At 32.7% G+C, this 254,858-nt stretch overlaps 1 protein-coding gene across 5 annotated transcripts; it reads left to right on the top strand.

Moving 5' to 3' along the window:
* The first annotated feature begins 82,338 nt into the window (after window positions 1-82,338).
* LanB1 (laminin subunit beta-1) lies at window positions 82,339-239,973 on the top strand. Of its 5 annotated transcripts, XM_085807484.1 has the most exons (35): window positions 82,449-82,484; window positions 84,561-84,644; window positions 103,509-103,683; window positions 106,753-107,002; window positions 111,797-111,980; window positions 116,784-116,912; window positions 118,706-118,969; window positions 126,198-126,318; window positions 129,608-129,796; window positions 131,818-131,997; window positions 137,440-137,546; window positions 146,515-146,730; window positions 149,248-149,406; window positions 152,719-152,751; window positions 153,115-153,238; window positions 160,756-160,883; window positions 161,603-161,792; window positions 161,991-162,134; window positions 168,706-168,937; window positions 170,097-170,260; window positions 176,652-176,876; window positions 185,227-185,426; window positions 194,899-194,995; window positions 195,529-195,720; window positions 195,845-195,865; window positions 200,664-200,844; window positions 209,161-209,345; window positions 211,631-211,866; window positions 216,611-216,808; window positions 220,929-221,117; window positions 221,258-221,421; window positions 223,811-223,952; window positions 227,325-227,501; window positions 237,634-237,790; window positions 237,931-239,973. In XM_085807484.1, exons 3-35 carry the CDS (start codon window positions 103,638-103,640, stop codon window positions 238,068-238,070), a joined length of 5,364 nt encoding a protein of 1,787 aa, XP_085663610.1. In that variant the 5' UTR covers window positions 82,449-82,484; window positions 84,561-84,644; window positions 103,509-103,637; the 3' UTR covers window positions 238,071-239,973. The 5 variants fall into 5 exon arrangements, with proteins under 5 accessions (XP_085663607.1, XP_085663609.1, XP_085663608.1 ...); XM_085807481.1 differs by lacking the exon at window positions 103,509-103,683 and having other exon boundaries at window positions 82,339-82,484; XM_085807483.1 differs by lacking the exons at window positions 103,509-103,683; window positions 152,719-152,751 and having other exon boundaries at window positions 82,339-82,484.
* The last annotated feature ends 14,885 nt before the right edge of the window (window positions 239,974-254,858 follow it).

Genomic DNA, 254,858 nt, shown 5'->3' with positions numbered 1-254,858 from the left:
AACGCGCAGTCTGCCACATGTGAGATCTAATTCGCCTATATTAGATTCCTATATGTCTGCTCCTCGAGAAAGAGATAACGCTTGTTGGCGCCAATCTACAGCTATAACTGAAAAAGAAATTTCGCTTTTAACACTGTGTCTGTGCTTGCTATTTCCGTCGATTTATGTTTTGTAGAACAAAAATAGAAAGTAAAAAGATCATCAGTCCTTTGGAAAAAGGGAAGAAAAAATAATATTTAAACAAAGTAGGACAGAAGATGGATATATAAATATATGTTTCTTTTACTTTGCCTCGGACCGGCAAATTAAAATTCTATCCGCGGGCCGGATAGAACCTTCCGGCGGGCCGTAGTTTGCCCATCCCTGACTTAAGCGCTCTACAATAGCTTTAGATTAATTTTTTTATTAATGCGGTGTCTTTACAATAATCTCAGTCGAAAAGATTTCGAATATCATTAAATAACTTAAGCAGAATCTCTTCCGTGAGCTTTTCGGGTGTAGTAGTCACAAAGGCGGTTTATGTGCCCGCAACATCTGCTGTTGCAAAGGGTTCCCGCATTATTTTTCGCACATTTGCTTCAAATCTGCCAGTTCCAGATTGTTAGTTGCATGGCAGTTTTGTGAAAGAAATTAAAGGTAAATGGATCGTCAGAAGATTACTAACTAATATGTATACGTAACTATTAGTAAAAATAGATTGAATTTCTCAATGAAACAGTTCTTTAAATCAATAATGTCAACTACTAATTCCGTGACAACTTGGCTGTTGGTAATTCAGTTGTTATTAGGCAGGTCCATTCTTCTGATATAGAACACGTTAATGCTTAATTACTTTGCTCAGGAAGAGCATAAGAAAGTCTGGAGTTACTTCAATTTTTAGGTTCTTCAAATATACTATACACGGAATCCCTGTCAAGAGATTCCAAATGATTCACGTGCACACGGTTACATTTTTTAACAGCAATTTAAAAGTAAAATTCTGTTCTTATGTTTTCGTCAGTCGTTTTGTTTCCCTGGATAAAATTTATACTACATTGAGTAATTTCAAAATACGAATACGAGAAACGATGGAATGTAGGTAGAACGAAGTGTGGTAGACAATACGCTTTCTAGTACATCCAGTACTCTCAGGTTAGAATGACCTCGAATTTAGAAATCTTTCACACGTGCAGGTTTTAATGGCGTATTCATGTGAATAAATGTATCTAAGAACAGATGTTTTTGAACTTAGAATTTTGTGCGATGCACGAACTGAATTTTGGACGAGAACAACCCCTTTTCAATTATATGTGAACTTGTAAATATATATATTTATTGATCACGAATTTCTGATTCACGTACTTCCTCTCCGCATAATGACAATGTTCAATATGTATTTTATCCGTGTGCCAAAGTATAATGACAAAGTTCAAGATGTTTGTTGAAGACTCTATTACAATAATAAGGCAAAGTACATGTGGTCAGATGAAAAATATTAGAATAAAGCAAACAATAATAGTGATAAAATTCTGGAAACAATTTTCAATTTTAAAGAATAGAGATGAAATAGAAGACTGTATCGTAAAACTTATAACTCAAGTTACTGTGGGAAATCATTTGTTAAGTGAAAATATAACCGTGGAGAAAACACATAAGTAGCTGAAGCAGTTTCTGATTCAGTCATGTGTGACAAAAATAATAGTTCTAGTTTCAAACTCGATGTACAGATGAAATATTGAAAAGAATAATTTTCTGTTACTGTAATGGAGGCAAAAGATGCGGGAACTTGGTCACAGACACACAATAATTTAAGAATTAGTTCAGCCTAGAAGCATCTCATAGGTATATCTCATACGATGAAAAATTAATATTTCTCATGTACAAGAAACGAGTTGTATTAGAGTCTATCACTGCATTTGTTAGTTTCCAGATGGTCAGAATGTGAAGTATTATTGGCTTACATATTCAGAATAAAAGGACGTTGCGCATTGTTATTGTAAAAAATCGTTCATTTCTAATGGTGGCACTCTTGGAAGACATGAGTACAAAGATTGTAAAGAACCTTCTAAGTTTCTGTCTAATTATGAGTTGTCTCTATATCACGCAAATCAAATCTACGAAAGAAAGAACTATTTCCTAAGATTCCCAAACTGAAAATTCAAGTTAAGTACGATCAAGTCGAGAAGGAAGAAAAAAGATGAAAACTAGATTTAGGGATATTATATTTCTATCATTATGTTTCGAACGGAAAAAAATCTTTTAGGGATTGATCAAGATAATAAAAAAATCCTGTCAAAGGGAATCTCGTAGAACAATTTGAATTAATGGCCAAGTAGATGCTTCCTGAGAGAATATTTTCAGCGAATAGTAAAATCTTAAACACTGATTAGTAACTCAGCAAGAACATCCACCCCAAAATAATAATTGCATTGGTTTCCTATAAAAGTATCTCTGTTATGAAAATCAGATGTTATGAAAAGCAAATGTTATGAAAATACTGTCAGAAATATACAGTGGGTACAAAAAATATTTGCACACATACATTTTTGTTCACAATTTATAAGAAAATGCATTAAGAAATACAAAAATTGGCATTTAAAAAACAGAATAAGCTTATTCATTTAAATTTATTACAAAAAATACAATAATATTAATAAAAAACATTTTTTGCAACAATATTAAAATATCTTATGCCAAAAAAGTATTTGCACACTCAGCTCAATTTTAGCAAATTTGCATTTTTATGCTATTATTTGACAGTCATCCCGCAGTAAATAACATACGTAAGACGACTATAAAAGGAGGTGTTTTCGAAACGTTATCAGTTGATTGTCGATTTCAAATTGTAATGGCACCTAAGAAATCTGAATTGCCGATTTAGTTGCGAGAAAAAAATTGTTTCTCTACGTGAAAATGGCCTAAGTTATCGAGAAATAGATAAAAAAAGTAAATGTTTGCTTCTCTACTGTTCGGTATGTTATAAAACGTCATAAAGAAAGAGGATCTACATCAAATAACTTGCGCTCTGGACGCCCAAAGAAACTTTCACTGTAAATTAAGCGTAAAATCATAAGAAAAGCATCGAAAAATCCATTTATTAGTGCAATTACTTTAGCCAATGATGTCGCTTCAACATCTGGAGTTCAAATCTGTGCCCAAAGTGTTCGAAATGTCCTGCACGATGCACACATTTATGGGAGATCTCCAAGGTAAAAAATTCTCATAATTCAACGAAATAGACTGAAGAGACTTGAATTCGCTAAGAAATATATCAATAAGCCAATTGATTTCTGGAAAAATGTCATATTCTCCGACGAGAGTAAGTTCAATATCTTTAAATCAGATGGCAGGAAATTAGTGTGGAGAAAACCTTGTAATGCTTTTCATACCAAAAATATGTTACCAACAGTTAAACATGGAGGAGGTTCTGTTATGATTTGGGGGTGCATGGCTAGCAAAGGAGTTGGTAATTTGTGTTTCATTGATGGGAATATGACAGCTCGAACCTATATTGATGTGTTGCGAGATAACTTGCCACAAAGTGCAATAAAATTGGGTATCAGTAATTCGTACTATTTTCAGCAAGACAATGATCCCAAGCACACTGCCGGTATAACACGTATGTGGTTGCTTTATAATGTACCCAGAAAACTTGCCACTCCACCCCAATCACCAGACTTAAATCCTTTGGAAAATTTGTGGAATTCATTGTATTTAAAAATAAGAAAAAGGAAGATTTCAAGCAAATCTGCCCTTAAACAAGCCCTTATTGAAGAGTGATCGAATACTGACCCTACTATTACAGAAAATTTAATTAAATCAATACCAGCAAGATTACAAGCAGTAATAGATGCTAAAGGAATGCATACTAAATATTAGTTATTTGAAATTTGCTTATATATTTTATTTCTTTTGTAGTCATGCAGGTGTGCAAATACTTTTTTAACACGAGGTATTTTATTTTTATTACAAAAAAGCATTGTTATTTATATTATTGTAATTTTTCTGTTTGTTTTGGATGATTAAACTTATTCTGATTTGGCAATACCAATTCTTTTATTTGTTAATGCTTCTTTTTATGAAATGCAAACAAAATGTAGGTGTGCAAATACTTTTTTACCCACAGTATACTATTGATGTATAATTGAATATATATTATTGTTACCAGATACAAGTGTGATTTAAGGCGTCACAAATGTGTTCGAGATCTGTTACGGTTTCATTTTTTTAAATTTATTTAGTTTAAGAAATTAGAGATACTACATATGTTGGAAAACGTCTTACTGAATTATTTGTCCAAAAATGTTTTGACGTTGGGTTACCTTTTGCAGATTCATTGGATAGTCATATGCAGTGGCATAAATAGGTATATGCAAGGTATGTGGCTGCCCCATAGGGGCACTGAAACCTTAGAGCCCCTTGCATATCTTATTGAACAAAGTGTGTATGTACAAATTTTAAATCTAGAAGGCAAAATCAAACTGACTCGATTTTCTTCTATAAAAACATATATTGATGCATAGGGAACTAGGCAAAAAGTCAACAGAAACTGAATTTAACTGAAAAACGAAACAGGCTGCATATCCCCTTAGAGACGAGCGTTTTCAAGCCGTTAGTGATAAGGATCATTAGTGATATTATGTACTGGCGATAAAACTGGCTCTCAGACCTTTGTGATAACCGAGACCTAAATATTTTTAGACAAGTGTGTGCAGAGTTGCAAAAACGAAGCAACGGAACTCTTTTAAATCACCAGTTCTTCAAATAAAGGGTCTAAGTTGCTTTTGCATTATTCCTGCATGTCAAATATTTTCGTAAGCTGGAAGTAAGTTAGATTAGAGTAAGGATATCTATTGCCCATGAGAAGTTTCGGTTACTTTCAGTAGTGGGAAGAGCGAAACGATTTTGTTTCGATAGCAATAGATGGAGCAAAGAGAAAACTAATGTAGTGTGAAATAAGGTAATGAAATGAGAAAATAAAAAATATTTGAAAGCGTTGAGAAGAGCTAGATTGGAAAATTAATGTCATTAACTGAAGAAGAAAATTTTTTGTTCATGTAAAATAGTTCAATGAAATTCAATTTATTAACTAAAGAATCTTTATGGATAATATTTTGCAGATCCAAAACCAAAATTATTCCAAACCCTGCCCTCAAAAAGTAAAAAAAAAAGTGTCCAATTGTGATTAGCTATCAAAATTTGCTTACTTCCCCTTTTTTGAACATAAGATTGGTATTCTCTGACGAGAAATTTCAACGATCTTTCAGTAGTATCAATATATATCAAACCACACTGCCATGATATAAAATTCAACGAGAAATAAAATCAGAGATGAGATCCTTGGGAATCATGCAATGGATTTTTCTAATAGGTGAGAAAATTACTTGAACATTAAACTTATGGAGAATCCGAGCAGTTTTGTAGCTGATATAAAGATTAATAGTATTATGGGAATACTGTTACGATCATTTTTAATTGCGAAATGTGTTTCATGATATATATATCATAAATAAATAATTAAAATAAATTATTATTATTATTAATCATTTATGAAACTACAGTTCTTCATTTTATGATGTACACACATACACACACAAATAATTAAGTAACTTAAATTAAAATGGAAGCAAAATGCAATCTCAAAACAAATTGTGAGAGAACTTTCTGTTTAAATAAAGATCAAGATCAAGTAATAGCAGGATAATGAAGTTATTAGCTATTATATTTGTTAAAACGTTTATCAAAAGTGAATTAAACTTCGAAAAAGAAACAAGAACGCCAGGTCAAAGAAAGCCAGCAGTATATTTCCAATTTAAGAGAAAAAGAAATAAACTGTTAAAATAAGCGAGCATTTTGTTAGAGATGGTAGAAAATAGTCAAATAATTCACTACAAATCAATAATTTTCTCTTCCTGATGAAATAAATTAGAAAAAAATCTCCACATTTTGGGTAATTTCTCTGGTAGGATGTTTAATTTGTTTGATCAATAACGTTAGCACAAATATAATTCCAATGATTTTATTGCCAATGTGTGTGAAAGAACACGTGATAGAAGATTAAATTAAAATTTTTTTAAAAATTACAAATGGTGGCCCGAAAGCTGTTGTTTAATTTAGGGATAATAAATAAAGTCTGATAGAATACATCCATTTTTAGGTGTTTCTTGTTTTCTTGTATGCTGTTGACCAATTATTTCAATGTTTGTTTCTTACTGATCAATTACGTTATCGTAAATAGCTTTAATCGTTCCTTGTCATTCCAGATACATAGTATATAATATGCATGGCAAATTATCTTAAAGTATGTATAATTGGTGTTAAATTAAAAGTTTAAAAGTGTTTTGGAATTTAAATAGGGAATAAGAGGAGCGGGATTTATAATCATATGAATAGATTAAAAGATGATCTAAATTGAAGTATAAGTTGTTTTTGTTGTTGGTTTGTTGATTTGAACTTCGAATTTTCCTTTTTTTAATTTTATTTTATTCTTTCATCAGTCTCAAATTTTTTTGGCATTGTTATTATTTACTTATTAACTGATTTATTTGTACACACCTTTCAGCAATTCAGGATCAATTAATTACAACAAACTGCACTAAGGTTACCAGCCTAAGAGGAAGAAACACCCTCGTGGAGAGATTTTTAGGTGAAGGAGGCAGTGCCGTGAGTAGGGTAAGCAGCGCCTGTGGCAAGGTCAAACTTCCGCCCCTCCCCTATTTTTCCCCGTTTAAAGATAATAATGCTAAAATTGAATTATCTACATCAACATAAGTTGATTTTAAATCTGTTGTAAGATTTATTCGTAGGCATAAATAAAAAATCATTCAAACAATTTTCATTCGTTTTTACTGAGCAAAACTCGTAAAATACAGGTACTACAGTTCAAAATAAAAATAATAGTTATCATAAAAACATAAGTTGACATATTTTACAAAAAATCGTTTAAACTAGTTTCAATCACATTTTAAAGACAAAAATGGGAAAGTTCACAATATGAATGCATTACAATATCAAAATAATACTTGCCATAATAAATATAAGTTTCCCACATTTTGCAAAATACACTTGTTCTTAAAAACTAAGCAACAAACGCTAAAAGACAAGGTACGAATATAAAAAGGAAAGTTAAACATACAACTTACATATGAGGCAGAGATTGCATCGTAGAATGCAAATAGGCAACCAGAATTAGCACAAAAAGCAATCGCGCAGTCCCACCACAAAGCTTTAAAAAGGGGCATGCTGGACTTAATGTCAGTTCGCAAGAAGCGATAGTCCGTGCCATCTGAGATAGCCAAAAATGAAAGCAAGAGCCGATGACACTATCTCCTCGATGAAATGGTGTTGGAGAGTTGTCGGCATGTCGCAACCTGGGGCAACACAATTCGCTGTTACGACAGAGCTGAATGTGCATCACAATGTCATCAATAGGCTGTGGAATCGTTACCAAAGGGATTAAAATCCCTGCACTCAGGAAGATTACCACAACGGCAGACGATCGCTTCCTGTTGCTATGTTCAAAACGCCGTAGATCACTAACAGCACGACACTTGGTGTCGCATATCTCTGCTGCTGCAGGACGACACATATCCCGTCAAAATGTGGCGCGTTGACTGCATCAAAATGGACTGCCCGCGACGACCTGTGGTTCGTGTCCCCCATCGTATGTCAGAGCGCGGTTGAATTTGGCGTATGACCATCGCAGCTGGACACCACAGCTCTTTACGGATGAATCTCGATATAGCATCCAGAACGATTCCCGAAAGGCAACACTGTGACGAGAGAAATGGACTTTCTTATCGGGCTCCAAGCATTATCGAAAAAAACAGTAGAGAGGAGAAGGCTTACTTGTATGGGCTGGGATTGCAAGGAACGACCGCACCGACCTCTACGTGATCCCTGATGGTTCTGTCACAGCCGTCCGATATCATGACGAAAATCTACATCTTCTTGTGCGTCCTTTTGTTGCTGCAATGGGTACCGACGCGATATTTATGGACGATAACGCCCGCCAGCATAGAGTTCGACCCCCCCCCCTGGTGGGGAGTTATCTGGAGAGTGAAACTATTTCACATCTGGTGTGGCTTGTTAGATCATCAGACTTGAATCCCACACAATATGTGTGAGATATGTTGAGACGACGGATATCAGGTCATAGTGTGCCACAAGGCACCCTCCACGAGCTCTGATATGCGTTACTGCAGGAATGAAAGCTACTGCACAACAAGCGATCAACGACACTGTTGTCAGCTTGCCTCGCGGTTTTTAAGCATGTATTTGAGCTAGAGGGTATCCTACACGTTATTAGCGTGATGTTTCTATTAAGCATTATTCCGACCCGTTTGGTCTTTCGCGATTTGATGATCGTAATACATGTGTTTTTGTATGTCTTTGCTTTATTGTTTGCTGTGTGATCTACTAATGCCACACCAACCTCTTGGATCAATTTCACGCATATCTATTAAATAATTTTTGTTTCATTGCTTGTTTTGCCTTTGTTGCTTATTTTTTGAACAGGTCTGTAATTTTTCTAGCTTCTCCATTTGCAAACACATCGATTATATCATCATAATTTAATGTGTTTCTAATATCTTTTTCAGTTGCTATTACATATTTGTCAATCACTCTTGTCCAGTGGAAGAAAGTAGGTACGATTTTAAGATCTTCAGTTTCCTAAATGAACGTTCGCAAAAAGCTGTAAGTGTTTTAGTAATACGGGCATTGTTAAGAAAATCCTCAACGCAATGTCAAGGTTGGAATATGTTTAGTGCAATGAAATTCGTAACATTTTCGAAATATTTGAAGAGCATTGTTCTAGTTAACGATCCTAAATTTTCGAATATTTCCATTGCTTGATATTTGAAGCTCTATATTTCATATGAAAATTCAAAAGCATCTAAAATCACTGTCATATTTGAAAGTCAAATTAGGTGCGTATTGTTTCGGGTGAACCAGCGGCAAAACTTTTAATGCACGTTCATTTTAAAAAATGAAACCATTGCGTCCTTTTGTAAAGCTGTAAATCTGTTACTAAATTGCGTGAGTATTAGATATAATACTTCACTAATATCTTCTTTTTTTTTTTAGTAATACAGTTTCATTCCTTGAAAACGAGTCATCAAAATCCTTCTCACTAGGCATATTTTTTTTTTTTTTTTTTTTTTTTTTTTTTTTAAATTTTACGTTGTCTCTTTTCTGGTATACAAATTTCAGTATCTACATTTTCAGCTAAACGTTTTGCCGAATTGGGAAGCTCATCGAAGAAATCATTTTCATCGTGCTGAATTTCATCATTTAGTGCTTTTATCACTTTTGCACCATTTTCAACGGTAGTAGTAAAAGCAAACATACTTTCAGAAGTCAAACAACAAAAATCAGCGTTATATTTACAAAATTTTCACAGGACTAGTTTCGATGGTTTTACCGAACCACCATCTTCAGCTGCAAAACCGCAAATGAACAAGATAGGAAATAATGATTAGATAAGATAAGAAAGCCTGGACAAGAATAAGCAAGTGGCGCCATCGTGGCGCCATCTGTTGGTGAAACCAGAACTAAAACATAATTTCTTTAAAGGCCGAAGGCAAATTTGGATTGAAATTAGGATCGTTAACTAGAACAGAAAGATTTTTATGAATGTGAAATGCCTCTAGAAAATCCAGTTCTCCAATGGAAGATGTTTTTTGAATAATTTTGGCAGCAGAAAAACTGAAAGTGTGGTTTTCAGACCAACAATGTTGAGCAACAGAAGACTTCTGTGTTTCCTTTTTTCTAACATATGCCTCATGTTCCTTGACGCGAAATTTTAAAGCTCTCTTAGTTTGGCCAATGTAAATTAAACCACACTGGCAAGGAATCCTATAAATACCCCAGGAATTCATATCCGGAATGGGGTCCTTGAGTATGGAACTCGGAATTTTATTGATGGGAGAATAAACAACCCGAAAGTTAAATTTCTGCAAAATATGTGCAACTTTATAGCTAATTGATGGAAAGAAGGAATGACAACAGAATTTTTATAATCTCCTAAAACAAGAGTGTACCTTTTAGTGTGTTGAGATGAGAATTTTTTAACTGCTTGATTAATAATGTTGGGTGGAAAGCCCCTGTCAATAGCTATTGCTTTTAAATAATTTAGTTCTTCATCAAGGGCTAGTTTGGAGGAGCAAACTTGAAGAGCACGGAAAACATAGGAATGAAATGAAGCTAACTTTTGTTTAGTCGGATGACATGATTTAAAGTGTGGAGCCTTAAAATTTCGCGTCAAGGAACATGAGGCATATGTTAGAAAAAAGGAAACACAGAAGTCTTCTGTTGCTCAACATTGTTGGTCCGAAAACCACACTTTCAGTTTTTCTGCTGCCAAAATTATTCAAAAAACATCTTCCATTGGAGAACTGGATTTTCTAGAGGCATTTCACATTCATAAAAATCTTTCTGTTCTAGTTAACGATCCTAATTCCAATCCAAATTTGCCTTCGGCCTTTAAAGAAGTTATGTTTTAGTTCTGGTTTCATCAACAGATGGCGTCAGTAGCTGGAATCTTGTCACTTCTTTCTTATCTTTTATCATCTAATCACTATATCTTATCTCGTTCATTTGCGCTTTCGCAGCTGAGGATGATGGTTCGGTAAAACCATCGAAACTAGTCCTGTGAAAATTTTGTAACTATAACGCTGATTTTTGTTGTTCGACTTCTGAATTAGTATTTATTCGGCGTGTTATTGTGTCTCAAACATACTTTATTTATTTTTCTTTATATTGTATCCCAGAATATTAATAACATAACGAAATTGATCTTTGTTAATGAATTTAAAAACATTCGAGCATTTACTGCAGTGCCTACTGCAACTTGCATTTGTCCGTCACGCATTTTTTGAAAGCTGTATTAATAATGTAATTTGATTTTGTAACTCTTTTACTGCTTCAGCTTTCGCAGACCAACTTGTTTAACTAAAACTTTACAGACAAACAGATAATTTTGCTAATTTTTTTCTATAGAAGATCCTATCTACTACGGGAATCAATAAAAAAATTTAATAATTACTGAATCGTTCCCAAACATGATTTCATCTGTACAGATATTTGCTCAGCATGGACGCCTACTAAAGAAAGGCTGTAAGCTGTGTATGGAACAAACCTCGCCATTTCATTTAAATGTAAAATCCTGTCCTGTACCCCTTGTATTTACTTGTCATATTTGCTCTATTATTGTATGACTGTCAGCTTGCGTAGTGAGTAATTAATTCCATAGTTAAAAATTTTCCACGTTTGGGATGACCAATTTTCTGAAAAAGTCCTCTCAAAGCGTCTTTATATTTTACACAGTGTACAGCTATATCTAAAATAACTTAAACATATGCCTCTACTTTTCCTTTGTTTAAAAATCTCTTCTTTTCATCTATAAAAACCATATTTTTTAATTTTTGAATGATATATTTTTGATTAGATACAATTGGTTTTATGATGCAAGGAAGTTTCATCTTGAGGTAAGGCTGGTTTCAAATGCCGCCGGTCTCGAAATCCTACATTAGTCTACACATTTTGATTTTTACCAGACAGAATGCGTGGGAAATAGAACAGAGCATCATTTCGTTTAGATTATATGAACCAATTTCTAAGTACCTGCTCTCCACAGAACAGAATTTTCATAAACCACTTTTTATCAAAATGCCTATTTTCTGTATCAGAATAAACAATTACATCATCACCTAGTTCATGTGTATGTTGAAAAATATTTGAATGTCATAATTTGTTATGCACCATATTGTGGAACTATTAAGATCTATTAGTTCTGATGCATTATGCATAGATTCTATTTTAATATCCACCATATTATTATCATTCCATTGCATTTCGCTTTCGTGGCTTTAGGTTTTATTTTTGTCTTCATTATCATCTTTTATTTCATATGAAATATTACTATTTGTAGAAGGTAGATGTTGATGTTAATGTTGAAAAGTTTTTTTGAAAATCGTGGCAATAGATGTTACATTTTTTTTTCATACTTTTTTAAAGTGTGCACCGGAAGGTTTACTAGTGGCATATTTTCCTGCAGAAAATTATTTAAATATACTTTTGCAATTGCGTATTATTCACAAGGTTGTTTTGATTATAAATTGCACTTTTTATTTCTGCTAAAATCAGAAATAGACGAATAGTATAGAATAAGTTGAATATTCTTGTATTAAATAATAAATTCGAATATACCGAATACTGCGTGTAGCAATAGATTATAAGGTATTTTCCCTCTCCTTTTAGCATGCCTTCGTAGTGTAGTGGTTAGCATATTCGGCGCGTATTCGAGAGATCCAGGTTCGAGTCCCGGCGAGGGCATTGCTCGTTTTTCATGTCTCTTGCTTTAAAACAACCTAATGACTTTACAGTGGCGCCCGAACAACGATGGTGGTGGATGATGATTCTTCACCATCAGGATTTGGCAACTGGGTCCCCTAATTTCCAATCGCCCTTTAAAAGGGGTATTTTCTCCCTCCTTTCAGCATGCCTTCGTGGTGTAATGATTAGCACACTCGGCGCGTATTCGAGAAGTCCATGTTCGAGTCCCGGCGAAAGCATTGCTCCTTTTTCATGCCTCCTGCTTTAAAACAACCTAATGGCTCTACAAGGTAAATTAACAGTAATTTTATAACGCACTTATTATTATTATTATTATCGGTTTTATGTTATAAATTTGAGGCATTCGAGTATTCAAAGTATTCGTGTATTCGATATACAGAAACTTTTAGAATTCGAGAACAGATATTCGCCCATTTCTAGTTTCTATTAATTCAATAATTTAAAAAAATATGTGCTTATTTACAGTTACTTGTCAACAAAGTAGTATATTTACTGGCATTAGTATGGGAAATACAATTCTTTTGCCAATAAATATTAAAATTGTTTTACTCAACACTCCCGTGCGAAAAGGGCGATGAAAATGACATTTAAAGTATTGAAAATAATCATAAAATTAGTATCAGTTCTAAATGATGGGCAAACGACATTATAAATTCATTGCATAAATTGCCTAAAGCGTAAACTGTATTCAAAGACCTTCAGTTCGTCTCTGAAGTATCGCCGCAATTCGTATGCTGTTTTCTGACTGGTTAAACGAATATCTATTTTTAAATGAAATATAGAAATTTATTTACTTACAGAGTTTAATGAATGTATTCCAGGAAGTAACTTTTCAAAGCTGAATCCTAAACAATTTTTTTAATTTTTGACACAATGTAAAGTGTAAAATATATTTCTGATATGCGTTAAAAGATCACAAGAAAATTTTAAACTTTTGTGGCAGACCGCTTTGTTGTTGGTCTGACCAAAGAAGTTGTTTTAGCTTCAGAATCGGTTTATAAAAGAGTGTACACTCGAGAGTTAATGCAAGCTTCTTTATTAGGAACTGTAAATACCATCATTTGAAACCTTCAAACCTCTTTGTTCGTTAATATAAGGGAGGCAGGAAATTGGGCGTTTCAGTATTTTAAGTATACAGGTTAACCAGGGTCTTTTAAGGCTGGTATCACACATACATTTATTTCAGGCGGTCAACTGCTTCAAACAATTTTTCTATCTGCTTTACCATAAAAAGAAAGAGTCACGAATTTGTACTTCCTTTTTCAAAATATTATAAGCTGTTCGTTTTCAACAACCAATCAGCTATTAACATCGAATTCCCTATCGTCAAATGCCATTTGTTGTGGAGAATTGGTTTCTCCTTTGTGTGGTGATTATTGGCTGTTTTATATCATGTGGCAAAGTTGAAAAAATTGTTCTAAAGAGTTGTTCTTTCGAAATGTTTTAACTGTGTAATACGACCTCAGGATTTTACCCTCGTTGTCTGTAACAACAACCACATTATAAGCACAAACAATTTAAATAAAAGTGCCTTATATATTCTCAAAATGGATTAAAATTTGGTTTATAAATCTCTAAAACGCAGTAACACTGAATGACAGTAAAATTCTTATGAATAAGCTAGTAAATTTGTACAAATCCCCTTTTGTTACTTTGCTTTGGGCCTTTAATAAAAATAGTGCCTTTTCTTACCCTGGTGCCTGTTTGTAGTATAAGTTGACCGCTCTTACCCATGAATTACCTCTATTTAAGAAATAAAATGAAAGGAAAATATAACTCTACGTCTGCGTAAGTTTATCGAATAAAAGTCATTTATCCGCAAATAATTAAAATTAATTACAAAATTAGCACCTCGAATCATGATGTGTGGTGAATACCGCTTTCTCCAGGCCCTAGTTGCGGGTTGTGAAACAGGCTTGTAGTGTTTGCGTTATGCATTTGAAAACCACGAAAATGCCGATGCTGTTAGCTTCTTCGGCGAGATTCGAACTTGGGTTAAAGTGCAGTGTTCATCGGTTTTGTCCACTCGGCCCAGTGTGAGCTTAGTTTGATTCGGTAATTTTCATTATACAAAGATGCAAAGTAAGAGTAAATTATTTCAGAAAAGCGTATTTCTAACAACATAATTGATAATTTGCCTTTATAATGACTTTTAGCATTTTCGACACCCATACAAGAGCAGCGCATCAACATTTTATACGCAATTGTTTAAGAGCTATATCTTATATATTGCTGTATTAAAGCAGAAAATTAGCTTTCAGAAATTAACCTACATTTAATTTTGTTTCCAACTGAACTTATTTTTAGATAAAACATTTTAAATGCTGCTATAATTCTAAAAGATTTTCAGTGAAACATTATAAAGTTTCTCAGCTTGTAGTTCACAATGACCACAATGCCATGAATTTATGCACCTTTTCACTCCGCGTATTTTTTTTTAATTATTATTTAACATAAACCTCTATACAATAAGAATAGTAGATTTTAGCATAAAACTCTACTAAACAATAAGAATTTTCCTTGTTAAATTTTATTAACTTAAAAAAAATTAATAAGCAATGTCGTTTAGTTAGAATAATCCTTTATTACAGTTACATCTCTTTCAATAGTCGTTTTTATGCACTTTTTATCGCCTGATAATGTATGAAATTTATTTGCTATCCTAGAAAAAGGAGGAAAGCACGAAAATTTTAGTCAACTCCCAGCTTACTGAAGTAGTATTGAAGACGATGCCCACGATTAACTCAAAAATCATAGTTAATTCAAGGATAATTCAAAAACGCAGCAAAGAGGAATAACTCATACTGTTAATTAAAATAAAACCACTATTACTTGTATTTATTTGTATTTTCAAATAATTCAATCTGAAATATGATCTCAGTGTTTAAAACAAAAATAACGCGTAGTAAGTAACGGAAGAGTACGCAACATTACAAATGAAAAATTTAAGTTATAAGTGGTATTAAACAACAATAATTATAACAGAATAATGTCACTGAATTGAAACTCTCATTAAAAAAAATCAGTTAGAATTTTTTGTTCTTTGATTTTGGAATATTTTTACACGTTCCAGATTTCGGATAAGTAAATTATCAACATCATCTGCTACAACTGCTGTTATTTCATATTTTTTAGTTTCCATTTTTATATTTTCCCCAAGACTGATTTTTACTTTTATGGTGATACTCATTTCTCCAGCATAATAACCAAACTTAAGTCTTTTTCACACAGGCTTAGTTCTTTTGTCCCCCAGTACATCGGACGTTGACTGTAATGCAATTATTAAACTTGCATTCATAATAAACCGGTGTTTCGTTGTCATACCAAATAAAATTTAAAGCTAATTATCTTTTTTTTAAATTAAATTAATATATGTTTTTAGTCAAATAAGGATAACATATTTTCCTAATAGCATGCTAGCGTTTTTCATAAAAAAAAAAAAAAAAAAAAAAAAAAAAAAAAAAAAGTTCTCTATAAAATAAGAATATCCTTTTTTATTGTCAAATGCTTGGATACTTTTTAATTAAAATTTTTTGCAAATTTCACTATATAAATTAAATGAAGTAATAAAACTGCAAAATTACGTTTACATGTAACGTAAATGTGCGTATTAAAAGCCCATGCTGCAGGCACATTTGGCCCCAATAGGAGACCGGATATGAGTGTATCGAGAACGTTTTACGTAACATTTTGCGAAGTCGAGGTCATTTGCAATCTCCTCCTACGAAGGATTCAGAGTGACTTGCTGCCGCCTACCGCGTTGTTATCTGTGTTTCCTTTTAAGGTTTTTTTTGGTAGTTTGTCTGAGCGGATAGGCGATGAAAGATTTTGAACATGATAACTTCAAAAGTATAAATCTTAGTTCCGACGTGCTTGGGTTCCAAACGCATTCCACTATCTTCCCGTTCTCATTCTTGTTTCCAGGCGTAAATATTTATCCATTGTACCTAGCAATGATGAGAAAGTTTGCTTTGGAAATCGTACATTTCGTTACTAGACAGGGATTCTTATCTTAGTTAATGGAATTTTGAAATCGCAGAACCAGAACTCTTATTTAAAAATGACCTAATTGGGGATTTCTTTCTTTCTTTCTTTTTTTTTTTTTTTTTTTTTCCTCCTCCTTTCCTATTGCCTTGAGTGAGTATCTTAAGTAAGAGCATAGCTACGCTGGAACATCTGAAATGAAGCAGTACTTTGCTTATGTGAGTAATAAAATAAATCAAACGTGATGAGCCAAATTGTCTCATATTTATGCTATAGAGTCATTATGTTACATTGATGCAGGAACATGAAAAATATACAATTTGAAATCCATACCTCCTAAATACACGGCGAGTGCCTAGTCCTACCACGAAGGATGTGCAAAGGCGAGAGAAAAATACCTTTTAAAGCAAAGTTGCGGAAATCGTTGAGGAAGATACCTTTTATTTTAAAACACTTCCTCAAATGTTTTTTATTCTATAATAAGATTTAACACATTTAAAAATGTAAATTATTTACTCAGATTTATAATTATTAAAATATTTGCTTTTAACTTGTACTATGGAGGCCATAAATATAATCACACATTTTTGTTAACGCTTTCCAAATACGTTATTTGTTATTAATAAAAGTGAATGAATATTTCATTATAACATAAAATATGCTGAGGGCTTTTACTGAAAAGGATGAAGGCATTATGGCATTTATGATATTCCCTAGGTTAAGAATTATAATATGATAAATAAATCGTTAAAAGTCATTAGGCTAAATATCATACTTGCTCGCCTGGTACTCGCACTCTAACAGCTGAAAGTTAACAAAGAATATTCCTTTTACTATAAATCCATACCATTAGAAAGTCCTCCACAAAGGCATCCCTCCCTTTAGGCAGATAGCCCTCGTGTGCTTTGCCGTAATTAAATAATCCAATGCAATCTAAATCCGTACCGTATTTAGATTTAGAAAAATTAAAGACTGCTCTTAAACGAATCGAGCTAATATTGTGTGTAAATTTAATTTCTTCGTTTACATCCTTTGAATATACAATATTAGTTCTGTGAGACATAGATACAGTAGCAGGTTTAACCTACAGTCCTTTCTGCACTCTTTGAGAAACTGTTGGTAGAGGGAAGGCGATAAGATCATTGGAATCCATCTCACGAGGGTGCTTTCAATCACGGCCCACCAGCGGCCGAGCGGTAAAGTCGCTGAACACTGGTAGTTCGGTCCGAGGTTCGAATCCCGCGAACGGGCTGGCTGCATGGGTGTTTTCGTGGTTTTTCCCCATGTGTAACGTGTATACGAGCAAGTTTCCCTTAGAAAGTCCTCCACGAAGGCATCCCTCCCCTTAGGCAGATAGCCCTAGTGTGCTTTGCCATTATTAAATACACACGCTTTCAATCACAACTGAAATGGGCATCGGCAGATGGGCTCCATATGCTTTGCCTTAATTAAATAATGCAGTACAATGTACAATCTTTATTTCTTTCTATCTTAACATTCGACAGGAAACTTGTAAAAATATTTTTAAATTATATTCACTTTTCATGAACTTTCTTTTGCAAGGAGTAAATATCTGGCAAGTAAAGTATCTTAAGAATCACAAAGATTATTTAATAAGCGAAGGGCGCACAAAACTCTTAAATTCTCTATTTTCACTACCAGTTAAGAATTAATTAACAATTTAAATATTTGAATTCTAATAATTGTACTGAAAATGCTTAAAAATCTTATATTAAATGCAAAAGAATTTAGTTATAACATTGAAATTAGAGTCAGAATTAGATAAATATGTTCTATACTGTGTTTCAATAAAAATCTTAAGTAAAATAATTCAAATGTAAAAGGAGAACGAGAAAAAAATATACACCATTGTTGACGAAAACAAAATATACCACTCTTCTGTGATCAGGAGACAGCTCAATTACTTTACAGCGAAATGTTTCTTAGTTGTTACATAACGCTTCATTTAATGCCCAAAGTTATCTTGCACAGGAAATTCAGCATCAATTCAATATCCGGCGCTCTTTAAACGACGCCAATTTGTTCTTGTTAACTGCTTCCTGAAACAGCAAACCGCATTTCATTGTCGCTATTTAGAAAGCAAGCTCACGAGTTACTTTACTTTTATAAGCTAAAGGTAATGATTAACAAATGAATGCTATAAATTAAGTCCATAGAAATAAATCAGTATTTAAATGCACATGCAGTGAATGAGACTATTATTGATACATGTACATATATATTGTATTTTTTTCTATTGTAATACATTTCATTGCAACTTATTTTGCTCATGTTAAAGTTTTCACGGAACCACAGTATTTCAGCGGCCTTTTTAGCGTACGAACTAGGATTTTTCTTTTAACCTTCTTCTAAATTTTGCAGCACAATGCGCAAAGTTTTTGACCACATAGGTCTTTTATCGTTTATTCTTTTTACTTTACTTTAAATTATATATATATATACATATCGAGAGAGAGAGCAAAATAAAATGAAAGTAAGATAAAACTTTCAAATTCATCCCATATACAACCCGGAACAAACTATTAGAATCGAAGTCGAGAAGAAAATGACAGATTGCATGATTGAAAGTGCAAAAAGAGTGTAAACCAAAAATGAAAACCTTAAAAGAAAATTTATTTGCTTCGCCGCATCGCCGTCAGGGGGTTGGTGGAGCGACAAAAGTAAATCCATCAGCTTGTTTCTGAACGGACAAAGACACAATTATAATTTTGAATTTATTACGTCAATAAACCAGAGGAAAAATAATCATAGAAATTTGTGTATTTATCTGTTCAACCCCGTGTAGGCTGCAGTGGGTATACTAAATTTACAAAAAGAACTGATATTGCAAATAATAAACACCATAAAAACCATAAATTTGTTAAAATTTTTATAAACATTTTTCGAGCAGATAGAGTCTAAATAAGAAAGAAATCGATTTACACACATGTAAAATATAAGCCACACTAACACAGAAAAAGCGAAAGAGTTAGTTCTTGAAGCCGTAAAAGCAAAGCAATAATTGTTTTGCAAATGAAAATTCTATATAACTCCTTTCTTTTTTTCTTTTACTGTTTTCATTTTTGGTTTACATTGTTTTGCCATCTTATCATGCAATACGTCATTGTGTTTCTCGACTTTGATTCTAAAGATTTGTTCTGGGCTGAATATGGAATGTAGCTAAAAGTTTTATACTTAATTTTATTTTTTTTTTAAATTTTGCTATATATTGTCACCAGTTGTTTCAACAATCAACGCATAACTGGATTAGGTTTTGAGCGCTTTTTAATTTGTATTTATTCATTTATACATATATGTACGTGTGTGTGTCTTTTTACAAAATGGCTAAGCTGAATCAAATTCTGTAGCTCGATTAAAGTGTCATTAACTTCTCTGAAAGAAATTTATCTCTGATTTAAATTTACTAGTCTAGATTAGAATAGGTTATTTAATAGGCAAAAATCCTAGAGAGTTTTTCACCTTCAAAGAAATGCTTCCGCAAAGCACATAGTAAGGAAAACCGTCTGGTATTCAAGTTACATATGGCGAAGATCACGAAAACATGAAAGCCACATTCAACTAATTCTGGGATAAGAACCCACAATGGTCGCCGTTTTTCTGTCATCTTATCTTCTCATAGTATTGGAACATATCCTTTATTTTATTAATTTTTTATTAGTCGTCTCCATTGCGTCACTTGAATTATTGAAATAAGGCGAAATACATGCAATAGCTCTATCTAGCTATGAGAAAGGATGACTTCGGGGAGGACTTTCTGACGGAAAGTTGAATTTATTCCCCTTGAACATGAAGAAAACCACGAAAATATCACTCAATCAATCCGCTAAAATTCCAAGAATAGGAGCTTAGAATAGACGCCAATTTTTTCCACGACTTTAGCCACTAAACCATTGGTTTAATACTCTATTCCTTGAGCAATAACAGTGACATACGTTTAATTTATTTTAATGGCAATGGAAAGTCCTTTGCGTAGCAAATGTGTTGAAGTTATGAATATTTGAAGTTATATATATAATATTCTCCTAAGAAAATAGTTTTTACATACAACTTATTTTGTCAAATTAACTGTCTCCCCCAGCTTCACAAATCTTTAGAAAAAAATATGCTCTTAATACAAGCATGAGGAAATGACGCACTTGCTTAAGGTAAAAAACTAGAAGGGGAGCGAAATTAGCTATGAAAAATCAAAAATTTATCTCAAAATTTTCTTCTGATTTTTAACTTGCTTTGAGCTTTGAAACACGTCAGAATTATTGAACATATTTAATATAACATAATTTTATTAACAGTATTTATGGTAATTTAAAATATTACATTTATAGTACTGTTTCTGTTATCTGTGTTATATGACTGACCGTTTGATCTTTCGTTAATCTTCTTTGATATTTCTCTTCTTAACCAGGATGGCGCCTCTCAATTTACGCTTGACGCTTGCTTTGAAAACAGCACCCTGTCGATATCAATAATCCACTACTATTTTCTTTTAATTTGAGTTATGGCTCTTATTTCCTTATAACAAGTTTTACAAACTCTACGAATTGAGAACGGACAGAGACGCAATTGCTTATAGTTTGTTGCAGCAGATCTAATGCCTAAAAGTACCATTGTAATAGCATCAAAAGACTAAAAAAAAGGTGTTCAAAAGTAAAATGTACCGTATTATTAGTGTTTTGTAACAGTTTTTTGTGTAAAATTTGCCGGATTCGACATACTGTCCTTAACCGTTTCCATATTTAATTTGTGCCTGAACTGCACAGTTAATTTTACTGCATTTATTTCCAGTAAAGAATTTAACAAAGAGCCCACACTATATCTTATTAAAGAAATTATCTTATTAAAGCTTTATCTTACTAAAGCTTGTTTTTTACCAATAATGGTAAAAAAACAAGTAAATTCTACTTAAATGTTTTACATTTTACAAAAGCGGAAAGTGCAAATAATTGTTCATAAAGAGCAAAACAATTTAAACATCTAGTACAATATGTCGCATAGTTTATGCTGAAGCTGCCAACTATCATCTTGTTTTACGTCAGCTCATTTTCTAGAAGGTTCTAAGAACAAATGCTGAGTTTTGCAAACGTTTTGTGGAGATCTGAGACAAAGTGTTCCGGCTAATTATAATATAACTGAGATACATGTAACTGAAAAAAAATTGTAAGAAAGACGTTCTAGAATCCTGCGCAATTGCTGGTAAGATTGACATAAAATAATTAATAAATTTAATTTAATTATAACAAAACAAGCAATTCATTTAATTTAAAAGGTGAAAAACTTAAGCAAAAATATTTAAAATTATTAATCGAAAAAAAGATGTAAATTTAGAGTTTGTTAAAAAAACGCTAATAGCCCTTGACTGAGTTTGACAAGTCGAATTTGTAAATTAAAAAAAAACTAAAATTACAATACATACAATATGGATAAGGCAGTTTTATCGCTGCTAAACTCAAACTTTATCAAAAAGTGGTAGAATCTGACACCGATACTCCCACTTTATGAGGTATCTTAGATATATTTCTGTTCTTCTCAAATTAGCAGAGAAATTATCTATTTTAAAATTATTTGTACCTGTGAAGCTTAAAGACGTCACCCCCCTCCTTATCGAGCCTGCCACAACAAACGTGAAAGCAAATGAAATCAAAATTCATATAGAAAATCAATGTATCAAAAATTTTGGTAAGTACGCAAAAAAATATGGCTAAATGGCCAAAATGAAACTTTTACATGAAAACTATCAACAATGGCAAAAATTGTGAATTTGTACAGTCTGGAATAAATTAAACTATCATCAGTGTTTAATCATTATTTGCGTCTACCTACATTTTATAGATTACAAGCATACAGTAAGTAACATTTTCCCCGGCTTATTTATATACATCTTTCTGTAAGTAGACACAAATAATAATTAAGCACTGATGACAGTTATACATGAGATCCTACTAGTTACAGTCTCGTATTCAAGTTACAGATGAGATCAACGCATTCGCCATACGCAGCCAACTCATTCGCCATGAACAGGACAAATTCCAGTGGCTACTTGTAAACGCAAATATTAATAGAGAAACAAGGTAAATAGAAATTATTATTCAAGAGTTGCTAAGAAGAAATTTCACAGTCAGGTTTAATTTAGTTTATTTTGTTTGATTATGGCAAAGCAAGTTAAAGTTACCTGCCTAAGTGTCTAAGGACTTTCTGAAGGAAACTGGCTAGTATCCGCCCCATACATGCAGAAAAACACGAAAACGCCCACGCAGCCAATCCTTTCACCTGGAACAGAACACAAATCAAACTACAAATCTTCAGCGATTTTTACCGCTCGGCCGCTGTTTAGCTTCACAGTCAGGAATATCTGTTAGAATGAAAGTTGTCAGTTTTGTTTAACGCATTAAAAAGGATGATTTGTTGATATGTGTTAGATTAGGTTATTTGAATATGGAAAAGCCATGGGGGTATCTGCTTAAGAAAAGGGATGCCTTCGTGGATGACTTTTTGAGAAAAACCAGCTCGTATTCGTTTTACACATGAGAGAAGCCGCGAAAATCAACCATTCAGCCAGCCCGTTCGTCTTAGTTCGAATTCAAACAATATCGAACTACCAGTATTCATTGATCTGAACCACTCTGCCGCTAGTGGGACACTGATCCGTGTTAAAGCTGAAGAAAAGAAAAATGAAGGAGATATAAAATTTATTTAACTTAACAAGAATTCGAATTAGAGATGGAAACATGTTCAGATAATTTTAAGAAAGTCAAGCAATTTCAACATGAAAATTATGTTCTGGTTACGTCAGTTTTATATTCTACATAGAATTATTAGCGTAAATCAGGGGTTTCCAAACTTTTTAACCCAAGGACCGTACTGGCTCTTTCATAAAGCTTCGAGAGCCAACGCCTAGTTAGTTCATCATACCATACACGTTTTTGAACAAGGTGATGTGCTTTTTGCAGTTGGATCTGTACTCTATAATAACGTGAACAGACTTGTTTTTTAGACTTGCGGTTTTACCTAACATAAATTTCTTATTTATGTTAGGTCTTAACATAAATTTCTTATGCTTATATATTTGCAAAAATATTCTTGTCCCAGAATATCGGCAATTTCTCTCTATTTGCAAGTAACTTTTAAGTGAATGTACCTCCCCATTTTAACAATCTGCCAACGCATTTTATTTACATTTTTGAATGGGTGCTAATTTTCACTCATAAGTATATTATTACAAAGTTTGGGCTTTTTAGTATGGAAAATAAAAATCCCTCCAAAATTAAAATACATACACAGAACAAAAATTGTTATTTAAACAAAATCGCTGCTGAAAATTTCTATGAACAAACACAGAATACAACTGTAAAAGTAAGTAAAAGTAACACACGAAATCTTTATTCTCGTAAAAAGGTTACAATGACAAACATTTTTAGTACAGTGTTACTTTATTTTCCTTATTGTAAATTTAGGAATGGTTGTAGAATATTTATAATATGCTTTCTAAAGAATGCGGCATAACAGACAATGTATTTATAGATTGATTATTATGGGTAAACTTTTTTAGTATGTTAACTTCCTTATTTTAAATTTTATAAAATTATTTTAAAACATTTAAAGGCCGTACTTTGGAGAACTCTAGAGTAAATTAAAAGTTGTTATACATTTTAAGGCTTAAATAAATTAATTGGGGCGAAAAATTACTGCAAATCTGATGTAACGAAATCCTAGCTCGTATTAAAGTATGGAATATTTTCCGTTGTAGGACAACAATTGTCTACAGCTTTTTATATAAGTCAGCGTCGCCTGTTACCACCGTTAAACAAAATGAGTTATTTTTATCTTTTATAACAACGTCTTTATTTTAAAAATAAGTAACACAGCTACGCGATGGGCATCAAGATCAAATGCTGTTAAATTATTGTGCCTACAAATAACCGAAGTATATCAATTATTAAAAGATATAGCATCAAATAATAAACCATTGCAGTGGGGTTAAAATAGTAGTATTTTAAAGCAAATCAATTTAAAATTTAATGTACTATATAGGTGTTTTGTATTAGCTTAGAAACACTTGGCGACAGAGCAGAATCTTGTCTAATAGCGCATGCGCCACCAGAATCGACGCTGAAAAACCAGAATCGTCTGTGAGAAACTTGATTTTGTTGTACATTCGAAGTTGCCATTCATATGTTAAGCTGTAAAAAGGCAATCTAGCGCCAGAGTGTGGCTATGGAAAATAAATGTATTGAAAGTTTGAGTGTGTTATTTCTGTAATGTGTGTGGTGTTATTTTATTGTGATATGTAGCTATCGACGGGAAATAGAATAATTCAATTCAAGGTTTTTTGGCCGGTCAGAGCCGGAACAGCTAATGAAGTTTATGAGAATGTGATATTACTTTCGGTTTTGTGAAACGAAGAATTACTTTGGATACTTCCATATTGAAGTTCTGTAGAAACAAAAGGATAAGTACCCTCCCCCTTTTTTGAAGCTCGTTGTACCTTTTTGAAGTTCTTTATTTCTTTATTGAATTTTGCTAATTAAAATGTCACTAAAGGAGATATTAGCGAAAAAAACGTACATTGAAAACACAGTTAACAAAGTTAAAACAAGAAGTTGCGGATGAAAATGTCCAAAGAAGTGATTTGGAAGTACTGAAGAATAAGTTTAAAGTGCTTGAGATAGAAATAAATACCAATTTCGATTCTTTGTTCGGGTTATGTACTGAAGAAAGTATTGATGCTTATGTAAAAGAAAAAGAAGAGATTGACGATATTCTCTTGGATATAGAAGTAGAATTAAATCGTAAATTAGTTAAACTTTCCAAAGAAAATAAATCGGAGCCTTCGGTTTGCACGAATACCGAGAACAATGTTAAATTATCCAAAATTACTTTGCCAACGTTTTCGGGTAACTTACATGAGTGGCTTTCATTTAAAGATATTTTTTAGCCAGCGTTGATTCACATCCTAATTTAACAGATGCAGTCAAATTACAGTACTTAAAATCTGCGCTAAGAGAAGATGCTTATCGTATTGTGCAGTCAATATCCACAGTTGACTCTAATTATAAATTAGCCTTTTCATTACTAGAAGAAAGGTTCTCTAATCCCCGCGAACAAGTGTATGCTCATCTGAAACGATTTATGAATATGCATCCTATGAAAAATGAGTCTGCGTCAGCAATACTAAAGTTAATTGACATTACAAATGAATGCGTAAGACCATTAGAAGTTTTAAATCAGAGTGTTCAAGGGTTTCCTTCCAATATATTTGCATACATTTTAGGGCAAAAATTAGATCCTAACACTAAAATATAGTGGGAAAGAAAATTAGAGAAAGAGAATTTGCCTAATTTAATAGATCTTATAAAATTTCTTAAAGATCCCGCTAGAACTCTCAACGCTTCAAATAGTGTGACTAATACAAAAAAAGTTACACATAGAGCTACTGCTGTCGTTTCTAATGCAAATGAAAAACATATACAGAATTCGTGTAGATTATGTAATTTTAGCAATCACAAGCTTTTTAATTGTCCTAAGTTTCAGAAATTAAAGTGTAAAAGAAAGGATAGAATTTGTGAAAAAACAGAATTTATGTTTTTGTTGTTTTAATTTGCACAGTGTGAGAAATTGCCGTTCTAATTACTTGTGCAAGAAGTGTAAGAAAAAAACATAGCTTTCTCTTGTGTTATCAAAACGAAAATAATTCCGTTGGCACCACAGTAGAAAAAGCAGACACTTCAGATCAGGAGTTGGGTGACCAAAACAGCAATGCGTTAAATGTACATGGACCTGCATTTCAAGCTAAAATTCAAAATGAAACCTTTACAGCAACTATGGGTACTAATAGTGGGGAAAACGTGATTTTATCTACTGCCTTTGTATTCATTGAGACTAATGATGGAACTTTAATTAAGGTGAAAGCGTTATGTGATAGTGGAAGTGTTTCTTGTTTTTGCACCACTGAATTAGCGGATATACTTAATTTAAAAAGGGAAAAGACAAATATTTCGGTTTGCAGTATATCAGGTACTTCAACTACGATAAAAAGAAAAGCAGTTGCCCTTATTGTAATCAGGAACAAACGTATAAAAGGAAACTAGAGGTTTTAGTAATTCCAAAAATAGAGGTTTAACTTCCGCAAAGTTTATCGATGTTGGTAACCTTCGATTCCTGAGAAAGTGAATTTAGCGGATCCGGAATTTTATAAACCAGAGACAGTAAACCTGTTGCTCGGCGTGGAAGTTTTTTATGATATGTTACGAGCTGGTATTATTTGTTACGATATGTTACGAGCTACATTTCTCACATAGGCTTGATATTACAAAATAGTGCGTTTGGATATATAGTTAGTGGAAATATAAATGATTCACGGCGAAATAATTTATCGTATTGTGGGTTAATAAATGATAATTCAGAGAGTGAATTGAAAATGTTTTTCTAACTAGAATCATTAGGAATTAAAGATGATCCTTATTGTCATGAGGAAGACAAAGCATTGGAAATATTTAATAAGACAGTTTGTTTTAAAGCTGGTCCCTACGAGGCTACTTTACCTTGGAAAAGGGACTGGAGGGAATTAACTGATAATTACCGAGTAGCGGAAAATAGATTAAAGACTCTTGCAAAGCGAATGAATTATGACAAAACACTGTTTTCTACATATAGTGAAATATTAGACGAAAGCAAGCAAGGTATTATTGAGAAAGTGTCAGATGAAAATATACCTATCTGTAAACCAGTCTTTTACCTACCACATCAGCCGGTATTTAGAGAAACCAGTGCTTCAACGAAGACTAGACTAATGTTTGATGGTAGCTCATATGTGTTCGGGCAGTTATCACTGAACGATTGTCTATGGACAGGGACAAATTTGAATCCTAACATGTTCCATCTGCTAATTAATTTCCGATTAAATAAAGTTGCAGTTTCAGCGGATGTGGAAAAAGCATTTTTGCAGATTGCTTTGGCAGAAAAGGATCGAGACTCAGTGCGATTCCTGTTTGTGGAAAACACACAATCAAATGATCTAAAACTAGCAACATATAGATTAAAGCTCGTAAATTTTGGGATTAAGTCAAGTCCGTTTTTGTTGGATGCAACAATTAAAGAACACATTAGAAAATATCGAGATGAGCAGCCAAATGTATTTGAAATATTTAATTCTTGTGTTTATGTTGACGATTTTATTACTAAACAGGACAGTGTAGAGAAGGCTCTAAGCTTATCGCGTAAAGCTAAACAAATTATGAGTGAAGCAAATATGAACTTGCGTAAATGGGTATCCAATGATCCTGCGCTGACGAGAAAATGGGAAGAAGAAGAGTTCGAGATCCCTCCACATAAAATCAACGACTCAAACGAGACACTTAAGATCTTAGGAATGTTTTGGGATACTAATGAAGACAGTTTGAGTATAGACACAGACAGTTTGATGGAATTTCTTAAGAATAAGCGTAATACGAAACGATTCATCTTGAAAACTGCAAGGAAGATTTTTTATCCCTTTGGGTTAATAAATCCATTTACTGTTAGACTTAAATTCTTGATACAAGAACTTTGGGTTCGAAAATTGACATGGGATGATGAACTACCTATAGATATCTGTCAAGAGTGGGAAAGTGATGCTGTGAGTGTCATCATCTAAGTAAAATTGCAGTTCCAAGATTCATTTTGAATCCCGAAGCCGATTCCATAGAGATCCATTGCTATTGCTTTTCAGATACTAGTCAGAGGGCTTACGGTACTGTTGTCTACGTAAAACTGTGTAAGCAAGAAGAAATTTCTGCGAGTTTCGTTGCATCAAAATGTCGCGTTGCACCTGTGAAAAGAATTACGTTACCTCGTTTTGAATTACTTGGTGCATTACTAGCAGCGCGTTTAGGTTCTGGAGTGAAACAATTGCTCGATCAAAAGAAATCCTCGAGAATATTTCATTGGACTGATGCCAAAATAATGCTATGCTGGATTAAAGGTACCAGTACCAAATGGAAATCTTTCATCGCCAACAGAGTTAACGAGATTTGGAAGTTAGCACAGCCGACAGAGTGGTTCTATTGTTCAACAAAAGAGAACCCAGCAGATGTTATGACGCGTGGTGTTCAAACTGACTTTCTTGTGAACTGTTCCAAATGGTGGTCATGTTGTGACTTTCTAATATGCTCAGAGATTCCTCATCAGGACTTACCAATTGAGGTTGCTGAAGAAGTGTGTCCAAATGAACTTAAGAAGGACAATGAACTGCATAACGATTCTAACTTAGTTTTAATTGCATGTAATGAACCAAACCTCTTTAATGATATTCTTAATTCGTTTTCTAATTATACTAAACTTATTCGTATTGTAAGTTTCATTTTCAGGTTTATCCATAATCTTAAGAGCCCCCAGGTAAGGAAGTACGGAGTACTTGATTTAGAAGAGATAAAGGATGCTGAGGTGTATATTTTATTAGAGGCCCGAAAGAGTGAGTTTCGAGAAGAAATAAATCAATTGAAAAGAGGTAAGTGTGTAAACTTCAAAAGTACTAGTGTAGAACTAAAAAAATTGTAAAAATTGGTTGTGTGTCCAGATGAGAATTAAGTGAGTTTTTATACCACTGAAGGTATAGAGTGGAAATTTATTCCTCCAAAGTCGCCAAATTTCGGCGGAATTTGGGAGGCCGGGGTTCAGTCATTTAAGAGTCATTTGAAGAGAGTCATTGGTAATCAGTGCTTAACTTTGGAAGAATTCTTAACTGTTTTCACAGAAATTGAATGAGTATTGAACTCAAGACCTCTTACTCCAATTTCAGCTGATTACGACAATTTTGAAACTTTGACCCCAGGTCACATTTTAATTTGTAGACCTATCACAACGCTTGCTGAGCCAGATTTATCCCACATAAATGAAAACAGACTTTCTAAATGGCAATGAATCACTAAGTATACACAACAAACTTGGAAATTATGGAAACGTGATTATCTTAATAATTTACATGAACGTCACAAGTGGAAATTTTTAAAGGAAGACGTTCAGTTGGAAACTCGTGTATTAATAAAAGATGAAAATTTGCCTTCCACTAAATGGTTAGTGGGGACAATAGCTGAGGTTTAACCGATGCAAATGTGGAGCATGTAAGGTAGTTATTGAAAGAAGACCGTAGTGTAACTGTGCGTATGATATCAATAGAACTGAATTTGAATCGTGATGTGTGTCATAAGATTTTGCGCGAAGATTTAGGGAAACGAAAACTTAATGCAAGAATCGTCCCTCGCTCACTAACAGATGAACAGAAAGAGGAAAGACGGGGAATTTCTGATAAACTATTGGATAGAGTTAGACATAATCCCACATTTTTGTCAAATATTATTGTGAATTTTTCCTGTTTCCGTGAGTGAAAAGGTGACTAAAAAGAAAACTTCATAGAGATTATTGCAGACATCCAACGGGCTGTGACAAATGAGCTTGCAAGCATCGGATTTGAAGATTTCTCTGCGTGCTTCCAAGACCTCCAGAAACGTTGGCAGTTGTGTATAGGTAGCCAAGTGGACTACTTTGATAGCAGCTAGGATCATTACTTGGTAAATGCAATTTTCTGTTTTTTACGACCTTTGTCCTGGAACTTTTCTGACAAAAGATGAAGAAACTAAAGATGATGAAGAAACTAATCTCAGAAATGAAATACATATATGAAAAATTCAATTAGGTACACTCCGATTTTCTGTTTCTATCTGCTAAAAAATTAACGTTGTTAGATTTCGGTAATTTAAAGCAACAGCTTTTAACTTAGTATTTAAATATCCGAATTACATAAATGCTGCAGGAATTCAGTCAGAGATACCTAGTTTTAAAAATCTTGTTATCTCTGTAATTCTGGATATTAAAGAAGCTGTAGATTTAGATAATCTAAAAATAATTATCGAATGTAATCTAGTTTAATCGCATGTTAATTTTGAAATAGTATTAAGGACTTTTTGGGGTTGCCTGTTAGTATTGCTAGCGGCGAAAGAAGCTTCAAAAGACTTAATATAATAAAAAATTATATGCGATCTTCATTTGATAAAGAAAAGCTTTCGAACTGTAGTATTATAAAATTGTGGTATTATTATTTGAAGTGTAATAATAAATTAAATATGCATATAAAAGTGTAAAAATACAGTTAACTTGCACCGTACATATATATAACACCTGGCACCTTGCATTGCATATGAGAGGGACACATTTATACTTACTTGCATCAGAGGCGAGAAATAGTACGTCAGCGGTCATAATGGGCCAGAAACTCTTTCAATTTCTAGCTTTAGCATTTGTTCATTATCTGGCTTCAATTAAAGTTATCTTAGTAATAGCCGATAAAAATACTTTTTTTTTTTTTTTTTAAGGATTTACTAAATTCTTTCTTTTAATTCAGGATGGAATGCTATTCTGCATTTATGCATCGAATATGAAATTTAAACCTTTGAGGTATTCATTAAGCGTTCCTCACTTGAAAGATCTCTGCTTCATTAAATACTTTAATATGTCGTAATTTTCCATAAAATTCTTCATTTCTTACTTGCAGAATTAATAAGGTTCTGTATAATACTTGCAAAAATGTAAGGTCTTGCGGAATGTAAAGGCTTCGAATTGGATAGAAATTTATCAAAATACGGACTAGCGTGAATACAAGAAATCAAAAATATATTTCGCTTCGCTAATTATCGTTAATTTTAATTACCATCTAATAATATCAAATCTTTACTTTGACACAAAAGTGAAAATCAACTCGAAAATCATAACGAGTTTAAAGGCTTGATTATTTGTTCGTGTTTTCGAGTGTAGAAGCTATAAACATAACAGAATCAAAATATTATTAAAAATTACATCACTCTGTTTGAATGTTTTTTTAAATTTTTTTATAAGACTCTTGATATCATCAGTATATTACTACAGAAATTTATCATCACCATTAGATTCTATATTTTGATGCAGATAATAGTATGCACTGAAAGTGGAGTTTAGAAATAAAAATATTGACGATATATTAATGATATAAACGTTGATATATTAATGTTATTAATGAATTAAACGTTCATAACAATTGTTACAAAATGTTAAGTTCAGATTATTTTAAAATGAACATGCAAGGTCCCTTTGCTTAAAGGAAGGGATACTTTCTTGGAGGTCTTTTTAAGGGAAATCGACTCTTATTTACTTACATACTTATGCAGATGGAAATCCACAAAAACTCTCCCTGATAGGATTTGAACCCAACCCGAACTACCAGAGTTAACGATTTTATCTCTCGATCGCTGATCGGCGGAGATGACTGGAAAAAATAACCCTTTACACTCGGGGCCTTTTTCGCGTAACGCACCAGCAACTCGAGACGTTTTGCAGCTTTTTTGACGCATTTCTTACCAGTAACTTTGAAATCATTACACACACAAATTAATGCATAAAAGTTTTATATTTTAACATTTTATATATATTTACACCTTTATAAACATAATTTATTAAATATTACTCTCTGTAATTTTCCTGTGTATGATATTTCATGTAGCAATTCCCAAGATGCATATCTGGTTTGTCGGGGCAAGTATTACAATAATATGCCGTTTGACGCCTTTTTCCGGCTTCATTTCTCTGAGAACAGACTTTGTGATAGGTAAGAAAAGATAAGATTTCAGATAAGGAAAATCTTATCTCCGTTTAAAGTGGTATCATTTTACACTTCATAAGATTATACAGAAATAGGGTAGAAACCCGCTTCGAAGAAACTAAATGTAAACAGTTAGTGCCGCGCATCGAGTTTCTGCATCAAACCAAGTGGTGAGCGAGAGTCACCTCTCGAGTTACGGCATCAAATCACATGGTGAGTCAGAGCCACCTCTCGAGTACAAGGGATAATTCTTGGAAAGCAAATTGTTGGCCATATAGTACCGATAATCAAACGCAACGTCCAGAACGCAGTGCGCTTTTTATTGCTTAAATAATGACATTTCAGAGCTGAATTGAAAGTTAACAAATCTGAATTTTTTAATGTAACTTTTCTTATAATCTGGGATTCCACCTATCCGCTCAACTGAAGCGTTTCACTTGCCTTAGCCTTGTTCCGGTCATGTCATCAATAGCTGAAAAAATTTAACATTGACTGAAACTGAACTGCCGTAATGTATAACACAATTACGTAGATGTTAGAGTCGTAGCTAGGGTTTTCAGCGCTCAGGGACAACTGAAGATTTCGCGCCCCCTACTGCTTGCCAAGGATGGAAAACATTTAATTCTAAAATGTCCTAACATCAGTTTGGCGCCCCTTGGATTCTGCGCCCGGGGACAGATGCCCCCCTTGCCCCCCCCCATCTAGCTACGCCCCTGGTAGATGTTTATTTTTTATTTACGTACTCTGTTTTGTGTTTTCGTTTCATTCACAGAAATTTTTGATGACATTTTAGCGAAATTTATTCATAAAGTTTTACGGTACCCCACTCCAAATTATTTTAGAATTACTGCTATGAGGGTCGCAAACTAAATGAAGGGTGCAACAGATGTTTTAACCACAGCCGAATAATTTTTTCAAGATCTATGGATTACTTGTTCAAAAGAACTATGTTTTAAAGAGTCATCGATTCCTCATTTTGTAATCATAGAATGTTTCTCCATTTATGTTGGCTAAGTAAAGTTACACTTCTCTGCACAGTAAAAAAAGCGATCAGTAGTATGGTTATGAAAAAGATTAAAACTTCCTATTTCTGTGATAAATATTTATTTTTTTCATGCAGACACAACTGCTGGGAAATTTGACACAAAATTTAAACTAAAAGATTTAAGTTTTCTTTGTTCTCACGATTTATGAAGAACGTTTTAAAATTGCTAGTTTAACCACTATAATTAAAAAATTTTACTACTTCATGCAAATGTTAAATATGCATTGAAGTATACATACCTGTACTTAACTTATCCATGAGAAATTGTCAATGGAGTGAAAATTAAAGACTTGCAAATGAGATCAAACATCATCTTTCGAAAGCTTCGACAATGAATTCTGTCAGCAAGCAGCTGTAGCACGAATGGGATATTTCTATGTAAATCGTGAGGAGGCAGCACATGTTAGAGATCCAAAACATTCGTTTTTATTTGGTTCAAATTATAACAACGTGATTACGTAGTTGCCGAAACACTAGTAGTGTCGACCTGGTTCGGCTCCAGGCCAACATGCTGGCTACATGGGCGTTTTCGTGGTTTCCCCATGTGTAGCGTGTATACGAGCCAGTTGCCCTTAGAAAGTTTTGCCACGAAGGCAGCCCTTCCTTTAGGCAGATAGTCCTAGTGTGCTTTGCCATAATTACCAAAACTAAACCAACCAACCTATAGCAGACAATTTGTTTAGAATGAATTCAATTTTTATTCTCCTCTTTATTTCTTATTCTTTAATTTTATTAATTTGTATTTATTTTATGTTCCTCGAGTATATGTGGAAGTGCATAGATTGGTAATCGCGGGCGTAATTAAAAAATTCCTAGGTTCAGCAATAAATGAAATAACGAGTGCTATTTTCTCTGTTAGTGAACCACGAATAGTCAAGAATGAATTACTATTAATTATTGCAACCTCTTCTAATATGCTTTTAAAATTGTTAAATTTTGTCTAAAAACACGTGCAAGAAAAAAAAAGGATTTAGGCTAATAAATACGTTTTAAATTCACCATGATTTTTACATGTAAAATTATGGGAATTTTTTAATTATTAAAGAATACTACGGCGACCGTATGAAAAGTTATGTTTTGCCTTTACAAAAATCCTCCCTTCTAATCATAAAAATCTCTGTGAATGTAAAAAAATTAATGTTTAAGGGCACAGAATTTGCATTTACTTTCTTCGAACACCTCCTATAACCTGTTTATTCTAAGAAAAGGAAGACTATTTGAAATACACCTCGAATTATAATAACACTGTAATCGTGTTTACAATAAACATGCAAGCAGACGCGCTTTAGGTTCAGTATTGAACTTTATAGCTTAAAGACAAAACATCACATTAGAACCTGTGTCTGATAAAACAACAACTTAACATTTTTTTTATATGCACATGAAATAACGCATATCATTGCGAAGAAATTTTGAGTTCAAAGATGTGAGTATTTTAGTCCTAGCAAGTGGGTGCCCGCTCAGCTTGTTCCTATTTCCTGTTCTCTTTTGAAACCTGTCTAAGTCTAGTCTAATACCAAATACGCAAAAATAAAAAATAAATAAATAAATAAAACTCCGTGCAATTCGAAATTAAAGCGCTACTCAAGAGCTGGCATCGTCGCCGAATATACTAATTAGTGAGTAAAATCAAATTCCACTTATTCTTCCTGCAGAGAAAAAGCAAGAGCAATTTGACGCATTTAAATTACTGGAAATTTTGAGATGTTTTCATATGTAATCTACTTCACTCGCACTAGAGATTGTATGTATGTATACTAAGTTTAATTTAAGATTAAAAATGCAAAAGAAAGACAATTAAGAGAATAATCAATAAAACAATTTCAGTAAATTAATGGTACTGCAAATTATAAATGGAGTCAACAGAATGTTTGCAAAATGAAATTAAAAGTTGAGTCAAAAAATTTCTTCCAAAATAAAATAAAAACAAATCAATAAAATATACCGAGGGTAGCCCACCGCTCTTCACCTACCATCATCTTTTCGAAAGGATTTTGACTCACCGTGTATTTTGAGTGCCCCTTTGCCGCAGAGACACTTTACTCTTACAAATATCCATGCCTTCTCCGGGATTCGAGCTCAACCCCATTAGTACGACCTGAGCGCCTCTAATCACTACACCATCTGGATGGAGTATTAAAATAACAGGAAGTTAATATTATAAAATCGATTTCCAGTATTGAAATAACAGGAAATTGATTTACTATTTAAAATGGTTTTGTTGCCTGAGACTACACAATCTGCCCTAACTAAGCTGGCTGAAACTTCAGTGGCGCGATTTAATTTCAACTAGTACATGGCTGATAGAATAGTACCTGGCAGATTTGCACGGTAGAAAGTAAAGGTGCGAACTTTGCTTTCAAAAGCTCTATATCTGAAATATTCAAAATCTTCACCTTAAATACTTTTCAGTCTCATTTATATTCTTATGAGAGCTAGCGGAAAAGAGAAGTAATAATATACATCCAAATTTTAAACCTGTTAAATTGGCATAAAATATCGTATAATTTTAACTAAATGAAAAAATCTCTTGCAAGCAGGATTTTTTTCCCGCGTTGTGGACGAGTTCGACATTTCTCATTGAAAAGCATTAAGGTTTTAGAAAGTTATACCTAGACTCTTCATCTGTATTCCAAATCGGGTAGAAAATTAAATAATTCTCAGATTTATGCTATTTTAATAGGTTTGATTCATTTGCTTAGTATAATTTAGGTTCAGTTATAGAAAGCAATTAATGCGTTAACTTCAAAAAATGAATATTTTCAAATAGATATGTGGTTAAATATAGGGTTTATTACAGTGTCGAAATATTTCGCATCACAATCTGTTTAGGAGTAAAGCGCCGTCTCCATAACAAGAGACCTGCGTGAGCATGCTGACCACAGTTAGTTGTGCTTAGGTTTCTGTACAGTGTAGGCCAATTGAGCGCAGTGTTTAATAGTGATGCATCTCTAAATGAGTGAACTTATTTTTAGAACAACTACTATTTCCTTTGGGTAAGGTAACATAAGGTATCGAACGAAAATGTTCCGGCCAGCGGGTGCCATTGGAAATAAATTAATGATGGGCTGTTCGAAATATAAAAAGGAAAATAGAAGTATCGATGTACTGTAAAGTGGAATTTTAATCATTCTATGAGATTTTAAAGCTATTGAAGTATTTTTGTAACTGAGAAGTATGCTTAAAAAATTGTAAACGAGATTAGCAGATTGCTATCGAGATAAGTTAAAAAAACTATTGTTCAGCTAATTGAGCTCAGCAAAGGTAATAAATATTTTACATCAAACATTCAGTTCGTTACAGATTTTGTTAATTTAACTGTCGAAGATCGCAAAACTAACGGAAAAAAAATGAGCTAGAGTAGCTTAAGTTAGGAAGAGCTAAGGCAGGACTAGAACTTGCCAAAATTAGAGCTGAAACGTAATTAGAAAAAAAATCCGAGAATGAAAAAGATAATTTTAATTCTTTAGATTCTTTGATTAAGATTGTTCGAAATTTAATTATGAAAGTGCCGAGTTGCCCAGAAGGGTGGGCATATTTTTTGGTCTCTCTAGAAAGAGAATTTATGGCGAAAGTTGTTCCTGAGAAGTACAAATCAGAAATTTCATTCAATTTATTAGAAATAAAAGGCTTCAAATATTACCACTTATATTAAGGATGGTGATCTGAATAAGTATGAAACAGTTCATTCAGTATGAAACAGTATTGCTAGAAATTGAACCGACTCATCAATCGTGTCTGGATCATTTTAGAACAAATCGGTAACTTATGGAAACGTATACGCAATATGAGTCTCGTTTGATGAGAAATTGGGAGCATTATTTGAAACTGAGGGAAGTGTCGAACTTTATAGATGTAAATGAACTAACTGTATCAGATAAACTATTTCACATTTGAGAAAAAGATGTCACTTCACACATTTCTGTACGACAGGGTGACAAATGGCTTAGACCTGTTGATTTGGCTAAGAAAGTTGACCTATATTTATTTACGTATCCCACAGAAAACAATTGACAGAAAATTCAGGTGGCTATAAAGTAACTATAAAAGAATATCTTAATGAAAATATACATCATATGTATTCCTGTCAGATGTCAAGAACTCAAAGTGTATTTTTTCATGTATTGACAATCATCCCTTATATAAATGCCCTAGTTACAAAGGGTTGTCTGTTAATGATCGTAATGAGTGCATAAAAAAGTAATAATTGTTGTTTTAATTGCCTAGGAAAACACCTAGTGTCGACTTCTAAATCGTTACTTTTGTGTATCTTAGTAAGCGTCAGAACCATGTGGCCTTACATATCCCGAGTAAACAAAAACAATGCGCAGAGAGCGAATGTAAATTCTTCTGAAATTTTGCTCCCGAAATTCTTCCAAAATTTCTTAAATTCTTTCTCCCACTGTTTCGGACTTCGTTCCCGCATTTCTGTTTGCATTTTAAGTAATGGTAAGGCAAATAAATTGCTCGCCCGTGTAACTCCTTGAGGTTGGCACTAATGCTAATATTTTGAGTAACTTATGTCTAGATAAACTTAATTTCCGGAAATAAAAAGTAAATACTGCTGTGTCAGGTTTGAATGTGTTGTCGTTGACGGGTACGTCTAAGCTTCTAATTCATCTAAACAGCTTGATATTTTTTTTCCGTAATTAAATAACTTTAGTTAGCAAATGCAGGTTTTAATACTCCAAGTCCTATTGATTTACTATTAGGAGCTGAAAATTTCTACGAGATTTAAAAAAAACCAAACTGATCTATGTAATGCAGATTAACATTACACATCACTATATTTGAGTTTGGAGTCAGTGGTAATGTGCCAAGACAGGGTGTCCCATCAAGATCGCCCAAATTCTGCACAGCAGATTACTCGCTTGAAATACGTACAAACTGCCCAAAGAACTGCACTCGTTAGACCCATAGTTTTCGAAATAAATGCAAAATAAAAGTATGATGTCATATCCGGTACAAGAAAAAACTGCATAGGGAACATGAACATCGGTATTTACTTATGTTTACATGACAAGATGTTCAAAAGGTCCTAGCTTAAAATTCAAAGCAGATAGCTATGAAAAGATTAATTCCTTTTGGGCACAGTTAAGAAAAGAGTCTGGAATTATGGCTATGTAAAAGTCCTTTATAGATAAACATGTGAATATGAGACATACGGAGGAAGTTAAAGAAAGTCAAGAACCAAATATAGTTTACTACCTGCCCCATGATGGTCTTGTTCAGAGAGAATCGACTTCTACACCTTTTAGAGTAATTTTTAATGCTTTGGCATTAAGATCGAATGGCAGCTACTTAAACTTTCATCGGTATAATGGAGGAGTGATTCAAGAGCACCAATTTACAATAATGGCTACACTTTAAAAAGCATTTATTTACTTTTGTTACTGAGATCAAGAAGATGTAACAACTCCATCTAGAGCAAAGAGATCTTTTAAAGAATTGTCTGGAAGTCTTCTGACAGTGATTCAATCAAAGCTTACAAGCGATGTAATATAACGTACGGCACAGCCAGTATACTGTATCTGGCAACAAGAATGCTACAGCAGTTGGTGTACGATGAACGAGTGCACTTCTCGATGGTAGTATCTGTGTTTTATCAGACATGTATATGTATGATATACGCACTGGATCTGATCAGTTCGTCGAAACACAAGACCTTCAACAGGAACTAATTTCGCTTTTAGATCGAGGATCTTTACATAAATGGTCTGCAATTCATAAGCCGTTTGAAAGATACAGTGGATGCACCTGGAAAATATTCATTTATTACTCCTGATACTAACGCGCTAGGTATTTTGTGGAAAGCCCACACTGTAAAAAAAATCTGTAAGGTTACTAAGAAAACTCATGGAAACTGGGATGCCATGGGTTATTTGAGTAATAGAAAACAGGTGTTTTCTTTGTAACATTACAAGAGTTTTGCCTGTAATGGTTACAGATCTTTTTCTTGTAATATCACAGCATATAGTTATGTAAGTAGAACATATTTTTCTCATGTAAATTCCCAAACGATATATCTGTAATGGTTACAGATTATTTGCGTGTAATATTACAGCAAATAATTATGTAAAAAGAACATGTTTTTCTCATGTAAAATCCCAAACGATATATCTGTAATGGTTACAGATTATTTGCTAGTAATATTACAGCAAATAATTATGTAAAAAGAACATATTTTTCTCATGTAAAATCTCAACAGATATATCTGTAACCGTTACAAGTTATTTGCTTGTATTATTTCAGCAAGTTATTATGTGAGTAGAAGATACTTTTCTTACGTAAAATTCCAATGTTTGTATCTGTAAAGGTTTCAGATTATTTCCTTCTAATATCTCATTAATTAATTATATATGTGTGTAGAATATATTTTTCATAGATGAAATACTAAAGGATATGTCTATAAATGTAATAGTTTTTTGTCTAAAATGATGCTTATTATAATAAAATTCATTGAAATCAATATGTTTTGAGTAAAACAATGATATCTGCATGCATATATATCATTTTGATTAATAATCGATTTGAGCTTAATTTGATAATTAAGTTCAAATTGATATGCTACTCCTTACATTAAATTACATGTATATACTTTATATAAAATAATGAAATGACATCTGGAATTTATATTTGGCCAGTAAAATAGCTGAGAAAAAAAACAATATGCTTTATTTGCATGTTTAGTGTCAATTATTAAGATATGTTCTAGAACTTTCTCTTTAGTAATTTTAGCTAAAATAGACACATGTTGCTTTAGATTTAACTTACATGAGTAAACATGTTACATGTTGATATGATCATATTATTACTGTAAAAGACATTTTGTGAAATATTTCTATGAAGAACTCAGAACAGCTGTTCTTTATGTTTCAAAAATATATTTTCTCCTTCTAAAAAATGACATTTTCAGTAAATTAAAGAATTCAGCATAGCAATGAACTTCATTTTGTTACTACAAGGAATTCAAAATTTTGTTCATAAGCTTGCATTACAACGTCCAACTAATCTCTTTATTCTTATCTGCACTTAGTGTTTGTCAACAGTCTGCTATTGTTTGAAATAATAGATGGTAAATGCATAACGTTTTTAACTTACCTTCAAATAATTTCCTTTGAATTAACAGATAGAAGTCTTTCATTAAAAGCCTAATGTCATGTTTTTTGAATAAGTATAAAACTTCACCAACTGACCTTAATTTTCAAAGCCTTGCTTCCATTAAAATTCTTAATGCTTAATACAATTATGTATTAAGCATTAAGAATTTTTTTAGAACAAATTTGTTTCAAAAATTAATACTTCCCTTTATCTTAAAATTTAATGCATTTTAATTTTACCTATAATTTTTTACAAACATGATATGTAATAAATTTAAGCTTAATGTCTACCATTTAGAAAGTGATACTAAAAAAGTATTCCTATATATTATAAAGTTCGAGATTTGCATACAAAATTGTGAAATATACATGTGACACCAGAAAACAAATTTTATGCCCTATATATATATATATATTACAGCATGTTAAGAAGTTTATTGAATTTATAATTTTATTGTGAAATATTATGAAGCAAATAATATGCTAATTAAAATACAGAAGTAAAAATAATTTATTACTTAATTCATAAACTTTACATAAAATCTGAAAAAAGAATTAATTAAAAATAACACAATATAACATTTCATAAAAATTCGTTTCGACTGCTTGGAAAAATGAATGGTTTTTCCCTCTTTGTAAACCAGGCCTCCTAAATAAAGAAAAAAACATTTTTTTTTAAATCATAACCATGCTCTTAAAAATCTTATAAAAATTATTTTAATAGATGTTTTAAACGTGTGCTTATATAACACTTTTAATCATATTTCTTTATAATATTTAAGAAATTAATTAAGAACAGTTTAAATTCTTTAAAATATTGGATTACAGTGAACCGTCTCATTACGACAAACTACCCGTCAACCACTTTTTAAATTTACCCAGCATTCCTCATAAAATAACTAATTAGTAAACATAACTTCTCTAGGATGCCCACTATCATTGAAGATCAAAATCTTCAGGAATCACGTATAGCTTAGAGAAGGTTCATTGTACAAAAACGGCCAATATGCAAATCTTTTCATAAATGAAGCAACCATAGTTATTAAATATAATATACAGTATACTTATATTCAGAATTCATAACTTGAATAAATTTCCCGAACTATTCTAGCATTCGAAAAATATTGTATTTATTACCTTAAATTTCTAAAACAATATTACATATTCGTCCAAATGAATCACTGGGACTCGGACAACATTTACCCCTAGCTTTCTTTTAGCACAGGATTCTGAATATGTTTTAATGATTTTGGTAATGTTTGTCTTCCTTAAGGCGCTCACAAAACGAGTTACCCTAAATTTTTTGTCCGCCTAGTGGTCGTTTTCATCTTACTAACTGATTTGCTAAGGGATGGGGATATCTAATGCTCTTGATGCCATATTCCCACTTATTTTTATTAATTTTATCTTCCGAAAATTGAGAGGGAAAAATTAGGCGAATAATTTAATTTCCAAAGGACAGAGTCACAGTAATAATATAACAAATGAAGAGTAATCATGGATAAACTACTACTATCACAATATTATTTCTTTAAAAGAAACCTATAGTTCAATAAGAATACACACAATTGCAACATCTAATAAGTTATCTCATTTCTACTTCTTTATAATTTGAATTTCTTTCATTCTCATTGTTGTACTTGCAACTCTTTAGGCTTCAGATCATACATAAATAATTAGAGAAGGTGAATATGCAGCTGATATGGCAAAATTGCACAGTGAATGGCAGTTGGTATTTGCTTTAACTATCATAGATCATTTTTTTTATTAGCCTGACATAATATTCAACAGTTAGAAGAGAAAGATTCAACGGGGTCTTTAGTGTGCAAATGTTTGCCTTTTTTAGTATGACGAAAACAATCATTATGTCGATAAATCCATTTTAAAATCTTGGGATCTTCATTTTCTGAATGCGTTAAAAAGGGGAAAATTCTGCAAATATTTTTTAAATTTTGAGAATCTGGTTCTAAAGCTGGGTGGGGTGGGGTGGGGGGAAAATGCAACGAAATACGGTAATTCTGAAGATCATTGCTCGTGGTAGTACAAACTGAACGGTGATAACTTGCATGCTGTAGAAGACGACACAAATTGCAGTTCCAGGTGCATTAAATGCTTTGAGGTCTAGGGAGTAGCAGTGGACAATAATAAGAGTGAAATTCAAGATATAGGGAAGTAGGAATGAAAATTATTATTATCAGATACTGAAATGTTAATGTTACTAAGCATTCTTATTGGAATGTAGGTCTCTTTTAAATAATAATATGATAGTTACCAGTAGTTCATTCATGGATATTTTTGATTGGTTATCTTACTGTAATGATCTTACTGTAATCACATCCTTCAAAATTAAATGGATTGCTTAATTTCCCCATTGATTTTCATATTATAATATTAGTAAAAAGGAAGAAAAAAGTCTGCAAGTAAACATAACTCCTCTTTCTTTCTCTCTATATATAGGCATGTATCTTCGTGTGCAACTAAGCAAAACAAATGTGACTTTTACTTCTTTAAAAAAATTTGTGTTAATAAATATGATGAGAACTAAGTTCATTTTAAAGACATATGACACATGAAATATACATGATCAAAATAAATTAGAAAATTATAAATTACGTGTTTAAGTTGCAATAATTCAGTTGTAATAATTAATACTAACAAAACCAAACATCATATTCCCGTTCTGCAAAGTATAAAAATTCTTCTGCAAAACTGAAAAAATTACCAATACTTTGGTTTATTTGATAACTTTCAAATTCACTCCTTTGTTTGCATTTAGAATTTATAACTTTAATTTTCCACAGAAATTTGTTTTTGATTTTAAAAAATTTCACTGGCATAATTTTCTGTATATTCGCATCATTTAGATTGATAGAATATGGCAAAGGATGCAAAGGCTATCAGCCTAAAGTAAAGTATATATTCATGGACAACTTTGTAAGGAAAAATAGCTTGCATTTCCATTTATTCATGTGTGTGTGTATATATATATATATATATATATATTTACAATTGTTAATGCTAAAATCAATGCTTCATTAAAATTTTAATATTATTTTATTTTTAATACTAACATACAGATACAGAATTGTTTTAAATTCCAATAAACAATCATAATTTATTTTTAAGAAAACTTATTTTATGATTTATATATTATATTACATGAATAAGAGAAACATTTGTCAAGAAATGTATTAAACTTGTATTAGCAGATTCATGCTATCCTAGTAACAAGACTATCATACTTCAAAACTGTATTAAAACTGGGCAAAATAAAATCAACATAAATTCTACATTAAATGTTTAAAACTTATAAGTATGCAGTGGTAGATATTTATACAATATAATAAATTTTGCCATTTATAAAATATTAATGAAATGATATTTTTGAAAATAATGTACAAAATTTTAGTTTTCGTTTATAACTAGTTTAACGAATATTTAGAAAAATATTTTAGGTCATTTCCATCTTTCCCCTGTTGATATTGGTATATTAAAATATATGGAATAATTAAGTTGCATCTAGTTAGTAAAATAGAACATAACGAAAAGTATTTGATGCGACATATTTTTAATCAATATAATTACTTCATTTTGGAATTATAACATTTTCGTAAGAAATTAATACCAGTGAAAAAAATAATATTATTATACTAAAGAATAAATGAGATTCTCGACCGCGTTGTTCAAGTTTTTGTAATTTTACTTCATAACACACTCGTACATAAACATATTATTAGACTGAATTATAAACCAAGTATAATTAAACAGGTAATCCAAAAGAAAGAATAAACTAAACCTAGTAAGCAAAAAATATATACATTACATTCAGAATTCTAAATGTTTACATAATCTTTTCTCGCAAGGCCTGCTGGGAAAAAGATGTCAAACGTTCTTTGGTCAGACGATTGCAAACGAACGCATACAATTGCAAACGAGACGATTGCAAACGAACATAATTAATATTGTTTTCAACAACCACATTACCGGTTCAATTAAATACCACAACAGTGATTAAATTTTGGAATAATTAGTTATAAATAATAATACGGGCAATTTAAGGCGTAATTTATCGGATGCACAATGACAAAATACTACTATTAGATCTGCATTTGGAATAAATATTTTGCACTCTTTCAACTCATTAGACATTACGAACACTGATATTAATTAATCGCTAAGCTTAAACGTTTAAATACTTACTCACTACATGTAACAGTGCAAAGTGTATGAGAATAATCTGCATAAAATGAACAAAAAAATATTTCAAACAGTAATTGTAAACATTTTCTTACTTACCTGCGCTATACAACCAACATGCATTCAGCCATGTTTTTTTCTGCAACTAGCTTTCAAACACTTTTCTCCTGATTGGCTAATTTTCTGTCAGTCACGTGATTCTTCCGCGCGGCTTCTGAAACATTATTTGTAATGCTATAAGCAAATCTGCTGTACCCGTCACAGTTTGCTTTCAACCTGTTACCATTACAAGAAATTCTTGTGTAACTTTTTGATTTCTGTAACTTTACAAAACTTTTGCCTGTAAAGAGCGAACTTTTTTTTTTTACCGTGCAGAATTATTGTTTTTGTTTCATTTTTAAACCAGAATTAAAGGATGTTTACACGAAAAGAGCACTTTTATCACAAATAGAAAGGATATATAATCCGCTTGGGCCCTCTTGTTTCAGAAGCAAAAAAATTTATGCAGAAGTCGTGGCTACTAAAATTAAACTGGAATGAGCCACTACCGGAGAAAGAAAATCGAGAATGGCATGAATTTATTGGGTCCCTACTAAACGTGTTTAACATATCCGTTCCTCGATCCATCTTAGTTCAAAATACTTTCAATATAGCTTTAAATGGTTCATCTGATGGCTCAGAGACAGCGTATGCAACAATTATTTACTGTAAAGCCACATCGGCATCAGGCATTACATCAGTAATGGTATTATGCATTAAATCTTGAGTCTGGCATTACACCAGTAATGGTATTACGTATTAAATCCCGTGTCTTTCCGTGAAGAAAACTGCATTACCTAGACTTGCGTTCTGCGCGGTTGTTTTCTTAGCTAATTTAATGAATCGAGTGATATCATCGTTGAAAATGCAGCTTACCGCTATTCACCTTTGAAGTGATTCTATGGTTGTTTAATCATGGAGTAAGAAAGCGTCTCATGTACTAAAGATGTTTAGACATTTGTTGCTAACCGGTTGCTAAGATCTTACTAAAGCTGAGCACTGCACTGGCATTGCATTGCTTGTGAAGAAAACCCATCTGATCCCATATCCAGATGTATGGATGCTAAAAAATTGCAAATAAACTCAGCATAGTGGAATGAACCTGGCTTTCTAATGAAATATGAGTATCCTATTAGAATTCTACCTGAAGAAGTAGTTCAATGCGGCAACTTAAAAACTGTGTTGATCCCTAATCTACGCTATATTTGACTCTAAATGTGAATAATTTTATTAATCATTTACTGAATTGCAGCAATACGTATTAGAAATTAATTCGTAATTAAATAAAAAGTTATAGAGTAATTAGGTAACTTTTCAAGCAGGAGCCGCGAAAAACTGTGCAGTGCCCTTGCCGGGAATCGAGCTCTGTACCTCTCGAATACACGTCAAGCATGCTTCCAATTATACCACGAAGGCAGGCAGAAATTAATTTGTAATTAATTTTCAACTATAAGTTTTTGTCTTAGATTTTATAGAAATTGTAAGCAAGTACCGAAAAAGGATAGGCGCATTAGAAAGGGGAGAAATCATGTTACCTGAACAAAAACTATTAAGGCTAGTGTAAGGTGAGTAATTCATAATTGAGATACATGGTCTTAAAAACTCAGTTATGGTATTATGCATTAATCAGTAATGGTATTATGCATTATATTTCCAAAGGATAGTTCCATTAAGAATCTTAAGCATTTAATTGATAATTTTGAATTATTTAAAGGAAGAGACATTTTAAGAAATAGTAATCGAACTTATAAGAAAAAAATTCTATTATTTGGCTTTCTAAACATAAATTAATAGCTAATTACTGTCATTTTAAATACCTACATGCTGGTCCTCAATCTATATTACAGCTAAACGATACAAAATATTTGGATCTAAATGCTGGAAATCTTTATAAGAAAATAGCGCATAATCTTTTAGTATGTTTCAAGGTGAAACCAGGAATGTTTAATCAAATTATGAGTGATTTGCCACAGAGCAGCTTAATAAAAATTTTCTTTTTAAAGTAACTGGAATGGACTTTCGAGGTATTTTTTTCTGTCAAATGTACCGACCATCACCATTCTTTCTTACAACTGTATCTGTCATTTGGAAGGTTTTCCAAGATCGGGAAACAACAATTTTATCAGTTCCAAACTCTTGAGCACCGGACGTCAAACTACGCCTTTCCTCGAGCTTGTCAATCATTATGCCACGTGTAAAGGGGTTCATGATGTTTTCTTGTAGCCATAATGCACGTACAGTCTCATTTCCACCTGCAGAAGAATGTCTGGAAATGTGCCTTTATTTCTTCCTTTTAAGTTCCTTTGCATTACACGCTCTGACTCTGCGTTTTGCCCTCTGACGTCATGGTGCTGATATTTGCATATGCATCACTTTTCTACTGGCGTGATTTTTCACTGTACTGATCCCAAAAAATTTTTCAACAATTTTATGGTTGTATGCGTGCTTAAGTTTTGCGCACTAGTGTAATTAAGAAACACAATTTGCATTACATCAGTAATGGTATTATGCACTCAGATGGTCACTTGGTAAAACTGAAAGATTATATCTAAGCAGAGATTATGAAATTAGTGTAGCAGATATTAAAATATCTTTCTGTCATTATAAAAGACCGGAAAGTTATGTTTATTCCCTATAAATAATTAATTTATGGTGTTCGAGATAAATTTGACAGTTGGTTTTATTTTGCATGCATATATGAGTTGTCTGAAGATACAGCCAGCGTTCTCACATATTACTTCTCTATGGTTCGAGATACAGCTGTGAAGTCCAACAGAACTGCAATGGGCGAACGAAAGCCACCAGAAAATTGAAAAAGGGTTATCCGCATCATGACGATTCGCCCCGGCAAACTAAATTTTGCAAACAAGACAGTTGACAGTTTCTCAGTGCTTCTTGAACACAGTGAAAGCGTGCAGAAGTGCAACGGTGACTACAAAGCTGTGGCTTCTAGAAAAGCTCTCAGAAGATGATCCGATTGCTGCCACACAGAGGAATTCATGCACCAGTTGCAAGAGACTGTGTAGGAAGTTCCAGCGAAGGGAATACGAGTTCTAGCGCAGGAAATGGGTGTCGTCCCATCAACCATGAAGCTGGTTTCGAGCGAGGACCTTCGTTAATACTCCTACAAAAGGCGTAAAGGACAACTTTTGATTGGAAAGGCACAAGGGAATCGCCTTATCAAGGCAGAGAAGCTCCTCAACAAAGTGAAACATCCGGCTGAACCAGGTACACTTTGATTCTTTCCACAAGGACTCGTGCTAGTTGGAAATGGATATGTGGAGCTTATATCCACCGTTGTGAAACCGTGTGTGGGGAGAGTGACTGCTCTACGACCCTACGTGCGGCAGCATGACTCCGATTCCTGCCATACGGCTGGGAAGACCCTGAAGTGTTTGTGTGACAATTTATACGACTTCACTTTGTTCCGACATCTAGTCGCCTAACTGCCCTGATTGCAATCCTACGGATATGTGGGGCGTGGTTGTGTTGAGGAAATACACCAACCGTATTTTCTCAACACAACGACTCAGTTTATCGACAGGATTAAGGCGGCATTTACAGCTCTCCCTAGGGACATTGTGAAGGCTGCATACTCCAGATTCAGCAGCCACATTGAGGCAGTTATGGCCGTAATTTTTTTTTTTTTTTTTTTTTTTTTTTTTTGTTGTGAGCGATTTTGCTTTATCGTGTTCTCCTGGTACTCCTCTACGATTTCGATGAGTTCAATACAGTTTGTTTTAAAGTGTTATTCCCTCTATTTTACTATCCCCAAAAGTGTCAAATTTAACACGAATATCCTATAATATAATGATGAGTGTTTATTCCCTCATTATTGTAACCAATAATAGATTTGTAGTTTAAATACTTTATTTCTTATTTTACAGTTACTTGAATGTATGTTATACTTTACAAGGCCAACGCTATGTTAATGAGTAAAGCACCATTTAAAGCAAGAATGAAAAAAACGTATATGTGAAAGAAAATCCCTATGTAAAAAGACTTGTGTGCTTGCTGGCCACAGTTAGTTGTGGTTGAGTTTCTGGGGAGTATAGCCTCACTGAGTGTAGTGTTAAATAAATTTGCAATAGAGTCGCAAATGAGTAAATCGTTTATTATTAATATCCGATACTTCAAAGAGTTAGTAATACAGTTATGAAAATAATATACATAATAAAATAATATATTAGTAGAAAGTGAATCATCATACCTAAGAAATCATAAAATGCTTCATGTACACTGCGTCTTGAAACAAACGTACACCCATGATGAAATCTTTTTTCTTAGATACAGCAATGAGTAAGCTTTCATACATGAATAAAGTATCTCATGTTTTAATACTTCTGCGAGTCGCAAATGCAAAGTAATGAAAAATCAAAAATACACTGCTGGCTATTAAAATTGCAACACCATGAAGGAAAGCAAATGCAAAATAAGATATTTATTGTACGTAAACAGTATGGAATGAAGACCAAATGATTAAATTTGTAAGCATTTTGGAGGTTTACAGGGGTGCGAAATTAGTAGAAACAGCTGCCACCTCTGGCAGCTAAAACGGCCCTTACCCCATTAGGGATGGAGTTAAACTGGGCTTGGATGACAGAAATGGACAACTCATTCCAGAGATTTGCAGTTTTCCTAAACAAAGCACTTTAAGCACATCTTATGAATTTAAAGAAATTTACAGTCATGATGAGTAGAAAGTCATATGTGATTCTAAATATTACACCCATAATATCTAGGGCCCCATTCATTCTATATTTTATATGTCACGCTTTCTTTACCGTTCAGACCTACTATTATGTCACCACGGTTACCGGAAACCTTGTTAAAAAAATCTGATACGTTGAAGGTAAAGTTGATTATGACTGTCTCATATTCTAAACTAAGGCTAGGACCGAAACCTCAAATTTCACTCTTCACATGATTTGTTATCCTAAAAAAGAAACAGAAAAAGAAGAAAAGAGATGAAAAACATCATAATTTTTCCAGCAAAACAAATTTCGTTTTCTACATTGTGTGTTAAACATGTGTTTATATTGTTTAATAATAAATCAAATTCTGACCACAGCCATCATTATTCAAAAGTTCGGCACCTGGGACTCCTGTAGTTTTCCGTCTTTTAATTTTTTCCCTAGAGTCTAAAACCTACGAAAGGAGGGTCTTGTTTGGAAAGAAATTCTACGTCCACGGGAGGAACATGAGGAACCTCCGCTAAAGGTCCCCGAAAGCTCGATTTCCTTACTTTGGTTGCACATTTGGCGATAGCTTGCTAAACTTGGTGTATGAATGAACAGCACTTCTTTCTTCGATTAAGCAATCGAACAACGGTGAAATGCAATTCATATGAATTTGATCATGTTTAAAATTAAAGTAAAAGATGCAAGTTAGTTTCGTTATATTCTTTCAAGCACGAAATTACACAACAGTTGTAAAATAAAAATTCATTTGGATTTGAGATTGATTAACAATAAACTGTGATTTTAAACTCGTGAGCTTTCCGTGGTACTCCTAGCTTATTAGAAGCTGAGCTTCCAGCAGCTCTAAATCATCAATAATATTTTCCATTTTAGAAATCTAGCTAAACGATTTCCTTAGTTTGTTTTTCTTCTAACTGCTCCGTCCAAATCCTCATCATCTGTATTTTCTCTCTCTTTTATGTATCACTTATTTATAACACGTTAGTTAAAAAAATTCGAATATATGGTTTAATATACTAGACTGTCCCATTTTCAATTACAATAACTCTTAAGAAAACAAAAGTTCAATCGACAATCTGTTCAAATAAAATAGCAAGTTCTTATCCGTTCTCATTGATCTGCTGAACTTCTAATGTAAGTACTTGATCATAATTTACACATTCATCCCTTTTTGTTGAATTTAAATTATGATCAAAACTTTAACTAAATAAAAACAGTTCTGGAGTACTACAGCGCTATCTAGTGGCTCTAGAGTTCGGAACAGATATTTCTCATAGACAAAGAAATAAGCTGTTGTTTTAGTGGTTATCACTGTAGCACTGCTTTCGTCTGTTTCCAAACGGTGAGAACGTTAAATATTACTGGGTTGCCCAACCCACCCCCAAAAAAATTGTGTACTGTTGTTGTTATGAGCCCTTCATTTCTAATTGCGGCTTTCTTGTAAGACTTGGGTGCAGAAATCGGAAGCACGGTCTAAATTTCTCTTTAATGAATAATCTCGAAATTGTGTAATTGACATCTGCAGGTGGAAAGAATTATCTTTTAAAGTCTAAAACTCAAAATTAATAGATCACGTAACTAAAGATCAAATTAACAAGAAAGAAAATTGATGGAAAGTAGATGTGTATTGCTTTCTATCATCTTTCCCAGCGGAAAGAAGAAATCCAGAGAAGCTAGGAAATCACTGGAATCAATGAGAACTTTTTAGGGCAATTTGAATTAATGGCCAAATACGATGTTTGTTGAATGAACATGTTCAATGAGTAGCTAAACCTGGAAGACTAGCTGCCTTAGTAAGTATACTCAAAATGAAATAGTTACAGTGATTTCTAATGAACTGATCTTTGTTATAAAATTAGTGTAATGTTATGAAAATGATATAAGAAACAGGTGTTATTCAACATTACTAGACTGCACGCCAGATGTAAGCCACAAAGAGCAACGAGAAAAGTTTAAAAGTGGTACATATGTTTTCTAAATCAGCACCCATTTAAACTTTTTTTACTTCATGAAACTGGGAGTATTATACACTATGTTGAAAAAATATTCACTGAATCTTCATAATTAGATTCTTAAATCTTCATGACTCCTCCATCTGTTATCTGAACTTAGGATTACGCTATTGGAAACAACGGCAAAGACAAAAAAAGTGGCATATAAGCATGTATTTTTCAAGAAAACCTCATTTTATTGTTCTGCTCGCAGCATGAATTTAGTTATTAGTGATGCATTTAAATCTTCAATAACTGCACAGTACAAAAGACAGTTTACTTTTTATTTTCAGCATCTATGAACAGATGAGAAATTTAAACTAATGCTGTGCTCTTTAAACGGAAACGACTCTATAAAATCAGATGAAATACGAAAATTGAAGAAAATTGGCAGTACTAAAGCTGTTAAGTACGAGTTTAGATATGCAATATATATCTTAGAAAAACTCGAATTTTTTTAAAAGGACTCCCATTTATTTTAACTCGACATATAGTTTATTAAAAGAAATCGCAGCATTTAATTTTTTATACCTTATGATCTGGTGCAATATGCTTATTCGTGTCAATAAAACAGCAATTAATTATAACTAAACAGCAATTATGATGCAATTAAGGTACTACAGGGAAATTTATAAATGTAATGCTAGATAAGTTATAAGTAAATGGATTTAAAAAGCTAAAGAAAAATCAAATGAATTTGTTTTAAAATTTGTTACAGTGTTTTAAAATTTGTTTAATTTGTTACAGTGAAATTTATAAATGCAGTGCTATGTATTTTTGAAAATTTCTAAGTAAATGGATTTAAAAAGCTAAAGAAACAAATTAATTTGTGACAGCTTTAGTGGATGTTGGTAAATGTAATGGCACCAAATGCATAAATATAAAAACGCAGTTTTCTTCTGAAAGCAGGGATAAGATAGTTTAGAAGAAAAAAATCAATTACGAGTAAACTTGATTGTTATCCTTAAAAAAGATTTAAACAATTAGATCATTGCCTTGATGTGTTCAATGTTATTTGTGATATTAAGAATTTGTTAAAATGTAAGCAAGATCTGAAATTAATTGTAAAAGATGGCAGATGTTCTAAGGACTCCAAACAAAATTCAACAGGTATAAGTGTATCAGGCAAGTTCTGTTCTTCAGGTTACAACACATTAAAAACAACTGTGTAATAGTATTTCCGTGTATTTATAAAAAACCTAAATTTGGGAGATATTTTCCCTTATACACCAGTTGCACTAAGCAATTATTTGTGTATACTCATCTGAAAGTATCTGTAGGCTCATCTGAAAGCAGCCAAACCTAGTAAAACGTTATTTACGATCTCCAGCGTATGAAGAACTATTAAGGTGTTTTCCTAGTATAACAAAAGAAAGACATCTCAAGTAAATAAATAATTCTAAAAATAAATCTTACTACATACTACTAAGTAAATATTTACCCTGTAGTATTATAAAATCTCGAAAGGACTAAAAAAAAAATGTAGTGTAAAGTATAATAAATGTGGGTAAGTTCATTATTTTACCCGTTTTAAAATATTACTACATATTTAAAGAGCTAAATGCGTAACAGTTTTAATTTAGCGAAAATACACTAGATGTTTCAGATCTGTTCTCAGAAAATATTATGCACTTTTTATCAGTATTACATTAATGTTGCATTACACATTTTGAATTTGGAATTTCTAAATGTAAAGCGTATTGCCTAAGTTTTTTTCTAAATAAAACGATTAGTGACTATAAATTATGTAATAGTATGAAGTTACTATAGAAAATGTAATTTAAAAGGTGACTTCGTCAGTAGATCCACATGTTCCAGCATGGAAGGAGTGTCGGAAATTTCTTAAGCCGGCTCTGTCTATCTGAATTTCTAAATTATTATCATTTCAACTAAAATTATTTATACTCTATTTAATAGCTAACATTGAATTTAATTCATTGTTATATATATATATATACCCTCCTAGTCTCTGTACTTGCGGCTCCATTATCCTCAAAAAAGTGCATTTTCTTAATCTCATGGATGATGAGGAATTATTGTATTCGTTATTTCACATATCATTTACCATCATGTATATTATTGCAAGATACAGTTCTCAAAATCAGTACTGAAGATGTTTATGCATTATTAATGTATGGCAATATATGTCAATTCCAATATATGTCAGTTATTAATGGCAGCAAAACTTGTTTTTAGCTTTTAATGTATGAGAAGTGTTCGCTGTTCTAAGGCTGTTTAGTCAGAAGTTCAAATCTAGAAGTTCTTATAATGAAAAACATTTACAAATATTAAATATTTCAGCAATGAGGCTCTTTACTTCTGTCAGAGTTTTATTTAATATCCTTTATCTGAAATTATTGCATAATTTAGTGCTTGCACATGCGCACAGATGTCGGAATTCATGCACCTTGATTTTTTATATAAAATAAATAATGTCTCTTACTCTTACAGTCGTCTTACAGCAATAATTTCTGCTTCGCAATGGTTTGATTAGTAATTTTCCTAACTTTTGTAGAAATAAAATACCTCTTTGAAAAAGGAAAAATTTTCATTAAACGAGATGGTATTAAAAATTACTTTTTTTACTTTAAAAAACGATATGTGATATTATAGTATCAAAATATCGTCTTTATTTACATTGTGGTAACTAACTTATTCTTTTCAATTAAAGGAGCAACCTACACAGTTTTTGATTTAAACAGAGATTATATACTAGTAAGAAATCAGTTAATATACTGTTAACACTTTGTTCGATTTTACACTTTATTTGTAGTATCTACAGGTTTTTATGACAAATTTAATCGTTAATAATTCAAACTATACCTGAAATATGGAGCTAGGAGGAACTAATAACATTTTATATAAAAAAATGTGAAACAATAGCAATAAGTTCGCAGAAAATATTTACTGAAAGTGTTATATCATCAGGCAAAGTTATTCCTTAAAGTGTTCAACAATGTACAGCGTATCCACAAAGCTCCTTACCTGGCCTTTATTTTATGTCGTAGATGTATACAAATTGTTTTAAATGACTCAAATATTCATGTTTTTACATTTATGAATTAAAAAAACACTTTAAAAAAAATTATAAAATCTAAGCTTTTATATTGTTCCCTGGTCCCTATTCTTATGTTAAGGAAAATTTTACAATTATGGAAAAATAAAACACAAAACGTTTGATTCCCGTACGACAAAATTTGATCAAAATATTAATTTGAAAGTTTGGGATAGTTGACCTGATTTCCAACTTTCAGTCAGGGGTCGCTTAATAAAATAAAATAATTCGAGTTTGATTTTTTCCCTTTAAACACCATTGCTTTAAATCCCAGGAACGTTCATCTGTGAGAGACGATGCCACACGTACTAGGGGTTCCATTTCAGTTCATGTAAACACTCCTTAGACAAGAATACCACCTGCACCATCTTGAAGAGTCCCCTGCTAGCAGGAAGAATCTATCGCTTCATGTAGTTTACACGGGACACGTACCAAAGTGAATCTCGACTCATCACTCAAGGCAACATTTTTCCACATCTCCTCGACGGTCCGTTGTCGATGTTCCTATGCCCGTGCTGATCGTTGCACCATGTTTTGCGCTGGTTTTGTATGGTGTGGCAGTTTACACATTGCTGGGCATCAGCGTTAAACTGAAGGCTGATCTGTTGCACTGTAGCCCGTCTATGAGGTGTTACAAAGCGGGCTTGCCGTCGACGACCTCGGTCCTCCACACGTGATTGTTCTCGGCAGTTGACATTGGCAGGGATGGTTTTACCGAAATCGACGTTCTCACGATACACCCATGACACAATGGTGCATGAAAATCCGAGTGTCTGCTCTACTTTTGAAATGGAGTAGCACATTGGTCGGGCTCCTACGATTTCGCCACAATCAAGTACTCTTAGATCCGTATTCTTATCCATTTTGCTTTTGACTGTTACTAATACCGTGAGCAACACTCCTTATCTTGTCAAACTGCTGCTTACATCATTTGCAAGTCACTTCCAGGTTTGCGCACAGCTCAAAATTTGCTTATCGCCAGCTATCCTTAATTCAGTTGCTCTTCAGTGTATATAAAAAATTAGAAATTACAATTTTCGACCGTTTGATATGTTGCTAGCCGAAAATCCAAGTTTATGCCCCATAATGCATTTTATAATGTGTAATAAAACTTACATGCATTGCATGTAAGCTTTATTATGTTGCATGCATGTTGAAACAAGTTATGTAGATAATGCATTTTGAATTACCGTTAACTCCAATCACTTAACTTCAAGTGGTGAGCATTTACCTCTAGAAATAACAGAAATGTTAAACTAAAATAAGGCTTCTTAATTCAAATAAGCATAAGCTCGCAATATGAGACTGAAAACTTAATTTACTGTATGAGTAGTTCAAAACGTTTTCACTTAATTTCCCCCTTTCACCTTTTAGAATTCATTGCCCTCCTATCCTTTAAAAAAAATTTGTGTTTTATTTTACTGATGCACTTTAAAGCAGGTAAAACTAAAATGTGAAGATTTTTGCTTTGTGTCCAAAGATATGTAATATATATTAAAATTTTGTTATATTTAATAAATATGCATTATTTGTAAATTTATTAATACATAAATTATCACTATGTTTAATAAATATAATCAATGAAGTACTTCTGTTGCTTAAATTTGGTGCTATTTCAGCCTCTTTTTGGTCACATGTATTTAATCATGACATAGATGCTGTTTGCCATGATTTTACATAGTTACAACTTAAGACTACCAATCTAAGGTTGAGCATTCCCCGTCCCGGTTTGCGACCATGAAATTCAAGATGCTTGTACTAGACTAATCGACTGAGTTGATTAGCTTTTCGGCATAGAATTTTATTAAAATTTTCTAGGTAGTATTGGATTACGTGTGCGTGGATTATATTTTCTGAAACTAAAAAGTTTATGAGAGTACAAAATATGAAATTGAAATTCTGTGAATGAGCTGTTTAAATTATGCTTTAGATAGTTACATCATTGACACAAATTATGTGAAATTTTTAAGTAAAACTATTATTGTGCAAAATTTTCAAAACTTATGCATGAAATTTTGAATTGAAACTTTTTAGTAAAAATTACTGAAAGTAATTTTGCGTTTTTTTTTTCAGAAACCAGTACAAGAAATATATTTTTTATCAAATGTCAATATGAAATTAACATCTTTTGTGTCTGACATGTATTTATGGTTTCGCCTTTGTTGTTATTATTTTATCGTCTTTATCGTTATTATAGTTTCGTCTTATTTATTTACATCCTACATGCTTTTTTTTAATTATTTTTTATTATGACGACTGTTAAAATATCTGATGATGACTCAGAAGGCGTTAACGAGGCTTATATTTACACAGTTATTATTAATGGTATTAAATACAAATTTTAGGCGAAAAAATTTTCAGAGTCTTTCTTTACTTTTAAAACAAAACAGGTTTATTCGAGTATAAGGAATAAAAAATTTGATATTCAGTTGTGCAGTTGTGATATTTCTTTTTTGTGGATATTTGAGTCTCATTATGACAATTTCTGTTTTTTCCATAATTATTAAAACCAAATCGAGTCCTTAATAACACTTATTGTATGTACGCAACGATTAATCCATTTAGCAATGACTTTCTAAAATGCCAGAAATTATTGTCATACTTCAAAAAAAATAATAAATAAATAAATTATTATTTCAGGAAATGAAGTAATTATACAGCCTTTTTTTTCGGCATTAGAGAATACTCTACTCACTTAATGAAGTTCCTTTGACTCATTTGTTTTTTTAGATAAAATGAAAAAGGTGCCGCTGCGAAAGAATATCTGAGGTCAAAAAACGCAGCCAGAAACGAATTGAGCTCATCATGTGCATTAAAAAAAAAAAAAAGCTTTCCTTGATTCCGAAACAAGTAAATAATAAAAAGGAAATCAGAGGAAAAGCTTTTATCAAGAAAGCTTTTGACCTGCTTTCTTGCATAAAATATTTTTCATTTTGCTGCAACAATACGTGGGCAATTTTTTTCAATTCCTTGGCTCGGATCACTTTCATGATTTTTTCATAATCAATCAGTTTTGCCTGTACTTCGTTTAGTTACATAAGTCGCATTATAATTCGAAAAATCACTCAAAATTTAACAGTTTTGTGTTTCAGTAAAAGGTTATTCTGGCGTTTCAAGAGAATTTGATAGAGATCCCTCTTCTTTGAAGGGCAAAACTCGAATCTATGGTAGAAATTTGCATAATTTTGAAATTAAGGTTGGGCCATTTCTGTTATGCATATTGTAATACTTTTTTTCTTTTGGGGGCGAGTTTCCTGAACATTGTAATATCCGAAAGAGTCCGCTTGTCATCTTACGAAAGTCTTATTGTGAAATTAATGAGTTCAAGGCGTATTTAGCATTTGTGCTTCTCAAAGTAAAAATGTGACTTGCGGAATAAACCTCTTCGGATATAAAAAATTATGTTAACAGAAGTCCTCCAGGAGAGGAGTCTAATAGCACCACAGTCCAAGAAATACCCCCAACCACATAATCAGCAAAAAAGAGATTAAACTTTGAGGTTTCAACTTCTTAGCAAACTCAACAATATTCCGATTAATCAATGTAAAGTTGTGTGGTTTTAATCAAAAGTATAAGGAAAGTGGTTAAAATAAATGTAATAATTTTATAATAGCTTTGTGAAGAAAAAATTTTCGTTTTTAGCATGCAAGTTTCATTTTACAATATAAAAAAATTTAGAAGTTACTAAAAATTTTTAATTAATTTTGTGTTAATACTTCAATGTTTAAAAATATTTAGAAAACCATTCTGACTGTGCTAGAACTGTTAATATACGTATATTTTTATTAAAATTTAACAAAAGTTTTATGCAAAATACAAAAGTCACACAGTTCTGTTTTTCACAGTCCTAGAGAGCAAAATTTTCTTTTTTTTATATATATAAGTTTTATCAAAAAATATTAAAAATTAACAAAGCTAGAATTAAATTTATAATATTTTTGTCGTCATAATTAATATTTAAATCCATAGAAAATCATTATTGACTAAGCTCATGCTATAATATGGGATGGCATATGCAAAAATATTGTAAATATTTAATTCAAATAAATATTTTAAAGTATAATATAAAAATAAATCTAAATATTTTTCATAATGATAATTTATAAAACCTAATGGCAATGTATTTCTAAACTCATTTACATAGCTAAATACTTAGGTAATAAGCTTAAAGTAACATATTACTATTCTAACATTTATTTATCTTCGCAATAATGGTTTACCCTGATATTTAATACTTTAGAGGACAACAATCGAAAGAAAGTTCTCAAATCTTAAAACTTTGATGAAATTGCAACTACAGCAATACAAACAGACATGAGATTTCTAACTCCTTCCCTGCAGTTGTTTAAATAGAACTTTTATCTTTGTAGCCTAAATAAAATTCTGAATCCATAGAGTATTAACACACCATAATTATATTATCGATAATTAGGAAAGAAAATATTAGTTTATCAGCATTATTTGAAGCTAATTTCATACCTCTGTTTTCTTGCTATTCATAATGAATACCAATTTAAGAAATAGTTCGCTATAATTATACTTAAACGTACCATACAAATATGATGTCAAAATCACGCTCTTCAAGTATCTCTTCATTGAACATTTCTGAACTAAACTCTTACTCGACTCTGGAACCGAGAATTGAAATCTAGCGCCTTGACCCATCTCTAATCCCTCCTGCTCTGCCCGAAATTAGAGATAGTTCTAATGATATAGAACAGTGGTGGCGCACCTTTTTAGGACTGCGTGCCTAAAATTCAACCAATAACCACTTATTTATCGCAAAGTGCGAACAGTCCAATTAAACCTGAAAATGGGAGTTTGGCTTAGCAAATCAACACACACTTGTCTTAAGACTTAAAGAGAAAAAATAGGAAGAGAGTTTTCAACGATACAAAAATCTTTTTATTTAAGGAAATAGGTTGGTTTTGCGTAATTAATGGGATTTTTGCTGTTGTATACATAATGATAATTCGTCAAACCTTGGCTCATACTTCGTTAATTTGAGCGCAACACATGCAGCACTCAAATTGTCTGTCAGTCTGTTCTTGTGTCACATTTGATATAATTCAAAGCTGAAAACAGCTGTTCACACTCACAAGATGATCCAAACAAAGTAAAAATAGCACGCAGAGTGTTTTCATTGATTTAAACTTATTTGGCAGAAAATCCCAGGCTTTCAGGATTTCGTCTTCATAGCTATCAATTGTGTTGTCCTGTGTGATCTCTTAACACTCCATCTTCTCAAGTGTTGCGGGCAGATCAGATAATTTTCTTTTTCACGTAGAGCTTCTTTGAAATTCCATTAGCTCCATTTCCAGATTTTCAAGATCTAACCATTATAAGCAAGAAAGATCAAGTTCTACAAACTTAGATTTATCTGGAGAAATAAGAAAACGCATGGTTGTGTCCATGCGTCGGAAGTGTATGAAATCTGTCATTGCCTTTGCAGCTGCTACGATGCTTGAAAATTCTTTATAGATTTCTTCCTGACTTGAAGGATTGTGTGCAAATTGTGTAGAATTTTCTAGATGCATCTTTATATTTGGAAAATATTTCAGCTGCCCACTTGCAAGATCTCTTTCAAAAACATGCAGTTTTGTCTCAAATGTTTTTATATCGCAAAACATCCTTTCTGTCATTTTCCCTAATCCTTGCAGTTGCTTGTTCAGTACCTTGAAGTTCTGTGTAAGATCTGTAAAAACATAACGTTGTTAAACCAGACCATATCAGTGAGCTGCGGATAATCCTTCCCTTTTTCATTCAAAAATAGCCTAATTTCATTCAAGCATATAAATCTCTCTAAAACCCGTCCTCTAAGCTTATAAATCTCTCTAAAACCCGTCCTCTAAGCTTATAAATCTCTCTAAAACCCGTCCTCTGCTCAACCATCAGACATCATTGTACATAAGCAAAGTGCTATATTGTGCTTGAACCTCATCAAGAAATGCTTGAAACTGTCGACAATTAAAAACTGGAGTCCCAGCCATGATGTAATTCACCATTTTGGTGACATCTTTGAGAACATCAGCTAATATTTTGCAGCTGTCTCTGGCACAAAGATCTTCTTGGTGAATGAGACAATGAAACTGAATGACTGGATGCTTTGCTTCTTTAACAAAGAACTCTATGAAACCGGATGCTGTTCCCAACATGTAAGGCACACCATGACTAATAATTTAAACTACTTTTTCCGGTTTCATGCCTTGTTGTAAAAAAGCTTCCCTCACAGCATTGTAAATATCTATTCCTTGTGTTCCTTCTGGCAAATGTGCCAATTTAACCAGCTCTTCTCTCATCGTATCACCAACAGCATAACGCAAAACTATTGCTAGCCTCGAATAGTTATTTATATCTGTGCTTTCATCCAAGAACATTGGGTTACAGCTGCCTTTTGCAAGTCAGTGGCGAACTTCTGACCAATATCAGTCACCATCCGCAGAACTCGATCTTTAACAGTATTTCTGCTAAATGGCACCTCAGCGATTACTGTTGTTTAATTTTGTCCTTACTTGGAAAGTCATGAAAAAGGGAATTACTCGCAGACAACATGACCTCTTTGATTAAATCCCCATCGGAGAGCGCTTTGCCATAGTGAAATTTGAAAGTTGGCCGTTGTTAGATGGTTTGTTTTAGAAAGATAATTGCAAAAACCAACTTTCTGGTAATTATAATTCCTTAATTTCCTTTCAATAAACACCTCCCGTTCAGCTTTATCAAGTTCGGAACAACCTTGTGGATGGTGTTAAAGTGCCGTCTGACACTAGACGTGCGACACACAACGCTTTCTTCGCACAGAATGCTTAATGCTTATTGTGTTCAATAACTCCAATTGATTCTGTCCAGATCTCCTCTTCCACTATTAGTTTTAATTTTGCTTTTTTTGCTGGAGTCATTTGTGAGGATTCAAAACCTGGTGTATAGAAAAGCACAAAATTTAAAAATGAAGCATTAACTATAGATCGCTCACATACTGAAAAGAGGTAACATTATTAGCCAATAGTAAGGAATTTGATTTTCACGAATCCAGTCTATGGCTGCAGATTCAAATATGAGCAGCGGACAACCGTAGCCGTTAATCCGGACATCTCTGTTAAACTTAGATTTCATATGCTTTTTTTCGGCTTTGTTGGGCTTATTTTGGCTGAGCGCGTGTGAATAAGCTTGGCTTCCCTACTAAGTTTTTTTATTTTGCTGTATTATCAAATTTCATGTTTTTACATTACATTTGTACATTCCGACTAAGTTATTAAATTAGATTTATGCGTAAGTTACATCAAAATGCTTAGATCTGAAAACTGGAGTCTGTTTAATACTGAAAGTATTAAAACGCACCGGCAGTCTGCAATAAATTTGAATTCGCTTAGCAAACATCAGCTGCTTCAACTTTGGCGTATTCTTTGCCATATAACAAATAATATGATAGGTGCAAACAATTGGAACGTCAGAAATTGGGTCAACAAATGTGTATATCATTTCTATGGCGAAATGTGAAAATCTTATATCTAGGCTTAGGCCTTATGCCAGTGGCATTATGCGATAAGTAAGTAAGTGAAACGTTCAAGAACAGAGTAAAACACTTATTTAAATTACATAGTATCATTTTATTCTAAATATTGATAGGAAGTAATATTTTAGACGCGTGCTGGCAGATGAGGCTCTGCGTGCCGACTGAGGCACGCGTGCATAGGTTCTCCATCAGTGATATAGAATATCAATAACACAAGTGTTTATTATAACGCAATATTATAACTCAGTATAATAAACACAAGATTCAAGAAGTATACGGCAAATGTTTAGAACTCCTTCAGACCGGAAAAATTGGCAAAAGGTGTGTTTTAAAGTATTTATTTCAAGAAAGCAAGACTTTAATCAACTTTCTTAAGGATTCAGCAATGGAAGGAACTTCGAAAAGTAATGAATATTTACCTATATTAGGAAACTGTCTGCCTAATACATCGTGTCTAACTGCAAATGATAACTCAAGTTACTATTCAATCTCGTAACATTCATAACCAAAACAATACAAAAATTTATCTTCATCCCCTATATGCAGCCATATTAAGCAGGAAAATATACAAACTAACAGACCATTTTATAGCCAAGGTTTGTCTACAATCAACCAGTTTTCAAGACTCTCACTGTCACAACAATTTCTCAATACAATTTTCAATCACATAACTACAATAACATGACTTCATCACCAGTTTGTTGCAATAATGAACATACTCTAATAAACAAATCCTAAAATACAGTTGTAATCCAGGACATAAACATCTCCCTGCGTTGATCATCTTTGCAAAAGAAAATGTGACCAATGATCAACTTCAAGAGTACCTAGAAAAATATAACCCAGTTTCAAATCTAGGAGTGATGATCAATAAAATATCACATACGGAAAAGGCGGGTTAGCAGTCTCATGCTCTAACAAATAAGACATTCACAAGATCAATTCAGTTCTAGAAATTTATAATAAAATTAACCAACTTGTCACCTTAAAATTTCCAACTAAAAGAACTCCAAAATATAATATCAATAACTTAACAAGGAATACCACAGTAAATGAAGTAATAGACTTAATCTAAAAAAAACCTCCAAATCGATAGCTCTGATATCAAGCCTACATTTAAATTAAATTTCAAACGGAATAATGCAATTAAATGGAATACAAAATGCACTCCATATACATTAGACTCTAATGAACCAAGTCATTTTTATTACAACTGAGTCACAAAGTTAACAGAATTCTTTGGAGTAGACGACGCTTCATTTGTCAAGACTTCGAACATTCTTCAGAGAATTGCAGATTTAGAAACTACTATACCTTCTGTTGAGGAGCCCACAATATTAAAGATTGCAATGCTGATAGCCTTAAGTACATCAACTGCAAATTAATAAATGCTGAAAACAGTACCAGTCGCAATACAAATCACCCAGCATGTGCTCCAATTGCCTCACATAGCAAAGAGAGATACTGAAAGTCAAAGTCAGGGCTGAATATGATGAAACAGTTTAATTATATTCCTATTTTAAACCGTCGCACATCTAGATACCAAAGTTCCACACTTATCTAAAGTAGAACTTCTTACTCAAATTCGAAACAAACAATATGTATACAGTCGTTTACAAAACTTTTCTCTTATCCTGCCATGGATTTCAACAGATTAACCTACAACATGCACAGTCTGCAACTTCAAACCTAGTCCGTCAATCAACGGAACTTAATCAAGTATTTGTAAATAAAGGTATAATCTCAGTTTCAATTAATTATGAAATAAAACAGCTCATAATAACACATCCTCAGCGGAAAACCTTGAAAATAATCTACATATTCTCTCTTCAATAATAAGGCAATTCCAGAAATCACATCATGTCATAAGAAAAGATTTTAATGCTCAGCATACAGTATAGATCCCATTTAGGAACCTCTAATTTGAATGTCCTAACTGGGATTCCCCTTACATCATGATGCTCAAAGTGACTTCAATAAGCATAAATATTTTTTTAATTCAGGTTCTACTGGTAATTCTGGATTAAGTGTTTCTCGTGAATCTAAAATTTTTGAAGCCATCATAACACATTTAATATCTTTCCCTTCATCATCGAGCTTAATTCTTGACAGGATATCCGCTATTACATTTTCTTTCCCCGGGATAAGCTACTTAGAATCTGGATGCAGTCCAACCCACCTAATGAACATAAACTCCCTTTATAGCCAAAACTGGGCGAAGACTTGGAAAATATCTTTTCCCGGGGTAGACTTAGTTTTCAAATTATAACTTGTACTCGAAGAGCCTATTTTATGAGTCTGGGCGACAAATGTATCCCAGAATACAGATGTGTATTGGCCGCATTATCTGTATATACAGTAACTGTTCCCTTGCCAAAATAAACTCGAAATTTCTGAACGGCCAACAGGGACTGCTACTGTTTCTCTCTCGGTAATGGTATAATTTATTTTAGTTAGATAACGTGTTCTGCTGAAATATGCCACCGTTTGTTTCTCTTGTGTAAGCACGGCCCCTATTACGAAATAAGACGTAGCAGCAGCGATTGCTAATTTCCATACTGCATCAAGAAATTACGTACATGGCGGTGGCTTGAATTAATGCGGCTTAAGCTTTGCAAAAGCCGGGCTTGCTTCCGCCGAACAAGTGAATTTAGCATTTTTCCTTTTTGAATTTAATAAGGGTTCTGCTATGTGCGTTGGATTTACGCTTACGGAAGTTCGGTGGTTAGTTGCATTCATTGCCACGTTATGTCTCTGATTTAACTTACGGAATTCAGTTTCTTAAGCTACTTAAATTCGATTTTATTGGAAATTTTTATTTCTGCTTATGAACTGTGAAAGTAAAGCAATTTAGTAATTTTTAGATAAGTAAGGTTATAATGCATATTATGAACATCTCTAACTGCATAGAAGTTGAAGTAATTTTTAAAAATTTCTGTGCGTTTCTAGAAGCCTTAAATATTAACGAAATAATATATAATTAATACTAAAATGTACTATTACTGCAAAAACAAATAGAAAAGTTAAACACATTTAAAAATAGCTGGTACGTTAAAAATACAGAGCAACTGTGAAGAAAGGTTCACAATATTTACACAAAATTTGCTATGCTTGTAAATAACGCTGACTGTTATGTGAGATTGTATATTTTAAAATATACGCAAATTTGGGAAGAAAACAGATAGTATATAAAATTTTAATTTTAATTTCTTCAGTGTCATAGCTGGCTAATTTATTAGAAATATCGTTTGTTTTAAAATGCACTATGCGCAGTTATATTTTATGCATAATCCATAAAATATTATTTTTTATTTATAAATTTTAACTTCAGAGCTTTTTAATAGAAGAAGTTATAAATATAAGCTTTTTTCTCTTTATATGTATACATACTTAAGCTAAATAAAATAGAAATATTTAATTAATTAATTCTTGTTCTTCAGCTGGAGAGGGCTGAATTTTAAAACAATTAGTATAATGAGTTTTTTAAAAAAATGTTTTATTAAAAATGTTCAGGGCATTAATACTGTCTCATGTTGAATGGTATTGAAAGTTTAGAGCTGGAAACATCCCAAAGTCTCATCACACCTCTTTTTATTCACATAAAGGTGGAACGAAAAAAAATTATATATATATAGGGAGTATGCTTTAAATTCGTATTATATTACAAATTTCAAAATAAATTCTTGAGGGGAAAATTTAAATAAATAAGACATATTTAATGCACATAATAATAGAAATAAATTATAAAACACAAACACAAATCAAAAAGGAACATAGAGCTAAGAAAGTTGCAAACTGGGTGGAAAAAGAGCATGAGACTCGAACTCACGACCCCAAAAGTCAAATTTCGTTATACTCGGCTTTACCACTCCGCTATCTTTACACTAACTGAGTTGGCAATTTTGGTTTATATGCATCATCAAGTAAATGAATTCTTAAAATTTAAATTTTTTGGTCCTATTTCAATGTACTATCGTCTAAAAAATTCTCCAGAGTTTGTTCTTCAGTTTCTAGGGCATTTCTTACAAAAAACATTATTTTTCAAAGTGGCGTTCCGATTGAAGTTAAACGGACTGCTAAAAATATATTCCATGTACTTACAAATATATGTTAGACAAATAAAAGTATATTTTTAAATAGAGAAATACAAGTTTAGCATACTTTAAATGCAGTGGAATATTTAAAAGGCTATCAAATTTAATTTATAATTAACGTTATTAGTTTTTATCTGTTTCAAAAGAAAAAAATAACAAATCTTTTAATGTCTTATCTGATTTGCTACCAGCATTTTGATATAGTCAGATGTTCATTTTCATTAAATGTAAATGTGTATGCAGAACTAGGAAATAATTGTCAGGGCAAATTTTGCTATTTCATAGACTTAAAATTATACTTTCTGCGCCTGATTTTCTTGACAGTAATCACTGCTCTTTGCGAACTAGTACTGTAGTTGCAGTTATCTTATTTTTTTTAATCTTTTTTTTAACTAAATTCAGCTGATTGCTGTCTTTTTCAGTACGCAGATTTCTCGCTATAATGTTAATTCAGAAATAAGTATCTTTTTAGCAAAGCATTCTTTCCCTGAGCCAGCGTTCATCGCTATTTCCGCCGCCATTAGTTTCTGGTGACAACACCTCATTGCTCCTTTTTTACCACGTGACCGCAACGCATCCGCAGACATACGGATGGAAGAACTTCATCGGCCCGTCATCCATCACCGCACATCGACCGGATTGCAGATGCCAATCAAAGTGAATTCGCTCGCTGATTGGAGAAACACATACGCACCGCAAAGCATGCACAGTAGCGCAAACGGGTCTATAGTGTAGACGGTCGTCCATCTGCGTAATGCATTTCTCCCAATACGTCGGGCGTTGGCAACGCACTAATGGAAACGGAGCTTAACGGTTACTAACGGATGAAGACGCTTTTCCAGTTTACTCTTAGCACAGAGTGAACTGGAACAACACCTCATGAAAAGATTTCGAATAGAGTACCTGGGTCAATTGAATCTTACTCGAATCGCCTTTAGAATAGGTCAAGTTGCTGTGAAGTGACAACAGCAAACGAATTGTTTGGCCTATGGCAAAGTTCTTGAACTTTATCCCGGAAAAGGCAAAAATTATCGTGTTCTCGCTTAAAGATGATGAATAGCAAAATTATTAACTTCGAGGTTCCAAAAATTGTTTGACTCTTAGACTACTTGCCGATTTTTTTCTGTTTTTAGTAGACCAGGGATCATTGTAATAACAGTCAGACAGTGTAATATTTGTTCTCAAGTGTTCCTAAACAAAGGGAAACCAAAGATAAAGTTTCAAAGGCGTTCCAAAACACTCGAGGGAAAGCAAACTATATGGAAGTGTTATGTGACAAGTGAGAAATTTATCTGATAGTGTGAAATTTTACCTAACAGTGACAACTATCAAGCGAAATTTTACACTGACTGAGTGGTTTTGGAAAGCGATCCTAGGTCTGAATTTTTTTAATTCACTATTTTCAAGCGTATTTTTGTGCTGACACGGAGCTACTCACTGTGAGAGGGTTTACTGTAAAGTGGAATATTTAAAAATAAAAATTTTAAAGAAAGTTTTCATTCATACACCTTTATCGATCAAAACGGCACAGAATGCACATTCTTACATAATTATTTTTTTTTTCAAATGGCTGGCACTAGCTGTTATAGGCGTTGCTCACGACTAAGGCCGGAAGCGGTGGTCACTTTATTATGGAGGCACCTAATAGGGGCCGTTGCCTCCTATCAAGAGACAGAAAAATAACATTGATGCCTTCTCGAACTTGGGCCCTTCGGTACGATGTTCAGAGTCACTAACCACCTTCCCGCCTGCGAGGCTTCTTACATAAAATAAGGACACAAAAAAAATTAGTCCTTTTAATGTGAGGAATGAACCTGACGCTTTAATAATAAATTTTTAATATTTGGTTTTAGGGCTTAGCTCAGTCTCCCAGGCCTGTGATTTCCAATCTGTTTCTTTATTTTGGGGGGCGGGGGCAGAAGGGGAGTAAGAAGCTTAGCAAACGTGCTAAAAACAACTTTCTACGAGATATGAAGATAGAAAAGGTACCAAAAGGTTTTTGCGATAGTCATTATGCAGGATAAGTAACTGGTATGTCTCTATGGTATTCTTCTACTTTAAATTGCACCTTAAATTCTCCTTTAGGGCTTATTTATCAGTTCTTGTAACATGGCATCCGTTTCTTCAATGTCACCGTATGGACTGATAATCCCCAGTGGTATTTTCATAGTCATAGTAAAAGGAGGAACGTTACAATCACATCAGCATTAACTGATTTGATTGTATTAATTGTCACCTGCAGCAACTTTGACATTCACATAAGGCCAGCTTACAGCTTTCCACACTATTCCTGTAAAATCCCTCCCACTGCTTTAACCCTTACTCTTACAAACTGCTCCCGTTTCAAGTACCTTCTACACAAATCTCCTAACCATTTTGTTCTCAGGCTAATTACCTCCTCTGATTGACAGTATTCTCCCAAAATTGTGTATTTTTATCATAATCTCTAATATTTTTATCTTTATATTTTATTTTATTCTCTTATCTCCTTTCACCCACCTTCTCACTACTCGTATTTCTAACAAAATATCTGGTATTTGTTTTCTCTTACTTACATCGCCCTTTGGTCTATGTTCATTGCACTACCACTGCGTTTAATTAACCCATTCCTAAATTACTAGTCCTTTTCCCTCTTACTTACATTGCCTTTTCGTCTATGTTTGTTCACTATCGCTGCGTTAATTACACGCATTCCTAAATGACTAGTCCTTCTTATATAAAAATTGTTGTTACCAAATCACCATTTTTCATTTCAATTTATTTGAAACAACTGTCGTAGGTCCTTCAACGCTCTCTTATCACACCTCTTTCCTGTCATACTCTATATCCGATATTAGTTCTCACCTAGACAATAGTTTTTCCTAATTTTCATTCGCTTGCACCTATTAAACCCTTTGATGCCCAAATAAAAATTGAGTAAGTGATCCTTTTTTCAACCTCTCTCTTTATTTGTAGCAAATATAATTTTTCTCATCACTGTAGCATACATAAAATTCATTTCTGATTTTTTGCCCTTTGATTTTTTTCATTACTTGAATGTGCAGAAATAATTTAGTTCATTGTACGCTAGTTAACATGATTGAGTGCATTAATAGGCTAATTTTCACGCATTTGTATTCTATAATATCTAAGTGTTAATAATTTGTAATTTACTTGCATCGTGTTATTTCTGGTGTTTCATTAGGTGTGTTTCACCCTCTTGTTTAACATTTTTTACGTTTCCTTCATATGTATTGTGAGGTGTGGAAGAGTAATTGAAGTGCAGAATAACATGTTTAGCAACCTTTTAGCTTTCATGTTTCAGTAGGTCAGTATAAATTCCTTCTCTTTACTACTTAATACCTTCAGTTCATAAATTAACTTGCTATTAGTTATTCTTGTAGCCCATAGACGGCGCATTTATTTTTTATATCGATCTTTCAATTAGATGATGATTAGCTTATCCTAAAAAGGCGATGCGCACTGTGTACTTTATTTCTTGATTAATATCGTCGCATTTATGTCTACTTTCAAGATAGTAGGTAAAATTTGAAATTAATCATTGTCTGCAGTTCATTCTTCCATTGGGTTTTTAATTTTAATCCTTTCAAATTTACGAACTAAAATTTCCAGAGTTGTTGAAAATATTTTTGCACTATCTCTCTCTCTCTCTCTCTGTTTTTTTTTTTTTTTTTTTTTTTTTCCACCTCTGACCAGTGCGCACCGATTTAGAGCAGCCCCGGTACTTTGTTAAATAACTAATTTAAAATTCACCATTAATTCTATTAAATCACCCTGCTCCCGTGCATTGCACATTCTTTGCACATGGAAGCGGTGTAGCACCAGGGTGCCTGGGTCAAGGACCCTACCCCTTGTCGAACATATAGGTTGTTTCGAATATTGTCATGAGTAACTAACATAAAATATTTTTTAAAAATTATTATGTTATAATTTTTGAGTAAAAGGAGAGTGAGATAACTGGTAATTCTAGCAGAAATAAAGTGTGTGCTGTGTTCCGATAAAGACCTAAAACTGCCATCTGGGAAAGCTGAGAAAGGAGAAACCTGAGGCCTAGAGATGCATATAATGCATGAATTCAATACAGATAGTGTGAGTCAACTGGTGCACTTAAATTATAAGTCACAAATGTACAATACAGGTAAAGCATGTTAATTTAAATAGTATGTGTACTAAGTATGGCCATAGGCCGTTTACAATTATTTGGGTCATTCACAGCATAATCGTAAACCCTTATAACAGGGTTGTTGATACTTGGGAGGTTAGCATAAAAATTCCGAGCAAGCCAGCCATAAAAATATTTCAATTGTTCAATGCCTAATTCATCATGAAGTTTTTGATTTCGAACGTACGAGGGCGAGTTGGTAATCTGTCTTAGGGCACAATTTTGAGCTATTGTAACTTTTTCCTATATCATTTACATGAATATGCCCAAACAGGGCAGGCATAGCATAGTATGGGACGCAATACAGTTTTATATAAATAAGCATCTTGTTATCTATTGAAAGCACACTGTTTCGAGAAGTTAAGGGTGAAGTGTAGCTCTACTAACTCGAAACTTTTTAAGGATAGATGTTATGTGTGGGCACCATGAAAGAGCTCTACTGAGTATCACCCCAAGATAAAGGACTTGCTTGGCCCATGGAATGTCTTCTCCATAGAGCTGCAGGTTTTTATTGAATTTGTTCTTCTTGAGTCTTATCTACATTAATTTTGATCTTCCATTTTGTCAGCCAAGTCTCGAGTATGTTTATGTAGTCTTGTAATGGTTGTATTGCTGAGCTAATATATGTACTTTGTGAGAGGATGGCAGTGACGCCTGCATACATTGCGAGTGTTGTGTTCTGTGTGGTGGGAATGTCGTTAACATAAATATTGAACAAAGTGCGTCCAAGCAGACTCCACTGGAGGACCACAGCAGGGATTGCTCTACGTGTTGATAGTATATTTGAGACGCAAACGACAAAATGTCTACCGGGTTGTGTAGGATTTAAATATGTTTGTAATGTAACCAGGTTGTGTAGTTTGTATAAGAGTGCATCAAGCCACACACGGTCGAAGGCCTTTGCTGTATTCAAAAACAAACCTTCTGTAACTTTCTTATTCTGCAGCTCTACGCTTATAAGTTCCACAACCTGATATTAGTTGGTTGACCGTAGAATGTTTACTTCGGAATCCAAATTGGTGAGGAATGATTATACTATTTTGTTCCAGATGTTGGTTGATCCTGTTGAGTAGTACCGCCCCCATAATTTTGCTAAGTGAGGGCAATAGGCTTATCTGACGGTAAGCTTCTGGTGAACTTACCGGTTTCTTGGGTTTCAGAATCGGTGTGATTTGAACCAACTTTTAACTTTCCGGGAAGTGCTGCCATCTGAGTAAAAGGTTGATTATCTTCGTGAAGTAAAGCAGGATCTTGGCTGGAAATTTCTTAATTATCCTGTTGCTAATAGCATCGTACCCAGGGCTCTTGTTGTTTTTCAGCTTCGCATCCGAGCAGACCTCCGACGGAATGACTAAGATCGTGTTGTCTGTGTGTGGGCTTGTCGTATAGCTGTTGTAAAAGACAGTAATTAATTGTTCTGTTGTGGGATCATGAATGTTGTTTGTACGAAACTAAGATTCCAGATGCTGTGCTAAAAGTTCTGCTTTCTCAGTTTCTGTGTGATGGATCCTTTGAGGGCCTTTAAGAGGCGGAATGTTGTTGTAGCATATTTTATACCTTTTGACTGCTAACCATATAGAGTTATTATCAGCAGAAAGGGACTCCAGGTAGTTAGCCCACCGGAGTTGTGAATGATAATTAATGCGAGACTTGACTGCGTCACACAGCCTATTGAAGATGGTTTTGTCCTGCCTGGATCTGGTCTTCTCGTGGATTGAGAGATTTTCATTAGTAATTTTCCATTTTAAATAGAAACTATTTAATTACCCGAGTAAGCTACTTAATTAAATTTTAAGGTACAAAAGAGAATGAAATATATATCAATTTATATTTAATTTTTCTGAGCTTGCTATCGATTCTACCGGATCGTTTCGCAATCATAAGAAATTTAGTATTTGACTTACAAACATGTTAGGTAATTAATTATTATTTTGCATTGTTTGTTTGTGTACATTGTATTTAAACAATAGTTTTCCTTTATTTTTCAATTATTAGCATTTATTAATATGCATGCGTTTCGTACTCAGTAATATTCAAATTGTAGTACTTTGTAAAAACCATATTTTGACGCCTTCTGACCTTCATCTTCCCCTAGGTGGAATTTTACCTTTTTCTTCTCATTAACATCGATTGCTTTTCAAATGTATAGACTTTGTAATGTTCTAATGTTATTCTCAATTTGTGAAACCCTTTACTTTCATGCTTCACTAGACTTATTTGTTTTTAACCCTTTGGCCTCTTTAACCCATTAATTCTTAAAGACCAACATTACCTGGTAAATTATTATTCATGATGAGTTATCTGTCCATCTGTAAATTTCACTTAAAGAAGCAGCGTTCTCTGCAGGCTTAATTTCTTAATTTTCACCAACATCTTAGAATTACTTTCAAAAGAGTTGGTGGATATCATTTAAATTTGCTTCCGACAACATTCATCATTTGATTTCTGAATTCAGCGCGTAATTTTACTGTACAGCTAATTAATAGGCTAACTTACGAGAGCGTCAGATTCTTGCTTCTGCTCAAGTAATTCCTTTTGCTTTCTCTCTCTTTTTTAATTTAGCATTTATCCTTACAGAAAGACTTGTAACACACCTTATCACTCCCGCTACTTGCCCCCACTTATTATAACGATCTCATCTGTCGGAATATTTGGATTGCTTTAATACAAACTTTTTCTTTATATTTCCTTTTTACTTTCCTAAATTACCTTGAAGTAAGTTGGCAGTCTCCGCGGGTGCCCATAACCTGTTAATGCCTCATGAGGCATAATCGTCGTCTCATTTTAGTATCATAAATGCCATACTAAATCCAATAAAGGAGTGGCTTCTTATTGGGAGGCGGACATTTTTTACTCTGCATCTCTCGTAACCGGGGGCCCACCAGCGGCCGAGCGGTAAAGACGCTGAACACTGGTAGTTCGGTCTGAGGTTCGAATCCCGCGAACGGGCTGGCTGCATGGGCGTTTTCGTGGTTTTCCCCATGTGTAACGTGTATACGAGCCAGTTTCCCTTAGAAAGTCCTCCACGAAAGGCATCCCTCCCTTTAGGCAGATAGCCCTCGTGTGCTTTGCCATAATTAAATACACTGTAGTAAATACACCGTAACCGGAGGGAAGAAGAGGTAATTGAAGGTTGCCGTCGTTTTCGCCGCCACCTGTGTACGTCTCGGGTCTTCTATCTGCGCAATTCTTTTAACGGGCGCATGTGCTATTACGAATCTTCGACAATTGATATTCACGAAGAGTGCTTTACTGATTTGCCAAGTCTTGTCATTAGATAATTTCTGTGTAATTGCTTTATCATTATTTTAATAGTATTAAATTAATTTTATTTTGGTAATGTACTAACTGATTGCCTGCCTGCAAGTCGCCCTCCTAGCTTGCACCTCGAGCGCTTAACAGAGGTTTTGCAGGTTCCCTTCTGCTCATCCTCAGAAAACCTTCCGTGGGTTTTAGAGGGCAGTAGGTTCTTACTAACTTGCGGAGCGAGTCCTAGTAAGGACTGGATTTGATTTTCGACCACGGCCAGGACTTAGGTTACGATTATGGGTTTGAACGGAAACAAGGATTTATTTCTGCTATTAGCAGCGGACAGAGTGAGCTCGATTGACGAGTTAATAAGGGAAAAGCGCGCTACCACTTTTCAGTTACAGCTAAGAGAAAGGTTATTAACTTTCATAAGCAAAAATAACGGAAATGTAGACGATCTCATATCACAATGCACTACTGCAGGTGTCACTAACCCTACCAATGACAGTAGCAAGTCAAAATCTAAAAGAATGAAAACAGTTCATGACATTAGGGGTACACGTGATAGTAGACACACAACACCTATCAACCCACTTAAAAATAGGTTTGAGGTTCTAAATGTATGCCAAGGTCTGGAGTCTGAAACTCACACAGCTCAATATGACTCGGAAATAACTCCGAACACTCAAAATGACAATTCCACCAATGAGACGCAGGTTCTAATGGAAGAGGGGCCTATTGAAACGAACTATAATTTGATTAATTAAGACACAATAACACGCCGAATAAGTACTAATTCAGAAGTCAAACAACAAAAATCAGCGTTAATTTTCAAAATTTTCACAGATTCGATGGTTTTACCGAACCACCATCCTCAGCTGCAAAACCGCAAATGAACAAGAAATCTGTGAAAATTGTGAAAATTAACGATGATTTTTGTTGTTTGACTTCTGAATTAGTACCAATTTGATTAGTTCACAAGTACAAGGCCACGCCCCCCACAAAGCATAGCTAATGAGGCTATGGAATCTGATACTGCAACTGAACAGGACTCGGACAACGTTATCTATCCTAATAAAATCAACACTAAAGCTCCACCCATTAGTATCCAAGATGGAAAATATTCTTGGCTTAAGTATAGGGAAATGATAAGGGAAGCAGGTATGACCTTAAAATCAGGAAAGATGAAAGCGAAAGATCATTATGAAAAGTTGACGATATTCAAACGCGTAAAAATTTGACTGCGTTATTGAACACGAAGGGATTAAATATCACTCACTCACACTGCCGGAAAATAAGAACGTTAAGATTGCAGTACGCAGCCTACCAACAGATACTCTTACTACGGAGGTTGCAGAAGAACTTTTAGATAGAGGATTTCCAGTCGAGAAAGGTCACGCAGTTACGCGTAGAAACGGTGAAAAGTTCAACTTGACGCTATTTCTTGTTATCTTCAGCAGAAACGAAAAGGCCAGGGGAATTGATAATATTTTGAAATTATGTGAATAAAATGTTAAGATGAAAGCCTATAAAGGTAAGAAAAGACCAGTGCGGTGCTTTCAGTGTCAGGCATTTCATCATGCTCAAGCAGGATGTATGCGTGACCCAAAATGCATGAAACGTGCTGGAGACCACTTCTCAGGCGAATGCCCTAAACCCAGGGAGGAAAAGCCTAGGTGCATAAACTGTCAAATAGAACACAGGAGCAACTACTGAAGTTGCCCGAACTTTCAAAAGGCTAATACGCAAAACCCACCCACAAAGAAATTTAGTGACATAGTTATTACTAATAAAACGCATGATGCTGTATTAAGTGGGCAAAGTGAAAGTACTAATACTCTGAATGAAGCCAAGGGTATCTTTGAAGGCCTCAAAAATCTCATTGAAGCTATCAAAGCCTCGATAATACTTCAAGTAAATTTAACTCCTAGCACTGCTGCTAGTAGTTCCAACGCGCAAACAAATTAATTACGCCAACAGTAGCAGAACAATTAAAATGTTAGTTTGGAATGTTAATAGTCTCAAAGATAAGAAGGACGAATTGGAAGATTTTATGTACGATAATGATATTGAAATCTGCTTGATTTCGGAGACACATGCCATCCTCGGAGATAGACTTAATATTAAAAACTTCAGGTCCTACCGATGTGATCCACTGCATCATAGAGGTGAAGGCGTGATTATCTATTTGCATTGTAAATACTCATCACGTCTTATTTCTTCGGATAGAAGTAAAGGTTACGAGATTATGGTTATTTCTATTAGATGCCCAAATTTAGCGACACATCGTTTGCCGCAATTTACAACACGCCGACTAACAGGCTGTCTGAGGAACTGTTAAAATGCATTATTCCGGACTCTACGAATATTATTGTAGGAGGTGACTTGAATATTAAACAGACTGACTGGGGATGTCGGAGCAACAATCATAATGGAAAGATTCTGAAGCAATTCATCAGAAATCTTCCAATGGGTGTCTTTGTGCCTAACGCACCCACATTTAGGCCACATATTGCAGGATACACTCCAGACATTTTAGACATCATTCTGTCCAACACCAGCATTAATATGATTTTGGAAGTTCATGACGATCTTAGCTCGAACCACAACCCGGTTGTGGCTACTCTAGGGGTCACGAGCACAAATTATTCTACTACGAAGACTTACACCGACTGGTTGATGTATCATAATGTAGTAAAGAAGCGACTCCCCAGAGTGCCTCAATGAATCGTACTATGAGGCTACTAAAATCACTCAAAAGACTGAAAAGATTGCTAAATTTCCCAGATTCATTAAGGCTGTTAAGGCTGAGAGCAATAAACTACGCAAGAATTATAATATTACTTGGGATCTGACCACGAAAATGGAACTTAATAGGGTCAGAAAACATATCAAGAAGGAAATTCGAGAATTTAAGAAGGAAAGCTGCAATGATAAATTGCAGAGCTCAAGATGGATTGCGACTCATTTTGGCGTTTCACAAAAATGCTAAAGCGCACACACCAATTTGACCAGTAGCGGCGAATGGAATTACTGTTGACACCGACAAATGTCAGGTTTTTGCCAATTATTTAAAGGAGCAATTTACCCTAATGGCTTAGAATTCCTACTGCACTCAACGGAAGTGGACTCACGACTCCGAATGAAGTCATAAAATGTATTTCCAAATTAATCTCAAGACGACCCCAGGAATAGACGGGATTTCTAACCTCATGATCAGAAATTTGCCCCAAAGTTGTATTACAAGACTCAATGGAATTTTTAACCCCTGCATCACGTTATGTTACTTCCCAGAAAGCTGGAAATATGCCGAGATATTTTTGCTCCAAAAACCGGCAAAAGATATTACAAAAGCTGAAAATCACAGGCCGATTAGTCTGCTTTCTAACCTTGCTAAGATTTTCGAGAAGATCATTCTGAACAAGTTTCAGCCTTATTTATAATTGCTACCTGATGAGTATTATGGTTTCAGGAGTGAATTATCAACAGCAAAGCAACTCATCAGACTAGTAGAAATTATAGGCTCGTCCTTACATCACAAGAGCTGCACTGCATTACTCATGCTGGACGTGGCCAAAGCATTTGACCGCGTCTGGCATGAGGGTTTAATTTATAAGTTGATTAAAATGAATCTACGAAGAGAATTAATTCTGCTCACTCCCTCCTACATTACCAACAGATATTTCACACTGAGCTCAGGCAAAGTCGCTCAGGTTACAAGGCTATTTCAGCTGAAGTCCCCCAAGGGTCCTCTTTAGGTCCTGTCCTTTATCTGTTCTACGCGGCTGACTTCCCAAGAACCAAATTGAATAGAAACACACTACTGGCCTGCTACGCGGACGATACCGCGGTCGCAGTCAAGTCCATCAACCCAAACAGGGCCATTAGCGTTCTACAAGATGTTGAGAAATTGTATTTGATATTGAAAAATGGTGCTCCTGGAAAATTTCTATTAACGCTGCTAAGTCGCAGCTGTTCAAAGTACGCAGAAAGAAGCTAAAAATCATGGTCCAGCCACTCTATCTCTTCGGGCAAACAGTTCCGCAGGTAGATAAGGCTAAATATCTGGGCATGTACATCAATCAGAGACTTACTTAGAGTACCCACTAAGTTATATCGGAAACAGGACGAAAGGCGTAGCCCAGCAGCTAAATACCCTTCTTGGAAGGTGCTCAAATCTGGATCTACGCAGAAAGAGGCAGATTTACATATTTATTTTGAGACCATGATGTGCTATGTCCATGATGTCCCGTTTCGACGACAGCTAAAAGCAGTGACATTCAGAAGTTGCAGGTTATGAAAAATAAAATTTTGCGTACTATTACCGACGCACATTTTTACATCAAGAATAAGCTCTTGCATGACGACCTGCAAATTGAGTACATAGATAAATACCTGCACAGGCTTAATAACAAATTCTATGACAAAGGTGTAAATTGCACTGCAGAAGAATTCAACGCTTCTCTGAACTACATTTGCATTCCACAGGATGTCAACATAAGACCATTCACTGCTCACAGAACGAAAGACCATAATTTTGTCACATAGACACTTTTTAATTTGTATCTTTCATTGTAATTACCATTCATTTACATTTTTACATTCATTTTATTGTTCAAATCATTTGTTCTCACTGATATTACTCTTCTCGTAGTTGTACGTTTGTATTTTCAATTAATTATAGCTCACTTGTCTGTCAAGGAAGTGTCGTGTTTTCGATGATATGACTTGCGTACATGGCCGATGGGCCCTCTTTCCTACATTTCTTCGACTTCCCGGCTGGGATTTTTAATTCATAGTTTTCAATCTAATCGCCTTAGGGATTAGTTGAGCATAGCTTATAAAAGCCACCAGGCTACATAAGCATAAGTCGCATTTAAGCATCCTGAAGTTGCTCTCTTATTAATCCTAGTTCCCTTCCATCTTTTACTGTACAGCTAGCTGATATCATTATACTAAAAGTTGTTTTTAGACTAACATAAAGTTTTCTGTGTGCTGCAACACAAAGCTCTGAGTCAGCTTAAACAGTTGGGGAAACAGTCGTGTTACTTTAGCCTGGACTTCCTCAGATGATGAACGGTGAATCCAAAATGAAAATCAGTTTGTGACGCTCCTATTTACTAGCAAGGTTTTTTTAGATTATAGTTCCTTCTCTTTGCTTTCCAAAAATGCTCAGCATTTATGCTTAATTCCCCTATTATAATATTATTATCCATGGTAACGTTCTTTATTATGTGTATAAATATTGCCACTTTTATATCTTTAGGTTAGCTTTTATAATTGAACTGTATTTGTTACAAAACATAATCTCCTTAATGTGTTTATGTGTATAATTATGCAAGGTTATCTATATATTTCTATTTTAACTTAATTATATATGTATATACATACATACATACATATATATATATATATATATATATATATATATTCCGAAAATATTTAACATATAGTTTTTTAATCGGACTTGTAAAAACTACTGAATATGCATAAGTTAGATTTTTCTTGGGGCCACAGCTTTTGGTAACTTTTTGGCGAGCTAACTACGATTTCCCTTCTCATTTCCTTAATTTTGCATCACATTGCGCAAAAACATTTTGACCAAAATTGGTCTTTTTTGTATTGTTCTTACAACTTTGCTTATAATATATATATATATATATAGATAGATAGATAGATATCCCTCTGATAGTAACAATTGTTCCTACTTGTGAAAAGAAACTTCAGTTTTTCAAACTAATTCTTATTTTATCATCCCTATTAGTTAGAATGTTCAACACATTATAAAATACAACACACCCTTACTCGCACTCTTGGAAGACAGTGAGGGTACACTTTTAGGTTATTTTCTACTTTTCTGTTTCTCTCTCAATTTAAAGTAGACCCATAAATTATTTATTTAATTTCTCCCCGAGCTTGACTGTTGGCACAATGCATTCTGGCAGGAGACGTTCTCCGGGTAGACGCCAGACCCAGACCCTGCCATCCGAACGGTAAAGGGTGAACCTTGATTCGTCACTCTAAAGAACCCGTTTCCACTGATCTATCTACGGTCCAATTTCGATGTGCTTTGCACCACATTAACCGAGCAGCGCGGTTGGACTTTGTGATCAAAGGCTTATGGGCAGCAGCACGACCATGGAAACCAAGCAGATGTGCTTTCTTACGAATGGTATTCATTGAAACAATACTCCCGGATGCCTGTTGAAACTCCTCGCGGATGAGGGCCATCGGTTGGGTGCGGTTCTTCCGAATTTCTCTGGACAGCACTCGTCGGTCTCCAGTTTCGTTGGTCTGCCGACTCGGGGCACATTCCGACAATCACCGCTCACCTTCCACTTCTTAATCCCATAGGCCACTGTCGATTTTGGGTACTTCAGATCGCTAGATATGACCCTTAAGGATCGGCCACATTTGTGATACCCGATAATTATACCTTTCTCGAAATCAGAGAGCTCCGAACTGCGAGGCATCTTGCATGCGACTAAAGCCTATGCTGTTTCCTACACGATATATACCAGCGGAGTCCGTGACGTACCTTAGGACCGCAGATATCGTTATTTGCATAGGTGTCCAAATACTTATTGGTAGTCAGTGTATTTTCATAGAAATCCATCACGTAGAAGCCTGTGGAAAGCTGCCGTTTGCAGCGAAAACTGGATTGCGAATAATTAATCTATTCTCTGCAATACTCATTTTATTATGGGTAGTTAATATTTATAAACATTTTATATCATACTAATGGATATGTAAACATATATCATAAAGATCTTTGACAAAAATTAAGAATGCATCAGCGGTGTTTGGCGATGCTTTTTTTTTGCTTATTACGTGCTCCGCCCTTGGGCACTACACGAAAAGAGAGGGATGCCCCATGGAGGTCTTTTTAAGGGAAACGGGCTTGTATCCACGTTACACATGGGGAAAACCACGAAAACGCCCATGCAGTCAGCCCGTTCGTGGGATTCGAACCCCGGACCGAACTACCAGTGTTCAGTGGCTTTTACCTCTCGACCGCTGGCGACGATTTTCGCTTATTGAGATTATGTTATCATTGTGACACTAATGATTTATTATGTTTTAAGAAGTTATGTATTGTTTTATTATCTTTAGATAGATTTTTTTCAGTTTTTAAGCATCTAGGAATTTTTAAATCTATTAAAAATCTTAAATTTTTACATTCATGAGACCACGTTTTAGAGAAAATATTATTTGCCAATGCTTTTTTTTCGTGTTATATTGGTTTATTTTTGGAATTCAAATGATTTTCAATACACTAATTGAAATTTACTAAGAATTCTTTTAACATATTTTAACTGTAATTTTTATTCTTAGTTTACACAAAGTATTCTTTATGAAAATTACAATATTTCAAGAGAGTACATAGGAAAGTATTAGTATATGAAATATTAAAATAGAAGGTAACGCTATTTTTTATTCTCTTTGAAATGCTATATATAGTTTTTTCAGATAAACCATCTAATGATCTTAATCATCCACATTATAGGCCTTTAATTTTTAAGCACAAAGTTCAGGGCAGACAAACAGAAAAAGAAAAAGTTGCTTGTTTTCAGAGGTTAGCAAAACGTAAAAAAAAAATTAAATAAAGCTAAAAAGTCCCAAAATTGAGTGCTGAAAACGGTATGTTGTTAACTGCAAGAAAATTAAATAAACAAATAAATAAAACTAAAATTGTTCATCTATCTCTCAAAAATTAGAAGAATGACTCTCAAACAACAGTACAGGTGACAAAACCTTTAAAAATAACTTAACCTGACATAAAAATTAACTCATTCAGAGAATAAATGAATTCAATTAAACAGTAGGGAGTTGAAATACTGTATCTTCAAAACACAGCACATTAAGAAAGCATTTATGTACTCATATAAGAAGAATAAAACTAACACATTAACAGAATAAATGAAACTTATCTATAATAAATCTAACACATTCATAGAATAAATTAAACTTATCTGTAGTAAAACTAACACATTCACAGTATAAATGAAACGTATCTATAATAACACTAACACATTCATAGAATAAATGAAACTTATCAGTAGTAAAACCAACACATTCACTGTATAAATGAAACTTATCTGTAATAAAGATAACTCGTTTAATTAAACAGCATGGAATAGAAATATATATTCGAGGCATACTATTTTTAAAAGGCATTTATGTACCCATATAGGAAGAATTATAGGAGGGCATACGAGGAAGAATTATTTGAATCCCCAAAACTTGTTTAATGATACCAACATATACATCGGAATCTTGCGAAAACAAAAAGTCGCCAAGGTAGCGATAACAAAACAAATCTGGCAATTTTTGTATTAAAATTATTCTTTATTATTAAATATAGGAATATTCGTTGCTACTAAATACCAAGAGATTTAATTATAAATAAAACGTTAAGCAAAATATATGGAGAGTAAATGAAAACTTAAAATTAGAAAATATAGCTTGAAAAACTGCGAAACTCCGTAGAGAAACATTATACCGGAAGTAGACTTCACGGTTCCGGTTGAAGCATTGTTTGTTGTTGTTTGCATTGAAAACTTCTTCAATACATAATTAGCAGATAAAATTACAACCAGTAATTAATCATCATTCCTGTTTAGAATAGACATTGGTCTGTTACAGTTCAGAAGGTCGTTGACATTGTAGTGACAGATTTTTGATAACAGGGTTATCTGTCAATTTTTTATTTTCATAAAAGATTTTTGTCAAGCCGATAGTAACAGGTCTTTAGTAGTTCAACTTTCAGTTCCTTGTGAAATTTGTTGTTATGTACGTAATCATGGCAAATCTGTTGTCGGGCGCAGAACGCAGTTCTGTGCCGTTTGTGGTTTCTTTCTATTAGTACGACAAGAGTAAGCCCATATAGAGCATGCATAACATAATATTGGACGCAGGATGTATTTGTAAATGAGTAGCTTGTAGTCAATAGATAGCTTGTAGTCAATAGATAGAACGCTGTTCCGAGCAATTAAGGGAAAGTTGTGCTTTATGTGCTCGAAACTACTTATCTGAGGATTACCCCGAGATAAAGGACCTACTTGACCCAGGGAATACATGTACCATAAAATTTTAGATTTTCCTTGAATCGTTTCCTTTTTAGTGACCAGGCCGGAAACATTTTCCTCTGATATACGAATTTACCCTCTGTGTACCTTTCTTTCGCACCTAAACTTGATTTTTCGCTCTGCGGGTAGAAAGCCTTAGTGGTTGCAAAATAATACATCTGTCTACTTTGTCTGTCTTGTCTGTTTAAGCGGTCTTCCAGAGGCTTTCGATCTCGTCGTCGGGTTGGCTGAGGTGGTACTGTTCGTTATGGGGAAATGCGGAAATATCGTGGAGGTAGAGATGTTGGCGCTGTGTGTGTGTCTGTTAATAGCAGGTTTGTCATAATTTTTATTTGACAGGAAATATATATTTTATAGCAATAGTAAATGCGTGAGGAGTAACATAACTTTCATCAAATGATATTTTTTTTGTGTAGACGCGATAAATATATCACCATTTCCTCTTCAAAATGAGATTTTTGATGAAATTAATCACACATTATATTCTTCCGCATTTATAAATGTTTGTATGAAAAATGATAATCTGTCATTTCAGTAAATTTTTACATTCGCTGTATTATATTCATATGCATAAAGAAAGCTTTTATAAATTTCCTTAAGGTGTGGTCATCTCCAGCAGATCACAACCCGCCACGGAGGGGAGGGGGGGCGATCATTGGGACATTTAAACATCTGTCCACCACATTAAAGATAATTCTCTAATTTAGGGGTGAATTTTTTTTTTTTTTTAACTGAAATGCAGTGTTGAGAAAATCTTTTCTTGGGCTGAGGGAGGTTAAGTTATTGATAGATTTATTACATGCATACATATACTAATTAATAGGAATGAATATTGTTGTTATAGTACTTAACTAGATGTGTACTTACAAAGTTGTTGGAATTGAGAATCAAGATTTAAATTTGGTGAAGCCTGATATGATTTGTTGAATGTTTTTACTGCATGCTACTTATAATAAAAACATTCAAGCCATCAGGTTTTATGTTTACTGACACTTGTACAACCACTTATAAAATTTAAAAAAAAAAAAAAAAAAAGTTCTTGTCTGTCAAAAAAGCTGGTTTAAAAATGTTAGGCAAGAATCATATAATGTTAAAATTATTAATTAACATGTTTTTGGGCAGTATTTTATTTTCTCTCTTATTTAAAGATGCCTGTACATGTGTGTAAAATTTTTCTTTTGTCAGTTAAAAGTGCAAGTGGTAATGTATTTTGGCTTGTCCTCGTGGAAGCCTTTTTTGAGATAGAAATATCGGTAGTCATTTGAATCTGCTTTAAGCTCTAGGTGTTTTGATTCAGAAAAAGTTTGGGTGTAGAGGGAGAATTCAAAAGGAAGCAAGATGACTGTTAATACATGCTGTTATTAATTCAGTAATTTTGTAAATGGTTTTGATGACATTTTCGCCTTTAGTTCTTTTCGAAGCATAGTATAGTTTGAAACCAAAGTATTGTGTAAATAGTCTTGTTATATCTGAATTTTAAATTTTGCAAGTCTTCAGTAAACTACTAGATATTTATTTTAAAAAAAGGGGGTGTTGGGAAGAAAATAGAGGAGGTGATAAGGCCAATGAAATGTCAGAAACTTACTTGAACAAAATTTGCTCTGCATCCCTTTCAGAGTAGGCCCCTTCTACTTTTATATATATTGATTCCATCATGTGTAGAAAACCTCCTAGGATTTTTATTGTGGTTTGTGTAGCTTCCTGTGTGATTCAACCTAAATATCTTCTGCTATTATCAGAAAGAATAAGAGTTATGTAAATCAGTGTTCTGAATTGAAGTCTCGGACTTCGTTGGACAAAGTAAAGGGAGTGCGCAATGCAAGTTTGTGCAATTTTGGGATATTTTTTGAGTGAAAATAGGTTAACATGTACATAAGTTAAAAGAGTGCGCAATGCCATTTTTGTGCAATTCGAGGTTTTTTTTAAAGTGAAAATAGGTTGACATGTACATGGATAAAGTCAAAGGAGTGCGCAATGCCATTTTTGTGCAATTTGGGGGGGGGGGTTGAAGTGAAAATAAGTTGATGTGTACATGGATACCGAGTTTGTGCAATTGTTTGTCTTGTTATTTTGGCTTCGCAAGCCAAAAAAATGAGTCAAATAATTGCACAAAATCGGTATCCATGTGCCGCCAAAAATCGTCAAGTTTCGCCAAGGGGTACCCTAAACTATACTTTTACCTTTAATTCTAATGAGTATTCAAAATGTGGTTGATCTAATTCTTTTTTACACAATTTTAATATCACCTTTTTTTTAATATGAAATATGGAAGGGAAAGTAGATGTTAATGCCATTGGAAACAAGCAAAATGCTTATTTGCATGTAAATGTACCTATAAAATTTTGGCAAAATCTGGAAGTTATATTTTAATCTTTTCATAATTTATTCAGGTTCTGCTTTGGCAGAAAATGGAGTTTCTTCCAGAAGAAGTGAACGGCGACGAGCTGATCGAGGACGAAATGATCGGGATCAAGGTATTATTTTTATTCTTGCATCATATTCTGTGTCTGGAAATGATCCATTAATTGAGCTTCCAAAGAGTTTCATTATTTTATAAATGTATTATTTTTAAGTACTGTTGAAAATTAAGTATGTATTAATATGTTAATCTGAAAATATTTTTAGTTATTACTTTGGTCATTAATTTGATAATTTGTGTAATATTATCTAAGATTAATTCTCAATAGAGTGCATGCCAAAGGTTTTGCTTTATAACTTATATTTTTAATATGGTCATTTTATAAATTAAATATTTTATTATTCTGTATAATATAGTACGATGTTTAAGATCTAGAATCGTTGTCACTTCAGAGATTCTGGATTTCGGAAATTTCCAGATTTTATATTGTCAGTTTAAATCTAGTAAGATGATGTAGGTACAGCAACAGTGTAGCTTCTCTTATTGTTGTTCAGACAGAACGCTAACTCCCCCAATAGACTAGTATGGCAAAAGCGAGGCCAACTTATGCTCAAGGCCTGCCAGACTGAATGAAATTCTGGTTCCCATTTTTCGGTGGCTTTCCCAAAATTCATCACTGGGTGACGCTCGCATTCTGCTACACTTTTTCTATACATTCTCTATTTGTAATGTGGCTGGTTATTAACAAAAAGTGTAGGTTAATCTTTGGATTTTGGTAACTTGGCGAAAATTTGACAACCAACCCTGCTACAACAACCTGCTAGTTTTTTTTTTTTGGACGCCATTTAGTTTTCACAAAGTTAAGGCATATTTTTTTTAACATTTTTTTTTCCAACACTCGGCTAGCCGAATTACACTTATGCTAGAACTTTTATGAAACAAAAGTGCTTAATCATGACGAAGGTTAGGTGCGAAATTGGGAGAATGTGCAGAATGGCCCACTGCTTGCTGCGTTTTTAAGAATTCCACATACACGGTATTCATGTACACGTCGACCTATTTTCACTTTAAAAAAATCCCAGAATTGCACAAAAATAGTATTGCGCACACTCTTGACTTTATCAATATACTCTGCTAAAGTCCTAGCTAGTAACCTTTATCGCCTTAACAAAATGTCGCCAAACTACCTGTTACCATATTCCAAAGATTAGTCAAAGTGTATTTTATTAAAACGTGCTACTGTAACTAATAGTAACATAGGATGATATATTGTTGCGTACTAGTTTTCTTCCTTTTAAAAAAATTTTTACGATTGTATTTAAATAATTATTCACAACATATAACTGTTGGATGGATAGCATTTCCATCAGTTTCATGTAATATAGATTTAATACGAATACATAATACAAAATTTCTTAAACAAAAGCCATCATCACATAAAATTTTAAAGCTTTAAAATTCTTTTGGTATGTTTCTTTCGCTCAGCTTTTGTATATAAATAAGCTTCTTAATATGTGTGTTATTCAGCTTCATTTTTTCTTCTTTCTGAAATAAAAGTATCATATTTGTTTTAGGGAATAAGGCTTTATTTTTTAAAATATGCTGTCAATGATATTGAAATACTTAGTATTCAACACTAGTAGTCTCAAAATTTTATATTCCCTCCGTCCCAAACTAGTTGCTAACCTTAGGTCGAAAGTTTTGTCCCAAATTAGGTGCTACATTTCAAGTAGGTGGAGTCGTATAAATAACTTTCAGTGCAGTTTAGTTGATGGAAATCTGTAAAATTATAAGGTGTACTACAAGGAATGTAATGCTGCATACTAGGTTTTCATTCTCGGTTTTTACTTTCCACAAATGTAGCACTTATTTTGGGACTATTTTATCGATGCAAATTTAGAGGGCTTGCACGCTGTTAAGCCACACCCCATTTTGTAAGGACCGTACTGCCCGTATTTCAGAAAGATCGTGTTTATGTGATTAAGGCAAAACCTCGAAGGTTGTCTGCTTAAGATGAGGGATGCCTTCGTGGAAGAATTTCTAAGGCAAACTTGCTCATATAGGCAAGACAGATCATTGAATTTACATTTAATTACCCTGAAGATTTTAAGCAATTACTGATGAAAGAGTCCTTACAAAATGGGGCGTGGCTTAAGGGTGTGCGAAAGCTGGATTTTTAAAACTAATTATGTACTGATTTAAGGAGGGAATGCTTGGTCAGTAAAGTTGTTGTTAATTGATAATATATCGCCCTGAAATTTTTGGAAAATGTGCAAACAAAATCATAAAATCTTCAGTATCAATAATCAGTACTCAAATGTAACAACTAATTTGGGACAGTGGGAGTATATGATTCATTGTGTATCATACATGTTGTTATTATACGCTGTAGGTGATATTGAAATACTTGGTATTCATCAATAACAGGCTTAAAATTTTATATAAGATTCATTGTGATTAATGTCATGTATGTCATTATTATATGCTGACGGTAATATTGAAATACTTGGTATTATTTTGAATATCTGTAATGTTGCGTTTACTCTTCAGAGCTCTAAATATGCATTATTTAAAATTTTATTTTTTTCATATTTTTTAAAGTATTTTATATTAATTAAAAAAGAAAAAATCTTTAGTACCTAAAACCAAATAGCTTTTAGAAATGCTTTTTCTCTTATGTATAAAAAAAATTTTTATAATCATTTATTAATTTTTTAATTACATATTTAATAGTGGCTCCAAATTATTTTGTTGTACAGGACAACTGATATTAATACAATGAAAATTTTGCACTGAAATAGTTTATGTTCTGAAGCTACCTGCTAACTTCGTACTATTTAAATAATTTAAAAGTAAAACATGTGCTCTAAATTACCCTTAAATTAGAATAGGTAAATCTACAATTAAAAATAGCATATATCTAGATGCAGGCAGGAATTAAAATCAGAATCAAGTAGCTGAAAAAGAAATATATGAAAAAAGAAAAATGGGATAATTTGAAATTTCATGCTTTCTTTCTAAAATAAGAATATTTTTATTAAAAAGAAATGTATAATTTCTGACTACTACAGATTAATCGTTTTTAAATTTTGCATATAACAAGACAATTATTTGTCTCGGGTACCATTCTGTTCATTGTTAACGTCGCAAAGCATAGTGGAATAGTAGCGCCATTTTGCGGTCAGTAGAAATTTCACGGAGGCCACCGAAAACACAAAAGAATATTTTTACACTGGCGGGCCTTGAGTATAAGTTGTCCTTGGGCAAAAGTCGATGGTTGATGCGAAAACTTCAGCATTTTGAGGAGCACCAGGCATTAAAAATTAGGGATGGTAAAATTTTTAGGATGTAGGAGAGGCAGTGGGCAGCAGAATTATAAGGGAGCAAAATTTTTAGAATTTAGCGAGGTAATGGGTAACAGAATTTAGGACTTGCAGAGATTCCATTGAATGGCAGATACACAATGCTGAACCTACCTGCCCACAAACACTTAAGGGGTGAAAGTGTGACCCTGGCTATTATCTAGACATTGGCAAATCAGTGTATTATTATTGGCTATAGTGAGATTTCCTAGCCAGCAGTTTGAAAGTGACATGTAGAATCTCACTTGGGAGAAAAATCGTTTATTATATACCTGCCCTTTTTTCATTTGAGTAATCTTCATTTCTTGATTTTCTAAGGAAAGAGAAATTCTTTGTTTAGTATTATATTTATTTATTTATTTGCTGCTGGGTCAGAGGACCGGATATTAGATTGTTTTGGATACTGAACTTTCAGATTTCGTGCCATATAGGAACTGACTGCTAGCCAAATTGCGAACCTTTCATGTGTACTTACTCAAGAGCCCTCTCCCATCAAGAAGACTATGTTAATTTCATTCAAAAGTGTAAATGGAGTTTGAAAAATTATTCATTGTATGGTTTATAACCTATTTTTATGCTATCACTTTATAACTGATGATTCTTTTCTGTAAGAAGTATCCAAATTCTTTTTAGATTTTAGTGCATGATTTGCAATTGTGGCTATTATTTTTTATCATTGATATATAGGGAAATATACTTCCATTTGCTCTAAATTCCGTAATAAAAATAAGCCAATATTTAGAATCTCGAACAAAATGAATATCACCTTAAAAGTACATAAAGCAGATTTTGGTGAATATGGCATGTAAGATACAAGCATGCTTGTATTCTTATATACCCTGGGTGTCTAAACTTAGCCATGTTGCAAAGGAAAAAAAAATTGCGAGGCCACACATGCAATATTTTTTAACAAATTAAAATAAATTAACTCTGTGTTGTTTTATTAAAATAACTTCTTATTTTTTTAAAATTTGGATTAGATATGTATAGGTACATATTTATTATTAATTTGTAAAAGTTTCGTTTCATTTAGTCTGGATTTCATAAAGATGGAAAAAATTCAAATTAATGAGATGGAAAAATTTGCTTTTGTTGAACAAGCAAATCGATATTGGGTTCAATAGATGAGGTTGCAATTCTTAATGCATTTTCAAGATGTTTGTCAGTGATCTTTGTCCTATTTGTGTTTTTTGTATGCTTCATTTTTGAAAATAATTGTTCACAAATATAGGTACTGCCAAAAAGCTGAAGACATTAATAAAGCATGATTATGAAAATTAGGATATTTATCGCGGGATAGGTAATCTTTATGGAACTCCAGTAAAGTAACATTTTCAAATTTTTCTTTCAGTTGAATATCACTTTGCAGTTAATACATCAGGACATACTAAGATTTTTTTTAAAAATTTTTATTTTAAAATAAATGCCAATGAATCGATTATATATGAATTAAATTCAAACATTTATTTTTTAATAAAAATGTGTAAATTTAAATACTTTTATAATTTACGTTTGGGCCGCACTAGGCAAATCAACAACCTTGTATTCGGCATAGATTTTGAAGTTCCCAATCGATTTCAAGGGTAAAACGGGTCCCCCTTCATCAGGAGCAAAAAATTTTTCAATAGCGAAAAAGTGAATGTCGATCATATTTATGCTGTACAGGTGACCAGTGGTAAAGCTGATAGTGCCATCTGTCAGCAGAAATATTAATGAAAAGTGAAGGGTTAAATTGGTAGAATTTTAAAGGCATTAGGCAAGACTGGATTGGAATTAAAGTCATTGACTAAACTGGATAAATTTTTGTGAATGTGAAAAGCTTCAAGAAAATCCGATTCCCTAATGAAACCAACTTTCTGGGTAATTTTAGCAGAACCCATGTTATATACCATATTTATGTCTGTTTTAATAATATTAGATCTTAATGTTAAATTATGTGAATTGTCATGTTTCTAAAGAGAAAGAAAAGAATGTAGATAAAAATATTTGTCAGTTTTTTTATGGAATCACTTAAAAAAAAAATTCTGTGCCACAACAGCCCTAGTGATCCAAGGCCCTCAGTGGCCCAAAATCTGCTTTCTTGACTGTGAGCCCCGGGATGTGTGAACATGCGCCCTTTGAACAAGTGGTCAGCTTGTCACAGGAGCCCAGGTGTTTAGTACCCAAGCGAACTTGGTACTCATTTTATCAACCCCCTCAAGGGATGAAAAGCTGAGTCGACCTTGTCCTGCCCGGGGGCTAAACCCCGGACCTGTATTGCTGCTGTGCGATGCGCTAGCCACTATGCCACCTTTCCTATGGAATCACTAATTTGATTAAATGTATGTGTGTGAGAAATTCTATAAGTAGATTAGGTCATTTCATCTACAACCTAATGGATTTAAACAAAACATATGCTGTGCTATTTTAGTCAGAATTAATTGCTAAAGTGTGAAACAAATGAAAAAAAAACCTTCATATTTTCATGAGTATGTCTGACCAAAGAGCGTCTATGTAAAGAAGGAAAGGCTCCATAGACGTAATGTAAACCAGTTTGTCTTCTACGCTGCTAGAAAGAAGAGGGAAAATTCACCAAGGGATTTGGCGATGTAACCTGTTGGGGAGAATTTTCCCCTCTGTGATGTACCGGACCTGACTGAGGTTTACCTCCTCCACCACGTGTACAGGAGGTTGAGGAACAGGGGTTAAGATGAATAAGAAAATTAGGTGAAGTTTCACTTTGACTGGCCATTGAACTTGCATTATCCATATTGCAGTTTGATGTCTGATTTTATATCCTTCAATATGGAGGGAAAAAAACTGGAATCACACAGCTTTAAACTCTTGATAAACGTGACCGTTGAACCTGCTCGAACTTCTACATCAGCTTCGAGCTTTGGCACTTTTTGGTGACAAATATTTCATGCATGTGCAGCTGTTTCCCTTTTCGTTCGAAAGGAGCCACTCCTGCTGCTGCAAAGTTTTCCTTCTTAACAGTACATATTCTTTGGTCTGACTGCTGTCTGAGTCACTGGGATCTGTTTCTGGTTGTAAAATGGGTTGGTTACATGAGGTCCCTTTTTTTCTTTTTTTTCCCCCATGTGTAACATTAATATTCCATTAGAATCCATTAGAAAAATCATCATGGAGACCGATTGTTTGCTTTGTTATAATTAAACTTTAAATAATCCATTAAAAATATCTCCCCTATATAGGTCAAAAATATTTTTGATTGTGACCTTCTGTAGCTATAGTTTTGTTTTGCTAGGAGTATTTGCATTGTGGGAAGGAAACTGCACATTTTAGTACTGAATTTATTCTCTTGTCAGAAGTTTCAAAGAAGCAGCACAACGAAAGGGATTTCCATTTGTTTTATGATGGATAACACAAAAGTGTGGATTTCAGTAAGAACAACTTGGATTTTCAGTAAAAGCAAGAGCAAACTATCGTGTAAAATCAAGATCTAAGTTCTGTTTTCAAAAAATTAGTTTTTGTGAGTTGTCAAGGAATTTAAAGGTCACTTCCAAGATGTCTAGTTGTTGCATGTTTATTATGATGATTGACTTCTAATGTTTGCAAAACATATATTCAAACTAAAAATTTTTATTTTTCTGTGTCACCTTCCTAAAATCAGATATGTTATTAATTTGGAAACTTATATGATATCTGAAAATGGTAAAAATATATTTACGGATGCCCCTTGGCAATAATTGGCGGTACATGGACACCGAGTTTATGCATGCGCCAAAAATCATCCTGGAGACCGATTGTTTGCTTTGCTATAATTAAATAATCCAAAATAATAAGTCAAAGAATTGCACAAACTCTGTATCCAAATGCACAACGACTTTTTCACTTAAAAAAAAAAAAAAAAAAAAAAAAAAAAAAATTCTGAGAATTGCTCAAACTAGGCATTGCACACTCCCTTGACTTTGTCTATGTACACATTGATCTATATTCACTTAAAATGTCAAAGTAGCAGCGAACAAAAAATATGTAATCTCAATAAACTACATTTTAAATTAATCAATAAAATAACATAAAGGAAATTCATCTTAGCAACTACACAAAGCAAATATCCACTTATCTTATTTACAAATTTACGTGTCTTCAGGCAAATAAAATTCCTAAACAGCATCCAAAACTTCCTAAAATTAGAACTAGAATCTGTATACTTGTGTCGCCACATAAATTCACAAAAATATCTTCTGTAGTATCAGTATTGTCCGACGTTTAACCATACACATTTCCTTCTTAGAATTTTAATTATTTTTGCCAAAAACATTTTAATTGTTCAGAACTGGACTTAGGAAATTTAATTGGAAAAACACATCATCGTAATTTGTTTCTGTTTTTAAAAGATATTGGCTTTTATTATAGACTTAACCTGTTTTTTAAAAGATATCAGCTTTTATCATAGATTGTAATCTGTCTCTTTTTACCTAAGCTGGAAGTTTTTACAAATGACTAATTGCATTGTTACCATTTGTCTGGCGCAGATAACCTTGACAGGTTTTGTGCCAAATTACAATAATCCAATCCAATCCAATTCATTTCCTTCCTACAAACAGGACACTTAATAATGGCTACTAAGTAAACCCTCATTTGCACACCAGTCAATTCATGCTTTTTTTCCTTTCGTTCCAAATTGTACAGAAACTTCAAATTAATCTTACTGCATTCAGCCATTTTACCTTGATACCACAAAATAACAATGTGCTTCTTATCCAAAATCCGACACACACACTTTCCAAATCTTTTCCCATCATTCAAATTGACCGCAATCACACAACCAATTACATCATAATAGTGTTTCCATACCGTTTAACAACTCAGGTTACCATAACAACTTGGCTATAAATGAAACAACAAAACAACAACTTAGATATAATCCAAGGGGCATCCTTAAATCTACGTTAATTCTAAAAACTTATTATATGTATCGTATGAATTTATGGAAATTACTCTTATGTTTTGAAAGACCTAAACAGACAGTTTTGCTCTCTGAGTAAGAATGTTACCAATGAAGACTAATAAATTGTACATGTATTTGTGTGTGCTTGCCTAGTACAAAGTCTAAAATTCAGAGATTCTGGATGTTAGGTCCTCATTTTAAATCTAATAAGATGACTTGTAGAGATTACAAAATAAAAAAATATGAAATAGCTGTTTATGAAATAATGAATCGTTTATGACCTTAACGAAATTGAAATTTTTTACAAGAAAAGTTCAATAATAGTTTGTTTTATTAAACATTTCTTTCAGGATAAATTTAAGCTCTTTCATAGACAAACTTTATTTCTTGTTCAGTCATGTAGTTACCGTGTTGAGAATTCCTATTAAAATTTCAATCAAAATCGTTTAATTCTGAACCCTTTTATCACTTTCTTCCCTATCAGTATTGATTTTTTTTTTTTTTTTGGATTTAAAACCATACTACAGATTTTGCCATCCATTAGTTGATTGATGATTGGAGCACTGGATTGATGATAGTCATTGCACTAAAAACTTCTGTTATATAATCCTCATTTATTATCATTTCTCCACATTTTTTTTATGAATTACATTAATTGGGAAATTTTGTCATTTGTTTATGGTAACTGAAAACTGTCAAATTCATGGCTTTTATCATCATTTCCAGAAAATATGGTAGCTAGCTTTAAATTATGCAAAACATTTTTTTAAAAATATCTGTTCATACCTTGCAATTGCTCTACACGAGGGTTTCTTAAACTGTGGATACAGGGCTCATAAAAAGTTTTGGCAGTTTTGATATTTCTTTAACTTATAATGATAATTTTACAATTACCAAATATTTTTACACAATGTATCTGAAAATAGATAAAGATAAGACAATACAGACAAAGAAAAAAATTAAAACTTTTCGATGCAATCTTTTTATAATATAAACATTTATTTTACTTGCTTTGCACGTGGTGCTGTCATTTAGACTGTTACTTATTTAAAATTTTCACGTTGTTCTATGTTTCAAAATTAAAAATTAAAGTTAATGACCTAAAACTGCAATAGTATATTACAGTACAAGTGAAAAAATTGAGAGTTTCACTCACCCGTGTGTCGGGTTTGTGCAATATTTATGGGGTCGCGAAAAAATCTCAGTGATAAAAAGGTGTCGTGACTGAAAAAAGTTTAAGAAACTTTGCTCTATGCAGCAGATGTTTTTGAAATATTTCAAATATTCTTGAATGGTCAGAAAATATTGCGTAGATTTTAAAGTGGCTGCATTTCACTGTGTGCAGCATTCCAATATCCATTAATTGAATGATTGATGTACAGTTTAGGGGAAAGAATCAGATAAAGATGTTATTTTTTTCTAAAATGTACTGAAGTATGAGCCAAACAGTTGTCTATGATTAGGACAGATTTTGCATTATTTGGGATGAATCGACTGATTTCTAGTGTTCCCATGTCAGAGGTAGAAAATGATTTTCAAACCAAACCATTCATTAATGTTTGTATGATACATGCCATTTCATTTGAATGATGGATGACAGGGAAAATCTTTATTTTTTTAAATGCCTGAGGTCGTGTACTTTTTCCAAATACGAAAAGTTTACATTTCTGCCTTCCTGAAGCATTTGTGCTTGTTAAAATTGTTATTCTTACTTTGGAATCTTTGATACCAGTTGGGGCTTTTTTTCACACTTGCCAAAATACTTTCAAGGCACACATTATCAGAAAAGGTCAGTATTATTAGCATTATAAGTAACTTTTAGCTGTTAATGAATTCAATAGATTCATCTGAAAATTGTTCATTTGCTGTATTATCAGCTGAAGCTTTTCACCTGAAATTTTTAACTGCCTCATAGAGTATGGATTTTTAACTTGGTTAACCAACTTGTTTGAATATATTCACCTACTTTTGAAGTCTCATTTTTTTTCACAAAATATTTTGACTTGAACCATTAGCATTGATCTTTGCTGCAATGCTGTCTTATCCATTCTATCATCACTTTGTCATGATCTTCACTTTTAGCATAACAAATGGTTTTCTTTTATTAATTGCAAATCAAGTGTCAGAATACACAGAATTTATTATTATTATTTATTTTTTAAATGTACGTTGTATACAGTTGATGATTCCAGTCATGTTGCATCAGAATGTAGCCTTCGCATCTGGAACAGCTACAAGAATGATTTGCTTTCGTGAAGTTGCTTTTTTGTGCAGCTGGGCTTTTTGGCATTCACTGCATGCTCTATTCTTCATGAAATTTTTTTATCATTATTAATACAGACTGTGGTCATGTCATTAATGTTTACTGGTAAATAATGCTCAAAGAGACCTCTGCCACATGACCTTTTGTTCAAAATTGTGCAGAAACTGAACCAGATATGTAATGCCTTGCTGGACAGATGGAGTTCATTTTTTGCTTCATGGAGGCATTAACATCTACAACTGTTTTGCATCTAAGCAGCACCTTGTTACTGTAAGTGCACACATAAACTACTTCATTCCCCAAAGGGACAGCATGGCATGATTTCATGGATTTAGGATCCCGTTTTTTTCAAACATAACACCCAGTTAAATGGTTGGACTACTTGCAAAACAAATGCAAAGCTTTAAGGTTTTTATATGACCATGTGATGTCAACTTAACACCCAGTTAAATGGTTGGACTACTTGCAAAACAAATGCAAAGCTTTAAGGTTTTTATATGAGCATGTGATGTCAACTTTTTAAGAAAGAGATGCATTGTCCACAGCCTTGGTTCTCGATCACATAAGTTGGGAAATCTTAAACTTTAACAATTTTTTTTTTCAAAACACTTAGAATAGAAACAGGGCTGATGTCAAAGCCGGTACAACTGGTACAGCCACACTAGGTGCAAATAAGCTTTAAAGCATTGGTGCCTTAATTCGATGAAATCATGATTAAAAATTATTTTATAAAATTGAATTAATATTATTACTGGAAATCAACAAAACAAATTGCTTTGACTGCTGACTTTAAAACACTTTAAAACTGAAAACGTACTGCTGGAGAGGTTTGGTGGAAGTGCATGGCAGTGTTGGCATGAAGCTCAGAATCAATCCTTTGCCCTTCATGTACTCTTTCGTTTTGCAAATAATTTCATTACTGAGGTCGTTTTCCTTTGTTTTCACATTCCCCTGCATCCAAAACTTTTATTCTGATGATTTGTCTACAGCTTCTCTTCATGTATGCCAGTGAACGGACCTTTTTCTTGACAATCTTAGTGAGGTAACCTGCTTGGTTTTTCTGTGCTACTTAGTTTAGCATGTACCATAAATTTTCCTAACAATTAGATGTATATAAGTTTACAATGCTGCATATATAACTAATAAGTTTGTGAATTATGATTCCATGTAACAGTTTTTACTGTGTATTTGATTCTTTTCACGGAACACTTGAAGTGGCTTCGAGGAGCACCAGTGATCTGCGAACTATGGATTGAGAGATAAAGGTCTTAGTAGCATTTATAGACCTTTAGTTCTCAATAGTTAGATGGAGCACCTAGTCATATTGCACATCTGATGAGTGTGTTCCTGTTTCAGACCTTCAGAAATGACTGTATCATTAGTAGGCACTGTTAGCTTCCATGCTTTGTTGGTCTCCAAAGTTTACTCTATCATTTTCCTGTTTGCAAAGAACTGAAATATCTGATTTGTCAGGAGATGTCATCTCTACATCCAAATATAATGAATGCATTCTGTTATTGCTGGCTTTGTTACCTGCCTACAGTGGGTTATACTCTATAGCAAAAGTCACGTCAAACACTTGCTGGTGTTATAATCATTTTAAAGCTGTCTTTATTGTTCTTTGTCTAGCCATTGCATTTTTTTATGTTAGCATCACCTATAGTTTTTAAAAAAAATTCCTCACCAAAAACCCCTTCACAGGCATCCATGCTTATCTCATGTACCACTCTTAAATTTAATCATTTTTTTCTTTTTTTGTGATTTTTGCTGATAAACATAAGTTTTTATAAACTTTCCATTCTGTAGAAAAACATTATTCTATTTATTCTCTAACTTTGAAACATTTCCTCCCTCCCCCCAAAAATAAACAGTATGTTCCTGAGGAATGGGAATAGAGATTGTCCTTAAAATGGCTTGAAACTGTAAGAATGGCATTAAATAATGGTAAGTTTTTACATTGTACAGTATGTTAGATTTGGCAGCTGTAAATGTTTGGACTATCTACAGATTTATGCCAGGTTAATATATTTGAAGGAAAAAATTGCATTAAATAGCAAAAAAATTATTTAACTAATGAAAATAGGATGTGTCAAAATTAAATATCAGTATCATTCTGAGAAAATATCCTGAGACCCACAAACTGAAATTGAATTTTGTGCGAGGAAATAGTATGTGAGAAATGCACCAAAATATCGTCTGTTAGTTACTGCATAAATTACATATAAGGAGATGTATGTTACTATTTACATTTTTAAAATTAACTCTGTAAAATTAAATATTGTCGTGTATTTGATTTTGTTTTGTAAAATTTCAATGTAATTTTATCCTTCATATTAAACATAATCATTTAAAAATTTTTCCTATGATGTATATGATATTTTTATTAATACACATAATTAGATTAACATGAAGAAAAAGTATTCTAGAAATTATGACTATAATTCGAAATTAGGGGTTTAAAAAAGTGACCTGTGTTTTGAGCAAAACTTTAAATAATATTCTGTTTCTTAAATGTATGCATACCAATAGTTTCACTTTAAAGCATATGAGTCCAGTATAATTTTCCTAATGCAAATGTAATTTGAGTAAATCTTTTAAAAGGTTATCTTATGTTGTATCATGCAAGTGTTAACAAGTCTTACTTATAAGTGATATAAAGCATTTTCTCTTATACTTAAAGGCCTTATTAGTAGTACAATGAATTCGTTTGAAATTTTCTACTTTATAAATTTTAATGCTTATTGTTTATAAGAACATTAGTTAGTTTTATGTCAGTCATTATAATTGTGATAATTAGTATTTCTTGTTAGATTTTTGATTAGTACAATCAATACTTGTTATAACGACTGCTCATTGTAGTGAGCGATCTTTTACAAAGTCCTCAGTTGATGACAGTATATTAAATTTACTATTATTCTAGGTACTACTTCATGTAACATCTTTTTTACTTTAGGATATGACTTGTTATTATATTGAGTGTCAGTATATATATATATATTTGTAATTATGCTGCATTTCTCAAATATTTTCTGCATTTTGCTTAATCATATTTGGTATTTGTTATCATTTTGTACTAAAATACTAACAGAAAAATGTATATAACATAATCTAATCTTGATTAATAAAGTAAAATATTTAGTCAAAATTTGAATATTTGAGTTGCCATCTTTCGTTACTAATTTTATATGTCTAATATGTAAAAATGTTGTGATATATAAAAATTATGCACCGTTGTCTAAAGTTATATGTTGATAAATATTTTAATTTGTTGTTACACTTGTAAGATCTATTGATATGCATTATACTTGAGATGTTTTGTTTTTAGTTATTTGAATATTTATCTTCTATTATTATGAAAACTTACTTTTAGGTTAAAAATCTGTGTTTGATGAAATCAAATTGCTTCATCTTATGTTGAACAGTGTCGTTTAAGGAATAGTACTATTTTACAAAATGGCACGTGCTATTAAGGAAGCTTCTGTGCGTATGTGCATGTATGTAATCTAACCAGGTGTAAATTCAAAGATAATTTAACTTTTAGATAGCAATTTAATTTGTATTTTCCATGTAATATTTTGGCAGTTTATGTCATCAAAACAAGTTACATTTGAGCATATTCTATAACTTAAGGCCTACAGTTCTAGGAAAATTACATTTACATAGGAAAGTTTAGTGGTTTATATACGAAAATAAACGGTATTAGCATTTAGTATGTAACGAGCACCAATTTCATATGAACTTGTGAAATCCACACCAAATGAAAAGCTTTTATGTGTTCTGATACTAGGTGAATTCAAATCTGTAATAACAAAAATCATATGATTTATAACAAAAGTCAATTTATAGCAAAAGTCGTGTGACCTTTTTGCTATAAATCTCCAAAACTTCATAGATTTAAGGGATGCATGCTAACAAGGGTTTCTGTGAGGGTCAGCATATTCTCTTACATAAAATCTTTTATACTAGAGTCAGGGAAAAACTCATGTAAAGAGATGTGTCATATCAACTTCTTCAGCCATTATTGGATAAATTAAGTTTTCTGTACACTTTCTGGTTACGATTATTAAACGCAGTGTTTCATTATGATTGTAATTTTGCCAAATATATGCTCAATATATCGTGACTTCCTCCCTCCCAGGACTTTCGTTAGTTACCCGGTATTTTTATTTTGTCATCTTCGTAATCGGTCCATTTCTCAGTAGCAGTATGTGTAAGATTTAATCTTTTTACTGCCATAACCGCAATGTAATCAAAGTCCAGACCAGTGAATCCATCTTTAAAGGAACTACTGGATGTGATGAATGAAATTTTAGGTTCTATTGAATTTCTTGTAGGCATAAGATTTTGGTGACATTTCAAGTGAATATCTAACTATATGAAAATCAAATGAAACAAAATTTGATGTGTTTGATTGAAAATATGTATATGATTTTATAATTTTTTAGGATTTCTATTAGGATTAATCGAAAAATTTTTAGCACATTAAATCAGCCCTGTTTGTTTGTTCTGTTAGGGTAATAAATATTTTTGTTATACTGGTTCTTTCATTGTTGCCTCCATCTTTCTTTGTTCTCCAAATAAAGTTCACGTAAAGACAGAGCAACTTATAATTCTTGGAAGAACATCATAGTTGAAAGCAAGCAGAATTATCTTGACATTTGATCAGATAGATAGGTGATTTAAATGATCTTCATTTCCAACTTTTCCACGTGGATAAAACTTTATTTTTATCTCTCTTCAGTTTATATTGTTGCAAATTTATTGCATCAAAAATTCATCCATGTGGCAAACTATAACGTGTTCCCCATTAAACATAAACATTAGAACAAAATGGATGTATTCAAACTGGTATCTGCCAGGGATATAACTTTTCCAAATCTGAAGCTCATATCATATGGAGAAATTAAGACTATACTTCCTGCCTGTGATATCAATATGTGAGAAAAGAAGCTGACAAAGGTAAATTATAAGGGTGTTCCATAAACATGATTGAACTGGTTCATCATTCTGAGAACACCACTGTTTTTGTGTACTTGCATAAATTTGTAAAAACAGAGGCTGAATTTACCAAGTGATTCCAAGAGCCTGCCTTATTGTGTTAAAGTGGTTCACTGGATTGATTGAAGCAGCAAACTAACATTTCTTTTATAAAAAAATTAGCGGAGGAACAATGTTTGAATAACTGATGTTGAAATTGTGCTTTAATAACTGATGCTGGAATTGGAAAATTGTTTTTAGGATGATATCTCTCATCATTGCAGTGAAAGATATTTTCAATACCAATGAAACTGGGCTGTTTTATGAGACATTAAATTTTAAATCAGTTGTTAAAATTTAAAGGTAAAATGTGTGCTGACAAAAACTCTCTAGGCATGAGAATTAAAGTTCTTGCATGTGGAAGCAGGAATGGAACATCAGTAGGCATTAAATCAGATAAAAATTGTCATACAGAAAGTAAAGTGTTCTACTCAGGTTTCATTGATTTTAATTAGCAATTTTTTTAAAAAAATCATCATTGATTAAAGAGATATTCTCTTATTTTCCCAAGTGATGGAAATGTGTTAAAATCAAATCTTAAGATAATCTGTGGTGATTTAAAAAAAATCTGAAATGTGTCAGATTTTAAATTATGTCCAAAGGGGCGTTTTTTCTTTAACGTTTTGCATGTTACTTTTATTTATTAAATATCATATTCTTTGCACTTGAACCATAAAATTCAGTTCAGTAGCAATGTCGTAAAATAATTTTAAAATGAGCATATCTTTAGAATTTCCGATAGACAGTTTTGCGCCCGCTGGAGATAAAAAGGTTCCCCCCCTCATAGAGTGTTGCTATTGCTCGCTTTTAAATCGAGTTTGTTACTCAAAAATTCGTTAAAGTTTTACAAAATATGAAATCAATAATAAAACAAATTTCAAATTTGGGCTTCCACATGCCCATATTCACAGTAGGATTACATCATTCAAAATTCGATGGCTCTATGGACCGTTGTTTTATCACAATACAAGAAATATTCATACATTTATGCAGATTTTTTATTATTTAATTTCTTCAAATATAATGCAGAACTCTTAACATTTGGTGGCAACAGTTTGAAAAGTGAAACCGACATTTATAGTTATTCAACGCAAAACTGCAAAACGAAAACAATAGTCCTTCAAGGACAAAGCCCCTTTAGACTAATTATCAAATGCAAAAAGTAGAATTTTTGAAAGAAGTAAAGTTGTTTAAAATATTTTTAAAAAGCCATGTTACTACAATGCAAAAAGTGTCACTTACATGTCTGTCTGGACTTGAACATAAACCCGGTGATGAGTGCTACAATTCAAAACATATGATTAATTGGAAGAGAGGTCAATTGTAATTTATTTTATTATTTAAAAGAGACTGTCTTTTATTACTTAATCTAATCTGTTTTGAAAGATTGTGTATGGTATTTTAATGTGCGCTTATGACTTCATCCTCTGGATTTGGTACATTTGTCCACCTTTTTTACTAAAAATTTGTTTTTATTTCATCAGTTTAGATCATCCTACCTCATGTTTGGTGCATTATAATCATCTTTGGTTTTGCGCCAAAAATCTCACTCACTCACTCAAAACATATGGTTCCTGTTTTAAGTAAATATGTTGTAGAAATGTCTTTTCACAAACATCTAAAATATAACATCAAATAAGTAAAATTTTTTGTGCTGCAAATACATAATTTCATAATTTAGAAAATTTTCATTTAAAATTAATGGAGGTGTTGCATCCTGGGTAAAAGCCCTTATCTGAAAGTGACTTAAATGGTAAATTATTGTAGTATATAGATGAAGAATGAATAGAAAATTGTAGCTATGAAGAATGCATAGAGAAATGTAGTAATGCATAGTTAATCAAATGGTATGTATTATGGTAGTTGGTCTAATATTTTACACCATGTAGAAGTGAAAATTTAAGATATTTGAAAATGGTATTTATAATGCTAGTTGGTGTAATATTGTACACTATATAGAAGTGAAAATTTAAGGATTATGCTGTTGGTGTCATTAAAATAGCTGGAAACAAAATGTAAAAAGTTGTAATTTTTTGTATTCAATAATGTCACATAATGGAAAAAAAAAATGGGAAAAGAATTGGAAAGTAGTTTTCAGCTTGTATCTCTTTGTTGTTCAACACTCATAGGTAAATTATTGGCTAAAGATTTAAATGCATCCAATATTACTAAGTCATGATGTATTCTTGAAATCACTGTCTTGTCTGAACCAAATTTAATTAACTGTTTTAAATGTAACATTGGAAGTACATCAGAACGCAGTATATGACTCCATTGAAAGCCATACTGTAAAGAACCAGCCAGTTTTCATAGAAACTGTAGAAGAGAACTGAGATGCAACAGAACAAGAATATTCCGTCACAAGTTCTTAATATGGCAGTCAAATGAAATGTCAGAAATCCCTTACTTTTATAAAGCTAATTTCAAAAATCCAGAAATGTAATTGCAGCATTGCTGAAGCTGTTTAGAAAGGTCTTGAGTTCATCAGCACATTTTTAACATACGTTTTATGATCAAAATATAAAGCTGAAAATCTTACTAGCAACTGAAAATGAAGCTGCATTGGAATCAGTCAAAGAAAAATATACAGGAACTGCTCTGTTCAGCATTACATTTAATATAATTGTTGTTCCACCTTTTTATGGAATCTTTTTTGAAAATGAGGTGGCAGAGTTGCTTATCCAATGTTCTGCTGACCCGTTCATGATAAGTGAGACTCTGCTGTTTGTGTTTAAGTAGGCTGTTGTTGATATTTATAATGTGTCTTATTTTAGCATTTGGAAACATTTCTATATTGACAGTGTTCTGTAACAGATAAAATCATATTTAACTTGTTAAATTATTCAGCTAAAGTTTTAAAATTTTAAACACTTTGAGTTTGAATGTTTTTCTGGTATATTTTATAATATATATATTTGACAATTTATTTATTTATTTATTTTGTACATTTAGTACCAGTAATTTAGTTTTCAGAATGTTGTTGAAATTAGGTTTATAATCTACAATGACATCATAGTTAATTTATTGTATTTGTAGATCATCTGCACTATCCTGCACTCGCATGAAGATGCCATCATTGAGAGGAAGTAGTTGTTATGGTTGAGATTTATTTATTATGCTGTTAATTTTGCTAGCACATTACTGACATCATAACCTGCTTATCTTAATAGTATGAATTTTCTGGATCGAAATCTTTTCTTGAACTAATGCATATCTTTACTGGAACTTTTCTGTCTAATGTGTGATGGTGGGGTTGCTTAATTTTTACTAAAGCTATCCATGTGGAATTGTCATTAATGCTGCTGAAATTTTAACTAGAAACAAGAAAACTTATATATGTGAAGGGTTAACAAGGACTAACTGCTAATGATTTTGTATTACAAAAATGATAGCTCATTGAAATGAAATTTTTTGATATTCAAGCATGGAGCTGTGTTGAACCTATCGTGAAGATTATACCTCAGCGATGCTTTGTTGCATCATACATTTGCTGCAGTCATTCATGGACTTACTAGAATGTGTTTAGGATGAATTCCTGCCCATAATGAGCTCATGTTTACAAACAGCTCTTGCACTGTACTTGAAATAGTGAATGCATGTATGTACCTCTATATTTATCTTTTATCACATAATCAGTATATGTATTCAGAATTTTGTAAATTTTACTAATTTTTTTGGCATATATATTTCTGTTTTCACTCTGCATGATTACTTTTAAACAAAAATCTGTTTTAAATACTTTCATTTACATATTATTCCAGGGGAAAATAAACACAATGTATTATTTCATGAGAAATTTAGTAATATGAAATGGGCTTTTCAGTTTTTCTTAGCTTGGGTATTATGGGAAAAGTATTTTCTGGAAACAACTCTTTAATTTGCTATATATTGGAATAAGAAGTCCAGGAATTTTCGAAAAGGTTAAAAATTTTTTATAGGCTATGGCTATGACAGTGGTACCTTGTTTTGTAAGCATAATTTGTTCTGAAACATGTTTGCAATTGAAAACAATCAAATATCAAAGTGCACTTTCCCATAAGAAATAATGGAAACTTGAATGATTCGCTCCTTAACCCAGAAATGTTCATTATAAAAATTTAGTATAAATTTTGAGTAAAACATGTAAATAAAAGAGGTATATGTAAAGTAAAAGATATGAAATTAATAAATATGTATGTTATCTTTGAAAATAACGACTAACTATCAGAAACACTGTCATCTATTGCCTTACTGAAGTCTTTTTGTATGACAAATGTATTCAAGGGCAGTTATATTTCTCTCTTTTTGAGGATTTTGCAGAAATGTGATATTGCATTGTCATTAAACAAATTCATTGCTTACTCTGCAACAGCCTTATTTGGGTTCTGCTTTTTGATTAAATTTTACTGTTTTCCAAGCATTTTACATATTTCTCAAATCTTCTGAAGTGAGGAGTTTCTCCTGCTCAGACAAGATCTCTGTAATATTTTGCTATTGTTCATGATGCAGATCCATAAGTTTGTTGGTGGTTAGAAGATGTCACATTCCTGCACCAGTTCTTGAATGTCATTCTTATTCACCTCCATGGGATTCATTATTTTTCCCAAGAACAAAGTTTTATCAACAAGAAGCTCCTGTTTATGAGCAAATTCTTCAAAATTTTGTCCAAGAGGGGGTGGGGAATTCTGCTTAAAGAATTAAGCAGAATTGAGGCTTCTGTCGGCAATTCCATTCCAGGCTTTGTCAATGATTTTGAAGTTCATCATATGGAAATGACTTTTCCAAAACTTTCTGAGGGCAAGGTTTATTCCTTTGTTTACCTCAGAGCATTACTTAAATAGTGCTTTGGTGTAATGCTTCTTAAAGTTCAAAATGACATGTTGATCCATAGAATAGAATAGTGGAGTGGTACTGGGAGGAAGAAACTTAAAGAAACTTAATCTTTATGAATCCTGAATTCCTTCAGTAATTCATTCTCAATTTGTGAGGGGGAACAGGGACACCATAAAGCAGCAAGATTTTGAGTTGCAGATTTCTTTCTAAAAGGTATTTCTTCATTGCAAGACTGAAGATACTTTTTGATATTCTCAGCAAAAAGAATACAAGTAACCAAAGCTTGGCTACTGGACTTTCACGCATGATGTTTAACTAGCTGTTTGGCATTTTTCATTTCCTGAAGGCTCGTGGGTTCTCAAAGTGATGCACAAGTAAGAGGTTAGTTTTTGGAATCTGCTTGCATTAGCACACAGCAAGATGGGAAACTGGAATTGTGATTTGGCATTGTATTTACTTCTGCCATCCTGGCATTTCCCCCCCCCCCAAAAAAAACTCTGTATGATTGCAGTTAACTTGTTGCAGGAGGAATGGATACTGTAGGAAACCATGAACTTCTGGAACTTAACTGCATCAGCTGCCTGTGTATCCAAATTCATAGCTTGTCCATGCCTCTTAGCACTAGGAGTGCAATTTCTCTTTTTTAAGTTACCAAATTATCCCTTGCATGTCTTTTAAAGCCTGATAGTTTACTTTTGATATCAGTGAACAAGGTCTTTGCCTTCTCACACATAAAATTTCCTGGTCATAGTATCTCGTACTTTTCTTCCCATTTATTCAGATGTGAAGCAACTTTTCTACTTCTTCCAGAACATGTGGCCATAGCTTTGATACTCTTGTCACTCATTTGGTTATACTTTGTCTCCTTATTGTTTTTTATAAATGGTACACGTCATAGATGCAAACTTATCAAAATTTTACAATGCCTGGTATTTGCATGAATGCTAGTAGGTGTGTCTCAAGGTGTACCTTGTTTGATTCTCAGTGATTTCCATGGTAATAATTTCCTCTTCTTTACTTCTTTCATTTAAGCCTTTTTCTTCTTAGAGGTAAGCATTGCAGTATAGTTACTAAATAATCATTACATTTGGAAATATTAAAAAAGATTTATATGCACCAATGTGGTCATGAGGTTATAAGGTAAACTATGTGAGTAAGGTAAGCTGTCTGAGGCTGAGCATAGATGATGATTACCCATACTCCAGCAATAAGAGGAAGAAAAACTATCAGCTTGATTGTAGATGCTTGGTAGAATGTATATGAATTAATTGTATTTTGAGACATCGATCATTTATCAAGTTAGAATTCATAAAAAATTTTGCTCATCTTATATAAAACACTTGTGGACTAAGTTCCTCACAATCCAAGATTTTACCATATCAACTTTTTTTTAAGCAAAATGATATTGAAAACTTGTAATGTCTGCAGTATTGAAATTATTAGTTCTTTTCAATATTAGTGTAAATAGTTATTGTATGTTTTAACATTGGCAAACTTTATATACTTGCAGTATTTCAAATATTCCGTACTTATACTTACCTTCTTATAAATATCATTATGAAGTTTTACTAGTTAAAGAAGAGTCTCTTTTGGTAGGAATATAGCATACCATATACAAAGTTATAACTGTTCTGAAAATTTGAAAAGTAGTGTCAGGTTTCATGAGCGGTGCCATTTTTTCATGGCAGTGCTATGAATACAAGCTTGAAAATGTTCCAATTATTATATTCAGTGTGTAAATTTTAAGTACCTTGCCTATTCCAAAATCTTATATTGTTGAGTTTAACTGTCATTTAAATCATTGTTAAATTATTAAGGATGTTCATGAGTCTTCCTAATCTTTTTTACTTTATAGGTGTCTTTTCTCAGGGATCATTCCCCATCCATGCTTGTGAAGAATCAAGTTGTTATCCGGCTACTGGCAATCTCCTAATTGGCAGAGAAAATGATTTAAGAGCATCATCAACATGTGGAACAAAGGGTTCGGAACGTTATTGTATTGTCAGTTATTTAACAGACAAAAAAAAGTGTTTTCAGTGTGAAACTCTACCTAAAAATAAAAATGACCCAAAATTATATCATGGAATTGAAAATATTGTCTCCAGGTAAATGAGTTTTTTGATATGTAAAATATTTTACTTACATTAACAAAGTGTTAATCATAGAAAGGTTTCATTTTAAGAGATGTTTGTGGCAACAGCATGTTAATTTGATGTGCACAGGGATTATCTATATTTTGCAAACTTTACTCTTTATTTTTTTGCTTTCAAAATGGAAAATGTTGGTAATTTAAATTTAAAATACAAAAGCTAAATGTCATTAAAATTTCATTAAATTCAAGGAAGCTACATACATTTGATTTGTTTTTATGTGTAAACAACTTTAAAAAAGTGAAATTACATGTTAAACTTACAAACCTATGTTGATGTTTACCATATGCAGGGTTCCAAGAAAGGGTACTTTTCCATTTCACCGACGCAAATCTCATCAAGCAGACTTTTTTGGCGACAACATACAGTATACACATAAAAAATTTTAGCAAATGTTAGTTCTAAGATTTTTTTTTTATTTTGAAAGCATAAACATTTTAATATCTTTTAAAATTTTGTAAAAAGCCAATAAAATAAAGACAATAAATTTGTAAAAAGACATTAATTTGAGAATTTATTATGCTTTTATGGTTCAACATCTCGATTCGCATTTCATATCACGTGACACCAAGTGCTCTCATTTCATGTAAACTACGCTACAAAAATCTAATTCTCTCAGTAATTATCTACATTAATTTCAAGCTAATTCTTAGTTTGGAATACAAGTTTAAATGAAAGAATTATTTCAATTCATATGAATATCTTACTCAGAAATTATGTAAAACTGCAGTGCTTTACTTTGCTAGTGCATTCTCATTAGAATTGATGAGTTTAACCCTTGACTTTGCCTTTTCTATATCTTTCCTTTCGGGTGAGTGGTGTGATTGCATTCTAATTGACTTAATTACCACGAATGGCTTTAGGGCATAAAATTCATCTATCTGGGTTAAAATTCTATGTTATTGTATGCCAGTACTGAAAGAAACAATCAATCTGATAAGAAATGGCTGTTACTTGTTTTGAAAATGAGGCGTAAAAGGTTACCAGCGAGGATATTCCATTTGGCATCAGTTGTACCATTATTGGTGACTTTATTGCCTGCGCTGGCAAAACGGAAATAAAAAAAAATGGAAGTAATGAAAAGAGGAACATACTGCATTGTGGGTTTACATACCTGGAAAGAACTGAAGTTTTGATTACTAGAGAAGATTATTCGGAATGAATAAGGCCTTTTTTGGATTCACTTCAGAAACAATAAGTTTGACTGTCATTGCTTGTTTTTGTGAATTTTTACTACTCCTAAATTTCATCATCATCCCACTTTCATCTTTACTGTTAACCTGTGAGTTTGAAAACCATATTTCATCAGATTTAGTAATAATGATATTTATGCACAATATGAACTTATTTATTTTTTAATGTTTTATTACATAAGTTTCATAAACAATCCATAAAACTGTGGAAACAGTAAAAAATGCAAGCAGTCAGTTGATTTACATAAGTATACCAGCAAATTCTGAATGCATAGTATTGCTAAATAGCAACACATAATTTTATACCGAGAGAGTAATGGAAAAAATTTCCATTTTTTTACTTCTTCAACACATATATGTGACACTCAGATTTTTAAAATGGCAAAAATAATATTTTTTATTTCTTCTACACATATAACACTCAGATTTTTAAAATGGCAAAAATAATATTGGCTCTGAAATATATTACAAATATGCATATTTCAGTAACACCTGTTACTATGCCATCACCTATATTTCAATACAAATAAAGCATCGGTGACATGCATGAACTTAACCAAGAATTACATGCAGAGAACCCATATCAGTATTTATCATAATGTATGATGTTCCCAATTGGAAATGAGATGGATAACCATGATTTATGTTGACAAATAGCAGCATCATACAGTATAGGGTTAAATTGTTATACGTAATGTTTCCTGATTGTCAGGAAAAGTGTTTTCCAGTGAGTTGTTCTGTTCAAATTTTATTTCTGCAAGTAACTGAGGATTTATTTAATAGTTATCCAACTAAATATTTTTACACAGAAATTTATTTTTGATTTTATTCTGTAAGAAGTGAAAGTGAGTAAAACAATTTGCATAAGCAGAACTAAGTGTTTTGTCATAAAATCATTTGTGCATTGTCTTAGGTGGCACCATGACCATTGATTTATCCCTTTAGAAGGCAACTGGAGTAACTCTTATAATATTGCCTGTTCTTATAGAGCATTTAGAAGCTTTAATCCCTGTTGAAATTTAGAAAAAAAAAAAAAAAAAAAAGTTGGAGAAAATAAGGGAAAAGAAAAGAATAATAAAATACTATTTTTACACAGTTCCATACCTGGTTAAAAAAATTCACTACAGTGTTAAATGTGTGTGTGCATGCAGTAAAACCAAATGTTGGAGAAGGTATATTACTTAGCTGAAGATTAAAAGAAAATATTGATGATTGTTATTATATTTTCACATTTATCTATAAATTCCTAGAAGGTTGCAGTAAAATATAAAGCACGTGAATTTAATAAAGTTGAAACTAAAAGAAAGATTTTCTTGGTATGTGCTAAAAAGCATTTGAGCATAATTACATTTAAATTTCTCACAGTTGTATATCTTTAAACCTTCAGAAAAAGAGAATAATTTTTCCCCTCAGAAAGCTGCTCATAAATTTTACTTCACTTGTTCATTCAAGAAGATTATGGTTCTGGTAGTTACATTGACCAAAAAAAAAAAAAAAAAAAAAAAAAAAAAAAAAAAAAAAAAAAAAAAATTAGATTGGTTAGGACTTTTCTTTTGGGTTGTGTACTAATGCTAGCTTTCTGTATTCCCCACCTTTTTTTTTTTTTTTTTTTTGTATTTAAGAAAGTTAGTGTATTAGAATATACCATTAGAATATACTTTTATTATCATTTTATGAAAATTAATTCCTGAGAGTGTTTGATCCTTGTGTTCTTATATATTTTCTTTAAACTTTTGCAGCATAACCATGTATCTTTTAATATATTTTAGTAAATTTTTGCGGCTTTAATTCAACATTCATTATTAATACTTGTTCTGTAGAAGAATTGTGAATATTTCAGTATGGTCTAAGGAACCCTTGGTGCAGCTGTTGATTTAATTGTTTGCTTGGGTTGTATATTCTGAATCATGAACAACTGTAGCATTGAACTCTCACTGTATGAAAAGCGTATGAAATCAATAATGACATTGCTAAAAATAATGACAAGCTAACAATCAAATAGCAGTTACACTGTGTTAACGTATATACTTTCCAGAATAAATGCATTGAGTTTTCTTTACAGTACAGTTTCAAGCAAGATACAGTTCTTTCTAACAGCAAGTACCTGACACTGATCTCATTGAGAAATCCTGAGCATTCTGTGTACTTCCTTTACATTTTGTAATCTGAACTGGGTATTTAAAGTGAGATTCATTATAGTCCTTTGATTTGTTACAGTTGAAGACAATATCAGAACTGAAGAACCATTGGTTAATGAATTTCTGAAATTGAGTGGCTTTAATCATAGACACAGTGCATATTACTACAATCCTCTGATACTATCATTAAGTTACAACTTTTATAATGCAAAGCATAAACATTAATGAGAAAGTTTACAGGGGGTTGGACAAAAATATGGATCCACCAAAATAAAAACATATTGCTCTGACTAATATGGTGTAAGAATACCGTTGGCATTCAAAACAGTTTGCAGTCATCTCTGATTGGATAACTATAGAGGTCTTGTTTGCTTAGCAAGGGAATCTTGTACCATTCTTCCTGTAAAATGTTGGCAAGTTCAGTTAATAATGATAGCGCTCATGCAGATTTCTCTCCAAATTAGTCCACAAAGCCTCAATAATATTGATATCTGGTGACTGTGGTGGTCATGGTAAATGTAAAAGTTTACCCTCATGCTCTGAAAACCAGTCCTGAGCAATGTGATCTGAGTGGCTTTAATGACGGACACAGTGCATATGGCTAAAATCCTTTGATGCTGTCATAAAGTTACAACTTTTATAATGCAAGGTACAGACATTAATGAGAATGTTAGTATTACTATTGCACTGTCAGATCATTTCATCTCATGTTTCTAAATAACTCAGCTCTTTGTGGTCAGTAACTTATATGGCTGTTGTGCATGATTTATTTTACTTGCATGGTTACCTGCCACATGCTATTCCAAATTAAAGGATTTTGTCCTTTTCTTTTGTTTTGTTTTTTATGAATATATCTGATATCTTCATAGAATTTCCCTCTGGTAATTTTGAATATATTTGATATCTTTATAGAATTTCCTTCTGGTAATTTAAACCAAATTTCATGCAAACAAAGAAATTTAACTAAATTTTGAATCCACATATTTGAAATTTTCAAAATAAATATAACATGTAATAATAAATATAAATGTTGTCAAAATAAATATAGTTAACTCTCATGTATTTGGAATTGTATAATTCAAAATTTCTGTTAATTTAATTAAAACCAAAGTATCTAAAATATGAATGATTTCTGAAATACTTTCAATAGTTCAGTTTTGATAATCAATACAATACCTAATTAATGACAGTTCACCTTAGTCAACTTGTAAGGCATACATATGATTTAAGAAATCAAATGTTGTACAGTTTTTCATATTCTAAATGTTAAAGGACATAACCTGTGACTTCATCTTAAGGCCTTTTTATGTGTATGGATTTTATTGCTGACTTTCAAATATAAGTTGGAAGTATAGCACTATGAAACTGTGAAGGTTTAATTTTTTTTTTTTTTTTTTTTTATTTTGTTGTTGTTTTAGAATTGGAAAAAAATCCAAACAAGTTCGTAAATGGTGGCAGTCTGAAAATGGGGTTGAAAATGTTCAAATTCAACTAGATTTAACTGAGGAATTTCACTTTACACATTTAATAATTACATTCAAGACATTTAGACCTGCTGCAATGCTTATTGAAAGATCTCATGACTTTGGTCGAACATGGAAGGTAATTTACAGTTTTTCATAACATTAATTTTTGATATTTTTGTTTGTATTTTTTATATGTACTGCTGTGAAAAATTATGTTTGTAAAAGTAATGGTTTTTCTTTAGGTAGTCAGTCATTTTGATTTACTTTTCATGTAATCAGCAAAGGGCAAACTTTGACTGTTATCACTCAGTTTGGTCAGATTCTAAAGTGCTAAAAAGGGCATAACAGTGTCTATGCTAAAAAGGCTAAAAAGGGCATAACATGGAAAATCCTTCACACAAAGTTCATTTCCTTCGGAATTTCTACAATTCACAATTCAAGATTTGATTTCAATGTTTATCAAGTCAAAACATTTTTTTTTTTTTTTTTTTTTTGAATGGTGTAGAAGTATTGTTTGGAGGATTCTTTCAAGTAGAGAGCTGTTGATTATTTAGGAGCAAGGCAAGCAAGAAAAGACGAGATTACTAAATAGTTCCAGACAGATTGCTATTGTTATTTGGAAACAGTTTAAAAATTATTCTGAAGCTATTACTAGGAGCTAGGAAAAGGTTGTGGATAAATTTTTCTGTAGCTACTTGTTGCAGCCGGAACTTAACATCTAGGTATCTGAATTTAGTTTTGTTAATTTTTGTATCTTGGCAAGCTGTACGCTAAAGGTTTAATGAGAAAAGCTTTTATTCCAGAGAAGCAAATGCTTGTGTTCATTGAACTGTCAAAAAAATATGGTACACGTGAATATGTGATAAGAGCATTAGCTCAGTTTGCAAATAATGGGTTTAAGTTATGTTTGGCTACAAGTCAAGGTTCTGTTTAATATCTCATAATAAACACATTTACATTTGGTGGTAGCCAAGAATATGAAATATTCTAATCAGCATTAAGGCATTGAATTGTTACTGTAATGCAGATATGATTATGTGGGAAGCAGTAATGATGAAAGGATAAACGTTCTTGTATGTGTGCAGCAGATGACCTGTATTTTCTTCAAAATATCAAGATGAAGTCTTAAAATGGCTTTATTATATCTAAAAATGGATGTGGATCTTGAGTTTCTTTTTTATGTCTGATAACGAGCTTCAATATAGAGCAAACGTAATTATTCTGAATTTGAATTGAAGGTATTCTTTAAAGGAATTGGCCAGATATATTTCCCAGATTGAATCCTATAAAAAACTTATGGAACACTCTTGAAAAAAATGTTGCATAATGAAATTATGTTCCTTGATATATCAGTGACTTAGCCATATTCGTAGAGGAATGAAACTTTCTTCCACTCACTGTAACTTTATTAACAGTATGGAGTTGGATTCCTACATGCATATGAGTTCATAGGAGAGAGATCATATTCCCTGTTGATGCCAAAATACTTGTTTTCAAGAATAATCAGTTTTCTTTTAAAGTTTTATAACCTTTGACTTAGTTACCTTTGACAACATAACTTGTTTCTTGTTGTATGTAATCACATTTAAAGTAAGTGTTCTGGTGCTATCAGTAAAAATAAGTTAATTTAGAGGTTTTGTTAGATATTCTGCAAAATATGCTATTTAGATTGAAAGACTATTTTATGCCTTTGAAAGTAATTTTAGTGGCTGCTGTTATTTGACATGCTGTATTCTCACGTGTATAAGCCACACCCTTAAGTTTTATATGTATAATTTTAGAAAAAACAAAAACATGAAGATAAGCCATGAATATCCCACAACATATATCTATCTTTTAATTTTAACCCGTTCAGAACCAACGTCGCGTATACTCGATGCAATGATTCCACTCTTTCTAGCCAAGCGCTGCATATACACGAAGGTCTCCCATCAATCTCTACTGCCCAGCATCGCATATACATAACATGAAAACGGGACAATTTATTTGAATTTTTAAATGCCACTAGATGGTGCTAAATGTTAATGGTTTTCACATTGGTTAAGTCATGTGACTTTTGACCTTCATGTATGAGCATCAGTTTCTGTTCTGTGCTTCTGGTTTTGAAAGATTTATTGGTGAAACAAACTGGGAATCACAGCTCTTTAAGTTAAAGGGATACCGGCGTGTTTGTTTGTTTCATTGGGAAATTTTTTTTTTATCTTCGTTTTTATTCTTTGCGTTTTTAGCTATTAGAATGTGGGGGAAATGCATCCAGCTGAATTTTTTTTTGTTTTTGTTATGTAACAATTTTTAATCAGTTGCATGTATAAGCTGCACCCCTGATTTTCATTTCCTTTTTTGTGAAAAAATGTGTATCTTATATACGAGAGAATATGGTATTATGTATTGGAATTTATGTGAAGATTGGGAAAAAATTGTGTAGATTCAATGTGAGAAGTATTAAATAGAAGCCATAGCTTTCTTGTTGGTGCATTATATATAAGCATCAAAAATGATTCAAATAGATAAAAATTCCTTCTTATCTGTTTATTGTAAAATAAATGTATAGGAAAAATTTGGTATTTATTAACTTAGATACTTGTTAAGTGGTAACCATCAATATGATAGACACTGTCATAAAGGTCAGTGCTGTTTATGGACATTTCATGTAATAAATTTAGAATTCTAAGTCAGGCGTTCACCTCGTGAAATTTTTTGTTTTCTAGTTTTCTGGTTGATGATTACCACATTTGATATGAGCATTATTTTCAGTACATCGCTATTTGTATTCATTCTTGACATTTTTAAAATGAAATATGGGAATATTTTTGCCTTACTTAAGGTAACCTCAAAAACATCTTTAGATAGCTGATTTACTGGTGATAATGGCAATGATTCAATGACACCATTATTGAGTAAAGGACCTAATGTGCAGCCACATGTTTTTGCACCACTCGTATAGCTTGATTAGTAAGTTGTTCCTATGTAATAGTTTTCAAAGCTATCTATTTCTATATAATGACAATTTCATTGGGAGCAAAAATGTTTTATAGCTTGAGCATGAAAAAATAAATCATGTTCATTTTCTTCAGTTTTCAGACTTGCATATGTATCAGTTTTTACTTTTTGCATTCTTTGATAAGGTTTTTTTTTTTTTTTTTTTTTTTTTTTTTTTTTTTTTTTTCTCTTGTGTGTGTTTTGAGAGAGAGTAGCATAAGTCCCATTTCATTATCAAGAGGCATTGTACATTGTAGTATGAGTTTTTATTTTGTCACAGTTCTCAAAAAGATTTCTTCAGCCTGCTTCAGTTCTCTTAATGGTCTGGAAATGTATACATAGGAACTTTTATATTAATTTTAGAATGCTGTTTTTTCCCCTCCTGCATAAAATCAACTTTATTTTTTTCCTTCAGTCATTTTCTGTTTCTTAAATTTGAAACTTTTACCGCATATCTTTTAGCTTGATCTGCATCAATATGTACGAAGTATTTTTAATGCTATTCAGAGATTATAAAAATATTTTCTTTTTTATTATACCCTTTATGTTTAATTCTGAAATTATTTACTGAATGAGATACAAATTAGGAAATAAAAGTTTAAAGACATTAGTCAGTGAGATAGTTTTTATACAATTCATCCTCTTTTGTGACACTAAGACAGTTGAACAAGCAATTGCTGCTCATAAAAGCTTTCTTGCATAGTGGAAATCTGTTGCATTATTTTTAGTTTATATTCCAAGCTAATATCATAATTTAGCACTTTTTGAAGGCCTGTTTGATACATACTAAATCATTGTTTTGGCCTCCTTTTGATGCCAGCACCAGTTGGCTTTCTTAGGTGATAGGGCTGTTCTAATCATCAGTTTTGACAGTCTGTCCTTAACCATTCATTTTTTTTTTCAAGTTTTTTTGCATCTCTTTTACAGGTGCATAGGTGCTGTAGATGATTATTTAAGTCTGCAACATATTTATATACCATCTATAGATACTTGCAGAATTTGATCTATATCAGCTTCTTATATAAGCAAAGAATATATCAAATGGCTTTTATATGTTGAATTGCTTTGTTTGAATTAGTTTTTGATATACATTAATGTTTCTTGTTTACATTTTTTGATGTTGCACTTCCACAAAAGGTTTTTTTTTTTTTTTTCTTGAGCATCCGACCTCATTTGAAAAGAATTAGTACATTCTTGAATGTTTACCAGTATGTAATTATTTTGAAAAAAAAAATAAAATAAAATAAAATAAAATAAATAGCTTCAGTTTTGTTATAAATAAATATCAAAATCCCATAATCAAACAAGAAGTATCATAAAAATAAAGCAAAGAATACCATTAAAATATGCTTTATATGTAACAACGTGCTGCAAGTACTATAAAGAAATCAATTAGCAGTAAATACAAAGTTTAAGAAAAACACATGCAAATACTAGGTTATTATTTGCGTAGGTAAAGACATGGCTACTCTCAGTATGCATGATTTTTACAGGTTTCAAAAAAGAATTGGCAACAGAATTGTTGGCGAGTTATTTTGGGATATAAGGCCAAAACTTTGTTGAGCAGTCTTAAAATTTGCCAAATCTATCATTTCGTACACAAGTTATCATTTGTTATAAATGCCTCCCTCCTTTTTTGCGAGACAAGAATATACTGTTTTGTTACTAGAAAAGTTTATAATCTGTGCTGTTTAATTTGCAGTGATCTTTTTATTTTTAGAATATACTTGAAAACTATATGTAAGTTAATTAATGCATTTTCATAAGCGTGAATATTGATTTTGTTTTAAATTTTCTCATTTGAATTATTATTTGAAATCGTGTATCTCGTTTATTCATTAGGAAACAAGGGGAAAACTTTTTTTTGCAAGAAAAGGAATTATTAGCTTTAAAAGAAATTTAGTGAATAATTGGCTTATTTTAACTGTTCTAAGATGTGATTGCTTTTTATTCTTAATAGGTGTATCAGTATTTTGCTTATGATTGTGCTGAGTCATTTCCTGGAATACCTCGTGGACCACGGCGGAAAATTACTGATGTTGTTTGCGATTCTCAATACTCAGGTATTGAGCCAAGTACCGAAGGAGAAGTTAGTGTATTTTGTATTAACTTTTATAGAAAACTTAGAATATTTTGCCAACACATTAGAGTTCTGATAGTTTGTACTTTCAAGGGTTGGGTGGATCAGACAATTTTGCAAATTTAAGTCATGTCTAGGTGTTGTTTACATTGTTCCCTTTATAATTTGTACTCTAAATTCAGATTATTTGCAGGTAATTAACTGAGTCATACCTGTGTATTTTTTAATATTCTATATATATATGGTTTCACTCTCCAGAAAGTTCCCCAGAGCTCTATGTGGGCAGGCGTTATGATCTGTAAATATAGCATGGATACCCATTGCAGTGATATAGGAATGCACAAGAGGGTTTAGAATTTCATCACGATGTTGGACAGCTGTGACGGAACCAATGGGAATTACGTAGAGGTCATTGCAGCTGTTTGTTGCTATCCCAGCCCATACAAGTAAGCCTCCTCCTCTGTAATGTCTCTTTTGACAACGTTTGGTACCTGATAGAATGTCATTGCCTCTTCCTATGTTATCACCTTTCAAGAATCATTCTGAATGTTAAATTCAGACTCATCTGTAAAGTGCATGGCTCCTTTTGTTCTGGTGTCCGTATGCAATATTCAAGGACCCAATTCAGCTGTGCTATGACATGCGATGGAGACAAAGGAGCGCAAACCACAGGTCATTGGGTGTACAGTCCACATTCATGCAGTTAAAGTGACACAGTTTTTTAGGATATGAATCATGCTGCAGCAGCAGAGATGCAGCGCCAGCTGTCGTGCTATTAGTGATCTACAGCATATTGCACATAGTAGAAGGAAATAATTGCCTGCCATTGTGGTAGTCCTTTGGCTTCCAGATGCACATCTTCCACAGGGCTTTGATCTCTTTGGTAATGATTCAACAGTCTACTTGATGACACTATAATGCATTCATCTCTCTTGCAACAGTGGGTTGTCTTGTAACGGCTTGCAACATCCTGATAGACCTCCAATGTATTTCAATCATGCAGATTGTGGCATTGGCTCATGCTTTCATTTTTGGCTATCTCGGATGACACGAAACTATTGCTGCTTGCAAAATGACACATAGATCTAACATGCCCTTCTTTAAGATGGTGAGGTTTGACTGTAGGATTAGGATTGTATTTTATCCTAATTTTGGTTGCCCATTTCCATTTGACGATGCAACAACTGCCTCATATGTAAATTTTATGTTTTAATTCCTCTTTTTACAGTGGTACTTTTTCTTTTAGCATTTGTTGCTCTTTTTTTTTAGCATGAGTGTACATGAACATTGTATTGCGACTATTAATTTTGAAATGACACAACGTAAATAGGTTTATTATAAGCCGATTCTACTTTTAGAAGACAGAGAGGAAAAATACACAGTTTAAAACAAAGAAAACTATTACAAATTAAAAGATTTTTTTTATATGGTTTTATGTTGCAGATTATATGCTTAATGTGGAACCGTAGGGTAATGATTGTTGAGACAAATTTCCAATCATTAAGCTGCAAAAGCATTTATTTTAAACTAACATGAAATTTCTGATGTTTTTGGCTTTACATTGAAATGTGTGCTGGTTGCAAATGCATATAATTAAATAATATTAGAAATAAATTTGCAGGTAAAATAATTCAAAATAAAATTTTCATAGCTTATTTTTATTTATTTTAGATATGGAAATAATTACAATTTAATTCATATATTTTTATTGCTATATTTTCTTATTATTAAACATATATTAAGAGTTTCTGAATATATGTCTTCTTGTCTTTATTCACTTTATTTTAATATATTTTTATTAGGTTATTTTTAGAGTACTTCCACCAAATATTCCTATTGATGATCCATATAGCTCTGATGTTCAGAATTTACTGAAAATGACTAACCTGAGGATAAATTTCACTAAGCTTCATACGTTAGGAGACAACCTTCTAGATTCCAGTGCAGAAATAAGGGAAAAGTACTATTATGCTATTTATGAAATGGTAGTACGTGGAAGTTGTTCATGTTATGGGCATGCAAGTCGATGTGTTGCTCCACCTGGTACTCCTAGTCGCCCTGATATGGTAAGTCATTTTGTATTGTGTAAATAGTTTTAACTGCAATCTTCCCTCTCCCAAAATTTTACTCAATTTTCAGGGTTAACTTTTATTATGAATTCCTGTTTTTCTTTTATTGTGCCTAATATAAGTAAAAATTAGTATAGCATTAATCAAATTTTGAATGTAATTTGTTATACTTCCCTTAAAAGGAATTAATTGACTTAGCTGGAAGTTTGTACCTTTAAAATTAAGATAAGCATCTTGTATAATCTTCATTGAAGAAATCTGATATGCATAACTCTGAAAAATGATCCAAGTAATGAAAACTGTCATAAGTGATGAAAGGTATTGGTGCATGTTTTGACAAAGAAATACTCATTGCTTTTTCACCATAACAAGTAAATGAAAGAAATCTGTCTTCCTGTTAATGGTATAAATTCCTGCTATCTTTAGACATCTTAATTTGTTCTGTGTCTTGAATAGCTAAAGCAAAGCAGTAGTAGTTTTATTACAGGCAGTATTAAAATGGGCTTGGTAGGTCTTTAACAAGTGCAGTGTAAAGATAAGGGGAATTTTTTAGGAAGTCCTTAACAAAGGCATTTTCTAATTGATACCAAATATTGAAACTGCCCCCATGTGGAAAAAAAAATTCAAACTGTAACACTACACTCTAGCATTAATGTACATGATATATTTTATTAGTTTGTATTCTTATCAAGTATGCTAATTGCATTGTTTTTGTACCTGTATGTGTATAGATTTTATGAAACATTCCTCTGAAGTTTTTGTGGTCTTTTTAATTTGTCTAAAGTACATGATATGAATGAAGTAAATGTATGGAATACAACTTTTTGGAACCCTTTGTTGGAATATACAGTAAAACCCTTTGCTCCAGTATATGGTATTGGAGTTTATTTAGGATAACTATCAGGAGTGTTTGACTTGATTCTTTGCTCTGTCATCTAACAGTAACATAAATACAGAATATCAAGAGCTTCTGAAAAAGTTTTAATTAAAATCTAAATGCAAAATAAAATATTTAACTCATCTTGATGAAATGTTGTAAAATCTTATGTCTGTAACAAATGTAAAAAATAATAAAATAGATGATCAAATATTATAGCATAAATGATTCAGAAAGGAGATGGTGTGTGATAATCTAGTTCCTATAATTTCATTAGTTATAAAACGCATTTTCAGGTCAAACTTTTTAATTCCATACCAGCAGAATAGTTAATCCTAGGAATCCTCTCATCTTAGGCACATCTAGAGGAGTATGTTGATTTTGGATGAAGTTGGATTTTTGACTTATCTTTTGTTCTTAGAAATTATTAGTTTCTTCAACTATTATGTTCATTAGATTATCAAAAAAAATGGGGGGGATCAATTTAATTCACATAAATTTGAATTAAATTTACTTCTGCAATTTTCGTAAATTCATAAGGCTTCAATTACTTAACTGATCGAGATCATGCTGTAGTAGGCCCACCAGTGGCCGAGCGGTAAAGTCGCTGAACACTGGTAGTTCGGTACGAGGTTCGAATCCCGCGAACGGGCTGGCTGCAAGGGTGTTTTCGTGGTTTTCCCCATGTGTAACGTGTATACGAGCCAGTTTCCCTTAGAAAGTCCTCCACAAAGGCATCCCTCCGCTTAGGCAGATAGCCCTAGTGTGCTTTGCCGTAATTAAATACACACATACTGTAGTAGCCATTGATCTGCTGGATTGTGAGGTGAAAGCAAAACAGACTTCCAGTTCAGTCTGAGAAAATTTCGGTATCAAAATCGCTATTCTCACGTAAATCTAGAGTTTTGGGTGTCAAAATAATCACTCATGGGCTTTTACAATTCGAATATACTCTTCTTCCATTAAAAAAATTGTTTCTCTTAGTCATTGCACTATTAGTTTAAATCTCTTCCCGGTGCAAAAAAAACTTACGTCTGCCATCTAAAGAAGATGTAAATGGAATACAAACTGGGAGTTCCTGAAACCACAGCTCCCTTCCCAATCTTCCCATAAGGGGGGGGGGAAATTGAAGCATCAGAAACTGTTCAGTGTTTATATCACGTGAAGCCAACTACACATCAGCTGGCTTCTTATCATCTGCTTATACATCTAATTGAATCTCCAGAATCCAAAAGTATTTTACGGATACAAAGTTAACAAGGTATGTGTTCAAATAAACTTAACTGTAGTGGACACAGAGTGCCATCTAGTGATTTAGAAGAATTCTAAAAGAACATGTATGTTTGAGAGTACATATATGCTACATCCATCTGTAAGATCAATACAAGCACCGATGCATCTCCCGGCTGCTAGTGAGATAAGGGACTGATGCACATATGACAGACCCGTCTGCAGAGAGTTTTCAGTTTAGTGACATGCTGTCATGAAGGAGTTAAAAGAATATGTTCAAATCTAAAGAATTTTAAAAATTTCTCTTTTCAGAAAGTTGTTAAACTATTAAAGCTAAGTATTCTGATAGTCTCCAGTTATGTTTTTCCTTTTGTTATGGTTTTGAGGTAAGAAGTTATTTAAAATTTCCTATGATTTGAGGTGATACTATTTTTAAAAGGCAGAGTTTTATAATAAAAAGTATATTCTGGTAAATTAAAAACATTTTCTAAGCTCTGAAAGCTTGCCTGTGCCACAAGAGTGCATGAGAATATTTGCTAAGCAAAATTTAACTACTATTTAAATACAAACATGTCAGACATTTCATTTGCAAGGACAGCTGTTATTTTACTTAGTTGCCTCCAAATCTGTCCTTAAAATTAACGTATTACTTCTAAATTTCAAGACAAGATTTAATGCCTGAGATTACTGAAATAACAGATATAACAGCTCGTGACATCAGAACATCACGACTCAAGTCTCCCTTAACATTGTTTTTAAAAGTAATGTGACCCATGATCATTTAACTTTGGGTCCATAATCACTTAATTTGGATGCAAAAGACTTTTTGGATGCAAAGTTTCTTTAATGAAGGAGGAGTTGAGACAAAAAGTGTTCCCTGCTGGATGAAGCTTTAGGAACATTTCAGTAAAATCTGAAAAACATAAAAAAAGATCAGGGTTTTGATTGTCTTAAATGTGCTCAGAATATGGCAATGTGCATGAAGTATTCTTGTGAAAACTTTGAGAAGTTATAATAATTATTATGTGCTTCTCTCTAAAGCCATACCATGCATTTTCCATATTTACTAATTTTGGCTTATTTCTTTTCCATCATCTTTAGTATGATACTAGATGAAATGGTTAGATTGGGTACAGCAACAGGGAAACATTTTGTGATTTCATGACAAAAATCCTCCAAAACCTATTTTTGTGGAAGAACATACTCTGTCATTTTTTCTTTTTATCAGTGAGCTTTCATCAAGTCCCACAATTCTGTAGCATCCATCAATTTTAGCATTAGGACAAGATAAGAGATGGTGTTATGTACTTCTTTCATAATTATTCCAATCAGCCATTTTGTTGTGATCCATATGAAGCAAGCTTTAGTTTACAAAACTGAATAGATATTAAATTCTGACATTGTAAGTAAATGAATCGGATAGCAGCAGTAAAAGAAATGCCTGATCCAACAAATTACATTTTTCTTTGGACATACTTTTCTTCATTTCATGAATGAAGGCTATCTAGTCATTTTGTCTTTAAGTCAAGTTTAATTTTCATGAGATAGTTCTTTCGTGAGGAAACAGGATAACAGCTTTCTTATTGCTTGTCAAACTGTAAGTCTTGAAATTCGTTGCATTAAAAATAAAGTACAAAAATGTGGATGCATAAGTAATGGGTATAAAAATAATTATTGCTAGGAAAGAAGCCAAACCAAACCTAAGTGGCAACATCTTTTGATGTGGAAATATGCTAAAACAAAAGAAGTGTCAACTGGTATGGCTGTAACTGAAAAATACCATTAACAGGGTTCGTAGCAGTCCTTACAAGTGCTTATAAGTCCTTATATTTGAAAATAAAATATAAAGGCTTTTATAGGTGCTTACTTTTTCTTTAAAGCCCTTATTTTTTTGTTTTTAGCGCTTATTTTTTGCTTTTAGTGCTTTTTTTAATGAACGCGCATCCCCCCGTACCAAAGCCGAAACTAAATAAACAACTTTTCTTCCTTATATGGAACGTCAGATGGTGAATCATACTCTCGGAAATAGCTTTTTCCAATTTTTCTGCATTAACATAACCTATGGTGCACACGAGAGTACGGACAGGTGCATGTCGTTCTATTGGTCAAAGAATTGCGAAAACCGTAGAAAATTCCGGTACATTCGGTATTCTTTTTCCTCCCACCCAAATACTACACACGTTTGAATTTCTATCAAGATTTTAATAATTTGCATTCTCGTTTCGCGTGGTCCGTTCATATTCGTGTTTATTATGATCGTTATGCTTATATTATGAGTATACGTATGAATATTTATAATAATATAGTTGCAGTAGCTGCTGAAGTGTAGATAAACTTCCAAAAATGGGTTTATTTTTACACAGATTAGCATTCTAAGGAATAATATTCGGAATGGCTTAAATAAAAGGAAAGTAATCAAATAGTCAGAATAATTTCTTTTCTTTTTTCCCAATACATTATACAGTATGGAGGTTGGGAGGTTCTCCCCTTTCTCCGCAAAATCTGTTATATTGAAGCAGTGGACTTTTTTTTTTTTTTTTGTCACTGTCCAATCTGGATTGAATTGGACTAAAAGTTTTGCGGTCTACCCAACCCAAGCGAAGAATGATTCTGTTTCGGAAATTTAAGGGTCTGTTCAAAATTAGAATAAAAAACACCCCAGATTAGTAAGTTTCTTTCTTTTCCTTTATTTTTCTTTTCCTATTTTATTCTCCGAATACCGGCAGCTGTTGATTCCGATTCCAATTGCGTAATATTATGTATGGAAGAATTATGATGCACGTATTGCGCAATAACGTTTGCGGTATTTTGCAGAGATAATTAATTTTGATGTTCAGTCTGAGATTTATTTATGAACACTTAAAAGAGTTTTACTGTTCTTTCTAAGCAGAATATTTCTCAGTTCCGTTGGTCTATTTCTATATGATGCACATATCGAAATGTCAAAATCATTTATTTAGCCGAGAAATCTAAAGAACGGCTACAATCTCCCCCCCTCCTCTTTTTCCAGTTACGCTCGACTATACGGAATATTCGGCAATTTCCGAGTATGAGGGTTAGTTAAGCTTTTACTGTTAAAGGATGACTGCATGAAGCAATTTCCCGTCTCCTGATTTCAGAAATGTTCCTCTTTTTTACTTAAATTACTTTGCTTGGAATATATGTTAAGAGAAAACTGTTATGCAATGAAAATTTAGAAAATGTTCAGAATTTTGATTTAAGTTAAATTATTTAAATTTAAATTACTTTGCTTGGAATATATGTTAAGGGAAAACTGTTATGCAATGAAAATTTAGAAATTGTTCAGAATTTTGATTTAAGTTAAATTATTTAAATATTAATATGAGTGGAAAAATAAATTGTATTTGTTATTAGGTGCCAAGCGAATACATTAATATGGCTTATTATTATTTATTTCTATATTTTGAACTTAAATTTCATCATTAAGTCTTGTAATATAGTTTAGTTCTGCATAGTTTTTTTTTTCTCTCATTGTAAACTAATTCTGTAAATTGAACTGTCATTTAAAATTTAAAAAGAAAGTTTATTGTTTTCCATGGTTGAGGTAATGCTCATTCTCTTAATAAATATTGCCTTGCTCATATTTTAAATTGCAAGTCTAATTTTTCTTTTAAGGTTATGCAGTTGTGTATAATGTAGTTAGACAGGTGCTTATTTTTTTCCTTAAAATGTGCTTGAAAAGTGCTTATAAGTGCTTATTTTTTTAACTAAAATGTGGCTATGAACCCCGATTAATTTATTTTCACTTATTTTTGTTTGCGAGTGTCTAAAAATTTTGTGTCTGTTGTACGTATTATATTTTCATTATCAAATTCATTTTAATATTCTGCAAAATGATAATTTTTTTGTGTTCATCAGGTAAGGATTTTCTGAAAACTGAACCAGTACTGCCTTCTACACTCCATGCATCTTGGCTGTCATTTGTTCAGTGTGACTAAAGTATATGCAAACCATCTGCTTAAAATTAAAAAATAAATGATTGCCTAATCTAAAGAAAGGATTTAACGAAAGGCTAAAATATATTCTATGGATCACAATAAATGGTTTACTGTATTGCCACCAGCGGTATAGCTAGGGTGGGGCAGGGGGGGACATCTGTCTCCAAGTGCAGCTTCCAAGGGGCGCCAAATTGATGCTACAAAATTTTTTAATGAAATGTTTGTAGACATTAGGTATTTTTTGGAAGCATGAAAAATTAGCAACCCCTTTGCCGAGAATCGAACGACGGGCCTCTGGAATACAGGCACAGCGTGCAGAACCACTACACCACAAAGCCACGCTAGGAAAGTGGGTGAAATACCATATATACTTCTCTTTTTAAAGGACAACTGGGGTTTTTAGGGAACCCAATCATCAAATCCTGGGTGTGTAGAATCCTCATCCACAACCCTTTTAGTTCAGGTGCCATTGTAGAGACATTAGGTTAATTGGAAAAGCTGGAGAGATGAAAAATTAGCAATTGCCTTTGCTGGGAATCGAACCATGGACCTCCGAAATACTGGCTCGGTGTACTGACCACGAAGGCATGCTAGGAAAGCGGGAGAAATACCTTATATGTTTTCCATTCTTGGCACAAAGAAAGGGGTGCAAATTCTTCAGTTGTCCCCAGGCACTGGAAACTCTAGCTATGTCCCTGACTGCCACCTAAACCATTATTTTTAAAGTGTGTGATGATTCTTCACTTCTTGTACCAAACTTTGCCAAATCAGAAAGAAATGGAGCAGACATATGCATGAACACATTTGGAAGTCAAGGTAAGCTCTATGAAAAGGAACTGTGAATATTTTAAACTCAACTTTGACTGCCTGAACTTGCTTACTCACTTACCTTCAGTATATTCTTCATGTAAAAGTGGTGGTGGGAATTAAATGCAGACAATTTTAGACCATGGGTCTGTGCAGATGCAGAACTGTGTTTTGAAACCTGTAGTGATTAAAAAATCAGCAAGTTGACAATATTTCTCTGTCAAATTACAAAATTTTTATTCATGAGTGAAACTACACATGAATCTTTTGTTCTGCAACTGTGACAAAAAATTTATTCATACAAATTAAATATTTAAATTAGTTAATAATATAAATTTACAAATGATTTCAGGTTCATGGTCAGTGTGAATGCACTCATCATACGAAAGGGGCAAACTGTCAAGACTGCGAAGATTTTTACAATGATCTTGAATGGAAACCGGCTATTGGAAGACAGACTAATGCATGTAAAAGTGAGATAAAAATATGTGTAACATTTTTTTTCTAAGCCTTTTTCTTGACATATTCAGTTTATACAATGTTTAATTTCATTCGTAATTCACCAGAGTATGGTTTTGATACTTCGTGCGAGACTTCTGTTGTGATATCTGCTGGGGTATTCCTGAGTACTTTTTGAGCTCACCTTCCAAACTTCCCAGCAGCTACTCTCTTAACCCTTTGACACGTCGTTCTCGCGCCCTGAAAACACCAATTTTCGAATTTTTTTCTTCCTCTTCTTTCCAAAATTTTTGCTTGCTTTTTTTTTTTTTTTTTTTTTTTTTAAGGACTTTAAATTTCAATAGTTATTCTTCGCACATCTTTATTTCTATCATAAACAAAAAATATAGCAACGATTAAACTGTTTATATAAACAACCTGTGTATATAATTAAGACACAATAACACGCCGAATAAATACTAATTCAGAAGTCAAACAACAAAAATCAGCGTTATATTTACAAAATTTTCACAGGACTAGGCGGTTTTGCAGCTGAAGATGGTGGTTTGGTAAAACCATCGAAACTAGTCCTGTGAAAATTTTGTAAATATAACGCTGATTTTTGTTGTTTGACTTCTGAATTAACCTGTGTATATTTGCGGTAAATTTTGTAAATATAATGCTGATTTTTGTTGTTTGACTTCTGAATTAACCTGTGTATATTTGCGGTGCAAATTTGCGGTTGCAGCCGAAACCGCAAATTTGCGGTTTTGCAGCTGAAGATGGTGGTTCGGTAAAACCATCGAAACTAGTCCTGTGAAAATTTTGTAAATATAACGCTGATTTTTGTTGTTTGACTTCTGAATTAACCTGTGTATATATTTATGGCATTTGCATTGGGGTTTCAGGGCACGACCACTGAGCCACTAAAGCATTGTGTTACAGTGCTCACAATCCTCTAGAGGCTCAGTGGTTGTACCCTGAAACCACTGCTCTTCACATTGGTATTTCAAATAGAAATGTTCATTTTTACCTGGATAGAGATATGGGGCTTTGAAACCGCACAGTTATTTTATTACAAAACAATACATGCACTTACCCAGTGAAAATGTCTTTCATTTCCAGTGATTTTTCTCTGAGCTCAACAGGCTTTCTGTGTATGATAGTATTGTGATTCTTTAAATTATTTTGTGTGGTTTAAATATAATGTAAATATACTTTGCTATAATTAAAAACAGAAATTGCATAAAAGTTTTATTTAAAATTTGAAATATTTTATAAAATTTTGCAATGAAATACGTATGAAATAAATATGAATGGAAAATAAAAGATCCATACCAAAGCCAAAAGGACCAAGCTTCCCCCCCCCACCATTTACATAATAAACACCAACTTGTGCCAGATGAAAGGAGACTAAAGAACATTGGACATATGCCAGTAAAATGCAAATCACGGTGGTGTACATTTGTAGTACCTCTTAGAACAAGATATATGTGAAATGTGCAATGTGAGTCTATGCATGTACCAGAAAGGCAAAACATGCTTAGAATAATGTCCCAAAAAAAAAAATTGTTCTTTGACATTAAAAAAAAAAAAGTTTTTTAGCCTTTACTCAGATTTTTTTATCCATTTATCTGAATGTTCTTATAATGTATGTTCTTATGTTTTCACTGCTATAGAAAAATTACATAGATGTTTATTTTTTATTTTTTCTGACAATTTTTTTTGTAAAATAATGTAAAAAATTTACATATAATGCAATTCTTAAATACTTTTTTTTTTTTTTTTTAATTTGCAAACTTCATCATTTATTGGAAATGCGCACGAAAAAAGGTAACTTTTTTCCCTACTACCTCAGTAAGTTTCGCACACTAGTTTCACAGTGCGATCACCACACACAGATCAGTAGGCAAGAGAGTTTTTTTAAATTCATATATTATTTGTCTCTAGGATCATAATGTTCGATTTCTAGAGTTTTTAGTTAAAACATAAAATTGCATTCGATAGTGGTCAAAATGGATATTTTCTTTGAAATATACGATACCGGAAATGTACAATACTTCCTTTTTTACTTCGTACAAGGAAGTAAAATATGATTTTTTTCAATTTTCTGAGACTACTTGTTTTTGAAAAAATAATATTGCATGCATCAAAGGGTTAAAGTTCTAGTAAACCTATGCGAGTTAAAAAATGTGATAACTTTAGTGATTTCTAAACAATATCTTCAAATTAATTGTAACTAAACATTACAAAGAAATTAAAAAAATGAACCACATGTCTAGTTTTAAAAAAATGTTAGTTTGGAAAGGAAATCTGGTTATTGATCAACAGATTTACACATTACATTCTAACAACATTGTGACCTAAGTTTACACTCTTTTTAAAAATGGTTAAATGTGGTTTTTAGTAAATACAGGAAAAATGTAGTGTAGATAAAAGATGATAATGTGTATAAAAGTGGTGTGCTGAAAGACTGAAATATTGAATGTTTGTATTTTATCATATGTATCATCATGTCTATATTTTCTTTTTAACAAATAAAATGTTGTAGCCCAGATCTTGCTATTCATATTAATCTTTTTCTCTAAAAAATTTTAATTTATGATTCTTCAGTTTGCCTGAACAGAGGATGCACCTTCATAATATTAAAATTTCTGTTGCATTTTCTTCATTAAACACAGCTCTTGAGTTTTTATTGTAATGTTACCTATTTATGCTTCTTAACCACTTATATACATTTACATTTTTTCTGTGGTCTTCAAATGGAAGATAATTACTTCTTCAAAGTGAAGATATGGATTGATATCTGTATAAGGCTTGGCTGTTAGTATATTGTTCTTGCCCATTGTGTGTATATTATATTCTGTGTTGTAACTTGTGCAGTATTTTTGAAGAAGTGGCTTAGAAATAATTTAGGTCAAAGTTACAAGTGATTCCCTAATTATAAAGTGTCTGGTGCTTAGACAAAGCTATTACATATCCTTTTTTAATTTATGATTTGTAAAGTAAATTATAAAACAAGAACTTATAAGGACTTAACTATGGAGAGCTGGTTGTTAATGCAGCCGCCTGTATCAAACACTAATATATTTTACCTTTGCCTTCTTTCACATCATACAACAGACTCTGCATACACCATTTTACTCTTTATAGCTTACAGTTCTTATGCTTATCTTTACACAGTGAATGCTGATTGTGAACAAACGTGAGATTTTTGCTCCAATCACTGCAGATTTACTAATTGAAAATTTTATATTAAATATTATTTATCAAAATTGGACTGTGTGAGGTATATCAGTGTTCATTTCTTAATTTTATTTTCAGGATGTAACTGTAATGGCCATGCAACAAAATGTCATTATGATGCTGCTGTTTTTGAAGCTACTGCAAGACAGTCAGGTGGTGTATGTGATGCTTGTGAGCATAATACGATGGGTCGAAACTGCGAACATTGCAAACCTTTCTTTTATCAAGATCCTGGTAGAGATATTAGAGATCCAAATATTTGTCAAGGTGAGTAACATTTACTTTTAAGTGGAAAATTCTTTTTGGTTGTTAGTACATTAACATATATTTTAATTGGAACTTCCTGTTTAATTTTTCAGCCTATTGTCAACAACTTCAGAGTATCAGGAATCAAAATTCATACTATGGATAATTTTTAATGCCATGAAATTTGAATTCAAGTTAGTTGTGAAAAAAATCATTCTGTTATTAGGCTCCAGTTCCTTTTTACCATCCAATGTTATGAATGTAATTCCAGAATATTAAATGCTCTCCAAAATTTTGTTAGACTTCCATAGCTAAATTGCTTTAAATATGTTTATAAGTATACTTTGCTGTGGTTTGGTAATGTAGAACATAGCATTTGAGTATGTAACTCTGCATATTTTCTCCAGTTATGTTCTTAGTTTTTTAAGAGTGGAATGAAAAAAGGGAAGTAATTTCTTGCCAAATGTGGCAACCATATCTTCCCTTGCCATTTTATGGCAATCCTAAAACTGCTTTGTGAGGAAGCCATCTTACCGCGCCTGTACATTTCGTAACAATATTATCAGAGTGGACTGGCCAGCATGCTCCTCTGATTTAAATCCCATTGAACATGTGTGGTATAGTTTAGAGGCATGCCTGGTGGCACGATCTAACCTTCTGGAGAATACCAGACAACTGAAACAGATGTCCCTTAAAGAATGGGAACTCTGGTATTGAGTATTCATAGATGGTGCAATGCAACCATTGCTATTAAGGAAAGTCATATCCCTTACCAAGGCTCTTTGGTTTGTTGCTCTCCTTCTTGGCCAGTTTTTTTGTACCAACACCAAAATGTCGATAAAATCTTTATTTTTTTATTCATTCTGTGCTGCATGTTTCCTATTCATTTTTTTTTTTTTTTTTTTGCTATTATACTTTCCTCTTCTTTTAAATACTACATTATGTATTTTTAGTATGAATTTCATGTCTCCCAGTTAATATTTTTGGAAATTATAATCAAAATCAAAAAAGTTGCTTAAGTTTTGCATACTAGTGTACGTTGAAGTCCAAAGAGATTTGTGCTTCTGTATAAGCACAAATTATTGTTGCATACATGTTTGTAGTTGAGCATTCAAATCTCTTTGAATGCTTAAATGTAAATCTCTTTAAATGCTCAAATATAAGTGTATGACAGATTGGCTGCATAGAGTGAAGCAGGTTTTCAGACTTGCTGACCTTTTCAAAGACTATCCTTTAATCCAAAATGTAGTAGTGAAATGCTGCAATGGTATCATGCTAGAACCATAAAATTTGTCGAGTGGAAAAATATGTTCCATAATGAATCTTATTCTACTAATGGCATGGCCACTAGTTGAATCCCTTGTTTACCTATCTATTATATATCTTGTTAGTAGAGAGTCTTGGTTTGGCCGTTAGCTATTTGATGCATATCACCTTTCATTAGCATCAAGAACAAAGCACATGCAATAAATATTAGGAGTACTGACACATCAGTATATCATAAAGTACTGTCATGCTACTCTCGCCATTCTGTAAGCATGTTGCCATTTTTAGCACAGTCAATACACCCTCTGACAGAGGCAGAATGGTCATGCTTAGGGATTGATTAAGCCTGTCAAGGAATCCGTGGTGTAACATTTTATAACCCCTTAAGAATGTGTGTATGTACTTATATGTTATAAATGCAGTTAGTGTTCAAGTGTGCAAAAACTGTGTACATAATTACTTAACATTTTTAATACTTTAACAAAATAATGATTTAATATTTTTCTTTCCAAAACTTATATTATTTTCACTATAAATCGATCTTAAATTACTTAAATCTACTTTTTTAACTACTTAAAAGAACATCAGAGATTTGCACAAACTTGGCATACATATAATATCTGCACTGGGCAAAGCACACATCTACTATGTGCATATGTGGTTTGCCACATAAATACTTTTTGTACTGCATTGTCTCATGAACACTCTTTGGTGAGGGTGCAAAAATCAAATTATTAAAATTTATTTATTGATTATGTCATTTATTTTTTTAACAGCTTGTGACTGTGATCCTAATGGGTCCTTAGATGAAGGCATATGTGATGCCCGAACTGATACTTTCTCGGGGATGATTGCTGGTCGATGCCATTGCAAAAGAAATGTTGATGGGCGTAGGTGTGATCGCTGCAAAAATGGTTATTGGAATTTTCGTGGTGATAATCCTGAAGGCTGTGAAAGTAAGTTTTTCTATCTTTCTCTGTGTACTGTATATATCAGTTGCATAATTTAGCTCTGTCAATTAGAATAGGTTTAACTTTAATTGTGAATAAATTAGTGTTAAAAATTGTATCTTAAGTTAGTATATGTGTTTTAATATCTTTAAAAACTTTAAACATCTTGGGTATGGAGTAAAAGCTTGGAATTACTTTCTGAATGACATTTAAAAAAATTTCAAACTTGTATTTGTCAAATGTCTCACTTTTTTTACAATGTGCTATATAATTTTGAACCTGAACATGTCCAACTGCTATCCTTCTCTATTTATTTATTTATATATATATGTGTGTGTGTGTGTGTGTGTGTGTGTGTGTATAATGATATGATGAGCATCAGTATGTATATATATGCTATAAAAACTAGATAGATAGCTATATCAGAGCTGTTGTTAAAACCTAAAAGTTATAAGCTTGAAATAACATTATTGGTAATTTCAAATATGCAGATGAAATTTGTGCAAAATATAATCCAAGGTTTAAGAATATATATAATTGAACATTTATTACATGCACTTCAGATGCAATTAGTTTTAAGAAATGTGCTATAGATTAATTAGAAATCGCAAGTAAATTCATATATGTTTGTATGACAAATGCATTGGAATGCTTAGAAATTTTAAATTGGTGCAAGGTAATCTGATATTGTTAGAGAACTTAATATTCAATGCAGAGTCAGCTGACTGTGGCATCATTATTAAGTGATAAATTATCTATAAATAGTATAGAGCTGAATCCTGCAGAATTATTTCAGTGATAAACACTCTTATGTTCTGTGTTAAAGTAAAATATGTTGTGAAAGACCAGCAATGTTACAATTGGCTTCTTGTATCTGTACTAACAGAAGAAGGCTAATATTTCAACATACTATTTTGCATAGACATTTTGAGGGTCGATTATTTGCTGGATGATCTAGACCTGCTATGTATGTCCCTTTGTTAACATGTCAACTCATTTAACTTAGGCCCATGAATCTCCAGCAAAGGAGTTCTGCCAACATTTACTTCTGAAAGGTGTACATATTAGTCTGTTCATTTAAAATTACATTGTGATAAAAGTTTGATGTGTACACCACAATGTCCTTTTGTGGGATATTAAATTATATGCATTTTTTTGGCTACATTTCATTTAAAATTATTTCCTTGAATTTTATCAGATATGTATTTCTCATTCAATTAATTCAGTTCTCACTTCGCAACAAGGGAAAAAAAAAACAACAAAATATCTTTATTAAAAATTTAGAAATATAGAAAAATATAAAAAGAAAGAAATCTGAAAGTTTCCAAATTTTATATTTCATAAAAAGACACTCAGTAAAAAGGCACTGAAGGTGCAAAATTGAAAATAAACTGACGTAATTCACTGTTCTGCTAAGTTTCAAATGTAAACAAATATGTCTGCTATGGTAAAAAAAATTAAGCTTAGCTGCACTTAACTTTTAAATTGTTGATAATTCTACAACTATCGCATGCAGATTAACTAAAGGCAAGAAACCTTAACTGGAAGATAACAACACAATTCAATCATTTTTAAAGAGAAAATGCAGAATTTACCAACATATAAGGGGGAAAAAACTGAGCTCATGGTTGCAATCACTTTTGTTGCGGCCGATTGCAACCAAAAAGAGAGGTGTACAACTGCATGTTATAGCAGCTCTGTATATAAAATTTCAATGTTCTGAGGCTAGTTCTTTTTAAGGTATGTAAGATGCGTACGTACAGACACCACAAAAAAAAAAAAAAAAAAAAATCTCTTCTGATTCCATTTAAATCAATTCCTATGGGGGGAAAAAAAAGAGTCTTTTATTCTATCCTAAGTACAGAAGTCATGCAAAAACATTGCTAAATTGCATTCTATGGCAGTAAAAATGGATATTTTCATAGAAATATAATACCTGGAATATTTTGTGATTGCTATACTTCCTTTAATTTGTATGAGGAAGTAAAAAAGTTTAGCTGCTAAAATGCAAATAAAAATATGTGAATTATAATATTTGGTGATGCAATGCTATTTCCAAATTTCATAAATGATTGATTCTTGGAATGAAAATATAAAATAAGGAATGTAAAATGGTAACCTTCATTTACATACATTTCATTTGTGATTTTCAGTTCCCCCTCCCTTATGATTGGAAACAATACTGTGAATCTTTTCAGAGGCTACCGCCTCTAATTTCTAATGATTTCGTTCTTCCTTGAAGGTGGCCATTTCTGAAAGATGAACTTATGCAGACATTTAATTCTGTTCTCAGAAATACTGATTGCTTTAAAGAGTAGTCATTTTTGGAAGTAGGCTGTCATACAACTGCTCATGCAAGAAAAATTTTATTCTTTTTATCAATATGAACTAACTTAAACAAGGAAGCGATTTTTGTTAAAAATAGCAGGCAGAATTCAGTGAAGTTCTGAAAAATTTTTGTTGGAAAATTCTTTATGCTCCAGTTTTGCAATGGGCAAATGATACAGTTTTCATATTGTAATAGATATGCTGATTGTGAAATAAATATATAGCACAGATGATGTACAGTAAAAAAATGAAAACTGTATGTTTTACAAAAATTATATGTGCCAAATTAAATATGTTTAGATGGAGAATTGTAAAAAACTGCCGAAATCATCTACAACTGTCATATGCTTTTAATACAGCTAATAAGCAGTCGCTAACCAGAGTAAAACATAAACAGTTTGCTAACTTTATTTCTAAGCATAAATTTTATACTTGCTGAAACATTGAGGAAGCAATTTCTATAAAGCAGCCAAATTCTTAGTATCAATTAGAATTTATAAATTGGATCAATAGGTAAGCAATATCCAGAAAACTGCCAATGAATCTGCTCATTTGTTATGCACATACTGTTAAAAGAAAAACTGTTAGACATTTGAAAGCATGTATTATTGTTATATTTGGTGATGCAGTATTGTTTCAGGGATTTCCTGAAATTTTAAAATATTCAATTTTGACAATCATGAACTTCATATTTAATGCACTGCTAGCTATTAAAATTCCTACATTATGAGGGAACTACTGACCCTGGAGTTGAACATGCTTTGAATAGCAGTTATTTAAGTCCATGTGGCTTTAGATTTATATCAGAATTCGAGTGCCATACTGATTAGCAGATATTGTCACACCAATGTTGCTGCAAGCATTGACAAATTGCTGAGATATCTGGAGAATGTACTTGCCAAGGTAGAAAGTGAGTCTCTGTGTATTGTGCAAGCATAGGACAGTATATGCAATATGCAGTCTCTTATTGCCCTTTTAAAACATGGGTGATGTGGCATAAACATTGACATTAAAGCCTCAGTAATGTAACACTGCCTGGTCAAATTACTAGACAGAGTGAAAATGATGTGTACATGAAGGGACTCCATGCCATCAATACAGGTGCTGGGCTAGTTTAAAGATGAATGATTCAAACTTCCCAAAGTTTATTTTCCTTGGTGTGTGTGCATGCAGTTAAGGTGGTCACAATGGTATAAGCAGAAATATAATTTATCAGCAAACATGATGTTATGCCATAGATGTGGTCTTGGTATTGATGGGACACTTAGCTTTGTCACTAGCATTATATCATTTAGATGCTGATTGCTGTGCTGTAGCTTCATACTCTGTGGTTGAATCCAATTTAACTTTCAGAATGATTCCTGAAGGTTTTTATGTGAAGAGAATTCCTGACTTGATACTGAGTGAAAGTTATCTTAGGCTGCTATCACACGTTGATTTGTTTCGAAAGAACAACTGTTTGGAACAATTTTTCTGCTTTGTCATAACAGCCAATCACCATAGATCGCTTTGAGGTTAACACCGGTGAAACTGCTTCCCCATTGCAAACAAGCTGATAGCATTTGAAGCTGATAGCTGATTTGTTGAAAACGAACAACTTGCAATTTTTTTGGAAAGGAAGGAAAAAGTTACACGTCCTTCTTTCAAAGTAAAGCAGGCAGAAAAATTCTCCGAAACAGTTGTTCGTGTGAAACAAATGCCATGTGATATGGGCCTTAGAAAGATATTGTTGCTGAGGAGGCAGCTATTATGTGCTGGAGCAGTAATGAAGACCCATGTTGATGTTCATGGTTTTAATGGCGTTTGAATAACTAATTTTGATATCTCTGTGAAATTTTGCACCTTACTGTTTGTATACTTTATTTTTGTACCACATTGTTGCTATAGTGGATACTGACAGAATATGTATAGACAATAAAACATGGTCCAATGGAGCTTACCTGGTTCAGTGATATTTGTACTTACTTACCAGTGGTGAAGTAATTCACACTCCCAAGTACTGGTGGTTTGACCTGAGTTCAAATTCTTGAAAATCAGCTGGTCATATGGGCATTTTCATGTTTTTTCTAAATGTAGTGTGATATGCCAGTTTGCTTTACAAAGTTTTTTCTGAAAGAATACCTTCTATTTGGGGCCCACCATTAGCTTGAGTAGTTAAGACCCCTCGATACTAATAGCTCAATCTGCCTTGGGTTCGATATCCAGGGAACATACTGCCTGCGTAATTGGTTTTGGTGTTATTTTTCATGTGTAATGTGAATATGAGCCAGTTTTCCTCAGAAAGTCCTTCACAAAGGCATCCCTCCTCTTAGGCATATGGCCTTCATGACGTCTCTATATTTAAATAACTAAACCCTTCCTTTTGGCAGATGACACTCATTTGCTTTGCTGTATTTAGGTAAACTCTATAGCAAACAGACATTCTTAAAGAAAGAAATAATTCTAGGTACACAGTGGCCTCTGAAATTGGTAGACCTGAATTGGGTAAGAGCTTGTAGGGGACTTGTAAGGAGATCTATTGTGAGTTGCAGTAGTAGCTTCCAAGGACTCTTGGCAGGCACTTAGAATGTTCACTACTGTTGCAAATGATCAGCAGTGCTACTGAAAGGATGAATTGTATTCTCGAGTGCACATTTCAGCCAGAGAGTATCATACAAACTATTTGATAAATGTGCTCATTGATCTTTTTTAGTGTGGTTTAATCTAGCTGCAAAAATTTACATTGTTAACTTCCCTTAAATCTGTTTTTAATTGGGTTTGCTTTTATTCGCAGTGTGTTTAGTCCTCTCCTCCTAAGTGGAATATTTTTAGTAGTAGTGTATTCTCCTTCAGACAGAAATTTAGCTTAAGAATTTAGTGTTTATTTATTATTCGATGAAGTTGTCACCATGGAATTTTAAAGAGCATTGTGCAAAAAGGATTATCATTCATAGTAGAGCTAAATGTGTGAATGCAAAATACACAGATATTAGCATAAGTGTTTACTGCACAGATCTTTTTTTTTTTTTAATGTTTCTTTCAGAATAGTATTTTTTGTAAATAATTTCTATACAATATTGTTTCAATGTAAATTTGAAGTAATATAATCTTTTTCTATTTTTCTTTGTCTTAATTTTTCAGCATGTTCTTGTTATCCTGCTGGTACAGTTGGCAATGCATGTGATCAAGATACTGGAAATTGTAATTGTAAAAGGAATGTTATTAACAGATATTGTAATCAGTGTTTGGTATGTTAATTGTTTAGTTTTTGTTGTTTTTAATTATAAATGTACTTTCTACATTGAGATTCATGACTAATTAATAACAATGTTTTAAGTCATTTTTGTTCTGAAATGAGTTTCAGTTTTTTAACTATTAATACATTAAATGACAATTATATTTTATTGTAAACTGTGTAGATTTGTTTTAGTAAACTTTTCTTAGGATTTCATTTCCATGAATTTTTTATAACTTGCTTAACAATTACTGATTATTGTAGAAAAATTAAAAGTATTGTTATGGTTTTTACGTATAAGCAAATAAATATTAGGCCTAATAGCCCTTGTATGCAAAAATTTTATTTTATTAGCATTAACTGCAAATGAGAATGTTTCTGTATCAGTGACAGTTTAAAAAATTGTCTTGATTTTGATATATAAAAGTACTAGAATAAAAATGATGAAATAAATTTTCTTTCTCATAAATAAGTATAATCAAATATGCTTTTTAAAAATTTTTAATGGAAAATAGTCATAAGAATTGGTATACATATTCTCTGGTATTTTGACAGTTTTAAAAAAGTGGCGAATATGTCAGAATAATTAAGATATGCTACCCTTATTGGTTTAGAAGAAAATTATAGCCAGTTGCTATAGTTCTCTCCAGGCAGGTCCATCACTAGTGCTAGTGCAATTAGTGCAGTTGCACTAGATGGCAAAAGTTTTAGAATTTAGGAAGAAACCATGCGGTAGAATTAACACTGGGTAGCAGAAAGCTTAGCGCTGGCCCTGGTCCTGGATTTGATTCTTGTCTAAAATATCAGCTTATATGAACTGTTTTGCACTTTTCTACATATGTAATGTGAATCTGTCTTTAAAATTAAGAGATGACATAACAGTTAATGTCTCTGACTCTCATACTGATAGGCCCAGGTTCAAATATGGGGAAAGTATAGATGTTTGAGAGTATAGTGTATAGTGTCTGTGTGGCAAGGGGTCGCTTAAAATGTATAATGAGCCGAAATCAGGGGACCCTGGGACCACCCTCCCTGGGGTGCTGTCCCTTGGAATTCCCTGCAGGGCAAAACCTGAGCACTTAATAAGGCCAAGCAATACAAAATATGCCAAAATGGATGTATAGGTGCTTGCTTCAACCTGTTTTTGTCTGTAAACATTTGTTCACTGATTGCATGCCTTTACCAAATATTTTATTTGTGCATATTGTTATAAGTATTTGTTTGCCATAAAATGTCAAGAGATATTATGTAAAGTAAATACCAATGGGCAGGTAGTGAATTCTTTAAGTGAACTAAATGTAAACCAAATCAAAAGTAATTGTTTTCTATCTTGTCTTCATGATATTTCTTGAAATAAATTTATTAATTCCTTTTTATTTATTTTTAAAGGAGAAAAATGGTTTAATTTTCCTCAATTTATATAACTAACTATTAGATAAAGATTCTGGTCATGCAGTCACATGTGAAAGAGAATTTTGTATCTGAAGCAGTGTTTCAGCTAGGACATACAGCAGGCACAGTTTAATGCCATGACGTCTGTCCATGGGTACTTTGATGGCATCAAATGGTGTGAAAAAGTATCTTTCAAAATATTGCTGGAATTTTTTGGATTCATTTTTTTTAATATGAGGGATATTCAAATGAAATGGTACAAAACGACACTACAGACTTTATTTACAAGTAATCGGCCCACCAGCGGGCGAGCGGTAATGTCGCTGAACACTGGTAGTTCGGTCCGAGGTTCGAATCCCACGAACGGGCTGGCTGCATGGGCGTTTTCGTGGTTTTCCCCATGTGTAACGTGTATACAAGCCAGTTTCCCTTAAAAAGTCCTCCACGAAGGCATCCTTACCCTTAGGCAGATAGCCCTCGAGGCTTTGCCATAATCACACACACACATTTACAAGTAATCACAGAATGCCTGAGCACAACTATCCCACTGTTTTACGAGCCAAAGGATTCCCTCTTTACAAGATTCCTGTAGCTAAGACAGGAGCCAGTCTTCCACTGTGTCCTTCAATTCAGCATCCAAGCTAAAATGCTTCCCTTTGAGACGTCACTTCTCACCAGGCTGTTTGCCTTATTGATGAGATCGGCTATTTTTACCTGGCCTGGCCTCAGGTCATCACTCAAACACTGTTAGCCTTCACGAAAACTGGCACTCCACTTTTCTCACTGATTTGTTGGGCACACAGTCTCCTCGTATACGTCCACCATGTACTGATGAGTATCGGGTGGTGAAACCCCTTTCAGAGTCAGAAATTTGATAACACCTTGCTGCTCCTCACTTGTTAAATTTTGCAATGTAAATGCCATGATGTTCTCACACGCACTGCCACATCAATTAGATGGAACACACAACTGCCTACTTCTCTCCTGTATCATGTGTACAGCCAGCGCTTGTGAACAACCACGTTGGATGCTACATTCATGTCCTTAGATAACTCACTATGTTATGCCAAACCAGTATATTCATATTTGCTCCTGTTTATTTGTTACGGAGTTTCATACCTTTTCATTTGAACACATCTTATATATTTCTAATATGTATAATACTTTCTAATATAAATAACTAATTTAATATAAACATACTAGAAACATATAAAAGCTTATTTTTACAGTATTTTAATTAGAAAAAAGCAATTTGTAAATGATGGCAACAGTTGTTTTGCAAAGTTTATGTATGAGCTGTGTATATCAAATTTTTGAAGATTCTGAATGATCCTGTTTCCAATTTCGGGAGTATCCCTCATCTCAGCATTTGTAACAAATTAACCAGTTTCATCCTCTCTTCAGAAAGTGTTCGACAGGATTTGCTTGGATTTATATCTGATGGTTTCTTTTGTCATTAGTACTGCAAATTAGATTTTTCTCTACCAGAGATATTGCTGTTTTTTTTTTTTTTTCCGTACTTCGGTTTCCTTTATTTGATAATTCATTTTTTCCCCTTATCTTCAATTTCTTTTATTTGATCATTCATTAAAAGTATGGTGTGCTTAAAACAATTCTTCATTGTCTTTTCTCAAATGCTGCTGAAGGGCCCACCAGCGGCTGAGCAGTAAAGCCACTGAACACTGGTAGTTCGGTCCGAGGTTCGAATCCCACGAACGGGCTGGCTGCATGGGAGTTTTCGTGGTTTTCCCCATGTGTAACATGTATATGAGCCAGTTTCCCTTAGAAAGTCCTCCACGAAGGCATCCCTCTCCTTAGGCAGATAGTCCTAGTGTGCTTTGCCGTAATTAAATAAACCAAACCAAAACAAATGCGGCTGAAGACATATTCAGAAAATGCATTTACCTTACTCATTTGCACTTATATCCATATCATCTATGTTATAAAAAGTCAACTTGTGATAATATTCTTTCATTGCCGTAATAATCCCTTGATCCGAAAGTTGAATTATGGATGTACATTTGTTGCTAAATGGATAACTTCAGTATAATTAAAGCAGACATGTACACTGCGCAAAAAAAAGGGGGGGACAGTTCTGTATCTCCCATTCTACTGAGCCGATTGATGAAATTCAACTTGCGTTTTCCATGTCTCGAAAGCGGGACTTAAGATATGTATTAGATTTATATATAGCATCATTGTAATATAGTTATTTTGACTCTAAATCAGACTTTTTCTGAAGTAACATACCAAATTTTTTTCCCGTATTTCAATTCTGCGACTCAAATTACGCCAGACTACGAAGTTATGTAAAAATCGCGCAAGTAGTTTTTAAAAAATTAGCTCTCAATGTTAATTGAGTTTGGTATATATTTATTAATCTCTATTTTTATTATTAAACTTGTTTGATTCTTCCTTTCATGTTTTGAAATTTAGGTTCATTCCAAATAAAATTCATTCATTTGATTTATTTTTGAATGATTTTTATAAATTTTTCAAAAAAATTTCTGAATTATAATCTATAAAATTTTTACCATCATCTGAAAGTAGACATATTTCTAAGCGTACCTGCAAAAAATTGCAGTATTTTATTCAAAATTTCCGAAGATATACGGAAATTTATATATCGGCCCATTTAGAAATTTGGTATATTTGTTAAAAGTGATAAAGCATCAAATGTGGTTTAGACACTTTTGCTAAAATTATTTGGAAGTAGAAACGATGTGACGTTTTCTCCGCTCAGGCACAATATAAAAAGGTAGAACGAGTGCCTTTTTTTCTGCTCTGCCATAATGGATGGGAAAGGAAAATTGGTTGCCACATATTGATAAGTTCACCAAGTGAATTATTCTTAGCGCAAACTGAAAACATTTTCCCAAGATAAATATTTGAATTTCTCCTAAAATTTCGCACCAAATTTTACAAAATTTAATATCTTGGCATAATTTGAGTCATAGAATTGAAATATAGAAAAGAAATTGGTATGTTATTTAGGTAAAAGTCCGATTTTGTGTCAAAATACCTATGTTAGAACAATGCTATATATAAATCAAATATAATCAAATATATAAATATATAATCAAATATAAGTCGTGCTTTTGAGACATGAAAAACACAATTTGAATTTTGTCAGTTGGCCCAGTAGAACGGGCAATATAGAACTGTTCCATTATATTTTATGGTTGTCAGTTTGAAGGATATCATACTTCATTTCTTTGTCCACCTCAAAAGTTTGCATTGAAAATTATAGATAACCATACCTATGATTGTACTTATAGTCCATTGATAGATTCTGCTGCTTGAAGCATCAGGGATTTTCCTTCTGATAAGTTAGTTTTCTTTTTTAACTCACTTACTGATGCTGTAGAAGATGGTCACATATTTCAAATATGCATGATGATGTAGGCCAGTATTTTGTAGAAAATAAAGCATTGTTTCTAAAGCAAATAAGTAGTTGTATAATGTTCTTGAGTTATACGCTCCTCTACACATCCCCACCATTTGGTTCAGCTCTTTATTAGGTGAGAGGAACAGATTTACAAGAATGTTGCATAAAAGGACCATGAAAACTGTCTCAAAGCCTAGACAGTCTCGCCAATCCTGGGTACGTGGTCTTCATCAGCTCACTAACCGTAGGAGAAACTACATGAGCCAATTGTCTTATTGCCTGGAAGCACTACCTACTCAGATTGATGATGATTATGAGTAGTTCATGGCTGAGAATGTCCCCAGGGCTGAGAACATCAGAGTATAGATCTCCATGAGTAAATACAATAAACAATCTTGGGAGTCTACAAGTTAGATCAGCATGTATTTCTTTATCATTAATACAGTGATCTCAGACTCGAATTGTGCAGGGACCAAATGCACTATCTGAAAGTAGCTGACAAGCCACAATCAAGAAAGAGGAAGAAAAAAATTTGTTTACTAAATTTAAAAAAAAAAAAAAAAAAATGACTTATTTCTGAAAATGTATAAGAAAAAATTTCAATTTATTTTCTGTCTGAAATCTAAAGGTTGGGATCTGCTAAAAATTTCTGTTGGTTACTTTGCAATTTAAGTTTATTCACAGCTAAATATTAAGAATTTCAGACTGACATTTATTTAAGTAATTGAAGTATATCAGGGTTATTGCTTTACTTATAACTTAAATTGAAAAGAAATATGTGAAAACTTTCCAGGAGAGACAAAACTTAAGAGTAAATAATGACAACCTCTCATTTATTTATTAGGTTTTTCTATGATGCATACAAAAAATACATATTTGTAAGTAAATAATTATAAGCTTCTTTGTTTCTTAATATGCATTTCAGCTATAACAACCTCATGGCTTATCGATTTTCAGAAAGTGGGTAATCTTAGAAGAAAATTACTGGAAAGTATCTTCATCACAAATTGTAAATACTCATCAGTAGTCTGGTTCTTTTCATAGATGTATTAATTTTCAATTGTGGAAAAAATGTTCACATGTAAATGTGCTCCCAAACAAAGTGATTATTCTTAATGCAAAAATTCTTAACTGAGAATATTTATCTTTTGACAAATACTAATAAAAGTTAATCAAATTTGTATCTTCGAATAAAATTTACATCACGGTGTAAATTAATTAGCTACATTTCTAGATTTTCTAGAGTATTACTCGCATTTGCTTTTGGTAATGAAAATAATTTAAAATTGGATTCCAAACCATTAAACTGTTAAATTTTTCTTCAAATTCTTGTCATAATAATGCTAGTTAATTTTCAGGAAATGGATTTGCAGTACATGTAAAATTGCTTCAGAGGCTGTCAGTTTGAGAACACCGTGTTAATGTAGTTGTAAAGTTTATAAGTTTATTTTTCCTTTATTTTATAAACCAGTCATCTCTTGCTACTAGGCTCTTTTTTTTTTTTTTTTTTTTTTTTTGTTGTTGTTGTTGTTTCCATTTCTGTTTCTTTAGCTTTCTGCTATATGAATTAACCATTGACTGCCACATCTTTTTCATGAACATTTTTAAACCAAGCCCTAAGTTTTTTCAGCATTAGCATCTTTCCCACTATACATCTCTTTCAGGTTTTCATTTAGATTTTTCTTTGATTGTCAGCAGTATTGGAACAATTCTTTAAAATACAAGGTATTAAAAATGTGTTTTAACTAAAGTGTAGCATTCCATTGGGCTAATCACAGCTATCTAAGCAGCGTTATCCATTAAAGCATTGTGCATTCTACTATGCTGCATGATTTTAAAGTTTCCAGAAAAGAGTAAAAGGGATTACAAATAAAAATGATTAAACATTATTAAAAAAAGCTGCCCAACCAGTATAGTGGTTAGCGTCTCTGACCACTGTGCCGAAGATCCCGGAGAAGGCATGGATGTTTTTAAGTATATAGTGTTGATGCAGTATGGCGGCAAGCTGCAAGTCTTCTTGTGTGGTTTGGTGAAAGGGGAGAGTGGTCGGAGACCCTCAGACCCATTCCCTCAAGGTGTTCTCCATCAAAATTGGGGGCAGAACTGAGCCAAATCGCACTGCCACCTGTTAGGTGCTTGAGACTGTTGGCAATGACAGGTGTAATATAGCTCTCCTTGCCACAAGGAATTTTGTGGGCTTGGATAAACTACATCAGACAAGTGAGCATAAGCAGCAACATTACAACAAAAAAATTGCTGCTGGGAACAGAATATTCATCAAAATATAAAGCTCAAAACACAACCAAAAGATTTTTTGGCACATAAAAGCAAGGTTATGTAAAATTTTAGTTTCATCAATCTGGAAGCCTCTAAACTTGAAAAGAAAATGGTTGACCAAGCTGTTTGGCAACTTAATTCCTTACTTTGTAACCTTTTTACGTCGTATGGAAATGTCTGTGCTGTATTTTGACCTGATTTACCTTCTCTGTTTGATGGCCTCACCTTAAGTTTAAGAAATTCATTCCGTAATATTTTGATCATAATAATCAGCTTGTATCTGCCAATAAGTGATCTATTTTCCATGTTTTCATGTTTAAGAAGGCAACGTTTCAGCAGTTTGATAACAATATCTGAATATCTTGATCACTTTTAGTGGTAACCATTATTCGGCATCTGTTAACCTACAAGGTATTTTCTCTTTCCTTTCTGCATGCCTTTGGGTGTAATGGTAGCACACTCAGGATGTATTCAAGAGGGTGCAACTCCCGGCAAGGGCATTGCTAATTTTTCACATCTCTAGCATCAAAAAATCTTAATAACCCTACTCTGGCACCCGGCCGAAAAGGTGGTGAACAATTATTCGTTACCAGGATTTGGTGATTGAGTCCTCTAAACCCCGTTCGCTCTTTAAAAACAGGAGTTTATAAGGGATTTTCTTCCTCCTTTCTGTACGCCTTCATGGTGTAAGAGTTAGCATATTCAAGAGGTCACGGTGAGGGCATTGCTCATTTTTCACGTCTCCAGCATCAGAATAACCTCCTGACTGTACAACCATCACTTTAAGTGGTATTGGCTGTATAATGCTAGAAATTTCACGAGTAATTAATGTTAGATAAATACAGAGTGGTTGAAAAGTAAATTGGGATCAAAAACTGTTATCTGTAATAATAATTGATTTTATGGAACATGTTTTAAATGGAAGAGTAGAATAATACTTCACTGCACTGTTTAAAGGGTTTGCATAAGCTGCTAATATGAAAATTTAATATAGGCATTCACACTAGCCACTAGTTTTAGCAGTCATCTGAGAACAATGATGCCTGACTGATACTGGAACTCTTAATTGTGTTTTTTCTTGACAGTATTGAGCTAATCTAAGGTTTCTGACTTCATGCAGTAAACCAAGGTTTTTGCCTTAATATAAATATAAGATCATCATAGTCATACCAATGGGTGATACTAAGTTGTACATGTTCTTGAAGCATGGTTTGGTAACAGTCTGCATTTGTGGTATCCCAAATAAGGAATGTCTTTGAAACTTGGTTATGCTGAGTAACAGTATTACCTTGGACAAATCAATAATAATAGGGATCCTCCTGGTGCCCAGTAGTTAACAAGTCTGAAGGCTGTCAGTTCTTGCAACACGGAAGGTGGCTTTCTTACACAAAAGGATTATTGTAAAACAGTTGGATCTGGTCTACATGCCAAACAAACATGATCTCTCCAAACTCTGGCTGGCAGTCATGATATTCTATTGATAAGTGCTGGTAATAATGCAGCTTCCAAGGATAGCAGTCTTAACTCCTTTGAACTAAATAGCAGTGGGTTTTTATCACTTTCGAAAGCTGTTTGGCATGTCACTTTTATACACTTAGGCTGAATATTTCCTGAACAGCATGCAAAAATGTGATCTAGGCATTGGATTATTTTATACTGCTCATACCTTTCTGAAATAAAAAAGACATTAGCAATGTATTTCTTTTATATCAGAGATTATAATATTTTGCAATCTGTGCCGGTGCTGTGATTATTTAAAAAGTTATTGAATTTAAATGGGAAGTTATTTTTCACTTACTCTGTAGATTATAATGAATAGAAGTAAAAGTATTAATTATGATTTCTACTTTTTAATACTGTTCATTCTGATAACATGCAGTCAAAATTATGTGATTTCTTTACAATTTTTTTTTTTTTTTTTTAGCCTGAGTATTATGGTTTGGACACTGAAGGAGAAGGTTGTAAACCTTGTGATTGTGATCCAGGAGGATCAAAGGATAATAATTGTGATGTACGCAGCGGACAGTGCAGATGTCTAACTCATATAAATGGTACGCGTTGTGACACACCAGCAGATTACCATTTTGCTGCAAACTTGGACTATTTGGTTTATGAAGCTGAGCTTGCAAAAGGCACTCCTGTATGTCTTAGTTTTGTGAAGCATACTATCAGTGTATAATTTAATTCATTGCACTCTTGTTTTAAATTTAGTATTTTTAGTCAATTAATTTCTGTTTTTAAAGTGTATATTATTTTCTGTTTTAGCATTAATTTTTGTATCATGTATTATTTTTCCTATTGTTAAAAGTAATTTGACATTTTTACAATCACTATATAAGCATAAAATTTTGTTGGTGATTCTTGACAATCAGTATAGAACAATAATTTAAATTTGTTATGGAAATATGCATGCAGACATTGAATTTCATTCATCTGTTTTATTTAATGTGTGCGATTTAAATGCATTGAACTTGCCTAAATATTTTATATTTAAATTATTCTAAATATTATATTTATTGCCTTGATATATTTCTGCTCAATATCATATCATGAAACACAATCCAGAAGTCATTTGAACAATACATAATGGCTTGGATTTGTAATGAAGTCTGAATTTTTTCTGGTGCAACTATAGGCTATTTTAAACAATATTTATGAACTATATCTTCTGTTAGTGGCAGCCGTTTTGTAATCAACCATGAAAATATCATTTTGTATGGGTTTCAGTAAGCATCTTTGTGGTGCATTTCATCATTCTTTCTCTAGTGTCATACAGAGTCCATTCGTTATGCTGATATTAAATATCATCAAAAATGTGGCTTCAGTTATTCTGGGTGTAATTAGCAGTGACTAAGACCCTAAATGCTGGTAAATTGTCTTGGATTCAGTTTTCATTATACGAGCTGGCTGTATAAAATTCTTATGTTACTCGAGTAACAAATCTGTTATTTTATAGTAAGTCCTTTATATAGGCATCTCTTCTAAGGCTGATAACCCTTGCAGTTTTTTTGTCATAAGCCATTTGCTAACAAAATTGCGTGTCATCTCTTGTTGTGTGCAGTGCTTCTTGTTCTGCACAGTGTAGTAGTGGTATTATGAAATTGTTCTTTTCCCATAAGTAAGGCTTTTATAAATCATGGTCATTTTTGGTATAATTTTGAAAAGTTTGTTTTTTTAAATGAGTTCTGTGAGACATTGCTTACTAAAGTAGTTGTCCTTTCATGCCTGCAGTAAGTGTAAAATTCAAACATTTCAGAACTAAGCATTTATTTATTTTATTAACTCCTGCAGAAATTATCTGCATTTGCTTCTTCTAAAATTATGAATCTAATATCAAAACTGTATCATTTCAAAACTTGAATCTCATTTAATTTTTAAAATGTATTTGTTCTGAACCTGGTTCATTTATTAATAAAGGATTAACTCTGTGAGCATTATGACAGTCTTTATCCGGTGATGAGATTTTGTGTCATTTGTTATATATAAGCTTATAATTGATGATATTTTGCTTTCTTACTTTTTTTAATAATATAAGTATCATCTTAATAAATGTAAGTTTATGAAAATAGAGCCTAAAGTAAGTAAATATACAGATTTAGCTAATAAAGTGTCTTTGAATACAGGTCTTCATGACAGGTCCAAAAAACCGTGCCGCTCAGAGGGTTAATTAAGCTTTTTGTTAAGAAATATCACTGAAATGTGGAATTAGAAATGTGGGGAAAGGTGAAAAGCAGTCCTTTTAATTTAAGCTAAAAAGTATACAGTCAAAAGTTGTTAATCCGGACACCCATAATCCAGAATGATCTATAATCCGAACCTCAAGGCTACAAACTTTCTGCGCATGCGTCAACGCATCATGTGTTCACGCATGCGTCAACGCATCATGTTGCGCGCATGTGCATTTAATGTATAACGGACGGTATAAGCTAAGCTAAAATTATCCAATTATCTGTTTCAGTTAATGTTGCAGATTGCGTTGTTGCTTAATCTTCAAATTGGATCGGGCTTATTATTTTTTACAGACTGTTAGAGCAATTTTATAAAAGTAAGCTTGAACTTTCAATTATGTCAAATAGAATTTCCGATGCTGGAGCTGCCAAAGGATCTACAAAGCGAAAGTATGTTTCGATGTCCGTTAAACAAAAAGTGGAATTGCTGGAAAAAATGGAAAAAGGCATATCCTTTGTTTCTGTAACCATTCCGAAATTTGTTTATCAATTTCACGCTGCTCTGCAGTAGGGGGGGGGAACGTCGCGGGCACAATGAATTGGAAGTTGATCTGTCTGCACTATCCTTATCTTCAGGGCAGATGTTTTTATTTTATTTGACTTAGTAGTATAAGTAGACTAAGATTTACTTTGTGAATTAAGATGTATAATTGAGGAAGTGTGAGAAAGTGCTCACTCCTACTTTTAAACTTTTTCCAATAGTTAAAATGTAATCTGAGAAACATGAATGTTGCATATCTAGAAAACTTTGAAAATTCCCAATTATTGAAATATTGTGTTTAGTATTCTTTGATCTGTGTTGTAACTATTGTCAGCCACTGCATTTCTTTTGAGCAGCCACTATATCATTTCATTCTATGCACTGTGCATGTTTTACTTACTACCCTTAAATTTTCATTTTAATGAAGTTTATTAATTTTTTTTGATAGGATTGTCAAGTACTTGTACGTGAACCCTACTCGGAAAGAGAAGCTACGTGGACTGGTCTTGGTTTTATGAGAGCATTTGAAGGCTCTCATCTTGAGTTTGACATTACAGATATACCAAAGTCTTTGGAATATGACATAGTTATCAGATATGAACCTCAGGTAGCATTGTTATATTTTATGTATGAATATGTGAGAGTATATACCATTGGTATGAAATTAATGCCTAACTGTGTTGCCCTAGAACAATTTTCATTATGAGAAATGCAGCTGTTATTTTTGCACTGTGCAGCTGCACTGAAATATATTGAATGAATACAAAATTTCAAGAAAGTATGGTGTGCATTCATTCCTTTAGCTATTTATAATTTTCCTTGTAACTTTTAAGACCTGGACAAATGTTTTGCTGAAAAAATTGTTAGACAAAATAGTTACAATGGATGATGAAAATGTGTATTAATTGTTGTAAGGATTATGTTAATTGTATTAACAGGTAATTTTAAGTTAAAGTTCCTTTCCTGTCAGATTCTTAACTTCAACTTACTACTTCCGGCCGGAACGTACTTTTGGAATCTTGCTGAATATTTAATGAGAAGGAGCAGTATTTAAACCACGAAGTTACTTACTGAGTCAGAGAGAATCAGAGTTTCTGATTTACGTGCGTCTGCCTTTTTGGCCACTCTCTCTCTCAAAGCTGTTATTACGCACGGCCGTACTCAGGCCCTTGCTAAGCTTCGTGGTAAAATAAGTTAAGGGGCCAACTCAAATTGAACCTTGATAGCTTCGGCTATATTTCTTTAGTTAATCTTAGTTTTAGTTTAATTCTTAGTCTTTTTAGTTCAAGTCCAAGTGCGGGCTTTGCTTGTACACTCCCAGACGGAGTTTGTTAAATCTTATTAGAATAATAAAGGGTTAGTAACCCTTCTATCTTGTTGTTTCTTGTCACCGAATGCAAGCGATTATTCGCTTATCAGTTCTTAGATTCCTCACTTCCAACATTAACTTAGAAATCCAAAGTGAGGTACTATACATTGTGATTATGCATAAAATGTGTATTAATTGTAAAGGACGTAGTGAAAATTCTTTTGTAGAATATCAGTGTATTTCCTTTGTTGCAATAGAGGCTATGTTTACCGTGACTGGGAAAAACATATATGTACAATTATACAGTTATTAATATATAACTGAATGGGAAATCATGTAGTTATTAATATATATCTGCATGGGAAAATATGCAGTTATATATTATATATTTATGCACTGATTTTCTGCCACCTTTAATGCTATGCTTTGCATAAAAGAAACATATAATCTGAATGGTTGGATTATTTCAGCTCTAAATGTAGCATGTAATTTTTCTTTTAAGTCTTTTGATAGTCTCTATCAGTTAGCATTCAGAAATGCAGCTCCAGGTTATAACAAAAGCTGTAAAAATTGATGCATTATGGCTCTTTGTTAATAATTAATTTCTGTAGCGAAATTTAAATGGTGAATATATCTGCTTGTATATTTAAGGAAGCTATGGATTTTTCTAAAAAAGAAGGGAATTAGTTTGCACAAAGTTTGTTTTCTAAAAGTTTCAAAAAATTTCTAAAAGTTTGTTTTTCATACATTCATTTGATAAAGAATGACTATTGAGGTTTTAATATATAGCACTTAAATAAGACTTTTCAGAGCTAAAGATACTTTCATCAAATCTCAACCATATATTGTGAATATACTTTCAGTTTAGTCGGATTACAATAGTGTAATTGTTCTTTTTTAATACAGTACCTAAATTTAATTCATTTATGTATGAAAAAATAATACCAGAACAAAGGGAAAACATAATGGGGAAGAAAAGGGAGAAATGACAAGCAAATTTTTTCAGGTAGTAAAGAACTCATTTTGCCAAAATGTAATGTAAAAAATTGTATATCAACATGTGAAATTATTGTCAAATAATTTTTATACAGTTTAAATGCACACTCTGTTTGAAAGTCCCAGCAGTATGATTTCCTTAAATTGAATCCTTGGACTTTTTTTGTTTAGCTTTGTGCATGTGTGCTGAGATTGGTAGCACTAGCAACTTACAAAAAGTGCTAAAATTAAAAATTTTGAATTTATTAAAATAATTCTTAATTTCATTACTGTGTTTTTCATGTTTAATGCCAGAAAAAATAGCTGATTAATATATTTATAAGTGTATCCCAACTTACTGTAAACAAACTTCCTTGTAGTGCAGAATGCATACAAATCAACCACAAGGTGCCTTTGATGTAGAACTCGACATCTAAAAAGTTGCATTAAATAGGTTCTTTATACTTCTTAAACACATAAATTTAAAATTAACTTTGAAAGCAATTAAATATGCCCCTAAGAACTAGTATATCTAAAACAACAAATTTCATTTATGGTAAATTTCTATACTATGATGCATAAGGAGATATTTTGAATAATTTTTCTAGTAAAATAAATTCACTTCTTTAATCAAAATGTTAATGTTTTTTTTTTTTTTTTTTTTTTTTTTTTTTTTTTTTTGAAGTTTATTTGCATTTTACATTAAGAAAAAATGAGTATTAAAGTAACTGTGTGGAATTTTCTGAAAATTGAAACTATGCTTTAAAAAAATAAACACAGATCACAGACATTTGTGGATTAAGAAATTACAGATTATTGGAATTTCACTATATTAATAGGCAGTATGCAGTTACTTTTGGTTGCATGATGTATGCACTGAAGTGTAGAAATAGTGGAGTTTATGATCTGTGTTTTATACATTTAAAGGAGATAGTAATTATACTTGGCTTGACATTTATATTCTTGAAATATGCTAAATAACTGCGTATGCAAATCAAGTAAAATCAAATAACTTCATATGCGAACAAAAATCAAATAACTGCATATGCTAATAATATGCAAGTCAAGGCATCAACAGCTCTAAATTTATTTTTTGCAGTATTGTTTTGGGGAGGAGGGAGAAGCTTCATGTTTAGGAAATTACATGTAGCAAGTATGGTTGAGCTCTATTTGATCGATGTTCATGTTGACAGCTCTGAACTCCACTTGTTTGACTGTTGTTTATTTTTCTGTGCTAATTTCTAGTTAGCTGAAAATTTTCACAAAATTCTAAAGTTTGGAAATATTAAATAAATCTATTTTAGAAATTCGTTGTCCTTTAATCTTGCTTATATTATTGTGCTAAAAGTATGCATATTTATGATATAGTTGACAAAATTTGAAATTGAATGATAAACAAGTATTTTTTCATTTTGAATGCTATGAAATTTTCTTGAATTTAGATTAAAGTATTTACTTTTCACAGAATTTAAATATTTGTTCAAAATCTATAGCTGTTAGGAATTAGTTTTTTTTTTTTTTTTTTTTCTTTTTTTTTCTTTTTTTTGAATAGTTATCATTCTATTTGTATTTCTAAACGCTTATATAAAGTAGTGAGAGTTAATTTTTTTGTGGTTTTCTATTCATGCTTCTCAGATGTGGTTTGATATTAAAGATCAAATCTATCAGGTAATCTTTTGCACCATATCTTTAAAAGACACTCAATATGTTAATATCATTTCTTTATTGTAATATGTATGGCTAAACAGTGTACTTGCAGTATGGCTGGGAGGGGGTATGGAGGAAATGTTTGATAATTTAAGATTCACCATTTAACCCATGTAATTCTTCAGTAGTTACTAACTGTATATCAATATGATGTAAACTAATATAATATTTACTAAATCATTTTCTTCTTTCTTAAGGTATAACATTTAAATTTATATTTTAATTTCAGAACTTACTCATATTTTTCAGTTATTCATATATCATTATTGTAAATGTGATCTCAAAGCATTATTTTTTGATTAAATTAAATTTTGTTTATTTTAGCTTCCTGCAAAGTGGGAGAAAGCTCGCATTATTATTGAGAGACCCGGGCCAGTTGATCCAAATGGGCCTTGTGCAAATACCATTGTTGCTCAAGATGACATAAAAATGGTTTCATTAGCTTATGGTAAAATGCCGATTTCAAGTTTTATAATAATTGTTTTAATAATTTAAATAAGGATTTATCAACTCGTGTTTAACCTAGGAAGAAATTTTGCTTCTCTCATTACATAACTTCTGGTCTGATTTTAAGTTTTAATGATTGTATGATTAGCATTCATTCTAAGTTGATCCTCTGCCTTAAACTTCAGTTATTTGGAAGTTAACTTCTCAAAGTGAATGACATGAATATCTAAAGCTGAAAAATGTAAAGGGCATTTGAAGATAGAAGAAAGTTTTTCGTTATTATTTATGGAATTGTTGCATATAGCTAGTAAACTGAAGAATATGAGCAGTGAAACTTGAAATAAGTATGATTTCTGTTGCATGTAACTTCGAACTTTTCATAATTCAAGTTTTTCTTTTTTTTTTTTCCTCTCTCTCTTCTATGTCTATAGGTACAAGGTGTTTCAAAACTTGTGGGCAAAAATTTAAGGGATGATAAAGATGGGTATTAGAAATGCCTTTGTGTGTAAAGGTGTATTCATCCATGAATAACACATGTGCACTAAAATCAAGCTGCATTGTTTCAAAAATCAGCATGCAAACTTGACACATGGTGCATAATCTGCCTGTATCATGGCCTGCACCTTCTGTATATGGCAGGGGTGTAATCCTTCGTCCTGTAATGCTCACCAAACAATTGAGTGGGGCACATTTACAGCATGGGAAACCTCTCGTGTGCTAATATCTGTACAGTCTTCCACTCTTTATAGAATGTCATCTACACACTCCTGCCAGGCCATGTATTGTGCATGCCAATTATGAAGGATCACATTTCACACTGGAACGGATGCTGTTTGTTGATTTCATGTGTCTTCTCAGGAAATGCTGCTGTATAGTCTTTTGGCTTCAAGAGCACCCCCATTTGCAAGACCATACATAAAATGCATGTCTACCTTTTATTGATTTTTGTACGTCAGCATGCCTTCTGAAATCTACGTGAGCAATGATGATGTGTAAGAAAATCCACGCTTTATTTTTGCCATTGCAGCACCATCTAGTGGTTCACCACTTACTCTGCACCCATCCATTGTATGGTAAAAAATTGCTTGTTTAAATTATTTTCTATCACCCCTTAAATTTTTGCCTGCGAGTTTCGAAACACCTTGTGTATGCCAAAAGCCCCCTACATTTTCACTGTATTACAATATTTCCCTTTTGTCCTACAAATAGTAACTATTTATAATATATCGATTTAAATTACATCAAACAATCTTGCATAATGCTGAAGTGTTGGTGTTTTTAGTAAATTGCCAAGTAAAATTTCAGTCGAAACTAAACTCTTTGCACTCTACCAGGCTTCTTAAATGCAGCTCACTTCTCTGTATCATCCATTGTCTGAAGATGTGCTAAGTTCCCAAAACTGTGGGATGCATATTTTGCTAATAATGATTATGTGAATTGGAATATATCTGTCAATTATCATGGCCAAAAAAAATATATTGTATCTATGGCTACATTTGTCTTCAAGTTTCATTCTATTATTATGCAATTAAGCCAGCATCATCAGCAACCATTGACTGTGATTAAAACGTATTTATGTCTTCTCCCTATGTGCATTCTAAATTATTATATATGTGTAATGAAAACAAAAAAAGATGTAGCAATGTCAGTGGTGCAGAAACATTGATTGTATATCCGTCATGAACAGCAAGAATTTTGATGGCGTAGGTGGACAAATGTGGCATTTCTTTCAAATGTATTAAAAACAAATTTAGAAGTACTGATGTAGAAACACTGAGACATAGAAACACAGAAATACTGATGGCAAAACACATAAATGGCACAGAACCTTGATTCATACTGGAGAAGAAATATTCTGATTGCATAAAATGCTAGTTTGTTGAATTCATAATGACGTGGAAACTTGGAATCTGAGTAAGAATAAATATTCATTTTTTTTTTCAATTAAAGCCTGTGGCTGCAATTCATGTGACACTCTAATTATGCCTATTCAAGAACATTTACATTTTTTATACTGTTGCGATAGGACGAGAGCACAGCCAAACAGCGTCCAAAAGATGGAGAGGAAATATCCCAATTAAAAATTGAAGAATTATGACTTTACTGAATTATTATAAAGCTGATTACATATTTTTATCTTACATATCCCATCCCTTCAAAGGAAAAGTCTTGGCCTTTTTAAAAGAAGCATTAATGAAACAAGGAAAATACATTTTTTAGGGGAAAATTTTCTTTTATCTGAATATTTTTCTAAAATAAGATCTTGTAGGTATCATTTTTAACAGTAAATAAAAATTGAAAATTCTATTGTAATTTTGAAAGTCTGCATTTTTCTGTAAAAATATTGTGAGAAATGTCCTAATTTTTTTAAGAAATAACTGCAAAAATTCACGTTTTATAAAATCTTTGCCTGAATATCGTAATCATAATATTTTACAATTCTTGTCATGAAACATTTTTCGTAAAAATTGTTGTTAGCAATATAAAACCAAACTTTTCTTTTACGTATTCATGAAATTTGTATTAAAATTAATTATTTAACACTTTAAAAGAAATCCACATTTTCTTAATTGTAAAGCAATGTAAAATGTACTTTAGACTTAATAACAGAAAACTAACAAAATAAATGCAATAATATAATAGAATAGCTTTGGTGAAAGTGAGCAGGTCCTTGCAAAGCGAGTCAGCATTACAACTTGTTCTTGGCTATGGATTGCTTGAATACGTTAAAAAACCTAAAAACCTCTGTTCTTCAAAAAAGGTAACTGGGTTTTAGTATTGTATAGTTATCAAAGTCTGTATTTATTTCTTATGACCATAAAATTCTTCAAATTAGTTAATTTAAGTAAAAAAATTATACAAAGATTTAAATTTAAGATGAATAACTTGTATGAAAAGGAAACAGAAATTGATTTCTTTCACTGCATCATCAGGGGGTCAGTGCAGCAAAAGAGAGTACATCAATTTGTTTCTGAACCAACAAAGTCTGTTTAGGAAGGCAGTTAATTCCATAGCATCTGTCTTTCTTAGGATGGCTTAGGACCTTATAACCCTTTGTACTCGAGCGGCGCCAATGTGGCGCCCGACCAATTTGAAGTGTCAACTCGAACGATGCTGCTGCGGCACACGAGTGATTTGAAGTCCCGTGTGATCGAGCGCCGCTGCTATGATGCTGTGGTCTTTTGTAACCCAGTCTCCTTATTTACAATGTGCGATAAGATATTTTTCTCGGAAGTATTTTCGGGGACTAGGCTCCACTGACATTGTAGCCAAATCTTAGTTCAGTTTAGTTAGTCTCAGCATAGCATTCATTTGAAACAGTCTTGGCAGTAAATATAGTAACTAAAAAGTGTTTGAGTCCTAAAAATATGGATGAAGATCAGATCAGATCAGCTCGAGTTTGGACGAATTCGATTTTGCTACTTTGGATGATGAGCTGACATCGATTTCTGACGGATTATGCCACAAAACGAACGAATCCAGTAGAGAAGACAGTGATGCAGTAAGATGTGTGAGACGACGGAAAATAAGAATTATAGAGAGTGACAATAAAGTTGAGAGTGATGTTGAAAGAGAAGTTGAAAGTGAAACTGTGGAAGGTGCAAGCAGTTCAACATGGGTACTTTGCAGAGACTACGACGAAGTGCCGCGAAGCGTACAATTTATACCTGGTCAAAGTCCCCACAGCAACACGAATAGTTTCTAACATAAAGCAACCAATGGATTTTTTTAAACTTTTTCACTAATGAGCTCGTGAAAAAAGTTATTTGTGAAACCAATATATATGCAAAAAGAAAATTGGAAGCCTAATTGGAACTGCTTGCCTAACATGTACCATAATACTCAACAGTACCCACCATGCACTTTCTTTCCATGTTCTGGTCCTTCTTTCAGCATTCCTCGTTTAGTATGTTCCCCGAAGGACACAGCACTAAGATCTAAATGTAATCAATTCCCGGAGGACACAGTACTAAGCTGTCTTTTTTTTTAATTCCATTTACGGGATCCAGCTGTGCTGCTAATGGCGAAAAGGAAGAAAGTAGTTATGGTCTCCTGCATCGTGTTTTATTCCATCAATGACTAACTCACTATTAACCGGAATGTGATTACTGCAACATGTGCTTCATAAACGGAGAGCATTAACATGAAAAAAATGGGAAGCAATTTAAATCCTGCGTTAATTTTAAGAAACCCTACTATAACCTAGCCTTTTGTTGAGGAAAGGCTGTATAAGAGTCTGTTGAAAAAAGTTTGTAGTCAATTTTTCCTCTTAAAGTTCATACAAAGGAGTACAGTTTCTAGGAATGTTATTTAAAATGAATTGAGGTATCTGTCTGTGTTTACTTTAGATTAATTAATAAGTATGTAAATTATAATGAAATGCCTTTTAGCTGTTATTTCAATTTTCAAAAAGATTCTTAATAGGAGAACTTTTATTGCATTGCTTACATTGTAACTGTAAAATACTTTTTTAATTCTGTATTTTATGATCAAATTTCCAATGCTTAACAGTGCTACACAATAAAATTATGAAATGTGGATTTTAAAATATTTCGAAGACTTTCTGTAAAGATTAGTAGATTTTTTGTAGTTGCATTAATAGTCATTACCATCCATGAATGAAAAAGCATGCTAGCGAATATATATTTCAAAACGTTCTTTTGAATCATAATGTAAAAGCAGAATTATATGAAAAATTTTTATAATGGTTGTACTTCTATGTGTGAATAAAAAGGTTAGAAGGAATTTTTAAAATTATATTTCATTAAAATTAAGTGAATTAAAATATAAAAGAATTAAACAGTAAGAAATTCAAATACAAAGTGCATTACATTGTACTAACATCTCTTTATACTTGTGAGTAGTTTGCCTGCCTGCAAAGGTTAAATATTTTGCTTCATATTTTGTGATCTCGCCATTAGTCTCAATAAAGCTACATTGATTAAACAGTTTTAACTGTCATTTTTATGGTCAATATATAAAAATTAGTATATATATAATTTTAATTTCAGTTACTATTGGCTTTTGTTCAGAGTAATTTGTTACATTATTGATGTGAAGATATCTCTAGAGAAGAAAGGTGTGGGGAATAATGCAGAGTTTTGAAGCTTTAGCCTATGACATAGAAGATGAAATATTGCTAATTGAAGCTAACTGACATGACCAATGCTGCTTTGGAATTCATTAAGCGCCCATTATGTTCAAACCTAGATACTTTATTAAATCTCAATTTGCATAGTTACTTGAGTATTAAAAACAGATCTGATATATTTTATATTAATGAGCAGTCGACATGAGTCTGCATTCCTGCTCAGGTTCTTCTCCTCATCGGATGCATGCGTCTCATGTTGAATATGTAGAAAAATATGTGTAGCACAATACACAGTGTATAATATGGTATATCCCAAAATATTTACTTTTGAAATAATAACCTTTACAAATCAATCCTTGGAGCCAAGTTTCAAAGGCTGTGAATAAGACATTAAGTATTTATATAATATATGTACACACACACTGTGCATTGTTTAACCTTTGTAAATTAATTCTTGGGGCCATGAATAAGACATTCAGTATGTATATATATATAAATGTATGATAAGAAATTTAGAACTAATTTTTCACAAAGACCAAAAATTGAAATTCATAGGTGATAAATTTCAAATAATCCTATAAATGCAATAAACAATTTTAAAAAATGTTAAAACCAAAACTCTTTAAACAAGCAATACCCCAATTCAAAAACATCAATTAAATTTAAAGAAAAACAAACATAATAGAAGAATCCAGAATTATCTGATTAACCATTTCAATGTATTTTAATTATAATAGTTCGCCTGAAAATTCTGGCCTTTCCCCAAAGCAAGGAAAAAACAAGTTAAATTCTAATTAGCATTTTGTACATTAAATAAAAAGAATTGAAAATGTAAGTGAAATAATAAAATACTTCATTGATAAATTCAAACCAAAATTTCACCTTTAAACAAATAGCACATAATCCAAAGCATCTAAAGTAAGCAAGTGAAATTATAAAACTTTAGTCAAAAAACTTAATTAAAACTCACAAGAGGTAATTGAAAACTTTGAACACTTTCAGTTACTATTGGCTTTTGTTCAGAGTAATTTGTTACATTATTGATGTAAAGATATCTCTAGAGAAGAAAGGTGTGGGGAATAATGCAGAGTGGAACACAATTGAAACTATGAATAAGATCATTACAGTAGTGACGTGTCAATTTGCCATTTTGGCTTCATTGGCGAAACTAAACTACCTTGGCGAGAAAGCAGTCGCTCAAAAGGCTAAAAATTGGAACAAAAGAGGGAATTTTGAAGTCAAAAGGAAAACTTTTTAATATTTCTATGAAAATTTTTATTTTGACAAAGAAAACAATTACTAATTAAAATGAAATTTAAATGAATTCTGACTCTTTTAAAACAAAAATAGGAATAAAGAATGGCATTCTGTGTAAAACTTTATATAAATTTTAAAATCAATTGGTCTTTAAAAATAATAGACTCAAAAAGGTGCCCAAAAACGGTTAATTGTATTTGTAGATATGAGTAGAAAAATCTATAAAGTTGAATTTTAGATTTTTTAAATTTTTTTATTTAGAAGTACAGAAAAAGGTAAAAGAAAGCTTGGAAAATAAGTTAAAGGAACTATTAGAAAAGTAAAGAGTTTTCATGTTATGGGCTTATCATGATGACTTTCAATATAGAAGACTCTTATTTAATAGCACAATAGTAATCAAGAGAAAAAAATAAATAAAAAAATCCTATAAACCCTTTAAATGATCCTTCTTTATCCTTGTCTTTTGAAACTTTCAGATAAAAAAATTCATACTTTAAAAAATCAGATTATCAGGTGTAGACTATTCCAGATTTTTCGAAAGACTATTAATGAAGTTAGATTTTAAAATTCTGAGCTTCATATATCTGTATCTCTGTCTCTCTATATATGTATGTGTAAATAATATGTATATATAGGTCCTGAATTCCAAAACTGGACAATGTATTATATGTATATTGGTTTAAAATATCGGAAGGAGTATGTACATTTATGTTATTTTAGGCATGACAATATTGAAATATTTGATCTGCACTTTTCACTGTATTATTATTATTATTATTATTATTATTTATTACGTGCTCCGCCCTTAGGCACTACACGGAAAGGGAGGGATGCCCCGTGCAGGTCTTTTTAAGGGAAACTGGCTCGTATCCACGTTACACATGGGGAAAACCACGAAAACGCCCATGCAGCCAGCCCGTTCGCCGGGACTCGAACCCCGGAACGAACTACCAGTGTTCAGCGGCTTTTACCGCTCGGCCGCTGGTGGGCCCCACTTTTCACTGTAAAAGCTATGATATGAGTAATTATATCTATGAGGCAATAAGAAATTTTTAAAACCATTTTTATTTCTAAATAAATTAATATTTTGTTGTCTGTTAAAGATAAATGCTAAAAAGATTTCTTTTCTTGAGCAGTTTCAGAAACATTTATATCTCTTTTATTTTCAGGGGAAAGATATGCTATCGTATATCCTCCTGCTTGTTTGGAAGAAAATAAAAGCTATAATATTCGCCTGGAGTTTACAAATTATGTGGAAGGTGTATCAACACCTTCAGCATCTGTTCTTATAGATTCAGTATGTAACATTTAGATTTCTATAAAATTAGAACTTATTATGCTTTCAAGTGCAAAAGTGTGAATGATTGTAAAAAATCTTTTTTTTTTTTTATGTTTTTGTTTGTGTGTGTGTGTGTGTGTGTAATCTCCTGCCAGCCTGTATACATAGGAAAAGGAAGTGATGTTTTCTGTGACTAAGCATGAATTGAGTTAAATGAGAGGAAAATGTATGTTTTACCATGATTTGAAAGCAACATATGATTTTATAATTAAGGTATAATAACATGCCGAACAGATATTAACTTAGAAACCGAACTCAGCTGCAAAAGTGATCACTTTTGCAGCTGAGGATGATGATTCGGTAAAACTGTCAAAACTAGTCCTGTGAAAATTTGAAAATATGACGCTGATTTGTTGTTGTTTGGCTTCTAAGTTAATATGATTTTATATTGATTTTTTATAAAATGTTATTAACGTTAATTTAACAGTGGTTTGATATATTTTGTGCCAGACTGGTATTAAATTGAGCTTCACTAAACTGAGGTTGAACTATATTTTCTGTAATTTTCCTAGTATGTGTAATTATCTAATTATTCTAAGTGCCTGTGTGTATTGTTGAAATTGTACTCTGTTAATAATATATGAACCTAAAAAATTTTCTATTTTTTGCTTCAAAAATATTTTGAAGTATTTATTATTGCCTGATAGTATAAAACCAGCATAATTTTACTTTTATAGATTGTGTTCATACCTAGAATAGACAGCATTCCTTTCTTCGAAGGTTCAGCTGTTAATGAATATAGAAGACAAGAATTTGAGCGCTTTCGTTGTGGTCAAGCCTTTTATTCAGTGGTCAGGCCAGTCCCTAATGAAGTGTGTAAAAAATACCTTTACAGCATTGGCTTTTATGTTTATGATAAAGCTCACGGTAAGCCTAGAACTAACAGATTAAGGTGTGCTTGCATTCTTTTTTAAAATCTTTTTAATAACAAATTAATATAAAATTGTAACATTGTAACTAATTGCTCATATTAATATATTTTGTGAAATGCAGCAAGTGTTACGCAAATGGAATAAAAATTATCAGTATGATTCTTGATATTTTCATATGTAATATAAATTTTAGAATGCTCTTGTGATCCCACTGGCTCTGAAAGTCTGAAATGTGAACGCCTTGGCGGGCAGTGCAGATGTAAAGCCAACGTTGTTGGTCGACAGTGTGATAGATGTGCTCCTGGAACTTATGGTTTTGGTCCATCAGGTTGCAGACGTATGTTATTTTTTTTATTCTAATCCTTTTATAATCAATTTTATATTGTAATCAGAGTATTTACAAAAGTATTTTTTTTAAGTACTTTTACTCTTTGAGCCAGATATTGTGAAAAATAAACTGCCTTCCAAAAGTTAAGGAACAGCATGTTTTTTATGTCTAATTCGAGAATGAAGTAACATAGAAACCATAAGTTTAGAGGACATGTTCACTAAACAGTTCTTTAATGACTGTGACATAGAATGTTTCTAAAGTTCAACACAAATGTAAATTACAACAAAAAATTGCACTCTTGGCATAAAAATCCAGTCTTGGAGAAACTGTATATCACAGGGTTTTGAGGAAAAATGGGATGGTAACATTACAAAAATGGGTTCTAATAAGGAATGTGTCTACCCCTAGCTGTAATACATTGGCAGCAGCGATGTTCCATGCTGTAAATTAAGTTGTTGGTCAGTAAAATTTGAAGCAACAACCAGACAAGGAGTAATGTTTGTTCAAGCTCATCCAACAACCTTGGAGGAGGACTTAAAGCAGCAATTTGTATCCCAAGGTAATCCCAAAGATGCTCTATCAGATTCAAGCCTGGGGATTCAGCTGGCCATTCCATCCGCTTCATACTATGACCTTCAGCAACCCGAGCTCGGGTGCAGTCATCCATCGTCATCCATCAGAAGAAATCCCGGACCAATAGCAGTGGCATATGGGTGGACGTATTGATCAAGGATCTCGTCTCGATATTTCACACCTCAGAGAGATCCCAACCGAAACCAATTTTCCACCACTTCTGTAACTGTGTCTTTCCACAATTTTGGATTGGTTGTATCTGATGTGTTGTTCCTTCCAGATCTGCTGACAGCCTAAATCACTCTCCAGTGTGAACTTCGACTTGTCTGTGAAGAGAATAAATACCCATTGTTGACACGTCCAGGCGACGTGATCGACACCTCTGTGTCCTCGGGTCAAGGGGACAAAAACAACTGGTCGTCTTACATACAGACCTGTATTGTACCGGCATCTGCCTACTGTAATAGCTGAAATTCTTGTCTCTATTGCTACTAAATGATCTGCAATGAGCTGAGGCATAGTAATGTTACTCTTTCTTTGGGCCGAAAGAGAGAAATAAGTCTCCCACATGTGTTGTAACTCTAGGTCTTCTAGACACAGAATCTTTGGATTCAAACTGATTCCATATTCGGTGGACCATACTATGAGAGACATTGAAACGTCTAGCAGCATCAGCTTGCGAGATCCCCATTTCCGTCCATCTGATTGCTCGCCACCTCAACGAATCCAGCAAACGACTTCTGCTGGATATTGTCCATGAATCTGTAATAACAACTGAAGATCAACACTTGTGAACAAAATTTAAAATTTTTGCATTTTTTCTCCAACTTCTATATTAGTCTCTACTCAACTCCTATATTATTCTCCAACTCCTGTATACATTTCTATAAAATAAAGTTGTAGCTATTGTTTTTGCATATATTTTCTTAAACTTTGTTGCTATCATGCATATAAACTGTGTATTGAAATGTTACTGACATTTTTGTAATGTTGAGCTTTGAAAAACATTCTGTTCCTTAACTTTTGGAGGACAGTGTAGTTAACTAGCTCTTAAAAATTATGATATTCTTGTTGGAGTAATCACTACATGATAAATCAACAATATAGGAATTTTTGTATTGTTTGTGCATTTTTAATATGTGAAACTTTAGTTGAGAATTAAAATTCTGATTTAAAATTTTGTTGGATTTATTTAAGGAGAAAAGTCGCCCTATGGTAGAAGTGTAAAAAATTTCCTCGACTTCTCCTGAAATAGTATCTGTACATAAAAAGAATTATGTTCTATTACACCGCTAAAGTAGCAACTGTTGTGCAAAATATGTTTTGTCAAGAAAATCCATGCATGTAGAAAAACAGTGATCATGATTAAAAGTGTATGTCACTTTATGACTTCATATATTGAATCAATATTCAACAAAATTGTTACATATTAATATGGCATGTAGTCAGGTCTGATGGCAGTGTGTGAAGACATTCAATCTGATATATCGTTATATAAATGATCAAATGTTTCCTTATTGAATTTACCACTAGATTATTCTGTAATTGATCAGCAAATTCACACATTATAAAATGTTTGCAAATGTTATATTAACTTGTCCTATATATACAGTACAAAGTCCATAATCTGGACGTCCATTACCCGGAATGATCTATAATCTGGATCTCAAAGCCACAAACTTACGCATGCGCATTTGATGCTTGTGTCCGCTATGCATGCGCGTAAAGCCAGTAAAGCGCTTACACATGCGCATTTCCGATAGTGAAGAAAGTGACAGAGAGGTTATTGAATGAAAATGAAAGAATTTCGATTGACAAGTTAGTCGGTATTCTCGACATAGCAATTACAGGACTTGAACAGTGGAACTTTGTAACTGAACAAGAAATTATGTCTGTTTATAGAATTAAAGAGAAAGTATTAGCACAAAAAATGAAGCAACTTAAACAACTTACATTGAAAGAAATGTTTAATAAAGTAAACAAATAAATATTAAGCTTTTTTTTGGTAAATGTTGATATCCTTTAGATCATAATTGCTCTTTATTTCATGAATTATGGTTTCATATTTTTAATTGTATAATTTCTGCATGCCATCGTAGCAGATTTAAATTCATAATCTATAATCTGCAAAAAACCCTAATCTGGAATCGCCAAAGTCCCGACGAGTCCGGATTACAGACTTTGTACTGTATTATGTTTGGGAAAAATCTGGGGATTTGTCTGGCTATGAGAGGGTTGTGGTAATGTGGAATCATTTCCTGAAGATATTTTCCATATGCTACTGAATATTATCTTGCTGGCAGATGGCTCTTGACATATGGCAGATCATTAGAAACCTAATAGATTGTTGATTTATTATCAGACTGCAGCAAATCACTGAAGGTTATTAAATATCATTTGCCTTGGTTTCTTGAATGTAAATTTGTAAATGTATGCTACTGCATTATGTTGAGTTGCCATAAAGTTGGAAAGGCTTTTTCTGTATTCTGCAAATTCTCCTGCTGTAATTCATTGTTGTGCCATTACAAGCTCTGTTTTGAAATATCTTATGTTTTGCCACCTTGGTACCTCTGTCACACTTTTCACTGTTGCTTCATGGCATATACATCCATGAGATGTGGATAAGTGATTCTGAATGGCATACTTAGGATTCTTTAAGTTGTAGTTGTGGCGAAGTGCTCGAGTGCTTCTACCTAAAATAAATGCTCTTTGAAGGACTTCAGAATTTGGCTATGATTTGAACTGAGGTCAAATTACCAGTGTTAGCAGTTTTTCTCTTTAATTGCTAGTGGGCTTCTGAATGGCAGCTAGGTTCTTACTAATGCACCATTCTAAAGGTATACTGTCATCCTGCTGGTGCTTTCATAATAGTTATGGATGCCCTTTTGATAAACTGGTATGAGATCATATAAGTCTATGTTTTCCCATCAGAGGCAAAGCGAGTAGACTACTGAATATTAGTAGTTTATCCTGATTTTAAACTTAGGCAAACAGGTTGGCTGTGCATGATTGGTTTTTGCAGTTTTTCTCATGTGTAACTAAAAAATAAGCCATTTTCCCTTTTGTAATTCTAAATGGATACCTCTCCTTTAAGGAAATAACTCATGTGCTTTGTCATATTCAAATAACTGATTTTAATGTCAGGCAATTCATTTCCTGGAAAATAGTAGAATGTTATCTGTTCAACTGATTTTTTTTATTGCCATTGAGTGTGTCGTCAGTGCATTCTTGTTGCTAATACAAACAGTGCTATCACATAAGGTTGTAGAGTTGAAAGAGTGGCCAAATATGCTTTATGTGTTTTTTGAGTAGTGCATTGCATGCTTTTTAGATGTGTGTTCTTTTGGGGGGGATATCTGCCTCAATGGAATTTTTTTTGGCACAAAATGTATTTAAAAATAATAATAAAATCTTAGTAGATGATTTAAAAATGTAAATGTTAAGATAATGCTGGCGACCATTGTAATTGTTCAAACATTTTGCAAAGTTCAAAACAGCAACATTAAATCATTATACATGATGATATTTAAAATAATTCAGCATAAAATAGTAAATGAAAATTATATAAATTGCTTTTTTTACATCTTTGGCCTTCCCTTTTAGGAAATAATGCTTTTATGTATTTAAGAAAATAGTAAGATTTTTCTCTTTCATTAACATAATCAATGGAGTATTATCATTGTTCTAACATGTGTGTGACACCATTGGATGTTTGCCTTTAAGGGGACAAATTTATGTAAGATTATCTGAGGTAAACTGGTTGTATTTATTTTACTTGGGCAAAGGGATCATGAAAACCTCATGCAGCCAGCATTTCAGATTTAGTTGCATAATGCCTATCCCAGTCAAAAGTAACATATTTTGAATAGTTGACTAGAGATGACTGATTAAATCATTGGAGAAAAGAGCTGTTCGTGTATATTTGAAAGTCTTAAACATATATAATAAAATAAAAGCTCAATGCTTGACAAAAAAAAGGGGGGGTTTTAAAGCTGGTGAGTAAAATAAATAAGTAGATTTAGCTGTTTAGCTGTTCTATGTTACTGTTAACTTGACCAGCTAAACTTCTTTACTTTGCTGACCAGCTTCAAAATCTCTTTTTTTGTCATACAATGAAATTTTATTATGCACATTTAAGGCATTTAAGTATGTGATTTTGCAGTTCCTTTTAGTGGATTAGATGATGTTTTGTCAGTAGGTAAATGTAAAGATCCAGTGAGAATGTTAGCATTAAGGGGTTGTTTTAATCATAACTATATGATTAGATGCATATATCATAAGTTAAAGATTGCCTGGTATGAAATTTATTAGCCATGTGGAAGTTTAGAATTGAACAATGTTTAGTTAATCATAAATGTGACTATTTTATGTGTTCCATAGTGTGAAATAAATTTTCCATAGTAAATAGACAGCCAGCATAGTTTGTATTCATTAAACAAGTTTATGATAAAGTACCAGTAGTCTGTCCACAATCTTATGCATTGCTGTAATAATTGGCTGTCAGGCCATCAAACCAGTACTTGAGAAGTATGCCTCTTGCGCTTAGTATTCGAGTGACTCTAAATTAAAAAAGAAGGAAAATGTTTATGTGCATTAAATTTTAAAATGAAATAATAAACTTATTCTGTTTTAAATCGGATGAAAGTTTTGCATAAATGCAAAGTGACATGATCATGTTACGAATTATGTACACTTTTTTTTCAAATTTGAATTTTGCAACACTCTTGTTTCTTTCTTTTGGATACGGTGGGAGAACTGTTGTGCTCACCCCAACTCTTAAATATGTTTTTCTTTTTCATTTGCTGTGTCCAGCAAATTTTACAGCCTGTAAAATTAAAAGTGAAGTTTTGTTGGTACTAGGTATCATGCAGTATTAGAAAGTGATAAATCATTTGAATACAAAATTATTTCTGCTTAATATGTGAATCTCGTTGTAGATACGAGTTTATTTCAGACTATTTACTTCCAGCTGCATTTGCCGAAACATAATGATACCAATAAAACAAGACTCATTGGGACTTTTATAACTACAGATATGATGTACGCCATGAATCTGATTCTGTGAATATACATTGTTTAAATAGTTTAATACTCTAAGGGAGAGTGATCCCCAACTTATTTATTGACTAACTACTATATAAGACATCATATTTAATTGACCTCTAATTCAAAGCTAAGGGCTTTAATGATAATGCTAAAATGTATTCTAATTTTAATATATTAGTTTTGTCAATGAAATTATTTTCTGTTGAATCATATTTTCAGCAAGCATATTTGTTCTCTGACAAATAATGCCTTTTTGCCATAATAGACTGGAGTCAAAGGCTTTCTGAAATAAAAAGGGAAGTACCTGAAGTATATCTGAAGGCAACCCAAAATGTAACAAAGCCCCACATGTTAACCCCAAAAGACCCTACATAGTAGAGAGGAAAAAAGAATTAAAAAAAAGAATTGAATATAAATCAGAGGCTTAAATGTTTATATTAGCATGTGGCGATTTAAAGAACTCAGCTTTGTTTACATTATGCTTTCCTGCCATCGCCACAGTGGTTAATGAGTAAAATACCAAAGTCAGGCTATATAAGACTGAAGGTCAGGAACCTAAAGCTGTCTTCATTTCAAATGTAATGGACATAGCATGCCATCTAGTGTTCTTTAAAGAATCGGTTCACCTTAAAATGTGGATATGCATCACCTGTCCCCTGAATTCAGTCTCCAGGGATACATGGGTGGGACACCTGCCCGTGAGAGGCATTCGTAGGGAATATGTATATGGGATGTCTGTCTGGAAAGGGTTAAATTTTAAAGATCTAGTATATGTAATTGTTTTATAGATTGAATAATATTATTGTATACATTGTGTGTAGAATATTGACTACTGATTTACATATATTTATATAGAAATGAAATACATTTTAAAACTTAAAGGCTCTTTAAGTTGGAATGTTTTCTAAGCATATATTTTTTGACAATAGTGTATATTCTCTCTCTTTATTTAATTTAGCTTGTGACTGTAATAGTGTAGGCTCTGTGGACAACTTTTGTGATTCTCAAACTGGAAACTGCAAATGTCGTCCAAATACATATGGGCGCCAGTGTGATGAATGCCAGCCAGGTTTTTGGAATTATCCTAACTGCCAAAGATGTGACTGTAATGGTCATGCTGAGACATGTGATGCAAGGACAGGATATTGTATTGCTTGTAAAGCCTTTACAACGGGACCAAAATGTGATAGGTAAACAAAACATTTGTGCTTCATTTAATTTCATGAAATTTAAATGGGTTTATGATGTGCTGTATTTCCTGTATTAATAACCTTTTTATTTTTATGTCAGTAAGACTGTACATTTAAGTCATTTATAATTGCATTTAGTATTACAGTATTTGCTTGTGTTTAATGAGATGCTCAGAACTTTAAAAAATAATAATGTTTAGTTTGAGAGCAAAAAGTAATAATGTTTAGTTTGAGAGCAAAAAGTTCATAAAATGTGCAGTATATTTATTAGAATCAAAACATTTTATTTTTTGTGTCTATCATATAAGTGTGTATCTCATTCATCATTACAATAATGCTCAGTTATTGTAGTAATTCATTCCTAGGCCTTTGACAACAGTCATAGTGATGTAAGTTAAGACAAATTTGGAGGCATTTTCATTGAATATGATAGATGGTATTTCACTTCTGATCTCCATTAATCAAAGAAATCAGCCAGAGTATGTTTGATGTCTCAAGCTGTATCATGTAAAATGATAAGAGGATTGTGTTGAAAATGTCACTTCAGTTTTTCTAAAGCTGGTCTTAAAAATGTGTATTGCTGCTTATTGACTATCTTCTCTGGGAATATAGTGCATAAGATATTTATTGTTCTATGGAAAAAATCATATCTTCTTACTGCTGGAGTTCTGTTAAACATTGGATTATTTTGGTAATCCATAGTGACACCGTTTAGTTAATTGGTATTTCATTTTTGTCTTGTGTGATTTTGTATGATTCTTTCTATGTCTTGTTAAGCATACTGATATAGCATGATAAAACTTTTTGTGCTGATGTCGAGCAGTGGCTGAGTGTTAAAACTGCTGAACATTGGTAGTTAGACATGGATTTAAATTCCAGTAAACAGTGAAACTGAACGGTCTCTTTTAGCCATTATTTTAATACATTAACAGTATTTCATATGATTTATAGGCACTGGAACTCATTTGCTAAAACATTTTTTACATGTTTTTGGGTAAATATAAGTAATTTGTGTCATGCTTTTCCCTTTCAGGTAGCTATGCTGGAATGTGCTGCGTGTTGTGTAAAATGTGATTTACTTCAAATATTGATGTTTTAAATGTTTTGATCCCCTACTCGAATATGTAATGATACCAATAATTTATTTAACCTTTTTTAGATGTGACACAGGTTACTATGGAGATCCAAGAATTGGAGTAGGCATTCCATGCCGTCCCTGCCCTTGCCCTGGAACAGTAGATAGTGGCTTGAGCCATGCAAACAGTTGTGAATTAGACCCCAGAACACAAAATGTTATATGTTTGTGTGATGTTGGATATGCCGGTATGATTTTTTATTGTATTTGAGATATTTTAAATGAGTTTATAAATGTTTAAATACGAGGGCTATCCAGAAAGTAGATTACGTTTTGGAATAAAAAAATAAGCAAAGTATAGGAAACAAATTTTATTATATACAGATGAAAGCCACACTCAAATACTACTTTTCTACATAGTCACCATACAAATTAAGGCATTTATCGTAGCGATGTACGAGCTTGGAAATTCCTTCGTCGAAAAATTCGGCCGCCTGCGCCTTCAACCACTTCGTTACCTCTTCTTGCCTTCCATCTTGCACAAAACTTGTGGTAACCAAGCTTTTCGCTGATGATTTCGTGCAACAAACTTCGCGAAATTTGTGGAAAACTCAAAGAAAGTTCCGTTATTGTGAAATTTCGATTTTCACGGACTTTAGCATCGACTTTTTCGAGAAGTTCGGCGGTCACTATGCTGGGTCTCCCACTTCGATCTTCGTCGTGAACATTGGTTCGGCCATTTTGAAATCTTATGACCCACTGACGCACTCCACCTTCAGTGATAATGTTGTCCCCATACACTTCACGAAGCTGCCGATAGATTTCTATCGGTTTACAGTTTTTTGCAGTCAGAAACCTTATTACTGAGCGCACCTCGCAGCTCGCGGGATTTTCAATTAACGCAGACATTTCAAACCGTCACAGTATCTGAACGGAGCACAGCACGAACCTCTCACTAGCACGGCTAGCTGCAGACTGAGCTGCGCAACACTCTGACCCCAAGATGGCCGCGCTAGCCCCGCCCCTAGCGGACACAGACGGAAACGTAATCTACTTCCTGGATGGCCCTCGTACAAACATTATGCAAAGCAATGAAAATAAGTTTACTGATTCACAAATCTCAGACAGTTTAATCAAGCATGTGGTAAATGAATTTCAACAGCAAAAACACTGAGAAACTGAGTAAATAGAATAAACTTAGAGTAAACTCCTTGGAAACTGAGTAAATGTAATAAAGTTTCATTGCTTGCATTTTCTGTCATTTTTTAAACATATATTCTTTTCATTCTTGGATTGCATTTAGTTTGGGCCATCTGTATGTCATTGCCTGTTTTCTGTAAAATTTTCTTTTGTGTATACATCTTAGTCTGTTCTAAATACATTTCTTTATTATATTTGATCCTTAGCTTTCTTATAACTTAATGCAGGGTTTTTTTTTTTAATTTCATGCAAATGAAAATATTTTGTAGGTATTGCAGATGTTATAAGTGTAATGTTGTTAGAAGGCAAACAGTGTATGTAATTTTTAATCAGGTCCTAAACTTTATGGGGTAAGTACTTGAATTATTCTTGTTTAAATGGAAAACTGAAATAAGGAAGAATAAGTTCCAGTTATTCCCAAGTAATGCACATTCACGTACAAAAAACAAGATGCAAAGTAAGAAAAAAAAAGGATAAAATATATTCATTTGAATTCATTGAAACTTTCCAAGATCATGAAGTGTAAAAACACTAGCAGGAAAAAATGCAAAGAAAATGAGTTCCAAGAAAAATTAATCTTCTTGGAACCCTTTTAAATAGCCTTGTCTCATGTGCACATCTGTTCAGTTTTAAGCTGAACCGTCAGATTGTTTCTGGTCCTTTTGACTGCACACATTTCTGTTTGAAAATACTCATGCCATATGACAGTATTCTGAGATGTCTTCCTAATATAAATCACCCATACACAAGGATTTACCATATTGTTTTCATTGAAAAAAATTATAGTTTTAAAGTTGTTCCTGTTAATGTTAGCTGGCTGATGCAGATGTGTACCTGCAGCTAGTGGGCATCATGACCTACGTGCTAATTCACCCATGCTGCAGTTTATGGCCTTATATTTGCTGTGAATTGGAAATTGTGTATGAATTCAGAAATTACCCATACATTGTAACACTAATGCAGGGATTGCTGCCAAGAGATTATCAGAAATGATGACTTGTTTAAAGTCAATAAACATACTGATTGTTTAGATGGATTTCTTAGGTAATTTTGTTTGGTTAGATGTGACAAATAATTACAACAGAGGGCTGAACTGAAACAACTTGCATTATTAGGCACATGAGATGTCATTATGGCAACAAGAGATTAGGCATTGGATGCAGCTGTTTCTCAGTGTCTGGTATAGGTTTTGGAGCAGTTGCCTCATAGGACCTGTGTTTACAACAGAATATTTTCTGGTTGAGGATACTTTGAGCTATTGCAAACAGTACCTTATTTCCCAGATAACTTGCTATTACTCCATCTGTATTTTGTGTGGTTTCAGCATCTCCCAGCATCATTGGAATCAGTGTGAAGCTTCTTTTTTGCACAGTTTTAAGTCATCAGTTATGGAAGTGATATGTATATGACACTGAGGTTATCCTGTCTAACCCTACTGTACCTCTGTGGTTATATCGAAGACCAAATAAAGCTTCAGGCATCAAATCTTGCCATCCAGCTATGTTAACAATCTATGAATCCATATCGAAGCATTGTTATATAACATCTGAAGTACTACAGAACATCAGATATAAGTTGTAGCTTGATTATAGATATGTGTTGCTGCGGATTGTGGTCACATTAAGCATGCTTAACTATTAATACTGACGTTTTCTAATTTTAGGCTGTTTTTTTGTTTTTTTCTTCATACTTTCCTACTATTATATCAATTTATTACTTTAATAAATTGTACTTTGCTGACATGTGTTAGTTTTATTAATATAACTAACACATATCAGCATACTTTTTTTTTACTGCATCTGCCATAAAAATGCCACAGAATAGAGACATTTTTATGCCTGTGATTGGATACTGAGGGATCTGCATTTCAGAACATCTTTTCAAGTTGCTGCATATAGGGAGTCTTTCATGCTAAATTGGTACATATTTCACTCTCTAATAGTTCGGGGGATTAGATTACAACTTGCTATATTCACCTCTAAACAGCTATCGATCTTTAGCTTTCCATGTTCAAAAGTTATTTCACTATTTTTGTAAATCATAATTTGACAGTAAATTCAAAATAATGCGGCATATTTTTTAAAGTGAAATGTCATTTAGTTACTTGTTAAGTATGCTGCTGTATATATTATATTACTAACTATACTTATCTCGTTTTAAACCTAATCATGAAATCTGTTTCAATGACACAGGGTCATGGTTCTTAAAAAGTGGTTAGGTTAGTCTCTTCGGTAGCATGGACGCTATCTTCCATAAAAAAATGTTTTTATGTCTAATTTCTAAGGAAAACCTAGCACATCTTTTAGTCAAATATGAAAAAAATCACAAAAGCTTTATGCATGTGCCTAATTCAATCACAGAGGATGCAGGCATATTGGTATGGCCAGGTGTTTTTAATTGCTAATCTTCTGCCCATGCCAAATCATCAGAAATTCCACAGGGGGTGTCAGACTCTTCTATGTCTCTTTCCCTGCCACCAGTCTTTTGAAAGGATTTCAGATTACTGCGTATTTTGAGTGCCACTTTGCCACGCAGACACTGTATATTTGCAAATATCTATATGTCTTTTCGAGCCTGGGTTCTTTAGGTACAGCATCACTAATCACTATCTTGTTTGGGTGGTTAATTTCAGTTAACAGTAGGCTGTTTTAAAGTATATCTAATTTCATGAGGACTTGGTGCCTGATAACAATTATGTTAATGGTGACTGCTCCACCATGGCCAAATGGTTAACACAGCTAAATGCTGAGTGTCTGATCCTAGGTGAATAGGTAGGCTTCCTCATGTAGTTGGTTTTCCTCATGTATAACATGAATATGAACTAATATGCTGTAGAAAGGCCTCCAAAAAGGTGTCCCACTCTGTAGGCAGAGAGACCTCATGTGTTTTGGCATATTCCAGTAACCTAATCTTGATGGAGATCTTTCTTATAGAAACTGGTTCATATTTTTGTTATGTGTGGGGAAACTTATACATTCAGTTTTTTCTGCTAAGTGTTAATTTAAGAAATTATTCTAAGTATTATCCTGATAGGAAATTTAACTGTACTTTGTGAAAGTACCTAGTTTTAACAATTTGGCATCTAGTAGAGCTCAACTAATGCTACTATTTTAATTTATAATGTTTCAAATAATCTGTTTTAAAATGAATACTTAGAAAATGTTGCCCCTCTATAATATTTACAAAAATATTACCACTATATAAATTTCTTATAATGCTTAACTCATAGCAGTTGCACTTTTTACTCATCGATATCTGGGAAAAGGTATTTTATAAATTTTAGGGTATAGCTCTTCAAATGAATGCTGTCTTGCAGTGTGAGGTAAATTTAGTTTTTACAATAGTCTCGTGAAAATAATCAGCTGTACAATTTTTTTTGGATTTTGGCATAGCTGTTAATGCTAAGTTCTAATTTCATTGTTTACTTATATGATATTGGCTGCCACAATAATGTAAATGTTTATAAAATTTCTATGCACCATTTCCTTTTATAGTAACCTATAAAAGTGTTTTATTTCATAGGTAAACCACTTCCATGCAGGATACTGAAGTAAAACTTTAAATGGATTTGTATTTTTAAGAATGTCAAATATTATTAGATTATTGTAAAAGAAATGCCTGGTTTCAAGTGAAATTAAAAAAGAATTTGATAATAAGAATGCTTGCTTAATCACAAGTAATCTCCATTGTTACCAATGTATGCATGACAAGGTCATTTATACCACATTTGTGAAAAACCAGTGTCTCTAAAATTGATAAACATCACCCACTACCTGATAAATTGATACATCTTTGGTAAAGTATTTCTTGGACAAAAATATGGCTGAAGTGCTGGAACAATGGTAATTGTTGGAAAAATAGCAGGAGAGTATAAAGGAAGAAGCACAATTTCATATCCCAAATTGTTTATTTGCTATATAGTTGCTATTGCCATATGTGGCCAGGTCCTAATCCTGTTTTCACATATGCTAATTGGGCTATATTCACTAGCCACAGTTTATCATGCATGTAGGAAATCAGGCTACATTTATCATTTCATTTAAGGAAGTGTATATGATACCAGCAGACTTCTGAGCTGTAAACTGTGTATTCTTTGGGTGCAAAGGAACTTTGGAGTACTTGGAGCATCTGTCCCTCTCAACCACTGCAGCAAGCTTGTATGTCTATTGTAAAATATCCACTTTCTATCCACAGTGATCTTTCTTTACTTTTGCTCAGAAAGAAGAGCACACTTCCAAACACTTTTCCTCTGCCAAATACTTGACACCTGATTGTCAGTTTTCTTTATATTTTCTGTTATTGCCATTTGCATGAAACAGTTGATAAGTATACATCTAGTGTCTGTGCAATCTGTGATACATTTTGTCATTGATCTGATTCAATTGAGTAATTTAGCTCATTTGAATAAGTAAAGAAAGAAATATAACCACATGGTTCATTTCATAGCCTCATAGCGTCTGACCAAAATTTTTTTAACTAGTGGTATGTGGTTCTCTCATTAATTGTTCCTTCACCTTTATTGCTCAAGCGATATTGCTGATTTTTACTGCAGCCTCTGCATAATTTCCAAGCTTGAACCTGTAAAGATACAGTAGCTTAATTGACTGTTTCAGAAATTGATTTAATTTCAGTAGTATTCAATATTTAATATTCATTGAACAAAAGAAATATTGTTTTTCTTTCAAAACCATATTTACATCATTTCTGATAATGTAAAGAATACTGCACAAATCTGTGATGCCAGTGGTTTCTAACAAATTTTATGATTAATTTTATCACTGAACAACATATATGCACATTCCAATGACTTATTTGTTGTTCTCTGGCCTTCAGCTTTACTATCATCTTGTTCATCTACTGGCTTCTGTTGAGGACTGTACTGGCATGCAATATTTAAGGGAAAATAAGTTTTTATGTACAATCTTAAACTGCACTGGACTGGAAGCTATTTGCAAAAACATTTTCAGATGTTCAAAAAAAGGGATTGGGAAACACAGAGAATACTTTCTTACAGGCATGTTTTTTAAACCTCCAGCACTCCTTCTCCGAAATTCTGCATGCAAAATGTGTAAGACATTTAGAATTTGATTTTTCCCCTGTCGCTTTTCCGAGATAATCATACATAATGATTCTTAGATGATGGTGAAATGATGAAGAATGGTAAAACAACATTTACAGGTTCAAACAAAGAAACTACAGGCTTCATCTATGACATCAAAATATAAAAATTAAATATTTTCCATCTTTCTGTTAAAGTTGTATGGCCGTATGAATTGCCATTGGATTTTCTCATTAATTTTGAAGTTGTAACTTTTAAAAATTATTCCTCCCCCCCCTCCCCTTAGGGAATTTCTCGAAAATTTAAAACTTATGTAAAGTGTAGTTGTGTGAGCTATATGTTTTAAATTATTTTATGATGTGAATTATGTCTTCATTCAGGGGAAAGATGTGATCGTTGTGCTAATAATTACTATGGAGATCCTACAGTTCCTAATGGAAAATGCAAGAAGTGCGATTGCAATAGGAATATTGATGAAACTGTCCCTGGAAACTGTGATGCACAAACTGGAGAGTGCCTTAAATGTTTATACAACACTGCTGGACCCCACTGTGAATTTTGTGTAGAAGGATTTTATGGTGATGCAACAAGACAAGAGTGCTTAAGTGAGCATTTGTAATAATAAATGTTTTCTTAGAAGTTTCTTATGATATAGATATTTTTGTAATGAAATATATCATTATTAATTATTAAAATTTAAAATATTCATTTTTGTTACACATTTTTCAGGTTTCTATTTTATTATTGTTAATGCTATTGACAATTGAATTTTTTAGATTTAGGATGCATCAGTATAACATGGTTGCAGATTCACATATAGTACAATAAATTCTGATGTGACCACCTTGCTAAGAAAACCTTTTCTGAAAGTGATAATGTTTCTGAGAATGTAAACATCAGTACTGATTGACATTCTAATAATATGATCACTGCGTAACCGTTAAATACAGTAAAAAATCCAATAATCTGGCTTTCATTGGTTCAGCATATCCAATAACCCAGTATTCCTCTCTTTAACATTCCTATGGTATGATGGGCTCACCAGCAGCCGAGCGGTAAAATCGCTGAACACTGGTAGTTCGGTCCGAGGTTCAAATCCCGCAAACGGGCTGGCTGCATGGGCGTTTTCGTGGTTTTCCCCATGTGTAATGTGTATACGAGCCAGTTCCCTTAGCAAGTCCTCCACGAAGGCATCCCTCAGGCAAATGGCCCTTGTGTGCTTTGCCGTATTTCTCAATGCACCAATGGTATGATGCTACTAGCATTTCATTCATAAGCTTTTGTAGACTTGATAATTGCTTTTCTCATTTTTTGCCATTCTCCCTCAGGCTTTTGTTTAAAACTTCCTGTTTGTATGGTGTTGCTTTCTGTATTTATTCAGGCACTGAGCTGTCTCCGTTAGTGTCAATCAGCTGATAGTTAGTGTCATTAGTCATTAGCTGATAGTTAGTGTCATAGTCCGTTAGTGTCATAATAGTTCATGCCTGTGCTTTGGGGATAAGCTTTTGGAAATTCCTGCCTTTTGAAAAGCTGGCTGTGACTTCAGCCTATGTGTAAGGTCTGCCTAACCGTAATGCAGGTATCTGTTTTCCTCTCTTGGGCTCCATGGTGGGTGGGACAGTCAAGTTTAAATCTTTTCTCTTTATTATATGCAAACTTTAAATTCCTTTTCCAGTCACAGGCCCACTAGTGGCCGAGCAATGAAGTAGCTGAACACTAGCAGTTCAGTCCAAGGTTTGAATCTCATGAATGGGCTGGCTGCATAGGTGTTTTTGTTGTTTTCAGCACGCTAACATGTATATAAGCCAGTTTACTATAGAAAGTGTTCCACATAGGCATCCTTCCACTTAGGCAGATAGCCTTTAAGGCTTTGCCATAAACCAAACGAATCTCCCAGTCACATGGTAATAAAAATTTCTGGAACTGTTCAGACTATGCATTTCTGCCATTGTTAGCAAGTGCATCAAATGTCCTAAGTTCTTGGTCATCACTGGTCAAATAGAAAATTTATCACTATTCCTCATACAGAAGTATATTGTGGCCTTGGCTGACAAACCAAAACAGCATAAAGAAGGCTCCGTTCAGGATCTCTGCATGTAGAGACAATATCTGATGCACAGTCCTCTCTTAAAAATGACAAATATGGTGAAGCATTTTATTAATATACCTCCACTTAATTATTCGAATACGTCCACAGGTGTCATTTCAGAAATAGACCTGATATTAGTCTTTGAGATAGAACATTTTAAAGAATTGTGTGAGCAAAACATGTGGGGGCTCACCAAATTAAAATCCATAGGAATGGGCAACTTGTTAGCACAAAACATATTTTCTGGATGTTCTCATCTCCAAAGCTGCCGAAGTCCATAAAGTCGGGTTACCTGAATTGTCCCATGAGACCTTGCATGCTCAACCCACTGCACTGTTTTCAATGTCAGCAGTCAGACATGCAAAGGCCTCATGCCCTGGAAACCTGGCTTGTGCTCATTGTTATCTGACCAGTCATGAAAGTCAGGACTGCATTGCTGATCTATGTGGAAAATTTGTCATGCAGACCGTCATGAACCTGCTCTAAATGGAAAGAAGAGAAAAATGCAGCATGTAAAAGTTATAAAAAAAACCCTATCCTTGAAATTAAGAAACTGCTTAACATCGGTCAATCAAGATAAAAAATTTCGTATACTGAAGACAGCAAATCATATCACTCATTAAGTACCCAAACATCTTATACAAAAAAAAAAAAAAAAAAAAAAAAAACCTAAACTGAAAATAATTGGGAGTGAAAAGTTTTTAAATCATCTTTCCCTCAAACAGGCAACATAGAGCTTTTAAATAAAAGTGCAGGAATGGGCAGCTCAAAAAAGAAAGTTGAAAGCTCCAGAAACAGAAGCTCTGTGGAATTTAATTATTTATTTTTCTGATTTCATCAAATCCGAGTTGGAAACAGTGGCACAGATCTTCCAAAACATGTTTCACAAAACAAAGAAACAGCATCATCATAATAAGCACTCTTAATGGGCATCCTGATATCATGGAATTTTTCTGCCTTCCACCAGGGTCTTGATAGTATATTAAACAGCTTATTAATATGTATCAACCTGTTTGTATTACAGTGCAAGTGACATCCCTTAAACCTAATAATCCAGCAAAGCTGCATAGGTGATATTCAATGATAAGAAACGACAACACTCGACAGATGTGCAAGTAGTGTTGTAGTCTTTCTTACCCCTACTGACTGTTCAAATGCCGTTCCCTTGATTACAGCCTCTCAAGTAGTTGCTGTACAGTTAACATCTGGCACTGGTTTCTGTTTGTAGTATCTGTCTTCCAACAAATGAGGGTGTTGATTAGAGAGATTTAGACAATTTAATATGCTAGCTACCAGTACCGTTTATTATGGTGATTTCAATGGACACACTCAAAATCTAGCAGAAATACGAATCCACAAGGAAAGCAAACCAAACAACTATTCTATAATCATTTTCTCTGTATCCTCAGCAATGCAGAAAATACTTTTATCAGCCAATAAAGACCTTTGACTTGATTGACCTTGCCATTATCTCTCCTATCTTCTACCATTCTGCTCCAGTAATATTAGGAATTATTCATTCAGTATTGACCATTTCCCAATCATATATATTTTAATTTGATAAAATGGACTGGGATACCTTCTCTCAGCATGCTTATGTCATTGAAGAAATGATAAAAGATGTGCAAATTGATCTTGCTGTGAGGATTCTTGCCAATTAAATTGTTCAAGCAGCTGAAATATTTATTCCGAAATCATCGCTAAAATTCCCAAAGTACCTAAGTCCTTGATGGAATTCTGAATGCCATGATGTCATCAGAAAACAAAGAAAAGCCTGAAACATTTTTTTAGTGATATCCCACCAAATCAGACCTCATAGATAAATTCTTTTTCTTTGAGTAGAAGCTATTGGGAAGAGTTCAGAAAGTGTCTGATATATACAAAGATTACACTTTTCATTTTAAAGTGAAATGGTGATATAATAAGCAGCTGGAAAAGAATTATTAATACCATTGGAGAAGTATTTTCTGCCATCTCAAGTAGCTGTAACTATCATCCTGCATTCCTTTTTACAAAGCAACACTTTGAAAACAGTCTTTTGATTTCAAATGTCCACTCCTGAACTTCATAATCAAGATCTAACTATGCTGAAGTTGAAAAGAGCTTTGTCACAGACAAGGACATCATGTCCTGGTCTTGATGGCATTGGTTATCCTGTGTTAAAACACCTTCCTGTTAAGTTATTGACAGCCCTTTTTTTTTGCTTTTCAACAGAGTATGGAAAGAGTATGTATTTCCCAGTGAGTGGAGAAAAGCTTTTGTTATTTCAATAGCCAAACCATGAAAAGACCCTTAAAAATCCAGTTACCACCCCATCGCTTTAACTAGCTGCCTTTGCAAACTGGATGAGGTACAGCATCCTTTGCAACATGTACAGGAGTGACTGACGAGGAAATCTGCCTGTTTTCAGTGCATTTCTTACAAGATCAAAAGTTTCAGGGAAAGATTAGCTCTGTAATCTCTGTATAAAGAAAAGGGTGTTCTGCAACACAGTATACTAAGTGTCACTCTAATTAGCTTCAAAATAAATACTCATCTTTAACACATTGAGGACAGTGCAGATTTTGCTATATCGAGCCACCAGACGGCAGTGCCTTTAACTGAAGAACTTTTAGATAAATCAACGAATTTATGTGATGCTGTAAAAGTAAGTAGAAAATTTCTACGTGCAGAAGCAAAACTAAAACAGAAACAAAGTGACATTTTGAGTGTTGAAAATCCTAAAGGATTTGACTTTTTTTAAATGGACAGACAAATGGTCAGTTTGCATGTTAACTGCTTGTGACAATCATATTTGTTCTATGATTGAAGGAACAAGTGGTAAACTAGACCCTGATGCTCTTTTTGACTACAATAATGCAAAAAAGGGCGTTGATATATCTGATCAAATTGCATCATATTACAATTCCTTATGCATAACCATTAAGTGGCACAGAAAACTTATCATAGAATTGATTTGTGCAACATCAATTGTCAATGCGGGGTATATTCATAAGAGGTGGTGTGCCAAGCATTTTAATATTTTTAAATTTAGAGAAAGTATTATTGATTGTCTCCTGGATGAAATGCATACTAAACCACAAACTCCTAAAAGAAGAACTGCACATTTTCTTGAGAAGTATTCCAGAACTGCAAGAAAGTCACGGAAACGATGCCGTGAATGTTATAAATCCTTACCTGCTTGACGAGGTAGAAACATTGCTGCAAATAAATCGAAAAGGGTTACAATGTTTTTTTCTGATTATGTGAAGGTGAACTACCACTATGTTTAAAATCTTTTAAAAAAGGCCCACAAAAACAAATAAATAAATTCAGTCTGTTATAATCTACCTGTAAAAATAAGCTTTTCAAGTTTTTAATAAAAGAGTTATTTTTAACCGCATGAACTTTTTTTTCATCTAACAAAAGTGTATTATAAAACTATAACTGATGCGAGCCACCGGTGGTACACACCACCAGATGAACCATCTGCATGTGAGCCACTGGTGGTACACACTGCCAGATAAACCATTTTCATGTGAGCCAACGGTGGTACACGCTGTCCTCAATGTGTTATATAGCTTTCACCAACAGTCCATGGAATGCATTATGTTGCTGACTTGGAAGTTAGTTGTCAGGAACAGACTTGGAATATAGTGAGAGAGCATTACAAATACCATCTTTGAATAGGATAGTTAAATGGTAGTAGTTTGGTCTATGCTGTTACTTTTAGAACATCTTCAGTGGAAAAGCCTGTATGTGATATGCTGCGAGAATTTCCTGCATTTAAACGGGAACATCATTGTCTCTAGCACGCTTATAAAATCATATCACAAATCAAGAATCCCGTTCGCTTACATATTTACTCAATGATTCATATTGTCGTTCATATCAGGCATGACCATCTTGTATACCATCATTTGGTCTAAGAGTAGGCACCTCGCTAGAGCAATACAAAATGTCTAATATCAGTACATAACTAACGAATCTGAAATTCCACCATTGGAGATCTGAAAAATTTACTTCTTGACACGTTCAAAAATATAGATATAGGTTAATCTTTGTGGAGCAGACTTAAATACTGGAATTATCTCGCCCTCTATACAGATCGCTCTGAATCACAAGACCATGTTGGTGCTGCTTTTAAAGTGGAAAAAACACGTTCCTGTGTTTTCATCACACCCAGCCTTATCGGTTTTTACTTCTGAACTTATTGCAGTTTATCAGGCTTGACATTTCCTCTCAAAAGAACATTCTAGGAATTTCATGTCTACACAGATTCTCTGAGTGCCTTAACATCATTGAAAGATCCTATCTACAGTTTGCATCCCATTATTACTGGAATTCTGAAGCTTAATCAGTTTCTAAAAGGTTGGGGCTATCTGATTCTATACTCCTGGAGCCTTGACCACACTGGCCAGCAGTTTTATGATCGACTTAAAGCCATGCAGGGAAACTGAAAAGGTTGTTTCTTGGTTGAATTCTGAATCTTCATAAATATAATAAAATTTTGTGGTCTTATAGTATTACATTTATACTTAAAGGGACTTGAAAAACCTTGCGTTATAAAAACTAACAGTACTTATGAAGCTATTGAGCTGTTAGAGCTCAGATTTTGGTCAGACCTAGCAGATAGTATGAGAAAAAAAATTATCTTGAACCCATGTGTTTTGAAGGCTAAATTTTTTTTTAGGATGAGTGATTTATTTATTTGGTTGAAACGTAGTCTGTTTATTCCTTATGCACATCATATAAGCTTGTATTTGGTTTACTTGTGGCATTTAGTCTGTGGTCATGAAACGATTTTTTGTGCGTATCTTCATTTAGGGAATAAACTAAAAAATGTCTGTATTTTAGTGTTTCACTATTGGATGATTTTTTGGGAAATTTTGGAACATTGCTCGATTTTCTTTTAGACTATTTAATTCCATTATTTTAAAATTTCTACATTATAATATATTGTTTGTCTACCATGAAAAGAGACTTGTTCATCACGTGGTGTCAAACGATCCTAGCATCTTACTTTTGCTAGTAGTATATTCTATATAACAATGAAATTTGGATTCACTTGTTCACAACTTTGGATGTGTTCTGTGTGTCTTTCCTGTTTGTGAACTGTGCCCTTTCTTAACAGATGAGGTCAAGTCCGTTCTTGTGATAAACAGACTGTATCTGCTATAGAGTTTTGAAATTTGTACACATTATGAAACAAATTTCTCTGTTAAAATAAGAATAATAAAAAGATATTGGTCAATTTTCTACTTTATTAATGTGTGCTGCAGACAGAATTTGTAGTTCTTCAATGTCCTTTTTTCCCCCCTTACTTGCAAAGAAATTAACCTTATTTTGGAAGTCTAGCATTTATTAAAGGCTATTTCTTCCCCCTTTTTCCATAGACGTTTTATATTTATTATTAATTTCCTTTTATTGCTCTCAAAAACACTTGAGTATAACGATTGATTAGTATTTAAAATTATATGCGATGAAATCTATGGTGCCATTTTTAATTTTTCGCATTTTATAAGTTTGTATGCACTTTTTCCAGCATTTCATATTAAAAGCTGATCTTCTGTAGTTTTATTAATTTAATTTGTAATTCTATCATGAAATGTAACATTATGGCACTTTAAAAATTCTAACAACTAAAAATGTATCTGTTATAAAGATTTGAAATTTCCACAGCTTTTAGAACAAACTCTTCATCCTGTTTTAAACCAAATGAGCCCCCCCCCAAAAAAAAGAAAAAATATTAAACTAAGTGGTTTTATAAAATTCTTTTAGACTAGGCAACCAGGTATTGGGCTGGTGTGCCAGATGTCTTAATTTACTTCAGAAAAATAACTTTCTCAAAATGTCAAGCATATTGCTGTTAGTAGAGTAAAATCATTGTAAGGATTTAAAATTCAGGAGCTGGGTAGCACAAAGCTAACTGGAAAAAAGTAATACATTTATAATGCATTAAAGAATGTTGAGAGAATATCAGCCTCATGTCCAAGATCAATTACATTAATTTTTTAATAACTAATAGGGTACATAAATTTTGATGCAAGTTACAGCTAGTGTATTTAATTGTAATGTTGTGAAAAAAAGATAATCAATGAAAGTAAGAGTGATTATTCGTTGTTAAAATAAAATACTTTTTATTGAATGATTGATTGATACCATTATTAAGACTGAAAAGATGAAAATACAAATTTTAAAAAAAGCTTTTGTCAAATAACTTTTATTTAAAACTTGGAAAATAATTATTGAAATTGAAAAATAAGTTATCATATATTTTAATGGCAAGAAGAGATTAAATAATTATCTTTAAAAAATTCGTCAGCAATTTTTGTCAGGAATAAGGGCATAAGATGCCTGAATAAGAAAATCTAATATTCAAATTGCAATCTTGAAAATATAAGCCAATATCCTTATAAATTTATTGAGAGTGGTGTGCACTTCTATTATTATTCATAATGTAAAATTGTAAATGAATTTTTTAAAAGAATTTTAAAGTTTTTTATTGCTGCTACAAGCAGTACGTGTTACTGACATTGAGCTTCTAGCAGACTGTAGATAATATTTGACTATAAAAATATACAAGGTGTCTTACTGTGCAGCCTGAAGTACTCTGCAAAAATTAAATAATCTTTGTTTTATGTGAATGATTGGCTTTGTTGGACAATTTGTAAAAATCAGTAATTGAAGGAAAAAACTATGAACAGTATTTAAAGCATTCATGAGAAGTGCATGGATTTCTCATTTTCATTTATTATTATTTAAAGTAATTTTTTCTGATTATGTTAGTATTTAATTAAAGATGTTACTTTTTTGTTTCCCTTGTACCACAAATATTTAAGCTGTTTTTAACATGTATATATCATTCTGCTATAATGTATTTTTAGAATGTGTCTGCAACTCTCTTGGCACTTCTGATGTGGATGGTTATTGTGATGGTAAAACTGGACAGTGCCCATGTTTGCCTAATGTAGTTGGTATTTCATGTGATCGTTGTCTACCAAATCACTGGAATATAAGTAGCAAAGCAGGATGTGTACATTGTGATTGTGACAGCCTGGGATCTTATGCATTTGAATGCAATGAAGTAATTTTTATTTATTTTTATTCTGTTTTTCAAATGTTAAGAACATTTTTTAAAATAATGGTCTAATTGTGAATAAAAGTTTACAATAATTGTTATAAAATTAACTGTGTAATTTGGTAATTTCAATTTTTTTAACATTTCATGATTTTATTTAATTATATGTATATTTCTCAAAGGAATGTTAATTTGGACTTTTCCAACTGTTTCTATTATTCATCTGTCACTATATAAAAGTATTTTTATGAAATATAAACTTAATCCTCTGGCAATGAAAGGCACAAACACGCATGTACTGCTGAAACAGCTGTTTATTTTGCGAGTGTCTCTACATGGCCAGAAGGTTTTTGCTACTAAGTCTAAATCCATGAAATTATGGAAAGATAAATGCATTGTTTAATGATGTTCAATAGAGTATACAGGTTGGGTGGAAATTAACTCTCTGTTGGAAATTGTAACTTTTTTAATACTTAACAAATTTTCTTGAAACAAAAAGCATTTTGTTCCTTATAATGTAGGATTTGTAATGCATTGCTAAAATTTCACATAGGCACCCCCATTATTCACTAGCTTTTGTAAACAGTTGGGGATATATGTGACAGACTTCTTAGATACTCCTGCAGTACATTTGTAAGAACTTGGTGAATTCACTCTTCCAGTGCATCAGAGTTTTTGATTTTATATGATAAACTTCCAGTTATGCCCACAAAAAAAGGAAGTCACAGGGCATTAGGTCAGGACTCCTTGCAGACCATTCCAGGGACCTCAGAGATCTCAACCAGCATGCTGGAAAATTGGTGTCGAGTTGCACACGGATAGGATATACTTCGTTCGTGGGCTGCCATACTTCATAGTAAAATGCAAACGGAGCCCACTGACATAAGGTTAAACACTGCAGCATGATTTGTCATTTATGCTTGTAATGACATAAGTGAAATATATAATAAACTCATATATTGTAAGGAATAAAATACTTTGTTTCATGAAAATTTGTTAAGTATTAAAAAAATATAAACAATTTTCAATAGGGAGTTAATTTCTCCCAGTCTGTATACTATGCAGAACATTATTAAACAATGTATTGATCTTTCCATTATTTTGTGGATTTAGACGTAATAGTGAAAAACTGTCTGGCCCAGGGTAGATGCTTGTGAAAGAAGCAGGGAAGGTAGATGGACCAATTGATGGAAACCACATGATGCCCATGTAGCCAGCCCATTCACTTAGATTTCGAACCACGGTCAAACTATCAGTGTTCATGAATTACTGCTTGGCCACCAATGGATCAGAATTAAGATCTTTTGCATAACCTGCATTGTGATGTACCATTTGGTGATGCATTTTGTATGTTTTGCTGCAGTGGTGCATTGAATACTAAGCATGAACAAATGTGAATAGCATGACATTTGTCTTTTCAAGCAAATATCAGATATGCCTACAGCACTGATGGTCATATCTGAAATTAGTGTGGCACTGCAGTTGCAGATATCAAAACACTTGCCATACCAGTCCATCAACCACAATTATTATTTGAGATGTTATTAGCCTACTTTTGCATCACCATAATATGCATTGCAGGTATACTCAGCTGCCACTGCTCTATCTCTGAAGTCTTGGAGTCTCTTGTCAAGCGCTGCATTCATTTGTCTCGAAAACCGCGACACAGTTAGTTATTTTAGAATGCACTCATGTTACAAAGTACGCATGGGTCAGGCTACATACGTTCACACCCACAGGAGCAACAAAGATCCGGGTTTTCGAGACAAATGAACGCAGCACTTTTGCACCGCGTAGCAGTCAAACGGTTAATGAGGCATTTTGTGACCTAATGTGTGTGTAGCTGGACACTTCCTAAATTGCCCACCGGGTTTCAAGCTTAAGCCTTTTTATTTCATTGCCAAGGCATGTTGAACCAGTTATTGCCAGCTATGGGAACAATACAGAATGCTGATTTCTTAATGGTCTGTAAGAGAACAGGACTGTAAATATCCTTATATTCTATCACATTATTGGTGAATAAAGATGACTGATATCTCTACTTCATGATCTTACAGTTTGGATGGTGAGTGGTTTGCGCATGTGTTGTGTGTACAGGCTGAATAGTAATATTCATTTATCTAAGTAATTGGTGAACAAAGTAAGCTACAACTGTGAATGTAATGTGTGTCCATAGTAAAGTAACTATACCTTACAAGGTGAGACTACTTGCTTCTCTGGCAGTGAAAGTCAAAGTTTAGTGATCCTCTCTCAAGAAATATGAGAAGTGCAGCAAAAAGTTAGGTGTGAAGTTGTGGAACATCATCAGTGTAATATGAAGACATGTTGAGTACAGAGATATGATAATTTCCAGTGTAACATAAAATATCCAAACATTATGCATGACATTTTTTTTTCCTTTCAGAAACTGAATTTTCTGTGAAAGCAAAATGAGAATTTTTTAATGTCATCTTATCAAATATGCAAATGCTATCATCTAAAAAAAATGACTCTGGGCAAACATGACATCACACTTCTAGTAAAACATCATATGGGAAACAAAAATGCTGTTACCAGAGATGTAAGTCTGTGTTTGTAAAATGGTGAGCTTTCACTTCATGAACAAAATTGTGAAATGGTCTACTTATATGGCTAATGCAAGTGGAGATTATAGCTAAGCTGGCCGTATTTAGGTACACCTGTAGAGTTGCCAGTATACATTTAAGAGCAGGGGACAAATATATACATTCCTCAATCTACAAAGCTGTGTAAGAAATATCAGCAGAGTATGCAGCTTATCACAAGGGCATATATGGCAAACTTTGGAGGAGAATAATGTGTATCCTTTTCATGGCATTCATTACACACCAAGAACTATTACTGCAAGAGCCATGAACGAAGTCGAAAATGTGTCAGCCTTTTTACTAATATCCTTTGGATAGATGAGACAGTGTTCCATTGTGGCACATTGTAAAACCAATGCAGTAATCATTTTTGGATTTCATTTAAGCCTTCAGGGAAGAAAGTCATCAGACATCACTTACAATATCTGGAAGAACCATTTACTGGGGTGTATGTTATACAATAACTTAACAATGGAATTAATTTAAGCTTTTGCGAGAAATCTAAACTATTTTTTAAATGCCATTTTTCTGTGTTAGGTTTTTTGCAATTTCAACATTATGGCTCCCCATAACAGCATTTAAAGACTGATGGAATGCATTTTAGCAGATATGTTTAGAAAACAGATCATCAGCTCTGGTGGTGCTCTTGAATGCCACCGCGGTTACTAAACATCACTTGGATTTCTTTATTAATTTATTTTTTAATGTTAAGAATACTTCTGATTTCCTTATTTTTATTTTCTGGTGGAACTGTCTATATAGAATTATATCACAGTCTGCTTGTCTTATATGTATATGAGCCAGTTTCTCTTAGAAAGTCCTCCCTGAAGATATCCCTCCCCTTAGGCAGATAGCCCTCGAAGCTTTGCCATAATCACACACTGCTTGTCTTATTTGCATACAACAGTATTTTTACTTTGACTTATGCATTTGCATATTCTCAAGAAGAAATAACATTCCCATTTTGTTTTCAGAGAAAATTCACTTTCTTATAAATAGAATATTGTGTATCAGTTTTAAGCATTTTGGTCTGCATAGGCAACTTTTAATGTTATGAAAATCTTGGGGCAAAATGTCGATTTATACTAATGCAAAATTTTTCCAACCTTTTATATAATGCTGCTTGCTTTCTTCATATTATGTAGCTAACAATTGTTGAGTTGATTAAATGCAAACTTAATCTGCTTGATTATGTATATGTAAATTACTGTTAAAGAATTGTCATAATTGTAGCAGTAACTTAAATAAGAATGCTAAGAGACGAATCTGCACTGAAGCTACAAGATCAAAATAAATTGATTGTGAAGTAAAAGGTGGGAACGTTAAATTAAATATAAAATTAGTTCCAAAAAATATAAAGGCCGACTTATTTTTATTTCCAGGAAATGGTTACAAAAACCGAGTAAACGTAAATGAAGGGTGCAAAGTAAAAAATGGAAGTGGTTAAAGAAAACCTTAAAAACGCAGAGCATGAAGCTGTAAATTACAAAATGCAATAAAATTGCCTGCAAAATCAGTCTCCTTTATTTAACACTTCAAACAGAAGTTGTCGAAGGAAAAGTGTTTTGAAGCCTTAAACCAAGTTGATTAATCAGTTACAAATACGTTTCATTTCTCTGAACCATTTGGGACTTTATACCACCTTTTTCAATACATTAATCATAAATTTTAAAAATGATATTTTGAGTGAGTCTCAAATGCGCTCAGATTTTTTCCCTTGCTTGTGTTCGTACTCAAAGAACACAAAATTACAAAAAAATATGCAAGATACAAATGCTAAAAGTACCCTTCATTTGAGCTAACTAGATTGGTTTAATTAAATCTAAAAGTATAAAAATGATATTAAAGAAGCAAAAACTTCTAAAACTAGTTGCTTGAAAACAAATGACAGAATTATCCACAGTCACTGTACAATAGGCTGGCTCAAATTTACATAACGAGGAATTTTCTTTTTTTGGGATTAATTTATGCATAACTGCTAAAAAGTGAATCAAGTGAAATTTGATGTAAACTACCGTTGTAATCTTCTTCATAAGCTCCACAGCCTGTCATAGGCTAGGCTATTTCTCCAATATTCCTCCACCTGACCCCATTCGGCACAATAGCCCTACATAGATTAAATCCAATTCACCTTAAATCCTCCTCGACATCACCTATCCATCTAGTGGGTGGTCTTTCTCTTTGTCTTACTCCCTCAATTTTCAAAATGTTATCTTTTTGTTTGGAAATGCATCATCATATCTAAACACATGGCCCAGCCATCTGATACAAGATGCTGTTACGATTCTCACAATATCAATTTTGCCATATTTCCTTATTTTCCATATAGTTCATGATTATAGAGAATCCTCCACATGCCTTTTGTTGCACCTGTCCAAAGATCTTTCTTACGATTTTTCTTTCAGAAATTGTTATCCGGTCTTTCTCTGCTCTGTTAAGTATCCAACATTCACTTCCGTAGAGGGCAGCAGGTCATATTAAAGTTTTATATAAATTTAATTTAGTTTTTATGGTGATTAGTTTGGATTTAAATTGTTTTTAAGGCCGTAATAACATCTATTAGCCATAAATATTCTATTTTTTATTTCAACTTTTATATCATTGCAACTTGTGATTAGTGTGCCCAGATATTTAAATTGTTTTAACGGTTTCAAAGGTATAACTGTTAGTCTTCAAGGGGGTAGATGCAATTATAAATTTAGTTTTGTCTTCAATAATGATTAGGCCTGTTTTCTTTGCTGCATTTTCAAGCGAGATGCCTGGACAATGGCTCATTTTGGTTTCCCAATGATTTCAATGTCATCGTCAAAAACCAGCAGTTGAATTGTTCTATGCAAGATAGTTCCACTTGTGTTTATTCCAATGCGTCTTATGGCCTTTTCAAGAGCTATATTAAACAACAGGAAAGACAGGGAGTCTCCCTGTCTTGTCTTAATCCTTCCTCAGTATAAAAAGATTCTGAAAGATATGTGGAAATTTTTATTCTATATATCAATTTTCAGTCATCCTTGTGAGGCTTATCAGTTTCTTCAGGATATTAAATTCCAACAGTGCTTCAAGTAGTTTTTCTCTGTCATAGGCTAAAATCAACAAACAGGTGGCAGGTGTTGAAGTTATATTCTTTAGTTCTTTCCAAGATTTGTCTAATATAATGCAATTGATCAGTTGTTGTTTTTGCCTTCTGCAATCCATACTGGTAATTCCCAATAACATTAGAAGTATATGTAAGAAATCCTTTATATAAGAAAATGGAGAAGATTTTATATGCTGAATTCAGTAAAGTAATTTTTCTGTAGTTACAACCTTCTGGCTTGTCTCCTTTTTTATAAATAGGACAAATAGATCCTTCTTTCCCACTCTACAATTGTGTAAAAGTATAAAAAACTTATCGTTTCTGTAAACTTCTGTTTTAGAAAATCAAATGGCTGCCAAAAGCTGTTGAAAGAATGCATGCAAGAAAAGAGTTGCTTAAAAATTTTTCTGAACTCCGCTTATGGGTTTACCAGAAAGTGAGAAATGTGATTCCCAAACTGGGATAGCAGTAGTGGTTGATAGAAATGAACAAAAAAGAACTAACAAAGCCCACTCTTTCTAGACATGAGGCTATTGGTGGAAATTTGGAAATGAGTGTAAAATGTGCAAACTAAGTAGAAGGTAATGAGTTGAACCAGAAAGTGGCATCTTATTTTCTGGGTAACGTCTTGGAAACTAGCCAGTAAAGATGGCATTGTAATTCTACGTCATCTTAAACTTAAATTGTGACCAAAAGTTCAGGAAAACAAAAAAAGTGCTTAAAAAGTCAAAAGTCTTTACATAATTGAGCTACAATACATTTTGGAAATCTAAAAAGGCCCTTTTTACTTCCTTGTACGAAGTAAAAAGGAAGTATTGTAATCGCGAAAAGTTTCAGGCAGCATATTTCAACAAAGATATCCCATTTTGACCTCTTTCAAATGCAATTTAACGATGTATTTCCGTGATATCTGTATGTAAGGACAGAATAAAACACTCTTTTCCTCCACAAAAATTATAAAACTGCTTTAAAATGAATTCTGAAGAGAATTTTTCGTGGCGTCTGTACGAACGTATGTACGAACATATGTCCGTACGTGCCTCCCATAACTCAAAAACGAGTAGCCTCAGAACATTGAAATTTTGTATATAGGACTGCTATAACATGTAGATGTGCACCTTGTATTTTGGTTGCAATCGGCCGCACTAAACTATATAAATATATTTATATATATATTCACTCTGTTACCCGGCTCAGTGATCTCGGTTTCTTTACTCTTATATGTTTGTAAATTGTACATTTTTTGCTTTAAAAATTATTAATTTATGTTGTTCTTATCTTCCGGTTAAGGTTTTTATGCCTTTAGTAAATCTGTATGCAATATTTTTAGAATTATCAACAATTTTAAAATTGCTTAAGTGCTGCTAAGCCTAATAATGTTTTTGATGGCGGCCATTGCTCTTGTTTACCTTTGAAACAGCAAGATAGCGGATTTGTTGCCAATCTAGAGAACCTTAGCTTCGCAACAACAAAGATAACGCCTTCATTTATTATTTAAATCATGCGTAATCCTTTCTGGAATTTTTTCGTGGAAATAAGCGTTTAAGATTTACTTCGTAATTTTTAATACAGATATTTTTGAGTTTTTATGTATTTTTTCCTTGTCGCGAAGGGAAAACTGAATTAATTGAATGAGAAATACTGAATCGTCTGTGAAAAATTGTTTCTTTTTTGTTTTGTTTGCTTAATTTCTTTTATAAATCGTTCTAGCTTTATTATAGTATTTGAATAGAACATGTGGCAATGATTAGATAATTCTTTAAATGATATAAATTTTGTGCATTCTGAGTTATAATATGAATGAAATATAATACTGTTAAGTAAACCTAGCGCCAGAGTGTCACTATGGTAAACAAAGTGAATTTTAAAGAATGCATTTATTCTATTGTGGTTTATGCGCTGTTGGCGAAGTAGATTTAATTCAATCTAATAAGTTTAAATGAAATGCAAGAAAAAGTGTGTATAATTTAATATTCCGTCCGATAAGTCATGTGGTGTATACATTAGATTTTTTTTCTTTAGTGACAGGAAAGAAATGCCAGAATTTTAGTAAAAAGTACATAAAAGGAATAGTGCATTCATTGAAGTGTAGCATATTTACAAAGATAAGACTTTTAATTACATATTCACATTAATCACTTTTCAAAAGTCATCCAACTATTTCCTTCTTTTCAGGTTTAAATAATAATTATCATATCACTGTAAACAAGTAATTTAATATACAATGCCAGCTTTTTTAAAGTGAGTGAAATTGAGAATTAAGTTTGAGGCAAATAGGATAAATATTTGCTTCTTCTATTTTATTAAAGTTGTTGAATACAATGATCTCGTAGGTATACCTATAAATGTTGGATAAATAAGCATGTTGTTCATTGTGAACATTGGAACTGATATTCTTGCGACAAATTACAAATTGCCGAAAATGTGATCGTTCCCATTGGAATGTCCCAGACTTGTTTAAAAAAGTATTATTAAACTTGATGCAATTATGAAGCAAAACACTTTTTTAATAGATTTTCCATTCTTCTTTGGAGACAAGAATTTGTGTAAACGGATCTGATAGAATGAGCAGACTGTCATATATATCTTCTAATGGTAAAGTAATATAAAGATTTTTGAAGTCATAGCAATAAATATTCTTAATATCTGAACACTGGAGACCTTCGATGATTGGTTCATTGCGATTTCTAATCCAATTGAAATTGTGGTCTTGAATATTTTTCAAATTAGTACCCTTGATCAACAACATAGGTGGATTTGTTCTTTTAATCCCAAAACAGAATGTATCAGGTCCTGAGTGAACTACATTTTGGAATAACGAGGCTATTTATGTTAGATATCACTAATAGTAATTTACAAAATACAGAAAGCGTAATAACTCACATGCTGAAGAGCAGGTTGATAACCTTATCTGCTCATCAAGATATATAAATCGATTTTAATTATAATTTTATATTTTATTTTATTGATTTTTTTTGGTTATTTTAAATTTAATTTTTTTTATTTGAAATATTTTTTATTTTAATTGTTTTACTTATTTCAAATAATTTATTAATGTTATTTCATCAGTTTTATTAATTATCAGTTAAATCTTATTCTCAAAAAGTAATTGGGCTAAAAAGTATTCATACATTTTTGTCTTTCAAATATACTATGAATGTTCAAAACTAGAATTCCATGTATATAGCTGGAATGCAGCTATATGAACCTGTCATTTTGTTGTAATTGTATGTATGTAAACATAAAGATTAGTTACAGATGTCACTCATTAGGCTTGTACATAAACTTAACATAATTTCATAGAGTGTAGTAACATTTTCATTGAATAAAATGTGAACTTCTAATCTAAGAAAACAGTGAGCTTTATAATGCAGACCATTAACAGAGAGAATGGAGAGAAGAGAAATTTTATGTTAAGGTAAATTTCTGTTGTCTTTTTCTAAATCTTCCTTTGATTTTAAAATTTTCCTTGTCATGAGGAATCATGAAAAAACATGGCAATGTTGTAATTTAAATTATTTTGAAATATTTCTTAGAAGTTTTCTGTTATTTCTCTAAATAATTCTTCAGAGTGCATTATTTTAAAGGATTTTATTTCATTATCTTTGAACAAGATTTAGTCATGTCTTAAAATTTTCTTATTACTTTTCTGATTTTTATTTTTCATTCTTTAACATTTGCCTTGTAATGTTTCATTGTGCTTTACATTTTTTAAAAATATTTTATCTGTCTAAATTCAATTCTGGATAGTATTTCTAAGTTCTCTACATATATTTATATTATTTCCTATTTTGTATTGTAGTTTGATGGTCAATGTCCATGTAAACCTGGACATGGAGGAAAGAAATGTGATGAATGTCAAAGTAATTATTGGGGTAATCCACATGTGCAGTGTTACCGTAAGTGCTGTCATTATTTCGTTAGAAAGAAATAACTGTTACTGATAAATATTATGCATGCATTCTGCACTGGAAATGTAATTAGTTTTGGGCTTGAGTGTTTATTCACCTTTACCACATTTTCTAAAATATGATCAGAAAATGTTTTTTTTTTCTTTTTCTTTTTTTTTTTTTTTCCATAATTTATTTTTCAAAAACTAAATTATCTAGTTAGTTCTAGATCTCTTTTCAACTGATCATTAATATAAGTTTATTTTAGCTAACTTCTGTTCAGTTTTATACTCTGCATATAGTATTTTACTAGAGCTTTTTTTTCATAACAAATAAGTGTCAGTTTAAGAAAGGCTGATTTCCAACTAAATACAAAAAATGCTGTAAATCACACATTAAAATTTATTTCTGATTTGAAACATTAATTTTCGGCGATATCAGTTTTACATTTGTAACACTAAAAGATATATTTAATTTTGAGGAGTCTTGTTTAATATATTTTTACATTAAATCTTTAAATTTTGAAACTATTCTGTTTTTAGCATGTGAATGTAATCGTGAAGGATCCAAAACTCTGCAGTGCCGCAAAGAAGATGGTACTTGTATTTGTGCTGAAGGTATTTCTGGAAAGCATTGTGATATTTGTGCAAGAGGCTACACTGGGAATTCTCCATTTTGTGAGCCCTGTGGTGAATGCTTTGATAATTGGGATGCCATATTACAGGAACTTAAAGGTAATTTTTTGTAACTAATATGCTTTAAGTGCCTAAATTTTCATGCCTAAAGTATTTTCTGTATGTTTTATGAATGCCTTGTAAACACAGTAAATATCTTTCCTATCATTTCATGCTACTGTAGAACCTTTTGTTGGGGCTCTAGGTAGGTGGTGTTTCTTTATTTTTATTATTTGTTTTATTTTTTATACATTTTGTGCAAGTCCATCTTATTTTTCATATCTTTGTTATCAGCATTCAATTCAAATTTACATAGCTTTTGCGATACTAATTTTGTATAAATTTTTTTACTTAAAAGGCTGGATTTTTGTTTTTTTAATACTGTATGTTTAAAAAATTTAAACAGTATGTCTTTTCAGACTTTATCCTTTATCAGAACAATATTAAGCACTTAAAAAAATTAGGTTCATCATCAAGATAATGTGACTATACAGATATTGTTTAAAATTTGTTTAATGTTTTATCTTCTTAAGTTTGAACCTCATTTTTTTAAAATTTCAAGTTCATTTCTTACGTTACTGTCTTATAGAATTGGAAGTTATCATACCTGAATTCCCTTAATAGCGATGCTACACTCTGTCTATCATAAGAAAAGCTCTCGCCAGTTAGTCTGCAGCTGTCTGTTGCTGTAGAAATGAGCCTTGACCCATTTTCCATAGGGGTGTCGGGTGTCTTGAAGATGAATTTTGACTTCCCCTCAGCCAACAGTCGCCCAAAACAAAATAGCAAGCAACTCTTGGGTCTTCCCTACTTGAAATATACTAGCCTTGTTGCTATAGCGACCGCCACCTGCCAGACACTGTGGTGGGGCTATCTTCTCATACACAGACAATAGCAGTGTTCACTAGTTTAGCCGTTGTTAAGAATATTGTTGAAAAGATAAGAACAGATGTTCTTTCACTCTGGCTGTAAAACAAGTATATCAATTATGCTTATAAAATAGCTGTTATATAATTTTATACATGTAAAATCAAATCTACAAAATATTCTTCTATAGTCTACAAAATTATTCTTTTATATATAAAAAGAAATCTGTAGAGAATGAAAGAATCTGAAATTCCATTTTTGTACTAATAGGGGACTTGTTTAAATTAATTTAAAATAAATGTATGCATAGGCTTCCTGCTTTGTATAATCATACAGTAACGCTAAAATTTTAAATTATTTTATCTAAAGACAAAATATCCTGAGTCTTCAAATCCTATGAATTGTTAAAAGATTCAAAAACCTCGCTCTTTCTGTGTTTTTAATCATTTACATCTTTCGAATTCTGGCCTAAAAACAGTTCTAGAATTTTTATCTTAAAATATTAGAAAAATTAATTATGGATGTTGAATAAAACCGTTCACTATAATAGAACAGGAGTATTGCTATTTTAGTGAACCTGAAGGACTAATATCACCTCATGGCAACCTTGAATATTAAGTGATATATATTGTAATAATGTGTTTGTATCTGTAAATATATATTTAATGTATCTATATAAGTATCTGTAAATATATATTTATATATATATACATACCAGTATATAACTAGTTATAAGTATTAACAAATATCGGTTGATTTTTTAAACTTGTATTCTTTAATTTGTATGTCATTAACCTACTAAAACCTGGTCAAAATTCTCATAATATAAGACTTCAGACTGGCACGATCCAAAACACTTTTTCCCCCTCTTTGACTTTTTCCGAATGAGAAAAGTCATTAGAGTAGTCATTTGTCCCCTCCATGGATGCAGTAAAATTTACATGTTTGTCTGACGCTGTTCCATAATTAGAATGGATTGCTAGATTTGCGATTTTCTAATGAAGTTTTGCTTTCATCTAAATGAAGTTCTAAATAAATAGTGCACTGGAAATCATCCAGTGCACTATTTATTTAGAACAAAATGTATGCAATGTTTATATTTCATTTACTATTTCTGATTAATCTCAGCAATAATTTATGAATTTTATAACTTTATTTTCATACTTCATTTATATTCGCATATTTTCTTATTAAAAATTAGAAAACGAGAACAAAACTTCACAAAATATAATAAATACGAACTTCGTAGGTCTGCATGTTGGAATGTGGTTTTTAATAATATATTTTCATTAACAAAATAATCATAATGAATAAATTAGTGAAATAATAATAATAAATTCATTAATAATATTTGTTACCATTAGATGATTAGAATGAGATTCAATACAATTAGCTTTTGAGATGAACTTACAGCAATAATAAAGTTTTAAATAACAATAACAAAGCTTTAAATTTGCTTTTTTTGATAATTTTATTATTATAATATAAAAAAGAAAATCAAAGATACATTGGTTGTGTTTCATCATTTAACTTTAACAAATATTACATTAGATTATCAGGCAAAGGAGGCATATCTTTAAAGAAAATTTTTCTTTCTAAAATTGGCTTTTGTTTATGTTAGCAGGGGGAAAAAAAATCTGCGACCTATACATGCAGTCATCAAAATTATTTTTCAGAACAGTTTTAAATGTTTATTAAGAATTATACTTCAATTTCCTTTCATAGGCAGAAATTTCGTCTAAAACCATCGTTATATCCAAAGTTTGAAGTCTATTTGATTTTCAATGAATATTCTGTTTGCACATAATATATTTTCTAATTTATTTTAGAAAGAGTAATCTTTCACATTTTCAAAAGAATAAGTAAGGGCATACTGGGTGTTTCCACTTACAATGTAGTAAACCTGTTTTTCATATTTCTCCCAGTAATGAAAACGATTACCCTGGAATATTTTCAAAGCAAAATTAAGAAAACTGTTTATGCTAAATTTTCCATAAAGCATTTTCTCGTGTATTTTTTATTTAAAGTGTGAAATTTTCTCTTTGAAAAAATAGAAAATCATGAACGGAGTAAAATTAATTCATGAGAAATTTGTAATAATTCCATCATAATATGAAATAGTGGAGAAAAATGCAATACAATTTATTTATTCACAAATAATCCCCTCATATGCCTAATTTATGTACTGTCGATTGAGAAATATAGGTTAGTAAATTAAACCGGTTATATCAATACTTTTTCTTTATCAATTTTTTACAGGCCATTCAGTAGAGCAGTAAAGGTGGCTGAATACTTAAAGCTCGCTCGTGTTTGAATCCTGGCTAAAGGGTTGTATTCATGTTTTTCGCTATGTGTAACGCAAATACAAGTCAGCTTCCCTTAGAAAGTCTTCCGCGAAGGCATCCCTCCCCTTATACAGATAATTGTTGTGTGCTTTGATATAATCCAGTAAGCGAACAAAATTAATCCAATCAAACCCGGAGAATTGGTTGGTTACATGTGGAATTTTTCATCAGGAACGTAAATGCGAGCAATTTTCTCTTAAAAAGGTTTACACGAAAGCATCCATCACTTTAAGCAGAAAGCGTTTTTTTTTTCCTGTGATTCAATCCTAATTCTCATACATTTAATAGTAAGATGACATGCACCTTATTACAGAAAAAATAACATTAATTTTTTAAAGATAAATTTTTTTTATTAAACTTTTATGAATTTTCTTTATCTCTTGAGTATAAGAATTCAGCAAATAAAACTGGCCAAAGTTTTATGTAAAGTAACTGATGTTTTAATTCAATTTAGAAGTTACGTGAGCTTTAATGATATTTAAATACTTTTTAGGAGACGTTATCCTAAAAGAGGGTCTAAAGATAAATTGGTTTTAGTTAATTTACAATAAATGAAAAATCACAAAAACTATTATGCATGCAATTGTCTCTTATTTATCTCTTGATAAATCAGACAAAATTGACTGCATAATAGAAGCACTTCGAACGAGTTAATAGTTCTTAAGGGTTTTATACACTCCCCAAAAAAGAGGCAAAATAACATCTTATTATTCATAAGTATAAAAAGGAACTAAACGATAAAAGCGGTTTTACCTATTTTCTAGAAGGCCATGAAATCTAAAATATTAATCTAATTATATTTGCTAAGATTAAAAAGCATTAAATGTGGTTAGCTTAAACAGCGTGCAAAATCGCTGAAGTTTTAATCATAGCAAAAGTTAGTACTAAAAAAGTTAGCACTAAAATTATGAGACCGTGCTCTAACGTTTGAGAAAGAGATAGCTTCTATTTGATTTTCTAGTATATTGCCGCGAAACGAAAGCTGCGGTTTTTGCCAAAATTTAGCCAAACCGATAAGAAGAGGGAAACAGTGCGTAGCAGGCGGCTGTTCTGAGTAGCGACAATGGACCACGCAGAGATCTACAGATAGGCGATTTCTCTAAAATAGGGAGGGTAATGCTGGTATGATACTTGTACCACAGCCGGCGTTAAAGAAAGTCATTTTCCCGGTACAACTGCTGTACCACCGGGTTTAAAAAGTTAAATACAGACCTAAAATTCTGCATTAACTGAAAGTTATTCAATACTGTTTCCTCCCTTTTTCTTACATGAAGAATTCTTGAAAACTGACACTATTTAAATTTATGTTTATTCGTGTAATTATTAGCAGACTCTTATGATGACTTAGTGTTTTTTAAAAATTGCATTTTAAGTTATTTCAATATTTAGATGTAATTATTAATTTTGAGTGAAGTATCAATTTCAGGTTTTTATTCTTGCTGTTTCGTTTTTGAAAAATGTAGTCGTTGACACTTGGTTCCTATATTTATTTAAATGGTTTAATAGAAGGTTCCTGAAACATTTTTACAGCCAACCTCTTCAAGAATAAAATATTCATATGTTTAGACACCTTATCAAATTTGTAACAGAACCTGAATTCTCGCTGTATTCAGTGATGAATTGGTGCAATGAAAGATTTTCATTTATTGTGTAGGAAATGAAAATGGAATTCCATTATGTGTATGTGGCGCTAATAAATACTTTTACCTTTTAAATGTAACATGTTTAATACTTGATTAAATCGAGTAATAAAATACTCAATTTTTATGCATATCATTTCTGATTTTTCAGATCAAACTCAACAACTGCTTGATGCTGCCAGCCATATTAAGCAGACTGGCATTACCGGAGCCTATTCTAAAGAGTTTTCTGCCATGGAATCTAAATTGGAAGAAGTTAGGGAAATTCTGGCTGCTGCAAACATTACTGGATCTGATGTAGAAGACTTGCAAGATATTGTTGAACAACTAAGGTATTTATATATGCAGCATTATCATGTAAATGACAAGCTATCATGTCAGAGTTCACAACTAATGTTAACTTCTGCCCCTTCAGTACATGTGATTTCTCTTAACTTTACTCTGCATAGAAATTTCATCTTATTGGACCTTGAGCATATGTTTGCTGACTTTTTAGGTAGTTTAACTTGTTTAATGCTAGATTGAATCATTTTCTGACAAAGAGCACCTTACTAGCACTGTAACAGATTGAGAGCAGTTTTTTTTTAAGACGATGCTGTTGCCTGTTTGTAAAGCTAGTCTTGCATGTTGTTATTTATTTAATTAATTTGAAGACTTCCCATTTTACAAGCACATGTCAGTTTGACTTTTGTTTGGTAATGGCTGAACCTACTGGTCATTTTTTCCAGGTTTCAGCATTTAATATAGCTTTTTGTCACCCCGAAGAGATGGAATAGACTGTAAAAATAGCCAAGCCTTGAATGGAAATGTGTCCTCAGTACAGATATCATAGTTGTTCTCTGCTAGTAATTATTCGTTCAGATTGAAAGAAAGAACTTCAGAAAGTTCATAAGGTTCATGTAACTGTTAAAATGAACACATTTTTTTTTTTTTTTTTTTTTTTCATTTCATGTGAAATTTCTTGTGATAGCATTTCAATCTCGCAGAATAATTTTCTCCAAAACTTATTATAGACAGCTGCAATGAGCATTGTGTTGTTTTTTATATGTTGGGTATGTGCTCAGTGATGATTACCAAGAGGTATACAAACATCATTTATTCTGCATTGCTCATCTGCTATTCTATATTACAGTTATGATTAAAGATTATAATAGATACAGTTACATATATAACATCTCCCTTTTTTATCAAAAATAATAATAGTAAAATTAAACATATTCTTTTAAATAATAAGGTTTCTTAACAGTCCTACCAGATTTGAGTAACATAGTTGAAAAATTTGATGATACTATACGTTCACTATTTGGTAACCCAACACTTCTGTTAGGTTTTGAAGGACTTACAGGCACATCTAAATTTGTAGTGCTCCTGCTATTCTCAGGTATCTCAGGTTCATCTATAACTTCATTCTCATAGTTATTTTGTATTGCAAACTCTCTCTGATTATTTCCTTTAAGAAAGTCTGTTCTGTTCCTTTCTACAATTTTTCCGTCTCTTCTTATAATCCTACATGACCGTGGTCTTTCTGTTTCTTCTGTATCCCTCTTTCATTTAGTTTTTTCCCTTTCTCTTTTATGTAAACATGATCACCTTTTTTCAGTGGTTTTAACTGTCTTGCATTCCTATCATAATAACTTTATTGTAAGGTTTGTCTCTTCAGTAAATGTTGTTTATGGTCTTCATATTGTTTAGCTTGGACGAAATTCTCTTTTATAGGCATCAATCCATTTACTTTTCTTCGAAACATCAATTCTGAAGGTGACTTAATTTCATCTGAAATAGGAGAGTTACGATATTCCAGTAATACTAAATATGGATCCTTGTTGTCAACTACAGCTTTTTCTAACATTCTTTTGACAGTTTGAATATGTCTTTCAACCATTCCATTAGATTGTGGGTAATTTGGACTTGAAGTTCTGGTTTCAAAATTCCATCTTCTTGCAAAGTCTTTAAATTTCCTGCAATTATATTGTGGACCATTATCCGAATATACTATTTTCGGAATACCATGTCTTGCAAAAATGGATCAAATCTTCCAAATGCCCAATTTCAACCTATTTGCTAAAATAATCTATAACTGTTAGATAATCCCTTCCGTGAAAGTAAAAGAGATCTGTTCTCAATGCTTTCCATGGACCATTTGGTATTTCTTTAGATATCATTGGTTCTTTATTAGTAGCTTTTTGTAAACTTAAACATGTTTGACAATTCAATACCAAATCTTCAATTTCTTTCGACATTCCTGGCCAATATAATATTTTTCTTGCTTTGATCTTGCATTTTACTACTCCTAAATGACCATAATGAATTCTGCTTAACATATCTTTTCATAAACTTCTTGGTACAACAACACAGGAAGTTTTAAATATTAACCCATTTGCTTCTGATAGTTCTTCTCTTAATAGTTAAAATATGGTTTTGCCAGTTCTTGAACCATACTTTTTTCATCTGGCCATCCAGTTTTAATTAATTTTCTTAAAACTTGTATTCTTCATCTTTTTCTGTTTCCAGTTGAAAAACTTCCATTCTAACATTGGTATACATTCTACAACCAATCCAAAATGAGCTTCTATGTCTCCTTTAAAGAAATCAGATCCTTTATCAGTGAATGATCTTGATAATGCATCCGCTATAAAAAGTTCTTTTCCTGGTTTATATTTTATTTCAAACTGATATAGCTGTAATCTTATACGCATTCTTTATAATCTTACAGGGCATTTATTTAATGGCTTTTTGAAAATTGATTCCAGTGGTTTATGGTCACTTTCCACAGTAATATATTTTCCAAATATATACTGCTGAAATTTCTCATACGCAAATACAGTAGCTAAAGTTTCCTTTTCAATTTGAGCATAATTCTTCTGTGTATCTGTTAATGTCTTAGATACATATGCTACTGGTAAATTATTCTGCAGTAAGACTGCTCCTAGTCTTTCTTGAGATGCATCTACAGGTAAAACTACTGGCATCTTTATATCATAATACTGTAAAACTGGTTTATTTACTAAGACATCCTTTAGTCTTCTAAATGCTTTTTCATGTGTTGCATTCCAGTTCCAGATAACTTGTTTTTTCAACAAATCTCTAAAACATGATGTGATACATTAGGTATAAATCTAGAAACATATGTAATCATTCCTAGGAAAGTTTCTAATTCTTTCACATTTTTTTTTTTGGTGGTTTTATATCTAGATTAGCCTTAATTTTGTCTTCATCATTAAACCATCTTTAGAAAATATATGTCCCATATATTTCACTTCATTCAGCCCAAATTTACATTTATTTAAATTAAATTTAATATTCTTTTCTCTGGCTCTGTCCAACAACTTCTTTAATCTTGAATCATGTTCTTTTTTATCTTTACCTCAAACTAATAAGTCATCTATATATATTTGAACTCCTTCTAAATCACTAAAAATTTCAGAAAAACTTCTGGTGATGAACTCAGTCAATATGGCAACCTCAAAAAACAATATCTATCAAAACAGTGTTAAATGTAGTAAATTCACAACTTGAATCTGACAGTTTAATTTGCCAAAATGCTTTCTTTGCATCTAAAATACTAAAGACCTTTGCATTTGTCATTTGAGATGAAATTTCTTGAATGTTTGGTATGTGATAATGTTCTCACAGTATATTTGATTAAGGTGCTGAGGATCTAAACACATTCTTAAATTACTATCCTTTTTCCTTACTACCACTAATAAATTCACAAATTCTGTTGGTTGGTTAACTTTTTTTATAATACCATCTTTTTCCTTTCTTGCTAATTCCTTTTTTAATGGATTTAATAAACTAAGTGGACTGTTTTTACAGGGTTCTATTTTACTAATAGCTCCTGGTTTTAATTTAATATGATATGTATATCCAGTTAAATTCCCAGTTCCTTTAAACAAATCTTGATATCCTTTTAAAGATTCTGGTAACTTTTCATTGGAATCAGGATTTACTGTACCAATCCTTTGTATTAGGTTTAATTTTTGCAATTTAAGTAAACCTAAAATAGCTGGAACAGTTTTATCACATGCTACGACTTGAAATTCTACTTCATCCTTGTTCCCTTTTGATGTTTCACATAATAATTTACCTTTTCTGACTACATCAATTGTAATACCATTGTAATTATTTAAAAGTGACTTTTGATTTAGTCAAACATTTATCTCTTAAATTTAATTGTTTAAATTTAGGCAATGGTAACGCATTACACTGAGCTCCAGTATCCAACTTAACAAATAAATATTTAGATATATTTACTTTTAGTTTTTCAAACCTTCTGTTCTATTTATAGAAAATGGATTTGTATCTTCTACTGACGCTAAAATATAATCATTACCATTATTATGTAACTCATGCTCTAAATTATTCGGTACAACATTTTATAAGTGCGCATTTTAGAAAAGGGATTTTTCTTTTTACAGTACAAGCAAATCTTATTATAAGCAGGACAATTGTATAACTTATGAAAAGTTCCACATTTTCTACATGGTTTCGGATTATTGTACTTATTTCTTTGATAGTTTGAGGAAGATTTAGAACTTTGTTGCTTTTGTTTTACGTGATAGTTTTTCTTACAAGGCTGACTTTTTTCCTCTGAAGGTGGAAATTTATTACATTTGATCACTTCTATTTTATTTTCTTTAGTTAAAGTTTTCAGCTGAAGTTTTGCTAATTCAAAAGCTTTACACATTTTAATACATTTCTCCAATGTTAACTGATCTTCCCTTAATAAGCTATCTTTGAGATTTTATTTAGAATTCCACTTACTATTCTATCTCTTATTAAACTATCTTTTAATTCTGCAAATCCACAGTTGCTACTTAATTTCTTTAAATCGGTTAAAAAAAATCAAACGATTCACCTACATGTTGTGTTCGACAGAAAAATATATGTCTATCAACACTTTCGTTTGCTTTTGGTATGCAAAAATTTTCGAAAGCTTCAATTACTTTGTCAACATCCTTCTTATCTTCTTCACTTAAATAAAAAGTATTAAACTTTTAATGTGCTTCTTCACCTATAATATGCAATAAAATAACTACTTTAATTTCAGGTGATTTAGTAATACCACCAGACGCTAACATATAAATTTGGAATTTTTGTTTCCATTTCTTCCAATTTTCGCTTAAATTACCTTCAAAATTTAGATTACTTGGTGGCTTTAATTCATCCATATTTAATATAGGACTTTAAATAGTTTATATATATGCATTTTTAGCCACTTCAAATGAAAGTAAACAATGCACTCACTTACCAGCGATAGAAGTTTCAATTTCACTGTGAACAACTTCCCATCATGTTTTTGTTTAGAATATCTTTACTGACACTGCATGGTTCTTCAAAAAAGATTTTCTTTTTTAATCTATGACTGACTGTGCCATGTGTTGTTTTTATATGTTGGGTATGTGCTCAGTGATGATTACCAAGATGTACACAAACATTTATTCTGCATTGCTCATCTACTATTCTGTATTACAGTTATGATTAAAGATAATAATAGATACATTTACATATATAACAAGCATCTGCAGCAAAATATCTATATGTTTTGAATGCATAGGAATATAGTTTGCTCAGAATATGCTTCATTTATTCCTGTGGTGTAGGTGGAAATAATCCAAATGTCAAAGTTGTTTGATAATAACATTGTTGAAAAATAACTTGAATAAAAGCATACAAGTCGTGTTTTTATATGAAAACGTTCTGCATAGCATAATTTTTCATCTAAAATATATTATTTTTAATAATATTGATTATTAAGCGAATTCATATAATTACATGCATTAGTGAAGTTTTCCCCCCACTGAATAGGTAAGGTTTGTTTTCTATGTATCATTGTATGCTGATTCCATATATGCAGTCAGGATTTTGTTACCACCAACAATTTTTAAGTGATATCATTTGTGATATGTTTAAATCTTTTGAGAGTGTGTGGTTACTTTCAAGTTCAGATTAAATGAAGAAATATATTTAAGTTAGTTTATTATAATTTTCCTTTTCATATTCCAATTCTGATGATTAACTATCTACATAAATTAACTGTTGGTAATAAACAAATTCTTGTCTTAACAATTAGCCCAAGCTTTCAGTGGGAGAGTTATAAGAAAAAAATTGAAAAATAGATAATCTATTGGCTCACCTGGAAAGTTCTGTGGTTTTTTAAATCAAAGCGTGATTTCTAATTATTTTGTTATGGCTGATAAGGAGTTACCTAGATCTAAGTGAATGTTAAAATTGGGTCTGCTCACATTGTGTAATTCTAGAATGTGTTCTGACATCATTTTTGTCTCAATAAAGTGCTAAGAATGTAGACCCAAAAGTTCATTTTGATCATATTATGCTCTTTCATTTTAAAAAACAGAGTTTGCTTATCAGACTCCACCAAGTTAAAGCACAGAAATTCCATCCTCAAGGATAATGCTTGCTGTACAAGGTGCTTCTGTGAACCAAGGACCTACTAAAAGAAGCTGTCACAGAAAATCCACATAATACAATTCAAGAACTATCATATGGACTTAATAGTCCAAAAAGTACAGTGCATGATCATTTAAAGAAGACTGGTTGTGTAAGCTGCTATGATGTATGGATACCTCATACTTTTAACACAGCAGAATATGCTTGCTTGAGTTTGAACACGTGATTCTTAGCTAAACTGAAATAAAGAAGTTTCTTTAAAAAAAAATTTAAAAAAAAAAAATAAAATAAAAAAACTCATTATTTGTTATGAGAAATACACTGAAGTGACAAAAGTCATTGGATACCTCCTAATATTTTGTCGGTCCTCCTTTTGCCCGGCAAAGTTCAGCAACTCGACGTGGCATGGACTCAACAGGTCGTTGGAAGTCCCCTGCAGGAATATTGAGCCATGCTGCCTCTATAGACGTCCGTAATCGTGAAAGTGTTGGCGGTGCAGGGTTTGGGACACGAACTGACCTCTCGATGATGTCCCATAAATGTTTGATGGGATTCATGTCGGGTGATCTAGCTGGCCAGATCATTCGCTGGAATTGTCCAGAATGTTCTTCTAACCAATCGCGAACAATTGTGGCCCGTTGACATGGCGCATTGTCATCCATAAAAATCCCATCGTTGTGTGAGTACGTGAAGTCCATGAATGGCTGTAAGTGATCTCCAAGTAGCTGAAGGTATCCATTTCCAGTCAATTATATGTTCAGTTGCACCAGAGGACCGAGTCCATGCCATGTAAAAACAGCCCAGACCATTATGGAACCACTACCAGCTTGAACAGTGCCTTGTTGACAACTTGGGTCCATGGCTTTGTGTGATCTGCGCCACACTCGAACCTTACCATCAGCTCTTACCAACTGAAATCGTGACTCATCTGACCAAGCCACGGTTTTCCATTCATTTAGGGACCAACCGATATGCTCACAAGCCCACGAGAGTCACTGCAGGCGATGTCGTGCTGTCAGTAAAGGCACTCGAGTCGGTCTTCTGCTGGCATAGCCCAAAGAAGACAAATTTCGCCGCACTGTCTTATCGGACACGTCCCTCGTATGTCCCACATTGATTTCTGTGGTTATTTGACGCAGTGTTGCTTGTCTGTGAACATTGACAACTCTACACAGACGTCGCTGGTCTCGGTTGTTAAGTGCAGGTGGTCGGCCACTACACTGTCCATGGTGGGATGTTATGCCTGAAATTAGATACTCTTGTCACACTCTTGACACTGTAGATCTCGGAATGTGGAATTCCCTAACGATATCCGAAATGGAATGACCCATGCGTCTAGCTCCAACTACCATTCCGCGTTCAAAGTCTGTTAATTCTCGTCGTGCGGCCATAATCACGTCAAAGCCTCTTCACATGAATAACCTGAACGCAAATGAAAGCCCTGCCAAAGCACGTCGCATTTATACATTTTCTACGTGATACTACTGCCATTTGTATATTTGCATATTGCTATCCCATGACTTTTGTCACTTCAGTGTAGATTCTGTGCAATAATTAACTAGAAAAAAGATCATGGTAAGCCAAAAAAGATCTTTAGTAACATTGAGCGGGGGGGCTGCATCACAAAAAATCAGTGCTTTTTGCATTGTGAGGCTGCAAAGGTATTGTGTGCTGTGAATTGTTGCCACCAAACAGACAATAAATTTGGAAAAATATTCTCCCCAAATTGCAGTTGTAAGAGCAAAAATTGAAATAAAACATCCAAAGTTGATCAATCTTCAAGTTGTTTTCGGCCCTACATTTCAATTATTGTTGGACAAAAACTTAATTGAGTGAGGCTGTTTTATATCAAACCCCTCTGAACCATATTCTTCAAACCTTGCCTGTTTAATTTTCATATCTTCAGGTCACTTCAAAATTTTCTGAATGTCCTGGAGTTCTGTTCTTTGGAGACTTTCAAACAGCACTGCAGCCTCTTTATGAATAAATGTAAGATTTTTCTATTTTTAAAAAAGTGGAATTTTCAGCTGAAGGAGAGATGGTAGAAAATCATAGTACAAGATGGTTGCTAATGTGATTTAATGAAATTTTTTGTTTGTGTACTGCTTCATTTGTATTTATCATCAAAAAAACTACAAAACTTTCCAAGTGACCCAGTATTTGTTAAATTTCTTTTACTACGTCACTGCATTTTTATTAGTTTAATAGTTTTTTCAATGAAATGTATGATGTTTAAGGCAAAATCTCACAGTCACACAAGAGCATTTGGATGTGGTTGATCATGAACTAGAAAATACAACTCAAAAGATCTTAGATGCTAAATTAGCCCTAACGGATCTTCGTAACAGAGCAGATGATTTGACTCGTGATGCCCAGTCTTTGAAAAGCAATGCAACTGCATTACAGGAAGCAAATGTTGAAGGCAAGTTTACAAGTTTTTTTTTTTTTTTTTTTTTTTTTTTTTTTTTTTTTTTTTGTTATTGTTTTTTATAAATTTTTATAAATTTTTTTATAAATTTTCTTGCATGGAAAGATATATATATATATATATATATGTATATATTTTTTTGCAATTTTTATCTTTGCTTTTCGGAGCATTTCCTTTGTTGGAAACTTGTATTAAAAATTAGTTTGTAATATTGAAATTTTGATTTGCTTACATCAAGTACTGAATAGCAATAAAGTATTAAGACCTATTTCAAGTTCCTTAACATTCTAAAATAAATTTATCATTTTTTAATCAACAATATTTTTGCAGTTAATAAGTAAATGCTATTCAGTGTTACAATGATAGCTCCAAGTTGTGCCAAAAAAAATACGTGCTGTACCAAATTGCAACAAAAGAGTAGTACTGTCAGTTTCATACCAAATGCTGAGCTAAATTAAAAATTTAGTGTTGAGTTACTGTAAAAAAAGAATTATTCCCAATTTTGTACCTGACATTAAGCAAAAACAGATACTTAGTTCATAGTTTTACACAGAAGCAAGTTTAAACTGATTTTCAGTTTGTTTTGTGCCAGGAAAAAAAAAAAAAAAAAAGACAATATTCAAATTTTGTGGGGGTTGGTATTAAATTTGGAGCCAAAAAGAGTAACAGCAGCTCAATCTTCAAAAAATAACATAAAGCCAAAATATAAATGGACTAATAATAATACAATAATGAACAAAACACCAAGCTGTGCTTAATTTATGACATTCTAGTTTTCAGAAGTGTAAAATGTTAAGCTAAATTTAGTACGTCTGTGTTTCGGCATGTTAAAATTTATTCATGTCAATATATTACCTGCTTGATTGTGCACAAAAATTGAATGTAAAGTGAAATGTTGCTGATTTTACCTTGGGCCAAAATAGATATTTAGAATCAGTTTTTCTGCAGTAGCAGATTTTTGGTTCAATTTTGATCACATTTTCTGCCAAGCTAGGGATAAAAATTCTTTTCTGTTCACATTTTAGGCTCAATTAAAGAAAACAAGATGGAACTATAAAAAATGCAAAGCTAGTAGAATGGTAATATAAGCATAATAACCAACAATATTTAATGCACAATCAGATTCAAGTATTTAAAAGTATAAAAAGGGGAAATAAATCTTTAATTCAGTCAAGAGATAAAACCTTATCTTTAACTCATGTAATTAATATTATAAAATTTAATGGCTTCACATGAAAGAACCTTTTTATTTTTCCCTTTACTTTCAAAACAACATTGAATATGGAAATTGAAAATTAAACTTATATAAAATTAAAATTTTTGTACTTTAAAATAATCATTGAATATCTTTGATGTAGTTTCTAAATTCAAATACTGTCATTCTTGCTTATTGTCATTAATCCTTGGCTCAAAACTTTTTATTAAAGTGTTGAAAGTAAATAGTCCTTAATTATGAAACACATGTGAAGTAATAATGTCCCATAACTGGTGAAATACTAAATCTAGATGCACTCAGTGTTGCATTCTTACAGCACTGCAGACGATGAGTCAAACTAAGACAGAAGTGGCAGAGGCATCAGAACATCGCTGTTCAACTCCATCCGAATTTTGATACAGAATACTTGGGGATAGAAGGAGTGGACTTCTTTTCTGTTACCTCCAAACCTCAAGAGACTTTTAGCTTCTATTTTAAGTTTCTTAGTTCCACATAGACATTTTCCCTTACTTCTGTGCTTTCTTCGGGATTCAAACTTTTGTACAGCAATATGACAGTCCGTACTGATAACACAAACACATACGAATGTCTTGGAGATTTCACTGATTATTATGCTTTAGTGGAAAGAAAAGAATTTTCTATTTTTTTTAATCTTCTGTAAAAGTTGTGCACAATCCCAAAATTCTATGAATGCTAGGTATTTTCATTTCGTTTTAATAACAGAGGAAATTTTCAATATGTCTTGAGAAAAAAAAATAATTATGTAAATATAGAGTGCAATGGAAAATTCACTTTATTAGTCAGTTTAAATATTCATATACCTTTATAGATCCTAATTTACATTTTACTATATTTAAATGTGATATGTATGTTGTTATGTTAGAATAAATTTCTTGCGAATAAAGATGAAATAAAAAATAAACTTCTTTGGCTTATCAGAAACTGAGTGACTATTTACATCAAAGTGAATGTTGTTTTTATGTTTCTATAATCAAATTTGTAACTGTAGCAGTTTTATCTTGTTTTGTGTTCATGTACATTAACAATTTTCTAAACCCTGAAGGTGCTTTCAACATTACTAAAGATGCCAAAGTAAGATCAGATAAAGCTGAAAGTAAGGTAAGAGATTCCAGAGCTGTTCTTCATGAATCTGAAGGCCATCGTCGAAGAACAGAAAGATTGCTTGAGCGAGCAACCGACCTATATAATCAAACATTCCTTGAAAACGAGGCTGCTCTGATGAAAATTTCTGGTAAAATAAATATGATTGAAGAAGAAATTCCTGAACTAAATGGATTAGTAAGTTTGATTTTGAAAAATGCTAATTTGAGCTTTTGTGTGTTCTACCAAGACATGAGTAAAAAACTGATCGCAATAGCTTTATAAACACATGCATATGTGTATCTCAACACTTATTGCTCCATCCACCCCTTTCAACATTGCTAGATGATCATTCCCCCTCCCCTCCTTATTCCAAAACACAAAGAGTATGTATGTATACATTTATTTAAATTTAGATGAATTTCAATGTGTTTTGTAAATTAAACAACTAAATGTGGGGAAAATATTGATAAATATCAAAACTTGAATAAAAGTAGTTTTTAATACTCGTAAAAAATGTGTGTGTGAGAGAGAGAGATTATTTAGCAAGTAGTTAAATAAGAACTTAAAAATATAATAAATATCAAATGTTTAAGCAGCTTAAGATTGAAAATTTATTTTTACAAAGTAAAAAAATTTTAAAAATTATTTTATAATCATTTATTTTTCTGCAAATTAATTATTCATAGTTTAGTGCTTCAAACAGACTCATTAGGGAGTAATTATTTAAAACATTGAACATGAAAAATTAAGTTCTGAATACATATTTCATTTTTCTTGACTATTTGAGTAAACAAAAATATAATCACAATTTTTTTTATTAATCCCCATTCTTACTGAGTTAAGAATGTACCATAACACAAATTCAGTCCTTGAAATAAACATCAAAAGTATCAAAATAGTACAAAATGTACATTACTGAAAAGATTAATAAAAAATGAAAAAAAAACTGGGTTTAAAAATCACGTCTTTTATACAGTAAAAATAAATGTACAACAGCCAAAATATAAGAACCTTAATATCTTAATTTTCTATAGGAACAATGCTTGTCATTTTCGCTAAAATTATATTGTATAAGTGTAACAATGTCAGCAAAAAAAAAAGGGGGGCAGAATTTGTTTTACTCATTGCCAGTATATGGTGCATCAAAAATATTTAAAAGTAAAATGTGAAAACATTAGAAAAACATAGTAACTTATTTTAATTTTTTAAATGGAGCAAAGATATTGCTAAACACAACATGTGATGCAAATAAAAGAAATGGCATAAAAACTTTTAGCATTTTCCTATGAATGTTGGAATTGGGAGGAACGAGTTTACCATTTATTGTAGAAATCATTGTACAAAAGTGAAAAAACTACTGAAGGTTTAGATTGGTATAAAAATGGGGGAAAAAAAAAAGTAATCTGAAACAGAGTATTTTGTGACTGTGGTGAAAATTACGGGTGCCAAAATAGAAGTTAGAGGATGCCATTCAAAACAGCTACAAGTGATTAATTATGGCAAAAAGTTATAGAAATCTAAAATAATAAGATTAGTCTTGACACAACTCAGCTTCAGTGCATCTTGGAAATGAAAACAACCTGATTAATAACGGTCTAGGGGTACAATTATTATACAGGAAAAGAACTTTACATTAAAAAAAAGTTTTTAATACATATATATAAATCTCTAATTTTAGATACCATCCTGCTTTACTCTCCTGTTTAAGGTTTGGAGTAATGCAGTCATGTCATAACAAAATATTCATTAAATTTAATACTTAATACCTGCTTCTATGAAAAGTTAATGTAATATTTTTGTATTTAATTTTCTGTTAATGAATTGACTAAAAGTAAGATCTCTTGAAGATAATTAACTTCAGTCAAATATTCTTGATTCTAAGAAGTTGATTGTGAATTGTGTTATTTTTATATTTCTTTCAAAATGTTAGATTCTCATTGAATTAATTTTATTGTGTTAAAATTGAAATCTTTTTTGACATAAAATTTATTTTTATTTTTTATTTATTTATTATTATTTTAATCAAAAATATGTAAAACTCCTCGAATGGAATTTTTTTATTAAGAATCAAGCTAGAAGGGTAAATACTGTGGGTTCTTATTTTCTCAAAAGTATTTGTAGCAATATCATCATCAATGTACCTAAAAATATTTGTAATTTTTATTAACTAGATTGAGATATTTTTTGGAAGTAAAATTTCTTTGTGAAAAGGTAAAGCTTACAAATTTGTCTTTAATAGTTTTATCCCATAGGAATGCCATTTATTTGTTGAAAAGTAGGTTCTCTAAACTGAATGTAGCTTTGAAAAAGTGCACAATTAAGATAAATTTTTCTATTCTTTGGTAATAACTAATTACAGGAATTGTAATTTTATATTAAGGAAAGAAAGATGTACAAATTTTAAAAATCATAGCAGTTCATAGCTTTTATTTCAATAGTTTTAAGTGCAGAAAGAACAGGAATGTTATCAATAATCCAATTGTAATGGTACTCTTTAACCGATTCAAAAATAATAGTACAAACTTTTTTAAGTGTGAGAGCAAAATATAGTCTCTTGCCTTTTGGTGATTTCTAGTGCCATTAACAATAAAGCACAACTAGACTGGAGATTTTAACAAATTTTGGTATGTATAAAGTTTAGAAAATTTGTAGTCTGTAAGCACTGAAATTTTAAGTTTTTGATGAAATGCTTTGATTTTGTTGACAATTGATGAAGCACTGGAATTAGTCATTCTGCAAGTGATAGGTTCCTGAAGTTATTTTTCAGCAAGTGATTCAGTATTCAATAATTTTTTCAAATGATATTGGAATTGTTACTAGCATTGTCAATTTTAGTAACCGTAAAGTTCTCCCTAAGCTCAAGAACTTTAATTTCCTGTTGAGGGAAGAGGTAAGTTATGAAACTGAGAAGGTTTATTTTTAATATTATTGAAGGCAGAAGCTTTCCTTTCTAAAAATGTGGTTGTGGGAATGCTTTTATAGCTAGTTTTAACAATAACTTCTTTCAAGACTTTTTCAGTTCTTTGAACTTCACAGACTGGTCTAAATTTGGTTCCAGAATTCATAAGTTATCTCAAGTTTAGGTCTTTGGCTATATTCATATTCACTGTAAGTTTATATAACCATGGTGCTCATTACAGCAGCAGATATAATACTGAAACACTATATATCAAATTCTTCACATTGTTCTTTTCTTTTTACTCACGTGGCAATGGTAAAAGAATTCAGAATTATTAACTTAAGAATTATTATAAAGATTAGAATTTGTTTTCAAAAGAGAAACTAATTATCTCTTGTTTTACTCCTGTTCACTTGTTAATAATTAAAGAAGTTTGTTCTTTACAGTATACATTTGTCCTTAATTAAAATAAAAAAACTAGAAATTGGTGACAGCATTTGTATGGATTGATTGCGATTAAATGTGTGCACACGAGAATAGTGAAACAACATTAGAGAGACTAGCAGTTGCCTGGATAAATCTCTCTCTCTCTCTCTTTTTTTTTTTTTTTTTTTTTTTTTTTTTTTAAGATTGAAGCACAATTCCAGAATGCTGGAACTAGGGCTGTTCAGTAGTAATCCTCAGGTGCTGTTGTGTACAGTCCATGTTGCAATTAGTGAGACCCAAATTGATGAAAGAAACTTTTGTAAATAAATTTATTAATGAGGAAACAGGAGTAAAACAAATAATTTAAAAAACAAACTCTAATGTTTACTTTTTATTTAGAACTCTTTTACTATTGCCATCTGAGCAAAAAGAAAATCTCAGCATGAATAGTTTGATAGGTAGTGTTTCAGTATTACAAATGATGTCACCACAGTGCTTATTAAGGAAGATATTCCGGTAAATTCCAGTGTCACCTGACATTAGAATATAAATTGCTGTTAGAAATTTGTATTATAGATCTACCTATTGATAGATCATTGAAATGTGGCTCGTTTTATAAAAAATAGCTGACATGTAAAGCATATTAAAATTGTAGAAAAGAAACATGTCAAAGTAAAACTTAAATTAGCAAAGCAACAGCCTTGTGCTTGGTGTATATTTTATTCAACTCGATTTGAAGGGCAAACAGGTATAGGTCCTTCTTCTTCAGGGGCAAAGAAATATGCAGTACAATGCCAATTACCCAAACTTTGTGTGTGTACCTGTTTAAATAAACAGGAATTTGTTTTATTGGACAAGCAATGTGTGGTTTATTTTAGACTACCGTCATTCAATTTCAAAGGCAAACTGGAGTAACATCATTATTCACCAACTGTTTCAAATAAATAAGAGTTTTATTTATTTGTGAATGACAGATACATATTTTGTTTTATTTCAAAGAAAATATTTCTTCATATGTGGACATATTTTGTATTATGTGAATTAGAATCATTCTTACTGCTGAGGACATTTTGCAATTGTTTTCATAGGATTTAACATTGATTTTATTTGTATCATTATCATAAATGTCAATTTTTCTCAACTCCTTGGTTGCCTTCAAGAGACTGTGTGACTTTATCATCTGTTAAAATCAGATATCCTGGATAATTTGCCTCTACATTTAACAAATAGTTAATTTCATTTTTGTCATAATTTGGATCCTTATTAATTGTAAGTTAATGTTATTTTTGCTTAAATTTTAATTCTTTAGAGAGTGTAAATTTTAAGATTTACTTTTTTAATGAAAGAAATTTACACAGTCTCGCAACACAATGTAATAAATGATGTTATCAATTTTCCCATTCTCATTTTTTCTTCACTGCCTACTCTATAGCTTTTGGCATTATTTACCACGTTTTTTAGGTATGTGTATTATTTCGCTATGGAGTGCAATTAAATATTCGGTAAAATATTGTTAAATTTCTTTCAAAGTAGTTTCATATTAGAAGAAATTCGATAATGTTTAGTAATTGATTTTTAAAAATCAGCTTAAATTTGAATTGTTTTCGTGTTTAGGTTTGTGGTCGTAGCGACAAATCTACGGATTCTGAGGGAAAATGTGATTCTCTTTGTGGCGGAGCAGGATGTGACAAATGTGGTGGTCTTGGTTGTGTTGGTGCTGTAACTCGAGCTGATGATGCTTTTGATTTAGCAAAAGAAGCTGAAAAAAAGATACGAGAAAAAGAAGGTAGCTCTAAAGAACTCTTGGAAGAAGTAAGTTTCCATCCAGATGTTCGATTTTACTTCCACATTCACGCATTCACTTGTTTCTGTATTTATGATTTTAAGCTATTATTTTATTATGTTGAATCTCAAAGCCACCTTTTCATTTGTATATATTTATCACAGCACCACAATACAGTTTGCAAAGTTTAATTAAAGGAAGACTATGAAATAATATGACATACAAATTAAATATGATTAAAATTCTTTTATGATCAAAAGAATATATTAATGAAATTTGCTGCGATTTTTTTTTTTTTTTAAATAATGTGTTAATTTTTATTGGAAGTTGAAAACAACAACATCTCAATATATGATCTTTACCAAGTTTTCCCTTTCAGGAATTAACTGACAATGAAGAGATGTTCCAGATTGCTTGAATGTTAATTGTATAGTGCATAGCTGTCTTTCTATAATGAAACAGGTTGGAAAGTTGTGCCACAATCATTTCCAAAGAAAACCAGGGCAGTGATAAACAGGGTTGCCACGCTACCTGCAAAACCGTAAAAAGTCAGGGAATTTTAATATTTTAGTCAAAATCAGCAAAAGTCAGGGAATTTCATACAGATATCCACCCCCCCCCAAAAAAAAGCGAGTTTTGCGTCGCCGTTGGAACCGATCACTTTCTGGGCGAATTATGTATCACAAAATCTTTGTAACCGTCCCTTTTTTTTAATAAATGCCTTATTTGTCATTTTGCAGTAAAATAAAAAAATAGTAAATAGTCACCTAGGCTAACCATTTAATGTTACTATATTCACCAAAATATCGTTGATTATTCCAATTCAATTTTTAAATAATTATCTTTATTTTAATCTTATTTATGTCATTTAATGTTGCTTCTTCTCTCTAAATTTATTTATTATTTATTAGTAAATAAAACCTTCAAATTTCAGGAAAGTTTCTCTGCATAATCCTGACATTAATTTATGATGACATACCATCATGAAATTTAATGCATATATGTTTTGCTTATTCATGCTACTAAATAATATAAAATACCTGAATTTATTTAAAAATATCATTAAATAGATTTTTCTTTCGTTTAGTTGAAAAATATCTGCAAAAAAAGACATTTTTTAATTCAGATAGGCAGGTTCTAATCTGAATCCTCAATAGAGAAAACAATTCCTATTATAGTTATAATAGTAATGCTTTGGGGATTATATATTTTAAGTCATATGTGATATATATACATATATATATGTCATATGTAATTGGAAAATTTTTATGTTTTCAAGTTGTACCATAATTAATTTACCTCTTAGCACAGCCAATGTGCATTATTTCTGGAATAGACTGGAATTTTCTTAAAACACACCTGGAAAAGTCAGGGAATGTCATTTTCCTATTTGAGTGGCAACCTGGATAAAGGAAGATGTGATTCCGTACCACAGCATAACTTCAGATTTGTACAGTAGTGGTACTGTGCAAGCTGTGAGATTCTTTTTTCCAGACATATTGACTTTGTGTTTACTTCCTCATTGAGGGCAGCTGCTGTTTTTTCTGCCTATCGCTTATTTAGTAACTAAGTTTTGTCTGCATCTATTTTTTGAAAACTCATGCTGGAAACTCTAAACACTTCACAAAAATCAACAGCTTGTAGTTTCTAAAGCCTGTGAAATTCATATGGTACCTGTGCCGGATAAATCATGAGTTCTGTATACCTACTTTATGAAATTCATATTTTTCAAGAAACCTGGCATTCTTCATGTGCATGTGCAGTTGCAATAGTTTTAACTTTTCAAAATTTCAACTGCTGCAGAATCCCATATTATTGATATTACTGCCAAAACTCCAGTCTTGAATTTCTGTGTCTTTTTTTTTTTTTTTTTTTTTTTTTTTTTCAGCCTCAAACAATTTATCAGCGCTTTTCCACTGGAAACTTAAGTAAGCAGGAAGGTCTGAAAATAGTACGTGCAGATTCTGAGTTACAATAATAAAACATACTAAGAATGCTTTATCACATAATAATGACAAGTAGCTGTTTATATTTTTATTGCTTTAAATCTGCTGTTTTAATAGTCTGTCCCATAATAAATCCGGTATAATTGCTATTTGGTGATAAATATGTGACTAAACTTTGCAGTATTTTTAATTAAAAGCAACCCATGTCATTGAGCATTTCTTATCTTAACATTGTTGCATAAATTTCAGAACTCTGAAAGTCCTAAATTTTTTCATTTTGTCAGTTTTTTTCCCCATCATCTGATAGTTACTTTAAAAATCTAGTCTTAAGATAGTCTTAAGTGTAAAACTTTTAAAATGATAGTAATAAGTGTAATCTCTCAAAATTTTTAAACTACTTCCCTCAGTGTTTGGTAATGTTAAGCATTGATCTTTCTGCTTGTTTAAAATGTTAAAAAAAATTATGTGAAATAAGTATCTGAAAGAATTCATTCCTTTTTATTAGGAAAGTGGAAAGCATTAGTAAATGTAAAAGTTTTCCTAATTGTTCAAATAATATAGGGAATGAAGTCTGACATCTGAAATTATTGGGACTTCGGTGAATATGGCTTTTGGAAATTTCCAGAGTTTAGATCATTAATTCAAATACTGTAAGATTGCATGTAGAAATTATAGAATTAAAAATATGAAATGGATATTTTAAAAATTGAAAAATATTTTTCTGTCCTTAAGGGAACCAAAGTTTGCAGTAAAAGTTTAATGTTGATGCTTATTTTGTTTTATTAAATATTTCTTTCGAGGTAAGTTGATATACTTTCTTTTTAATTTTATATAGACATAATTTCTTATTCAGTGATAAAGTTCTATATTTCAAGTATTTCTATTTTTGTAATTGCCGTGTTGAGAATTCCTGCAAAATATTTATTTGAAATCTTTTTCATTCTCAACAATCTTTGTCATTTAGTATCAGTGATAATATTTTCCGTATTTAAAAACCATACCATGAATTAATTGATGGTTGGGGTATTGTCACTGTGGTGGACTTCAGTTTCATTATTTTCTTGTAACATTTATTTGTATTTCTTCATCTATTCAGTTAAGTAAAAAAGTTAGTGGCTGTTTTTCATTAAAGCATCTGCATTCAACATTGGCCCAGCGAGATTATATATGCAGCATGAAACAAAATCTATGTGCAGTTCTAGCAAGTAAAGATTGAGGGCATATGCTAAAATTTAAGTTTTGAACGACTTGAAAATCTTAAATTGAAATGCAATCATACATGTCTTACCTTAATTAAACTTGCACTGTGCATGCCTGTACTGTTGCAGTTGCTTAGTTATGTCAATGCCTGGAGGTTTTTCTTATAATTTCCAGTGAGCATTGGTAGTTTGTTTCCATAATGACAGGATCATTATCAAGAAAGATATTAAAAATAGCTAAGGAAAATAGGTTATTTCAAGATGTATGGGAAGAAAGCATTTTGTTATAAGAAAGGAATATGGTTCAACAACTTTGCTTTCCTGGTAGTGTTATATCATTGATCATTATCATATTGCAAAATGCAAAGCATTTAACGATGCTTTTCTTTGCAGGTCCTTAAGGGGTAATGGTAAAAAAAAAAAAGTACCAAGTGTTATGGCTTTAATGTAATTAGACATCTGAATTTCAGGCTTTGTTTAAGGAAACTCAATGTTTTTCTGCAAAAATATTCCATTTGCTGTTATTCTACTAGTGAAAGTAATCTTAAAAAAAATACTTCATTCAAATTTGTTGTCTTTGAATTTCATAATAAATAAAGTTAAATAAAGTAAGACGAAATATTAATCAACATGCACAAAGCATCAGTACATCTTGGAAATGTATGAATTTCATACATCTTGGAAATGTATGAAAAAAAAATCCTTTTCCATCTTTTTTATTAATATATGGCTTAGTTTCATTTTCTAGTGACATGGTCATTCTCATGGGTGAATATTCATCTGCTTTTCTTTTTTTACTTTAATGTGTCTGTGTGTGTGTGTGTGTGTATCTAGGTATGTGTATATGATTTTTGAAAGTTATAAATCTATGTATTAAATTTTCAGTGAAATCTTATAAAATGTTAATGCCAGTTTTTTTTTTGTCCAAAATCGTAAGTAGTCATAGCATTAGGCTAGTCGTAGTAGTGGTACTACTAGGCTTCTAATAACTTCCCCCCCCCTAGGTAGATGATGCAAGAAAGGATGCCGATGAAGCTCTAGAAGAAGCAAGAATGGCATTTGAGCGAGCTGAAGCTGCTAAAGGTCGATCTGAAAATGCAACAGTTATAGTTGAAGACTTGCTGGATAAAATTGAAAAATTTTTAACAGCTGGTGGAGCAAAGCCATTGGAAATTCGAAGTCGTGCTGATGAGGTAAACTATAGAAACTTTGGTGCTATATGTGGGCAGTATTTTATTATCACATCTTGTATTTTTCTTAGGAAGTACTTTCACTGTTGATTGTGTTAATTTTAGTTCTAATATAGAGATCTCTAATTATATTTGTTTTTCAGACTTTAAAGCAATCCGTATCTTTAGAACCAGAACAAATTACTAATCTTGCTCGAGAAATCAATGACACTATTGCTAGTTTAACAAATATTGATGCCATTTTGAATGCTACTGCAGGTGACTTGGCAGAAGCTCAAGCTTTAAAGAACAGAGCTGATCGAGCAAAGTGAGAGAAATTCCTGTAAAATTTTATCATTTATTTAAATATAACATAAGAAAAAATAGATATAATTTGTTTAAATATAATGTCTTCTTGTAGAAAAGTATTATTTGTTTTATGTCCTAAACACCTACTGGAAACCGTAATCTTTTTCTTTGAGCTAAAGTAATTAAGTTTTTTCCTTTTTCCCCCTCAACAGTTTTTACAATTTAAATTACATATTAGAAATTAATGTAGAGCATTATATAAACTAGGCATGAATTCAGAGTAATGTTCTAAATTCTTTTCTAAAAGTTTATGTTCATTTAGAGGAACAAATTATCTAATACAATAGGTAATATAAACTATTTAAGATTTTTTCTGAGTATTGGCATTTATTTTAAATGAGTTTCTTATCTTTCAAAGTCATATCTGAATGCCTTTTTAGTTTCTTTTACTTCTTTGTCATAACTTGCCCCATTTCTAATATCTGAACTTCAGATTTATTGCTGTTTTATTCTATTTTAAAATTGTCTTAATGTGAAATAGTGCAGTCTTGTTCTTTGCCTTAAAGTAAAACAAAAACTTCTGTTAGATGAAAACAAACTCTAAAGAATAGGATAGTAATAATGATTTGTTTTAAAATGTTCTTTAGCCAGGGAAAACTGAATGATATTTTAATTTTACCCAAAGAATTCACTTGAAAATGCATGCGACTCATTCTTTTACTTGCTGGTGAATGTAGCTTAAGTCTGGTAAATGCACATTGTCTTTCTCTTAATAGGTGTGAAAGCTACACTGTAAAATTTTGAAGTGTTAGCTAGAACTGATTTGAATGTTTACCCTCAAGTGTAAACAATTACAATGTGGCAGTGATGCTTTAGGTATGTTGAGAAAAATGCACTGAGTGCAAAAAAGGGTTTAAGTCTTACCTAATTCTAGAGCTTTCAGCAGCCAAGTGTATAAGACCACTGAACATACATAATGTGACTACAAACCATATTTCCCTTGCAAGGCCACCACTAGGCAGATAACCTTGCCCAAATAATTAGTTAAAATATTATTTCCTTTCGTCATCTTATACGCACATTTTGAGCATTCCCAAGCCAGATATTGAATCATTTCTTCACAGATCTTTTTCCTACATTTGTAGAACTAGTTTATAGAAAGAACCGTCTTTCAGGAAAAGTGTTCATACAGTTTGCATCTCGCAAGTAATGAATAATAGTGAATATTCAGATGCATGAGTACGTGTGCACTATATTGTGAGCAATTGCTCCTATTCAAGTTCATGAGATTGTGCACATTTGTAATTAAATGTGATTTCTCATATTCTGTGCTTCAAGGGTACCCTCCTTTTTCTGAAATGTGAAATTTTGTCTTATGTTTAATGCTAAATGCAAAATTTAAAATGTTAAAAAAAATTACTTCTTTATTGTATGATTTTGTTTTAAGATCATTATTTAGTTTCATTGCTTGTACAACAGTTTCAGACACCAGTATGTATTTGATAAATCTCTGTGATTCTTTTATTGAATAGTTGCTTTATTTGTGTGAGTCAGTATTGAATCTTTCAGTCATTAAGACTTTTTTGGAAAGACTAAATTCTAGCACAGATGTGCACTTAAATTTTATGTTTAAACTATAAAACATGTCTTTGTTATAACTATTTAGAACAGGTTGTACCTCATTAATCTGGTGTTTTATGATGGGGCATTTCTTAAAATCCTGAACTTATCTACTGGCATTAGTTTATGGATTTGCCATCAGGACATGACTGTTAGTAGCACTCAGTATTCAAAATCTATTTATACTTTGATTAAATGTTTTGCTTTTACAGTCCTGTCTGTTTCTGATATTAAACTGTGTTATTGCCATTCAGAATATCAATTGATTGACTGAAAGGTGTAAAAGATTATGCTAATAAAAGTAATAGCTAGCATAATTCAGTATATTTGGTTAAAAAGAAATTAATAAAAATTTAGTGGTGCTATGATAATATATGTAAGTATTCTGGAATCGTGCCATAATTTATACGGTTTTTAATTTAAGATAAAAGGAGCATTTAAAGAGAATAGAAATTTTAAGCTTTCTGCTTGTAAGTCATGCATAATTAAAATTGCTGAACCATATTTTAAAAGCATTAATGAAATCATTTTTGAGTTTTACACTTTTTTAAAACCCCAGCAGTGTGTTGAACATGTGTTTAGTGGTACAGAGGATTCTTCAGCACTGGTGCTGTTACAAGGTTTCAGAATTTAAAGACACGCTATGTGTAAAATTATTGTAGTCATTGTAATTTGAGAAATACCTATTATTCTTTAATTTTATCAACTTATTAATAAACTTCTTACTTCTTTGTAACTGCTGGTTGAGTTACTGAATCGCTTATTGTGTGGTTCTCTTCCTTGCATAGAGAAAATGCAGAAGCAATACTTGATACAGCAAAACAGGTACTTGAAGCATTAGAAGAGGCCCGTGAAGCTCAACTGAGAGCTCAGACTGCTATTGAGAAAGCCAATAAAGACATAGAAGCTGCAGATATTGATCTTGGGCAGGTAAAAATTGCATTCACATTTTTTAAGTTTATTAAACTCAAATTATAAAAATTACTTTTATTCTGTGCACTTCAATAGGCAGTGACCCCTCCCCAAGTCCTGCTATGCTGCCTTAACGTGGCGGGGGTGTCACTGGGCAGAACGGGTGAAGTACGAAGGGAGCATAGCTACTAGTAGGGCCACCCTAAGTGTGAAGGCCGTGCCAACATGCCCAGCTAAAGCATAACAGGTGACGATCCTTCAGGGGATTACCGTCTTGGTGATCGGGTGTCACAATCCTGGGGCCCCAGTGATCTTTCCTCCTTTCTGCCTCCTCTCCTCTTAACTGCAACTTTTCTCATTTTCCTTCTCCCTTGTGGTTTCCTCTTCTGAGCTTTGGGCTCGTCATAAGAAACTGGAACAACCCTGTCCCTATTTTTTGGAGTGGCCAGAAAACTGCCCACGTGTTTGCCGTGCATGGAGACCTGTGTCACTGTAAAGGAGGATTCTGGTAGTTGAGGGGGGAGGTACTGTCCTCAACACCCTGCTTTGGCCTCTGCTTTAGTTAAACAGGAGGCACCGTGTCATCCTCGTGAGTGTCAATTGGCTGGTCACTAGTCCTTGTGTCAGCGGCTTGGGGACTCACGGGAGTACCTGCTTTTGGAAAAGCCAACTGTGGGACTTCAGTTTGCATATAGGTCTGGCTAGCCCTGGTGTAGGAATCTGCATCCCCTTGTTGGGCTCCATGGTGTGTGAGGCAGTCGGATTTTTGATGAACTGCTCGTGCTTCATATTGTTACTGAAACTAACCATTTTGTAGATGAGTATATGAACCAACACCTTGCAAACAAAAAATCAAGAACAAAATCGTGGCATTCAACCAGTTCAGAAGAAATATATGTTTTTTTAGGCATACTGATTTCACAAGGTATAACACTGATATTACTGTACTGGTCTAAAAAGGAATTCATCGAAACTCCATTTTAGGGAAGCCTGATATTACTCTACTGGTCTAAAAAGGAATTCATCGAAACTCCATTTTAGGGATCTTTTTTTATTATATTATTTTCACTTAATTAACTTTAGTGGAGTCACTTCTCTTGCAGGGTCTTCTACATCCATGAAAATGATTGTAATCATACAGAGTTGGATCATATGAGTAGTGTTGGTGAGAAATAGGCACAATGTCATTCTTTGGGGAGAGCCCATATAATAAACAGTGTGGATTATCTTGTCATGATGTAGAAATTTGTCTTCACTTTATAATTCTGTCATTGCTGGTATACATTTTCATGTTGTCTTCACAAAATGTCAGGATAAAATTTTTATTCACAATGTATCAGATTATACAGATTGCTTGGGTCCAGTGTGATTCACATTAAAAAAATCAACATTCTGTTCACATTTAACCAAACTTCATGAAAATTTTCTTTGGTCTCTGAATGTTTCTACTGGTGTGATGCAAGGTTTCTTTGTGGTTTAAATATATAACAAAGCGAAGCCATCATTTCCCCATCAGTAGTAGTTTTTAAAAAAATTAGAAGAACTAAACTTGTATAAATGATAAGGATATACTTTATACATAACTAGTTGTCTTGTTAAGACATAATGACTATGTTTGAGTAGAGGTAATCTTTCAAACTAAAACATCCTGAAGTTTTGTAAACTACTGTGAAACAGGTGTTTGAAAAATGTAAAAAACAATATTTATACTCCTTTTAACCTCTTTCTCTTTATATAAAATTATCATTAATACATAATTATCAATAATGAAAAGGAATTAGTTGATTTGATGTGCTTTTTTGAGTTTATTTTCATTCCATCTGTTGCATTTTCATTTATGACCTGAAATTAGTATGTTCTGGTTAGTTTTTTTTTTTTTTTTTTTTTTTTTTTTTTTTTTTTTTTTTTTTGTCTTCTATGCTATTATCCAAATAAAGTAAGATAATTATATATATATATTATTGATGCAGTTTCTGCATTATATTCATTGCAACATATGTTCAGACTGTACCATAGTCGTATCTCCGTGAAATGAACAAGACTTGACTAAATATTTACTTATATATACAACTATTTACAGATTACATTTTAGAAAAACTTTCAAATACATTTTCATTACAGTAGAGCGCACAAACCAGCGTCCGCTGTTTTCTCTTCCGCATCTCAATCTCTTCTCTTACTTCCACCTGCAACCAGGGGGAAAGTCGACTCCCCTCTTCTGGCTGAGGCGAGAAGAGGGTTCTCTGTCTCTTCTTTTAGGGCAGGTTCTTCAGAGAAGGGGAATGTTACAGCTCCTTTCCCCTTCGAAGAAACATTTGGCTCCTCAAAATGTTTAAGTATATTTGATTGAGATTAAGAGTTACACACATACGTAAGAAAGAAAATCATGTAAAAGTACCATGATATTACATCAAGGCCAGTGACACAATTAAAGTACATAAAATTCACAAAAGAATACAGTGATAAATACAAGTTAAAGCTAAAGTTTTTTATATATATATATAGTTGCAGACCTGCTTAGACCGTCAGCATTTTTGTGCCTCTTCCCAGCTTGATGAATAACTTGGAAATTATATGGCTGCAGGGCTAAAGCCCACCGCATTAGCCTGGGATTAGAGCCTGCATTAGTTTTTAACCAAACTAAGGGGTTGTGGTCAGTAATTACAGTAAATTTTGAATCGCCCAAATAATAATGCAGTTTTTTTTTACAGCAAAAATTATATATGCGCATTCTTTTTCAGTTATGCTGTACTTAGCTTCTGTCACTGAAAACTTCTTAAGTACAAGATGGGATATTCGGTGTTGTTCTCATCCTTTTGTGTTAATACTACTCCCATCCCTAAATCGAAAGCATCGGTTTGCGCCATAAACTCTCTATTAAAATCTGGTGCGTGTAGCACAGGTTCCTTCGTTAATTTTTAGTAAATGAAGCTCTAAATGTTGCTTTTAATGAATTAGTAGCATGCAACAGAAACATAAAACTGAATTCTTCTTACTTGCTGTGTCAGAATCCTTTTTTTTTTTTTTAATGCTTGTTCAGTATGTTTACATGTTAATATTCTTTGGTGTATATATATATATATATAATTTATTATTGGAAAACTTTTTCATATACCATCTCCAACAAACAGAAATTTAATTAAAATCATGAAAGAAGTAAAAAAAATTTAGTCAGTATTTTAAATTATAAGTTTTCAAATAATAAATTATTGATTTATTACTGTGCAGCTTTCGCACAGGTTATAGTCTTATTAATTTACTCATAATTACTTTTATTTAGAATATCTCTACTTCTAATGTGTCATAAAAAATTTTTGAATTTGTATTAAGTGTGTTTAAAATTGTTGTGTTAGTCTCTTTTCTTTAAAGTTACACTTGTTTCACATACAGATTGCTAGTGAAACTGCAGCTGCACAAGAAATTGCAAATAAATCTGTTGATGACATAGCAGGAATGCAGGACCGATTAGATAGACTAAAAAAAAAATTCACTGAGAATGAACGGAATGCTAAGAAGTCTGCTGTAGAAGCAAATGTTGCTGGCAAGTTAGCTGAACAAGCAGGAAGGGTAACTCGTAATTTTTAATCAATTCATATGCATTCATTTTTTTTCATATGTTGGTATTTCTAGGCATACTATTAATTTAATTCCATTTGAAATATGCTTTATTCATTGACATCTGCTGTATAATTTCAAGTTGAGTTTTGGAATCTGGTTAAAAGCATCTGCACTTCGTTAACTAATAATTTAGTGAACCTTTATAGTTAATTTTTAGTGTTTATTTGTTTCTTATTACTTTATTTGGAAATCAATGAAATAATGTAGCATCTTAATTAATATTAGTTAACCCAAAAGCATTCTGAAAAAGTTAACATCAAACACATAAGTAGTCTTTCCATGACTAAGGATACTTAGAGTAGCTGTTTTGCTTCATCCTTGTATTACCTTAAAAGATATTCTGCCTCATCTTGGGATGCACTTTGGCTGTGCTGCTAAGTATCTGAAATAGGAATATTATTATGCTTGCTTGTGCATTTTTCATGCTTAAAATTCTTGAGAAGCTTTAGTTTGTTTCCTCCCTGAATTTAGAAACAGACTGCTCTGTAAAAATTGCAATTTTCTACAATTCTTTTACTTGCAGTACTTTGGACATGGCTTTTCAAGGCTGTTCATTCAGTCCTTCAGAATCCTGGCCAAGGCCTAATTCTTCCTTATGGAAATTAAGAGAAAAAAAAATGCTTCGCTTTTAGCCACCTGTTGCAATCTGTCACTCTTTTATTCTGTTGTGTGCCCTGAGAAGGAATGAAGTGGGTATGCATTACAAGGACACAGTTTGTAAAGCCCAGATGTTAATAAAGATTGAAGGATGTTTTGTAGTCCCTGAAAATGGAGATCTTTCTTTGCACTGTATTCATACTGTTCATGAGTCATCAATTACTTCAGTATTTTTGTAGCCCCACTCTTATTTGTGATTTTAAAATTTAGCAGCTGACTGTTAAATTTAATGGCAGCTTCAGAGGTAGCTTAAAAATAATGGCTTGTCTTACAAACAAAATGTTTGACACATTTATGTATGAGGTGGAGCTTAGTATTTTTTAGATTCTTAATAATCAGAATATTTTTATTAAAATTTTGCTTCCAGGAGTGTTACCTCTTAAATGTATATAATATTTAAGCTAGTTAATAGATTGCTTATATCGTACGAAAGAGGGAGATCATAAAGATATGTAACTATAAATTAATAACTTTCTGAAATTTATTTGAAAGATGACTAATGTTTCCTTTACATTTGTGCATATTTTGTTATGAAAAGTGCTTCTACCACTTTGAGCAGTTGTTAATTCACATGATTATTTGATACATAAGTTAGAATTCTAAGCCATTATTCTCGCATTCATAATATTTTGTAGTAGTTTCCATATCTATTTATTAAACTGTAGTGTTGCATAAAGGTATTACCCTGATTACTTCATACTCATCAAAATGTAGAGACTCATTTTACTCTCATACAGAAAAGTTAAATGGCCACATTTGCCACTAAATTTAATTTCATACATTTGATATATCATATCTTTCATCTGTTTCTAATGTTACACTTATTTCATAAAATTCTGAATTATCCTGTGTTTCAGTTTGCAACAGGAATTTCTTCACACATTTATTGCTACTGTTTTTGTGCTTAATTGATAGCTTAGTGGCATTACATGCAAACCTGTGGGCTAGAGAGTTTACTGGATTGAAACCAACTCATATTTTTTTGTTGCCTGTTATTAGCGCCAAAATGTATTGTATTTATGGAAACTGCACAGCCAACTTTTAAAATTATATTTATTTTTTAATATTGAAACATTTTCCCCATAAGTTTTGTTTGTTTTAATGTTCAAACATTTAACACATTTATTGCTGTCTTTTATTCAAATTATAATGTTTTCACGTTCATTGTACTCAAAGTTTTAATTCTATGATACTGCATACTTAATTTTTTAAATAAAATTTTTCTTTTAATTGTGCTGTTAAGACTAAAATAATTAACATTATTTATGTGTTACAAAAATGGAAATTGAATATTTATTGCTAAATATGATGAGTTCAATGCGGCTAAACATTTGACTGTGCAGTATTCAAAATATTGCACAGAGCTGTGTAGCAAGAACTGTTTATTTGCATCTAATTTCTTTTCATTTAAATCGTACTATATGACTGACCAATTTAGGAATTTTTTGAAACTTGAATGAAGGGTACTTGCCATAAGGATCAGTTCAGCAGCATGAGAATAAATTTAATCATGAGTCTTTATGGGTAACTATTATTATTTTGGGTGGGACTGCACTTCAAGACGAACTCAGTTTGAATCATTCCACATCAGACAAGACTTGTGAGCTCAGCGCACCATGCAAGATATAGTTGAATTCATCATATTTAGCAGTCACCTGCTAAGTAAACATTATTTAGCATGTAAGTCGTGAATAAGGTCCATTCTCATAAGTATAAAGTAATTGTAACAGTTACATACGAGGGCTGTATGAAAAGTTTCCGACCTAACAAAGGAAAAATATATTTTTAATCCAAAATTACCTTTATTTTTCGACATAGTCTCCTCGTAAGTCTTTACATTTCTTCCACCGATCCTCCCGTCCTTTCAACCTGCCCAAATAATATGTTGAATCTTTCTCTACAAAGTCTCCTCATTTGACGAAAATCTTTGTCCTCCAATCGCTTCTTTAGCTTAAGGAGCAAAAAAATCACTTGGTGCCAGGTGTGGTGTATATTTTGCTTCCAGAAGTGTTATCTGTTAAATGGGTTGTCAAGCAATTCAAACCGTAAATCATGGATTTTCGTCTTTGTAACCGCTGAGGTGTGAGTTGGAGCATTGTCTTGGTGAAACATTTTTTTTTTCCTTTTGCAAATGTGGCCTTTTTTCTACAATTTCAGCCTTCAGCTTGTCAAGTAATTTTGCTTAGTATGCTCCAATAATAGTTTTTACCCTTTCCAAGATAATCTATCAAGACAATACCATGGCTGCCCAGAAAACTGTTACCATCTCTTTCCCAGCAGAAGAAACAGTTGTTACCTTTTTTAGAGCCGATTCTCCCTTAGCAGTCCGCTCTTTTGACTGCATTTTTTATTTGTGGGCTGTAATGATGAATCCAGGTTTCATCTACAATGATTAATAGTCAGAAAAATTTAGATGTGTTGCGCCAACAGAACAGTGCAAATGTTCATTCGGACGTGTTTTTGGTCCAAAGTGAGCAAGTGCGGAACCCAACATGCAGGCAGCTTGCTCATAACTAAATCTTTGTCAATATGTGGCAGATACGTTCTTTGGATATGCTCATAGCCTCTGCTATCTCTTTTCCTTGATTCGATGGTCGTGCAGAATCAATTGCTGATTTTAGAGATGTTTTCATCAGTGGTTGCAGTTTTTGGTAGTCCCGAACATTTGTCACTCAAGCTGGTACGGCCACGTTTAAATTCAGCTGCCCAAAATTTCACAGTAGTAAATGATGGTGCAGAGTCCCCGTACACTGTGTCCAACTCCTCTTTAATCGGAGTAAGTATACAGTCAAATACCAAAAATCTGCAGACCTGAAATCCGCCAACTCTTGAAATCCATGTAGCCTCTCAAAATATAAACATTCATTTTATAGTTTCTGGAAACAGCAACATTGAGTACGAAATATCGAAGAAAAAGTAACTTACCAAATAATGATGTCATAATGGAAATACCAAGTTATTGACATAAAAAAAGTTTAAAGAAATAAGATAAAAGTTTTTTTTTCCCCCGTGTAATCTGCATCGAGGTAAAAAAAGCAGACGATTCACTCAACTCTTCGTTCAAGTTCACGATTCACATTGTTGTCTTTTCAGAGCTTTGTTATTTCACGAGATTGCTTAGTGCTGCCTTTTTTTTCTCCGGATATTCTGTGGATAAATTAAGAATATTTTAAATTTCAGCCCTTTTTAATACAATGACAGATAAGAAATGCACTCATGATTTTCCTGCTTGCAATGTTGAAAAACGTAAACATGTTGCATTGACGGTAATGCAAAAAGTGCAAATTTTGCAAAAGATGGAGGCAGGTGCTACTCCTTGATTTATAGCAGAATGGTGTGGAATTGCGACACGATTGTGTATGATATATGGAAAAATAAAGAAAAGCTTTTGGAATTTTACAGCAACAGTGATTCTAAAACCGGAAATCTTTGCACAAGGTGAAATTGGCAAACCTCGATGCTGTGTACATATAATACAATGACTAATATAATCAATTTATATATGTAATACTAATTTAATGCATATAATAAATTATTGCAATAATGTATATAATAATTTAATTAAATGTATCTAATACGCCTTATTTATTTTGAACTTTTAGTCCAAATATTATGCTTTATCTTTTCTGTCCTGAACTCCACAAAATCCTAAAATCCACACAACCTCTGGTCCCAAGCCTTGCGGATTTCTGGACTTTTACTGTATTACCTTTCAAAAACAGGTATCTTATGACAGCACAATACTCGATTTTTTTCCATTTTTGCAAAAACGGTCACATCAACTCAAAAAACAAATTCTTAAACAAAAAACTCGCATTCAAAATAGCTGAAATTTTGATTGGTAGTTATCACAAGTGATGGCCAAACATGTCCCCCCCCCCACTTTGGTTGATTTGAGTTGCCATGTACATATTGAGGTCGGAAACTTTTCAGACAGTCCTCGTATCACCCCACTGACCATGTCCAGCAGCAGGTTATTGTACGTGACTAGAAACTTATAATATTTAGTTGATCCATTCAAGCTATTCTAAATGGGCCTTTACTGACAATAAGAATCCATAGATTTATATTGTGTAGTTCAGAACCTTGATTCAATAGTCGTGCAGCATCATTTGCTGATTTTAGAAATGTTTTCATCAGTGATTGCAGTTTTTGGCTGTTCCAAACATTCATCATCACTCAAGCTGGTACAGCCACATTTAAATTTAGCTGCTCAAAATTTCACAGTAGTAAATGATGGTGTAGAGTCCCCGTACACTGTGTTCAACTCCTCTTTAATTGGAGTATGTGTATTACCTTTCAAAAACAGGTATCTTATGACAGCAAAATACTCGATTTTTTTTTCCATTTTTGTTAAAACGATCACATCAACTCAAAAAACTAATTCTCAAACAAAAAATTCGCATTCAGAATAGCTGAAATTTTTATTTGTAGTTATCTCAAGTGATGCCCAAACATGTTCCCTCCACTTCGATTGATTTGAGTTGCCGTCTGCATATCGAGGTCGGAAACTTTTCAGACAGCCCTCATATCACTCCACTGGCCATATCCAGCAGCAGGTTATTTTACGTGACTACAAACTTTTAAAATTTAGTTGATCCATTCAAGCTGTTCTAAATGGGCCTTTTCTAGCAATAAAAATCCCTAGATTTATATTGTGTATTTCAGGAATATTTTTTTTTTTTACCTGTAGTCCAAGGGTAGAATAGGATTATACAAACTGAAAATAAGAGAAATAATTAAATAAAAATTGAAGCAATAATAAATAGTATTTAAAATTTTCTGTTATCCCTTCCTTCAGAGTGGTACACAATACATAATATTCCCCTTTCACTTTTCAAGCAGTAAAACTAGCGAAAGGTTGGGGTAATTGTAGAAGTAAACACAGCTTATACTGAAACACTTACTCAAACCAGTGATCAACATTAACGAATCTTTTATGCACCATTAAATGACATGCCTAACGAAAATTTTTAATTATGTTTAATTTATATGATACTTGTAAATGATCAAAGTCAAGAAAATACTGCAACATAGCACCTGCATTGTCATAATCTCACCTGTGTGTAATCCTGATGATGGAGCAATGCATAATGATAAATTTTCTTTTCTATATTCTGAAATATTAACTTTTCTGACATCTGATGCTTTTAAGATACAGTAACACGCCGAACAAATATTAACTTAGAAGCCAAACAACAAAAATCAGCGTTATATTTTCAAATTTGCACAGGACTAGTTTCGATGGTTTTACCGAACCATCATCCTCAGCTTCAAAAGTACAAATGAATGAGATAAGATATAATGATTAGATAAGATAAAATAAGAAAACCTGAACAGGAGATAAGCTACTGGCACCATCTGTTGATGAAACCAGAACTTAAACATAATTTCTTTAAGGAGTGTCGGAATCCCAAAATCTTCCAAAAATTGTGATTTCGAATTTTTGCATTTTCAAATTCTCTACACTTTTATCTTTCTAAAAATACCATTCTTTAATCTCTATGAAAATTAGAACTGTAAAAAATATACTTTTAATTTGTCATCGACTGCTTTGATTAATGAGGATTTTTACATTAAAATGCGTTTTTCTCCAAATATGATTTTTTTATACTCGATGTACCTTTTCTCAGGAACTACTGCTCACAGGTGTCTAAAATTTTTATGGCTTATTTATTAGGTTTCCTAATATTTACTGAAATGAGCTTTTTGTGATAAATTAAGAAAAAGAATTTTTTTAATTTTTTATGTGAGAAAAGTGCTAAATTTTACTATGCCTAACAAAATATTCTGTAAATTTCAAAATGTTTCAAAAGCTCATTCAGTATAATCAGATAGGTATTCTTTAATTACACAAAACATTTCAAGCGTGTATTTACAAAAGATTTTGAGAAAAGGCACATCAAAAATGGCCAATTTAACATTGTTGGTATAGGGCTTGCTGATACCCCTTAAAGGCTGAAGGCAAAGATGAATTGGAATTAGGGTCATTAACTAGAATGCAAAGATTTTTTTGAATGTGAAATGCCTCTAGAAAATCCAGTTCACCAATGGAAGATATTTTTTGAATAATTTTGGCTACAGAAAAATTGAAAGTGTGATTTTCGGACCAACAATGTTGGGCAGCAGAAAATTTCTGTTTTTTTTCTTTCTTTTTTCTAACATATGCCTCATGTTTCTTAATGCAAAATTTTAAGTCTCTCTTAGTTTGGCTAATATAAATTAAACCCACACTGGCTAGGAATCCTATAAATACCCCAGGAATTCATATCCGGAATGGGGTCCTTGAGTATAGAACTCGGAATTTTATTGATGGGAGAATAAACAGCCCGAAAGTTAAATTTCCGCAACATACGTGCAACTTTATAGCTAATTGATGGAAAGAAGGGTAGACAACAGAATTTTTATAATCTCCTAAAACAAGAGTGTGCCTTTTGGTGTGTTGAGATGAGAATTTTTTAACTGCTTTATTAATAATTTTGGGTGAAAGGTCCCTGGCAATATCAATTAAGTTTCAAGTTTAAAAGTGAACTGAATAGCAGGATCAATGGAATTCATTGTTGAAAGAACTTTATTTAAATCATTTTAACCCCTTAAGTACGGATTTATTTGAGAAAATATTTGCATGTGGAACGGATATAATTTTTGGTTGCGATTCATCAATAGCTACTTCACCTCAGGAGTATAAATGTAACAAAATTTAGTATTTAGGTAATCCACTATATTTCTAATCTTTATTTTCCTCTTCGTTATCCGTAAAATGTAGAAAGTTTGATATATCATCATAGGCATGCATCATATATCGCATGCCATAGTGCTGGCAAAAATTGGAGTACTTATTGCATATCTTTTTGACCAATACATATGCATTTTTGGCTTCTTCATGTGTGACATCAAGATGCATAATGCAATATAAGCTTTCATTTCATCAGAACTTACAGGAAACCACCTTTTTTATTTTTTTTACACAACCTTCTTTTTCTATCCCTTGTCTGGCATATCTATTCGTCTCTTCTACTATAGTATCCCAAAAATCTTCATTCAAGACTTCTTTCAAAACATCTAAAGGCGTAGGATTACCACCTATTCTACGCAGACTCAAAGGATTAATTCCAGATATTTCAGAAAAACTTTTTATATCGGCTACATTTTCTTCTTCCCAAATCCATTCCTCTGATACTGGTTCATGAGAAGATTCAATATCACTGCTCAATAGACGTCTTGTGCGTCCTCGAAACCTTGATATTATATTACAATTGTCATCATTTTCTAGTTCAATATCGTCTTCATAACCTTCGCTTTGTATTTCATTGTAATTGTCAATTTCAGGATCACTAAACAGTTCTTCTTTAGATTTCTCAAAGTCACTTTCGCTCTCACTATCATAAAATATATTCCTTGTTTTTGACATAATGGGGCAGTATATCGCAAATAATGTTCACCGAAATACTGTAATTGCCTCTTCTATGATGACTGATACAAGCTACAATGAAATGAAAAGAATTGTGCCTAACCTCAAATAATGTTTTAGACATGTCATCCGCTCCTAGGGAAAACAAGTGAATGTCGTCTCCCAGACGTCAAATGTACCCAAGAGTTTAATTTTTGGTTTGACGTCTTAGACACGTCAACTGCTCCTAGGGGAAAAAGTGAATGACGTGTCTCAGACATCAAATGTACCCAAGGCGTTAATTACCTTCAAACAGGGTAAAAGTATTATCTACATAGCAGAAACATACTGGGAACCGGGAAGTTTAAAGTTTCAAACAATTTTGATTCATAATAATGCATGTAGATATCAGCCAGGATAGGACTGAGGGGGGGGGGGCTTCTCATGGCTAATCCCTCAGTTTGCGTGTAATATTTATTTTGGAAAACAAGATGTTTTTGTTTCAAACAGAGTGAGAGAAATTAGCTGAATAATTTCGATGCAAGAGAAATGAAACTCGCAAAGTCTGTTTCTAGATATCTTAATGCACCCTCCACTGGAACATTGGTGAATAATGATTTTACATCAAAAGAAACCTTGAGTAAATTTCTAAGAGAAATGTTTTCAACCTTTTTTACAAACTCTATTGAATTTTTTATGGTGTAAATGTTATTGTCTAAAAAAGTTCAAAATCTAGAAACTAAATATTTAGCTAATGGATACGAGGCAGTACCTAAATTTGATACAATAGGGCGGAAAGGAATACCACTCATAAATTAAAAGTTAAGAATTCATAAAAGTGGTATTCTGTTGCCCAACATTGTTGGTCCGAAAATCACACTTTCAATTTTTCTGCTGCCAAAATTATTCAAAAACATCTTCCATTGGTGAACTGGATTTTCTAGAGGCATTTCACATTCAAAAAAAGCTTTCTGTTCTAGTTAACGACCCTAATTGCAATCCATCTTTCCCTTCAGCCTTTAAAGAAATTATGTTTTAGTTCTGGTTTCATCAACAGATGGCACCAGTAGCTTATCTCCTGTCCAGGCTTTCTTATCTTATCTAATCATTATATCTTATCTTGTTCATTTGCACTTTACAGCTGAGTATGATGGTTCTGTAATACCATTGAAACTAGTCCTGTGAAAATTTGAAAATATAAACGCTGATTTTTGTTGTTTTGGCTTCTAAGTTAGTATTTGATGCTTTGTTTGAGACAATAATCAGAAAATGTATTTTTTAAAAAGCCATCAATGTCTGCTATTTGTTTCAATAGGCTTAAATGTGAAGTGGATAAATAAAGTCAGAGCTGATGAGGTGTATCGCCGAGGATAAAGGATGCTTTTGTGGAGGATTTATTTAGAGGAACACTAGCTTGTGTTTGTCTTTCAATAGCAAATTAAACATGAATTGGATAAAGTCAGAGCTGATGAGGGGTATCTGCCGAGGACAAAGGATGCTTTTTGTTGCCGAGGACAAAGGATGCTTTTTGTGGAGGATTTATTTAGGGAACCACTAGCTTGCATTTGTATTACACATCAGGAAATCTTTATAAGTTTTCAGATTAGGCAAAAAAAGTCACCTTAGTTTGACATAGATTTTGAGTGAACTGTATTTCAAGGGTGGTCAGACACAGATACGTATCAACAAAGCTTTGCCCAATTTGTATGCCAAATTGCTTTTTTGGTCTAGTTATAAATTTTACACTAGTGTATTTCTCTTCCAATTCCCATAAGTGGAAACCTCATGCACTCTGGGGATACATCAGAGCAAACATTATTCAGTAATTTTCTACTTGTATGTTTTATTAAAAAAGGAATTCTTGCATGTGAGGAGATTTTCATTTTAAAATAAACGTGGAATAGATATCAGTATTTTAGGAAATAGACATAAAATAATTGTAATGTTAATTATTAGATAGTTTTATAAGGATGATTATGTGTATTTTTAGACTTATTGTGTGCCAATAATGCAGTTTTAATTTCTTTTGAACAGGATGCTCAAGAATTGCAGGAAAAGTATAATGAAACTGCAAGTGCATTAGATGATAAAGCAAAAGTTAGTGGAGCTGCAAAAGAAAGAGCTGATAGACTCAGAGAACGTGCAAAAAAATTGGCTGAGGATGCAAATGGGAGATTAAAAGAACTAATAGGTAAATTTTGTGAGTTAATTGATTTTATAACTTTTTTAAACTTGTGGGAGTAAAATAGTTAATTTTATTTGAATTGTTTTATTCATGTAATATTTTCATTAACAATGTAATTATGTAATTCACTGTTTTCATATTCAAAGATATGGAAGATGAGTTTGATGACAATGAGAGGCGTCTGAAAGATTTTTCAAAAGAACTGGATGAATTAAACATGGAAATGGAAGGACATTTGGTGGTTATAGAAGATAGATCAGCTTTCTATCGAGATTGCCAAACTTAAAAAATGGACTTTTGTTAAAATTTGTGTGTTAAATTCTTGAATTCATAACTTCTTTCTACTGCCATAAATAAATATGAGAACAAATCATGCATTTCACATGATTGTGGTTTGCCAAACATTGTTTTATAGCAATATTGTTTTGTATAGTGTATTAACCACTGCATAATGTTGTTTGTTTGCTTTGTGTTTTAGTTCCTTAAAAAACTGCCTTCTGTGAAGGAACTGTCTTTGACCTCATTTAAATAATTATTTGAATGAGACTTTTAATCTGTAATTGAATGAAGATCTCATATGTAATTTATTTTTGCTCATTGCTGTTGGAAATACTTACAAGAAGGAATTCTATTATAAGATGTTTAAAGGTGTGTATAAAAATGTAATTGTTGGATTTATGTAAATGAAGAAAAATATGCATCTCAAATCCCTTGCAGTTAGGTAACAGCAAAATTAAGCTGCCATGCTTAAATTTTTGTGTGTGTGTGTATCGTACGGATCAGTATACTACTTTTCTCACAGAAATCATTGTTTTGTTAAAATCAGAGCTGTTTAAAGTGTTTTTTTGTTCTATGTATTGAAAGATTTTCTCTTAGTGTTGCACATATGAATGTCCTTAATTCGAATTATGCTCTGAATGGATATTCATTGCAGCTGCAAATTTGCATCAAGTTCGAATCAAGGTTTCTTTAAGTGATGGTTATAAATATAAGTTTAAAAAAAAAGTTTTATGAAAGCAAAACTGATATGTTTTCTGTATATCAATTGAATTCTTTTATATGCATTTAAGTTTCAGCTATTTCATTTGTTTTGCATTTATTTGTGCTAACTTTGGTTTATATAATTGTTACTGCAAATATAATTTACTTAAAACTAAGCATGTAGTTGGAAAAATCTTTTTTTAATTTGTTTAGTTTACCACCGAAGGAGGATCTTTTATGTTTTACGTAATGAATATATTTTAATATCTTTAAAAATACTTTACTATTTCTACTTTTTAAAATTTTGATGCAAATTTATGTAATTTTATGAGCTGTTAATTTTTTCCTAGAAAATGTGCCTCTCAGAATGTGTTCAAATGTTAGCTTATAAGCTAAGCTTCTATAAAGTGCAGATGGTATTGAAATATGTGTTTAATGGCAAAGTAATCATATTTTGATAAAATCAAAAACATGAAATAGTATGACATAGATACCATATATTTTTTAATATTTGTGAAATTTTGCTGTTGCTAGATGTGTTTGTAATGTTGTGATTAATTCTATGTAATTGTTACTTTTTCCTTCATATTTGTTCATGCTATATCAGCTGTAATGCATACTTCAGCATGAGTGTTGCAATATGTATTTGGACACGGGTATATTAGAGGTGTATATATGAACTTCACTTTTTGTTCCCTTGGAAGCTAATGTATTTTATACATCACATAACAAAATGAGAACTATGACAAATGCTTTCAGCCATATGTGTTTTCTAAAGTATTTTGCCCCTAACAAAGTGCTTTCTGCCATAAAATTCATTTCTCATAGTTTCTCATGCATCTTTTGTTTCTATTCATTATACACAATTTGTTTAAAATGAATTCTTATTTAGTTATTGTTTAACATATTTTTTTATTTAAGTGTTAGTTCACAACAGTTGTTGTGAATAATTATCTGACAGTGTTCTTTCCCATTTACATGTCATAATTATATTTAACATGAGGATCTGAGAATACTTATTTTTTGTTAGTAATTCATTACAAATCTCTCAACCGTGTGAGTAATATTGTGCCAAAATATTGTTTTGTCATAAATTTAGCTTTCTCTTATTACTAAAAATATTTTATGAATCAATCATATGTGGTAAACAGTTTGTCACATTTTGATAAAATATTAACAGTTAATAAAATTTAACTTTTCACTCTTTATATATTGTAATGTTATTATACTCTGATTCATTCAACATCTTTAATATTTAAATGTGATTGTATTTAGTATCTCAGAGTATTAGTTTCTTATTATATATATATATATATATATATATATATATATTATATGTATGTATACTGCATTGGAAATCAAGTGAGCAATGCAGTACTGCATTTTATGTCTCCAAACTCTTCTACAATCAAACTTCAGAAGTTAGAAAGAAAATGCTGCTATAACTTTCTCACTAATATAGCTTTTAATTGAATGCAATTCTATGTGAGTAATAACATAAGGCAAAATTTTTCATGTGGGAATAATTATTATAAACTGTTTCAAATGTTTTCAATTTGAGAACTTTTTTAATATAGTAGATTAGAAATTTACTGTATGAAACAAATCTTAAATTTGTTTGGGGAAAAATAATACAGTCAAATACCGAAAATCCGGCGACCTGAAATCTGTCAACTCTTGAAATCCGCGTTGCCTCTCAAAATATAAAAATTCAATTTATAGGTTCTGGAAACTGCAACATTGAGTATGAAATATCGAAGAAAAAATACTTACCGAATAATGACGTCATAATTACCAAATAATAATGACTCATAACGGAAATACCAAATTATTGACATCATGATAAAAGTTTTTTCCCCCTCTAATCTGCATCAAGAAAGCAGACGATTCACTCAACTCTTCTTTCAAGTTCACGATTCACGTTGTTGTATTTTCCGAGCTTTGTTATTTCACAAAATTGTTTAGTGCTGCATTTTTTTTTATCCAGATATTTTGTGGATAAAATAAGAATATTTTTAATTTCAGCCCTTTTTAATACAATTACAGATAAGAAACACACTCATGATTTTACTGTGTGCAACGTTGAAAAATGTAAACACGTTGCATTGACAGTAATGCAAAAAGTGCAAATTCTGCAAAAGATGGAGACAGGTGCATTTTATAGCAGAATCATATGGAATTGAGATATGATTGTGTATGATATGCAGAAAAATAAAGAAAAGCTGTTGAAATCTTGCAGCAACAGTGACTCTAACACCGGAAATCTTTGCATAAGGTGAAATCAGCAAACCTCGATGCCGTGTATATATAATACAATGAATAATATAATCAATTTATATATGTAATAATAATTTAACGCATATAATAAGTTATTGCAATAATGTATATAATAATTTAATTAGATGTATCTAATATGCCTTATTTATTTTGCACTTTTAGTCTGAATATTATGATTTATCTTTTCTGTCCTGAAATCCACACAACCTCTGGTCCCAAGCTTTGTGGATTTTTGGATAGTATGTCATTGCACATCATTTTTAATGCTTACATTCTCTCCAAATAAAGTTTCATTCAGAGAGGTACGGGAAATTTAGAAAATTTTAAAGTGTAACTGCCATAATACACTGACTACCAATAAGTATTTGGACACCTATGCAAATGACGATATCTGCGGTCCTAAGGTACGACACGGACTCCGCCGGTATATATCGTGTTGGAAACAGCATCGGCTTTAGTCGCATGCAAGATGCCTCGCAGTTCAGAGCTCTCTGATTTTGAGAAAGGTATAATTATCAGGTATCACAAATGTGGCCGATCCTTAAGGGACATATCTAGCGATCTGAAGTACCCAAAATCGAGAGTGGCCTATATGATTAGGAAGTGGAAGGTGAACGGTGATTGTCGGAATGTGCCCCGAGTTGGCAGACCAAAGAAACTGGGAGATACAGACCGACGAGTGCTGTCCAGAGAAATTCGGAAGAACCGCACCCAACCGATGGCCCTCATCCGCGAGGAGTTTCAACAGGCATCCGGGAGTATTGTTTCAATGAATACCATCCGTAAGGAAGCACATCTACTTGGTTTTCATGGTCGTGCTGCTGCCCATACGCCTTTGATCACAAAGTCCAACCGCGCTGCTCGGTTAATGTGGTGCAAAGCACATCAAAATTGGACCATAGATCAGTGGAAATGCGTTCATTGGAGTGACGAATCAAGGTTCACCCTTTACCGTTCATATGGCAGCGTCTGAGTCTGGCATCTACCTGGAGAACATCTCCTGCCAGAATGCATTGTGCCAACAGTAAAGTTCGGCGGAGGTGGAATTATGGTCTGGGAGTGTTTCTCCTAGTATGGACTGTGACCCTTGGTCCCCATTCATGGTAAGCTCAACTCCAATGCCTACTGCACTATTTTAGATGACAATGTGCTTCCTACGTTGTGGCAGTTTTACAGGTTGGACCCCTGTTACTTTCAGGACGACAATGCCAGTTGTTGTGTTTCGACGTTAACCAAGGCTTGGTATGGTGCCAATGGAGTTGATCGAATGGACTGGCCTACCCAGAGTCCAGACCTGAACCCTATCGAGAACCTCTGGGATGAGTTGCATCGCCGAATTCAGGGGTGCACTACCCGTGCAAAATCAGTGAAAGAACTTCTATGTGTTCTCTAAGCCGAGTGGAAGAAAATACCACTAGCTGTCATACAAAGACTTGTGGAAAGTGTGCCCCGCAGGGTCCACGCTGTAATTACCTCTCGTGGAGGCTCTACCAACTATTGATTTTGAATAAAGTTAGTTTTTCTTTTCTATCACAGGTGTCCAAATACTTATTGGTAGTCAGTATATACGTGCATTAAAATGAATTTCCTTTAGCTGGCATATTTCATTCCATTCTTTATTAAATGGTAAATAGTGTTACACATAAATGTGGCATCTGTGAATTCTTCAATTTAGGTATTATCTTATTCAGCAGTTAGGTGATTAATTTTGGCATATCATTCAAGCTCCACCTGCTGTATAAGAGATGTCTTTGTGGGAAATCTTTCTAGAGAAAACTAAACATTTTTATGTTATAAACAGGGAAACCAAATTCAGCATTTTCATCCATTTGCATATTGAATGCACCTTTCATTCAATATAATGTGTCACCATTGCATTACATGTGCATCTAATTATTTTTAATATAGTAACAATTTATTAAGTGTTTGAAATACCTTTAAGTGCACTGAAGAAATGTCAGAATAGTATTTCTGTTTTCTGCACTTAAATCTTTGCAGTTGTATATCTACTTTCAACCACCTAAGCTTTTTTTATGCCATTCCAGTCGTATGTCTGCTCTCAGCCGCCACAGCAAAAAACCATTCTCATCTTCTATTATATTAAGTCAACAAATTTCATGATCTTGCATATTATGTACTTCATTTACTGTGAATTAATTCCAATCAGCATGATACTTATGTATAAAATTATACAACCGCAAACAGTTAAGTTACCAACCAAAATATGAAAAGTACAGCATTTAAACATATGTGCTGTATCACCAAAATATTCTTGACAACCTGTTTTCTTTTGACATGGTAAGTAAATGAAATTCCTTTACTGATGTCAAATCAAAGCAGAATTTGCTATAATGCTCTCTGAATACTAAATTACATCTGCAAATATGAAATGCATTACAGAAGTGCCCAAACAATTATATTACACTTTTCCCAGTTTTGCATGATTTTTTTTCACTTAATTGGACAAAATTTTCTGTTATGAGCAAAAAGGTATATTTAACATGGAGGAAATGATGCTGTGCCTGTTTTTCTGTATGGTGATGGAAAAAAAATGTAAATTTTTTAAAAATAGGGAAAAAATTCCAGTTTTGTAGAGTGAAATGGCAGCAAAGAATCTTCTGATACCATAAAACGTTCTTAATGACTCTGAATATTACCATGATCACATCATCTAAAAAATCTTCATGAAAACCATGGCAGTTTACAAGAGCAAAGGTCATATTCAATGCAATGTCAGAAAAACGTTAAATATCGATCTCGTATGTATGAATATTTTCATAATTTTCATGAAAAGCCTGTGTGCTTTTAAGCTTAAAGACTTTTTTTTTACGTATTTTTCATTATTTTGTAAAGTTTCCAAAAATGATTTCAGTATGGCAATTTATCTCTAAATTTTTTTTTTTTTTTTTTTTTTTTTTTTTTTTTTTTTTTTTGTAAGAAGGGTTATTGGCAAATCACGTAGTGAAGAATGGAACCCCTTTCAAAACTTACGGTTACCTGTCGTCCCCGTGTGATGGGTGTTAAGGAACGTGTACGAACTCGATTAATACACTATAATTTAATATGTTCATTATAATGTAGATCTTTTGTGACAACAGTCATGTTTTGTTTTGCATATGCTTTGAGCGTGATAATGCACGCGATTTTTTTTATATGTTTAGAATGCTAAATAAATAGGATGGTTGTTAATTAAAAAGGTTTTCTTTGCAAAATATATTTCCATTCGTCTGAAGTTATTAAAATAAGATGAATTGATTGATTTCAAACAACTGGCATTTGCGACAGGACGAAATGGCTGTTTGAAGAAAACAAAACATCGATTTCGTATTGGAATTTATCAAGTGAGTTTATGATTTATTTGATTATATCCTTGAACATACTGAATTTAAAATCATGGAAATTTTATTACGAAAGCGTAAGCCTCTAAGGCAATCGTCTACGATTACTGCCAATGCTTTAGATGCGGAAATTCTAAAGCCTGACGTGGAGATTAATCAACTCCAAGTATTGAACTCGCAATTAGAAGGTAAATTCAACAGATTAGATAAAATGCAATCACAAATTTCCAAACTTTTGTTAGAAAGTGGAAACAAAAGAATATTTGGCCGATTTTGAAGCGAATGAAACATATCGTGATAAATATATCAGTTTAAGAACAAAAGTAGAAAATAAAATGGTGACTTACACCTGGAACTTTAGAAAATTCCATGAAGGGGAACTTAAAATTAACAAAGTTGGAGCTTCAAAAATTTAATGGGGAGACTCGGAATTGGTTATGATTTTGGGGACGGTTTAAGAAGATCGACGAAGATTTAAATACAGATGATGATAAATTTCAGTACCTATTGCAAGCAACTCTCGTTGGATCCCCAGTGAGAGAGCTCATAGTTAGTTATCCTCAAGTGTGAATTATAAAGAAGCTATCAAACAGCTAAAATCTCGTTTTGCGCACGACGAATTATTAAAGTTGGTTTTGGCTCAAGCTGACAAAAAAGGAAATATGACTCTATCCAACTTATATGATAAGTTAGAGACGCAACTCAGCTTTGGAGACGTTGGGGATAAAAAGTGAGTTTTTATGCAGCTATGCTGTATCATCTTGTAGAGTCTTTACTACCTGAAAAGAAATTCTGAGGGTATGGAAGCGATCTTGCCAGCGTAAGGAAAGTGTTGCACACACTGAAAATTTATTGCGTTTTCTTCGAATTGAAGTTGAAAGTGAAGAACGTTTTCAGTTGGCCCGTACAAGTTTTTCTGCTCCAAAGTTGACTCGGTTCCAGCTACAGCAGCTTATATTTATACAGGAGATTCAAAGAAGAAACAGCTTAATTTTTGTGTTTGGTGTGACAAGGAAACACATAATTCCTATGAGTGCTTTAAGCTGCACAGCTTTTCATTGGAAGATAAGAAAAAAGCTTGTTTTAACTGCCTAAAAATTGGGCATGCTGCCGAAAAGTGTAAAAGTTCCGTGAAATGCCTATTTTGCAACAAACGTCATGTAACTGTGGTGTGCAGAGAACTAAGAGGTTTTAGAAGTTCAAAAAAAGAAGCACCTAAAGTAGCTAGACTTTATTGTCTAACCAAAAACCGCAAACAACTCTTCTCCAAACTATTATGGTGAAGATTGTCCATAACGGAAAAACAGAACTTGTGAGAACGCTTTTTGACAGTGGATCACAAAGTTCTTACTTACGGAAAGACATAATAAAGAGACTAGATTTAGTCCCATTGGATCAACAGAGCCACAATCTGTTTGGCGGAGTTGAAACTGACTCTCAGGTCCACGGTATTTTTGATATCGAAATACAAGGTATGGAAAATAAATTCAAATACGAATGGTCGGTTTTAGATAAAGACAAAATTTGTGGATACATTCCTAAAGTGGAACTCAAACATATATGTTCCTGACTTTGAGAACATAAAATCGATATCAGTGATTCTGGTAGAAATCTACCAGATATCTGATTGTTATTAGGAGCCGACTATTCCGGTCAGTTTAAGACGAATAATATCATTCCAATTGACAAAAACCTTATTGCCACTGAAGCAAAATTGGGTCGGACCCTACAAGACCCGGTGCAAATTCATAAAACCTTGCTTGATACCGTCGAACTTTGCTATTTGGATCTCACAGAACTGTGGAATTTAGAGACAATTGGCATAAGAGATCTGACAGAAGTGAAGACACTGAAACGATCAAATTTTTCCTAGAAAATATTAAAGTAATCGAAGGAGATAAGTATGAACTCTATTTGCCTTAGAAGAATAGTCATTGGATTCTTAGAGATAATAAAGATAAAGCGGAAAAGAGACTTTTCGCCAGTACACGAAGACTGCAGAAGATGGGATATTTCGAAGAATATGATGGTATTATTAAAGGCTGGCACGAGGAAGGTGTAATTGAAATAGCTCCGAATTAATAGTGATACTGGTCACTATTTATCTCATCATGCAGTAATCAAGGATTCAAGTGTGACTACGAAAATGCGACTTGTATTCGATGCATCCTTGGAGAATGAAAATGAGAATTCCTTGAATGCTTGCCTCGAAAAGGGGCCGAATTTAATAGAAATGCTTCCAAAACTTTTGATGCAATTTCGGCAACATTCAATTTGTGTTACTGCCGATATAAGGAAAACTTTCTTACAAATCAGTTTGTGTGTTACAGACAAAGATTTTTTGAAATTCCTGTGGTGGAAAAATTCAAATCAAACCGAAATTGTTACCTACAGACACTGCAGTGGCGTCTTCGGCATTTCTTTGAGTCCATTCCGGTTTGGAGCAGCGATCTCCTACCATTTGGATAATGCTCCACAAGTTTTAAGAGGAACGGCATTTAGATTGAAGAAACCCTTTTAGTATGTCGACAATTGTATAGTTTCGAAACCGAAGAGGAAGTAGTCAAGTTCAAAGAAGAGTCCCAAACTCTAATGTTTTCAGGAGGTTTTTGACCTTAGAGGGTGGACTGCTGCACCATTCAAAGGGAGAAGCATGACTTCCTATCAGAAGTTCATTCCAATTCTGGGACTCTCGTGGACACCGTGAATGATGAAATTTATTGCAATTTGACCCCATTGACATTTTCTGAGAGTGCTCACACGAAACGATCTCTGCTGTCAGTTTCACAGAGGATATTCGACCCCATGGGATTTACTAGTCCAACTACGTTAATTCCAAATCTCATTCTGCAAAACCATGGAAGATGGAACTTTCCTAGGATGAAAATCTTCCACAAGGTATAAGAAAGAGAATTTGAGGCTTGGCTCAAAAGACTGCGCTTGAATTATTGTAAAATTTCAAGAAGACTTGTGATCGGACCCTTTGCTGAATGCTTTATCACTCTACATTGTTTTAGTGACGCTAGCAAGGTATCTTATGCGGCGTGCATATTTTGAGGGCAAAACTTCAGTACAATCGGTATTATGTAAATCAAGAGTAGCGCCTGCTAAAGAAGTAATTTTTTTCTAGATTAGAGTTGCTTAGCTACTCGGCTGTATCGTCAAGTCATTGACGCTCTTAAATTGACAAAGTGCCAAGTGTACCTTTAGAGTGACTGGTCTGTAATTCTGTCATAGATCAGAAAAGATTCCCACTGGAGTGTTTTTGTGGCAAACCGTGTAGCTGAAATAAGGAGACACACAAATCCGGACGACTGAGCATTATGTACCAAGCTTAAGCAATCCAGCTGATCTTCTCTCTAGAGGTGAGATGCCAAAATGTTGCTACAGAACAGATGGTGGGAGGGGCCGGACTGGTTTGAATAAGATCCGGATAAATGGCCTCTCTCTGAAGAGTCAGAACTAGAAACTGATGAAAGTACAATTAATTCAGAAAAAAGGAAAAAATGTGGTTTCTAGCATTTCCTGTATGACCCCAAACTTTACAGATACATTTAGTCAATTTTCTAGCTATTATAAGAATGTGAGAGTATTAGCTTGGATCTTTAGATATTTTAATAACAGTCGTTAGTAAAAATGCAAAATGTACGCGATTAACCTAAGAAAAAGTGAGTTTTATAGGAAAAAAGTTGTTATATTTAATCCAGGCCGAGAACTTTATAGATGCCAAAAATGGTTAGATTGATATGGGTCCGTGACACTTAGCCGACGGGACACTTAACCGACACCAGTTAGTTGACAAGACACTTAGCCGACAGGTCATTTAGCCGACACGGACAGTTAGCCGACAAGACATTTAGCCGACACGGACAGTTAGCCGACAGGACATTTAGCCGACAAGGACACTTAGCCGACAGGAGATTTAGCCGACACGGACAGTTAGCCGACAGGACATTTAGCCGACACGGACAGTTAGCCGATGGGACATTTAGCCGACACACAGAATTCGCCATCAGGACATTTAGCCGACACACAGAATTCGCCATTAGGACATTTAGCTACGGCACAGTTAACTGTCAAGACATTTTAGCTGACGCGTGCCCAATGATTATTTAAATTTACTATCAATTACAAAATTTCTCGACTTCTCCATAAGTTCAGTATTTATTTTTTTCGCTTATCAGTAAAATTCAGTTTTCGATTCTTGAAGATCTCATATGTGCTTTTAATTATTGTGTTAATTTAGCATTGTTTGATATGTATCGTGCTGTTTGGTGTATATTGGCCAAATTGAAAAGCGCTGAAATTTCTCGTCAGGGAATATGAAATAAATTTCGAAAGGAAAAATAATTTTTTTTTACCTAAGTATGGCGGTCACTTAATTACATTTTAATATGGGAGCTTCAAAAATTATCCATAAAGCTTCTTCATTTAATCAACTTTCACATCATTAATAATTTTTCTTGTTTACGTAATGATGTTAATTTTCCAATCTCGCTCTTCCAAATGCTTTCAAATTTCTAATATCTTTACGTTTCATTACTATTTTGCTCATCACATCATGTTACATTCCTTCCCTTAAAAAATCGTTTGGCTCCTCCCACTAATGAAATTTCCTTTCCCTGTCATGAAAAATCTGAATAATGCAATAAAAGTTTTTGTTATTCTTGAATTATACGTTTTTATAGAAACATATGGCGATGAGGGTTAGTTTTGCAAATATATTCTCTTTTGTTATTAAAACTAATTTTAAAAATTGAATTTTTAAGACCAGCAAAGGTATAAATTATTTGTGACCTCTATAATTTTCAGTTCATGCCACCATCCTTGAGATAAAAGTTCTGTAACATTTTATTGACCACGCCTCTCGCTTAAAGTACTTACGTAGGTTAATGTTTATAGCCCTAAACTAGTGCATAATGTTTAATTTAGAAGTAAAATATTCTTTAAGGTTTTGTTTTATTCATAACCGAAGCTGCAGAAGGAGGCGGCCACAAACCAAGTAGGGCAGAGCAAAGCGTCAGAAAGTGAAAAGTCACCGTAATGTGGTGCTATCTATCGATGCTACATTTAACTAGATCAGTCATGTAAATAGATAATATTATGTACTATGTTTTGAAAGTCGCGATGTTTAATTTTCAATATAATATGTTATATTAATGTTTTTCTTATAAATTTCTCAATATCTGTTAAAAATGTATAAATTTTCATGTCATTTTTCATTAATTTCATTTTTTTTTCTCTTTCATTCCTTCTCCTTCTCGTTTTTGGGTTAGCTACATGGTACTGCGGCCACCTAACAGAAGTAGGTTTGGTTTATGTAATTACGACAAAGCCAGAAGGCTATCTGCCTAAGGGGAGGGATGCCTTCGTGGAGGACGTTCTAAGGAAAACTGGCTCGTATATACGTTCATATGGGGAAAACTAAGGAAACTCCCAAACTAAGGACAGTCCGTTTGCGACCGAATTCAGACCGAACTACCAGTGCTCTGCGATTTTACCGCTCAGCCGCTACTGCGCCTATCAGAAATAGAGTGACCGTTTTACTTAATATAGAACCAGTCTCTTCCGATGAAAATTGCTTTTTTAAGCTAAACCTTTATGAATGCGTTGCTCGAAAATGTCCCAAACCTCAATACCGAAGTAAGTATTATTTTTTAATTATGCTTTTAAAGGAAATACTGGCGCTTTAGTGTTAGATTAGCATCTCTATTTTATTTTTCTATTAAAAAAATAATAAAGAGAACTTTCAAGGTTATGGTGACCTGAAAGAGATATTTAAAAATCATTTTCACCTTATCGTCAACCGGCAGTTATTTACTATTCTTAACATAAAAATAAGTAACTTTATTAAAATGTTGGAATCGGGCAAACTCATTTTTACCTACTAACTACGGCCATTATGATAAAACTTCAAAAGTTAATATTGAGAGAGCTGAATTATTGCATAATTTTTGTTTAGGGAAGAAAAATGATTGTGTATACTATATACAATGTTTATCATAAATTAAGGAAAAATCACAAAAATAGCGATAACAACCTCAAAAATAAGCCAAACCGTGTAAAATGTGAATATGTTGCCAAGTAAGAGTAGCTGAGTAAAACTCCAATATGCAAATTAGTGGCGCTGCACTCGGAATACGCCATCTGCGAGGAGCATAAAAGTCCATATTTGAGAGAAGCCCACATATTTTACTGTGATAATGACATCAGAAATTTGAGATAGCCAATTCGTAACAATGATCTCCAGGCATCATTTGCCTGCAGTACTACGACAGAAAGCCATTGGGAGACTAGAGGCAGGACAAAGTCAAACAGAAGTGGCCAGATGGCTAAATGTGAGTCATTCTGTGGTTCATAGACTTTGGAGGCAATTTCAAATCACAGATTCGGCACCTAGGAGGCTCAGCCAAGGACGGCCAACTGCTACGACGAGCGCCGATGACCGATATTTGACATTATGTGCACTCAGGAATAGAACCGCTACTCCGACTCTTCTTATATCCTCCCTTGCTGCAGCCACCGGAAGGTTGGTGTCAACGTCAACTGTGCGTAGAAGGCTTCACAAAGGTGGTCTGTATGCGAGGCGAAAAGTCACTCCATAGGAAGGACCGTTTGCAGTGGACACGACAACATGTCCACTGGATGCCTGAGCAATGGAGGGCTATTCTCTTTACGGATGAGTCCAGGTTTAGTCTAGAACGCGATAGTAGGCGTTATTTGATGTGGAGAAAACCTGGAACCCGTTATCATACGTCAAACATCCGTGAAAGAGATGCATACGGAGAAGGCAGTGTCTGTGTTTGGGATGGCATCTCTTTGGGTGCACGCACAGACATACATGTTTTTCCAAGGGGAACCGTGAATGTTCATGTTTATACAGATGACATCCTTGATTCTTATGTGCGCCCATTTGCAGGGGCAATAGGTGATGCTTTCCTGTTACAGGAAGACAACGCAAAACCACACAGGGCTCGCATCGTATATGATTATCTTCAACAGGAAACAATTATGCGCATGGAGTGGCCAGCTCGATCCCCGGACTTGCACGTTTGGGATGCTTTAGGGAGACGTCTAGCTGCTCTCAATCCGCCCCCTTAGACCCTTGCCGCGCTTGCAACTGCTTTGCAAGAGCAATGGCTCTCGCTTCCTATGGAACTGATAGACCGCATAATTGAATGCATCACACATCACTGTATGTGCCGGATTGCTTCTAGAGGCGATTATATTCCATAGTGAAGGTACTTTTATAAGGTATTTATCCCACTTCCCTAGCGAGCCTTCGTGGTGTAGTGGTTCTGCACACTGGGCCGGTATTCCAGAGGTCCGTGGTTCGATTCCTGGCGAAGGCGGTTGCATATTTTTCATCTTTTCTGCTTCCAATTTACCTAATGTCTCTACACTTTTACTATAGCAAACTGACATCTTCGATTTGTTCATTTTATACATGTGCTAATTTCTACACTACCATAATTGTATGATAATTTCTTTTTATGTTATTTGATACCTTACTATGTGTTGTATATTGTGGGCAAGTTTCATAAAATTCTATCTACATGTAACTTTTTCAGTAATCGTGATTTTTGTCATTTTTCCTTAATTTATGATAACCAGTGTATAATGGACCTGCTAAATTTACTCCCACGATTTCAAATACTGCAGCATATCGAATACGGTCTTTAGTGAGGGGGTGGGGCGTGTCTGCATCCAAACGTTTACCAGAATGTCTCTTACATGTAACGCATTTTGAGATAACTGACCTCACAATTTTTCTTCCATTTAAGATCCAGAAACGTTCCCTCAGAAGATTAAGTAACATTAGAGTCCCCACATGCCCACGCCTTTTATAAAAAGAAAATATTAGTAGTTTTACAACCTGGTGTTGAGAAGGGAGAATCACAGGTCTTGTAAAAGAGTGGCTGTCTTCTTGATAGACAATTTTTGTTCTTAATGTGATGAGATCATCTTCATCTTTACAAACTTTTAGTGTTCTCGGTATTTTATCTTTCTCGTCTAAGAATGCATTGCTTTGAATGATCTTTATTATTCTTTTCTCAGTTTCTAAAAAATCCTGTGCATTCAGACTTCCTTGTTTTCTCAGTTCTTTCGATTTTTTACAGTTTTACAAAAAATCTCAAGATCCAGCCAATCATGCGTACAATTTTTTCATACTGTGAAAAGTAACGATAGTACCAATCAGTATCTACATTTTTTATCTGAGTAGTCAAGCAGCTAGTTGAAGATGAAACAACAGCTTTCTTCCGTTCCTTAAGAACTTCATCTTCATTCACAACAAATTCTGAAGACAGCTATTTGTCAGTAGATAAATATAACCAATCAGGGCCCTCCCATCATTTTGACTGTATCATTTTCTTCGCAGAACAAAGTTTGTTTCAATTGCAGTCCACTCTTTCTTTTAAAAAGAGATTATGTGAACATTGAGTCAGCAGTTCTTTGACTGACTGTCGATTTGAGCTTAATATGAATCCTACATTATCTGAGAGTGCTTTACTTGCAAAAATGTTTTACAGTAAAGAGTCCAATCCTGCTGTGGCTCTTACGGAATTTAGAAGTAAGTCTTGACGTCTGTAAAGGTGCAGAATCTGTTGTAGAACTGAGAGGTATGATTAAAAATTAGAGGAAACATAATCGCTCGGAGTTATAGCCTGCAAAGGACGAAAAGCAGTCACAGAAATTGTGGTAATAGAAGTTGCTATTTCAGTGTTCGACATCAAAGGGACTACCAGTGGTTCAAGTGCTCTTGCAATAGCTTCCGAAAGCGAATGCCTTATGCTCTGGCAAGAAAATCTTACAAAAAAATGCTGCATTTCTATCCGTGTGAAATTAATCGTGTGCAAGAAGTAAGAATGAAAGATTATAATCCCCTGACTGTCGCCCTAACGTTTCTTACCCGAATAGAAATCCATAATTATTGGCCTTGTAAAATAATATGGGAAGATGAAGCTCATTTTTATCTGAATGGCTCCATCAATACTCCATTTGGGGCATCTGAACGGCCCACAGTCATACGTTGTGTATACTAGTGACTTCACGACCTTGAGTTCACTAAAAAGACAATAAGACGGGCTCTTACAAACATCCAGACTGACAGTTTACGCCCAGCAGTAGAGAATGTCGTAAACCGGATGCAATCTTGTACACAAGAAAGGTCAGCATATTGAAAATATTGCATGTGTTCCAGAGAACCCTAATGTTGATTAGTAAAATATTCTTTTCTGTGAGTTTCGTACTGTATGTCATTCATTTTTGAAAGTATATTTTTTATTACTGAAACACTAATGAAGTTTTGCATAATCCATTTTCTTCCCATTCGCTGTAATTATTGACTCGTTTTCGGTTCCGACAACACCAAAATCTCTCCTATCGTCAACTTTTGGTACTATTGTTTTCGGAATTCATACCTTTCACAGTTTATATATGAAATTCCGTTCATTAGTTTTAGCTGAAGATGCCTTCAAACAAGGAATGTTATTTTATAACCTCCCTATTTATCCATTGGCACCCAATGCCATCAAACCAGTTAGTATTACGATGAAGAATGCAAGCTCTTAACATTCGTTTCTCAACCTCAGACTCACATGCAGTCATTATGAAGTTGTAAATAAACAAGGAATTCGTCAAAAAAGACGACATTAGACCATTATTATGAGGTCCTTGATATCTGTGTATTTCAGTCTTCGTCTCATTGTACGTGAGGATACATGGTGCTGCGCAATATAACCAGTTTCCTGACGCAGGGCATATGATGTGGCTCATCGAACCCTAAGAGTGAGACGAAGAAGATATCTATCGTGTCTAGCGTGAGTGAGAGTTTCTGATTGTGAGATACCGCACGTCGCTCTGTGTGGCCCTTCTGAACCCACCGATTGCAAGTCCTCGTAACAGTCATTGGGCCTCGATTAATGCGAACATTTGTTTCGTATGATAATCAACAATCTCGGTAGTCTAAGATCTCTCCCTTCCCGCGATTGAATTCTGATACATGCTGGTATGATTTCCTTCTCATACCAAGCATACATGGCCACCAACACACACACACAAAGTAAATATTATTTTCGAATGAAAAGTCGGTTTGTCTTTTAATGCTCTTTCGAGATGTCATCTCTCTTGCCGGTAATGTGGGAAAACCGTGAAAGTGTTGATCATTCACATATTCCCGAATGCCAATTTTCATGCAAATTTAGATTTGTTGTGAGCTTCTTTTATGGTGCAGCAATTTTGATCGGCATCTGTGTATTTCCTTTTCCCAACAGAAATGAAGGACAGAAGTGCGTATATAATGATTGCACATGTTAAAATATGTTGAGCCTAATACCCTCCGCTAGACTGTATAAAGTATTGTTGGAAGGAAATAAAAGTTAAGGACACACGGAAGAATGCAATCCACATCACATTTTACGATTCGGAGAAGTGTAATGCTTCACTTTAAGTATAGGTATATTAAACGTAGTTCAAAT

Source organism: Stegodyphus dumicola, chromosome X1 (genome assembly GCF_044657685.1).
Source record: "Stegodyphus dumicola isolate Sdum_Otavi_A_Nest chromosome X1, ASM4465768v1".
In the NCBI taxonomy this organism is placed as follows: domain Eukaryota; kingdom Metazoa; phylum Arthropoda; class Arachnida; order Araneae; family Eresidae; genus Stegodyphus; species Stegodyphus dumicola.
This window is presented reverse-complemented; position numbering and strand designations above follow the sequence as displayed.

Bases quoted from the DNA above. Each gene is read 5' to 3' on its own strand.
- LanB1 (XM_085807481.1), top strand. From the start codon at position 82,418: ATGGGGAAATGCGGAAATATCGTGGAGGTAGAGATGTTGGCGCTGTGT. The intron at 82,485-84,560 runs GTTTGTCATAAT...TAATTTATTCAG, and splicing joins TGTGTGTCTGTTAATAGCAG to GTTCTGCTTTGGCAGAAAAT. The intron at 195,721-195,844 runs GTAATTTTTTGT...ATGCTACTGTAG, and splicing joins CATATTACAGGAACTTAAAG to AACCTTTTGTTGGGGCTCTA.